At 37.0% G+C, this 244,292-nt stretch overlaps 4 protein-coding genes across 6 annotated transcripts; 2 read left to right on the top strand and 2 right to left on the bottom strand.

The window, feature by feature from the left end:
• Positions 1-3,463: 3,463 nt before the first annotated feature.
• Positions 3,464-3,907, bottom strand: LOC145986936 (uncharacterized). Its single transcript, XM_083121400.1, has one exon. It carries the CDS (start codon positions 3,905-3,907, stop codon positions 3,464-3,466), a length of 444 nt encoding a protein of 147 aa, XP_082977526.1.
• Positions 3,908-17,948: 14,041 nt separating this feature from the next.
• On the top strand, positions 17,949-72,539 carry hay (ATP-dependent DNA helicase hay). The gene is made up of 17 exons (XM_083121662.1): positions 17,949-18,103; positions 27,562-27,639; positions 28,428-28,561; positions 30,074-30,184; positions 31,520-31,669; positions 33,364-33,543; positions 35,467-35,643; positions 42,114-42,211; positions 44,109-44,215; positions 45,280-45,402; positions 47,108-47,281; positions 48,777-49,045; positions 63,057-63,221; positions 64,127-64,313; positions 67,116-67,264; positions 69,218-69,340; positions 72,343-72,539. Exons 1-17 carry the CDS (start codon positions 18,070-18,072, stop codon positions 72,463-72,465), a joined length of 2,382 nt encoding a protein of 793 aa, XP_082977788.1. The 5' UTR covers positions 17,949-18,069; the 3' UTR covers positions 72,466-72,539.
• Positions 72,540-86,917: 14,378 nt separating this feature from the next.
• LOC145986469 (ras-related protein M-Ras-like) lies at positions 86,918-115,469 on the bottom strand. Of its 2 annotated transcripts, XM_083120513.1 has the most exons (6): positions 115,361-115,469; positions 113,047-113,302; positions 107,078-107,231; positions 94,417-94,579; positions 91,940-92,036; positions 86,918-91,201 (listed from the first exon to the last, which is right to left on the bottom strand). In XM_083120513.1, the coding sequence occupies exons 2-5, from the start codon at positions 113,231-113,233 to the stop codon at positions 91,947-91,949; spliced, it is 594 nt and encodes a 197-aa protein (XP_082976639.1). In that variant the 5' UTR covers positions 113,234-113,302; positions 115,361-115,469; the 3' UTR covers positions 86,918-91,201; positions 91,940-91,946. The 2 variants fall into 2 exon arrangements, with proteins under 2 accessions (XP_082976639.1, XP_082976638.1); XM_083120512.1 differs by having other exon boundaries at positions 86,918-92,036.
• Positions 115,470-115,735: 266 nt separating this feature from the next.
• Wdr24 (WD repeat domain 24) lies at positions 115,736-243,917 on the top strand. 2 transcript variants are annotated; one of them, XM_083120511.1, is made up of 11 exons: positions 115,736-115,827; positions 119,013-119,120; positions 126,842-126,958; positions 128,224-128,446; positions 138,994-139,207; positions 145,732-145,980; positions 152,358-152,515; positions 210,832-211,018; positions 215,835-216,297; positions 217,977-218,245; positions 241,705-243,917. In XM_083120511.1, the coding sequence occupies exons 2-11, from the start codon at positions 119,024-119,026 to the stop codon at positions 241,732-241,734; spliced, it is 2,007 nt and encodes a 668-aa protein (XP_082976637.1). In that variant the 5' UTR covers positions 115,736-115,827; positions 119,013-119,023; the 3' UTR covers positions 241,735-243,917. The 2 variants fall into 2 exon arrangements, with proteins under 2 accessions (XP_082976637.1, XP_082976636.1); XM_083120510.1 differs by having other exon boundaries at positions 236,815-243,917.
• Positions 243,918-244,292: the final 375 nt, after the last annotated feature.

The following is a 244,292-nucleotide window of genomic DNA, read 5'->3' as shown; positions in this document are numbered from 1 at the left end:
ACGTCAGTACACATGGTTGGTAAAGTGTTGTGCAATAAGTGAGACCCAAAGATAATCTCGACTCTACAGCGCCCTATACCGACTCCAACAGATCGGGAAATTTTATTGGTAGTGTCTGCTGTAATCTCAAAATAGACATGCGCGTGGCAGCAGACTCGGTCTTTGTTTCGTCGTGATTTCATCATGCGTCTGTAACACGAAGTTTTAGCGATTGCTTACACGAAAATGTTTTAAGATTAGGTCCCTTAGCATTCTTCTAAGGTGCGTTGCAAAATGATAAGAACGGTACTACCGCAGATAGCGAAATGGGGAAAACAAAAAGCAAACGGAAAAAAAAAACGATGGCCACGGACACAGATAGACGTGTGTATTATACGAAAGCAGTTACTGTTCGCGCAGACGGGTATATGTACGAGCAAGTACGAAAACATGGCACATGAGGTCGGCCGAGTGTTGCAAAATGATAAGAACTATTTCTAATCTGTGCAGGTAACGTCTTTCCCGTGACACCAGAGGCAGCGAATGAACACGTCTCAGCACGCACCAACGGCAGACACTTGTTAACAGTGATTTGCCCAGGAAAGGTGGCGAGGAAGTCGTGCGGACAAGTGTAGTAGAATGGGCCGTGGAAAAGCGTTGTCAGGACGTGAAAAAGGCCAGATATTGGCTTATAAAGAAGAGGGAGTGGCTGCGAATGTGATCGCACGTCGGCTTGGGCGGAGTGCGTGTGTGGTGAACAATTATCTGCGATTAAGGGAACAATATGGTATAAAGAAAGCGCCGGGAAGGCTGCGGAAATTAACGCCGCGGCAGGAACGTTCTGTTGTGAGAAAGTTGGCAGCTGGGAACACATCACTTGGACAGTTGTCTCGCGATCCGAATATGCGTGTACATAAATCCACGCTCTGCAGGACTGTCAAACGGTGCAATCGTCTTCTCTATCGCAAAGCCAAGGTACAGCCGCGACTCATTGCACAACATAAAGATCGGCGAGTCGACTGGGCCAGGACTTATGTGACGTGGAAGGAGGAATGGCGGCGTGTCATCTTCAGCGACGAGAAAAAATTCAATTTAGACGGTCCAGATGGCTGGCGGTATTATTGACACGATCTACGCAAAGAGGAACGGATCTTCTCCAAGCAACAGCAAGGAGGGCAGTCTCTAATGGTGTGGGGTGGCTTCGGATATCATGGCACCACCAACCTAGCATTTCCTACGGGTCGTCTGAATGCACCAGCATACCAAACCATACTGGAGGACAACCTATTGCCTTTTGCTGCACACATAGCTGACACCCCATGGGTGTTCCAACAAGACAACGCCACAATACACATGGCTGAATCCACTGAAATGCGGTTTCTGGAGAAGAACGTCTTTGCAATGGCTTGGCCTACTAATTCTCCAGACGTTAATCCTATGGAGAACCTTTGGGGTATTCTTTGCCGAGCTGTATACGCCAATGGTACCCAGTTGACAACATCCACGATCTACGACATGCTATTGTTGCTGCATGGAACGATCTCGATGTGACTCTGTTGCAAACACTCGTGGATAACATGTGTGATAGAGTTTTCCGTATTGTGCACCGACATGGTTCCTTTATTGGCTAATAAGTGATAGTGTTCGTATCATTTTGGAACGGTCGGAGTGGCCTGTTTTGTCTTTTTTTCTAAACTGTACATATTGCCCTTGTTGTCACATGCCTGTTACTTTTCACAACGATTTGCGTGCTCTTTCTGTAATAATATAACCATTGATTATATGTTCGTACTTTTATTTTCGTTACTTTGTACACTTTCCCACAGCGTTCTTATCATTTTGCAACGCACCTTAACCTTTTACACGCCGAATTGTCTTTGGATTTGAAATTAATGAGTTTATCAGTAATTTTTGTCTCTTTGGTGTACATTAAAGAGAATTATTCAAAAAAATTGTTATTTTTTATTTTCTCTATATGTAAACTGGAGTGTTCCCAATTGGGAACATTGGCGTTTCATGTGAAGTATTATTACAGAGTTTTCTAATTATAATTCAACTGGACCAGCATGTTTTCCGTTTATATATTAGCATAGTAAATGTACAGAAATATTACATATAAGCTTACAGAGAGTCAGACAACAATACAATATTCAAAATACAAAATACTAATACAAATACATAATAGGATAACATAATTGTATAAAAATGAGAAAACATCCTTGTGGAATTTTACTCAATGAGAAAAGGATTTATTTTATTGAAAATGTAGCAATACCAAATTTTAAATATATGTAGTTTACACATTTGAAAATGAAAAAAAAAAATACACCTCATAGACCCTGGGATTTCAAATCGTGGTCCTGGCCTTGAAGATGTTGGTGGATTTTTGCGAATTAGGAAGGCAGCTACTTCTCTTCGAAAATCCAAGTGATTCTTTGAACTCTTCCCACGAAGTTCTTGGTGAATTTTCCAGGCTGCAACAACTGCTACTTTCAAAGCATTGGAAAATAAATTCCACCACCATTTTTTCCGTCGCAGCTGAGGTCTGTAGCTGGACAGCATACGGTCGAAGACATCGACGCCCCCCATTCCTTTATTGCACTTTCATACTAAGTGAGGTTCAGGGACATCAATCCTCTTCTTTGATTGGCGAGAGTACCGCTTTGCTGTTCCTAATGGCAAGTGTGTCTGGTAGTTGGATGCCAAGGTGACTACGGAATTATCATTCCATCTACACATGTAAATATCACCATCACATCGAAAGTCAAACTCTCCTCTTTTCTTTTTCTTCATTTCATTTGTTGGAACCAAGGGACATCTACCAGTCCTCCCTTCTCGTACTGTACCTATTACTGTGAACCGCTTTATTTTCAGCTCTTTCAGCAATGTGTATGAGGTAAAGAAATTATCAAAGAAAACTTCAACTTGCAGAGGATTAGTGACAACATTCAATAAGGCTGTCACCACTCTAGTCCCAAGTGGTGAGTTAGATTCATCTTCTTTCTTTCCTTGATAGATTTTCATAACATAAGGATATCCATCACTTGAACTAAGAGTCCAGATTTTGAATCCGAAACGAATCGGTTTTCCCTTTATGAACATCTTGCAAGAATGATGCCCATAATAGGGAACCATTGATTCGACGATGCAGGAGTTGTTTATGAAAAATTCCATATTGCTGAAGATTGTTGTTTAGCTCATCATATAATGGTGAAATTTTTCCAAGTGTATCACCTTGTTTCAATTGAGTATTGTCCATAACGTGGAAATATTTCTTTATATCCCGAAACTTCTGCCTGGGCATCGCAGTTGGCACAATTGGTACAGTCACGTCTTCTGCTGTTGACCAGTACATATCTTCCCTTGGAACATTGTGATATCCGCTGATTAGAAGCAAACCAAAGAACTGAGCTATGTCATGTTTGGTGAACGACACAATTTTGCCCTTTTGAGCTGCATATAGGCACGTCATTGAAGATAGATGCTAGAGGTATGTATCTGGTAAAATTTTATGGAACAACTCAATAGGTTCCAGTGACAGTAATTCTGGGTGTTTGTCGGATAAGCACTGAAATGAATCATCGCAATGGAGTGAATTGTTTTCTATAACCGTAGACTTCTTCCACGAAGGATGTCCTACCTGTTTATTTGATGCCCCTTTAGCCTTTCTTGATGTGGTTGGCTGAAGAGACTCCAGAGTAGATTGTTCTACGTTAGTTGTGACAACCAATTCACCACACACATCTGAAGGAACCACTTCTTCCAAAACGTTGTCATCAATTTTTTCCTCATCTGTAAGATCTGCAGTTTCTTCTGGAGGCAACTGACAAATATCCACTACATCTCCAATGTCTTCAGTATCGTCATCTAAAATTTCATTCAAATACTGAAAAGCTGCTTCCAATGTTAGGAAACGATTCGATGCCATGTTGTTCGTACAAATGTTGTTGAAAGACTGAATTTTATAACAACGAGACGGCATGAATCAACAGAAGCAGCTAACAGAACGTGGCACAAAACACGCTGTGATATTTGTTATACAAACAATGTAAAAACAATTATTTCAAATGTACTTGTAGCCAACAATAAGCATGATTTTATTTCCATTGTTGTCCAAGTTACAAAACAATCTTGCCTCAAAACTGTGAGAGGAAAATTTCTCTTCAGTTTTTGGTGCGAGTTACAGTACTGTGCAAATTAATGCGGACAAAGAGAAAAAATATATTTTTTTTTCCATTTTTTACTTTCTTGGAGATGTACATAACGTACACTTACACTAATATGAAATATGTCCTCCTTTGGCTGCTATTAGGTGCTTGATGCGGTTTGGCATTGATTGAACCAAATTTGAACACATAACTTTGATATCACTGTCATGAAACCACACATGAATCACATTGGTAATGACCTTTTGCTTCGTTGAACAGTCCATTTTTGCAACACGTTTCTTCACAATACCCCATAAGTTTTCTATGGTGTTCATATCTGGTGAATTCCCTGGCCAATCTAGAATCGTTAAATTGTTGTCGGAAGCAAATTTACGTACAGACTTTGATGTGTGACAAGGAGCAAGGTCATGCTGAAAAATTTCTTGTCCGTCGTTAGTGGGATAATGAGTGGGACAATTCTGCATCTCAATATGTCAATGTATTTTGCGGAATTCATCATTCCATCCACTGGTACGAGCCCTCCAGGTCCACTGCAAGTAAAGAATCCCCAAAACATTTGCTTGAGTGGATGTTTGACTGACTGAATGCAATGTTCAGGTCGTAAAGGTTCACCTGGACTTCGTCGCACAACAGATGCTTTGTAGCCATTCACTTCAAAGTGGGACTCATCTGAGAATATTACCTTCCTCCAATCAGCGACTGTCAATTTCTGGTATTTCTTAGCTCATTTTAGGCGTTTTGTCTTCATTTTAGCTGTCAACAATTGCTTTTTAATCGGTTTCCTGGATTTTCTTCCAACTTCAAGTAAGCGACGTCGAACAGTTGATGCATCAATACTGATCCCAGGAGAAAGCAAATCACGTTGCAGGTCCACACTTGTTTTGTATGGGTGAATTTTACTGTTTCTTAGCAGTAACGTGTCACTTCTAGGTGTTGTTTTGCATTTTCTACCACATTTTCCTTTTCGCTTTGGAGAAAAACTACCAGTTGCCCTGTAGATTCTGATAATTTTTGACACCGCTGATTTCCCAACACCAGCCTCTTCAACGATTTGCCGCACAGTCATGGATGTGTTCTCACTCAGTGTAATAATTCTAGAACGTTTTCTGGGTGTTATATCCGTAATGAAAACTCGTAGGAACACGGAGCCCAACAAAAGCGTGTTTACTACAGCCAAGCTCTCACAGAAGTCTGTTGGTTAATAATATTGGCATTGCACAATGACAACAATGAAACACCAACAACAATGCTTCAAACCTTGCAATTGTTGTAAACATTCTCAAGTACGCATCAAAAAGTTAGCTGATACTACTATTATAAATCTGTCACGTATTTATTCGATTATCTCACATCAAGAGTGTAAAAACTAAAAAAATGTATATTTTTATCTTTGTCCGCATTAATTTGCACAGTACTGTATTTGTTGTCTGTAACCATTGTTCATGCAAAACGCCAATGTTCCCATTTGGGAACATGATAATATACTTAGGTCCAGACTAATAGAAATCAATGAAAAACCCATTCTAATGCATTTCATGTAATACTAGCATTATGTTCTGCCCGATATTGTACAAAGAAGAAAAAAGTAATTGATTTGGGTGTAAATAAAAAATATATAATATTATGAATGCAATTTTAACCATTTTGGTGTAATTTCATAGTATACTATCCAGACGATAATAATGAAAATAGTAATTAAATGTTGCTAATAGTAAATATACACCCTAAATTAATAAATGAAACAAGAAAACTTTGAAAATTTTCTTTTTCAGTATAGTTGAAATTGAAAATTAGTTGATGTTCCCAATTGGGAACATTGGCAGGTAAAGGGTTAATAACAAACCTAAATGCTCTCGTAGTTAGGTTAGGTTCTGTTAAGCTCCTATCACACGTAACTGGATTTCTAGTAGGAATGCCGTATTTGGCCGCGGTGGCTCAGTCGGTAACGCATCTGACTACCATGCTAAAGGTCCCGGGTTCGATCCCGGCCGGTTCAAATCCGGGAACTTTTCTAACGATGGAAGCGGCCCCGGCGCCCACCCAGCGTCGAATAACATGGGTACCTGGGGGAATCCCTGGGGGGTAAAGGCGGTCAGGGGCGTGATGCTGATCACATCACCCCACTCACGACCGGATCAAGAAAGTGTGGGGCGTTACCCCCACACCCCCTATACGCCTTCATGGCGTGGTGCTATGCATAGGGGAGCACTTTACCTTTTTATGCCCTAGTTGGCGCTGAACTATTCCCACTAGAAACTGAATGATCTGGCCATGTCAAAAGTGATTGTTGTGAATATACCTCATAGATATGATCTGCGGTCTGACTCGTGTGTAAATATTGCAGTACATAATACAAACAGGAAAATCAAATATTAGTGTAAAAAGTATATGAATGTAAAAAATGTTACATATAAGTAGGTTAGGGAATGATAAGCATACAAACCATGGTTTGCATCTAAATTGGTCAGGTAAGCAGGAGGTATGTGATCAATTATGTACGATAATTAAAAATCATAGTGCAAATCAAAGTAAAAGCCTCAAACCTATCGAGCTGAAATGGCAAAAAACCGAACTAAAACAGAGAAACTTTCTACCCTACCCGCAGTGGCGTCGCGTGTTATTCACATACGTGTGTTCACAATAAAATTTTTATACTGATTGGAGATTTACTACTCTCCTTTGTAACTTCATCTTCAATATTGAACAAGTAAGAATAACAATTCAACTTATTTTAAACAATTTCCCCCCAAAATCACGCTATATCTGAAGTAATACAATACTCTTTCATTCAATTAACACCCTTTTAATTACGTTATTTACAATTAGTGATGGCTAGTACAAACTAATTAGTATAACATGCAATCTCAGGTATGTACAACGCAAGATTATCATACTTCGCAATCTACTTTCTATTACAGCGACCATATGTTAACCAACGACATTCATTCAGCATTGAAAGCATGTGCATCGTTAGCGGGACAGAGAGGAGGACGCGTCCAGTCCAGAAGAAAAGTATTTTGTATATAGGATAAGATATTTGGGCATTGTACGGAATGTCCCCTCGCCCCGCCCACAATAACTCGGTTGTGATGCTTGTGATTTAAGTATCAGTCAATGTGACATTGCTTGTATTCCTTCTTTCCTAGTGTTTCGTATTTTTCCTCCTAGCCACGGCTCCCTTAGTTTTTTCAAGACTTTACCGCGGCGCCCAGAATGTAGCCCTCTCTAACAATTGCAACGCTCAGTTACTTGTAAGATTGCTTGTCGTAAGTTAAAAATTAAACTCGTATTTCAAGTTCAGAAACATTTTATATATAAAAAAAAAGTACTAAATAAGCAGATATTTGAAACATTCATAGCATTGACTAACGATTCAGTGAAAATATCAGAACATTTCGTTGCGCCTCTGTCAGCTAATCACGGTTCCCCAGGGCGCCGCGGTACACACTTTGGGAACCACCGATTTAAAGCGTATAGTAACATCTGTTCGTCGTTTTCATTAACATATTTACTCGTCGTCGCCTTGTAATCGAGGGGTTCCGGTTCGAAACCCGGTGGAGGCACACAGTGGTTCGGATCCCACTTAAAACTGTAGGTCCAGTCCCGATTAGCCTTACTGTGCATAAAGTGGACTTAAAGCACCAAAACAATCAATCAAACATATTTACCATCCTTGATCTAACACATTGCACGAGACGAATCGTTCCAATCCAGATGCAGTCTCTTTTTAAGCGAGTCGCATGTGCAAATGGTAACAAACGCCTAGGATGTGTCCTGTGTTTGTCCATGAATTGCCGCCTCCAAACAATAAACAAGGAAAACAAAATTGGGCGTTCACAACGTACGTTGTACCCACATAACCAATTGTACTTCGTGTACCAGTATTTTTTTAATGTTCTTTTAATAACGCATGTGGGAGTACTTACCTCTTGTACAGTGTCTCTCAAAAGTTTTAGGACAACGACATTTTAAACTAGGCAACCCAATTTACACAAGGTGTTGGTGGGTTGCGTGTAGAGTTAGGCTCAATTTCAGGGTTGCCACATGCACAATAAATATTTATAAAATACGCGAAAGAAATAAAAACAAGTATTAGGGTATAAAAAGTATTAAAAATATCAATATTATATCGCAAGTGACAAAATTCTTTCTGAAAGAAAAATAATAGGTTTTCTAGCATTTCATCGCTGATGAGTCTACAGATAGGAGAAGAGGTGAGAGAAAACGAGAGGTGACAAATGACAGGAGAAAGAGAAAGCGAGAGGAGAAGAGGAAAAGTAGAGGAGAGAAGAAAGAGAGGATAGACGAGGAGAGGAGATGTAGTGAGGAGAATGGAAAAATATTCTAGGAGAGATGAGGAAAATGGAGCAAAGAAGAGAAAAGAGAAGGAAAACGAGATGAGAGAAGAGTGGAGAGTGAGTAAAGGAGAGAAAAAGAGAAGAACGAAAAGAAGAGGAGAAAAGTGCGTGGAGTCGGAAATCTAAGACAGGAAAGGAGATACGAGGAGTGGAGATGAGTGGGATGGAGATAAGATGCGAGAAAAGTAGGGAAGGCGATATGAGATAAAATCAGAGCAGAAGGAGGGGAGAGAAGAAGGAGAAGGACAAGAGAAGAACAGAAAGGACTGAAGAGAAGAGGTAGTTGCAGAAAATATCGTCTCAGCGTCAAGAATTGATGCATTGGTCAAATTATCGACATGAAACATTCAATAACATTTTGAAATGTATTGGAGAATGTATTAAATCGGTGCGAAATGCCTTTTGGTTTAGTTCAGAGCAAGGTAAAATCTTCCATGTAAGATCTTTGATTTTACCTGCGATTATACCACTAAAAACATGAATGTAATTTTAATATTTATAAGAATTATCCAATTTTTGTCCAATTCTCGGTTCGTTGAAATGGAGATTTTGTAATTTAATATTTCCCCTCCCCCCATCGTTAATTCCAAAATGAATCATTCCGTTTCACACGGGGTGAACAATGAACACAATGGGATAGGTCTAAAACTTACGAAAATTTTCTGCCAACGGAAGGGTTTGAACCTACGACCATCAGATTGACAGTCCTGAACGTTAAACACTACACTACAAGCTTTCGCTCCTGAAAGTAAGTAGAAGGAGCTGACCAAAGTGAAATGTAGATGCAACTCTCCTCCTACATGTAATGTGCAAACAATACTTGTTTGTAACAAAGAAAACAAAAATTTGATGACAGCTCTGATTTCGATGTTTGTGAAATTAGCTGGCTGGGCACACATGATCACTTCAGGGGCTTGAAAAGCACAATAACAATTCCGTTATTAATATGAAAATTTGCATGTGTACATACCAAGATAATTCTTTAAAACTGTAAAGTTTCATCATTCCACGTGCACTCCTTCTGGGTTGGGCTACGAACTTTTCAGCACCCCCTCGTATTAATGAAATAACTATTTATATTTGTGGCAATTCTGGACATACTAATTTTACCCCTTTTCCCACTCGAGTTCAATGCAAGGATACCTCCGCAAATATCGAATGAAAAGTTCTCAAACTGTGCAATTCTCCATTAAATGTTTTCTCCGAGTCGTACTACCTTCGTTTTCTTTTTTTTTATAGACGTGCCTTGTAAGTATATGCTGCGCCCTGGTGCCGAATGTAAGAAGTATTGCCCTTGGATCAGGGTTCGCACCACAATGTTCGCACAGGGCATTGAACATTTTCGGGGTATAGTGGCCAACAGCCCCTTAGCTGCCAGTTCACAACACACAACACAGCCAGTGATACCAACTATCTAAAAAAGTTATCAGACGTGAAAGACGTCGTATCAGACTAAATTGTGTGTGTATACTCGAACATCAAAAAAGTATTATTTCGAAGAAATATATGTGTGTGTGCATTTAATATGTACGTAATTTAGAACATATACGTGAGTGTTCACGTGCTAATGAGAACATTATCAGGCGACGCGCCTGCTTACCCGGCCTCATAAGCAGAGACAGGCCCTCACTGAGTCGGGTGGTGGACAATCTAATTCATAATTATGATGTGAGATTAATCCACGAAAATATTCACAAATTTACTACGGCAAGTTAAAGTCCGCATCACACGGAACTGGATGTCCAGTAGGTATGCCCTAGTTGGCGCTGGACTTGCTATCAATTTGATAGTTTTCGCCTCACACGATACCGGTAGACTTTCGTTCCCATACGAGGGAAGTTGTAATGGCGGCCGCGTGAGAAGTAAACAATGTATCACTTCACATTTTTAAAAGCCGATGACTATTCAACCGAGAGGAATAGCGTTTCGTATAAAACGTTATTAGGTACAAAACAATGGCGCTGCTTAAATACATACTCTACAACGTATACTGTACACGTATGGAAGAATATTTTAGTTGTTTCAAATGTAAACACCGTGGACTCGGCATAGATGGTATAACTCAACGCGTCTTTCATGCTGTATACGTTATACATTGCTGGAGTAACACTCGGAAACCACAGACAAAAACGCTCCTTTGCACACTCACAGATTATCTTCACATGGCGAAACTTTGCTCTGATTGGCTGTTCCACAGAATCCAGTCGAGGAAAGCAAGTAGCAATTAGAACATGTCCTATTCCTCCAAACCAGTCAAGCAGTCAGCCAGGCGGCCATGATTGCTACCTAGAAAGTTTGTTCAGCGCCAACTAGGGCATTCCAACTAGAAATCCAGTTCCGTGTGATAGGGGCTTAAGTTAGGGATACCACCTTGTAATGGAAATGATATCTTACTATTGCATCTGAACATAAGATTCATTACAAATAAATTAGATGAACTACAAATATTAATGGGGGAATAAATAACTGTATTTTAAGCATAAACGAACATTGGCTACGGCATGAAGAATTGCAAATATCTCCAGGTTTCAGGTTAATTACTGGCTATTGCAAATCAAATATGAATCATGGTGGTGTATCACTATATATCAGCGAGAACTTAGATACCAGCTTTACAATCCTAGATGTTAGTCAGTTTCGCATAGAATGGTGTTTTGAAGTGTCTGCTATGTCACTGCCAAATGTAAGAACAATTGTTATTTCAGTGTACAGAGCACCTGAAAGTAGTGTAGAATTTTTATCGAATGTGTGCAAAATATTATTACGTACCTAGACAAAAATTTAACAAACATTGACACTCGAAACAGTACCCCTAAGCAAATACATCTTCTAAATATTTTTAAATCTTTCAACTATTATTGTGCAAACAATAGGCCAACAAGACTAGACTCTTGTCTAGATAACATATTAACAAACCTAGATAAATACTGCTACGAGATAGGGATATTCAATACATTTTATTTAACGGACCACAAAGGCTTATGGATAAAATTGAACAATAATATACCTCTGAATACTATACATAATCAAATTAAATCTATTAGAGTAATTAATTATAACAGGCTGAATATACTAAGAAACAAATCAAAAGACGTTGATTGGATTCATTTAATTTTCTCAAGTGCAAATGTAGATGCATTTTTTGAGAAATTTATCAGTACCATATCCGAATATAATAATCTCATGTCACAAGACACCAGTAACATTTTGACTGACTTCCGGTGGCATGAGACCCAAGCTACTGATATTCTAAAAGCAACCCAGCTGGAAATTTTTCCAATTGGTTCCGTTAGCCAATATGATTTTTAGACACTCTATCGGAACCCATTGGTCTATCGAAATCAATTGGTCTATCGGAACCGATTGGTCAATTCAATTGTAATTAATTGTTTTTTATTGGAAAGTATTTTATTGTTTTCAATATATAGCTTATGAAATATTGTTATCTATACAACTGTAAATGCAATAGAGGAATGATATAAAACAATTAAAATAAATCTCAGGTAAAGCATGTGGAATTTGTAACTTAGAAAAACTTTCACATACAAAACTTTTTCAAATATATTAACACGTTTTTAACTCTGTAGCTTCAGTGTGATTAACACACTTATAGAAAATAGAAAAATAGGCTGCTTCAGTCATAGATTGACATGTTATTCTTCCTTTATAAATGCGGAAACAGCAACAACTTAGGTTAAACAAAGAATCTGACCCACACCACTTGAAAAAGTGATAAACAAACAAAACACTGGTGAGGTTGACTTAATTGATCAAAAGATTGCTCATTTTTCCAATTGCATTACATACACATAAGAATAACCATGGAAATTTCATATTGCAAAAAATCAAGAATTAATATGAACATTTATTCCAACTACTAGCTGCTTTAAGGTTCAGTTGGTTCTTAATAAATAGTTCTTCTTAGGTATTTATTAAGATAAATCTGACTTCAGTAGTATGCATTAGAAATCAGAAGAAATTCAGTTCAAGTGTGTTGTTTTCTAGTGTCTTTTAAACAGTGATCAGAAGTAGCGCGCTACTTGTAGCGTCGCTACAGTAGCTAGCTACAAAATTTGTAGCTGTAGCTGTAGCGACGCTACATTTTGAAAATTGTAGTTGTAGCGGTAGCGAAGCTACAAAATTCCTGTAGTTGTAGCGAAAATTTCGCTACAGCTACATTTTCTCTCAGCATTTTGAGGTGAATTTTGAATGTGGCAACAGCGTCAGAAAAAATCAACAATAACCTTTAATTTTGCAGGAGGTTCATAAAGACAAAGTCAATTACATAAAAATACAGGTTATCTAGATTGTAGATTATATATATATATATATATATCTGCATGTTATTTAATTAGTATCTGGATATCTAACTAACTGACATATATGAATATATTCCAGCTAACAGCTACGTTTTATTGAGGTTCATCGCTATTTTGGGGAGAAACATGCCTCGTTTGCTGCATCGCTGGAAAAAAGTGCCTCGTTTGCATCACCCCGGGAACAAATCCTGTGGATATCCATGGTGTAAGAGGCACCAAAATGTCGTTAATTGCTGTGTAAAACACAACTTGCAGTGCAAAAACGAGCGATGGATTTTCCACTGCACTGACAAAGGAATAGTGCCAGCAATAAATGGTTCAGTACGTTAACAGCATTGATCATTGTCAGTATATAGGATCTCACCAGCAAGAAATTATTGTTACAAGAATGATAGAGTTTTTAGAATTACAATTATTTTCGCTAAAATATTTGTTCACAAATTTTAAAATTACAATACGTGTAGAACACTCGGGTTTACACGACAGTTTCCTCAATATATTGTATCATATTGTAAAAAGTACGTACGAGTTAATTGACATTCCTGCAGAAACGACAATTTTCTTTAGTTCTTTAGTTAATATACATAGTTTTCAAATTTATGTATTTTTCCTACTTTTGCGTCACTTTTCTGTAACTTTTGCTAATCATGACATCATCATCATTATCCTTCGCCGTTTCCTGCCTCTGACTGGGTCGGCATAGAAGTGAAGCCTCTCCATTATTTCCTGGTCTTCCACCACTCCTCTCTTTCCAGGGTGTTCCCAATCTTCTCCTCTTCTCCTAACACTCTCCGCTATCTGCTCTTTCCACCGACATCTTGGTCTCCTCCTTGGCCTTGTGCATTATAATCTCTTACTGGTAGTCTTTCTGCATCCATCCTCTTCATGTGCCCGAACCATCTCATCTGTGCCTGATCTATCCTGTCCTGAAGCTTCACCACACCCACTGGCTGTCGGATCTCCTAATTCCTTATTCTATCCCTTCTAGTCTTCTCCCATAGACTCCTTAAAATTTCATCTCCACTGCCTGCATCTTTTTCTTGTCTCTCTATGTCACGTAATTATTGGCACATAGTATGTGTTACATGTTACCTTCTTGCATTTCATAGGTACATCCCTGTTCCATATTAATCTTCGAACGCTTTTATATAGTCCACCACCCATTTGTCCTCTTCTGTTTACCTCCTCATCTATTCTTCAACTCTTCTCAATCATGACAATGAGGATGAATGGTTTATTTAATTATTCTCTTATCTATACTAGTAGCTTTCTGCCACTTTCGGCTAATTGTGAGAACGAGGAAGAATGATGAATGATGAGTAGTGTGGGGAATGGAGGAGCAGGAGGATCCCATCCTCCCAACTTGGCGTCTTTCCTACTTTTTGTTTTGAGTCCATTTTATGCATAGATAAGCTGATCAAGTATGGATCCGAGCCACTATGTGCCTCCGCTGGGTATCGAACCTGGAGCCCTTTTTTAAACAAAGGGCCCCAGGTACTTTTCATTCAAAATGCTGCCATCATATCAGTCTATTAAAAAATGAAATATTTATTCTCAAGAAAAATAAGTTGATGTAAACATAAACGTAATCCTACCAAATTTCATTTGTGTATAGTTGTAATCATTAATTTGGGTAACACCCTAATTGCAATATTCATATATCAAATTTGAATTGAAATGCCACTTGCATAGGTACGTTATTCTCAAAAACTATAGTAAAAATAAGTAACTGAAATAACACAGCTATCAAAATTATTGAATGATGGGAATCATGATAATAAATAACAGAATCTATTTACCAGTAGTAGGGGATTTTTTAATATTCACATGGTTATTTTTAAGTTTTTTATGCAGAAGTAGCGCAAAAAGTAGCGAAGTAGCGAGTAGCGAACAGGAGTAGCGTAGCGAGCTACTTTTTGATAAATGTAGCTGTAGCTGTAGCGAAGCTACATTTTGGAAGAATAGCTGTAGCTGTAGCGAAGCTACTTTTAAAATGTAGCGTTCTGATCACTGCTTTTAAATCACAGGAAATGTGGTGTCAAGAATCAAAGTACCTATGCCTTGAGTCAATAAATCAATTGATAACATATTGATTCTACAATATATACAAAATTACAATTAGATACAATTCACCAATTGTAAATTGGCTTGATTTTTCAATTGGTTTCTGTTGATATTCCGATTAAACCAATACATTCCGATAGAATCCGATTCATTCCGATTGAAACCAATTCAATTCAATTGAAATTTCAATTGGAACCAATAGAAAATTCCAGCTGGGAGCACAAAAACCAAATAATTCAAAATCTGAAGACTTTTATGGAACGTCGAACTTTGTTTTAAAAAGAATCATTGATATTCTACAGTTCCCACTTTGCATTCTCATAAACTGGATGATGTATTGTGGGCCGTTTCCTTCCTGCCTCAAGCTCTCAGTCGTCATACCCGTGTATAAAAAAGGTGATAAATCGATTCGATTTTTGCTTTATTTTCCTTCGCATTTTGTGCCACTTTTGGCTAATTAGCGAAGATGGGGATGAGTGATGATATTATGAAATTGATGAATGGACACTCACAAATATCAATGCCCAGGCCAGGATTCGAACCCGGAACCCCTGACGTCGTAGCGCGATGTGCTATCCACTCCGCCACAGGGGCCGGCTTGATAAATCGAGCCCCAATATCACTTGTTCCCATAGTCTCCAAAATTATAGAACACAGTTTATATAATCAACTCGATAGCTATTTCACAAATAATAATTTATATACAAGTGCACAATATGGTTTCAGAGCCCATCTATCCACTGTGAAAGCAAATAAAAGTATTGTCTCCACTGTGTTAGATGCATTTGAATCCAAACTTTCTCTAAGTGCAACACTTATTGATCTGAGTAAAGCCTTTGACTCTGTTTCCCATCAAATACTAATAAAAAAATACACTTGTATGGCATGAAAGAAACTGAACTTGCTCTAATAAGATCCTACTTGTCAAATAGACAACAAATGGTCACTGTAGACAACATAAAATCAGAGTTCTTAAATGTAAAAAATGAAGTTCCACAAGACTCTGTCCTCGGCCCATTATTGTTCAATATTTATATAAATGACTTACCTAATATTATTCCTCATAAGACTGTTTTATATGCAGATGATACCACATTCCTTACAGTGGGCAGTGACAAATTTACAGTTGAGAAGCTTGATAAGGAAATAGAGGAAAGGTCCACTTTTTGCTTTGTAAAAAATCAACTTACAATTAATGAAAATAAAACAAAGAAAATATTTTTTACATTAGGAAATCGCCATGATAGGACTTCTGTGAAACACTGAGTCTGTTTACACTTAACTCCAAGTTATCTTGCGAGTCCCAAAGAAATCATCTATGCTCAAAACTTGCCAGGGTGGTATTTCTACTTAAAAAGCTTAGAACATGCGTTAGCAAGGATTTGTTGATGCAATCTTATTATGCATTTTTTCATAGCCTTCTGACTTATGGAATTCTCTTGTGGAGAAACTCATCTGGTGCTGGGGATGTATTTATCTGGCAGAAAGAAAAGCTTTACGAAGCATGGCGATGGCAGGGGTCTTTGATCAATCTGTTTCGTGTAAAAATCTCTTTAAAGAACTCAAAATAATAACTGTACCAAGCTTATATATATTTACATGTCTAGAGTATACAAAATGATTGATTGATTGATTTGTTGTTTTAAGTCCACTTTATGTACAGTAAGACTAATCGGGACTGGACCTACAGTTTAAAGTGGGATCCGAACCATTATGTGCCTCCACCGGGTATCGAACCCGGGACCCCTTGATTACAAAGTGATGACGTAGTGTATACAAAAGAAAATGTACATAGGTAGTGTCTGCTGCCACGTTCTTTTTCTGCTGGAACCTCAAAAAAGATGCGCGTGGCAGAGACTCGGTCTTTGTCTTATCGTGATTTCATCATGCTCTGTATATACAATTACGTCTGTAACACATACTGTGAAGTTCTAGTGATTACTTTCACAAAATTGTTTTAAGATTATGTCCCTTAGCATTCTTCTAATAATAAACCTAAATGCTCTGGTAGTTAGGTTAGGTTCTGTTAGCATTAAAATAATAAATGCTTTCTAAAGAAAAAGGTTCTAAATTACCCGTACATTCATTCCCACTGATCATAAACTTGCATTTCTCTCGTCTCAATCTGTTCTTAAGATTTGTAAAATCATCTTAGCAGACGAATTACGTGGCAGCAGGGTTGGCAAAATTTGTGTTTTTTAAAAAGAACAAAACAAACTGTTTTTGTTTGTTTAAAACATGTGCGTTGCAGCAGACTCGGCCAATTCAATTTTATTACTCCATGTAAACCATATACATTGGTATTTGGAGGGTTCAGTACAGTTCATATAAAAAAATATATAATTACAAAATTTCTATAATTTACAATCTAGATATTCACCCAAAATTCTATTGCATAATTTATTAGTGAATGAAACATTGCATAATATACCTGAATTAGTGAATTTGTTTGAAGTGCTTGTTTTTATTTTATTTTGGAATCGTTTATGGCACAGATTAGGTGGTATAGCGAGGTATAGTTTATGGTGTTTACCCAACTAGAACTGTCATAGGGCAAAATTAAAGATTGGTAAGCTGTTGGTTGTTTTCCTTCAGCTACACGGAACAATGGTTCAAGAATTGCTGAAGTGTAGCGAGGAAAAGCTCAGTTGCCTCTGTTACGTATAGGAAGGGAAGCATAGCACTCCCTCCAACTGTTTGACGCATTAGATAAAGCTTGGCGGGGATTGTGTAATCTGTGATATGTGAATCTGTTCCCGTCTCACTTATCATACAAGACTCAAACAACCTTTTGGTCAAGCTCCGTCCTTTATCTTTCTGACGTCAGGCTAAATACCTTCGTCATTAGGTTAGGATCGTTAGGTTTGAGTTTTGAGTTTTTTAGTTGTTGTTTTTTTGCATAAATAATCCTCTTTTAGTCAATCTCATAAAAATTGCAGTGTAATTATGATAAGAGAAGTCTAAGCCTCTTGCAACAAAAGTGTATGAAATTACGTCAGAAGATGAAGGGTGGGGTTTGACAGACCCAAAAGTTGTTTGAGTTTCGTGCGATCACTTACACATCCCATTCGTCCATACTTTGTGTCTGTCTGTGGCTATCATAAGAATATGCGTAATTTATTGGCAAGAACATTTACTGTTGGTGAATCATAAGTTATTGTGTATTACTTGGAAACAATTATGGGTGGTGTAAAAAGATCAAAGAAAGATAATGGTGAGTGATTCTAGTGACAGTGAAGTTTGTCAGTGCATCTTTTCCCTACAAAAATTGTAAAGTTATTTGTGTGTAGGTTTTGTGGTACTAGTAAATTAAAATACCCTAAGGACTGCAAGACATTATGATATGAAACAAGACGCAAGAGGGTAGTAGTTAGATATATCGGAAACACATTTAACTCGTTTATTTTGAAATAAAATTCATTTCTACTTGCCTCATATGCATAGCGGAACATTTTTCAACTTGGGATTACTTTTTTTCAATGAAAAAAGCGTTATTTTTAACATTATAAGTATTTAGGGGTCGTTGCTAATTGGCGGCCAAATTTTGACTCACGTTGTCTATCGTCAGCTGATATGCTGTGTCGTCAGCTGATATGCAGTGTTTCCAATCTTATGAACCGATAAATGCCGCACAAACTATTCACAAAAGGTTTTTGAGCGAAAATTGATCCACAGACCATTCACGGAAGGTTAGTTTAGGCAAACATAGAAAATTGAATTGGAAAAAAAAAACCGCTCACACGTCATCTTGTAAAACTACCGTGTGGTTGTTACACTAACAATTATTAATCGAAAAATGATTGTTTTTTTTATCCACAAACCATTCACGGAAGGTTAGGTTAGGTTCAGTTAGGTTAGGCAAACAAAATTAAATTGGAAAAAAAGGTACTATTATCGTATGAGGGAACCACCTACGAATCATATATTTCGGACTTCTTTACATTGCTAACGTGTTATTTTCGAATGCGGAACATTTCTTAAGGTGAAATAATGCATTTCTAGGTAACATTATCGTATGGGTAAAACGGATTCCTTCAAATTTCCTTCAAATTTACAGGAGAATGTACTGACGGAAATCATTTTCTTGAGCGTTTTGGAAGTTCCTGAATGTAGATTTGATCCATTTTAATGTGAATGCGTTTTGTTTTCTGCGAAAATCTCTGTCCGACGCGCTGTTTCTGCTCCCGCCATTTGCTTTTTGCATGAGAGTGCAATGTTCCGTGTGTTAAGACGATGCAACCCCGTAGTCAGTGTTTCAGCCTCACCGTGTTTTCACTAGAACCACCTGTCGAGTTCGGAACAAGCCATTTTCCCCGAATGGGTGTCACTTATCGCACAACATTGTAGCAACATTGTGTTCGGACGTCACAGGAGAGAGCTGTTTTTACAATTTTTCTTTGTATTTATGCTAATGGAACCTAACCACGTAGGCATTCCTCGTCTGACGTCAATATTCAAGGTTGCAAGATGGTTGTGCGTAAAGGAAGAGCATTAACAAATTTCGAAAGAAAGATGGTTCCGACCCGAATGGGTGTCACTTATCGCACAACACTCTAGCAACATTGTGTTCTGACGTCACAGGAGAGACCTTTTTCGTGTTAGGCAATACAAGGTAACGCGTCTCTTAGCGAAAATATTATTTTTTCTTTGTATTTATGCTAATGGAACCTAACCTAACCACGTAGGCATTCCTCGTCTGACGTCAATATTCAAGGTTGCAAGAGTGTTGTGCGTAAAGGAAGAGCATTAACGAATTGCGAAAGAAAGATGGTTCCGAATTGCGAAAGAAAGATGGTTCCGAATTGCTGTGTATGGACAATGAACGTGGTAAATCGCAAGGTTATTTTACAAGTTCTACACGTAAATGCGACGTATTAGCATAATTTCAAATAGGGGCACGAAAGTAGATATTTTCCGGTGAACGAGGTTGCACCACTGCATAAATCGACAAAACACTCTCAGAACGCCCCCTAAAACTGTATGCTATGACGGCCATAATGTGTTACAGATTCGAAACAACAAGTAACAGTAAGTACTCGTAAATAGAGAAAATAAACATTATCTTAGTTAGAAATGCATTATTTCGCCTTAAGAAATGTTCCGCAACACGTTAGCATTGTAAAGAAGTCCGAAATATATGATTCGTAGGTGTTTCACCCATACGATAATAGTACCCATTTCTAACCAAGATAATGTCTATTTCTTCTATTTACGAGTACTTACTGTTACTTGTTGTTTCGAATCTGTAACACATTATGGCCGTGATAGTGTACTGGTTTAGAGGGCGTTCTGAGAGTGTTTTATCGATTTATGCAGTGTTGCAACCTCGTTCACCGGAAAATATCTACTTTCGTGCCCGGATTTGAAATTATGCTAATACGTCGCAAACCATTGACGTTAGCCTTTCAAACCCTTGACGTTAGCCCCACAAACCATTGACGTTAGCCCCAAAAACCATTCACGTTAGCCCCAAAAACCATTTTCCGTAAGGTTAGGTTAAGTTAGGTTAGGCAAGCATAGTTAAAAAAAAAATTAAAAATACTCGACACGTGGTTCCTAGTGAAAACACGGCGAGGCTGAAACACTGGCTACAGGGTTGCATCATCTTAACACACGGAACATTGTACTCTCATGCAGAAAGCAAATGGCGGGAGCAGAAACAGCATGTCGGACAGAGATTTTCGCAGAAAACAACACGCATACTCATTAAAATGGATCAAATCTATATTCAGGAACTTCCACAACGCTAAAGAAAATGATTTCAGTAAGTACTTTCTCCTGTATATTTGAAGGAATCCGTTTCCCTCATACGATAATGTTACCGAAAAAGAAAATCCCGCTCACACGTCATCTTGTAAAACTACTGCGTGGTTGCTACACTGACAGGGAGTTACATAATCGAACGCACGGAACATTTGATTCACGTAGTGGACGGTAATACATGAATGTCGAAAGATATCTTATTTACAGGCCGAATAACTTGCACAATTCGAAAGTACTTTCTTGTCTTTTCTCCTGTAAATTTCAAGGAATGTGTTTCCGCTATATCTAATCCTTACCCGCAAGAGTAAATTTCAATTTGTTGTGTGTACCTTGACGTACTTCAGTTTAATATACCGACCAAGTGTTGCCAGTGGTTACAGTCGGCCGTATCAAGGTTTGTGGAGGCCCCTCATTTTTTATTATTTTTTTACTTGGAGCTTTATTAGCTCAATATGTTTACCACCAATTTTCAGCAGTTGAATTGGTAGACCTGATTTTGGAATCAGTAGTCATTCACAATCGAACATATCGCAGATAGGTTTGCAAGGAGAATAGAATAAAGTTACAGGATGGAAATGGTAACGCTATAGCAGAAGCAAAATTCTGCGTCTAAATGTCTATAGTATATTATGAAGAGTGAACACTGTAACTACAATGTATAGTAAATGCTAAGGAGGTTGATACGGAAACAAAGAACTGATCAGTAGACTGTACTTACGTACATAATTTTATTATAAATGATATTATTAACAATTAAGAGAAAATATGTCCCTACATTATGCACAGTCCGTGGCCTCCCCGATGGCACAGCGGTAGCGTCATTGCCTTGTCATCAAGGGATCCCGGATTCGATACCCGGTGGAGGCACATAGTGGTTCGGATTCCACTTTAAACTGTAGGTCCAGTCCCGATTAGCCTTACTGTGCACAAAGTGGACTTAAAACACAAATTCAATTCATTATGCACAGTCCATCTACTGAACAATTACCGACAGGTTCATTGTGAAAATTGTAGTATCTATAATTCCCAAAGGATTAACACTAATAGTAGACACACTTTTCTTGCCTTTTGTAGCCGAAAATTCATCTACTATATCATCGAAGTCCAATTCACGAAGAAGTTCATGTTCAATGCTTAATAAAGAAAGGTCGTCAGGGGAATTTAGAACTAAAACCTCAAAAATGCTCTTTCCTTACTTATTCCCTAAAAAAGAAGAAAGTGCTGTCTACTTATTCTATTGAAAACAATCCAATCCAAAATGTTTCCACCCAAAAGGACCTAGGTATTATCATGGATGAAAACTCACTTTTAATTATCATATTATAGCTACCACTAAAAAAGCCATGCGCCTTCTCGGTCTTCTATACAGATTTAGCAAAATTCAAAACCCATCATCTCTTGCTTTATTCTTTAAATCTTTCATCTCGCCCATGCTTGAATACTGTTCCCCAATTTGGGCAATGGCCTGAAAAACCAATCTCACCAGAATAGATTCTGTTCTCAGTTTCTTTCTTGCAATTGTTCACCATAGAATACCTTCCTTTCGACATGTATCCAAATCAGACACCATGACTGCTCTGAATATTCACACTGCATCCTTTCGTCGTGATCTAGCTGACATGAAATTTTTATACAAGATAATAAATGGCAAAATCAGAACAGATCTCCTAATCAGTGAATTCACACTTAGGGTACCCCAAAAGCAAACACGCAACCTGCAACTCTTCCACAAACCAACCACTAGGCTATCCCTTCTACAACGCTCCTTGTTTTATAGGCTCCCAGAAATCTACAACAAACTTCCCCTGAATGTAGATATTTTCCTTCCAGAACGTAATTTTTGTATATTACTGACCAAGAACATGTAAATATATCCCATCTTGTTATTGTTTTTATCTTTTGCCATTTTTTGTTTCTACTTTATGTTGTTTCTGTGTAAAATGGCCAAATATGACTGTATCTGAAACTCCGAGTAAATAAATAAATAAATTGGATAAGCGATCCTGTCTCATGGCAGCATGAAGCCTGTTTGTCAATAATTTCATTTTTGAGAAAGACCTTTCTCCGCTGCAGTTTGTTACCATTAAGACCAAATACATTCTAAAGAGAATTTCGACATTGGGAAATGTACTGCGGAACGTCTCCTTACATACAATATTATACATAGATAGTTCCATTGGGATGTCTTCCTGATGTTTGACATTGCTATTGCTTACTAGGTGTGCAAACTGTATCAGCTCATTCTCTAGTGATGGTTCCAGATCCTTCTCGTAGATGCTCACAAGCTCGCGAGCTGCAGATGTAATTAAGATGGAGTTGCCACTGCAAGTTCATTTAGAATACCGAACCTTTTTGCGACAGTTTCATAGGGAAAAATCCTGTCTGTGAGTGATAAGGTGATTTGATCAATCACTGGTAGAAAACTTTCCACTCTGAAATGTTCACTAGGCAAGAGGTGGATTTGAGGTTCATTTTCATGGTCAAGAGGATTCAGTCGGACGTGTCTCACCCGCTGACGTGAGTGTTTCTTATTGTACTCTTCTGTGCCACTTCATCTTCTGGCAATCTCCTCATATTCAGAATATGAGTTCCTTTTTGATTCTAAGAACTTCTTTAAAGATCTGGGCCCTCCCCGATGGCACAGTGGTAGCATCGTCACCTTGTAATCAAGAGGTCTTGGGTTTCGATACCTGGGGGAGGACATGGTGGTTTGGATTCCACTTTCAACTCTAGGTCAGTCCCGATTAGCCTCACTGTCCATAAAGTGGACTTAAAAAAAACAAAGCAATCTATCAATTGTTTAATAAAGATCTCAAAATGTCAATGGCAGACTTCAGAACTAACCTTTGAAATTTTTCGTAACCTTGAACTATTGCTTTTGTAGCATGTGCTCTACCTGCCCACCGAGTCTCACTTAAACTCTTGGAAACATAGTATTTCCCTTCTGCTTGTCTTGACTTATCCACCAATGTTTGATAAATGTGAGGTGATGCTGTGAAGATCACATAAAGCCGTTGTATTAAACCGAAGAAAAGTTAGGTGTCCCATAGTTCACTGATGCACCGAGAGAGAGCGCTAGTATCTCCACTAATTTTATTTGCCCTAGAAAAACTTGCAGTTCTAATTCGATGTTATTAGCGAAAGATAGTTATGTACTTCGTAGGATTATTTATTATCTTAATCGTAGCTGAGAATTGATTGTTTGAATAAGTGTGCATTATTTCCACACCACAGCCAAATCAATCCATGGTATAAAGTATACTGAGCTTCAGATATCTACAAACAGATAGACTGAGAGCTGCGCTACAATTGGATCCAGAAGAGTGTAGACACATGGCAATATTGAAGTTATTTTATTATTTTTAAAATACAACTTCTTATGTAATTTTTCACAAGCATAGCCAGCTGGTTAAAATATGTTTTTGATGGAGGCCCTTCACAACTTCCTTTTGGTGGGTTCTCCGGGCCAATTGCCCCAGTTGCTCATAGGTTAATCCGGTCCTGGTTAGAGTAGATATTTAATAATTATAATAAAAATAATAATTACTGTGGGGAAAAAGGCTCATGTTTTTAACTCTTTCTTTTGTAGAAATCGACTACAATAAGTAGGTATTGGTATTTGCCGCTTTCTTGTTGCAATTTTCTTTTTGGGGGGAGGGCTTCTTTGGTAGGTAGTTATATATATGAATATTGAATGTTACTGTAATAATATGTTTTTTGGACTATAAATGTTATGACTTTTTATGAAAAAAATATTTTTTAATCATTAGTCAGTATTTTACCTTTACCTGTGAAGTGAATATTTTAAAACTTGGTTAACTGGAATTTTAAGTGTGAGTGTTAATCTAAAATCTGGTCAATAACCCAAGAGAAAATTTTCTCATCAAAGGAGAAAATGTCTTCAGTAACAAAAATATTGTTTGAAAGCATTGAAAAAAGTGCACAAATCCATATGCTGTGCATACCTGCTTGGTCCATTTCAGTTGTCATCAAATATTAGAAAAAAGTCAATTATTGGCTCCCTTTACTGTTCAACTGTGTTAAATAATCGTGATTTAGAACACCACCTGGCTTGTGAAAAGGGTGGGACTTTTCTTTTAACGTTCTTGTGTGGAAAAGTGGATAAGAATACATGGTATTTCATTCATTCCCTGGGGCAGCACTACATCTATACTTGAGTCGAGTGTAGCAATGTGCAACTAATGCCTTTGGGTACTCGTCCTGGACCTTCTTTTTCAAATCTGCTAAATGCCCCGACATAACTGCCGACCCATCATGAGTTTGAGCAATAATAAATGTATCCTTCATTATCTACTTATTGGCAATTTTTTTACATGAACAAATAACCCGTCAGATATACAATCTATACTCACATCAGTAAAACCAATAAACCCTCCTTCGTATGCACAGATCTCAAGACAGTTGACAATTGTTACTTACTGTTAACATTAGATGGTTCGTCTCAGTGGCATGGCATGGGATTTTTAAAAGTGTTACCAGTTATCAGTAGGACATGTAAGGGAGAAGCAGTAAGACTTGGGTGCCTCCCCACATCATATCCCCCCGAATGTCTTCCAAGTAGTTCATATAATATTAATCTGGCACGTCTGCAATTCAATACTAGATTTTGGTAAAGTTATTAATCAGGAAAAAAAATGTTGACATAAGGCCTGAAGTGAAATCGTAAACATTGCTTGTTGACACAATAATACATAATTTGATACTTACAGAAACATCGAAGACTACTTATAGAGCAGATCAATCCGACGACTCTTCTTTGAAAATAGTTATATGATGCTGTGGTCCAAGGTTCGAATCCTTGCTTGGGCATGGACGTTTGTGATGTATATTCATCAATTTCATCATATTGTCACTCATCCCCATCTTCGCAAATTAGCCAAAAGTGGCACAAGCAAAGCAAAACCTATCAAATCAAATCAAAAAAGTTCTATGATGCTGTCATAAAGTGAAGTTTTTCATTTGAATTTGAATTTTTGGGTGTGTCATGGTCATGGTCCATGTTATCCACACCTAAATTCCACACTTTTTTTTCACCCGAAAATAGAGTACACGACCAACAAAAGAGTTTCGACAACTGTGCACATCCACATAAGCACGGATAGTCGTTATACCACGAAACATTGAAATGTCGGTCATATCCAGCAGAGGACTTGGTTTTTAAATCATTCAAAATAGGTTTTGGCCTCCCTTTCGCCACAATTTCATTTTTTTCTGCAAAAGAACGAACCAAAAGATTGCTTCAAAATATCTTCTATCGCACAATTACACACACTGTTCAGATAGGATGAACCCGCCACCTCGGAGCTAGGAGCAAGCTCCATTCCACTTGTTAATTAATTGACAATGCCCGAAAACAACATAAAGACGAAAGACACCACTCACAAAACTCACACTGCACAGTCCCTCCTGCAAACCGTTGTTTACTTTTGTAACAAGTGGAGCACCCTCCTTGCCCCCTCCAGTCTCAGCATCGGTGCTTCCCCAATATTTCCTTTGGAACCTGCAAGAAGTCCAATTCTACTAGTTGCAATCTTAGTTCTTTTGAAACCAGATTTGCCAAAATGGCGAAACTTTTCGTTTCAAATAAGACGTATGTAGAGTAGATGTAGTCTTCATCTGTTTCCTAACTACTCCCACTCCCATGTTTCGCTAAATCCACTGAAATCTCATTTCTGACACCACTACTATTTCGTATATTTTACGTCCCTTGCTACCTTTAAGGCTTTCGCTTTATAGGATAATCGTGACGATGAGTGAATTATTGAAATAAAATTATTATTTCTTTGTGTATGTAATTATTAATTTTTATAATTATGTAAGTAAAATAATAACAACAAACATAGAAATAACTATTTCTTGCTGAGGATTCTAACCTGCGACACCCGACACTTCAGAGCGTGCTAAGATAACAATCGGAAAATTATGCTTGTAAGTAATGTTTTCACCCAAAAACAGTTCTACCACTTCAAAAACATTGCTTCAATCCGAAATTATCGCATTCCTGTGACAACGTATGTCAATCTCAATCAACCCTTTCAACAATTATCAGAAATTCCTGTAACCGAAATAATAATATATGTGTGAAATATAGAATTTTAGGTTGACATTTTTAGGACAGCGGACCCCTTGACCATACCCATCCCTCTCCTCTCCTTCTCGCCCATGATGTCGAAGAAGGACAAAGAGGACTTTCGTAATCACTTATATTTAGTGTAAATACAAAATATCACTTGGTAGTTTACTTTTCCCCCAGTGTGATTTGATTTTTTTAAATTTTGATTTGGCGATTTAAGTCCACTCATGCACAGTAATGTTAATCGGGACAGTTTAAAGTGGGATCCGAACCACTTGTGCCTCCACCGGGTATCGAACCCGGGATCCCTTGATTACAAGGCGGCGACGCTACCACTGCACCATCGTTTCCCAGTGTGACTGGACACCTTCAGAGAAAGATAGACCCGATTAGGCGACTTAGCTCTTTTCTGTCAATTGAATATGGCAACACTGATCTGTATCAGGTAAGTATCACCGGCAACTGCAGCGGCTAAACAAATATGAGAGTATTCAGACTTATTTTATACTTCTTCTCTAAAATATTTAAAATGCAGTTGCTATTTTTATTATTTTGCTACGTCATCGCCGCATCTGCCTATGACCGGATGCCTCCTCACCTCTGTTTATGTACAATAATTGGCCTAATGGTTTGGTCTGGAAAATTTTGGTTCTTGCTCTGGCAAAACCTGGAAAAAGTCAGGGAATTTTGTTTTATCAAAATTGTAGACACCCTATAGGATGGCAATGTCCATGCCATGAGTAGTAATGCTATATAGTTGTATCTCTAAATAAAAGTCACATGTGATTAATAAAGAAATTATTCTTATTTGTCAGATTTTAAAAAGAAGAAGAGGAAGAAGGAAGATGAGGAGTCCTATTTGGAAGATGATGTAGGAGATGTTGGGGATGGAGGTAGGAGTTGAGTAGTTACAGATTTTCTCTTCTGTTTCATTTTATGATAGTGATTCATCCTGCATTATCTCATGATTAGTGTTCCTTTAAATCTTCCGTTGCATTTATTATTTTGTGTATATTATTATTGGAAGTATTTCAGATAAATGTGTCAATCTACAAAATGTTAACAATATATTTATATTTTGGCAAGCATTCACAGTTCTTAACTTATAATCAGTACTTTTTCTAATCTAGTAAGTAATACAACAAAGTAAAACTAGTTTCTACAGGCTTGTTTCTGTCACAGTAACTCCTAAATTGACTCAATATTCAAGATAGTCATGTTAGGAAAATTTAGCATAATGTTGAGACATGTATTCGTAGCATATTGAACATGGTATATAAGAGTGGTTACAATTATAAAACAATCACACTTACAATAGGTACCAACATTCAGAGAAAGTCAGAATTTTTACCTGTTGATTCTTGAACTTCCACTTATCATATGACAATTTCATGTCCTTATCTATAATTGTTATCACTGAGCTGTAAGTAAATAGAATATGCATTTCTGGCTTTTATATCTGTTTATCATGATTGGTTGCGAAATTTCCATATATCTTTTTCCATTTTCGATTACTGTGACTGAACCTGTGTATTTGAACTCTTTGCAGATTGCCTTTGTTACAATGCAATAATAACCATTTGTATTTCTAGAATTGTTATCAGAATAGCTTTTTTATGCAAAGAAGAAATTTATTATTTTGTGCAGAATCTTAACTTAATTTATTTCTTGCCATGTGGAGATGATGTACCAGAGGCAGCAAAGAAAAATATAGAATCAGAGGAGAAGGGGATTACAGAAGATGAATATGGGGCAAAGGATTATAGGTCACAAATGGCATTGAAAACTGACCATACATCAAGACCGTTGTGGGTTGTAAGTAGTTATTTATAGTTTTTGTAGGTCATTTTTTTATCCTATTTAAAACATGGTTTAAATTTGTCCTTTTTTATTGGACAATAAGTAGGTTTACCATGCGTCCGGGATTAGCCCGTACAGTCCTGGTTTTTTAGTGCTGTCCGGGATTGCAAAATGTCCGGGGTTTTGAGAGTCTGAACATGAAAATAGCTACCGGTATTGAATATTCACGACCAATTTTTAAGGCGTTTCAAAGGACTGATATTTCATGTACCAATATTTCTAAAATGGTTGAGTTTGCTATGTCTTTGCCTGGAACATCTGCTCCAGTTGAGAGAGTATTTTCAATTATGGGGAATATTTGGTCAGCAGAAAGAGGTAGACTTCTAGTATCCACTGTTGTCTGATGTTTAGGGAGCCTCTCTGTTCTGTTAGTTGACTCAGTTGAACTTTTCACTAGACATGACTTTTTTCAGAAATGGCTTGTTTGTTTTAGTAACATCATAAAATCCACAACATGAAAGTTCTGAATTAATTTTAACATTCAGCAGATGTATTATTCAATTAAACATTTGAAAATTGATTTATTTTAGAAAATAATGTTAATATTTTTTTTCTATAATTTATAGTTTAATGTTCCAATAAAATGTTAAGGCTTTTAAGTAATTTCAATTTACTTTTGTAAAGAAAACTGAAATTTAGCAGTAACGAGTTGATCACAAATATGTCCTGGGTTGGACCCCAAAAAATATGCTAAGCCTAACAATAAGTGATTTGCTTTTGCAGGCCAAGTCTAAAATCATGCTTTTCATTATGTCTAATAATTGTGGAATATATGTTTTAATTGATTAGCTTCAGTAATAGAGATATTCTAATGTTAGCAGTATAAGAATTAGTTGTTGCCTTCCAATGGGTTCTTTGCGTAGTCTCATGGCTAATACTCTTTCCTTTGGAACAAGCTTCAAGGTGATCTGTGGTAGGAGCTACTTCAAGAGTGTACCCTAGTGAAGATAACCAAGGCTTTCACACGTAGTAAAGTAAAATATTTTTAATCTAGATTGATTTTTCTGACAAGAAATATTGGATACAAGTGGCACTGAAATATTGGATACAAGTGGCATTGAAAAAAAATATATTTGATGCATGTTCAAGGCTATTTCAAACACTGGTAATAAACTATAAAGATCTCAAATTACAATCACTAGAAAGATGAACCCATTACTGGTTGGATGAGGTGGGAGTGAGGCCAGCGGTCGGTAGGTAGGCATTGGCCCTTACGGTCTGTTACGCCATGGGATATTACTGCATTTACTATTCAAAGGAAGGAAGAAGCCCTGTCAGATTGGACCTTGCATGCCTAAATTGCAACTTGTTAACCTTGTTAATCTTGTTAGAACTTGGAACTATAATGCATTTATTTCCCAAACCACCTCACTGGCTTGTTTAATGTTGCAATTAGTTAAGATTTCATATAATTTGTTTAGCATTTTACATTGAAGAAGTATATGTAATTCAATTTTTCTATTTCAGGCTCCCAATGGACACGTTTTCTTGGAGTCCTTTTCCCCTGTGTATAAACATGCTCATGACTTCCTCATCGCTATATCTGAGCCAGTCTGTAGACCAGAACATATTCATGAGGTAAACAAATATTGTGTGATATATTTATAGGAATATCTGATCATTAAGTTTTCCCATTTACTGATACACCATCATTTACCTTTCCAATCAGCCAGAGTGTTGCTTTAAACTATTCATAAATTTATTTCTGCCTGTACCATCATTCTTCACTTTGCACTGAGTTCCAAACCTGCTCTCTTGGCCTCCCCGATCGCACAGTGGTAGCGTCGTCGCCTTGTAATCAAGGGGTCCCGGGTTCGATACCCGGTGGAGGTACATAGTGGTTCGGATCCCACTTTAAACTGTAGGTCCAGTCCCGATTAGCCTTACAATGCAGAAAGTGGACTTAAATCACAAACTCAAACAAAAAAGAAAGCAAATCAAACCTGCTCTCTTCTTTCCACACTCTCTACTTCCTGATCCTTGCACTCCTTTCCTTTTCTCACTTCTTGTGCATTGTAGTGTTTTGCTGGAAACTTTTCTGGCCCCATCCTCTACATAGACCCAAACCACCTCAAATGTGCATGATCTATTCTGTCAGGCAGCTTCACTACCCTCGCTCCTGAAGAATTTCATCTCTGCTGCCTGCATCTTACTGTGTGTCTACTTCACTCCAGGTGATTAAATATATATATTATATCTTACTTACCTTTGTGCATTTTATAGGCATGTCCTTTTTCCATATCTATCCCCTTTCACTCCATTAGAATCCATTTCGTAACTATCCTGTTCTGTTTACCTGCTCATTCTTTCAAAAAAACTGCACCATCTTCAGCTCTTCCGTTCCCAGCCGTATTCTTCGTACATTTCTTGTTCCATATCTTGATGTTATTAACACTTCAGCCTTCTCTACATTGAATTTCATTAATGCACATATTAAGTGTTACACAGGGAATTACTGCATTCTTAAGCTTTTCGAGTTTTATACTGTCACGAAGTTTATTAAAATTATGATTTTTTTTCATATCTCATGCTGACCTCCATGGTGGAGTGGTAAGCACAGTGTGATATGATGCCAGAGGTCCCGGATTCAAATCCCAACTTGGGCTTGGGTGCTCTTTGTGTTTGTCCTTTCATCATATCAGCAGTCTTTGTGATTAGCCAAAAGTGGCAGAAAACGGAAGTAAAATAATCAATCAATCAAAATCATTTATGTATCTCGCACAACACTTACACTCCAGAATGATTATGCACAAGCCTTGCTGCCATATTTTAAGTGCACTGATATGCATATTTTATTTATTTACTATAATTTAATTTGTTCTGATAATAACAGATTTAAGTATTGGTTCTGGGTACAAAAATGCATTAAAATAGAGTGTGCAATGTTCCTAATTTGATACTTCTCTCTTTCAGTATAAATTGACATCATATTCACTGTATGCAGCTGTAAGTGTTGGTCTTCAAACACATGACATTGTTGAATACTTGAAAAGGCTTAGCAAAACCAGCATTCCAGAAGGAATTGTGGAATTCATAAAACTTTGCACGTTATCCTATGGTAAAGTAAGTAATCGATGTTTGCTAAATGAAATATTCTCAAGTCATCGAATTTATAACATTGATGCTCCATAATTCATGATGTTTTGTGGAAATCATGTTTAAAATTACCCATGTTGTTAAGTTTAACTTACTTGGAACCTAATAATTTCAAGATTCACTGAATTCATTGTGTAAGGTGCTTGGGATGTGGGCTGTATTACAGATGTCCCAGATACTTTAGACAACAATGGCAGTGAACCTTTGTATTTAGTATTTTCCAAGTAAGTGATTCAAATGTGCTGGAAAGTGTATGGTGTTACCTGCATTAAAATAAAGAAAATGGAACAACAGTATGAAAATAAAAGGGTGCAATGGGCTATAAACATTTCAGGGATATACCATTTCCATAATCAGGTAGGAAACAAACTGATCCATTTGCTGTACTAGCAGGTTGAACTTTCCTTCTTTCACATAAATTATTAAGAAATTGTCAATGTATAGATGTATTATAATGACACATGTACAAGGTGTGGCTAGAAAAAAAACTGATTGATGTTGCTGTCGACAAACGGCAAGCACGTCAAGGTCAAATGGTTCATGAGTGTATAACGTGATATCTTGCCTATCGACTGTGCGATTGCCCAGGGTGCACGGCACTCAGTTCCTCTGTAGCTTGTGGACGAAGTGAACCGTACATCTTGGCTCCGTCTGAAAAAAAAAATTAAGTGTGAAAGTGGAACAGCGTATCAAACTGAAGTTTCTTATGAAACTCGGAATATCCGCCACCGAAACTTATGATTTGTTGAAGGAAGTGTACGGAGATGAGTGTTTATCGTGCACTCAAGTGTTTGAGTGGTTTCAAAGGTTTAAAGAGGGACAAGAAGTGATGGCAGACGACTAGCATCCTGGACGGTCTTGCACGTCAAAAACTGAATCAAACATTGCAAATGTCGTTGAATTGATTCGAATTGTGTACCTGAAGGTCAAACTGTCAACCAACATTACTTCACTACGGTGCTGACGACCCTTCGTGGGCGAGTAAGATGACGACAACCTGATTTGTGGAAAAGCAAGTCATGGATTCTTCATCAGGACAATGCTCCTGCCCACACGACATTGTCAGTCAAGGTTTTATTGGCAAAGTATGGGATCCCATCCACCCTATTCACTGGATCTTGCTCCGTGCGACTTTTTTTATTCCCAAAGGTCAAATCAGCACTGAAAGGAACCAGATTTAAGACCGTAGAATCTGTGAAAACAAAAGCGACGGAGGTCATGAACATGGTTTCAAAAAATGATTTCCAGCAGTGTTTCCAGCAATGGAAGATTCCTATGTAGCGGTGTATCGATAGTGCAGTGGAGTACTTTGAAGGGGATTATGTTCATATTGTACTAAAATAACCAATAGAAGATTTTGTAGCAACAGTACGTTTTTTTTTCTAGCCACACCTCGTATGTGACAATCGCTCCTTGTCTCTATTTAGAAATTTGTTTATAAACAGAGTACCTGAATTTTGCCTCTACAATGGCAGACTTGTGCACTTGTATTGCAGCCCATGTATAGAAATATCTAATTATTAACTCATCTTTGATTAACATCAATTTTTCTGTTTCTTTCTAAGTATTTGTCAATTCCTAGTGAACTTTCCTGTATATTGTACACTTTTGATGATCATGAGAACATTTATCTAACGTGGAACTTATTCTTTATGTGCTAGGTGAAGCTTGTGTTGAAACGTAATAGATATTTCATTGAATCCCAATTTCCTGAAGTTCTGCAGAAGTTGCTAAAGGACCCTGTGATTCAAGAGTGCAGGCTGAGGCAGAATGTAGGAGAAGATGTAACGGAGGAAGGTCTAATAACACAAATTCAGAGCAAGAAGAGTGCAATTTCTCAAGTAAGTAATATATAGTCATGTAGATTAGATTCATGGTGTACTATAAGTATATTTGTGAGGCTGATCCAATACCCTTACTGAACCCCCCCATATGGATTTTCGACACTTAAACACTTTGAAGTAGAGTTGAACTCATGCCAATACCATTAACAATTCCTACTGAATGTAACAATTAATAACTTTCCTACGTATTAGTGTTTAAGTATTCCACTTCAATTATAAGCAGCATTTTACCAGAGTATTCAAGAATAAAATCAGATTATTAAAATACCCGTTATCTAATCACAAAATTCAGTTTCTCACAAAATAAATGGGAACTTCAAATTTTGCATAATATTTAGGATAATTTTACTCTACAAGACCAGAATATCAGAATAGTATGTACTGGTATTGGTAAATGGGTTCCAGCTGATACATTGGCATCAGTATCTTCTCAGCCATAGTTTAAGGTAAGGTAGATTTTAATATACAGGGTGTATCATAAGTAATAGCACAAACTGACACAGTTGAAAGTGCACGATAATAGAAGCAAAAAAAAGTCTCTGTATACATGTGTCTGCAAACGAGCCGTTTTCGAGATAATTGCGAATGTGTGGTTGCAAGCTGCCACTGACTTCATTGTTTGTAAACGTCGTCCTAGTTGGTAAAATGTAATCTTCGTTGCTGTAAAGTTCCATTATCACTGTGCAGTACAGCACAATTGACGTGACTCCCACAGTACGATTAGACTGTTTGATTACAATGCCACCTCTCGGAAATGTTCTGTTTTGTAAACAAAGAGCAAACCTCAGAATGCGCAAGGAGTAAAGCACTCGGTGTTTACAAAATGCGATCAATGACTGCTTGTTACCACACATTATTAGCATTTTACCAACTAGGATGACATTTACAAACTAATATAAGTGAAGTCAGTGGCGGCTTGTAATCACACATTCGCGATTATCTCGAAAACGGCTCGTTTGCAGACCCATGTTTACTGAGATTTTTTTTCTTCTACTATCTTGTACTTTCAGCTGTATAATTATTTCATTTGAAGTGTAACATACGAGGGAGAGTATATTTCTGTATGTAGAGTTGCACAAGTTTGCAGCATTTTACCACAGACCTATTGCTCATCTACTATATTTTCAACTTTGAGTTGGTGCCTGTATACCTTAAGAAGAATAAGTCTTTGGGGTCCACGTGCAGTCACCTAAGAGCACTGCGAAGGCCTTTCCACTGTCAACTAAGGCCATTGTCGAACTTTCTCCTCCATTAGTAAACTGGCTGGTGTGGTAAGCATGCACAGAGATATTGAATTTTCATTTGTCAAGAAATTTCTGTAAGTTTTAGGCTGACAGAGGGCAAGAAACCATTCCTCTTCACTGGCGCAAGTGTGTACATGAGACGTCATCTTTATAATAACAAATATGGCATTTTGAAGCTCACTTGATTAGTGTTGCAGTCTTGAGGTCTTTTTATAAAGAACAGTTGATACCTCATGTAAATTTGAGCTGTATACAGTCTGTTTTATTGGACTTTTAAGGTTTTTCATTTGACTCTTGTAATATCAATCTATCACTTGCATTTTTAAATGCTTGTTAGGGTTGGACTAATATAAGTGATAGTCTGTGAATTCAATATAAAATTTCAAATATTCCATAGATAACCTCCTTAATTAGTGCAACGTTGGAAGAAGAAAGTGGTAATTAGACAGTTATTTTACAAACAAAGTGATATGAATTATATGTTTATGTCCATAAAAATAAGAACAAAATGGTGAAATATTACACAAAGTTAAAAGTTTATATCTGATCGGTAAAATTATTAGCCATTTTGCCACTAAACCAATTTGCCTTTCCAAACTCCAAGACACAAGATGTTAGTTATACATTAATTTAAATAAATATGTATTACATATTAATGTTTTTACTCCTTTTATAGTTCGGTGCAAAACCTGCTACTCAGACACAACCACCAGCTAATTCAGAAGAGCAGCAACAGGGAGAGAAAATTTCTGTTCCTGAGGACATTTCAGTATTTTATGATAAGATTGATAATGAGGATGAAGATGATGAAGATGAGGCCACACTGAAGACAGTTTCTTTTGAAGTGAATCAGGTAAATTAGTTTTTACTTCATATTTTGTGACACTTTATTGCAGGTTTCTTTCCTAAATTTCCCATAATTTTTATTGGAAACACTTTTGGCTTGTTACAATTGCTGTCAACTATGGTCACAGAATTCAAATTTTTGTGTTCGTTGTGCCATTTCCTTTTATTATACTTTGGTATTAACTTTGATTTTCCCTTGTTCTTGTTGTTTTTGTGTTGCTTTTTAAGAAGTAAGCCCAACATGAGTGTTTAGTTTGACACAAGAGATTGATTATTTTATAACAGGGAACATTTCACAAATTTCTCGTTTGCAGTTACATGTTTCTATTCAAACTCTATTAGGTCTGATAATGCAAATGTTGACAGTGGAATTTTACCTGTTATAAAATAATTAATGTGCAGTTTCTAAATACATAGTGAATAATAGTAAATTGTTAGTTTAATTAACTTTTTTATTTTCCACTGAATTTAAATTAATGTGATTCTGCATAGAACATCATCACTTGCATCAAGATGTTTTAACTGAAAGTTTTACGGAACCAATTTTTGGATTAAAGTTTACTAGATGGTTTGTTTTCATTCAGTTATGATTGAGCAACTTGTTGTCACTTGGAATCATTCATGTTAACATTGTACTGTTTCTCATTAACATGAAAGTAGAAATATTAAATATTTTCCTTTACATAGTAATTTTTTATTCTATTTTATGTATTTTACAAGCAAGTTAACACGTTTCTTGATCTAACAGGAAAACACACTCCCTTCATGAGATATTTTATTTGTAATCAAAGATGATCATATTCCCACCGACCTGGAAAATTCAAGATTAAATGTGGTGGTTGTACTTGCAGAGAATATTGATTTGTCACATATTTCTAAACTCTAATTTGATACAAGTAGTCAGTGCTTTCATATTTCCATTCTAAAAATATACTGTAATTTTAAACATTACAAAATGATCTGGAACTTTTTTTCAAAAGACCAGGAGAAGTTGGGAATTTATTTTTTCAGTGTGAGCCCTGATTTAATTTTTTAAGTTTTAAATAAATTTTACTCAATTTCAAATAAATGTCTGAAGTGGGTGAGTGTTCTCCTGAAACATTGCATCAAGAAACGTGTTAACTTCCTTGCACCAACTGTAAATTGGAAGAAAGAACCTGTACAATGTATACGCATGCAAGAAGATTTTCAGAAAAACTATTGTAGAGTTATTTTAATTTTTGTGTCTAGAGAATATTAACTGCATGTGTCCTTGAAGTATTGAATTAATTTTTAAATAAAGTCGAAACACAGAGGAAATCCACTTTTCTTATGGAGAGATTCTGTTGGTGAGTGATTCGTGGTGGTTTATACACACTGTGGATGCCAAAATTCTGGCGACGATGGCAGGCCAACTGGGTGCTGTGCCTCATGGTGAATTATCAGAGGCAAGGACAAACCCAGTTGAGTCCCTGTGTCTCTATTCGGCTTCTGTTCTTTCCCTCCTTGACAAGGATCCAGTACTTCAATGACTGTGATGATGATGTTCTGTAGTTTTTGTTAAAGATAGTTCAACCAATCTCTATATTTCTGAATGAAAATTCCTCATGTAACTGTGTTGTTCTCTGCAGCATTATCCAAAACTCCTAGATCATCCTTAGGATTGCTAATTGGCTTCTGATTTTCTGATCTGGTTTATGGATATTCTTTGTGTTGTGTTTGCGAAAGAGTAATTCCAGAAAAGTTTTGCATGTAAAGCTAAAGAAGTTATTCTTGCCCTCTGGCACGTCCAGGTTTCCTGCTGTGTCTGGGTTTCTTGGTATTTCTGGATTGTCGGGGGTATTCGGGTTTCACTGAAGATCAGAGTGAGATATGGAATGCCAATCAGGACTGCAGTCGAGCATCCTGCCATGTGATTGGAGAATGAGCATGCTGTCGGCAAACTGAGTGTCATGGGAAGTGACAAAATCTGTCATCATCTACGAGAGTAAGTTGATAAATTCATGGCCTCCCCTATAAGACGTGGATATGCCCAACAGAGCTTGGTGGTTTTATTCAACATATTCTCCTCCTAACACAATCCAATTTTCACATCGCTGCTGCAATGCTTGCAGACCTTGCAAATAGAAGTCCAAGATTGCTCTGCAAACCAAGCCTCTGTGTGATTATTGATGACGTCTGTGCCATCAAGATGCATACTCTCCAGAATCATTTTTAATTTTGGAAAGAGATGATATTGTGTTGATGGTGCCAAGTGTGGGGAATATGGGAATGCTCCTGCATCTGCTCCAGTTTGTCCATGTTTGACATGCTTTATGGACAAACGCATTGTTCTGCAGAAAGATGACCCTTTTTGCTGGTTTTCCGCATTGCTTTTTCTTGAGTGCTACCTTCAGTTTGTCCAGCAGAGATATATAATACGTGGCATTTGTGGTTGTGCCACATTTGGGGTAATCAGCCAGCCCCTCACAATTCCAGAAGACCATGACCAGAACACTTGCAGTGGATTTTTATGAGTGTGGAGAACCACTGTGGTGCTATTCTGCTGACTACTGTTTTGTCATGAGATTGTTGCAATACAACCATGTTTTGTCCACCGTTACCAGTTGTTGCACAAAACTGGAGTTAACTACTTGAAATCAGGCCAAAACTTCCTTGCACTTCTCCACCCGTTCACGCTTCTGATTGGCATTCAGAGTTTTGGGAGTCCATTTTGCAGCAACCTTCCTCATGCCCAAGCCCTGGTGAATAACCTTCCGCAACCATTCATGGCTGATGTGCAGTTCCTCCTCTCTCCGTTGGAGTGGGATTCGGCGATTGTCAAGAATCATTCTGTGGATGGCTTCCATCATCTCGGGTGGGGTTACAGAAATTGCTTGGCTTGACCTTTGGTCATCTTCCAGCCCAAATTTCCAACATTTGAAATTCCCTGCCCACTTCTTCACAGTGTTATATAATGGTGTCTTGTCCCCCAATGTCATGGTCAGTTCTTCGTGGATCTCCTTTAGCGAGAGCCCCTCCAGGAAGAGGTACTTGATGAAGCCACGCTGTTCAAATTTACGAATGTGTGAACTCTGGGCTGACATCCTCAGTTTATGGCCTGAAAAAGAAATGTTCTAGTTACTTTATTCGAGCATGATTTTGCATGGTATGTTCATATGTTATGAAATTTAATTGATGGTGCTAGTTTGTGTACTGGTTTGCTCGAACCCATGCAGGCTGCAAATTTTTCAACCTGCCCTTGTACATTCAGTGTATTTCGCTGGCCAACTCCAGGCTGTAGACTAGCCAATATATCATCACACAAATGGCAAACTGACCTTTTCCCCCTCCCCATCAATAACCGGGGAGAAGAAATGAAGACAGGAAATTTTTGCACATGCTTGGCCAGTACCTTTCACCTAACCACCTGACTAGCTAGCATTCGCTCTAGCTCAGAAGTTTATTGGGAAGTCACTTGACCAATATTCACTACTGTGAGAGATTCAAGATATATTTTGTACTTTTTAAAAAATTTATAATATTAAATTATAACATTTTAAAAATTGCTTCAAATGATCAAGAACAAGGTACATGAATTATGATTTAATGTTCAAAGCTCAATTACCAAATGGACAACTTGCCACAATACCAATTCATCCCCATGGCTCTACCACTTTTTAAATCTTTTTGTAGCAGGGTAGTTACTCAACAGGATTTATGTGTGAATTATTGGCTCTGGGAATTATGCGTGCATTCTGAGTGAATTTTTCTCCATAAACAATTAACATTTATTTATCCAACTTTCATTGAATTTATACATATTTATAAATGCCCTGAGGCAAATTGTTCACAGTTTAGATTTTATTTTTATCGAAGAAGGAAAAGAATGCTGCATTGAAATAAAACAGAATGCTCTCAATCCATTTACTTTGTTCGTGTCCTTTGCAGAACAATCTACCCAACAGACGGAAGATTATTGCAAGATAAAATATCTTGAAGTTGATTAGGTTAATTTTAGTTTGAAATTCTTATGCATTTAACAATTTTTCATAGCTTCATTTGTGACTTGTGGTTGTAGATATATTTTGAGTATGAATATGAGAAATGTAAACTCCGCACCCTAAATTAAATACAGTGTGTTCCGTTCAAAACCTCCCACATTTCAATTCATCATTGCTAAAAGGTTCTGAAACATAATGGAATGCGAGTGGTACTGGACTAAAGAGAAACTCAAATAATTTTATTGCATGACTTCAAAGTTCACCGTTCTCTCACTATGCAGCGCCACAATCACATAAAGCACAATGGCGACTCTGCAGCAGCGTGCACCATCTTTATTCTGGTATGCAGAGACCAAATCAATCATTACAGCACAAATAAATTACTGGAGAGAATATCGAGATGAAGCACCTTATGGGAAAACCATTAAGGCATGGTGTGCGAAGTTTTTGGCGATTGGAAGTGTTAATAAACCATCCGGAGGTTCTCAGATTGGATATTATTCGTGCTACAAACCGTGCACACATAGAGGTGTATTGGTGTATTCGTGTTTAGTGCTTCATGCAATAAAATCCTTTTGAGTTTCTCTTTTGTCTAGTACCACTATTACGATAAATGAAACAGAAGATGATAGATACAGACAGTGAGACTAAATATCGAGAAGACAATTCAGTTAATCTATCTCACTAATCAACCACTTTGATAATTGCCCTCGGTTAAATATGAAGTCTTGATTGGCACATCATTTTATGTATATACCTGTCAGAATTCAAATTAATGTTATAGTTCAGTAGGAAGCTACGGATATATGTTGAAAAGGAATACCAGCTTACATATGCTGATGAATAGTGTTTATGCTCAAACAATTATAAGTATTTTTATGAAAATTATATTGATAAAAAACAAGGAAAAACAAAAGTTACAGCAGCATCAAATTATGCATTTGTTAACAAGAACATTTATAACATATAAATGTTATTTATATGAAGAAAATATTTCTTTATTATCTCCTCATGAGGTAGGGTAAGTCTTTTTATTATATTTTAGCATGCATCAGTTCTACATCTGAGTATACTCAATATGTCAATTTCTTCAACCAGATTTACAAGATGGCTTCCATTCTTCCATTTTCAAAACTCCTCATTTAGTTAATTCACATCCAAAATGCAGAAGTCTTATTATTAAGTCGTATTCCTCAAAACATCCATTTGAGGTAATGCATTATTCATCTACTAGTTTGATAATGCAGATGCAAGCAGATAATAATTTCCTGCTTCAAATTTAAACTTGGCACTTTTCACAAGTTCCATATCTTTTTTTAAAGATTATGTCATTATTAAAGCATTTTCAAGATTCTGTTATGATCAGAAATATCTCTATATAGTTTAAACAAAATGATTAACTTGCAAAGTATAATGTTTTCAAAATATCAAGATTTATATAAATCCCTATCCTTCACCAATAGCTACATTTTTACTTATCTTCCATCCATCATGAGATTACTCAGAGAAACTAGTATCAGAGAAACTAGTTCAAGAAAGATTTTTAGCATGTGTTATCTTCAATTTTTTTTTATACTTTTGTCAATAAGTGCTCAACAGCCTGAATGTTTGTAAAGTAAATGTACATATTTGCTCTGTTACATGTATTTTGCAATGTATTTCACAATATATTTATCTAGTGATTACAATTACCATTTTTTGAATGTTGATACAAAATACCGAGAATGACATTATATTATACATTGAACAATTTTAAAGAGTTGACCTTTGTATATAAACCTTGATGCCTATGCAAATGTACACCATTTTAATAAAATTAATTATAAATTTGAATGTATCTTATCTTGCTTGTCTGAAAGAACACATATTCATATTGTCAGTCAAAAATAAGTGTTGTGAATATGAATTCAAAATATTGCACAATTTAATAATTTTGTCATGATATACAAATTGGCTTTTTTAAACATCATATTTAATAAAATTAGTTAGTAATTTCAGACACTTAATTGCATTATATGAATAAATTTTGAGCAATCATATGACCAAAATTATTATAACTATTGCACAAATGTGGAACTCGGAACTTAGCCTAACCATTTTCAAATGTTATTATGACAATGTATTAATTTCATTGTCATGCCACTCGCATTCCATTATGTTTCATAACCTTTTAGCAATGATGGATTGAAATTTGGGAGGTTTGAACGGAACACCCTGTGTTTTAAATATATGGACAGTTTAATTGAATTGAATTAGAATTTTGGTATACATTGGAATCGCACAGATATTGTTTATATATTTATGTGTGTATATATGGTGAGAGAGGCGGTAATGTGTAAGTTTGAAATAGAGAAAACATCTGCTTGTACCCTTGTATTCCTTGAATTTTTGGAAAGTTCATCTTAAAAACTGGGAATTATGCTTGAATTTTATCATTGTCCTTGAGTGGCCATCCTCTGTAGACATGTTTAAACTCAATAATTGAGCTTTCTAATGATTTAATTTCTACTTTCAGGAGAAAATAGAAGTTATTCAGAAACGATGTATTGAGCTTGAATATCCTCTTTTAGCAGAGTATGACTTCAGGAATGATACTGTAAATCCTGACATTAAGTAAGTATAGCTAGCCATTTATCTAGTTACAAAGATATAATCCTCAAGTATACATTATTCATTATTGCCTTAGAATATTTTTGTGCACTATTGAATTCTGCTGTAATGCACTGTAAGTAGTGAGAGTTATTGATAAATATTTAATTAATCCAATAACTGTGTGTTAAAAGAAACATTTATTATATTCGAAAGTACACATTAAAACTGTCATGTCAGATGTTAATTAAAGTGTTCATCAATATGCAGTGAAAATATAGTTGATTGTAATTTCTGTAACATTAGGCTCTGCAAATTTTATGTGCCCCAGTTTGACATGCTATGGTCTATAGGTAGAAGCACATAATTTTGGTAAATAAAAAGCAAAATTTCGGTACAAAAACAGAGTCGATTTCGGGTTCAAAAGCGGTAAATAAAATAAAATTTCAGTGTTATAGCGGTGAATAATCTCATCAAAAGTGCTATATAAGATGACATTTTCGTTTTAAAATTGTGAACATAATCCTAAATTTGATTTAAAAACTGCACTTATTACACAAAATAAACTTATTCCTTCTAATAGCACATTTATGTAGTTACCAGAGTATTAAGTTTATCCCTGTGTAAAGGGATCCATTTTTTATTCTCAAATATTTACAGCAGAATTAATCAATTTTCCGTGAATTGCATAACTCACAGGATACTTCAGACTTCGGAAAGTGTCGCGTCGGTATATAAACGGTAAATTTCGTGTTTAAGAGTCAATTTCGCATTTTGCTGTTCATTTCGCATTATTTCGCGACAAAACAGGGTAGAAAAATGCACCTCAGACCTTTCAGAAACATGAAAAATGAACATCGCAGCATGTTACTTCAAATTTCCTGTTTTCGGCAAAAACGAAATTTGCATGCCTCTATCTATAGGTGGTTAAAGGAAAAGGGAGGAGCTGAATGTGCACTTTGGAAGAGAAGACAAGATACGGAACTGTTTCTGTGAGTTCTGTTAGATGTCAGAGCTGTTATGTACATTATACACAATGATACAATTATGATCGTTAAGTTGTTAGCAGATTTTTTAAGTGTTTTGGAGGAAATGCAAAAAAAGGAAGAACTTGCAGTTTTTGAATCAATAAAAGAGCAGCTGTTTGAAGAAGAGGATTTTGAACAGTTTAGCACACTTATGATAGATGAAGAAGTCACTGATAAGCAAATTGATAATGATTTTAGTGATGATCCAGCATTATAATTAGGAAAAGAGTCACTTCCAGAACCAAGTCTGTCATTAGTTGACAGTTAAGGAAGCAGTAGTTCTTTGTATCCTCCATCACTCATAAAACAGGAGAGAAGAAAATTCCCAAAAGGCTACTTGAACAATGATTACAAAATCTAGATCCATTTGCATGTCTGTCAAAAACATTCAGCTGATGGCCTGATCAGTATGTAAGCAGAGTCTACATTTTGGGACTCATAGATCCTATGCGGCCCCCGTGGTGGAGTGGTTAGCACATCACGCTACGACGTCAGGGGTCCCAGGTTCGAATCCCAGCCTGGGCATGGATGTTTGTTAATGTCCATTCGTCAATTTCATCGTATCATCACTCATCCCCATCTTTGCAAATTAGCCAAAAGTGGCACAAAAAGTAAAATAAAGCAAGTCAATCAATCAATCATAGACCCTATGCTTTATTGTACATAGCAGCTATACATTTTGTAGAATGTATATTTTATATCATCTGTCCAATACACTATGTAGAAATCAGAATTGCACAACACTTACAGCACAAATTGCAAGTATTAGGAGGTTATAGATATGGAAGTTATTCATTCTTAACTGTAAAGATTAAAATATTGTGTTAGAGGATTGCAGTAACAGAAATTGCAGAAATCAGCTCTGTGAACAATTGTTTGCTCTCTTTTTCTAGCATTGATCTCAAACCATCAGCAGTTTTGCGTCCTTACCAAGAGAAAAGCTTGAGGAAAATGTTTGGCAATGGAAGAGCTCGTTCAGGTGTTATTGTCCTGCCTTGCGGTAAGTTTGTACGTTAAGTTTCATTTAATGTATGAAAACGAGTCCGACAGAACATACTTTTAGAAAAAATAATGAAAGGATTAAAATTAGAATCAGTTGTTGAAATTCATATAAAAGATTTAAATGTTACTGTGAGCTTTGTTTTGGTGCAGTGTAATCTACAAAAAAGAAATAATGTCTTAAGAACTACATTTTGGACCTTTAACAAATGGTGAACCGCTTTGAAATTTCTGCTGACAATGAGTGTGTACACACATAAAATTTACCAATACCTTCTCCAATAACAAATTAAAATCATTCCATAAGGAACCTGTAGTTCTCTTATCTTCGTAAGGTATGTGAGAGCATGTCTGCCATACATTTTGCTTTAAACAGGTAATTTTGGAAACTAGGTTTCAGGAATTCTGCCTTTATATTTAAATGTATATTTAAAAAATGTAATGAACTGCAGAATTTTGCACCAACTTATAGGATATTTATCAAAGTGTCAGATTATTACAATCATTGGCAATGTTATCGATCCAACACCAATAGAACACAGATTTTTCTATCCTGCCACTGGCTTCTATCATTTTGTACTTTGTTGAATATTATAAAAGCAGAAAGTGTAGGAGGTGTCATTCCTGATAATTAGAATTTTGCGATAAATTTAACATTTTGTGCTTTGCATGCATTACAGAAAAAGAAATGTTCAAAGTGAGTACGTAGTTCGACATTTAGAGGAAATTTAAATGCATTTGGGATAATATTTCAGTATTAGAGGAAACAAATTTTGAAACTGTCAATATTTTTTCCATTATTTTATGCTGCTATTAAATGTGGTTGTTTAGCTATAGAGTGTGTTTTTTCTTCTGTCTGTAGACTTGAGTAGTTTATTTGTATGTTATTTTTTGAGACAAGAAATCATTTCACCTCTTGTTTGAAGTACACGGTTCTGTAAACTGCTTAACAAGACTAAATTTAACTTCCGATATTTGTGTCTGAAGATGCTAAACAAGTTTGTTACATATTTCAATCTGATCCAGATCTCTAAACCAGATTTACAGAGACTTTTGTCTTTTTAGGTGCTGGGAAAAGTTTAGTTGGAGTTACTGCTTGCTGCACAGTTCGCAAGAGAGCACTGGTGTTATGCAACTCTGGTGTGTCTGTGGAGCAATGGAAGCAGCAGTTTAAGATGTGGTCCACAGGTATTTGTTTCTTCATTTTTTCTTACTTGTTATGTGCATATAAGCAGCACAATCTTACATTAGGTACAAATTGAAGGAGGAAGACAGCTTACAAAATAAAATACAAATAAAAGCTTAAACTTTCAACATTTTGATGTTGGACCATTACTTCAGTTATATGAATAAGATATTTATGACTTAGGTAGAAATGTGGTGGTATATTTATTTATTTGGCTGAGCCAATACTACTTTCAAACCCTGGGGTTCTAGGTTTGAACCCCAACCTGGGCATGGGTATCCCTTCATCAATTTCATCATATGACTCATCCCCATCGTTGCAATTAGCCTAAAGTGGCAGAAAGGCGATGCTAAATAACAATCAATCAAATCAAATGAAAATTGGGGTGTAAAGGGTTATGCTTCCACGTAGTACACCCAATTGTCGACCTCACTTCCACTTAGTACACCCTGGACTGCTTTTTGCAGACTAACAAGGCTCTGGCGACTGGCCCTATGGCCAGTATAATTCTGTGTGTTGTCCTTTGTTGTTATGTGTGCTGAGTGCCTCTTTACAGCCTCAGCTTTTAACTAGTCACAATATTTTAATGTTTTAGTTACGACACGACATTACAGTTATGATATTTTAGTTATGGTAAGGGGTTGGAACCCGTATAAAGTGACTGTTGCAAAATAGCCTAAGTGCTGATGCACCCAAAATTTTAAATTCAAATTCAAATGAAAATTACTTTGACCCTATACCCATATTGATGCCAGTACTTATATTTGTCCCAGTGTTCAAACTGGTAGGTGATGCAATGGAGTGGTATCCTCCACTAGGAAGAATTATGTAAAGCTTCCCCCAAGTATCCCATTGTTCCCATGTTAAAACATAGGAGCATCATTGACAGATAACATGCCCTTGCCCAGCTAACAATTTTCACTTCTACCACTGGCATATGTCACTGTTGAACATGTAACAATAGAAAGCTGTTCAGAATATGTAGTTATTTCAACAACACTACTATATTAAGATGCAAGAACTGAATTTCTCAAGAAAATTTTATGTAATGTTCTTTTGTAGGTGCATTGTTAAATTTTAATATCCCCCTTCCCCCCTCCAAGTATTGAACTATTTTGAATGCAACTTCACATGTTTGGAGGAACATAACAGTGCTACGTACTAAATTCTTTTCATTCACTTTGGTTTTTGTGGTGAGCATAGCAAACTTCCGAATAAGATTTTTTGTAAAATTTTAAATGTTGTGTTCTTCTTCTTTGTTAACTTCTGCTGAGAGTCCTGTCATTCTGGAGAGAAAAAAAGCTGTTTCATCTATCTTATTTCTCCTTTTATGAATTTTTGAAAGAAGTGCCACTTGAAAGCCTCGTATCCCAAGAAGCTAGCCAATATCAGAAGTGGCCATTCACTAAAGGTTAAATATCAGAATATGTTTAAAAAACTATACGTGAGCACATAGGAATTGATGATTTTCCCAATTTCTCACATCCCTGATGTTATTTTACATTCGTGTAGTTACATGGAACCCTGATTTTATGTTTCTCAGAGGACCGGAATGAAAAAACAAATTAAAATTCAGGAAAATATAAAATTGAAGAAAAACGTATAATGCAGGAAAATATAAAATATGCGAACGTAAAAATTGTTGTTCCACTAAACTTGTAATATATATTTTGTTACTGTGATCTGTATGAAATTTCATGTTTTTAGCGGATGACAGCATGATATGCCGCTTCACATCTGAGGCCAAAGATAAGCCGATGGGTTGTGGAATTCTAGTAACCACATACTCTATGATTACACATACTCAGAAGAGATCATGGGAAGCTGAGCAAACCATGAAATGGTTACAAGAGCAAGAGTGGGGAATCATGGTTCTTGATGGTAAGACATTACTGTTCTTGTTGTTGTTTGAGTATATTAAGTGCTCTGCTTACATTAAATCTTACAACTGATAGTTCTGGGTTTGAGCTACAGTCTGTCATGTGCTTATAAGCAGTTAATGATGGTTTCTTTGTGCTTTGTCCATTCATCAATTTTGTCTAATCATTGTTCATTCTCAACATTCCAGTCGGCAATGTATTAAAAAGTAAACTGGACACAATTAAAATATAAATTGTAATGTGCAGTTTTGTTTAGAAAAATATTTGTTATTTCAGTCAATATTTTCATCTTTACTTTTTGTAAAATATTGTGTTCATTTGTTCTTTTGTATTTAGCAATGGAGTTTATTTATTGATTAGGATTAATTTTGTGATGTATCAGAACAAAATTCTTTACAAGAGAGAGAGAGAGAGAGAGAGAGAGAGAGAGGGGGGGGGGGGGCAGTTAATTAGCCTCTGACAATTCTTGAACAATTTTTCTGCAAAGATATATGAAGATTATAAATATGATAGTTGATTATAATTAGCTGAAAAATTAATTTCAAATAGCTCAACCAGCACAACCTGGGTTGTTGGCATTCCAGGCCATTGCTCTGCCATTGAGCTACCAACCCTACCTCTGACATCCCCACTACAAAAGTGCCATACATAATGAAGGGTGAACTTAACACTAAACTATGCCCACACAGGTTCTATGAATAACAACATTAAAATGATTTGCAGTGCCAATGATTTTAATACACAACCAGAGTAAATAGAAGGAAAAATGTGCTCACTCAATGTAATTTGGTGGTGTTTCTGCAAGGTACTGCTAGAGATGCAACTTGTTTGTCAATTTTCAAAAAACGCCATTTTGAGGCCCAAAAAATAAAACCAATAATCGATTTAGAGAGAAATTTGTCTGGCAGTTTCATGCCCCATTTAGTTGTTTAGAGAAGTGTTCGTTTTATCTCCTTACAGAAAGGTGAAAATTCAAATTTTGCCGACTTTTTTGGCATTCTGGATCACTGTGCAATGGTGGATGGCCAATGTTCCCATACTCTAACCGAAATCTCAAGAGAAATTTTTATTTCCCCAAGGATACTCAAACCTGCATGCATCCTGTGGGCTGAGCTAAAAGCCTGGCACCTTAGACCACACAGCCACATTGCAGGACTTCTTTCCCATTATGTATTGCATAATAAAAGAACAACGAAGACATAGTCACAGCATGTACCTTTGTTTTGATGGTAGTCCTAATTTTAGGTTGATCCTTGTTCACAACTACCAATAAAAAAAGGTATATGAAATTTTGTCTTGATTGTTGCATGATATTGATGACATGTGGTGTGAAATATCACACTTTTATTATGTTGATTAATAATCATGAGAATTGGTAATTTAGTGCTCTGGATTACTTTTAGAGTAATTAATTCATTTTCCATGGTTATTTTTTGTGCATTTCTTTTGCTTTGTTCTCCTCAATTAAAGAAAACTCTCATTATTGTGTTTTGCAGAGGTGCACACGATACCAGCAAAAATGTTTCGAAGAGTGTTGACCATAGTTCAGTCCCATTGCAAGCTTGGATTAACAGCAACTCTACTTCGAGAGGATGACAAGATTGCTGATTTGAATTTCCTCATTGGGCCGAAACTGTACGAGGCCAACTGGCTGGAATTGCAGAAGCGAGGCTTCATTGCTCGCGTCCAGTGTGCTGAAGTTTGGTGCCCAATGACTCCCGAGTTCTACAGGGAATACTTGATGTGTAAAACGAGCAAGAAATTGGTGAGTTGGCAAAGAATTATCAGAATTTACTGTTCATTTGTGATTATCTTCTTTGGATTTGACTTTCGTTAAAGTTCCACAAGTCCAGAATGATCGATTGATTGAGTTGGTGTTTCAAGTCCACTTTGTAAACAGTATAGCTAATTGGGACTGGACCTGCAGTTTAAAGTGGGATCCGAACCACTATGTGCCTCCACCAGGTATCAAACTCCGGACCCCTTGATTTCAACGCGATGGGGTGGCATAAGTCCAGAACAATAGGTAATTTTGTAGAATAGAAATTTAATCTTTCACATGCTTATCTTTGGAGCTAAGAACACTAGAGTTACATATTATTCCTCATTTAGTACACATTGGGATATAAGCCTGCGGTAGAAAAAACAAATTATCCAAAATCGGTTAGAAGAAGAAGAAAAAAGAAGAAAACTTTTTTCACGAAATTTGAAATTCAATGAACCCTCATGCAGGTAACACCAGGATGTGATAGTACAAAATGGTACCTGCATATTGCCTGATATGCTTTCCGTTACTGTGGAAAAAATGCACAATTATTGCTTGCCCTCGGTAAAGTGTGTTTCCAAACACCAGAATTGAGAAAAGAGTGATGTCAAAAATCAATGAAAACAATACAAAAAGAATGCACATAATTTTCAGGACTCCCCCCTTCCCTCCCTCTGCAATATAGCAAAAATGAAATTAAACTTTAGTAATTGCTAATTACAGTCTGCTCTCGATTCTACGACCCTCTCGAAGTAATTACCCTTTTCCCAGGAACCATGAAAAATTTTGGAAAAAAGTTGAAAAATTGAAGGAAATCTGCCAAAAAATAAGTTTCTTGCACTTGTTTTATTTGCACTCATTTCCTTCACAAGTGCTCTACTGCTCGCAAGTGGGCCTGATCTAAAAATAGACACCACACCACAGCTTGATTGATAACCAATAGCACTTGACCTCTGCCCTCCCCTCCTCCCAAGCGCAATGTTACCCCGCAGCCAAGAGCCGCTACCCAACACGACAGGCTTGTTTTGCCATTGTGATTTCGCTTGCTCTTGGATATACGAGAAGAGATCGAATATGCTTGGATAATGTTTTAAATCGACCTTGGCTTGTTTCCTTGTCCTAAGAACTGCTGACAACTCGCAAGGGAAAGGGGGGGGGGGGCAGGGGATCAGCCTGAAATGACTGCTGGACTTGCAGTCTTTGTCAGTGTGTATGGCAGGTCAAGCTCTTTTGTCGATGAATACACCACCATGAACCATGAGAAATGAGAGATAAAATCGCAGAAATGTTCCAAAATACAGATGCGTGGCACCTGGAAGTCTGGTCCAGCTCTGACCTAGAGTTTAGGAGGTCCCCATAAGTGAGCAACTCTTGGCCTTGGAGCATACAACTTCCGGTAACCGCTTTCATTCAAAACATGTTCTTCGTTCCCTGTAACACTTCATAAAAAAGCGAAACTGTTACGAGATAATCAAAGCCACATAGGCCAACTAAAGATCGTTAACCCTCTTAATGAATTGTCAACCAAGCTTCCACAAAAGTTAACTTCGATCTTACATGCATCATAACTCCCGTTTCCCACTTCATATGTTTTCCTAACTGTGCCTGCCGATGTCATAATATTTGCCAAAAAAGTGTTCCATTGGCTGAGTGGCTTCTCTCTCTCTTTTTCCTCTCAGCAAACGTGTAGGGGGAGGGGAACGATGCTCGTGTGTGCACACAGTGTGATTACAGGCGAGGGTGGAAGTGGACCCGTCTTCCTTTCTGTCTAAAATGGGGCAACCAGTTCTGGATACATTCTTGAAAACGTACAAAAACCATAGGACAAGTAATAAAAAAAAGTGACCCCCCCCCCTTCCCAGCCCATTCTCTACCACTGGTGTGCACGGCAATGTGATAATTGCAGAATACAGGTCCTATTTTTTTTAATGCTATTTACTGCATAGGAAATATTGCCCGCATTATTGTCTGTTGCATAGTAAAATGTAAAGCAAGGTCATTTCTTTCTTCTTCACACTGCTGATAAAAGTTCAGTCTTCGACAGTTGCGTTATCTTAAAATGCTCAATGTAAGAATGGACGCTGAGACCGATTTAAAGAAACATTATTCACGGGGAAAATGTTTGTAGGAGTGCATGTTTGACATCGAGAATACTCCTAAATCCAACATGAAATCGTCGATTAACGGGAGAGTAAATAATGATCACCCATTTTGATATCTCAAAATGCGCAGATTTCATAGATATTGCTTTGAGTTCATTTTATGCTGATGGGCTAATCGGGAATAAATATACAGTTTAAAGTGACATCCAATTCCAATCCTGAATGATTCTAGAGTGCAACGCTGTTTAATGTGTCCTAGAATATGCATTGGGTGAAAACAGATTGCAAGTTGTGTGTTTCCTTTTTCAGGCTGGATTACAATGCAAGTCGAGGATGGAGTTTAGACATTCCCTTGAATGGGGGAGGGGGGTGACTATGATGTTGGTTGAAGCAAAGAAAACGTGATTTTTCTTACGATGTATTTTACACAGCCAAACCAGAACGAAATTTATGCCTTTTTTTTTTGTCTGGTGCCTAGAAAGGTTGTGTTGTTTCTCCAGAGATATGTTATCATACCAGTTAATCTTGTAACAGACAATGCTCCAGTATATAATGTGTGCACACTGCATAGAGAACTGTGGTTCTGCTGAATAGGTTTTGTTGAAGTTTGTGTTTTCTCTCCTGAGTTTTGCTACATTATCTTTGGAACTATTAGGGCTGCAATGATTATATTATACCAGTTTATAGCTCTCGTTCTGCTCTACAAAATGTGACTATTGGATTTTATGTAGCTGCTCAAGAAAAGTGAAAATCGTTTATTTTTCTGCCCAATTTTTTAACAAAACATGAATGAAAATGAATAAAAAGGTGCTGAACCATCAAAGAGGGGGTAAAAAGGGGATAAATGTGCTAATCTCACAAAAAGGTGCAACAAAGTGTGTTCATTTTACTTGATTTCATGTCCTAAAATACACATCTCAAACGATCGGTATGAAAACAGCTATATTTTTGGAAAGGTGCTGCACCTTAAAATCTGTTCCCTACTAATTACATACCTCAAGACTCGTGCAGAATTCATAACATTTATCTCCGACCATTATCCGAGTCACAGCATGTCCTAAAAATCACATACCATGAGAAAAAGCTCCTTGTTTCATTATGGAACAGAGCCATAGTTTAAGGGATAAGTAGCTTCACAGGTAAAAGTCAAGTGGAGTCAGGCCTGGACTTTGTGTCCTGGGTACTGGCAATCAAGGTACTCACTCTCTCACAACAATGGCATAATTTGTTGATGCTTGGTCATGTTGGAACTAGACCAAAGACTGCTTCGTGCATTGGTCCTCATAATGTTGTGCATAAATTATTTTATTTCAAGTTCAATTGAAAGTAAGGAAAGTTTGAAATACTCAATAGATGAGAGTGTAATCTTAGTGTAATGTGCTGGATACAAAGCCTGAATAAGAAACAAACATTCTCATGGTTGTTATTAACAGAGGTAGAAAAGGACCTAGTACAAATTGATTGTGAGGAAACTGAATATAATGTGTGCTTGCATTGTAATAGTAAACTTTCTGTGAATGTCTTATATCAGGTCATTAGTTCATGATATGAAAATGAGAAGATAAAAGTAATGCTAATAACAAATGGAAATTAAGGCGAGAAAAAAATAAGTAATGCCAACTCCTTCATGGAGCATAATATAAACGAGGCTTTATTCTTATAAATCAAACTATGAACACCATTAATAACAAAAGTTAAAATGAAAAATTTGAAAGGAAATAAGACCCTAGTTAAGGTTAAGGTTAAAATGAAAAATTGATCTCAAGGAAAATAACATCGTAGTACATTGTCAGATGCAGATAAATCTGCAAAAGAAGAAGAATATTAGCATGCATTTATGACGGTATCATAATGAGTACCATCATAAAGTGAAAAATAAAATAATTTTATCAGTTAAAATCTACGATTTGAGCTCGTATTTGGTGGTTTATATTTGTACAAAGATAATTTACATCACTTTGGCTTTGTTTTAATTGAAGTACGTATGTAAACTTCAAGCATATAAAATATTTTATATAATTCAGCGATGTAATTTGGTTTGTGAAGGATCAAAAAGTGCTTACCGTAGATTGTCAATTTATGCAAAATCGCACATATGTTTGGTTTTAACAGCTTTTGCTTGCTCATTCATGAATATATGGGTACAAAAATGCATTTAATATGTGTTACTAGCATGTACAAACCATATAAAATAAGTTTTGGCAGAATTTCGACGATACAATTACGATTTGCTACAAGGAGCGCCTTGAAGAGTAATCCTAAAGTTGTAAAATTGTGAAACATAGCCAACTCACATAAAGGGAAAAATCTAACTTGTGCGTAAATAACCTTTTTCCCACCAAAATTGTAAAACTTAAAATAACGGTAAAAGGTGAAAAGAAAATACGAAAACATGTAATGAAGTATTGTAATATCTATTTTATTGTATCTAATTTATTTTACAAGCATTTTCAGGTATTATATGTGTACAATTCAATAATTGTCATTTTAAAAGTAATAACAAGTTTGTATTCTGTGCTTAAAGTTGTAACAGTGTGAGTTTGGATACACTGCCTCATCTAAAAGATCAACGACGACGAGTATGGAGTCGCTAAAAGTTTTGGGAAACTGAAATTGGAACTATTTAAATATAACGTGAAGATTTGTCGATCTAATGTGATATAGCAGTGCAGATAAGTACAATATTTGCATTTAATACTCGAAATTGCGTCGCAAAGTGCATTAAAGGTCCAAAGGACATTAAAATAGTGACCCGATGGAATCACGTAAAATGGCAGCCATCTTCGTTTGAAACTGAATTTTCAGATAAGTATTATACATTCATGTAGCTACATAAATCAAAGGCCTAGTTTGAAAATACGAAAAATTATCTACTTTGAATGTGGAAAGGTTATAGAACACACAAACACGCATAATTTGTCTTGGATTGTTCTTCGTTATAATCGAGCGTTTAGTGCAAATTGTCTCGTAAAAAATCTTGGAAACTTGAAACAATTTTCCATATGCTTATAAGTTGACTTGAGATCGTGACTAATATGTAAAAGAACTTGAAATATGAAAATGTGATATCGAAATGTAAAATCTTAGTTGATTACATGAATGTATGCTGAATACGGTATATGAACGGATACTTCGTACTTGTGAAATTTGTTTATAATACACTCTTCATTAATACTTAACATGTGGTAATTTTCTTTATTACTTCAAAAGTTGACACAGTTATTTGTAAGGTTAAGTTGTTATATTGAAAATTTGAGTTGAACTTTTGGTAACTTATGATGTGAAATATGAATTAATTTTTTTTAATCCCTTTTTGAAAAATGAATGACCGTGACATTCAATAAGCCGAGGAAGAGCGTCATTCATATAAGATTATGAGACTCAACATGAGACAAAGCCTTTCTAATGTTGACATTTAAGTAAGAAACTGCATGATCATTAGACATATCAGTATATTGTGCTAAATTATTGCCTTCTAGGTAATCATTATTTTCACTATAATTATTGACATTAGGTGAAGGTTTGGATGAGAGAATGATGTGACTCACGTCATCTGATTCGTATTCCACATCATACATATCTTGCTGCACACCCCTAGTTGTCATATTCGCAAATGGCCTAGTAACTTGCAATCGATCTAACGCAGTATGTACATATCCCAAATCCTTCCTAACAGTACATAAAGACAGATCATTTTCTTCACAAGCCCTAAAACATTTCTCAAACTTCAAATCAAATTGCCTGGACAGGTCTTCGATTGCACTTGCGATTTTGTTATCAAAATCGTCAGCTAATGATACCAATCCCCCTTTCACCTTATTGTCAAGCGTATGTATATCTTTAACTACCTTGTCATTTCTAACTATACACTCATTCCTATATTGAGCCATTTCAATTTTGAGATCTCTAAGCTCCTTAGTATGAGCCTTACTTGCTTCGGTTAGTGCATGCAAAGCTGTGTCTACCTTTTTATTTTGTTCTGCTTGCACCTGCAAAGCAGTGTCTAGTTTACTATTTAGGGAATTTAGTAACCCCACAATGTCCATCAGTGTGACATTTCCTTCAACAATTTCCGTCATTGTTAAAATATTGGAACAGACTAGCAAGGTAAACACAAAATTGCAACATTAAATAATTCACTCCCTATCAGTCAAATAAGAGACAACTTGAGTCTCACTAATCTAATAATAGGTACACTAATATTTTAACATCATCATCTTACAGATGGAAAACAAGTCAATATAATTTAATATTATTGAGACAAAATGAGTCTCATAAATCTTATATGAATGACGCTCTTCCTCGGCTTATTGAATGTCACGGTCATTCATTTTTCAAAAAGGGATTAAAAAAAATTAATTCGTATTTCACATCATAAGTTACCAAAAGTTTAAGATTACACGATTGCAAAAGACGTCGCAATGGTGTCATGAAGTTAAAGTTAACTTCACACTTGTAATGTCGTAGACTTACATTTAAGCATCGTATAACTTACCTTTAAAGTATCTTAACGAAGGCATTGTTGCAAGGTGCAGTCATGTCTTATTACATTTTACCTGATTGTGACATAAATTTTGGAGGGGTAAACAGAGTAACATGCATAGTGTTTATCGTCTAGGAGTAAGTTCAGAATTAAAGAATAATGAACTGAAAATGGTGTACACTCTTAGGGATTGTACATGTTGGTAAAAGGTATGTTATGTAAAATACATAAATTTGTTAGTAAGTGAATTTGAAACATGCAGTTTAGCGAAAGAGCTTTATTGCGTACATGTAATATCAGATACTGATAGTTAACTAGATTACTTTCAATATGACAGTATCGGTACATATCTTAATTTGAGAAATTGTGGATTGTGTAGCTATTAGTTATGTAGCTTGACATGCTGAGTCATGTATACAGTACAGTTTCAATACTTGGATAAATCAACCATGAATGCAAACTGTAAAATTGAAAAATATTATCAGTTTGTTTATTCAGTGCTTTTGAGGTTGGCCTATAATTGGTAGTATACCTCATACTCCTAAGATGATAATATGATATATTTGTAATTTTGTTAGTATGACATTGAAGCTTGAAAAATGTGAGTTTTGTAGATTAGAAATTAAATTTTTGGGTCACATTATTACTTCGCAGGGGTATATGAAAGATCCTAAATATGTAGATTCCATAGTCAATTTGCCTGTACCCAATTCGGTGAAGCAATTGCAAAAAATCCTAGGTTGTTTTAATTGGTTGAGCAAATGCATAAAAAATTATGCCATCATAGCACAACCTATGTATGACTTGTTGAAGGCTGGTAAGAAGTGGCAATGGAATGACCAAGCTTCTACAGCTTTTAAAACACTAAAAGATAAAGTTAGTGAGCAAGTACTTTTATCTTTTCCTAACTTTTTACACACTTTTTATGTACAAACTGATGCATCAATAATAGGAGTTGCAGGATACTGCTATCAGCTGATAGATGGTAATTTTAGACCTCTCGGTTTCGTGAGCAGATTGCTCAGAAATTATTTAAAATCATACACATCTACGGAATTGGAGGTTTTAGCCATATTGTTTACTATTGATAAGTTCTGTTCACTGTTAAAAGGCAGACATTTCATTATCATAACTGACCACAAAGCACTTACCTGGTTAGAAACGGCGCACACATGGAATGCACGTTTAACTCGTTGGTTTGTACAATTACAACCGTATTCCTTCCAAGTACAATACTGTAAAGGGTCAGAAAATATAATTGCTGATGTACTAAGTAGAACATTTCCGATGCAGGAAGATCTGTTATATCATGTAAATTCTTTGCAGTTTAAGGAAATAGTAGTACCTTTCATTAATATAGATGATTTGATTGTAGCCCAAGAAAAAGATGATGAATTGAAGGAAATTAGGCAATATATTTTGCACTCTTCAATTCTCAATGATAATCCAAGAAGTAGGACTTGGAGTGAACGTTATCTTCTAAGAGACAATATTTTGTGTGTTAGAGACTTACATAACGTGCAAAAGATTAGAATTTGTATTCCAATTACATTGGTAGGTTCAATTTTGAATAAATTTCATGACTTATCAGGACACTTTGGTGCTAGTCGTACACTTTCTCAAATATATAGATACTTCCAATGGAAAGGTATGAAGAAAGATGTACAACAATATGTAGCAGACTGTGATTTATGCATTCGTACTAAACCGAACAAGCATCCGTCTAAACATTTAGCCAAAGTACACATTACCGACAAGCCTGGGAAAATATTGTTCATTGATTTACAAGGTCAATTCACCATGGGTCCTAAACGTGAACGCTTCTTATTTACTATATTGGATGCAGCTTCCAGGTATTTGGTGGCATATCCAGTGACAAACAGTAATGCTGTTACGGTACTGAATAAATTGTGCCATGTATATTTTGTACATCTGGGTATTCCAGAAAAAATAATTTCGGATAATGGACCACAGTTTCGTTCATGTCATTTTAATACTAAAATGAAAGAATATGGTGTGAAACTTATGTTTACTCCACCTTACCATCCATCGTCCAACATGGTTGAACGATATCATTCGGAACTTAACCGTTTAATGAGAGTATTGTGCATAGATAACCATGCTAAATGGCCCCAGCAAGTAACCATGGCTTTGCATTGGTTAAACAATACAATCTCCTCACAAACTGGTTTCGCTCCAATAGAGTTAAGGTTAAATAAGGAACCTAATCTACAAATAGGAGATGTCATGTATGATAATAGTACACATCAGTCATGGAATGATAAACTGCTTATGGCTCAAATTAAGAGTCATGCAGCTAGATCCAATAAATTAAACAAATTGAATAGTAGACAACAAGATAAAATAACGATTTCTTCTGGGAATCTAGTTTTTATTAGAAATAGACGAATAGATATTGAGGATAATCCAATTAAAAAATATTGTTTTTTATATGAAGGTCCATACTTATGTATAAAAAACTTTGGTGACTCTCGTATATCAGTCTTACATTGTAGTGATGGTATTCTGATTGAAAACATTGCTATTGAACATGTAAAATTATGGAAATGTTCCAAAGACAAGAAAATTTCTTGGTTGAACACTTTGCATAATGCAAGTAGCGCACATAAAGATGTGCAAAATCTACTTGAAGCATCAATGCAAGAAAAGGATGATGTTTCTTCATCTGTCAAAGCAGATGAGTGTACAGTTTGTTCTTGAAACAGACTTACCATTAGTGAGGTTAGCCTAAGTTGGTAGTACACCTCGTACAAGAATTTATAATGTGCTTAAAAATCTCTCATAGTTATTCAATATTTTTCTTTGGTTGGCCTATAAATGGTCGTACTTTAAATACTTTCTATTATAGTAATAATTTAGATTTAGTTGTTAGGATTTACCTTATGGACTGTGAGATACTTAATAAAATGTGAAACAATTCAGTGCATCAAAGTCACACTTTAGCAATATTTGTTAGTTGAACTGTCTTAGCATATAATTTCACATATATTTGTCCAAAGAACAAGCTACTCAAGTTTTAGACTATGACTCCTAGGGAATGGTACCAAAAATCCAAATGCTAATTTTAATGTGAATTATTTTGAGTTATTTGATTCCATAAGCTGAATCGAATACTCACAGTATGTTGCAAAAGGTAAGCGAAGAGATCCATGACTTGATCCGAGCTTGTTGCATATGCTGACATGCCATAGAGCATGAAAACTTGGGGTAGGTTCACGTAAAGGCAATAAGTAAGTCCTATAGTGCCACTCAAAAAACTGAATGTGAAAAGTGTTGTAATGTGTGAGTTGGTTCACGTTAAAGGCAATAAGTAAGTCCTATAGTGCCACTCATGAAACTTAATATGAAGATTGTTAAAATGTGAATTATTTTAAGAACGTGATTATATTTTATTAGCATAGGATATTGGATGGTACATTTTCTTCACAAGTTGAAACCTTACTAAAGCAATTTCTTTTTGTGTAGTTTGGTTAAGTGAGTAAGACATTATTTGTACTGGGCAAATGAGAAGTATTGGAACGCCTTCATAATCGTACCTGGTTTTTTGGGATGTTGTTTGCTTAAATCAGTAACGTTTACATCTAGTAAATGGTCATGCTCCTTTACATGGCAGTGCATACAGGTTTGACATTAATTAAGCTCTAAAATACCGATTTGAAGTTCAATTAAAAGTTTTCTCACGTCCACAGCAGTGTGAATTTCCTCTCAACAAAGTTTTCTTTCAGAATGGTATAGAAATGATTGTTATTTTTTTTTGTCAATATTATTGAGCAGTAACCATTTTTATTTTAAGTGGTGAAGATTGACAATAAATAATTTTGAGCAGTAACCATGTTGTAAATGGTGAAGATTGACAAAAAAAAAAATAATAATAATTGAGCAGTAGCCATATTATGAATGGTGAAGTTTGTGAGTATTCTATCATACAAACAATGGGTTGTAATAATTTTATGTTTTGTATTCATTTAACTAAAGTGTTGATGTATAATTCTTTGTAGCTCACTCTACTAGTAATGATGTAGCTACAAATGTGTTAACGTATTAATCTTTGCTTTTGTTTGTCATTTCACATATAATATTTGATATGCTATTGAACTTCACCATAACTTTGAAGTTTGAACTTCATTTTAAATGTATTTTAATATAACATTATACCATGGTCTTTAACAATACTTCAGCTCAGAAACATGTTAAAGTTTCTTAATATATAAATTATAATAATTTTCTTCTTTGCATTTGTTTAACTTAAATATTGTTCTATAATTTTTGAGGCTCACTCTCCTAAAGATGATGAGCTGGAAATTTCTTAACAGGTTAATATTTCCTCTGGTTTATAATTTTGACACAAAATATATGGTATGCAATTGAAGTTCACTATCACTTCATAATCTATCGAGTAATTTATTGTGACATGATACTATTGTCAGTATTGTCTGTTCAGCTTTCAAAGGCTTATGATATATGGGTATGTCAACGGTATCCACATAAGTGTATAGCCATGTCATGCCGCTTTGGTCACACTCTTCTGTTTTTGTTGTCGGATAATCTCATCTAGTGACATGGATAATATATGGTCACACTCTTCTGTTTTTGTTGTCGGATAATCTCATCTAGTGACATGGATAATATATGGTCACACACTTCTGTTTTTGTTGCCTGATGATGTCATCAAGAGACATAGGCAATATGTCACCAGACGCTTGTAGTAGTGGATATTCTGTGTCTGAAAACATGATCTAGTCGTTCTCGTCTTGAGTAACGGGTGTCCCAGAAATACATAGTACACGTTCACTTATGTACACATTATCACATTCCAATCTAGTAATATCTTGTTTAAGATTACACGACACATCACGATAACTCAAGTTACAAGAAGGAGTTCACTCAAGTACACATCCACATATGTACACACTCAGACATTCCACACTAGTAATGTCATGATTATTACTGCATGAAACAACACACTACCTCAAGTTATGAGAAGATGTACATACTCACTTATGTATACACTCACACATTTTGCTCTAGTGATGTCATGATTTTTATAGCACAAAACATCACACTGACTCCTGTTACAAGAAGAACTTCGTTCATGTACACTTTCACTTTAGTACACAATAAAACATTGCACTCTACTCATGTAATGATTATATCAACACCACACATCACACCAACATTACGACACCGTATGAGGTTCGCCTATGTACACTCTTAGCCATCCCAGTCTAGCGATATTATTATTATTGCAATACAACACCATACATTAGTCTCTCTTATTACACAAGAATCTTACTACATACAAAATATCAAACGATATTGTGTCATTTTCTTGGTTTCTTTGAAATAATAGATCATATTTTGATCTCAAATGCTGTTACAAGTTTATGAAATTGTAATTTATAGTTTGGCGTGGGTAAGCCCATTGGGCGCCAGTATGACGGTATCATAATGACTACCATCATAAAGTGAAAAATAAAATAATTTTATCAGTTAAAATCTACGATTTGAGCTCGTATTTGGTGGTTTATATTTGTACAAAGTTAATTTACATCACTTTGGCTTTGTTTTAATTGAAGTACGTATGTAAACTTCAAGCATATAAAATATTTTATATAATTCAGCGATGTAATTTGGTTTGTGAAGGATCAAAAAGTGCTTACCGTAGATTGTCAATTTATGCAAAATCGCACATATGTTTGGTTTTAACAGCTTTTGCTTGCTCATTCATGAATATATGGGTACAAAAATGCATTTAATATGTGTTACTAGCATGTACAAACCATATAAAATAAGTTTTGGCAGAATTTCGACGATACAATTACGATTTGCTACAAGGAGCGCCTTGAAGAGTAATCCTAAAGTTGTAAAATTGTGAAACATAGCCAACTCACATAAAGGGAAAAATCTAACTTGTGCGTAAATAACCTTTTTCCCACCAAAATTGTAAAACTTAAAATAACGGTAAAAGGTGAAAAGAAAATACGAAAACATGTAATGAAGTATTGTAATATCTATTTTATTGTATCTAATTTATTTTACAAGCATTTTCAGGTATTATATGTGTACAATTCAATAATTGTCATTTTAAAAGTAATAACAAGTTTGTATTCTGTGCTTAAAGTTGTTACAGTGTGAGTTTGGATACACTGCCTCATCTAAAAGATCAACGACGACGAGTATGGAGTCGCTAAAAGTTTTGGGAAACTGAAATTGGAACTATTTAAATATAACGTGAAGATTTGTCGATCTAATGTGATATAGCAGTGCAGATAAGTACAATATTTGCATTTAATACTCGAAATTGCGTCGCAAAGTGCATTAAAGGTCCAAAGGACATTAAAATAGTGACCCGATGGAATCACGTAAAATGGCAGCCATCTTCGTTTGAAACTGAATTTTCAGATAAGTATTATACATTCATGTAGCTACATAAATCAAAGGCCTAGTTTGAAAATACGAAAAATTATCTACTTTGAATGTGGAAAGTTTATAGAACACACAAACACGCATAATTTGTCTTGGATTGTTCTTCGTTATAATCGAGCGTTTAGTGCAAATCGTCTCGTAAAAAATCTTGGAAACTTGGAACAATTTTCCATATGCTTATAAGTTGACTTGAGATCGTGACTAATATGTAAAAGAACTTGAAATATGAAAATGTGATATCGAAATGTAAAATCTTAGTTGATTACATGAATGTATGCTGAATACGGTATATGAACGGATACTTCGTACTTGTGAAATTTGTTTATAATACACTCTTCATTAATACTTAACATGTGGTAATTTTCTTTATTACTTCAAAAGTTGACACAGTTATTTGTAAGGTTAAGTTGTTATATTGAAAATTTGAGTTGAACTTTTGGTAACTTATGATGTGAAATACGAATTAATTTTTTTTAATCCCTTTTTGAAAAATGAATGACCGTGACATTCAGTAAGCCGAGGAGAGCGTCATTCATTGTTAATTGGGTGTTATCCATTGTCTCATTCTTTTTAAACCATACTTATTTTAACACTACATTTTGAGAGAGCACCTCTTCTCTCATCTTCAGCTGTAATTTCTATTACAACAGACCTGTAGATAAGAATATTCCATCTAACAAACTATGCAACTGCTTCCTATTGCAGAACCACCTGAGAATAGGGAATGGCTCGTCACTTGATATCAACGCAATCTTGACTTTAGTTTCCTTACTCTTTACCCGTGCTTTTACTTGTAACAGTGTCTTACTAGATACTTTTTAATCCCCGAAGAAGGATCTAGCTAGATCTGAAAAATCTTTAAGAAACTAAATCAAGATACTTGCTGTGACTGTTCATGTAGGTTAAAGATGCAATGTTGATGAAACTTTATGCACATTGTGTGAATACGTTACTAATCCACCACTGTATTTCATTGCAGCTGCTGTACGTAATGAATCCAAATAAATTCAGAGCCTGCCAATTTCTGATCCGCTATCATGAAAGGCGAAGTGATAAGATCATTGTTTTCTCAGATAATGTATTTGCTCTGAAGCACTATGCAATAAAGATGAACAAGCCATACATCTACGGACCAACATCACAGGTATGTTGAGCTACAAATTCTAATTCTTTTTTTATTATTATTAGGTGCATTGGATATCGCTAACTAAATCAAACCAAGCAGTTGTGTTGCTAGTGTTAATTTTCTGAAGGCACGCACAGCTTGGTAAACTAAACTCTCATTTTAAAATTTCTTTTTGTATCACTTCTACTTTTTACCCTTTAGGTCCCTTTTCATATGACCTCTCACAAGTGTACATTTTTTTATGACAGCAGGCAGTTGTTAATCATGATATGCATTTTTGTGAATAGCTATATAAAATAGTAGGGATTACTGATACTAATGACCAATATTTTGCCAATCCGATATAAAATTGCTTATGTTCCTTGAAGTAGAAGGGTTCATTTTATCCCCAATAAACGTATGTAATCACATGAGTACAATGAGTTTTGCTTAGAAAAAGATATGCCTATTTCGACCAATACCTACTACTTATCTAGCAGTGTGCTATTTAATCATAAAATCAAGGTCTGAAAGATTTTATACTGTCAGAAAGAAATTACACAGCAATTTATTTCTGTCTTTTGTAATTTTTGGGTGTTTATTCACACAATTTTTATATTTTACATGTATTCATATTTGGGAAATGAGACACGGTTGTGTATTTCAGAGAATGAAAAGTTAAGTTTTGATAATACACCAACTCTTATATGTTTACATGTGCACAAATTCTAATACTGGTTCAAATATAGGAAGGCATTACATTACAACATAATTTTAATACATTTTATATTTTTGCTCTAAAGTCTTTGAAAAGATCATAAAGTAAGTAACAGCAAGGTATGTAGATGGTTGTCTTCATGAAAAGTTATTCCTGACTTAAAAAACAAAAAAAAGTGTTACGTATGTATTAAATTTAATCTTCGTAATTTAATTCTATTTCATAGGGTGAAAGGATCCAGATCCTTCAGAATTTCAAGTACAATCCCAAAGTAAATACAATATTTGTGAGTAAAGTTGCCGATACATCATTTGATTTACCAGAGGCCAACGTTTTGATCCAGATTTCTTCCCATGGAGGTTCAAGAAGACAGGAGGCACAGCGACTTGGAAGAATTCTTCGGGCAAAGAAAGGTGCGTATGTAAATTGAAGATTTATTCACTTGCATGGAAAGTTCATGGTTTGATATGGAAACTGTATTAAATTACAAGTGCAGTTTTAGCCAAATTTGATCTCAACTTAACTTCGTTTTTACATTGCTTCAACCAAATGTGTGGAGCTAAACAGTTCCCTCATGCTCAATTCTTGCATCTACCACCTCCCTGGACAAAATTGTACAACAAAACATAGTATAAAACTTTTCTGCTACCGTTGTTTCCCTCACATTGGACCTCATTACTTTGTGTGGTGAATATTTTTGCCTTTATATTTCCCTCTGTAAATAACAACGCCCACATTTGTCCAATCTTACAGAAGAAGTAGAATAAAACTGGCAACTGCACCAGCCTTATCTCATCTCTCCCATCTTAAATGTCGGTATTTTCTTTGTAATTGATACACAACAGTATATTTGTAAACGATAAGAAAAAATCGATTGTTAATTTTGCACGATATTCAGGTAATAATCAATGACCCAGTTATCAAGATTCCAGATGGTTGTCGCACTACAGAATAGTCAATGCTGTCTCCAGAAGCTTGAAGTCGATTTTAATGGCTTGAAGAGGCAGAACTTCAACCAAATTGCATTACAGGATATTGCAAATCTGTGAAAACATCAACAGTGATCTGCAAGAAAGTATTCGGACCGAACTGAAGAATATCAGATCTGAAGCACACCTGATGAAGATGCTAGGAAAATTTTCTGTGGGATGATGGAATATGCGGAAAGTGTAATTGAAGAACTGGAAAACAGGTTCAACGATCAATCTATTGATACCATGAGATTTGCAAGTCAATTTGAAACCTTTCAGTCAATAGTAGACTTGCAAGACACAAAAGTCAAAAGGTTTTGTGCTAATTTTCCCATGCTTAAGATGGAAGGCATTCTTGCTGACCTCAAGTCCTACAAATTTCTTGTCAAGTCGATGCTTGATAATGGAATATATATAGAAGCTGACAATCCATTGTTGAAAATCTTAGAAGCTGACGTGGGATATTTCGAGTTGAAAAACTCTGAAGTCCGTCTAACCATTCCCTTAATGACAGCCGGCGTAGAAAGGTCTTTCAGTGCTATGAATAGGATACTAACTAAGACAAGAAGTATGAATGCTACCAGGAACTTTAATGCATTGCATGATAATAAGCATTGAGGGACCTAAGATTCCAACTGATGATTTTCTGGAGAAAACGGTAGATTTATATGCCACGAAGAAAGCTCGCAGGATGAGATTGCTGTAAATTCTTCATGCCATCTTAAGCTTTGCGTGATGTGTTCTATTGAGTTTAATAATTGTAATATTTTTCCTGATTCACCATTGTGGAATTTGTTCTGGATGATAAAATGTAAAAGTAGGTGATGTTTTGTAATTTACTATTTACTATTGTAATGCTAATTGCACAAGATGATATTTGTAAATGTTAGACAACAGACTAATAAAAAGAAACCGAGACAAATAGAAAGAAAAATCTGTCTTTCCACATTGAATTACTAAGTATACTTAGGTCACCGCATCCTACTTCATTTTTGTTACTGTATGACATTTCCCACCTGTAACGCTCAGCGTCAAGTTCATTGACGAACCGCAGACGACCACTGGTAATGCACAATGTTAAACGCACATATGTTGAATTTCACAGATGAGATTCACAATGCCCTCCCGGTTCCCTGGAATGCCCTCCAGGAGCAAATTTTCTGAAAGAAACACTGCTTGCAAGTTCTCTACAACAGTTCAGAATATGCTCAATCAGTCAGTACATAGTGTTTATTGGTCAGTAATGGCATATTGGTTTATAAGTAAATTTTCAAATAAATTTCCACCGGTCTCCATGGCAGAGTGGTTAGCATTCTGTGCTACGGTGTTGGGGGGTCCCAGGTTCAAATCCTGGCCTGGGCACGGTTGTTCTCTGTGCGTTCCAATTTCATCATACCATCATTAGATGCACATATTTTTGGTAAATAAAAAAGCAAAAAATATGTACAAAAACAGTCAATTTCGGATTCAAAAGCGGTATATAAAAGAAAATTTCGGTGTTATAGTGGTGAAAAATCAGATCAAAAGTGGAATATAAAATGACATTTTGGTTTTAAAATTGTGAATATAATCCTAAATTTTATTTAAAACTGCACTTATTACACAAAATAAAGATATCCCTTCTAATAGCACATTTACGTAGGTACCAGAGTATTAAGTTTATTCCTGTATAAAGGAGTCCATTTTTGTTTCTCAAATATTTACAGCATATTTACTCAATTTTCTGTAAATTGCATAAGTCACAGGATAATTCAAACTTCAGAAAGTGGCACGTTGATAAATAAATGTAAATTTCATGTTTAAGAGTCTATTTCGCATTTTGCAGTTCATTTCACATTTCGTGACAAAACTAGGAAAATGCACCTCACACCAACAGAACATGAAGAATTAACATTACAATGTGTTATTTCACATTTCGTGTTTTCGTCAAAAACAAGATATGCATGCCTCTAATCATTACTCATCCTCATCTTTGTGATTAGCCAAAAGTGGCAGAAATACAAAGTAAAATAAACTAAATCAATCAATCAATCAAATCCAATAAATTTCGAATCAAACAATAAGAAGTACTCGTAGTGGTGTTGTAATAAAACTTTAATGGCAGTAGTTGAATGTCCGGTGCTTACACCTCAATCAGTTAAAAAAGAAACTGTGAAAATAGTATTTCACTCTTGTATATTATGTTTGTAATTGCATTATTTCAATTCTCACTAAAGTAATTCCTTGCTTTATCTCTCTGAACAGGAGCCATAGCTGAAGAATACAATGCCTTCTTTTACACCTTGGTATCCCAAGACACTTTGGAAATGGGTTACTCAAGGAAACGACAGAGATTTCTGGTCAACCAGGGTTACAGTTACAAAGTTATTACAAAACTGGCAGGAATGGACGAGGTAAGAGGGTAGCATATGAATAGCGTGTGTTTTCTGTATGCCATATTTTATTTAATCTTAATTTTTTAAATGTTTTTTTTTTTTTTACCTACCTCACTGTGATATTCCGTGATAAATGTGGTAACGTGGACAATTGTGAAGTATTGAAATTATGTATTTTATTTTTCCTCAGACATATAAAAGTTAAACTCTTAAAAACCATATATTTTCGCTCCTCGTGTCATCAATGTATTATTTTCACGTCTTGTATTGCCAGCATGTTATTTTTAAAATGTAGACTTGTACATTAGACTTTTGGCCCAAGTCAGCAAAGTCATTTTCAAAAATTATCTCCTTTCAAAAAACCACTATGATATTCCCAATTCTGAAAATTAAATATGTTTAGAGTAATTGTAGAACATTCAAGTAAATGTGTGTGTGGATTGCTTTCTCTGTTGTTTAGATGTCTGTAATAGTTTTGTGGATTCTTCAAGTCTATTTTCTATCACATATATCTAGCCAACATTGAGAGCTGACCGGCCGAAGATTCACTTGAAAGCTCTAGGAGAAATTCTGAGCAGATGTAATATTTCAGAATGCGGAATATTAGTGTTTTTTTTTTGTTTGTTTTTTTTGTGTTTTTTTTTTTTCGCAAGGAGAGAAATTTGACTTTACTGCTGCAGACCAAAGGTGTAGGAAACCTGAATCTTTAAAATATTTTTAGTTTGCTTAGATAAACATGTGTACTTTATACACTAGGAAACCTACAATTGGTGACTTATGTGTGTTATGCTTTAACTGTGTCAAAGGAAGGATGCTTCAAAAAAGAAATCATCCAAATCTTACTGTATTTCCTTGTCATATCAATACCAAGGAAGTACACTTCTGTTTCTCCTTGTATCTACATAATGAAGCAATTTTGACTTGGTAGAATATTAGTCATTTGTCAATCAGTGTGCATTGAGGTGAGTCAGTTACTTTCTATTATGTTCAGGAAAAAATAACTTTTAACATTCATTATTGCATCAGAAAAATGCAGCATTTTTACTGTTTTTGTCAAAATTGCTCAATCTATCTTGTTTCTTAAGAAAGAAAAGAAGCTTTCTTAATCCTGCTGTTCCAATCACCTCAGTACTTACAATCTCGCTACTAAAGTTTTCAGTTCGAGCCCTCGCCCTGATCATCAACTTCATCTAATCATCACAGTTATCGGAAAAGCAATCGCAAAATAAGAAATACACAAAACACTTCCCTCCTAAAGTACTTAACCTCATAGTAGAAATCTATGAAGCTTAGATTTTGCATAATTTTGTGCAGACTAAAATGCATGCATGTATTGTACGAGGGCGGGCTGAAAAGTAATGCCTGCTATTTTTTTGTGACTGTGTAAAGACATTTTGGATTTTGAGCAACCATGCATTGTACTCTTCAGAGTTTCCCCCCTTCTCCATTCCAAGTTTCAAACTTCTATCACCAGGGGTTTCTGAACTAGAGTGAGGAAAATGGCAGCATGTAACCATACTATGTCGGTTCACCTGAAACTGCGTGTGGTGACCGAGTTTCTAACTGCAGAAAATGTGTCCCCAATTGACTTTCATCAGAGAATGAAGGCTTTTTATGGTAATGAATGTGTAACGTCAGTACTGTATGATGTTGGGCTGTTCCTGCTCATAATGAAACCCCCTGCTAAGGAACTCTCAATGTGTGTGACAAAGAACTTCTTGAGAGTTCCTCAGCAGGGGTTCCTCGCTCTAGTTCAGCAACCCCTAGTGATAGAAGTTTGAAACTTGGAAAGGATAAGGGGGAAAGTCTGAAGAGTACAATGCTTGGTTGCTCAAAATCCAAAATGTCTTTACACCATCACAAAAAAAAAAGCAGGCATTACTTTTCAGCCCGCCCTTGTATGTACAAATAAAGAATAACAAACTAGGACACATTGTATTCTGAGATTATGCCATATCCTGAATATTTTAGGAGGATCTTTTCTACAAAACCCGAGAAGAGCAAGGCAATCTTCTTCAACAGGTTCTGGCTGCGAGCGACATGGATGCAGATGAAGAAAGAATTCCAGGTGAAGGCATGCGACCTCCACCAGGGGTAAGTACAAATTTATTTCTCTATAGATATGCAATTTCATATTGCATGTGTTTACATCTTTCAAATCTCCTTCCTTCCATTATGTTTCTTCACATTATTCTCAGGAGCTGCAATTACCGGAATCCACATAATCTTAAATGACATTTCAAGGAAGGTGGGCATCGGATCCAATTCGCTGAAAAGCAAAATGCCAATTTTTCAGATATACTGTATTTATATAATTCATATTGTTATAATGACTTATGACTGGCTACATAATGTTAGCATATCATCTTATGTATAAATTTTTATTAATGTTTCACGATTCCAGCAGGTAAATTACAGTCATAAGATAAAACTTTTTCTTCTAAAACATTTTCATTGTACTCTAATTAGGAAATAGAAACAAATTAATATTTTTACTGTCCAATTTATAAAGGCTTTACTTTTTATTGTTGACATAACCGAAGTTTTCTTGTTTCCCTGTTCATCTCAGAAATGTGGCAGTTATTAAGTGAAGATGTGTTCCCCTGTTTTCTGAATTTGGATAAGTATATCTGTAACAATATCTTTCACAGTATTTAAAGAATAATTACAGCTTAAAACTCTTAAAATATAACTGAACTAACCTTTTAAAGCAAAATCAAAGCTGTCATATAATTTGAGGATACAAAAGATCAGAGTTTCAAAATCTTATGTCTGTAACTATGAGATTGTCCACAGATATTTATATTATTCTTAATTACTTCATTTATTAAAATCTTCATTGTATGGTTGGGTGGAGTGATAATAAAATGTTAAATTAATAGTATAAGTGTTAGCACACAGATGAGGATGTATATTATTAGACTGGAGGAATGCATCATGTCTGAATTAAAGCAGAGTATCGACATTGAACATCATTAACGATAGTGACCACTTTGCATAATAAAGCCCCCAAGTAACATAAAGAGAAAATTTTACGGTAGGAAAACAATTCTGATATGTCATTAATTAATGGCTGGCCTCATTTTTCATCGCATTTTCGAAAAATGGATGAAAAATCCAAGCATTAACACCACGCAATGCTCTAATTTTCCATCACATTTCCGTAAAAATGGATGAAAAGCCCAAGCATCTCCATCCACGTAGCGTTCCACACTAGAACGCGGGAATCGAACAAAGGGATGTAACTCACCCCCGCCATTTGTAGCACTTGATGATAGAGACGGCCCTGAAAGGGTCAGGTGTGAATACCTAGCTTAGCATGTAGTAATTAATGTAAAACTCATGTTTTGCATTTAAACACTTCTGACAGCAATGAGAATGGCAGGTAGGGCGATGTAACTTACCCTGCTCGGTAAACGAATAAATCTAAATCTCCAGCTGTTGCTCCTTCAGACGGTTTCCAACCAAAGACCCCATGCTTCTCTTCTCAGCTGGTTTTGTTCTCTCCTTGACCTTTGCTAAAGGTAAGCATCCTCACCATTTCCTGTGTAAAACCCATTATTCTACAATATTCTGAGCATGTTCTGACAGGATTTTTATTCGTATACCAGGCAGGGAATGTTATGATGTATCTTATAGTTCTTTGTAGAACTAGGCCTATCAAGCAACTTTTTATTAATTTCCTACGCAATAGCCCAATACCAGGGCTGTAGTCGAGGGTACATGCCGATATGTGCCGTATACCCTCTAGTTAACCTCACCCATTAGTGTATACCTTCTGCTAAATTCCATATACTTTCTTTCTACTTCTCTTTCGTTTATATTTATGTAATTGACAATCACTCCAGTGAACTTATTACGGTCAAATACTTCTGGTTTCACGTGATCAGGAACATAATGTTGAGAAGGTCCACCCACCAATTGATAAGTTTCAGCCTCAGAAATATGGAAAGATTTGGTTGAAAAAATACCACACTGCAAATTACACTAATTCAAGAGTTTGTGCAAAATGTTCTAGTGACAAGTGTGGTGACGTATCAAAACAGGTAGTTTGGAGTCTTTTCGAGTAGACGGGTAGAAACAACTGCAGAAATAACTTTATTCCTCAGTATAAATAGTGTGGTCTTCTAAGTACTTTTCCAAGTTTTTCATTTTTAGCATTATTAGCAGTATTATTAAAGTTATTAACAGTATACAAACTGATAGTTCACAAAAGCAATATAAACAAGAACAAGTACATGCTGTACTGTAGCCTATGAAATACTACTGTAGCTGTACGTTTAAATGCTATCATTAAGATACACATTTCATATATATATTTTTTTAAAAACTTTAAAAAATGCCTACTCTCTTGTAATGTGCCATTTTCAGAAGTTTAATGATTTAATCTGTATATACATGTATTTAGGAGAAACAGTGTCTCCACTTATCGTTTCACAAAACTCTGCATATATCTTCTGAAAATATTGAGACTACATCACAAAACTCTGCATATATCTTCTGAAAATATTGAGACTACATCACAAAACTCTGCATATGTCCTCTGAAAATATTGGGACTACAGCACTAAGTGAGCATCTAGATGGAAGTGTAGTGCTATGTTCCAAGTAGCTTCCCAGTTCCGGATCAACACTGGTCAGAGGTTCCCAATGGCATTGGATCCATGACCACTCATTCCTAAAGTGAGATCACTACCAATCTGCCTAGACAGGAACCCTAACAGAATGGTTGGATCCATGACCACTCATTCCTAAAGTGAGATCACTACCAATCTGCCTAGACAGGAACCCTAACAGAATGGAAAAGTAATAATAAAGTTTTGTACAGCTGTCTAAGGTAGAAAAGTTGATAAGGATTTGACCTGGTGTGTACCTCCATCACTACATTTAACGGGAAGCAGCAAAAGAAGTGTTCTGATACAAGTGTCCACATTTAACGGTAAGTTTCTGTTATGGCTATACTGACACATGGGTAGTTTAACTACTTCAGGTAATGCCTATCATATTGTCTAGAAGTGTATTCTGCTTTTTAATTTTTAAAAATAGTCACTTTCCTTTCTACATTTTTGTCACTAAAATAAATATTTTGTTTTTCAGTTTCAACGTCGTGTTGGCAACATGAGCTCAATGTCAGGAGCAGATGACACTGTTTACTATGAATACAGGAGATCTTCGTCGTCTGCACACAAACATCCTCTGTTCAAGAAATTCAGGAATTAGTTTTGTGACCAGTATTTGCTATATATGGCTGTGTGTAAATACTTTTATATATTATATACTGTATTAATAAAAGAAAATAAGATATTTATAGTTGTCTTTATTGTTTACAGATGTTTGATTTCTTTAAATATACAGTTCTTGTTCTAGCGTAAGGAATGTGTAAAAACTTTGAAAAAATTATGTGTATATCAAAATTGAGCACTGCTAGTACCACTTGGTATTATTACTTAATTGTACTCAAGAATTATGCACCAGTGTGCATTTGGTATGAAATATTTGCCGTTCCAATAAAGCCCACCAATATAAAAATTTACCAATATTGATATTCCACTGGTCTGATGTAAAATTACAATGTTCCTTGAAAAATATAAAGTTTAATTCATGTTGAAGGAAATAAACAACGCGGTTGATAATATAAGACGTAAGCGAGTTACTAAAGATGTATCCGCGAAACTTACTTGTAAATGTTCTATAAATTTCGGTGGCCTTTGCCACCATCTACTCGGGAAATAGATGCTTTACTCTTAGGTTGACTTCCGGTTCCTGTTGTTGTTTCCTCGACTACCGCTAGGGGTGCTGGTGTAGCCATTTCGACTGCTGCGCGTGATGGGATTTTGCTGTTGTAATAGCGGGAGTCAAACATGATGAGCCTGACCACTGTCGATATTCAGCTCGTGCAGAAAGTGCATAATTGCATGTGTCTCTTTGATTTTGGTGTCGATTAGGGTGTGTGATGTATGCCAAACCGAAACTGTTCGGATCCTGTGTTTGCTGAACTTGAGGTGTCTTGCTAGTCCAGTAGTGGGTTGGGATTTTCTTGCATCTGCTAAGTTCTGTTGTATACCCTCTTTGACAGATCTGATGGATCTACCAATGTAGTGTGAGTTTCACTCACCCTGGGCTGTCTAGTGGGGAAAGGAATGATCTCTTGTATTTGCTTAGGACACTGGCTATTTTGTTCATTGGTTTCTGTGCGAGTTTTATGTCATATTGATTCAAGGTCTAGGCGGTTGGATGTAGTCTGGTGGTAAGGTAAGGCAATCCATTTAGTTTTATCACTGCTGGCTGGGTGGAGTAGATTAGGTTGTCGTACTTGCATTTCTGCTTTGCTGCACCATGTAGAGAGTTTATGTACACAGGAAATCGAATGAAACGCCCCCTCCCCTTACGGTTATGCAACCCGGAATTTTATATCATCTAGTTTCGCCAGGAATAGCAGCTCGCGACAAGCGTAGTGTTTCCAACTCTTGCATCTAGCCACAGATTCACGCGACCGGGTGGAGATCTTGCTTTCCTCTTGATTTGATTTTAACGGACAAGAAGTTTATTTTGAGAATGTCTCAGGTAATAAAAACAAGTGTTATTAACATTTATGCTTGAGTTTTTTATTATTCTTTTACCACTTCCAAACGAATATGTGAAGAATTTTTTTTTTTTCATTTTGCAATAATGCTTTCGGCATTTTTCCTTCAGAGTTATTCTTTTTGTTTTTAAATTTTTGGCGACATCTAATTTGGAAAAAGTTCCACGAAGTTTATTTTAAGTGTAAATGCATCTGGACATACAGTGTAGAGTGGGATTCGAACAACAAATATGAGCTTCCGTCGCGAATCAAACCAGCGCTCTTTTCATTATGTTTTCTTTCCACGTTTATTAAAATTTGCTTCCTTCATCCTACTTCCGATTGTCGTATATTTCAATTCGTATTACCGTTTTTTTTTCATTTGCATTGTTCGAGCCGTGATAACTTTGTCTCTTAATCTGGTTATTCGAATACTTTTATACTTTTTTTTTCCTTTTCTCGATTTTCCCTTCGCACTCATTACAGATTTCGCTATCGTGCTTTTCCATATTTTCAGTAATTTAATTCTTTGACTATTTTTAATTTGCCCTTAGTCCGAATCAAGAAAATATGTTAGGAAATGTTTTTTCTTATGTAAATCTTATTGTATGGTGGTGTAAAATTGATGCCAGCTTTTTCTTGCGATAAGGGTTTTGAAAGTGCAAGGGTCTCATTTATTAACCATGGTGGGAAGGGGGGGGGGGGTGGAGGGGTGCCAGAAACCTTCCAGTCGGAATATGCCTGAAACGAAAAGTATAGATCGACCACAACGAAAAAATCCTTGGGACGAAAAGTACCCGTGCAGATCTCCCTTCTTCCCTTCAGCTCGGGCCATAAGGAAGCATGATCCACTCTCCCCCGCCCCTCCTCGCGGGAGTATGGTGCACAGGAGTCGTGGGTCTGCGCAGGTTGTTTTGTTTGTGATTCCACTCTTCCATCAGCAGGTGGGGTGCTGAGAAGGCTAGGCTATCTGCGAGCGAGGGGGAGGGGGTGACGAGCAACACTGCCACAGCGAGTCGCTGTAAATGATTTCATCGTCTGTGCTGGGTGAAACCGGTTCTTGGTGCTCCTCCACTTTTCCGATACATTTCTGCCAGCCTTTCTAGCGAAGCGAGGTCATATGTTCCAGATTCAAACTCTGGTCAGGCATGAATGTATCACTGAGTTTGTCCCGTCACAATTTTATAAATTGATAATTCATCCGTATTATCGCGATTAACTCAAGAGGCAGAAGAGTGATGTAAAATAACCGAAATAGAAATTGATGCATTTGTGCCGGGTGCTAGTGTAACGAGGAAGTTAACTCTTTATAAATGATGAAATAGGTAGCCCTTGCGCTCAAATACACTTATACCTTGGCACAAAAAAAAAAAAAAAAAAATCCAACTTATCGCTGATCTCTTACTACATTTGGAATACAGCCAAGAGCGATGTAAAGCAATGCAATTACATTGTGAATGTTTCACATCCTGTAGTCTTTCTTTTTCTTGTAGCGGGGGCAGGGGTTCATTCATTACAAATATCTAGGAAAGGATTTAGCAGCAATCCGTGATATTCTTAAATATCATAACATGCTGCGTAGCCAGGGTTCTTGGGTCCTAGCCTCTGATAATGAGTTTTTCCTTTTCGTTGTTTCTTCAATCTTCATCAATTTCCCTGAAGCATCATTCATCCTCTGTCACCATTGGCTATATGTAAAAGTTGACATAAAATTAGTAAATTTTGAAAAGAAAACACAAGGATCTGCTTTTCTCATAGCTCGCCAAACATGCACATTTCTGTATTTTATGCTTTCAGCGCTATCATTATTCTTGGCAGGCAATGGAATTGAAGCAACTCTCACAAGTAACGTAAACTACATGTCACTCAGGCATGACAATTCTCGCGGGCAAAGTGGATTTTTTTGACACATGGTAGCGCAATAACTATCTTCTGGCCTCCTAGATTTAAATCCGTACTTTTTATTCCAGTTGAGTGATCGACTCACAATTTCGCCATTGAAGGTTTGGGTTGTATGTATTGTGTTTTTGGCGCGCTAGGTAAAAGCAATCCCAAAGGTTCGCACTGAACAGAAAATTGTGTGCTTTCCCTCTCTCTCTCTCTCTCTTTCAACTCCGTCCCTATCTCTCACCCCACGTCCCCACTATTTAGGTAAACTGTTGTTAGATACATATTTTCCGAAGAATATCCACATTGAAAATATTATTCCCCAATTGTTTTAATAGGGCATTTCTATAGCTCCGAACGAATTATCTCTGTAAGAGGACTAGGGCCTACCCGATGGCGCAGTCGTAGAGTCGTCACCTTTTAATCAAGGGGTCCCGGGTTCGATACCATGTGGGGCATATAGTGGTTTGGAACCCACTATAAACTGTACTCCCAATTAGCCTTTCTGTGCACAAAGTGGACTTAAAAAACAACAATTCAATTGAATCATCTTATCAATATTTTTAAATCTGCATGCACCTGCTTAATTTAATAGATTATACATTTATATTCATTGCGGGCAGAAATGTGAGAGAAAACAATGCATTTTTTCAGGGAATGCACGAGTCAATAATAATGTATATTTTACGGTATATACTCTTTTATATTGCATTGATTCAATACTATCCTTATTTCCTAAAGCAGGCGTGAGTTTCTTTGCACACACCACGCAGGCCCTGCTTGACGCAAGTCTCAGATGCAGTAACTTCACGGTTGCCTTTTGCTACCACGCTTTGGCTTTAATTCGAGCCCCGGTGAGTGCTTCGTTCGAGATCCTGCAGCAGTTTTACTCGCATCCTTGAGCATGTCACTTGCAACGGAACCAATAAAATGAAACTTTCTGCAGCGGATGGGCGTGAAACTACATGCACCAATGATAAAGTGTTTTCAAGAGGCATGTGCCACGTGCAGCATGTCCCTTCGGTCCGAATGTTCCTTCACAATATAATTTCATCATGCCTTACACTTCCGAATTTACAAGAGAGAAGATAGTCCCGCATGTTCTTGTGCGGCGGATCTGCTGCACTACAGATTGCTGCGACCCTTTGTGTGGACGAGTCATGCATCAGGCGTTGGATTCGGTGTTACGAGGAAGAAGGGAACCAAGGAATGGGCGTTGATGGTGAGAGAGTGGGAACCTAGACAGCTGAGAACAATGAAAGCTCTACTGGCTCACGTGTTTGATGTTTCGGAGAGTTTAAGGAGAAGACCAAACATCTGCTCGTGAAATCCTTGCCTCGTCGACTAGATGCAGTGCTTGAATCCAACGGCGGGTGGACACAGTATTGAAACCCCGCACGGTTTAACCGATGTTCTTTGTTACATCCCAAAACAAAACTAATTACACACATCTCCATATGCAACTTATGTTTCCAATTCTTTCTTATTGATACCTTGGTGCTCATGGTTACTTTTTCACACACCTGCACCATTATATTATATTCTATAATATTAATATTCACATTATTGACAGATATGATTCACATGAAATTCAAATGCGCAGCACACATGCACCCATTCCTAACACTTAACTGTTAGTTACATTTCACCTATCACGTTGTCACAGTTCTAAATCAGGGGTGACCAGGGGGAGGGGCATTATGGCGCAGACTGTGATGAAAATTTGACTGAGTAAACAGGGAACAAGTTTAATTACATTATCAATTAGCCATTGCTGTTATACAAATAGTAATTTGTAGATTGTCAGGGGAATTGTTACGGGTTATAAGTAATATTGGTGGGGGGAAGGGGGGCAATATCCAACTCTTACATATTAGACCTTACATTGATAGGGTAATTATGGTGGGTGATTAATGAAGTTAGTGGTATTTTCAGGTAGCGGGATTGATAATTATTTTGGGGGGCAGGAAATCCCAACTCTTGTGTATTACTATTACGTCTTAGATTGCTTTTTTTGAAGGGAGAAATATCAACAGGAAGTCTAAAATTGGCATGAAAATTTTGTTGGGAAGGTGGAGGGGAGTGGAATGAAGTTTTGATAAAGTGTTATGTCTTAGATTGTGAAGGGATTTCTGACGATTAAGAAACTGACAAACGTCCGGGCGGGACTCGAACCCGGAACATTCGGTGTCTGGATCGTTAGACCATCACTAACCGCACTTGGCCGCAGAGAAGGTTCTCTTTGGTGGCCAAGCACGTTAAATGGTCCACTTCGATACCACAAAATTTCCGGGTTCGAGTCACGGCTTCAGTATTGGTATCATGGTGTCAATTTAATCTAATCGTCACTCATCCTCATTAGCCGAAAGTGGCAGAAGAGCGGCTTAAAATAACAAAAGGTACAAAAACAACTTTAACACTAGTAATTTCTGATCAATAGATGCGTATTAGCTTTGATTGTTGACTCTTTAATGATAAGCTTACGATTATTATTGTTAATATGGATTGCCATCCATCAACAGAAGGACGGACCAATCGATCATTTAATTCATGTCGTTTTTTGGTATTTGTTGTCCATTCGGATCAGCTTCAAAACCTAAGGAAATGATTAGATGTCTGTCTGAAGTTAGTGACAATGGTTCTTTAATTTCCCGTCGTTCTTTCAGCCGGCGCGGGAACCACCTTTATGGCAGTGATCCTCTGTTGCCGCGTTTACCTACGAAGGAACTCGTGGCAAGAAGCGGCAACTTTACAAAGCCCTTCTCCCCGAAGCAGCCAGCAGGGAAACAGGATTTTGTCAAAATAACTCTTCTGCTCTGTGAATGAGCACCGGTTCAAACAGCGTTTCGACTTAATTGGACATTATCCATTGATTTTCTTATTGATTGACTATATATTCTATCTATATATTTCGAGACATATCAAGAGATCACATCTTCTCTCATCTTCAGGCGAACAATTTTTGCTATGTCTGTAGTGTGATTGGAACTATGACAGTCCGTGATTTTTTCCAAATCCTGTCCGCTAAGCAACCAGTCTTAGATGCCCATTCGAAATCGACAGCTATAGAGCAAAATATGTTTGAAGTGAAGAGTCTTATTGAATGAAACATAGCTCGACTCACCCTCACATTTGAATTTTTTTAGATAACTTGCGTGCACTTCGTATAGAAGGCACCACGAGACTGAAAATTCACACTATTTGGCATGGCAAATAGACCTTATTCCAGCTTCGCTGAAAGTTCGATGTAGTTGTCAGTCATTAAGTTCAACGCTCTCTGCGCGTGTGTTGTGATGGGTTACCGTGTTCCAATTTTGTTTTAATTCCATTTCATGCTCTAAAAGGCTACCCGAAGTGGGACCTACAGTTGAAAGTTGGATCCGAACCACTAGGGAGTTGTGTCTTCACCAGGAATCGAACCTGGGACTCCGTGATTATAGCGGGTTAACGCGTTCATGGCTTTACAGTTCAAGGAAGACAAGGTGAGAAAAATGTGAAGAAATATCTTCTACACGGAGCTAACTGTGTGTATGTATGTAAAACTTTGTAGCACATCCATTTTCCTACCTTCATTTTATCATCATTACATTGAATTTTGCACCAGTGATTTTTCACTACGTTCTAGGTCACGTCACTTTGAGTCGTAAAGTATTGTCTGTAATTCAGTTTTAGTATAGTTTGTAGCCTCTCACCCAAGAATTTTTAAGGTGGGAGAAGGGAGGGGGAGCTCAACTTCTGGAAAAAATAGTGCGAGTTCAATTGAGAATACGAAAATAGAGCGGAATGATTATATTGCTACAATATCTTCAGGAAAGTAAAGCGTAAAATTGAATTCTGCCTCTGAGTGAGTCCATGATATTGTTTATGTTTGAAGGTAATATATTAAACATGACTATCAGCATAACCGATCGCATATAATGAGATGATTTATTAGTGTTACCAGGCTAAAGGTGTGGAGTGCGGCCTGTTGCCTCTTTCATTACGGAATTCCACATGTAAAAATTGATCAGCTCTTATTGCTAGTAACCATTATAGGCTTAGATCAAATTCTGGCGTTTTATATTTCAATTCACTTCCTCAACAAATCCTTTCTCGATTGAGTAGATTTTAAGCGGAGCGTCATTCAGTTGTTTGTGAGTGTTCTTTTTGCAGAAGCAACAGCAGCTCGCTCGCACCCACAGTGCCCCGCCCACTCGACGAGATGCGTGGTCTGTGCAGTGCAGAACAATGACAGTGTTGCCTCTCTATTCGATCTTTGTATTCTCTTTTGCCTGCCACTACACACACATTTCAGACAATTCTTCCCATACAACAAATGGAAAAGCAATCAGGCAACTGTTAAATGGCTCTTTTCTAGATTTTGTATTAACACTTTCCACAGTCAAGATATGTTAACTTGGTTCTGTTTCGTATTCCCACAATTTGGCTTCGTGCAATAGGGCTCTATATTGCAAGCTAAAAAAAACAACGTAGGCAGGTATTTTAACATTTTAATTTTCATCCGTTTCATGATTGTGTGAAAGAATATGGTGGAAAAATACACTACTTGAGACAATATCACTAATAATAATTGGCCGCCGCTGTGCCCGAGCGTGGTAAGCCATCGGATTTTGATCTCGCTGCCGAAATTCCCAGGTTCGAGTCCCGGCCTGGGTATGATTGTTTATGAGTGTTCCTTCATGAATTTTATCATACACTAATCCTCATCGTTGCGACTAGCCAAAAGTAAAGTAAAAAAAGAGAAAGATATTAGTAATAATAAAAATATGAATCTAGCTCCCCATGGTTCCTTTATGACTGTCCTTTTATCAATTTCATCGAGTCATCATTCATCCTCATTGTTGCGATTAGCCAATAAATGGTAGAGAAGCTGCGAAAAATAAGATGTAAAATAATAACAGAATTTTCTCCACAGAAGGAAAAATAAATGCTCCAGAAAACATGCAATACAGGAAAAGAGTGTCCTGTAATGTGAGTCTGTAAACCAAATGTAAATCACGAATGAAGAAGTTTACGTGAAGGTTTCGTCTTCTACAAAGCAATACAGGCTTGGATGGCGCAGTGGTAGCGTCGTCACCTTGTAATCAAGGGGTCCCGGTAGAGGCACAAAGTGGTTCGGATCCCACTTTAAACTGTAGGTCCAGTCCCGATTAGTCATACTGTGCATTGTGGACTTAAAACACCAAATCAACAACCAACCAATATGGGGTTGGAAACACTACAGTTATAGGTTTGGAAACACTGCTCCTCTCGGGAACTACTCTACCAGGCGAAACTAGATGATATAAAATTCCAGGTTGCATAACCGTAAGGGGGGGGGTGTTTCATTCGATTTCGTGTGTACTGTGTATCCATTTTGAAGTCCTATGTCCGTCACTATGGTAACTTCTTCCTTCAAATCATCTTCACTTGAACAGTGCGAGAAAACTCTTCTGTAGAAGTTAAGCCATACATTTGCTTTATGTTGGGGTGGGTGGTTGGAAAGGGAGTGGATATACTGGTTCCCTGCCCCTGGTTTTCTATAGACAGAGGTGGTGTATTTGTTGCCCCTCCTTTTGATGGTTAGATCTAGGAAGTTAATGATGCCTTGGTTTTCCCGTTCTATTGTAAATTTCAACCTGGGGTGAATGTTGCTAGTTTTTCCATGAGTAGATCTATTTCCTCTTCCCTTTTGTAAACGACCAAGGTGTCATCTGCCATATCGTATGTATCGGAGTTCTGGTGAGTGAAGAATATCTTTTTCAGCTAGGTGCATAACAATGTTTGCTAACAAGCTGTTATATCTCTAATATAATCTTTTTAACAGGTCTTTAATTTGTAAAACAGCAATGGGATACTATTTATTTTCATTTCTTACTAACAACGTTTTTAACATTCTTACAATGCTAATGTTGCAAAGTGTTCTCCAATGTTGTTGTCCCCTTTATGAAATTGTAAATCAGTAATACTCATATTAAAAATAAATTACTTGGTGTTACATGCGTAAAAGGCAATAATTCTCATGATTAGCCAAAAGTAACATGAAATGAAGTGGGAAATAACTAGTCTGGATTTCTAAGCGTTAAAAAATGACAGAGTGAGTTAATACACACATCTTCTTAAACAAAAAGAAGGCATATAATAGGCATGAACTTCTAATGTTATGAATAATAAAAAAAAAACTCCTTCAAATATCTCCTCCCAAAATTTATTACTTTTTTATGTAGGTAGAATATTGCATATAGTATAATTTTTAAATAGCAAAGAAATAGCATTATACATGTTTACACAATATTTATTAAGTTTTGAAAACAGAAAAGGTTAAGAATTTGTTTCATAACCTTCCTAAATGATTACGTAAAATCAAGTTTCCACCGTATATAGATAGATGAGAAAGAGGTTTGAAATTAAAAACACAGGCATTTCAAATTTTAAAAAATTGAATGGGAACTGTTTGTTATAGAGGTTGATGCAAGGTTATTAGAAGTATAGGTTGGGCCAATCCGTTGTATACTCGTGATGACGAAACGACGGTAAGAGATTAATTTATCCACGAAATGAATTCCAAATCTATGCGCTAGTGTTGCACTATGCAGATAGGAAACCATGCCAGAAACTGAACACACGAAATCGAGTACACAAATGAGCATTTCCAACCATTTACATTTTGTGGCTTCAGACAAATTGAAAATAATATCGAGTGTGTCTTCTTACCGATGTGTAAAATGATTAATACGACAACTTTCTTGTCGGTTTTGTTATAAGCACAAAATATACACGAAGTTTTGTTCCTCCTCTTCCATTCAACTTGGACTATAAGAGAGCATGCTCCACTCTTCCCCTCCCCTCCACAGTGGAGTACGGTGCACAGGAGTCGCGAGTCTGCACAGGTTTCTTTGCTTGTGGTTCCACTATAATAGTAACATAAAAATGTACACTCACCTCACTTGGTTCTCTGGCAGTTTGTTTCTTTATACATCATATTTGGAGAAGATACAATTCAATCTATAGTTGTACGTACACTGTATATAACACACCTTATTACTGACTTCCTTGACCCGGGATGTACAGGGACAAGGAAAACAAAGAAATGAGCATAATTTTCTCTTCGGAGAAGATGTTGAACCTAAACCAAAAAGAACACAAATAATGAACTCGACAATGTAAATTGATGAGATTTAGTAAATCATTTGATGAAGTGAACTAATTCTGAGTGGACTAATCGCAAAAGACATAATCAGCTCAGATCCTATTACTTCTTCATGGTATGTGACGTAAAGTTCCTGCCCAACCGTTTGACTGCGTTGGTGGCTATCGTTTCTTCATTTTCACAGCCTGTAGTACACATCCTCATCTAGACATTGTTCTTGTTCTGGTGTTTAATATCTGCATACTGCAGCACTGCCGTTCTGTCATTTCACGTGACTTCATATTGAAGTGATGCATTCACTTGGCCGGTCACACGTCATCGAACGCAAAAACTTGAACCGTTACCATGGATATGGGCCAGGGCTGGGTTGATGTTTGATTATTTTGGCCAGAATGACAAAGACTTTTACAGAAAGTAAGATTTTTCACACCTCCCCTTTGTTTGTTTGACCATATTTACTTTCCAAATTAATACATTTGGTTAAAATTTATGCATTTTGACTTCTAATTATGCTTGTTGAGAATAATGATTAAAATATTTCACTTCTTTCAATAATATGGTCTTCTCGATAAAAAAGCAACAACTCAACTTTCTATGATTAGTAGTTTTTCTTCCTAGATTTTTTCATATATCTTCGCACATTTCACAAGCACACACCTAAAAACCTCCCCATCCAGAGAAAGTTTAGCATTCATGTCTGGTAAAAGGTTCAGCCATTTTAAGCAACTTTTAACTTTTTTCTCTTCAATTATTATTTCCCATTCCTGTAAAAGGTTCAAGTTCAATCCAAAATTTGGAATACACAATATGTGTATGTTATGATTTACTGCAGTGGTTTTTAAAACCTCTTGCACTCATTTTTAACCCTTCATTGATATACATGTTCCAGAGTAACATGGTTGATATACCATGAGCATGTCGCTCACACTTGGATTTTGTTGTTTTTTGTAATTTTTTCAAATACCTTTTTACATTAATTACATCAAAAATAGTTTATAATACGAGGGCTAGTCAAAAAAGAGTGAGAATGATTTTTTTTATATCACAAAGTGAATATGCTGCGGTTAAACAAATTTGCGTGAGAAGAACATGTCTCGTGGAATCTAAAGATAAAATTGCAAGCGTATATGCCAATGCGTCTGACAACACTGTGCAAAAAAAAAAAAAAAAAAAAAAAAAAAAAAGGCCCCTTACGGAAAATGGAGTCTGTTCATGAGCAGTAGTACGCTGCTTTGAAATTTTGCGTCGAGTGTGCAGAAATCCGCCATGGAAGCATATGAAATGTTGCAGCAGGCATATGGCAAAGATGTCCTTCCACAATCAACCGCATTTCGGTGGTTCAAACAGTTTAAGGAGGGCCATGTTTCGACCACAAAGCAGGGTGGTCTGGATGCTCCGGCCACCGCAGTGAACGAGATCATAATACCGGGTGTTTCATAAATAATTGAGGAGTTACACAAATTTATTGCAAGTAAACTATTGAACTTACGTTAATGAAACCAGTCCAGAATGAATGAGGAACTTTTTTTTTTGTTACACCTACAAATGTGCAATGTGCGCACCACGGGTGATAATAATCTACTTCTTCCCACACTCGCATCTTCATGGGCCTGTCGATAGTGCCCATCGCTGTGATGATATGCTCCCTTAGGGCTGCGATATCACGTGACATTGGTGAGATGAATATCCTGTCTTTGATGAAACCCCACAAAAAGAAGTTACATGTTGTAAGGTGCGCTGATCTTGGGGACCGAAACATCGCACAAAACACTGTGAGTAATGGGAAGGATGTGGGTGATTTGAGTGTCGCCTAGTGGCAGGGATCTGAACTCTCAGCTTAACAAAACATGCACGCACAAACTGTTTGCGTTCCAACCCCTCAATTATTTATGAAACACCCAGTATATATTTATAGCTTATTTACTATATAATAACAAAATTATATTCTTGTATTGCAATATTACTCATTACTAGAGCCCGGATTTATAAGCACAATCAAACAGTAAAATAAGCAAGTTAATAAGCACAAAAAATGAAAAAAAAAGCACCAAAATAAGCATAAACAAATACAGGAAAATCTGAAAAAAATATTTGTTTATTAGATCTATTACCTTATTCAAAGCTGTTACAGTATGTAAAGAAGGTCATCCTGAGATTTTATTGTGTGAAGCTCCTGCGTCTGTCAGTGAAGAATGATTTGTACAGTGAAAATGTTCTTTCCACATCGCATGACATCACAGGTGCATGTGAAAAACACCACAGCTCGTCTTCGGTTAATTCCTCTTCAATGTCCGTTTCTTCACCGGAAATCTTTTTATAAATTTGACACAGTGTTTTGTAATCGGGATTTTTCAGTAATACCAAACTGACCTTGTCGGACACAATTTTAGCAACACTGAGTTTCTGAAGACAACGTTACTGAAATTTCATAAATCAGAGAAAATGTATGTTGCAATGCATTATTTCGAGCTTTTAACTGTGTTATATCATCAGGTAATTTGGAAAAATAATTATGGATGTACTGTATCTTTTCTTGGATGCCGTTTCTCCCGTGCGGCTATTTAGAAGCATCGATCTCGTCATCCCGATGCCATTGTGTGATTGAAATAGGATTGAAATATGGCAGATTTGGGTACAATATGCTATTTTAAACCAAAACCATAAAATAAGCAAGCATAACAGTTTCCTGCAGAAGTAAGCATTTATAAGCACTTTCAACCTTAGTTAAATAGGTCATCAAGGTATGTAATACGAAGTACAACCTTTCTTCTTACCATTAGAAGTCTGGAAAAGAATATGCATTTCGCTTATAAATCTGGGCTCTACTCATTACCTATTATGAAAGACAAATTACCAAGAAAAGTACAATTTTTATAATTTTATTTGAAATTTACCATGTGTGTCTTTTCCCAATTATGAATTACTTTTTATATTAACTAATTTGCATAACTTAGTAATAATTTCAATAATTTATTGCTGGTCGTTAAAAGAGATGTACATTATACTTTGTAGTTTCATCCCACCCATTATATTGAGGAAAAAGAGTAAGTAAAAATAGGCTAATCTTCATAGGGAGATTGATCCGTGTTGCTTTCATTATCACTTTTCAATGGCTCATCAGCAAAACATGATCTTCTGGCCCCTGAGAGTAAAAACACTCCACCCAAGATTTCTCTTCTCTGATTACTTGGTTCAGCAAACAATGGTCGGAACTCCTCTTGTTCAATTGTAACAATTAACAGGTTTCCAAGTTCAACTAGACAAAAATACTGGCAGAAATAAGTGAAAAAAATCAAATCAAATAATTACCGAAGAATCAAAACAGTGATACAACACAAATTCAGTGTACACATATATAAAATGTGTGTGCAGAAAATGTTTAAGTGGTTGGTATACATGTGAGCATGGCATTCACAAAAGCTGTACTGTCATCAAAATGGCACATCTGCACAGAGTAAGAACAATGCCACAACTAAAAACTGGTATCTCGCTATAGACATTACAAAAGACAGCTACACAAGTCCAGAAAGTGGTATCATTTCCTGGACCTGAGAAACTTAGAATTATATCCAAGGGTGAGCACCACAGTCACATGTATACCAACGGAGGGTTAAAACAATTAGCCACTAATAGTTGCTAACAGTGGAAATAAGCAATTTTAGGCAAAATGTAGCCCTCATTGAACTCTTGACAGAAACTTTTGTACTAAAAATGTATAAATCAGTTCAAGAGAACAAAATAGGCATTCAGGGTAAAATCTAGGCTTTAGAAATAACATTTGCAATGAACAGTACAGTGGAATCCAGAGTTTACATGTTCCCACATTATACATTCATTCTTGATGGTCTCAACATAGCAAAATGTCGTCAAGTTTTCCTCGATTTTACATTTTCCCACTTTTCAATTTTTTTTTCAGTTTGGTCCCATGAAAAACTTAAAATGAGGTTCCACTACATTACCTTTCCTCCAGCCTCATGCTTCATAGTGTTTACTTTTAATTATGTGACATTTGTTTTCATAATTTCATCCAAACATAAAAATCATCACACATTCCATGCAGGAATATAATGGAAGGAAATTACCAATTATATATTCATAAAAAATTTATTTGTTTATTTATATAAAAGTTCTACACTAAACAACATACCAAAGTTATATGACAAACACTATCATTTGTGATGTTACTTAAAGTATAATAAATTTTTTTGGCAGTTACTTTTCTCCATTAAATATTTTTGTTATAACTGGCAACAAGTAAATCACAAGAGATAGTAGCGCAAAGTTCTATTAAAAATTAATGCAGCTAGATGTGACTAGAAAATCAGTGAAACGACTAATGGTAAACACTTTCGTGATCTCCCTTGTTCAAATTAAAAGCAGAAAATGAAAATTGCACTTTGTTTCATTATGATTGTATTGATCAAAACTAGATACTTTAAAAATGCATTTTATTTTGTACAATACAACATGCAATTTCTAAAAGAAAAAGCTCTTATTTCTTACTGCCCTTGAAGTTAATGTTGATACTTATTTTTAGCACAGTTATGAAAAAGAAAGCTCTATTTTATAAAATAATTCCCAAATTGTAAGAACCTTCTTTTTCACATCTTAATATTAAGTTTCCTTGCTTTGCTCTTAATATTCCTAGCTCTCGTTATTACACAAGTTAATTCATTTGACAGTTATAGGTCACAAATAATTTCATGTTTCAAACTTTAAGTGAATTATAAATTGCAAAAAAAGTTTGTGTATATGTACACGCACACACAACAAAAATTCAACAAATACCTTAACACACGTGTAAGTTACATATTTTCACCATGGTTCTTACAGTAATACAATGTCTTGCATTGGATATTTAATACAGGACATATACATGGTACCGACACTGATGAAAAACACAAAAATTTTAACATTTATAAAAACATGTAATTTAAGAAATTGAATTTCTTTTAATCTAGTGTCCTCAACCGCTGACTTTGTCATTTGTAGAAAATTAGCACATGCAAAATGAAAAATAAAGCAATTTTTTGTATCCACACCTGTGCTGCACATATTGGAATTAACTAATCACTGAAGATTTTACTGCACAATTTAGAAGACTAAATGGGATTAGATGTACATTTTTGCAATCCAGGCTATCAGAATGTTTGTAATTAGCATTAAAAATTGTAAATGCATAATTAATTTTTCAGTTGGAATTAGTATGATATGTGAAACATTATTTTTCTTCTTGGCAGTTTAAAAAAAATTGAAAATTTTGTCACCAGGTACCTACATAGGCATAACTATCAAGAAGCACTTGCAGACAAATGTTTTCAGGTGTAGACATACCGTAACAGAAATACAGGTATTCTGCATATTTTTCATCTGAATAAAACTCTGTGTATAAACATGTCATGCCTTGTACCCTGACAGCATAAACACTTTAAATATGGAACCTTTCTTTTCACAAACTTGTACCACTACAGTTACATATTTTAAAAATGTTGGTAAATGCATTCACTTTAACAACTGTTCACAGGTAAATATATGATAACATACACACTCCAAACATAAATAATATTATTAAACTTGTTACATAACATACAAATAATATGACTATATATTTAATTAAACTGCAGTGTATATATGAGGATTACGTAACAGTGATTGCTATAAGAATAGTATTTTACAGAAAATCATTTTATTAGTTCAATTAAAATAGGAAACCGGTAATGTTTCAGTATCATTTGCACAGGCCATTAAAGTATAATCTACAATTATGTGTCACTTAAGTCTTTCTGAAATGCGGGACTTATACAGTCAGCATACAAATGCTTTGAGGTTCAATGCCACAAACCGTCATGGATTTGATACTAATATGATATGCAACCTTGCATATTTGTTTGTAATTTTGATCGTCTCTGCAAACATGCAGATCGAGGCTGGGGAAGGGGGGGAGGGGGTTGATCAACTGCATCCTTCTTTTCAAAGACTGTGTGGTAAAGTTTCCAAACTCCTAGCTTCAAAGAACTGATAACATTTGAGTAGTGGAATTGGACAACCAGTAAAAAAAAAAGTTCAGATAGCTATATATATATCAGGGGCACACCAAGTATGACCCGATGACTTCCGTGCCTTTTGTTCATTAATCAAAGGTAATGCATTCACATTTTTATAACACCAACAATGGCATTAGCACAATTCATAACACGTTAAACAGTTAAACAGGGCCTCCCCGATGGTGCACTGGTATCATCGTTGCCTCATAATCAAGGGGTCCCGGGTTCAATACCCAGTGGAGGAGCATAGTGGTTTGCATCACACTTTAAACTGTAGGTCCAGTCCCAATTAGCCTTTCTGTGCATAAAGTGGACTTTTAACAAAAACTCATAACAAGTTAAAAAATACATTCTACACCCTATTATGAGAGTTTCTCCCGAAATAATGTTGGATTTCATAGTCATAGTCAACAGCAAATTCTTTGTTCTCAATAATGCTTCCCTTCACAGCAGATATTTGTACAAATAGTGACGCTACATTGTAGCTCAATTCTTATCTGAGCAAGATAAAAGCTTGCTCACAGATCAAGTTTTCATTTATCTGGCTGTCAAATAGCTGAGTGTTCAGACACTTTACATGTCCCTAATTTAACTCCCTGTCCAACAGGCACAAAACTGAATTCATAATAATAAAAAATAACCTTACAATACTGGCCTACTTCAAGTTTACTTCTTTCCTTATTATGAAGCTTGCTCTTGGTTCAACACACAAATGTATGGGTTATGAAACAAATTCTTGACCATACACACATCCGGCAGGGAAAAAAAGGAAAAATATTACACTGGGCTAATGTTGAAATCACAGTAAAGCTAGAATTCTTTGGCGACAGACGATAGGAATCCTTGAAAACTTGTTGATATTTACAGACCATGAATGTATACACTGACCATTTACCATCATTTGACATACAGGGATATGGAACTTTCAAAAAAGTAATAATACATTTTGCCATACAATGTACATATATGGGGAGGGGGGGGGGACTGATGTACATTTTTGCTGATTGATAAAAGTACATATAAAATTTACTGATACAACATAATAATATAACAGCTCCTTGAAGAACATTAATTGTTTATTCGCTTTCGTAATGTGTCTCAAGATGATTCCAATAGGACATTTACTTTACAAAATTAAGGCATGTTAATTATGTTTTTATCCCAAAAAATTACAACATAGTGGCACAATTTTGTACTAAATTGTAGGTTATTTATAGATACATCGGATCGATAAAATTATACCGATATGCTCATTTCAGCCAATACTAATTAATCTGTCTCATCCCTGTGTGTACAGTGTCAAATAATAGGACATATATTACTTTCTACTAGGGATGGGCCGATATGAAATTTTAGCTGATAAGAGTTTTTTTTTAAAGTACCGATATAAAATTTACTGATAACTGATATTCTATCGATCAGATATACAATTTCAAATGGTGCTTAAGGAACCTGAATGGTTCACTAATCTCCTTAATAAATGTGTGTTTCTTGATGACTGCAATGCAAAAGAACCTGCATGTTTAGACATTTACTTTTTAATAAAGTAGCGCCTGGAAATTATCCATACAAATTAAAACAAAATTGCAGAATATTGCCCTAAATTACAGATACACTAAAATAATCATTAATTTTACCGACATGTCTATATCAGCAGATACCAATCAATCTGTCCCCTCATTACAGCAATGAGGTATGAATAAATACTGTCTGAAAAGCAAGTCATTAACATGAACCCCTTATCAGCAATTATCAAACATGTGGACTATGGCACTGACATCTATTTGAAAGGTTCCATATCACAACAGTTAACTAGTAATGACAACTCACAATATGATGCCGTTTACTACAAAAAAAATTTCATGATATATAATTAAAGCAAATAACTTTTCAGAATTAGCTCATACAAACCCACACACACACACACGCATATATACACATACAAATAAAAGTATAGAATACAGAAATGGACAGGTAAGACATACAAAATAAATACTTTCGACTGAAAATATTCCAAGAGTAGCTGATACATTAGCATGAACAAAATAAATTTTTATAGCGAAAGTTTTTGCAGTAGGATCTCTTGTAATTTATAACCAAATTTCATTAATTCCTTACATAAAACTTCTGAACTATGAAGATATTCTCTCGAAGCGCAAATAGAGACATGCCTATAATTTACTAAACTGTCTTTTCCTTATTCACAGCCAAAATTTAAAGCTTTTTGCACAACTCTGGACAGTTCCCTGGAACGTAAATTAATATACACAAAATGATCCAAGTTGAGTACAATGCAGAAAGTAAGAACTGAAATGTGGCAGTACAAAAGTGCATCTGAAATTACAGAAAAGAGAATACTATAAGAGTTTTGTACATCGGAATGCACACAGTACATTAGAAAAATTATCATGCAATTCTGGTAAGTCATTTGCTTTGTGCAAAAAGTGTTGATTTGTATCATAAAAATACCCTTAAACATGGTCATTCTACTGACTTCACAGCAAAATGCTTAATTCATGATTTCAAACAAGCAAATCAAATAAGAAAATAAATAATATTAAATCTGCCATTTGTAAAATCCAGTCAGCACATTTTTCTCCTCTGAGAAATACTAACCATTACTGCCTATGATAGGCATACATAATTATTGTCACATTTTTAACAGTAAATGCTTTCATACTTCTTCACCCAAATCAAACATAGAAGGACTAAGTGTTGAATTATGATGTGTCAAACTGCTGCTAGTGATTAAATTAAGTTCATAGCAAATAAGGCATGAAAACCAATACCACTTTTGGCTTAATGTTTAACGATAGTAATAAAAATAGTTATAAAAAGAGCTCACCATTCAAATACTTCTAATTCACAATGCTAAAGGCTGGACATCTCACGTTTCTGCACAGTGAAACCTTATATTATATGTATATGTAGACAGTTACATAAAAAGTATAAATTTACAGAGACCCTGTAAGGGAATACTTATTTCTGTGCTTCAAACGCACAAATGATACAATACCATGCTGAATCTGCATATCAATGTATAAAGAAAAGCAATAGAAAATGAGCATTTACTGCTGATTTAGAAAAGTAGACACTTGAAGAATTTTCTCCTTTTTCCTCGCCCTTTCTCATTCTCCATTGGAGGTTGGTTCCTGATTATGCGTACAACCTGCAAAAAAAAAAAACCATCAAATTTCAGTACGTGTAAAATACAATTTATGGTAATGATTTTTCAATATATACATCGATTCTATAAATGTACCGATATGAAAATCTTACGATATTGATACATTTGATTTGATTTTAGTTATTTAGCATCACTTTTCTGCCAGTTTTGGCTGGCGCAACAGCCCATGAGAGCCCGGGCCTACCTACCGACTGCTGGCCTCACTCCCACTTGCATCAGAAGGGGTGTGCGATTATCCAACCAGCTACGAGGTGACATGTGGTCAACACACAAACCCCCAGTCGTTTGTAGTGACCAGGTACACTACTCATTCATAGCTCCTCAATTTCCTCACGATAGTGGGTGCTTAATTCATGATTTCCCATATGCTGGCAGAAATCTCAAGAGAAGTCCCAGGAGACTCAAACCTGCATGCATCCTGTAGCCTGAGCTCAAAACCTGACACCTTACACCTCAGGGCCACGGTGCAGGAGTTCTTTTCCATTATGTATTGTATAATACAAGAACAATGAAGACATAGTTTCAACATGTTTCCCAGTTTTATTTCCCCCTCTCTGTTTTTCGTGTTTTCACACAGAAGTTTCAAAACGACTACACATAATGTATTCACTTACAATGTATGAGCAATTTATTGTGCAGCCAGGTAAGAGGTAACAGCTAACTAAGAAAGTAAGTGAGCAAGTTAACAAGGAATTTTGCTAGAGAACAAAGTCGGATAATCCAATTACATATGTTCATGATTCAAACCTATGACTCTTGACTTCAGAGCACAGTACACTAGCCACTCCATCATGGAGTAATGGCTCAAACATTCTTGCAGGATACCAAGGCTTTGTTGTCTGAACCTACAGCCAGTGTGTTGATTGATTGGCTTTGTTTTACTTCACTTTTTGTGCCACTTTTGGCTAATTTGCAAAGATGGGGATGAGTGATGATATAATGAAATTGATGAATGGACACTCCCGAACATCCATAACCAGGTCAGGATTCGAACCTGGGACCCCTGGCATTGTACTAACCACTCCGCCACGGGGACCGGCAGTGTGTTACCTATATCTGTGCTGAGTGTTTTTTATCAAAGGTATAGCAAATTTCAGTTTGTAAGAACAAAGTCAACACACTTGTCCTTTTAATTTGCTAAAACTCAAATTTGTTCTTATTGGCGAGTAGCGCAAATAGCTCTGGCATGCAATGTTAACTGGTCTAGCGCGGTTTCCTTGATATGTCTAAGAACAAGCATACAGAGGTTGCCATTTACATCTCTCTTCTTAATACTGTCCACATATGGTGCTCCCTCTACTTTACCCGGCCTCATGAGACAGTACTTCATGATAGCCTTTTATTTTCTATCCTTGGACATGTATACATACAAAAATTGCATGGCACTTTGTGCTATTCTTTTATTTCTCACACTTCCTAGAGGTGTCTGTTTACACCTGCAATACCAGAGGAAGAGAATCTACTAGAACACCCCTAAGGCTGCAGAACTGGGGACATTCTCGCAGCTGTCTTGTGTGTTACAATAGGGAAAAAGAACTGAGACAATTTGGCATAATCACTTTCCATTTCCGAATATAAGTATAGAGGCTGGTATACCACACACAAATATGATTGCGAAATACAGTCTATTCAATAAATGCAAAATTTGACGTCAACAAGCAATTTCTACTAAGTATACGTGAAGTATTGTAGAAAGTGGCTAACATTTAAATCTGAGACCAATGAACCTGTCGGGTGAAAATTTAAGAGGCAAATTAATGAGGTTTTGCCTTTGAAAAACACTTTACATACTTTGAAAAGTATGTAACAAACTAGTGTAATTGTGGAAATAAAAAACATGGTGATATATGAATCATATACACATACATCATGAATCAGCAAGTTATTCATACAAACTATGACTGAGTCGATACCACTTTGAACCTATAACAATGTGAATACTCTTTATCAATTGCTACAATGCATGAAAATTGTAAAAGTTGTTCAAAATATTTATTAGTATCAGTGGGAGGGGGATCAATTTACCAGAGTTTTGTTACAAAATATTCAAGAATTACAAAAGAATATTAAAATACTTGCCATATAATCATAAAATCCAGTTTTAACACAATGCTAGTGCAAAATAAAGGGAATGGTGAATTGTGCATAATTTCCACGATCACCAGACTCAGTAAAAATATCATATGGCCATTTTGTGAATCCCACAAATGACAAAATATACCAACTAACATTGTCTCAAACTGATACCACACTAATACATCATCTCAGCGTAATAGACACTCAGTTGTCCAGGTTTTGAGATAAAGTACCTTTCTTTTTTAAATATTTATACATTTTGTTTTTAAAAAATCGGTGAATTTACCTCATGAAATGCACCATCCACATTCAGAGGTGGGTCTTTGGCACTGGTTTCAATGTATGGTATCCCCAGTCTATGGGACAGTTCGAGGCCTTGCTCTTCAGTCACTTTCCTCAGGTGGACAAGATCTACCTTGTTTGCAACAAGAAGCATAGGATAGGTGTCCCTGGAAAGTAAAAGTAAAATTGCTCTGATGAAAATAACCATCTGACATTCATCACGTGGATTTGTTTAAACTGATTTATATTAATACGCTTCCTGTTAATATCATGTTACTAGGCTGAGGATTTATATGCATTAAAAAAAGCCAAATAAGCATGCACTCACTAAAAATGAATGTGAACAGCAATAATGGAAACAGTTCTGCAGAACACAGAAAAAGTAAAACTGCTACACAAACAAGAACCAGTACATCAAGTTATTAATTTTTACTGAACATGTTACTCCAAAACTACTCTTATAGCAAATCATATTGGCACAGTCAATCTCTAACATTTATATGAACACACTAGTCTCTGAAAGATCTCCATTAGGAGTGAATTTCATATTGGATACATACATAGACTTCAGCTGGAAAATGCAGTAAATAAGTATTCTCATCTCCTAACAAACATTACAAAATACGACCTTTTGATCGATAACATGAAACTTTTCTCAATATCCATAAACAGTGAGAACACCAGAAATGAACATCAGGACTAGTCTGCCATTCATCTCTTTCTATCAATCCCCCAAATATTTATAAGTGGAATTATACCTCAAATTTTACATGTAAAATGCATATCTATGTGTAAACGCACTCATCCCCTTCCCTCTTCTGCCTGAATATTACTTTTTCCCCTGAAATCATTACTTGCAGTCGGTCCACTTTCATGTGACTAAATAACAGAAATGATGAACAAAAAGATTATCCCTAAAGTTCAAGGTTCCAGTAGTATATAGTCATCCAGCAAGACAAATTCCTCATTGACTCCTTCTGTAGAGTAAAGGTAACTCCATTCCTAGATTTCATCCACATAGTTTTTGACTCTTACAGGTTGTTTGAGGTCTCATCTTTGAATAGTTATACAAACAGATTTCGAATACGAAAAAAAAATGGCTAAAAGAAGTAAAAATCCTGACAGATTCTGAAAAACATATACAAAATATGTGCAATATAAATGGGGTTTTACTTACTTCTGTTTTTGTTAAAATGCATAAGAAAACAATTATTTTGAAATATGACATTTTAATAAAAACCTGCATTTGAATATAAATCCTCAGCATAGCTACGACTAATGCTATAAGCAAAAAAAAATATTTAATAACACTATGTACACTCCTGTTCACACATAGTGACATATTTTATAAGGTTGGAGAAATGAAACATGTGTTGCCCACAGAACAGTATGAACAATAATCAAAATACTACTTATTTAAACTCTAAAAATTTGAATCCTTAAAGATGTGTTGTTTCCAATGCTTCCAAAATTCTCATGTGTTCTTTCTCAAGGCGAAGGTCTTGTTGATGGTATTCATATAATCCAGTATACCGTGTGACTTTGCTCCAGATGCCCCATTTGTCGATATTTCTCGACCCACCCCATACCTCCGATTTACAAGCCCCATTTGATATTATTGTTTCCCGCAAACCTCACATCGCTACTGTTTCTGGTTTCTTCGCTATTTCAGGTGGTACTTTTAGGTGCCTCATGCGGTATACTACTGAAGTAACAGTTGTGACGTTTTTTCCTGCGCGATTTGTAATAAAGAAGTATTACGTCATATTTCGCGTAGAAAAGACCTCACATTTCTCCTTCGTAGTACGCCTTGCGTCTCGCTTGTTTGTTGGTTGCGCCAGTCGCCGCTAGGTGTCTCCACCTATCTTTGCCCAGTGCTGCATTTACGAACGTGTAAGCTGAACCAGTCCCGATCTGACCGACCTTCACGTAACAGCCAGTTTTTTTTCCTCGCAGGAAACGAGCGAGAGAGATAGGAGCATGACGTGCGATTAGTGTGGAACGGTGTCTCGCGGGACGAGACTTGCATTTTTGGATTCTAATTGTACTCAATAGTTTTGGACTATCTCTCCGTACTTCGTACTACCAATCAAAGTGACTCGTTCTCACAATTTCGCATTTGAAGTTAAGTAGCGGAAGGACTACATTTTTTGAGAGGAATCTAATTTGCGTGTACCGAGTCCCGTTTGACGTGAAAATAGACTGTTCGGCGTATTCTACAGGATACACGTTGTCACTACTTCTATGGAGCTGTCTACGAAACTGTGATTGAAGGGTAAAGCGGAGTTTCGTCATGCCAATGTGAAGGAAAAAGACGACCGGACGAGAAGGAAGCCAAATCCCATTCGATGCTCAGATGGCAGAGTTTGATTGGTCAGATGGAACAGTTTTGGATGGACTATTGAGGTACGTACTGTGTCAAATCCCTCTTTTGTGACATATCAAATAAAGTGAAGTGCGTCTGGTTCAAATACTTTGAATCTACAGTTCGAATAATTGAAAGAAAGAGAACGTAAGCGTCGAATTATTGGAAGTATGCAAATGGAATTAATCACGTAATTGTTTGGGCAAGCGCGTCAATGTCACTGTTCATCGTGTACAAAAAAAAAAAAATAAAGGAGAATTTCTATCTTCTTAATATTAATTAAGCAAGGCGCACACTAGGGCAATTTATTATTGCGTCGCATGAAGGGGTGTCAGAATACAATGAGAGATAATATTTGTTTGGCACAATAAATATATATTAAAATAAAGTAACTAGGGAGCATCAAAGTAAAAAGGGGATAAATTGTTACAAGAAGAAATAAGAGTTTTTTGCTATAACGTGTTGTTGAGAATTTTAGCTTGTTAAAGGTGTTTGATATTATATCATTCTACGGTTTGGTTGAATTTATTCTTGTTTGTTGCCGTAACTAAAACGACCTGATGTATGAAATTATGAAGTAAGTGAAGGAGGAAAAATAACGGTTGAATTTATATTGAAATAACTTTGTGCGAGTTACAATGGGAGGTTGTTAAATATTGTTTGATGTACATGTTTTCATGTTGGGACGTTAATCAGTCTTCGCTGCGAGATTAACGCAATAAATGTTGACTTGAGGTCTCAAATGAACTTTATTTTCTATTTCATTGTTTTTGCTCTTGGAACCTTGCTTGCTAACAAAGAATGAAAGATTTACCAACGTTAAATGAAAAGACGAATTGATTGGTTAATATTGCATGCACTTTTTGGTGTTCTGTGTACACTCCCGTACATGAATATACACGTACCTAAATTGAATGGTCGGTATAGTGTGAAATTTTCCACGATACTCTGTGAACATATTGCATACCTTTTGTCTTGCTTAGCTTTTTTTGGGAGGGTCCCGTATCTTCGGACGCGTGTCACCCCCTTTTTTCCCATTGGTTCTCAATAGAGACTGAGGTGGCAGTGATAAACGCTTGCCATTAACCTCAACATTTTTGTGACTTTTGTAACTGGTCTGTTGTTATTCGTTTCTACGAACGTACGTCAATTGATCCCGGACCTTTAGCACGTTTCCTTAAATAACTTTCACTTCTTTCTTACGTACGCAACAACCACGTTACAAAGTTCCTGGTATCAGAGCAGGTTTTATTAATTTATATACTAGAAATATCACAAAATTTTTTTCCTTTCACACTACTATTTTTGGTAGTATTGGTGATACCATCATTCCGTTTATACCTTTTTTTTGTGCACTACATTCCCTTGTGGCCATACATTGTTGGTGCTTAACAATTTTTTTGTTAACCTTGGAGCCCCCCCCCTTTTTTTTTCCGGACGATAATTTACCCCCCCCCCCTTTTTTTGAGACATTCTTTTGAAAATATTTTTTTTGTACAGATTCATACATAAGAACTTTTGTTTATTGATTTTCAATATTTTACAGTATATCTTGATGTTGCATTATTGCACTTCCCTTGTATTTTGGATATTGTTAGTCCCCTTTTTGTTTTGGCTATATTTTTTGACACCTTTTGGATTTCCTCATCGAGGAACAAATATAATGTCGCTTCCCTTTCAAGGCCATTTGCCTCGGGTTGGGTCGACCTCTTTTCCCTTCCCCCCGGTTCATATACAACCTTCACCTTTTTTACAGACCCCAAACTTACACACACCCAGAGAACTTTTGTTGCCTCCCGATTATTCCTATATTACAAATTACATTAGATACACAACCGTTGTTGATTTTTTACGGGTATTACAACCGACGGACGGTTCAGATCCTGACAAGTTGTTTTATTTTTTGTTGAACCTCCATAAAATTTTCAAACTAAACCTCATTGATTTGGAATCTTTACTGCTGATGGCATTTACATCCACGCAAGGACTCCTTCGGGATACTTGGTATGATTCTCTTCACGAGAAATTCCCCTGGCCTATGTTTATACGTGTCATATGGTATCGCTTCGTCCCTTATTCCACGATGCAAGGGTTATTAGATAAACATCTTCTTCGTCCTCAGCGAAGTGGGGAATTCCTCTCCACTTATTTGAATGACATCTACGAGGCTTATCATGTGTTACCCACCAACTGGTCTGAATCTGGTCTATTGGAATTTACGTTACTGAATTTACAAGAGAGCACACGTTTGCATTTAATGGGCTTTGATCGACCGACTTCTATCGCTAATTTTATTTGTTTATCTAGGGAGATATGGCCCTTAGAGTTACGTCGCATTGAACAACAACAGGAAGAATGTACGTTACATTCTATTGATTCTCGTCTTCCTCAATCATTCCCAATCTTACCTGTCCCTTCTTCCTCTTCCTCTTCTTTGCCTAAGGTAGAGATCTCTGAAGATTTACCCTTTAAGGTTGTTTCACAGCAAAATTCTAATTTATCGCACATTGAGTCTCCTCCTGTTGACAGAGAACGACATTTGTCGTCAGAAGTTACAACTACACCCCATATAGAACACCCTTTGACAATTATCGACAAGGTTATGCCTATCATACATGCCACCTTAAATTCTACACCGAGTCGTCTTTTGGTCGACTCTGGCAGCTCTGTGTCATTAATTGCGAGGGGATTTTTAGCTACCTTACGTCCCATACCACCTACTCTTCAAGATAATGTACGTACGTTGCAAACTGTTAATAATCAGTCTATCCACCTTAATTCACGTGTGATTTTGACGTTTAAATTACAGGGCTTGTCCTGGAAATGGACCTTTTGGATTTCCGAAACTTTACCGTTTCCCGTCATTCTTGGCTCTGATTTCTTTTCCCATTCAAAGGGTACTATTTCCTTTGACCATTTAGTTGTTTCATTTCCCTATTCAAATGATCCCATTCCTTTCACCTCTGCGGTACCTCAGACAAAGAAACATCAGGTACGACTTGCTGAGGAAGTTAGTCACTCCCCAACTAATAACTTGTCTACCAGCATTACTAGTTTATTACAGGAATATGAGGATGTTGTCACAGAACGTGTTGGTACTTGTACGCTGGAACCTGTTTCTATTCCCCTAATTACTAATGTTCCTTTTCGCTCAAAACCATTTCAATTAAACCCCACCCAAACAAACATTTTACGTCAGCAAATTCAGGAGTTGTTAGACCAGAACATCATAGAGGAGTGCGCCTCCCCTTATGCATCCCCTTGTTTCCTCGTAGATAAGAAGGACGGCGGTCATCGCCTTGTCTGTAGTTATAAGCATCTTAACCGGCTTATAGCCTATGACGCTTTTCCACAAAGCCGTATAGATTTGATTTTCCAACATTTACAAGCTGCTAAAGTATTTTCCTGCTTGGATCTTTGCAAAAGTTTTCACCAGATAAGGCTAGATGAACCTAGCAAAGACTTACCGGCATTTGTCACCTCTTTTGGCCAATACCGATATACTAGGGTTCCATTTGGTATCAATCTTGGTACCCAACTATTGACTCGTGCCTTGGACAAAATATTGGGTCCTTTTAAATATAAATTCCTGGTCAATTACGCTGATGATGTCTTGATCTTCAGTCCAGATGAAAAGACTCATTTGATTCATCTCAAATTGGTTTTGCAGGCATTTCGCGAGGCCGGCCTAACTGTCAATCCCGTTAAATCCAAATGGATGCAAACTGAGGTTAAATATTTAGGATATATTTTACGTGAGGGACAACTTGTTTTAGATCCAGATCGTATTTCAGCAATTCAAGATATGCCCTCTCCTAGGAACGTCAAAGCTGTTCAGCGCGTTTTGGGATTATTGGGTTATTATTCGCGTTTTATTCCATCCTATTCGGACCTTACCTCCTTCCTAACTGATAAAAAGAAAAAGGGTCTTCCCTTCACGTGGTCTGATGAAGATCAACAACAATTTGATAATCTCAAAAAGGTTTTTCTCAAACATACCGTCTTAGCTTTGCCCGATTTTTCACGGGAATTTGTTCTGCAATGCGATGCTTCAGGATTGGCTCTTGGTGCTACCCTGAACCAACGTATGCAAGATGGGTCCTTGCGTCCTATTGCTTTCGCCTCTCGAAAACGGACAGACCTGGAACGTCGACAATCTATATACGAGGCTGAATGCTGTGCCATTGTTTATGGGTTCAAAAAGTTTGAAACATATTTAACTGAGAAGCATTTCACTCTTCAGACGGACAACCAAGCACTCTCATGGCTTTTACGCCATCCTGAGCAATACGGCAAATTTGGTCGCTGGTTGCTTTACTTGTCACGTTTTTCTTATTCTGTTGAGCACATTGCTTCTCGTTTGAATCCTGTCGCGGATTGCTTATCACGAATGTACTCCCCTGATGAATTTCAGGTTTCTCCCCAACCCATCACTTCTCTTGCTTGCGCTGCTCCCAAATTTCAAATTATCCCTTTTAGTAATTCTGATATTCTTGACCTTCAGCATAAAGACTCTACTTTACTTCCCATTATTCAGAAATTACAAACGGGGCAATCATACACACATTATGCTCTTTATAACGACTTACTTGTTTGGCAACCTCCACGTTCTAAATCTTCATTAGTTGTCGTTCCTCATACCCTACAACATCTTATCTGCCGTTACTATCATGATACCCCCGTGGGAGGTTCCCACTTGGGTGTTCAAAAATGTACCAAGAAAATAATGAATATATTTTGGTGGCCGTCGTGCAAACGGGATATCAAGACATATGTTACATCTTGTGATACATGTCAAAAAGCCAAATTGGCTATACGTAAACCTCCTGGTTTTTTGTCATCGGAAATCATCAAGCACCCTTGGCGGCGACTGTACATTGACCTTGTTGGTCCTTTGGTACGTTCATCAAAAGGGCATACATATATATTGGTGGTTGTTGATGCCTTTTCTAAGTGGGTTTCCCTTTATCCTCTTCGAGGTCCCACATCCAACCACATAGTAGAAAAACTTCGGTCTTTGTTTCTGGTGTTTGGGGCGCCATGTGAATTGGTTTCTGATAATGCATCATATTTTCGATCTCGTTATTTCAATTCCTTTTTGTTTGAGTCTCGAGTCAAACATATCTATACCAGCTCCTACTATCCTAATCCTTCACTGGCAGAACGCTTTATCCGTAATCTCAAGGCCTCTCTGATCGCCTATCATTCTGACGATCATACCAAATGGGATGTTCACTTAAATGCCATTTTGTTTGCATTCAATACTGCCGTACAGGATAGTATACAAACTACTCCAGCACAGATTTTGTTTGGACGGGACATTGACGGACCTATGAACTTCTTTTGGGAATTTACATCCGATTCGGAATTGGCTGGTCCTCCTTCCGCAGATCGTGCTAAATGTTGGGCACAAGCCTACCGTCATTTGCAGAAGGCATGGGTGAAAAGACGTAATAGATACGACCCCAAAAGGCAACCTTCCTCCTTTAAGGTTGGGGATTTAGTTCTCTACAAAACCTTCCCACAAAGTAATGCCTTTCAGAAAGTCACTGCAAAGCTCCAGCAACGTTGGGCAGGTCCTGCTAAGGTTTTTAAGGTTTTGGGCCCCGTAACGGTTCTCTTGGTAGATCCGGAAACTGAAGTTTTCCTCCGGAAGGTCCACATTTCCCATATTAAACCATATTATCTCCGCGAGGAGGCTTCATTAGAGGTAGACTTATCAGACTCCCAGATGGCTTCACTTTTGTACCCCATCCGGGAGCAGAATCCACATCGTTCTTCCCGTCCATTACAACCTTTATACTGTAACTTTTGCCGCCGAACTGGACACTCTGCTTCTCATTGCCGACGTCGTCCCCCCACCACCCGTCACTCTTCTCATGACCCAGTTCCTCGCATCTAAGAAATGCACGGAATACCACAACTTTGGATTTTGTATTTTGGTCCTGTATTTGACTTAGAATCTTAAGAATATTGAAGATATATATATATTTTATGCAATTTTGATATATACTTGATTTTTTTGTTAATATTTTTTCATGTTGTAAATTGGCTTATGTGTGGTATATTGTGTTTTTTGAGACAAATGCCTTCTTGTCAGATGTCAATCATGATTTCATTGGTAAATAATTTTCTTATTGCATATTACTTACTGCAATTTTTGGTGTATATGTAGGATGACTGTTTTAATCACAAATTGTAATTGGTGCTCCCATTTCTCATTGTATTCCCCTCTGTTTAGGTTTCCTCTCCTCTTTCCTATCCTTTTTTTTTTCTTCTCTTCTATTCTTCTATTCTAATTCGCCCTTTTTTTCTGTTTATTTTTCATGTTTATTGAGGAAACATAAATATCGAGTGTGCCAGCCTGGAATCATTATTTGACGCAAAAATGGAAAACAACCACCATATTACTCTCTTCGAGTGCTAACCTGATTGTAAAACGTCTCCTCTGTTTTTAGAGAAATTCTCCACATTATAGTGTTTATTTGCACTTTCCTTTTCTACTTACAGGTGTTATTTAACAGGTATCTTTATATTGAGTGTATTGTGAAACTTGAATGTTTACTTTGATGTAATGCCTTTTTTAATGGCACATATACTCATATCTCAGGTTAAGAGTATTCTTATTTGTAATGTTAACTTTTTATCCAATATGGTCATTTCATTAATACGATTGCAATCGACTTTTCATGCTCACCTTTTTCGCAATCATTTTTTAAAGAGTATTTATTCATCTTATTATCTATTGTGTTTAAATTGGTTACCAACATTGTGCATATTTTTTGATATTATTCAATCTAGTCTCAATCTAATCAATTTGTGTGGGATATATATATATTTTTTAGGTACTTGTTTGCATATATTCTCACATAGTATGTGTGTTCTCTATTTATTATGTGTCTTTATGGTTCTTTAAAAACACACGCATTTGGGTATTTCTTCTTCGATTAAGGGGAATTTGCTTACATATATATTAGATGCTCCCGAAATGGTATATCTGTGTCTGGTTAGTTCATGTGACTTTCTTGCCAAATTATTATGGTTATTATTATTATATATCTTTGTTCTTTTTGTATTTGTTAGTCGGGGGAGTTTGTGACGTTTTTTCCTGCGCGATTTGTAATAAAGAAGTATTACGTCATATTTCGCGTAGAAAAGACCTCACATTTCTCCTTCGTAGTACGCCTTGCGTCTCGCTTGTTTGTTGGTTGCGCCAGTCGCCGCTAGGTGTCTCCACCTATCTTTGCCCAGTGCTGCATTTACGAACGTGTAAGCTGAACCAGTCCCGATCTGACCGACCTTCACGTAACAGCCAGTTTTTTTTCCTCGCAGGAAACGAGCGAGAGAGATAGGAGCATGACGTGCGATTAGTGTGGAACGGTGTCTCGCGGGACGAGACTTGCATTTTTGGATTCTAATTGTACTCAATAGTTTTGGACTATCTCTCCGTACTTCGTACTACCAATCAAAGTGACTCGTTCTCACAATTTCGCATTTGAAGTTAAGTAGCGGAAGGACTACATTTTTTGAGAGGAATCTAATTTGCGTGTACCGAGTCCCGTTTGACGTGAAAATAGACTGTTCGGCGTATTCTACAGGATACACGTTGTCACTACTTCTATGGAGCTGTCTACGAAACTGTGATTGAAGGGTAAAGCGGAGTTTCGTCATGCCAATGTGAAGGAAAAAGACGACCGGACGAGAAGGAAGCCAAATCCCATTCGATGCTCAGATGGCAGAGTTTGATTGGTCAGATGGAACAGTTTTGGATGGACTATTGAGGTACGTACTGTGTCAAATCCCTCTTTTGTGACATATCAAATAAAGTGAAGTGCGTCTGGTTCAAATACTTTGAATCTACAGTTCGAATAATTGAAAGAAAGAGAACGTAAGCGTCGAATTATTGGAAGTATGCAAATGGAATTAATCACGTAATTGTTTGGGCAAGCGCGTCAATGTCACTGTTCATCGTGTACAAAAAAAAAAAAATAAAGGAGAATTTCTATCTTCTTAATATTAATTAAGCAAGGCGCACACTAGGGCAATTTATTATTGCGTCGCATGAAGGGGTGTCAGAATACAATGAGAGATAATATTTGTTTGGCACAATAAATATATATTAAAATAAAGTAACTAGGGAGCATCAAAGTAAAAAGGGGATAAATTGTTACAAGAAGAAATAAGAGTTTTTTGCTATAACGTGTTGTTGAGAATTTTAGCTTGTTAAAGGTGTTTGATATTATATCATTCTACGGTTTGGTTGAATTTATTCTTGTTTGTTGCCGTAACTAAAACGACCTGATGTATGAAATTATGAAGTAAGTGAAGGAGGAAAAATAACGGTTGAATTTATATTGAAATAACTTTGTGCGAGTTACAATGGGAGGTTGTTAAATATTGTTTGATGTACATGTTTTCATGTTGGGACGTTAATCAGTCTTCGCTGCGAGATTAACGCAATAAATGTTGACTTGAGGTCTCAAATGAACTTTATTTTCTATTTCATTGTTTTTGCTCTTGGAACCTTGCTTGCTAACAAAGAATGAAAGATTTACCAACGTTAAATGAAAAGACGAATTGATTGGTTAATATTGCATGCACTTTTTGGTGTTCTGTGTACACTCCCGTACATGAATATACACGTACCTAAATTGAATGGTCGGTATAGTGTGAAATTTTCCACGATACTCTGTGAACATATTGCATACCTTTTGTCTTGCTTAGCTTTTTTTGGGAGGGTCCCGTATCTTCGGACGCGTGTCACCCCCTTTTTTCACATTGGTTCTCAATAGAGACTGAGGTGGCAGTGATAAACGCTTGCCATTAACCTCAACATTTTTGTGACTTTTGTAACTGGTCTGTTGTTATTCGTTTCTACGAACGTACGTCAATTGATCCCGGACCTTTAGCACGTTTCCTTAAATAACTTTCACTTCTTTCTTACGTACGCAACAACCACGTTACACAGTGTGAGTTTAATGCTTTTTTTATCAGTTTTAACATGGCATGACTTGGCCACTATTGAAAACCATCACCTTAGAAATGTGTTACGAGAACATTCACATGCCTTGAGGGAACAAAGGTGATTTTTCATAAATTCTATAAATTACAAAGACCTTATTTTATATATTTTGGGAAATGATAAGACATGGTAGTCAATAAGTACAAAGAAATCAGGGGGAAGAGTGGCAATTTCGCATCAGTTGTGTGTTTATTTCAATATCGTCGGAATGGGCACAGCTACTGAAAAAAAACAACCTTGACTATACAACAGAGTATGAATTTCTATCCATGTGGAAGTGTTTTTTTAAGGTGATTATTAAGGTAGACATGATGCTTGAAAAACATGATCAATAAGTATTGACAGAATCCAATGTATTCCTTATGGGAAATCAACTTCCAAGTTACGGCTACTCAAATGAGAGTTTAGACTTTTCCTATGACTAAGACATTTTTTGTGTCCTTTTCTGTCATTGGATGTTTGATATTCCTGCGAGAACGAATATACTAATGTTTCCATAAGCATAATGCATTTCTCCTTGCCTCCTGCGGCCATCCTGGCAGTGTTGCCACACCTGATGTGCATAAAAGAGCTAAATTTCATCTTAAATGGAGCTAAAGTTGACTATCAAGGAGCTAGATTAACGAAGGCTGGATAAGTGCAACCTAGTATAGATGTCAGAGGGGTGGGGATGCTGCTTTTACTAAGTGATGACAATTTATTCTTAGTTCTCACCGTTTAGATTCGGCGGCATCACCCATCTCAATAATCTACCAATGGTCATATGAAATCGAAAATAAAGGATTGTCGGATAACAATATTGTCATCTTCACCTCAGCCTCAGTGCTATAAAGTAGCTGGGGAGGTAAGAGGGAGTTGGGCGATGCAGCCAATATAACAACACAACACGTGCAAAATGTATACTCACGGCAAAAGTTGGTCTATGTGGACCAGAGCCTCTGATGGCATCATAGTGAGGCAGGTACCACAGTTCACAGCCAAAGGAGTGCACAAAGCAGCCAGATTTGCTTCAAAAGAGTTAAGTGCTCCCCAGCTGCCGCAGAGAGAAGGACCTCGGGGCAATTGTCCCACATCCCCTTAAGTACTCACTTAATGTACACACAAAACAGCTGAGTGGAAAGTGAGTACTTAAGTGTCTCTCTATTTGTAGCTTATTTTCGACAATGCTATGAAACAGCTAGGACATTCACAAATGCATTACTAAAATTACTTATTTTTTAAAGTGCAAATTATTTCATACAGCTAAATAACACACACAATGTTCACTGGTCAACTTACCTATCTTTCACTCTCAATATCTGCGTATGAAAATTTGAGATATTTTCATAGCTCTGCTTGTCAGTCACTGAATATACGAGCAGAAAGCCATCACCTTTTCTCATATACTGTTCTCTCATAGCACTGAATTCCTCTTGGCCTGCAGTATCCAATACTGCAAAAAAAAAAAAGTTACCAAAATATATGTAATAATTCGTATATGTCATTTTTTAACTTCGTAGGAACAGCATTGCTTATTATTCAAATTATATTACTCAAGGGACCATAGAAACAAATATACAACCCTAGTCAGAAAAGTTCCAGGACAGTTTTTTTAATTCTTTACCTGTGATATTCAAACACAAGAAATGGGTGTTATTCAGTCACCTGATATGTGTTCTGAATAGACATGGCCTTGGAAGCATTTCCATGTAAACTCACTAGGTGGTAGGGCTGTGGAAGTTACACGAGTGACATAATAGACGTGGATTCCGAGCAGAGAGTTAACATTACGTTCTGCATTAAGCTAGGGAAAACTCCTAGTGAAACATGGAATATTGCATATTGTGACGAGGCATTATCAAGAAGCTGTCTCTTTGAATGGCACAAAAGGTTTCGGGAGGGCAGATGATCCCAGAGTCAGCCATCCATCAACATCACATACTGCTGCAAATGTGTAACGTCTGAGGCACCATGAATACCTGCTTGAAGGACAAACTATAAACCAAAACTTTTCTACTGACGTCCTGAAATGTTTGTGTCAAGCAATTTGGTGGTGCTGTCCTGATTTGTGGGCATCTAGGCAGTGGTTCTTATTGCACGACAATGCAAGGCCCCATACTGCTCTATCTATTCAAACATCATATCCCTGCTCTACCATATCTCCCATATTCACCTGACCTGTCAGTGTGATTTTTTTTTTGTTTCCCCACATGAAAACGCCGCTGAAAGGGAAGCGTCATGAAGATATTGCAGCAATCCAAACAGCTGTGACAGATATGCTGAGAAGCATCCCAGATGAAGTTTTCCCTGCTTGCTTCCATGACATCCAAAAACTGTGGCAGCTGTACATAGATAGCCGAGGGGACTATTTTGACATGACCTAAGACAATTAGTAGGCAAGTCGAATAAATTATTTTTTACAAGCTCAGTCCTGGATCTTTTGTGTCAAAGGTTATATTTTCATTTCACGAATGAGTTGTGATACTTATTTTTGTGGCATATGAGGTTATGGTTGGCTATTTGCATTTTGTGCATTTGATATAAATTGAAATGCACTATATAGTAGGAAGATATAATACATACATGTTCATGTGCTGTAGGGGCAGTGCCGGGAGGGGGGGGGGGGGCACAAAGGGGTGCTATGTTGATAACATTAACACTTACAGTGTCATATGTCGTAGTCATATTGAGCGCCCGAATGTTAGGTATTGTAGTGTTATTGTATACAACAGCCAAACATTGAAAGAGAAGCTGCATATATTTTCCTGTACTGTCGGTAGTCTCTATAAAGATCATAGCCGTTGTCTTCTCTTTCGTCAGTATTGTTGTTAAGAATTGTTTCTTCTTTTGTTTTAAGTGGCCTGTTTGTGTTATGTACCTACAGCTCAGCAAGTTCCTTTTTTGGCATTGTTGTTGAACGGTTTTATTGTCTACCTACTTGTTTTTCCTAAGTAGTAGTAGTAATGTAAGCATTATCATTCTTTTCGGTAATGCAATGTAAATTACCAGAGAGAGAAGTAAAGACCAATTATGTACTTCAGACTGCTAAGCAGTATGGTCTTAAATGCATGAACAATTGTTTAGATGAAAACAATTGCTTGGAAAGCACTTTACAGCAAAAGAGGTTATGACAGAAACTAATCTACATGAAATTCTCTACAAAAAAGGTTCTTTACATTTTTCTTCTAGGAAGCACCGTTAGGGTGTTAGAGGAGCGAGAAATTTCACTTCTTTCTTTCCGCTCCATTTTGCAAGAGCAAAAGACAAGGAAACTTTTTTGCAAGGTAACTTGAGTTTATTTCTTATTAAAAATACCTATTCTAAATGTATGAGCGGCGGTAGCTCAGTCCTGTTGACATCCGTGGTGGAGTGGTTAGCACAGCGTGCTGCAATGCCAGGAATCCCTGGTTTGAATCCCGGCTGGATGTTTGTGCATGTCCGTAATGAGAAAAACTGAGAATATCAGTAAAAAGTGATGTGTGAAAGTCTAGAAAATGGTGAATGACTGAATACTACCACGTAGGGGTATTCTTTAAAAAAAAAAGAAGAAAAAAGTGTCATTTGGGTATCTGACTATCATGCATGAAACCCGGTTTCGTTCCCGGCAGGGGAGAACTGACACTTTTTCCACCTGTTGAAGCAGTTCCGGCACCCATCCAGCGTCGTATAAAGTGGGTACCTGGGGGAAACTCTGGGGTGCAAAGGCAGCCACGGGCATGGTGCTGATCACATGACCCTCAACTTCGCCCATGCTGAATAAAGTGTGGAACCCTAACTCCACACCCCATATACGCCTTCATGGTGTGGTGCAAAGCACAAGGGAGCACTTTACTTTATCTATTTTTTCTAAATGTTCTAACAACTTTTCTTGAAAATGTGTTTTCAAGTTGTAATATATGTATGTTAATTAAACAATAATTCTGCAATATTAATATAAAACACATGAACATAATGTCTGTATTTCTGCTACTGTTAGACACCAAACCATCCCTTGTCGTCTACCAGCAAGTATTATTGTAAGTACAAATGAACAAGATCATCACAGTTGTCCTGAGCTTTCAGATCGAAGCGAAAGCTACAGGCAACAATCTACAAAAGGATTTCAAACAGAAGTGATGACACCCCCCCCCCCCCACCTTTAGGATACATTCACCGTGTATGCATGAATAACAAAGTGCTAAGATGCATGCTATTGAAAACATGGTCCAGTTGGAGCGACAAATGCAGCTTGTCATGTAGTTTCAAATCAGAAAGTTGCATTTATTTCTTAAGATTAGCTTCGAAGAGACACATGCTGCTTCAGTCTGAAAGCTCCCTTCCTCTTCTACATTCTATCCCGGAAATCCCCGGAGAAAACGAATGAATACAGATCTATTGTGCAAATAGTAACTCGAGAATATTAGACCAATGAACGCGTGAGACTGAACAGAATTGCACAGCCTTGCTCCAAAGATTCCCTAAACCGAGTATAGAACTGTGTCAGGTTTTGAACAATGCTTACATATCACTGAACACTTTAGCCCAATTTTCCTACAGCTACAAGGCCCCTTGTGGAGCCTTGAAGGTGTTTACAGATTATAATACGAAGAAGCTCTAACATCCCTAACTCATCAGCTACAACGGGTACGGAACAAGTTTGTAATCTGAATAGGTCTTGTGATTTTTTAGTAAAATATTGTTTTAAATAAAAACTCTGGATCGACTGGATACAATACATCTCTGATATTCACTTCAGAATGACTGATCCAGTGATTCTCTCTCTTATTTCGTTCAAACTTTACATTTGCCAAATACTCAACATTGAAGACATTACATTATCATGAGCAGTGGTAGGATTGATTTTCTTGTTCCCCAAAATTGTTGACTTTATACCATCAAAATCAAGGAATGGTGAATGAGATGAGGATCACTGGCAAAAGAACTGGAAGTCTTGGCTTATCCCTTGATATAAGAGACTTTCATTCATCGACATGCAGTTCATCTATTTTATCTGTGAACTAGTAGGCAAGCCAAAAATCCACTTACTTAGCATTGAGTCAGTCACTTCTCTGCCATCCACCACAACTCTTCATAGAGTGCACCACCGCTCAGTCATCATATCTGACCAGACCAGAAACCAAAACTTTTCTGATTGTGTTATTGTGATTTGAATTGTTGTTTTAAGTCTACTTTATGCACAAATAGGCTAATCGAGACTGGACCTACAGTTTAAAATGGGACTCCAAACCATTGTGTAATGTGCCTCCACCAAGTATCGAACCCGGGACTCCTTGATTTTATTGTTAAATAACCCTATTGGACAAAGTCAGCATGTTCCTTTAGAGATTCCTTGACTTTCAGACCAAACATATTATCTCCCGCACACAGGTGACACTAAACTATTTCCTATAAAGTTCTGCATGCAATGATAAAAACAACTGAACCATAAATGACATTCTTAAAGAAAAAAAAAACAAATGTAATAAGTCCAGTTTTATAAAAAATATATATTTATTTTTATAGAAGAAATATACTGCAAAACATCACGTAAAAGGTGCTTCTGTGAGTTCAGTAACACAGTGGGGAGGAAACAAACGATATACATATTGAAATTGAGCGGGTAGATCGAAGCAGTACATGCTGCTACGAAGGCTGGTAACCACAGTCACTTCCCTCCCTCCATGTAATCCCGCTTCCTCTTAAGTGTTCATTGGTGGATCCGTCTCACGTCACTACTTGTGCAGTCTTGTTTTTGTTTGTTTGCTCCAAAGATACCCAGAACAGAGTATAGGAAAGGAGAAATCAAATATGATGAAGGCATGTTTGTTTCTCATGTAGGCTTTTCAGTTGAAAAAAAAAATGAAAGGTGCTATGACCAGAGCTTGAATTTGGGTCTCTGGATTTCCATCCCGTCTTCTACCACTCGGCTATGCCTTCAATTGAACACATGTATTTCCACAATCTTCCTCTACGTCTTCCAAGACATCCGATAGGGGCAAGTTTGCACTGCATAAAATGCACGTACTTAAGAACAAAAGCAAAAACCTGAATAAAAATGAAAATTTAATGTGTCAATAAAGGGAATGTGGGTAAGGAAATGAAATCCAAAACAACAAATTTTAGCAAGGGTCCAGAGTTCTTTGTGTGTGTGTCTTCTATATCATCACTCATTCTCATATTTGCAATAATCCATTGCAGACAAGTGAAGTACAAACAAAAACAAATCAATAACAACAAATTTTAGCTGTGCACGAAATAACACTAACTACAAAATAAAGCTCTTTGCCCTTTGTTTCACCCTTGAAATAAGGTTTCATCTAGTTTTCTTCTGCTCCAGTTTCCAACATTTCATTTTGGATACATTGCATGTTTACTTACTTCATTAGGCTACTAGATGCATTCCTTGCTATGTTCGACAATAAATAATGTGTTGTCATTTTTCACAGAATATGTGTTCCTTGCAACAGTGGCAAATGCCATTTCACAAGGAAAAAGACACAGATGGGATGTTAGGTTAGGTTGCATGCATACATGTGGCAAACCTGACCTCTTTGAAACTTGGAACTGCTGAAACTATGCACCAATGACAAAAATGGCACCAAGAAAATTTGTTTCATTTAATGTCCTCCATACATTCTGAAGTCCACAAGTGGCAGCATTAATGACACCCTGTGCATTATGTGTGTGTGTTTCTATATCTAATTTTGAATTTATTTAATATCATAGAAGTGTTAAATTTCATGTTATCACTGAAAAGTCATCCATGACTGTCACAGAGTAACAAGGGCATGGCCATTTAAATAACACTTTACATAAAATTTGAAATGCAACTCTTCGTAGTGATCTTATTATTTCCATTAAACAACCCGTGGCTCAACAGTCCTGGAAGGGACTAGGCCGATCTCCCGACTGCCATTCTCCCTCCCACAATCATACCTGGAGGTGTGGAGATCTTCAACCGGCAATGGGGTGACGTGGGGTCAGCTCGTCAAACCCTCAGCCGTTATAGGAGATTTCCAAGACCGGGTTATGCTACTCACTCGTAGATCCCCAATTTCCTCGCGATGGTGGGTTACCACCGGTCCTATACACAGGCTGAGAACCTGGAGACTGAACCCAGGCAGACTCAAAACCCATGCTGTTCCGTAGTCTGACTCCAAAGCACAGCACCTTAGACCGGACAGCCACGGAGGAGGATATTATTTCCATTACAAATGGGATAAAAATATTAAACGGACTGAAATTTGCAAAACATTAGACAAAGTTAATAAACACTACATGTAACTTACCATCTAGTATACACCAATGTCCATCAATTTCTGTATGTTGAATGTAACTATCCTCTATGGTTGGATCATAGTCTGTTACAAAAAGTTTCTGAAAAAACTGAATGGTTAGGGCACTTTTACCCACCCCTCCATCACCTACTACAACTAGTTTGTAAGTTGTTAGGTTTTCATTTGGGGGTTTCGACATGTTGATCTTTGGATATTATAATTAAACAATGTGTCAGGGCAGCTTGGCTGCTTTCCAAGTGACTGTCACCTGAAAAAAACAGTAAAATTTGATTAGAATTTTGTATGAACATAAAAAAATTATGAATATTCAAAGCATCTTAATATAGGAATAAGGATCAAATGACAGTTTATGCTCATTCAAATGACAAAGCAGTGTGTATGAACAGTGGGTCATTTGTTAAATGGCAGATAACTGCTCTTGAAGAATTTGGATCCGAAATAAATTGGTAACATTATAGTATAAGGGAAACGGATTTCTTCAAATTTACAGGAGAAAGTCCTTATGGAAATAATTTTCTGTAGTGTTGTTAAGTTCGTGAATCTAGTTATGATCCATTTTAATGCGAAAACATGACCTTCTATGCGAAAATCTCTGTCCAACACGCTGTTTGTGCTGCCGTCATTTGATTTCTGCATGAGAGTACAATGTTCCATATGTTAAGATGACGCAACCCCATAGTCAGTGTTTCAGCCTCGCCGTGTTTTCACTAGAACATTACATGTCGAGTATTTTTAATTTTTTTTTTAACTATGCTTGCCTAACCTAACTTAACCTAACCTAACCGAAAATGGTTTTTGGGGCTAACGTCAATGGTTTTTTGGGCTAATGTGAATGGTTTGTGGGGCTAACGTCAATGGTTTGTGAGGCTAACGTCAATGGTTTTCGACGTATTAGGATAATTTCAAATCTGGGCACGAAAGTAGGTATTTACCGGTGAACGAGGTTGCAACACTGCATAAATCGACAAAACAGTCGCACAACGTGCCCTGAACCAATACGCTATCGCCCGCCATACAGGATCGAAATAACAAGTAACAGCAAGTACTCGTAAATGTAAGAAATAGACATTATCTTAGGCTAGACTCTAGTTAACGTCCTTCTTGCCCGTTTACGTCTTTCTTGCACACTCCTTCTTGCCCGTTTACAAAACTGTGCTAGCAGACAGCCGGCGCTCCGGCATCCGTAGGGTAAGTAAGTTTTTCTTTTTACACTTTGTCACTAACCATTCACGGGAACGAGGTATGCCTATGAGGTTAGGTTAGGTTTCATTAGCACTCATTTCACCCCTAAATATGTGCTTCATCATCGAAAAATGTCCTCAGTATGTTCAATCACGCATATCCGGAAAACATCGGTTTTTCTCGATTTTCTCCTCCAGGAAATTTTTCCTCGCCTTGGGATTTACTTTGTTGAATTCCTTATAAAATAACCTTTCCAACGATATATGACACGTATTCCTTAGGAAAAGGACGTAAACTAGAGTCTTACTTTATCTTAGTTAGAAATGCATTATTTCACCTTAGGAAATGTTCCGCATTCCAAAATAGTATGTTAGCAATGTAAAAAAATATGATTTATAGGTGTTTCCCTTATACTATAATAGTACCAATAAATTATTTATATAGTCCCATCCCCAACTACCAGAAATCAGCAAAGGAAGTGCAAAAATCGCCCCTTAATGAACCAGCCCATGTACGAAAACATGCAGTAAACAAATCAGACCACACTGAATAGAATATTTTCACACACACACACAAAGCTTTCTTCACGTGCAAGCATAACATGGTTACCAAGGGGCTTTTCACCCTTCACTGGAGTGATGATGCACACTAAAGTTGCCAGAAAAGAGGGAAATCTGTATCAAATTTAAACGAAGTACGAATATACTTAGGAAATCTATCGTACCCAATTTAGAAGCTACTTTCAAACTTTCGTGCACACAACCAAACCATGTAACACATACTTCATATTCTGCTTACGTTAGACTTAAGAATATATCGGATGCGTTAATCAATTTTCCTTTCATCCTGCAAATTATAAAACTACGAGCACATTTTACATATACGCAAACGTACATGTATGTGCGGTTACTGTTCTCAGAATAAATATGACGTCGCAATTGTATCAAAAACAAAGATGGTCAACATCTAGAATATTTTCTTCTCATATACTGTACAAAATGACAACCTGTTCTTAAATGTACTTATTGTTAAAAGGCATATTTTGATCAGCTGGTGCATTACATACAAAATTATTATATCTGTGCTATCTCGGAATTTACTCATAAAACCACAACATACTTACCACCTCATACTTCTTCTGTTAAAATTAATATCACCTGTGTACTTATTCTTTACAGCTACCACATAACATAAAATGGCCTTCAGCGCAAATCCGTCAAGGTAGAAAAACAACAGTGCGCATGTTTGATCCAGCCCCACCTGACAACAAAAGTGCCATACAACTTATCCCATTATGCACATTAGTCGAGGAAATATAATACAGATTTTATATATAATGTAAATTTATTCTATTATATATTAATATGTATATTTTTATATGTTTCATAATATTTCTTGTATCATAGAAGAGTTCGAATGCAATTTCTAGTAGTAATGCCTGGACGACAATAAAAACAAAAGAGCAACAAAATTCGCTGAAGCAAAATTGCGGCGAAGAAGCAAATGTTGTTTTGGTTGCAAATGAAAAATGAAAAATTTCCAAATGGCAAAATAAATGGAGAGTTCGTCAAACAAGACATTTCTTTGGGTGTAAGTAGAAGATATGGGTATTTATTTCGGAAAAAAATGCATAAATTCATTGAGGCGGTCTTACTATTATTATCAGAGTTGTTTTGTTTATAAATGCTTATCGTCGCTACCTCTTCGGTGTAATCGCGACGAAGGGAATAATTGAATATTAGATGACATGGGCAGGCTACAAGCCCAATGAAGCATCCATGTCAATACCAGGACTCGAACCCAGAACCTTGGATGGTGAGGTCACGTTGAGCACTGAATATTAATAAAAACTAGGATAACACCCAGAATTTGAAATTTAACCAATTATAATATAATAATTGTAGTCTAATGTTATTTATAATATTCATACATGTATGCTTGTACCTATTTGAAAATAATTGGTAACTATAATCCTAATGTACTGACATGTTCCATGCCATCCGTGGAAGGACAACCACTCTACAATGAATGAAATAAATCATATCATATCATTATTATTATTATTATTATTATTATTATTATTATTATTATTATTATCAATGGTTTCTTAATAATTATAGCAAACCAAGTATTAATGTCTCCATATATTCGTAATGTATCAAAACATTTGACGATAACAGTTCGTGGTACCAGTTTCATAGATCGGAGACACATTAAAATCGGATATTTTGTGTTTCGCATGGTTCGTACTTACCAATTGTGCGGAACATAGTTCAAGGTGCCATTATGCTTTTTACACGAAAACAAACACTTTTTCTACTAAAATAACTCATTTTTCTAAGTGCTACCGAAAGGCACGTAACGGTGCGATATCCCTTACTTTGCGAATGGTATCGCTTCTTTTGTTTTCGAATATCAGTGTTTCCACCGAAAAATACCTACTATTGTGTTCGTCACGTGTGCAAATTGTACATTATGAACGGGTAGCTGACGGATAACCCCACGAACCATTCCGATAAGGTTAGGTTTGGCAAGCATAGTTAAAAAATGGGAGTTGGAAACACTGACATGATATCTTGGTTAAATAGATATACCACAATGAAAGAAAATACCTCGACTAACGGAAACCTTAGAGAAACTCATTTCCGTAAGTAGTTTCTTCTGTAAAAATGAAGAAATGTGTCTCCGATGTATGAAACTGTTACCTTGCAGAACATAGCTCAAGGTGCCATTATGCTTTTTTACACAAAAACAAACCCAATTTGGCCCAAGTTCCTTTTGTTTTATTGCGATTTCATCATGCTACGAATGCAATTTTTACATGGTTTGATTTCGATGTACGTCTGTTAACACATACTGCACAGTTTTAGCGGTTACTTAAGGTTTGTTATATGCTTTCGTGGTTAGGTTAGGCAGGTTAGGTTTGGTTCCCTTAGCATTAAAATAAAGTCCATAAATGCATTCTACTAAGGTTACGATTTACTTCTACATTCATTCCCACGCTTCTACGATATTTACTTCGCTTCTCGACAGAGAATATCTTGTCCATGAGAAGTGCGTAAGGTAATTATTAAGTTGTTTTTTATCAAGATAAATAACTTTTTTGCGGGTCCAAACAGTGCTCATTACTTTAAGGAAGGTTCAAATTTCGTGTGAAAGAAGGTTCAATTCACAGATAGCCCCACGAACCATTTCCGATCAGTTTAGGTTAGGTTTGGTTAGGTTAGGCAAGCATATTTAAAAAGAAAGGGGTTGGAAACACTGACAGGGGGTTACATCATCAAACGTATGCAGCATCCGGTTCACGTAGCGAAAGAGCAATGGCACTTTCGCGTTGGTGAGATATTTCTCTTGAAAAATACATGATTTTCCGGTCAAATAGATTCCACAATGAAAGAAAATACCTCGACGAACGTTGGAAACCTTAGAGAAACTCATTTCCGTAAGTAATTTCTTCTGTAAAAATGAAGACATGTGTCTCCGATATAACAAACTGTTACCCATTTTACAATGTATTCTGGCTAGTGCTCCACTTACCACTAAGGATCTAAGAAAGTTTTTGTGTAACAGTTTGTTATATCGGAGACACATTTCTTCATTTTTACAGAAGGAACTACTTACGGAAATGAGTTTCACCAAGCTTTCCAACGTTCGTGGAGGTATTTTCTTTCATCGTGGAATCTATTTGACCGCAAATCATATATTTTTCAAGAGAAATATCCCACCAACGCACAATTGCCATGCTTCCCGTACGTGAACTGTATGCTCCGCACGTTCGATGACGTAACCCACTGTCAGTGTTTCAAACTCCTTTTTTTTTAACTATGCTTGCTCAAGCCAACCACCTTGGCTTGCCACCTTAAACTATGTTCCGCGATACACAATTGGTAAGTACGAACCATGCGAAACACAAAATCTCCGATATAACTGTGTCTCCGATATAACGAACTGCTACCAGTTTTGTACTTTTTTTTTCGGCTCAACTTCTGACTGCTGGATGCTCATCTTGTCATTATGCACGCGTCTGTTCTACATCATTTGAATTTGCTACATTTCTAAATATACTCCCTAAAGAGGCATAATGAATATTTTATTCGTATTTATTGCAGCCCAAATTTTGTTTCACATACATACATGTTTTGTTACCTAGCATGTGGACTTGTGCTGCCCCCATTGAAACATATTCTGTTTCACTAAGTAGTGGTTTCTTTTAAAACTTGCAAAATAAAATTTGAGGGGAAATTCCAGAGGTGGGATGTAATAGACAAATTACTAATAGGTGATAACAGAAATTTCTAGAAAATTTCCAAATGTTATTTGCTCACGTTACCTCACCTGCATAATGTGATGCCTACCACTTTTTCCCCATGTAAAATGTTAATTTCTGTACCACATCAATTTCTGATAATTAGACCCAAATGCCGATTCATTGCTAAAAAAAAGAAGTATGAAAAATAGTTAAGGGTACACTATGCTAAAGGTATGCTAAAGCTCACTGAACTCTGAGAAAGGTCTAGAGATATTTTATTTAGGAAACCGAAAGTGTTTTGTTATAACATGTAGCTTTGAGCAAGTGGTGTAGTAATTACATATTTTTTTCAAGTGAATATCTGATCAGGGAGTATGTACCTTCCCAAAATGTATGTTCTTTAGTGCATGAATGCTAAGCCATTATACGAATAATAAAATTGAATAACATTTTAATCTCTCATGCTTGTAAAACACAAGGTCATGTATTTACACTTGTTTTTAACAACAACATAATTCATTTTCAGAAATTGGTGCAATGTCTTCACGAACTATGTTTGTTATGCAAGAGGGACCTGCAAATGCACTTGCACTTAACAAGGATCATTCACAGGTTGTAATTGCAGGAAGAAATGGTATGGATGAACTTTGTTATGTATAATTATTTAAAATATTATCAATATGTTAGATTACAGATGTTGGAAACATTTTGTACAATTAATATCTTCATGTTAACACATGATTGGTCGCAGGTGAGCATGGCGCTCACTCTTGCTTTTGAGGCATATTTCACAATTTTAATTTTCAAAAAAAAAATTTTTTGTACTTCTAGTGATCTGTGTACTATATCCCTTCTTTTTTTATTGCACAATGTTTATTTGTCTTTAAACAGTTTACACTGTTAATACATTGTCGAAGCAAACAACTCTCAGTGCTTGCAAAAAGTGTATGTTATTCAAAGCTTTCTTGAAAAACCCTGGTTCAGTTCCATCTGTATTCCACAAATCTGACATAATATAAAATCCCTTAGACACTTATCATGTTTTCTATTAACATGACAAAAAAACATTATATGTATGAAAACTGACGAGAAACAGCCTAAACTTATTGACTAAATAATACACAAATCTAAATAAAAGAATGTAACGTAATCGGTTGCAGGTGAGCTTTGCACTCACTATGACAACACATCTTCCACAACAAAGGTCTCTCTCATTTTGCCGTTTACACCATCACACTAAAATGTGGTCAGGTCACTCGTGACACTAAAAATCAGCTTGAAAGCACCACAGGGCAATATTTTAAATACTGTTAAAATGGCACTTAATTTAAATTGAAACTGAGCACAAATACTCACCCACAGCCGATTGCATGTTAATTGTTGGATATTGTTCTGGCTGAATTCATAATTAATTGTAAATTATTGTCTGCTGTGTTCTCTTTCCCCATATGATAATTATTATCTTATCAGTTCATTCCTCTATCTACTCTAATCCTGTATATTATCCCATAATTTCTTCTCAAAACCCTCAGGATACAAATATTACTTAGCTGTTATACTGACTACCTATCATAATCTTTATTTATCCGTTGACCCATTATTCCATGGTTTTGGATGTCATCAGATACATGCAAACGAAATAAGCTGTAGTGTATGGGAGATATTACAATATAAAAACATAATTCACACATATGATGCACCAATTTACATTAATTGGTACTTTGGTATTATACGGACTACCTCATTTGTCTACGTTAAATTATATTCCCCTCGCAAACATAAGTCATTTACAACTCCCCCCCCAACTTTTGCCCAAGGTCAGGCATTCAATTGAACACCTTTTTTGTTTGTATTAGAAATATCGTAGAACAACGTGACAACATGTTTGGTAGCACACTTTTCACTCGTGACATTAACTACAACGATATTTATGCTAAGAGAACCAAACCTAACAACATAGCCATTCCTCGTGCGTGACATCATAAATCATACCTCATAAAATTGATAATTATTCATTTGTAATGCATCTCCGCATGCTAAAAACAACGAAATCTTCATCATCTGCAATCTTATTTGGCAGAATATATGTGCCTATAATACATGAGTTAGAACATGTACACCTCAAGAAGAAGAATTCTCTGGAGCCCATGTGCAGTCACTTATGAGCTACTGCGAAGGCCTTTCCACCCATCTGCCTGCAAACGGAGGCCATTGTCAAACCTTCTCCTTCATTAGTAAACTTGCTGGTCTGGTATGCATGCACAGAGATAATGAATTGTCATTTGACGTGAAATTTCTGTAAGATTGGGGCTGACAGAGGGCAGAAAAACCACTCCTCTTCACTGTTGCAAGTTTGTATAGGAGGCATCATCTTTAAAATTAAAGAATAATGGCATTTTGAAGTTCACTTGATTAGTGTTGCAGCCTTGAGGACGTTTTGTAAATATCAGTTCATACCTCATGTAAATTTGAGCTGTTTACATTCTACACTTTTAAGGTTTTCATTTGACTCTTGTAATAGTATTTAAAAACTAAGGTCTATGAGATTGTAGATTTATTTATATATTTTACAATTATATTGTGAAGTATTGCTTGATTAACTGTAATTTTTTCTTTAACTCTCCGTAACCTGCTTGGCGGTACTCAGTGCTGCATTTCTTAAAATTTTTAATTCTTTCTTTTACCCGAGCAATAATGGTCGGGAAAGCACTCTACACTATTCCCGCTAAAACATAGAGGCTTTTGTACTTTTTTTCTCGCGTGCCTTCAGTTGTTTACATGCCTCACTTCATGATTGCCAAGTAACAGAATAGCAAGGCTAAAGGAGAAAATTACAAATAAATTACATAGATTAAAACATAGATATAAAATTAAATGGAGAGAAGCAAGTTCAGCAATTTATCAACATCAGTACAGGGTTGGGGCTTCTGCATAGCCAAATTGTTAACATAAGTGTGAGTGATCCTGTATTCAATTCCAACTGGTAGCTCCGATATGAAACACTTGGAGAGTTACTTGAAATAAATAGCAATGGACCCCAGTTGAAAAAGCTAGGTAGCAGTGATGATGGAACTAGTACACTCAGTGACACTATGCATCATCCATGAAATTCAGTTCTTGTGCATTTTAATAGATTCTTACTGCATTACAGATCTCACTGTGTAACTAATTTACAGTGGGCAGGTGGAGGGCAGATGACTCCCTCATTGTATCCCCTGCAAGTAAAATTGGTACCTGATTGAATTTTACCCAAAGTATGCACTTTACATGTGATATTTAGGTTTATGTCAATTGGGACAGCTCCTACAACATATCGTATAGCAAGCACTCTTATGCTTTTGTTTGTTGCCTTCATACAGTCAGTCCAAGATTCGAGACAAAAAAATTATTCAAACTGTTAACCCTGACAGGATTTATTTTCTGAAAGATGTGTGGTTGTGGTTGCAACTTGGAATAGTGCATTAAGAAAACAACTTGAAATTTGCTGTAATGGACATACCCTAGATTGGCATAACATGTGTACTGCTTAGGAAAAAATAAATTTCCTGGCAAAGTAATGTGGTTTTATGCCATGAATATCTGACCGTGGAAGGTAGTTGTATGTATTTCATTCCCAATGTGAATATGTCAAAATCCTTCAAACAACTTCTGTGTGGCATATGGTTGGAAGACTGTAACGGACATAACATAGCAAGTTACGTTTGTCGTTCCTTCAAGAAACTATATAACTGGCCAACCACATGATGCAGGGTTGCCAACCTCTTGTTTCTGGATTGTTGGAACCATGCATGTGCCACACGTTATCTTTATTTTTCTGACCAGCAATTCATTAATTTTTTTCATGGCTGTGTCCACTTTCTGCTGGAACATTATCACATTATCTTATTGATACAGTCCAGGTATTAAGCGTATGGCTATACCGCGTTTGTTACAACCTGTCCCGGTTCCCGCGCTAGTTGCTCCCTGGCTTTTCTCGGTGCTGGGGAAAGTCAAAGCCAGGCAGCCAATTAAAATACGCAACGTGGCAACAGCCTCTACGTAAGCGCCTCTCTTCTGGCTTCCATTCGCTCCTCGCTGTCCAGCAGACGATTTTTTCCTCGTTTCTCATTGGCACCGAAACTGTCGAGCGCTCCCTAGCGCGGGAAAGGGGACAGGTTGTAACAAACGCGGTATACAAGGTTTGACCTTCATGTCTAGAAGGAGAGAAATCATAGACCAACAGTTTTGGCTTTGAATCACCGGCTCAGATTTGGTGGGAACCCAACGATATACCTAAATCCTGTGAATCTCCATTCAAGCCGAGGAAGTCAAGGAGGTTTCGGAATGACTCTTCATCGAAGTATGGTACCTTCGCCATCAATTCAGCATTTTGGGTTCAATCACCTAAACACGGTACTCCAAATTACTTCCCAGGAGTTGTTATTTGTCATATTGGGGATAGTATCATCTACGAGATAATGTTGGAAGATTGGGTCACAAGACTGGTACACCCTAGATGGTTGAAGAGACATGTTTCAAGCAACTCTGCAGACAGCAATGATTGATTTAGTTTATTTTACTTCGCGTTTTGTGCCTCTTGCCTAATTTGCGAAGATGGGAATGAGTGATGAAATTGATGAATGGACATTCACAAACAACCAAGCTCGAGTGGGATTTGAACCCGGGACCCTTGCAGACAGCGATGACTTCAATGTTTCAATCCCAAATAGAAATTCAGCTAACCCCAGTGGGACAGAACCAGAACCTACCCCAGGTAGAACCGCGTATCCAGAACCAGGTACTAGCACAACTCACTCGTCTCCGAGAAGGTCTACCAGGGATCGCTGCCTACCAGGTCAATACTCTCATCAGCATACCTGATATTTTTTAATGGGATGATACGGTCCAGGTATTAAGCGTATGACTACAAGGTTTAGCCGTCACATCTAGAAGGAGAGAAACCATAGACAGATACATTCTGTAGCATGCTTCACCGTCTGGTTTTTATATTGTGCAATTTATACTAACCTGCATTACCGTGTCCCTCACTCGAACCTATCACTTATCTCTCCTTTTGTGCTTTTTATTATATATTGCATTGTTTTGTGATAGGAACTTAATACGAAATGAAAAGATGGAATGATGTGAGACAGTGAAACTCAATATCGAGACCTATTACCAAAAGGGAAATAAGTACAAGACAGTGGGGTCAACCGATTCAGTTAATCCATCTCACTAATCAACTTCGTAAATGCCCTTGGCTAAATCTGAAGTCCTGACTGGTACTGCTCAGCAAAGATGAGAAAGTCTCTGGCACTGCTGTCCTGTGAGCAACTTGTTTGTTCGAGGGTGGGGTCAGGTGGGAGGTGAGGAGTAGCAAGGACTGCTCGATTTCTAACACCCTTTCAATGTTGCCAAACTTACATGGACGAAAGGTCATTGAGTTTGAGTGCGTCTGTTGTGTATGTTGTTTGTACCAAAAATGAAGTGCAAAACCGTACATAGTGAGAGCCTAGAGGTGATTTTGAATGTTGTTAATTTTTTTGACAACGAAGAGAGAGAAGGGTGTTACACGTTTCCGGTCAATCAAGCTACAAAGCGAGCTTTTGAGAGCTAACGTTACTCTCATCTTCAGGGATTCACTTCAATCCCAGACGATGAGAGTGACGTTAGCTCTCGAAAGCCTATCCGGAAATCACCTGGCTGATTGCCCGAGGAAACCTCTTCAATTCATTCTTTCTTTTTAAAATGTAAACTGTGTGTATATTTGACGGGTTATTTATTTACATAAATATTGTTTATACGAACCTTGCCGCCCCAATTTTATCTTAAGTTAGCAGCACCTCTGGCCTGGTCCCCCCAATCGCCGCCACTGTCTCTAAGGATATAATTATAATTAATAATTTAATTGAAGATAAAATCTGTTTCTTAAATGGTAATATTTACTATCGCATAGTATGAATCACAACCATGACAATAGATTTTATTGTTATTAATTATTTAAATCGGGAATCGTCACGAACGCTATTCATTCTTCTTACACCACTGACCACGCCACCCTGAATGTCGCATTTTCCGGCACGTCCGCTTGAATTCCATCTGTCAGATAACAGCTGTGAGGCAACGTGCCAACAGCGTGCCATTTGAGAGCAGAGGAAAAGAAAAATTTCCCCCAGATTCTCATCTGCTGCCGTTGACCGAGACAGAAACAAGTAACTAACTAACTAACTCTCTTGCCTTCTTAAACCCGAAGGTTCATGGCTGCAGCAACACAGGTCTTCCATCTGTCCCTATCTTGAGCAAGATCTATATACTCTTTTCCATCCCTACCGATTTCCTTTAGGTCCATCTCAACGTTGTCCCTCCATCTTCGTCTTGGCCTTCCTACAGGTCTCTTACCATCAGGTTTCCCAACAAGAATCCTGTAAACTCCTCTTTCCTCTCCCATTTGTGCCACATGGCCTGCCCACCTAAGTCTTCTTGATTTAATTATTCTAATAATATCTGGACATGAATACAAATTATGTAGTTCTAAATTATGTAGCCTTCTCCACTCACCTGTCTCCTCATCCCTTTTAGCTCCAAATATTTTCCTAAGGATCTTATTTTCAAATACTCTCAAGTTATGTTCCTCTTTCAATGTAAGGGACCAAGTTACAGAAACAAGGGGGGGTGGATTTTAGTTCGCATGTTTTCCGGGGGTTTTCTCTTCTTTGCTGAGCAGTACATCATTATACATATATACCTGTCAGAATTCAAACTAAAGTGTTAGCACAGTAGGAAGCTATGGTTCTATGATGAAAAGGAAGTACCAACTTACATTTAACTAAGGAACAACATTTATATTTATGCTGAAACAATTATAAGTAATTTTATGCAAAATATATGGCTAAAAAACAGAAAAACAAATTTAACAACATCATCAAATTATGCATAGGTTATCAAGACCATTATCATATATAAATGTAATTGAAATAAAGAAAATATTTCTTTATTATTCCCTCTTGAGGTAGTGTATGTCTTTTTCTTATATTTTAGCATGCATCAGTTCCAAATCTGAGTATACTCAATATGTCACTTTCTTCATCCAGGGTTTCTACAATCCTGATCTTCAGTTTTCAAAACTCAGCAGCTGGCTAAATCACATCCAGATGTAGAATGTATGTGTGTCACTTTGTGTAACTTTCCTCAAAGCATCCATTTGAGGTATTGTAGCATTTGTAAGCTTGCTTGTTAATGAAGATGAAAGCAGGCACTTATTAACTGCTTCAAATTCAACATGGCATATTTTATGCATATGAGTGCCATTCCACAACTTTCCACTCTTTTGAAAAATTATACCATAATCAAAGTTCTTTCAAGATCCAGAAAAGGCTACTATATAGCTTAAGCATCCAATTTATCATTAAATTGCAAAGTCTAATGCTTTAAAAGCAACAATAATTGTACAAATATAAATCCATCACATATTGCTACATTTGTACTTATCTTTGTTCCATCATGAGAACCTTTTAAAAGGCACAGACAACTAGTATCGGAGCAACTAGTTCAAGAAAGATTTTTTAGCATGTGTTATCTTCAATTGTTTTTGTTTTATATTTTTGTCAATAAGTGCTTAACAGCCTGAACGTTTGTGAAGTAAATGTACATATTTGCTCTGGTACAGCTATTTAGCAATGTATATAAGAATATAAATCTAGTGATTACAATTACCATTTTTTGATGTTGATACAAAATACCAAGAATGACATCATATTATACATTGAACAATTTTAAAGAGTTGACCTGTGTATATAAACCTTGATGCCTATGCAAATGTACACAATTTTGGTAAAATTAATTATAAATTTGAATGTGTCTTATCTTGCTTGTCTGAAAGAACACATATGATTGAAGATATTTGTTTTTCATATTATCAGTCAAAAATAAGTGTTATGAATATGAATTCAAAATATTGCACAATTTAATAATTTTGTCATGATATACAAATTGGCTTTTTTAAACATCATATTTAATAAAATTAGTTTTAAATAGTAATTTCAGACACTTAATTGCATTATATGAAATAAATTTTGAGCAATCATATGACCAAAATTATTATAACTATTGCACAAATGTGGAACTCTGAACTTAGCCTAACCATTTTCAGATGTTATTATGACAATGTATTAATTTTATTGTCATAAACTCTTGAGGTCAAAACAGGCCTGCTCCAATAAAAGTAATAATATTTATTATTTATTGTATTTATATATTTATTATTATTTATATTTTAATTTCATTACATTGCTGGCAGATGAACTCTTAGAATCTTACTTTATGCTTAAATATTATCATATTTGTATGATAGACTGACAATTTTTTCTTATGTTTCAGTGTTCAAAGTTTTTTCTATTGAAGAAGAGGAGTTTGTAGAATGCTATAATCTTAGGGTTGGAAAGAATTTGAATTTGAATTTTTCATGCAATGACGTAGCATGGAATACAAATGAAGGTAAGGAGTTAATACTATTTTTTCTCTTCATAATGGTGGTTATTTTCCCTTAATACGAGGTTTATTTTTAATTATGGGCCATTTTGCACTCACATTGGCAACACTGCGTGCTTGGCATTTTGCGCATGTGCGTTAGTTACCATCATGCCTTGCACGTAAACAGATGCCATTTGCACATTATGAAACGCTTGGTGTGGTTGTGGTGGACAATGGAAGTGGTGCAGGTAATTGAAAATCCCGCTGAGTGTGAGATATGATCAGTGATCAGGTTTTTGACTGTGAAAAATGTGAAAGCGGCAGACATTTATCGCCAGTTACGTGTGGTGTATGGTGAGAATGTCATTGTTGAAGGAAAGGTGTGTAAGTGGGTACGTCTGTTTATGGCCGGAATGTTCATGACGAACCATGATCAGGATGCCCCTCAATCATAATGGACTCATTGGTGCATGATGTTGAGAGCGCGATATGAGCCAACCGCCGTTTGACAGTGTCAACGCTGTTCGATTTGTTTTCACAAGCTTCATGTTCTGTTGCTGCACGACAACGCACAGCCACACAGTGCAGCTTCCACACAGTCGCTCATTGACTCATTTGGCTGGGAGCGGATGGACTACTCTCCTTACAGTTCAGATCTCGCCCCTAGCAATTATCACCTATTCCTCCACTTGAAGACTTTCCTCGCTGGGAAGCGATTCAACAGCGCCGATGAAGTCAAACAGACCATGATGGATTGGCTATCTGACCTGGCGGCAGATTTCTTTGATGAGGGTCCACAAAAGCTCATCTACCGCTACGACAAGTGTCTCAACAACTATGGGAACTACGTGGAGAAGTAGCTGAATGTAGATATAAACAGCCACAGAGGGTATTAAATTTCTTCCTTTGCATGTTTTCATTTATTCCAAAATGGCCCCTAATTAAAAAAAGTAAACCTCGTATATTACAATTTAGTCTTGCATATACTTTGTACGTGCTAGTTCAAATTGGTGTAAAGTGTAAAGAGTAATCATAAGCTAGAACTTTCCATTCATATGGTTTAGAATGCTTGTGAATTTTATTATTCTTGATATTATCAGTTATATTTCTTTTCTTTTTATGAAAAATTGTCAGGTTTTTGTACTACTCTTTCTAATATTATTAGGTAAAAAATTAAAAATTTTGATGTAAGATGTTTCTAATTTTTTGAAAAAATATTTGAAGTTGTACTTGAGTGTCTTTTTTTCCTTTTTTTTTATATGATTGGAAATTTTTTTGTTTCCTTGTAGATCATCTTCTTGCAACAGCTGCGACAAACGGAGCTGTTGTCTTGTGGAATTTAAATCGTCCATCCCGTTCCAAACAGGACCATGTTTTCAGTGATCACAAACGAACAGTAAATAAAGTTAGTTTCCACAGCACAGAGTCAACATGGCTCATCTCTGGTTCACAGGATGGTACCATGAAATGTTTTGATTTACGGATTAAAGAAGCCACAAGAACATTTTACAGGTCAGTCAGAATGTTTTGTAGAAATTGGTAGAGTATAGGGCTGAGCTGATGTATCAGCCAATACAGTAGTGTCGGTGGGATATTATTTACCGATACTGTCCGATAACATGCCATCATTTTGGTCTTTCACGAGGTCCATAAAAATGCTGCATGGTACTTTCCTGGAAATTATGCAAATTCAAAGTTTCTATTTATATTCCACTAATAATGTGTGAAAAACTCTGTTTTGTAATTACATAAGAGATATTTTAATATTCTGATGTAATTCTTGAATATATTGAAGCAAAACACTGGTGAATTGATGCTTATAATTCGCTTGGTTTATTTGGCTTTTCTGCCACTTTTGGCTAAACACGAGTGCGAGGGTGAGTGATGATGATATGATGAAATTTTTGAAGGGTCACACACATAAAGTGCCCATGCCCAGGCTGGGGTTCAAACCTGGCATGCTTATAATTGGGAGTTTCACTCATATGAATTGATATTTTTTTAACAACTTTTGACTGTTACAATTTTCAAGCATTGCTATCAGTAAGAATATCTACAACTGTATGGGTGTAGGTTCAAAGTGGTATTGGTAGGGGCATGCATATTTTGTTTTTGATGAAAACATGAAATGTGAAATTACACATTGTAATGTTAATTTTTCATGTTTTTGAAAGGTGTGAGGTGCATTTTGCTACCATGTTTTGTCACGAAATGATGTAAAATGAGAAATAAACTCTTAAATATTTACTGACACAACACCTTCCGAGTTCTGAACTATCCTGTGAGTATGCAAATCATGGAAAATTTATTAATTCTGCTGTAAATATTTGAGAAGAAAAGAATGGACTGTTTTACACAGGAATAAACTTAATACTCTGATAACTACATAAATGTGCTATTAGAAGTAAAATATTAATTTTGTGTAAAAAGTGTAGTTTTTAAATCAAATTTGATTACACTGTTGAGACTTGTTTCCATGTTAATAAAACATTAAAACAGGGCATGAAATTTCAAGTTTGATGTCAGTCGCCGGACTAAAATCTTTGGTCGCCACTATTTTATATTGATAAATAATAAAAATATGAGCAATTATTAAAATGAACATACCTTAGGAATTAATGTTTATGTAGCGCTGTCGTTCTGCACTGAAGTACCACTTATCAATCGCAACTACTGGGTCAAACACTGACGGGGGGTCATTTACGGAAACTCTGAGCAAATCATCCAGTGTCTCAGTCTTTAGAGAGTTCTTGTAAATAGTCTTGAGTCTGTTGTGACAGCTGAAACCTCTCTCGCATGAAGCTGTGCTCACTGGTAAACAGCACAAAATGTCAAAATCTAGAGCAAATTGAGGAATCTTGCTGAACACTCCTCACTGTGAATCTTCTCCAGCATCTGATTCAAAGTCAGAGAAGGAAACAAAAGTTTGTATTCTGTCCACTCTGCTAACAGAATATCCATTTTCTCATTATAAAGGCTTGGGTTTAAGTACATGTAGAGCTTCTTTATTTCTTCTATCCCAAACTGAAGAATATTTTCTTTAGGAGGCCAACCAAGATGTCGAAAACATGCAGAGATGCAATCACATCTGTTGATATAGATTGCAATCTTTCTGTGATGTACACCTTCGTATTGTTAATTAAGTTTCCTCTAACAGTCTGAAACTCTTGCTCTCTATTTTGAATGTTTGTGAGCTGCACATCCCTGATCTTTCCTGAAATGGATACATGGTCCAAGAAATCTTGTTCGCTTGGTCCAACATTAGATTCCAGGTCAGCCAAAACTAAAATACAGTGTTCAATTCTTATTTTTAGAGATGAAATCAAAAGACTCTTATTTTGTAGTGCCACGCTTAAAGGGTTCAGTTTCCTGTAAAAATCCAAAAGGAAGTACAGAAGCTTAACAAATTTAAATTGCTTCAAACTTTTCAGCAAACCCTTAGGTTTAGTACTATCATTGTCTTTTCCATGGGTCACCTGTTCAAGATGGGTCACAACAGCTTTCCATGATTACAAGAGATCTCTTACAGCACTTTTTTTGCTGGCTAACCACCTAATAGTGTGGATATCACTCAGTTTTAGAATTTCTTCTCCTATAACTTCAGCCGTTTCTCTCAAGAGGTGAAGTCTTTAGCAGAGCCATGATAAAACTGAAAAATATTCCTATCACGGAATCAAATGCTCTAAGATATTTAACTCCAACACAGCTAACTGCAAACGGTGTGCAAGGCAGTGAATATATATAATTTTATTACAAATATCTTTCATTTGCACACCCAATCCTGATTTATGCCCGACTATATTTGCTGCACCATCAGTACCCAAGCCTACAATGTAATACTTATTTCTGTATTTATTTGAACCTATTGCCCAATGTGTGAAGTGACCAGCAGAAGTAGCATTTGGGAGCTCTATTACTCCTAAAATGTCCTCTTTGATGTGACCATCAATTGCATCCACGTATCGAACATACACATTTGCATGCTCGACTGACTATCTATCTGTGGATCCATCAATCAGAAGGCTGATGTATGCACTTTTCTTTATTTTCTCCACTAGATCTAACTTCAAAGTTTCAGCTATGAAATGAATAAATTCTCTGCATTGCTTTTTATTGCCATACGATGGTCACTATTTATATTTTGAGCCTAACAATGAAAAAACAGGAATTTGGCATTGAAAACTGCTTTATTGTTTTTCGAAGTATTCTCCTTTATGGTCAATACACTTTTGCATTCGTTCGAACAATTGTCAAAGCAGTTTTTCCAATCTTCTTGAGACACCTCCATAATATGGTTTTTGAATGCATCAACGGCGTCTTCCGCCGACGAAAATCGTTGTACACGCAATTTATTCTTTGACATTCGGGAACAAGAAGTCATTGGGTGCCAAATCAGGACTGTACGGCAGATGACACATCAATTCGATTTTTTGATTGTTCATAAAGTCGGTTGTTAGACGAGATGTGTGACAGCTGGCATTGTCTTGATGAAGAATGATCCGACGGCGTTTGTTTGTTTTCCGTATTTGACCGAGGACCTCTGGCAAACAAATTGTTGTGTACCATTCAGAGTTGACCGTTCTACGTTCCTCTAAAGGCACAGTTGCCACATGACCAGTTTTCCCGAAAGAACAGGCGACCATTTGTTTCGATGTGCTTCGAGCGCGAACAACTTTTGTTGGATTGGGTTCATCTTGAAACACCCATACAGTCGACTGCTGTTTACGTTCCGGCTCATATGCATATATCCATGATTCGTCACCTGTTACAATCTTATATACGTCTTTTGAAACACCACGATTGTATTTATTGAGCATTTGTTTGCACCAATTGACGCGAGCGTCTTTTTGAGTTTTTGCCAAATTGTGTGGGATGCAACGAGATCATACCTTTCTCACAGCTAAATGATCATGTAATATTTTATATATGCTGGTGGAACTAATGCCTATGGTTGCCTCAATCTCACAGTATGTCACATGACGATCTTGCAGTATTAGGTTTTGCACAGCATCAATGTTTTCTTGAACAACAACTGATTTTGGACGACCTTCGCGAATCTCGTCGGTGAGCGAATGGCGGCCACGATTAAATACGTTATACCAGCGTTTCACAGTGGCAAAGGATGGGGCTTCATCGCCAAATGTGGAAGTAAGTTGATCGATGCACTCTTGTCTTGATAATCCATGTCGGAAATCGTAAAAAATCATCGCACGAAAATGTTCACGAGTTAATTCCATTTTATTGTTGTCGCGCAATCTCCAAGGCAACATAAACAACACAAATGAAGCTATTGCAAAACATTTGAAGTACGTTATGGTCAATAATGACAGACGATTCCGTGCAAACGTCAAATCGCGCCTAACTTCAGTGTTGCCAAGGCTCAAAATATATATAGTGACCCTCGTACTTAGGTAAAACACTCACACTTAATTTTCCTGCCAAACACAGCAGATCTGCAAAGTATTTAAATGGCTTCTCATGTTTAGCTACATATTATGCTACATTAAATAAATTTGTAAGATGGGGTCGGCATTGAGTGGACATGGGGTTTTCTATCGGCTCGCTTTCCAAAACCATGTATGAATGTTGGATTGAGATGTTCGGGCGTGTTTGACACACATTTGAAACAACAAAATTTTAGTCGCTAGCCCCAAACTTTATTTCGCGCCCTGCATTAAAATGCTGACCAAGGCAAAATTTATTGTAATAGAAAATAATCACTAAAAACGTAACGTTTCCACCCTCTAACAGGGTCTAAAATTTTATGTTTTTAGTGATTATTTTTTATTACAATAAATTTTGCCTTGGTCAGCATTGTAATGTTTTTCAAATTTGATTTTTGTTCACCATTATAACACTGAAATCCCATTTTATGTACTGCTTTTGATCTCGAAATATGCTGGTACCGGCTTAGCTCTAGGTACCGGCTTAGCTCTAGTACAGTGCTGGCATAAATTGACAGGGCTCTCAAGGTTCATACTCTGGTTAGACCAAAATTGTCATTAGGGTCATTCCATGCCAATTCAACACAGAAAAGTAACATTTCCAACCCGACCCCCTCCGATTTCTTTCAAATTTCCTGATAAGAGATGGAAAACTACCAATTTGCAGAGATATATGACAATTGTGAGGAAAGTTACAGGTCTGCAAAGTTTGAAAATTGTGTGAAATTTAAACACGTCTGTCTTGAGATAAATTACTATAATTCTGGTTCTAATCCAGATAGAGCAATGAAACTTATATCATTGAAAAGCTAATCAGTAGAGCTTTACATTGATATGCAACATGGCCTGTTTCTAAGAATTTTCATGTTCAAGGTCATTGACCTTGAATATCTTATAACACCCCACCTTCATTTTTTTTTAAAAAAAATTATATCTCATTGCTCCAATATATTACTATAAACATGGCAAATATCAAGATGGCTAGGGTTACCAGACGTCCGGTTTTTCCCGGACATGTCCTACATTTTAGCCTTATGTCCGGCGTCGGGAGGAATTTGAAAAATATCATAAATGTCCTACATTTTGAGCGTCACATAATATTAATTAGGAATATACGTAACAGAAAAAAAATCATGCAAGTTACAAGTCTATGGACTGCGCTTCCAAACTCAATACTGAAATTTATTTTGATTCAGTCATTGCCCAGAAAGAAAACAGTTTGTCCTGCTATTAAACAAACGGGAAAAATGGAAGCAATAAATGAACAAAGTTTTGGGACCACTTTCTGATAACGCCACTGTTCAATTCCTGAGCAGAATTTCTTGCCTTACGGTTTATACTAATGAAACAAGATGTTGTCCATTCTGATTCAATATTCAATATAATTTGATTATAAAGCAGGGGTATAGAGAACAAAGTTATTCATGGTGTCTGCCAGTCAAGAAAGTCATGGAAGTCAAGAAAAAGTGAAGAAATCAACAAGTAGGTTAAAAAGGCAATAAATTATTCTTGTGGTCAAGAATTTTTGCTATCATAATGACTGATTGATTTAGTTTATTTTACTTCACTTTTATCTGTCCCTTTGGCTAAATGCGAAGATGAGGATGAATGCTGGTAAAATAAGATGGATGAAGGGACAGTCACAAACATATTGGGACAACCGACACAAGCCCCACATAAGATTATACATACTGGCTGAGAGTCCAGATGCCAAAGCCTCGCTTGTCTGCCAAACGCAGTTCAGGATGCATTAATACGAAAAAGCAGACCTAATTCTCTTCTTAAATTCAGCTTCAGTTTTTATCTTAACTGGCCCTTTGGTAGAGGTTTTCATTAAATAAATATTTATTTTCTTAATTACCAATTTCCAACTTTACCTAAGTAGGGGTCCAATAAATAAACGTTAAGAAAGACGAGAAAAAGTCAAGAATTCTGGATATGTTATTTTGGTAGACACCCTGTTATTGAACTAAAAACTACCCAAGATGAAACTTCACGAACCATTTTAAATTACTGTAATTACTGAATATTTGCTTGCCATTGCAGGTCATAATTCAAATGTTGAGCGAGTACTTTCATTACCATCAGCACAATAGACTTACGAGAGAAATTAATTTTTCATAAAGTCTGTAAAATGTTTGGTAATGGTCCCTATAATTTCAGAGAGTTTGACTGTCCACTCTAACATAAATATAGTTTGACTAAACCTGAAATTTTGATAAGAATTGTCTTCTCTGAGAAGTACCACTTAAATCATGTAGTAAGAGGTGCATTGATTAGTATGATTGGAAGTTTTGAAATTTTGCGATTAAGAATTCATTTTTTTATAACTAAAAAAGTGTCATTTTTCAACTACTTTCTAACGTGTTCTGTATAGAAATATGTATTATTTATTGAGAATGTTTTGTGTCCTACATTTTGGGACAGCATGTCCTACATTTTCCTTACAGCGATCTGGTAACCCTAAAGATGGCACACCAAAGGCATCATGCACCAAAAAATATTTTGTCTACATCACTACACTATCAAAATGCTGTAAACAGCTATATATCCAGTTTTACATTGCTTTTCGAAATCTCATCCAGTCTGAATCTAATGACAGTTGTTATGAAGTATCATCTACACTTGGTTAGTGAAATTTGTTTTATATTTTACTCCTGGTGTGATCAGTGGCACAACACACAGTGTCAATGTCACTGTTATTCTGACCAATTGGTGAACATGTCAGGTTATGACCAGCCAATAGGAGAAATTTTTATTTCAACCAATCATCATCAGCTTGTTTCATGGATGTGGCTTGTTTAGTCAAACTGCAGTGAAGTGTACATGTGCTGTTAGGTAGTATTCCTTGAATGTGTAGTAATAGTTTGTAAAATATGGATATCATGTCAAAAATTTACTGTTGCAATCCATATAAAGAACAAGGGTTTGAAGAATGTGCAGGAGTGGATGGTAAATATGTGTCCTAATGTATTGCAAGGAGGGAAAATTTGCAGCAAATGTAGAAACAAAATATCACAAAACCCATCAACACCTGCTGAAGTGGCCTGAGCTGTGCCAGGTACTTCCACAGAAGATGTAAGTGAAGATGAAATAGCACCTGATCTGGCACTGGATTGTTTAAATACTAGCCTGCAGTATCTAGGTGAATCTCCTGTGAAGAAAAAGAGACTTCAGCATGAGAAAAAGTACCCAAAGCAAAAATTGAAAAAGGTAGCCTCAGTGTTGGAGCATACTTATGTGGCACAACCTGAAATAGAAGAGTGTGAAGAACATGCAGAAAGTTGAAATCATAGCCCAGCTGAAAGATGAAGTTTCACAATTCAGACAGTATGTGTGACAAAATACAAATTTTGACTGTACTTCCAAAGAGCTGGAGTGTAAGGAAAATCATGAAAGAATTTTCTGCTTCAGATTACATGGTATGGAGAGCAAAACAGTTAGTGGCACAACATGGTATATTAGTGACACCAAATCCAAAGCCAGGAAAGACATTGTGTGAGAAAACAGTTCAACGTGTATGTGACTTTTACTGCGATCATAATATGAGCCGTGCGCTGCCAGGAAGAAATGACTATGTGTCTGTGAAAGAAAATGGAGTTTGAGTACATAAGCAGAAGCAGCTAGTGTTCGACAATTTTATGGAAATGTATGCATATTTCAAAAATGCATACCCAGATGTAAAAATTGGATTCTCAAAATTTTGTGAGTTGCGGCCAAAGCACTCTGTTCTTGCCAATGCCAGTGGGACCCATGCAGTTTGTGTGTGCTCACACCAGAATTGTAAGTTAATGGTTGAAGGGTGTAAATTAAAGGAACTAACAAAGCATGAAGAACATACATTACTGTAATACAAGCACTGTGTAGCATTTGTTACACATGCAATCCTGCTCTTCCAGCATGTTTCTTAGGTGCATGTCCCTATTGTCCCAAGTGTAATATTAAAGTAAAAAAGCCCCCGTTGACGCGAATTCCCTTTGATATTTAGGCAATTCTTTTGTACTTACGGTAAATGTGTTCAATGTTGTCAACGTCAGTTGCAACACATGAGTGTCTGTGTGCATGAGAACAAGGAATATGTCTTTTCTTATGGAAGAAATCGATAACAAAAAGTCTGGATGGCTCTTTAGACGCATCTATCTAAATGGTTATATAAATTTGGGGAAGATATTACGTTCGTTCTTGCCAAGTATGCAGGAAAGTATCTTTCTCGCGAATTACTTTTAACCTTGTTAGTCAGTTTAATTCAAACTCAGTATCAGCACAATAGGTAGCTATGGTGCTATATTGAAAAGGAAATTTAAATTTGCATATACTGGTGAATAGTGTTTATGTTCAAACAATAATAAATAACTTTATAATTATAAAATTGATAAAAGAAAACTAGAAACAACAAAAATTACAAGAGCATTTATAACATATCAATGCTATACTTTAGAAGAAAATATCTCTTTGTTATCTCCTTCCGGGATAAAGCAAGTCTTTGTATTCACAATTCTGAGCTTCAGTTTTCCAGATTCATCATCTGACCAAACCACATCCAAACGTAGAACATATAAGTGTCACTCTATGCAACCTTCCTCCAAGCACTCATTTGAGGAACTGTTACATTTACAAGCATGCTCGTTAAGCCAGATGAAAACAGATACCTATTCACTGCTTCAAAATCAACATGGCATCTTTTATACATATCAGTGTCATTCCATAACTTTCGAATCTTTATCAGATTATATCATGATCAAAGTTCATTCAAGTCATAAAAGGCTTCTATATAACTTAAACATCCAAGTTATTATAACATTACCAAGTTTAATGCTTTAAAAGCAACAATTATTGTAGAAATATATCACCATCCCATATTGCTATATTTGTCCTTATCCTTGTTCCATCTTCAGCTCCCCACAAAGTCACAGACAACTAGTATCAGAGCAACTAGTTCAAGCCACATTTTTTAGTATGTGCAATCTTCAATTGTTTTTGTTTTATATTTTTGTCCATAAGTGCTTAACAGCTTGAATGTTTGTGTTGTAAATGTACATATTTGCTCTGTTACAGCTATTTTACTATGTATATTACAATATACTTATCTAATGATTACAATTACCATTTTTTTGAATGTTGATACAAAATACCAAGTATGACATCATATTATACATTGAACAATTTTAAAGAGTTGACCTTTGTATATACACCTTGAAGCCAATGCAAATGTACACAATTTGAATAAATTTAATTATAAATTTGAATATATCATATCTTTGTTGTCTGAAAGAACACATATGATTTAAGATAATTGTTTTTCATATTGCCAGTCAAAAATAACTGTTATGACTAACTTATTATAAATATTGCATAAATGTGGAACTTTGAACTTAGCCTAACCTTTTTGAAATGTTGTTATGACAATGTATTATTTATATTGTCATATACTTCTCCAACGAGTATTACAAATCGGTTAGGATTAGTCACTTCTCTGTGAAGTTTGCATCTATGTCAACACAATGCGAAAGCATGGCACGACGCAACCTGGCACGGCTGATTGTCTTATGGCTGCCACTGGGCTACAACCCCACCTCCTCGCTTGTTAACTGCGGAGACTTTTTCATGCCTCTGCGCATAGGCCAGACTATGCTGGCCCAGAGCAAGTGAGAGAACAGCTGGGAATGTGGCGAAGGAACGCTTACGAGATTCGAATCTCCTTGTTCGTAAATGTATTAATTTAACTACATTTTGGCAAAGCAAGTGCTATTTCTTTTTCTGAGGGTGGCACACGGCTCTCGCCTTAGAGCCGCCGCTGGATTCACATGAAAAGTATTTAGAAATATTGAAAAGCTGTTCTCTAACCAGAAAATCCACTTTTGTCACATCTTATTGATGCAGAATGGAATAAAAATTACATAGTAATGTTCAAGGAACTTTCTCTTGGTTCTTTGTCATCACTTTCCACTATTGTCCCAGATGTCCATATCTGATCTTTCTGACAAGTTTAGACTGTAACGAGATGAAGATTCCACAGACATTATATTGTTGAGTGTGAGAGCTTTGAATTCGTATACAGAAGTTTCAATATCTGGAAAATATGCAAATTTCTTTTTTTTTTCTTTCAATTATTTTTTGCCATGTGGGGGAGGAACTGATTTTGTGCTTAAATCAGAGCTAGTTTAATATTCTGATTATCTCATGCAACAACTCATTAATAGAACTTATGTATGATAAAACATGTTGACATAGCATAGCTCCAAGGACATACTTATATGTACACAATGATAAATATTCTGCATAACATTAAATTGGTATCTTGAGTTGGCGTTTTAAGTCCACTTTATGCACAGCAAGGCTAATCAGGACTGGACCTACAGTTTAAAGTGGGATCCGAACCACTATGTGCCTCCTCTGGGTATCGAACCTGGGACCCCTTGATTACAAGGCGACGACGCTATTAAATTGGTATCTGTGGGAATGGGTAAGAGTAATAGTATCACTTGAAAAATATCCACTCAGCCCTAATTCAAATTTCAGTACTGACACATCAGTATTAGATCAGCCTTAGATAAAATAAATGTGGCAGGAATCATATATTGCCACTCTTCTGATGCCCCATTTGCATCATTTCAGCAATACGGAGAGTGTCCGTGATGTACAGTTCAGTCCCCGACACCATCATACATTCGCAGCGGTCTCTGAGAATGGGAATGTTCAGCTGTGGGATCTCCGAAGGCCTGACAGGTTCAATCATCAGTTTACGGCTCACAGTGGTCCAATTTTTGCTTGCGACTGGCATCCTGATGTGAACTGGCTTGCAACTGCTAGCAGGGACAAAACTATAAAAGTAGGTATTGTAAAAGAGAATACGTAGTTTCTTTTCACTATTAGAGATTTTTCTTACAATGAAAATAACACAATTTTTGAATTGAATATAATAAAATACTAGCAATGAAGGTACATATTAATAATTGGTATTGTAGATACACCAGTGTATTGCTGAAATTGCCAATAATTTTACCAATTTGATATATCTGTTAATAGACTGTAATCTAGTGCAAAAATCTGACATTTTGTTATATTTTTTATGAACATAAAGACATAATTCATATATGCTTGTTTTGTAAAGTACATGTCTAAATACACAGTTTCATTTTCTGAATCAAAATCCAATTCAGTCACCTGGTTACATACAATAATTAAGAGTGTGAATAAACCATTCATGTTCCTCATTGAATAATTGCAATTTGAAAATTTATTATTATTATTATTGGTAAATGTAATATTGTTACTTTAACACATTGGCAAAAATATCATATCAGTCCATACCTAAAGAGTAAAATGTACGAGGTGTGTCAGGAAAGTAAAGATACAATGGAAATATTTCTTAAGGAAAATATGTATGGCATAAGTTGTAACACTGACAGTAACTTTGATCCTTGCTCTTTTCCTTGTATATTCATCGTCAACAAAGGCACAACATCAACTCGTCACATTTTGAAGATTCATAACACTCCCAAAAATTGCCACGATTTGACGATGAATGTCTGCTGGTCATTCGCCTTTTTCCAGCAGAAACCGTATCACAGCCCACACTTTGCATTTGCTGGGATTCTTAAATCGCCGCAGCCATTTCCAGCACATGTGACTCACAAAAGCCTCAGCGCAACACTGGAAATGAACGCTACTGAAAAGAGCAAGGATCAAAGCTACTGTTAGTGTTGTCAACTTATGCCATACATATTTTTCGTAAGATATTTATCGCCTCGTACTTGTGGTGGATAATTTAAAAAAAAAAAATCATTGTTTTGACCCAAAGCATGAAGGATCTTAGGACTAGAGACATTGAATTTTTGCACTGCCCGAAAATGGGAAATGTGAATAAGGACTGCATTTTCCACCCAATTCTAGGAATTTAGAGAATTATTGGTGCTTTGAATGACACTGTGAATCACTGTGAATTTCTTTGAAAATATGAAAAAAGTGGTGGTCTCTTTAAATCATCCATTATAGCTGAAACTTAACATTTATAAATATTCTATGGAACATTTGTTACAGTTGTTGTATGCTTTTTTATGATCATACTGTGTTAACATTGTTTGTAAATGGCAGGCATTTTTTGCAAGAAATGAGGATAACACTCCATGTTTTGTAACTGTTGTATGCTCTCAAAAGATGCAGGAAACAAAGATATGACATCACACGTAACATTATGGTTATGTTATTTTGCCCAAGCTCTAAATATATGTTGGGAAGTATATAAAGATAAATTTTATTTGTTTTCCTGCTAGGGACTAAATTCCCGAATTCCTTTGGCGTAGAAAGAACTTGGTTGTTGTCGTAGCCACTGGAGGACATCGCTCCGCAGTGCTTCGTCTGTCGTGGATTTCTTCCCTCCCAGATGGTCTTTAAGGGGTTCAAACAAATGATAATCACTGGAGGCTAAATCCAGACTGTAGGGGGGATGGGGCAAAACTTCCCAGCGCAGAGTTGTTGTTGTCACATTGGCCGTGTGAGGGCGGGCATTGTCATGGAGAAGCATGACATTTCCAGACAACATCCCAGGTCTTTTCTTGCGAATGGACTTTCCTACAGCACCACTCAACAATGTGGAGTAATACTGGGCATTAATCGTGCTCCCTTTGTCCAGAAAATCCACATGGATAACGCCCTTCATGTCCCAGAAGACACTTGCCATGATCTTTCCAGCGGACGGCTGCGTTTTGCTTTTCTTGGAGGGGGGGGGGGTGACCTTTATGCCGCCACTCCATGCTGCGTCTTTTGGTCTCTGGGGTTGAATTGTGCAACCATGTTTCATCACACGTGATGATGGATTGCAACAATTCATCACCTTCTGCTCGAAACCGATTCAGAAGCTGTTCACAGACCGTCCTGCGTGTCCACTTCTGATCGAATGTCAGCTGGCGGGGAACCCACCTTGCACAGATTTTGCGGAAGCGTAAGTGGTCGTGAATGATTGTCTCAACACTCCCGACACTGATATTCACCTCGGCAGCAATATCCCGCACTGTTACTCGCCGGTTCTCAAGAATCATTTGCTCAACACGTGCGATATTCACTGGTGTGACTGCAGTCTGGCGAATGTGTCCATGTGCTTCATTTGTCACCAGCTCCCGTCCTTCGCGAAACTGCTCTTGTCCACGACATTGTTTGTTCACCATACTGTGCTTGCAATCGTCTGAAAATCTCAGCTGGTTTCACTTTCTCCTTGACGAGAAATTTGATTACACACCGCTGCTCCACAGCCACAGACACACTGCTTGCCGCCATGTTCGCTGCAACTGCTGCACATGCGCGAAATACGTCATGCCGGGTGCTAGTTACTCGCGAAGAAATACATTACGTCACCCGCATGTTTCATCATGATCCAGCTATTCATCGATTTTTTACATACGAAAATCCCGGTCAACCTTGAACGACCCTTGTTTATGTAGTTCCATTTTTCAGGATTCTTAACAGAAATAGCAATGCATAGATGAAAAACAATAACTACTTATTACCGTAATTGGTAAGGATGTACATTTTCATTAGCATCTTTGACTCGAGATCACAATATTCATGACACAGAGTACTCATTCCTGTGTAATGAGAGCACTGTTGCCAGTCCTCAACATTCCCCCCTTTGCAAACATCATGTGCTATAATTTTTTTATTATTATTATTATTATATACACACATACGTTCTTAATGCTAAATTTTCTTACATGAATGTCTCTTTACATATTTGCTCCATTTTTGATTTTACATATTTGCTCCATTTTTGATTTAGTTACATTTTTAGTCAGTATATCAGTTTCAAAATTCTCTGAGTTTACATGCTGTAAATACACATTTGCATTTAATACATCAAGTTTCAAAAAATTATGTTTTCTATTTATGTGTTTTGTTCTTGCTTTAACAGAATTACTTAAAATCCAATCAATTGCTGATTTACTGTTTTGTCAATTATAGGTCTACTTATAAAGTTTTCAACACCTAACTCTGACATTAAACTTACGATCCATTTTCAATCACACAGACCTTCACACAATGCAACTAATTCTGCTTCACAAGTTGACAATGCAACCAAATTTTGTAATTTGCTTTTCCAACAGTGTAACCATTACGTGAGTGAACCTAACCTGTGTAAATACTTTGTTTTGTCAACTGATTTTGATTCTGCAAAGTTATCCAAGTCTCGATGCAAACACCTGGTGTTTTCACAGGATTGCAATCATAAAGTTCACATTTCTTTAATATTTTTTTAAAATATAACCCTTTTGTAATAACTGATACCCTTTTCCAATAATAATTATGTCCATACCCAAAAATGAACTTAAGCTATTATTCTCTTGAATTATGAAATTCTTTTGGATTATTTCCATTCTCTTACCTATACTCTCATCATTTGGACCTACTACTAAAAAATCATCAACTTCTATGTACAAAAGTTCTTGCCCTTTCAATTTATAAATACATGGATCACTTTCTAGTCTTTTGAAACCAATTTTGGTGTGAACTTCGTTCAGTTTCTCATTCCACCAAAGACCTGATTGTGGAAACCCATACAAACTCCTTTGAACAAATATTTTGTTTCTGTGCATTTCTTCCACAAAACCATCTGGTTGTTTCATGTACACGTCTTTTCTTAAATTACCATAAAAATATGCAGTTTTTACATCGTACAGTTTCTCATTTTATAATGTGCTCCCACAGCTAACAATACATGTACAGATTCCATTCTTATTACAACCAACTGCCACCAATCTTGTTTTTCTTTTGTATATTGTCCCATCCATGTTTTCCTTTGTACTAAAGGCCTCCCCCATGGCGCAGTGGTAGCGTCATTGCCTTGTAATCAAGGGGTCCCGGGTTCGATACCCGGTGGAGGCACAAGTGGTTCGGATCCCACTTTAGACTGTAGGTCCAGTCCCGATTAGCCTTACTGTGCATAAAGTGGACTTAAAGCACCAACTCAAACCAAACCAAAACCTTTGTACTAAATACCCATTAACTTTTTTTAACCTTCATGTTGTCTGAGAACTAATGTCCGAACACCATGCGATTCCATTGCTCGCACCTCTTCATCCATTGTGATTTTCCAACTGTTACTGTATGATGAATTGATCATCAAAAGTTTGTGGTATAGTTTCTTGCAGTAAATTTGTTTGTTCTCTTGTTTTTATTCTCTCAGATCTTCTCACACCCAGACTTTTAAGTTGATTTTCATTCCTTTTTCAATTTTCTTTGTGTCTTGCTCTTAAAACTTTGTTCCTTTCTTTTCTTTCTTCCACTCCGTTTGGTTCTACTGTTTACTTCAGTTAATTCATCAGTTCATACTTCTCCTGTTGAATCTTCAGGTGTTAACTCAAGAAATATATACCTTTGATTCATGCAAATGGACACTACTGTTGTCATATTGCTCTCCTAAATTAAACCTTCACATTTTTGTTGAGATTTATTTGCATCAATTAACGTTGTCTTTCCCATGTCTAATTGGGACCTATTTGCTCTCTGTGCAATACCATTACTTTGTGGGCTATATGGAACTGTTAACTGGTGATCTATACCTTCCTTGTTAAACAAACTTTGAAATCTACTGTTAATAAATTGAGTACCATTGTCTGATCTGACACTTTATATACAATTATTAACTGCTTTTCATATCAGTTTTTAAATTTTGCAAAATAATCAAATGCTTCATATTTTGTTTTCAGAAAGTATACAAACACCCTTCTACCATAAGAATCTACAATAACATACATTGCATGTAAAGATATCAGTTTGGCGGTTACGCGGAGATGGGTAATTAACTCTGATACACTTATTATTAATTTTTCCGCGAAAGTTATTTTCAGCGATTGATTTCGCCACTCGTCTGGTGGCTTCGCCAGGCGTGAACTGTCTTGCTGTGGCTGGCGTGGTTCCTTCTTCTTCCACTTGTGTTTGTGGTGGCGCTAGTTGATGCAGCACTTTCACTTTTTGTCGTTCTTGTGCAGGTGTAGAGCGGAAGAAGAAACCACGCCGGCTGCAGCAAGACAGTTCACGCCTGATGAAGCCACCAGACGAGTGGCGAAATCGATCACTGAAAAAAAATTTCGCGGAAAATTAATAGTAAGTGTATCAGTTAATAACATACATGTACTTTGCACCACCAAATGATCCATTCTCTATAGGTCCACTCAAATCCATGTGTATCAAATCGAATGTTTTTTCAGTACCATCATTACTTTGTTTAAAGTGAAGTTGCACAATTTTTCCCCTTGTACATGCATCACACAGTTCCAATTTATCTGAAGTTTGCTTAGAATCTAAATCCCTTACCACATTACTGTCCCTCATTTTATTTAAGTACTTTTCATTTAAGTGACCTAACCTTCTGTGTCACATGTATTTTTCATTTTGTACTACATTACCTTTCATAGTTAAACATGTTATCAACCAGTCTTCTTTATTTGCCAGAGTCTATACATCATATCTGCACTTCTCTTCTTTCTTCCTGCATGTTATATACACTAAAAGCAGCTTCCATGTTGTCTTTGCATGTGAAATCTTTTTGTTTGTTATATTTCTTATCCTTTGCCTTATGTGCTTCTTCGGATTTTTCACTGTAATGCATTTTTTGCAACCTAACCTCTTCTTCTTTTAAATCTTCTTGCAATTCTTCAATTGTTGCACCCCTCTGTGCTCGTAATACTGCTTTGACGTTCTTGAATTTGTTATGAACACCCTGTACAATATGGTACAGCACTTCGCATGTTGTAATTGGTTGACCCAATGCAGCACTTTTTGACATTATGTTGCGTGCTTTCAAAATATGTTCATCAACACTTTCCTTCTCACTCATTTTTATATTTTTCATTTCCACACTGATATCTATTATTTTTGCCTGCATCTCGTTGACGAACAGTCCAGCCTGGTCGGGTGGTAAAGTTACCACTATAATACCAAAAGCTTCATCATTTTTCTTTTCCACATTACTTTTGCCTTTTCTTCTTCTGGTTCATCGTACAGTATTACATCTCCGCACAATCCTTTGCTTCACAGCACTGCACTTACCTTTAATGCCAACACATTATAGTTACTATTGTCCAGTAATTATATCTTGCTCACATCCACCATTCTGCTAACCACAGGGATGCAACCACTGTAGTTCCATTTTTCAGGATCCTTAACAAAAACAGTGACACATAGATGTACAACAATAACTATTTATTACCGTAATTGCTAAAATACAAGGATGTACATTTTCCTTAGCATCTACGACTCGAGACTGCCATATTCACAACACAGACTACTCATACCCACGTAATATGAGCACTGTTGCCAGTCCACACATTATATTTAGTGTGAATATTCATTTCATTGTAGGTGTGGGATTTAATAGGCAAACCAGTCTTGGAGTACACCATCCACACAATTGCAAGTGTTGGGAGGATCAAGTGGAGACCGCAGAGGAAGTATCACATCGCAAGCTGTGCTTTGGTAGTGGACTGCAGCATTAACGTGTGGGACGTGAGGAGGCCATATATACCATTCGCTGCATTCAACGAACACAAGGATGTTGCAACTGGAATTGCTTGGAGAGGAGACCCTCATGTTTTCCTTTCGACAAGTAGGGTGGGTATTACAGGTTATAGTATTAATATCAGATTAAAAATTATGGTTGATTGATTGATTTGCTTTATGTTACTTCGCTGTTGGTGTCACTTTTGGCTAATTTGTGAAGATGGGAATGAGTGATGACATGATGAAATTGATGAATGGACACTCACAAACAACCATGGTCTGATACCATGAATTTTGTAACGTTGTGCTTGTTGCGTTAATTATATAAAGGGAGGAAGCTACCATACGTTGAAAATTAAAGGCCGCGATGTTAACAAACAAAATAGCATAACGTTCAAAATCTTTTGATTTGAGGTATTTGCCGTGTTCTTCACAGCACCCCAAAGTTCCAGAGAACTTCAAATTTTGTGTGGGCCACAATAGGAGAGTCAAACTTGTACAAAAGCTGAACTACAAGCGCCGAATATACAAGCGACATTGTTGGAAAACTTAAAGTTCAAAAATATGTGACTACAAGATAAAGCTTCCAACATTTTTTTGCCATAAAAATAAGTACTTAGAGATCTTCCAGCACACGTGAGCACTGTACATATTTTATCATACACAATCTAAACTACCGTCACCACTAACTACACAAAACTACAATTTGGCAATCTTGTTGAGTAGTTGCGAAACAGATTGAAAATGACAGTGAAAAGTTGCAGTTATCATTATATAATACTTTTTTCAAGTTTTCTTTAACAGTTCATAACCATGCCACAATTAACAAATGCTGCTCGATTTGACCGCAGGATTGGTCATGTAACAATAACAAGTATTCTTGACACGAAATCATGCGTCCAATTAGTTGCAACAATATGTTTCAATCAGAGGCGTGGCGTGCATGTAGCCGCTGTTACCGCAGGTAACACCAAAATATAAAGAATTGAAGAACCTGTCTTAAAATATTATTACGTACATGAACTGATAATATTGTCGTAAAGTAAACATTGCAGACTGACATTTTTTCTGACACCGGCAAAAGTGAAGAGGCGGACTGATCCGGTATCAGGCAACATGAGGAAAGGGCCCTGAGCCACCGCAAGGAAGACTTTCCATCGCGGTAAAGACTGTTACGGCGGGAGGAGGAGGCGGGTTATTGGCATGACTGTTTAGCCGCTGCAGTTGCCGGTGATCCTTACCGGATACAGATCAGTGTTGCCATATTCAATTGACAGAAAAGAGCTAAGTCACTTAATTGGGTCTATCTTACTCTGAAGGTGTCCAGTCACACTGGGGAACGATGGCGCAGTGGTAGCGTCGCTGCCTTATAACCAAGGGATCCCGGGTTAGATACCCGGTGGAGGCACAAGTGGTTCGGAACCCACTTTAAACTGTCCCGATTAACATTACTGTGCATGAGTGGACTTAAATTGCCAAATCAAAATTTAAAAAAATCAAATCACACTGGGGGAAAAGCAAACTACCAAGTGATATTTTGTATTTACTCTAAATATCAGCGATTACGAAAGTCCTCTTTGTCCTTCTTCGACATCATGGGCGAGAAGGAGAGGAGAGGGATGGGAATGGTCAAGGGGTCCGCTGTCCTTCTAAAAATGTCAACCTAAAATTCTATATTTCACACATATAATATTATTTCGGTTACAGGAATTTCTGATAATTGTTGAAAGGGCCGATTGAGATTGACATACGTTGTCACAGGAATGCGATAATTTCGGATTGAAGCAATGTTTTTGAGGTGGTAGAACTTTTTTTGGGTGAAAACATTACTTACAAGCATAATTTCCCGATTGTTATCTTAGCACGCTCTGAAGTGTCAGGTGTCGCAGGTTCGAATCCTCAGCAAGAAATAGTTATTTCAATGTTTGTTGTTATTATTTTACTTACATAATTATAAAAATTAATAATTACATACACAAAGAAATAATAATTTTATTTCAATAATTCACCATGCATCCTCATCGTCACGATTATCCTATAAAGCGAAATCCTTAAAGGTAGCAAGGGACGTAAAATATACGAAATAGTAGTGGTGTCAGAAATGAGATTTCAGTGGATTTAGCGAAACATGGGAGTGGGAGTAGTTAGGAAACAGATGAAGACTACATCTACTCTACATACGTCTTATTTGAAATGAAAAGTTTCGCGATTTGGGCAAATCTGGTTTCAAAAGAACTAAGATGGCAACAGTAGTAGAACTGGACTTCTTGCAGGTTCAGAAGGAAATATTGGGGAAGCGCCGATGCTGAGAGGAGAGGAGGCAAGGAGGGTGCTTCACATGTTACAAAAGTAAACAACGGTTTGTGGGAGGGACTGTGCAGTGCGAGTTTTGTGAGTGGTGTCTTTCGTCTTTATGTTGTTTTCGGGCATTGTCAATTAATTAACAAGCGGAACGGAGCTTGCTCCGAGTTCCGAGGTGGTGGGTTCATCCTATCTGAACAGTGTGTGTAATTGTGCGATAGAAAATATTTTGAAGCAATCTTTTGGTTCATTCTTTTGCAGAAAAAAGCGAAATTGTGGCGAAAGGGAGGCCAAAGCCTATTTTGAACGATTTAAAAACCAAGTTTTCTGCTGGACATTTCAATGTTTCGTGGTATAACGATTATCCGTGGTTATGTGGATGTTCGCAGTTGTCGAAACTGTTTTGTTGGCCATGTACTCTATTTTCGGGTGAAAAAAAAGTGTGGAATTCAGGTGTGGATAACATGGACCATGACCATGATGCACCCAAAAATTCAAATTCAAATGAAAAACTTCACTTTATGACAGCATCATAGAACTTTTTTGATTTGATTTGATTGATTTTTGCTTCGCTTGTGCCACTTTTAGCTAATTTGTGAAGATGGGGATGAGTGATGATATGATGAAATTGATGAATAGACATCACAAACGTCCATACCCAAGCCAGGATTCGAACCCGGGACCACAGCATCATATAACTATTTTCAAAGAAGAGTCGACGGATTGATCTGCTCTATAAGTAGTTTCCTATAAGTAGCCTTGTGTCAGCAACCAATGTTTGCGATTTCACTTCAGTCCTTATGTCAACATTTTTTTTCCTGATTAATAACTTTGCCAAAATCTAGTATTGAATTGCACACGTACCAGATTAATATTATATGAACTACTTGGAAGACATGGGGGGGGGGGGGGCATGAGGTGGGGAGGCACCCAGGTCTTACGGCTCATCCCTTAAATGTCCTACTGATAACCAGTAACACTTTTAAAAATCCAACGCCACGTCACTGGTTCAAATAATGTTCCTTAATTTACAAATATTTCAATTAACAGTTAAAACATCCAACAAATAAGAGTGAGCAATCAAAAACTCACGTTGAAAGAGAATTTACATTAAGATTCAATTTCACATTTTTTTTTTGATTATCAAAATTCTATTACCAATATATTAACATATTCCATGATTTTTACTTAAATCCAACTAAAACAATCAATAGTTCTTTGACTAGCAAAAATACTACTATTATGAATGTTCGCTTATTTCAATTACGTCGCATTATTTAACAAAATATTTAACAAATATGCAATAGCAATACCGAAGATGCTCATGAGGGAGGTAATTATTTCTCGTGTTTAGGAAAATTCATGCAAGAAAGCTCGAAATAAGAGTAGCATGATATAAATTGTCGCGATTGCCCTAAAGTAACGGTACACGACGGTCGGTCTATCTCGTTTGGTTCTCGCACCTCTTTTACTCTAGTCCAAATACCAATATACATAGTTTAACCATCTTTTTGTTCATTCATTTCTCGTGTTAAAGTTTGGTCACTTTCATTTTAATTATTACGACGTTTCACAAATTAGTAAGAAAAATGTGCCGTTGCAACTACAAATTTGCAATATTCTTTTTCGAGCTATGCTTGACGAAATACTGAAGTAAGTTCACTATGAATTATGTTTTTTTTACTGGTTGTGGCACACTCACTGGACTCGCAGCATAATTTATTCAAATTAGGTGTAAGCAACTCTTCACCTAAATTCGGGTGCACTCAACAATGTTCACTTTCATACCTGAATTACGTGATTAGACGAGTCCCAGCTTCTCAACATCCAGTCGTTGCTTCCATGTCGAATACGTCTAGAGGTACAAACCTTGTGGTTAGGTTACTTTGCCAAGTATTTCGGTAACTTTAAATCCTTTGGTCGAAGTACGTACGTACGGAAATTCTGTTATGCTTCTTCATGTGTATGCAGTATTCCATAACAAATGTAGTTGCGATAAAAAGTTATAAAAGATCAATATACTTTCGATGTTTCAATCAAATGTTCACCGGACTGCAATCACATGTTGCAACGATAGAATGTTCGAGCAAACTTGACCGTTACTCACTCACATGAGTACTGTGATGTGATCGCAAGCACACGTACGCCAGACTACAATTCAACTGCAACTGTTCTTACCTATGTTCAAAAGGTGTGCTTTGTGGGTCATACGCCAGGTGGCGTGATTACGAAAAAGGAGTAGTTAATTCGATAGGTGCTGCCATCTCTTGCGAGTTCTCGGAATTAAAAGAAAATTTTCTCTCACATTTGAGCGTGGACCGCTACCAATAAATAGCTCTTGGAGATTGTAGCGATTTTCGAGAAATAATAAATAACAAATCGCAGAAAATCGCCACACAATTAAAATTTATGGATACTCGTGTTTGGACTGCAATTAAAAATTAACCAGGAGGCCTACGTAAAATGTAGTTACACCAAAATTTTTCCAATTTAATTCTGTGTTAAGCTATGGTTACAACTTTCGAGTATATCTTGGTAATTTATTTTCATGAGAACAAAAAAGTGCTTGTTTTTTTGGTGTTTTCCAAATGACTGCTCTCTTAGAAATTCTATAAATAAGAAACTTATGGTCCAGTCATGATGAAATTTTAATACAATACAGGTAGAAAGGTTTTAAATACAATTCTTAATTTTCAGATTTTTAATATTGGCCAAAAAAACGTTCTTATGAATTTTGTGAAGCAACTTTTTCTTATTGGATAGTCCTACAAATACGATCTTGGTCTTGTTTTGAAGCTCTTTGCAGCTGTTTTTAAAACCCATTATCATTGTCGATTCACATTGCAAAATCCATTTTATGCAGATTTTTATTCAATGGAGTAAAGATGTTTGTTGGCACGTGCTGTCACCACAGGGATGTCCATTGAAGTGTGGAAACTGAAGGCTGTCACTACATGAGAAACTATACTTCAATTTGATATACTGAGTTATTACCAGTAGTTACAGTAGGAATTATATATTAATTTTGAACTATTTTCATGTAGAAATCTACTGCAATAGGGGCTATTGGAATTTACCACTTTCTTAATAATAGTGTAAATAAATTACTAAGTTTATCTGAAAGATAAAGTTAGTAATTTGTTTACACTATTATCATAAATCCACATCTTATATTCTCCAAACATGAATAACACTTTCTTGTTGCAATTTTTGGTGGGACTTCGTAGATGTTTTTTTTATAATTAATATGTATGGTACTAAATTTTACTATAATTATGTATTATTTATGGAATAATTTATGTTTTTTTATAAAAAGGATTATTTGTTAATCATTGTTCAATACAAGTATCACCACTCATGTTTGCTTCCCTCCCATTATTGTGATTTTCTTCCAGACATGTTCAGATACACAACGTACCCTAATGATTTGGTCTGGAAAACCTGGCCAAGTCTGTGAATATTATTTTTACAAAATTGTATATCATCTGATATTACATTTAGAATCTCAAAAGCAAAAATGCTGAAAAAATTACTGTTTGTATATTATAAATATATTTGGATATATAATGCTGGTAGAATAAAGATATGCGATTTGAAATTATCACAAGAAAACATTTTTAAAATCACGTTTTTTAGGTTTTTCCTACAGTAAGGCATTACACTGCAATAAACTTGCCAAAACTATGTCATTGTTCCCTCTGTGATCAAATTTTTTGAATTAATTTATTTTGGTTTATTTACTTTGCATGCTGAGCCTGGGATAGTGAGAAATTGAATGTCTGGATATATGTTATTAGAATTTTGCCTATTCTGACTCCTCCCAACATGTCAGTTTCGACAAATATTCTTGCATCAGAAATAAGGTTTGTCATATCTCGACCAAAAATAAATGTTTTTTTTATTCTGTATCAAATGCTCAATGTGAATTAATTTTATTGACAAAGGAAGATGACACATAATGCAAATTCAAAAGACTATGTTTGTTCTATTAATTTTCTATTTAAGTTCTTATGAGTAGCCAATGTATTTTTTTTATTTTTTATTATGTACACTGAAATTACACACATTCTCAAGTGGGCATTTGAATTTTAAGCATAGGATTACTTCTATCATCCTGCTAGAGGTAAAAAAATATATATAATGCATTTATTAAATTTATTAATGGCTATCTTTTTTATTTCAAACAGGATTGCACCTTATACCACCATGTTTTTCGAGATGCATCTCGCCCTGCAAACAAGGCCAATCCCCAGGGCATAAGCCTCAACAGCAAAGGTGATGTGTCTTATGCTCTTAGGCAGAATCCGAGTGCTGTGCTTCCTTCAAAATTCGCTGGTCTTGTCAAGTATGTTCCCATTTTATTACACGTAGCTTGTTATTATTCTTAGGAAGTAACTTAAAATCAGAGTTACATTCATGCAAGAGTTATATGTGCTTCTTGATCACATCCCAGTGCTTCACATGGGTCTTTTGTCAGGGAAAATGCTAATAATTAACTCTAACTGTATGGAGCTGTCTACAGCAGGAAATTTGAAGTTGTGTACTTTTTCTGTAAAGAAAATTTAATATCTCAGAAACTACTAATTGTAGCATTACAAGGTACTGGATAATGCTACTAGAGACAATTTTGTTCCCATCAATTGGAAGAACAAAAGGAACAAAGTTTTTTGAAAAATATTGTTTGTATGAAATTTGGCTGTTCCACGCGGAGTCCATGCAAGGACTAGGCTACAAGCACATTATACTAAAGAACAAATTTACTCTATCAGGAGCATATTTGAAAAAAAAAAATGGAATTTCAAATAGTGCCTATACCCCTGTGTTGATAACAGACAATTAGGGCTCAGCCGATACCACCGTTTGCCGATACCCATACTTGTATAATTCCAGTTTAAAATAACAAAGGCTAGTTACCGAGTCATAAAACTCATCACATGACATTCTATTAATGACATGAAATAACTCCCAAATTGTTCCCATGTAGCATTAAAGCACTTTAAAATATATTGTGACATTTTATGTGAACATCTTTCTACCCCAGAGGATACAAAAGGAAGACGAAGAAGAAATTTTTGAAATGTTACAAGCCTTTTTAAAGTGTTGCAGTTATACCGAAAAATCTGTGGATTATTATAAGTGTCCCTGCTACATTTCATGATCCCCAATTTCATGTAAACAACATTCTTGTCATTTGGATTAACCTGGAGATGGAGGAAACAATGTAAAATATATACAAATCCAGATATATTAATTAATGCTCATTTAGCCAGCTCTCTATATGCCCTGCTGTCCATTATTCTCTGTGATTTGCAACAAAAACAAGGCTGCAGCGTCAGTATTGGCCGGCAGTCACACAGATGGCGTATCCAACCTCCCTTGGGGTGAAATTCTTTATACCACGGCTATATCTACAATGTTGCATTCTTTTTAGAAATGAAAACAAACCGAGTGAGCCTTCCAATGGAGACAGTTAATAGTAAAGTTGCAATTTTTTTTCTCATTGCAGGTGTAGTTCCATATATCATCAAGATGGCACTTTCTGGGGCTGGTCTTTGTCTTTAGGATATAACTTTTGCACTAACTGTAGTCTGTACGGTTTCATGTTTATTTTTTACGCAAAACACGCCACACAGTGATTGCTGACATTTCCAACTCACGTGAAGCTCTTCGTATAGATTTTCTCGGACTCCTTGTGAAAGCTTCTCTCACTCGCTTAATGTCATTTTCACTCACACCTAGCCGACCAATTCTCTTCTTGACACACAAACACCCAGTTTCAACAAACTTTACATGCCAATTATAGATTGGCTTCCTGGTTGGTGCTGCTTTCCCATACTTCATCCTAAATTTTTGTTGGACATCCGTTGCCCTGTTTGTTTTGTCAAATTTTAGCACGCAGAAAGCCTTCTCAGCTCCAGAAAGCACCATCTTGATTATGACACCACCTAGCGACGATATATGGAACTACACGTAACAACTGCAATGAGAAAAAACTTACAACTTTACTCTTTCAAATGATGTACTTTGTCACTTTGTAATGCTACTCGTTTGGCTACAATAATTTTTTTAAAGTGTTCCCGAACTTTTGTTACATGCTGTATATTCATATAAGGATGCTCGGACTTTCGCACAAATTTGAATGTCTACATAATCGCTTTTATCTTATTCCAAAGTTCTTATTACTTCATCAAATCGTAACAAAGTTCTGTCTTGATATATATCCCTCTTCTTTTGGGTGTATATAATTTATAACCTAATTCCCTTCATCAACGGTTGAGGGCTTCCTTCTGGATCAGGATCTGAACTTTCTCCTTCACTTAGCTTTTAAGGTGGTAGTCTATCTAGAGATCTATTCGTGACCTCTATGAACTTTTATGTTATGCATTATCAGCAAGTCCAAAACTAGTGGTGTTACTTGTAGATAGACCTAATCTTCAGCATCTAGGTTCAGATCTCTAACTTTTCCCAACTCTTGGGGCATCGGCTGGAACGTGCCACCACTAGTAAATATGACATAATTGTGGACTCGGTGCAAATGGTTGAAACATGCAGCTGGGTCAAAAAGTGCTGTGGGTCACAACTGGAACGTGCCACCACTGGTGTGTCAAAATTTCCACAATGGGGTTCGTAATGGGCCAACAGATTTAGGAATCTGTTCGCAGACACAAATTTGTATCAGTTTTCACTTCTTTATATTTTGTATATACATACATATGGGCATGTTGTTAATTTTATCTTTATTATTATTAATTTGTCGTCATTGTATCTTTTCTTTTTTATCTTACACGCTATTCTGTTATTGTTTATCTTTTTCATTTGCTTTGACATTTATTTACACTATCACTTATGTACAATATACCAATCTTCTTTCTTGCATGCCTTGTGCTGTCATCTCCATTTAACTTTCGTAACTATTTACATGGGTTAGGCCTCTTGGGTATGTAACACAATATTTCCCTCATTGGCCACAAAAAAATTTCTGTCATAATCTATGAAGATAGGAAAAATTTTCCTTGATTTTATTCACACATATATACTTATATATATTTACACCTTCCTCCTCCATCTAGCATTTGGTATTTAGTGATTCTCTTTTTTCTTTAGTGCAATTATATCTCTTGATATTATCCATGTTCTCTCTTTATTATATTCGTTTCTAAATTCCTTATTAACACTTTGTTTTTGAATACTCGCTTAACTATATATGGCCCTTGATATACAAAGAACAATTTCTTCATGACCTTGTCTGCCGCTTTGCTAACCTGATGTGTTCTACAATACACTAGGTCTCCTTCCTTAATGACAATCTTTCTTCCATTTACTTCCTGTTTCAATTCCTTCTTCCCCCTTCTATCATACAAATTTGATAATACTTCCTTAACCGCAACTTTCTGTGCTACTTCCTTAGACCATTAAAAATCATCAAATATATTGGGTTCTTCCATATATCCCAAAAATAGTTCCCTAGGGCTTCTCCTAGATTCTTCTGATATTGAGTTGTTTATCATCCTCACAGCTTTATTTACTACTGTTGACCACCTAGTGTGAATGTCATGGCAATACATCCTCAGCATCCTGACAATTTCTCCATTATTGAACTCGGATGGTATCTGGTGACATTGATCATCTTGATTCCTTTACAATGTATATAATCAACAAAATACTTGGACAAAAACTGCATACCATTATCTGTCAAGATCTTTCTTGAAGTTCTTGTGGCTGCTCTACTCAAGGCGTCTGCGATCTATTTTTATCTTCTCCTCTTATGTTGATTACTTCAAAACTATATTCTTGAAGAAGTAATGCCCACCTGGTCAGTCTCAGGTTCCATTGTCTTCCAGAATTTAACCAGATTAAACTCTTATGGTCGCAGAATATCTTGAATTTCCTTCTCTTTAAATAGGCTGAAAACTTTTCAATCCTGAATGAAATTTCCAGACACTTGAGTTCGCTTATAGTGTATGCTTTTTCAAAACTCTTTAATGAACGACTTGCATACTGTATTACTGTATCTTCTTTATTGGCTCTTTAAAAAAGATAAGCTCCCAATTCTATGTTTGATGCGTCTGTCCCTAAATAGAATGGTCTTTCAAAATCTGGCTGACCTATCCCAGGGGTTGATATCAAATCAACTTTCAACGCATTAAAGGCTCTCTCTTCAGCTTCTTCCCATTTCCATTTGATATTCTTTCTCAGGAGCTCATACAGAGGTTTTGCCTTTAAAGCAAAGTTCTTGATTAACTTGCTTCGCCAATTGCATATTCCTAGAAATCTCTAATTGTTTTCTAGTGAGAGGCCTGGGGAAATACTTTATTGCATCATCCTTGTCTTCAAGAAGCTTGATTTCTCCTCCAGATATGACATGGCCTAAGAACTTTACCTCCTTTCTAGCAAATTAACATTTCTCTAGTTTCACAGTGAGTCCCGCCTCTCCTAATTTCTCGAGCACCCAAACTATCTTTCATATGTGCGATTTCCAGTCTTTTGTTTTTCTTTCTGGAGATTGAATTTCGTTATCTTCAAATCAAAACAGCTTTGCGAGATTCAAATTAATGACTTTTTCCGTCGTGCTGGATGAGTCGTTGCTGTGATCGGCAAGGGACAGCTTTGCAGACGCTAGACAAAACAGTGGCGCCAGCTGCAGTGTAAAAACAAGGAGACCGGCTGGATGTTCGAGCAACAGGTGGTTAAAGTTTTACCATGCAACAGACAATAACACGGGCAATATTTCCTATGCAGACAACAGCATAAAAAAAAGGACATGAATTCTGCAATTATCACTTCCCTGCACAACATTGGCTAAGAATGAGCTGGGAAAGGTGAGGGGTCACTTTTTTTATTTGTCCTATGGTTTTTGTTCATTTTCAAGAATGTATTTAGAACTGGTTGCTCCATTTTAGATATCAAAGGAAAGGAGGAGGGGTCCACTTCCACCCTCTCCTGTAATCAGCCTGTGTGCATACACAAGCAAGAAAATCATGGCTGAAACAATCGACATCGCCCCTTCTCCCCCCCCCCCTTCATGTTTGCTGACAGGAAAAGAGGGAGAAGTCACTCAGTTAATGAGACACTTTTTTGGCATGGGAAACGGGAGTTATGATGCACGTAAGATCGAAGAAAACTTTTCAGGAAACCTAGATGACAGCGCATTAAGCGGGTTGACGATCTTTAGTTGGTCTATGTGGCTTTGATTATCTCGTAACAGTTTCGCTTTTTTATGAAGTGTTACAGTTAACAAAGAACACATTTTGAATGAAGGTGGTTACCGGAAGTTTTCGGCTACAAGGCCAAGAGTCGCTCACTCACAGGAACCTGCTGAACTCTAGGTCAGAGCTGGAAAAATTTGATAGACTTCCAGATGCCACGCGTTTGTATTTTTTATCATTTTGCGATCTTGTCTTGTATTTCTCAATGAGACACTGGTGAATATTTTCAAGGTGGTGCATTTATAGATGAAAGAGCTTGACTTGCCATGAACATTGACAAAGACTGGAAGTCCAGCAGTAATTTTGCCCCTCCCCCCATGAGTTGTCACCAGCTCTTAGGTCAAGGTCAATTTAAAATAACATCCAAGCACATTCGATCTTCTCTTCTTGCGTATCCAAGAGCAAGCGAAATTACAGTGGCAAAATTATCCTGGCACAATGGGTAGAGGCACCATAGAGGCCCTCGTCAGGTGCGGAGTAATATTGGCATGTTTTGGGCAGGGTTGGCCCGGGTGGGCCCAGCCCAGTTTTGTCAGAAAAATCCACCTCAAAAAACCAACCAAAAAACCCAGTCAAAATGTGTTGTTTTTTTTACGAAAATGTTGTAAATTATTGCTTTAAATACTTGTGATGGTTCTATGATTGTCAAAATGTTTTGGAAAACTTGTAAAGAAAAGGGTTATCAGAGCTTATAATACTAAAAATAGTGAATGTAGACAACTCATAGTGTTTTTTTTTTTTCAAGTTGTTTTCCTCAAATCATGCTAGAAATGAACATTTAACACAAATAAAAAGATCATATATCCAAGAAACAAAAAAGAAAAAGTATCAGAAATTTTTAGATAAATCGTTTGCATTTATTGATGCAGCATACTTGAACAAAGCTTATAATTTTGAAATGAGGGAGCACTTTGGTTATCAATCAGTTCCTTGTGTGGGGGAATCCATAGTGGCACATCATAGTTTCAACTGTGATGACCAATTGATACAAGACATTTTTGCATGGTCAAACATTACAAGGGAGAATTGAGTACATTTTATTGAAATGTTGTTAATTGTGACATGATTAAATTGGTACACTCTTTAAATGATTTTTGTCATTTCTCATCCTAATGAGTTGCTTGCCTATGCAGTAAAATGTTATTTTATGTCTGGTTAGGAGCTCTGTAGCCATGTAAGTCGTGCATCTTCATAATTACTACAATATCAACTTTGTGCACAAAACCTACGGCAGCATTACTTGCACTATAATTTGACAATAAAATTATCAAAATATAGTGCATGAGTTAGGGTGGATGGGCAGGGAGGGATGTCATCTATTTGATGATGATAACTGCTGTAAATTTATAATCATTTAGGTAAAATTATTTCTGCAGCTAAAAACACGTGTGAACAAAATTGAACAATTTGTTTCAAGATGGTGGATGAGAAACTTATTTTCCACATGTTGCAGGCAGGCTCTATGCTGTGCTCTACAATGTTTTTTTTTCAATGGTCTAGAATACATTTTGAGAGTATAAGGAATTAAACTGAGTAATTTCAGAGATATAATTGGTCCGCAATTTTGCAGTAAAACTTATAAAATAATATTTCATAGTTTAGGAGAGGAGTGTAAAATCACACACATTCTATTTTTGATAACCGTCATAAATGCAAAGCTTTTGAGTTGCAAGATAATTTGAAGGATTGATCTCACATTGTATTTGAGAAATATTGGTCATCATGTTTAAAGATAGTACACGATAAATTGGTTTAACATGTCTTGCGACAACTTTAAATTATTCTTATATTTGACTAGGTTCTATTTTCGTAGTGATTTCAGCAATGATATGGCATCACTTGCGTTTTAAGTTTTTAGTAAAAACTCTGTAATAGTGTGTGTTTTAGGAAGGTTAGGGGTAAGTCACCAATTTTGAGACCACAATAACTGCAGCAAATTTAGAGGTTTTTGAAATTAATCACATCTAGATACACCTCGGGAATGATTTTGTTTTTCATTTGCATTTGTTCAAAGTATTTCAAGATTGTAGATAAAAAATAATATTTTTCTTATGCTGAGGTAGATCACAGAGATGTTTGGTGAGATAGTTCTAGCTGTAGTAGAAAAGAAATAGCAAGAGAGGAAAGAGCTGAAAAGGAAGAACACAAAATTAATTTTTCCGTTCTCCTTTCTTTTTGTCTTCTTCTTTTTCATCTTTTTCCTCTCTTGCTACTATTTTCTGTTTACTACAGCTAGAACTATCTCACCAAACGTCTGTATGACTATATATGCCACAGTAAATCAAGTATAGTTGAAACAAACATAAAGTGTATATATACGCTTTCCACACTACAGCAGCACAATGCGGAGGGCATATACTGAATTTGACGAAAAAACCTACATTTTCCACTCGCAACTTGTTCAACAAATTCCACTCTTAAAGGGTGGACCTTCGGCTCTGCCACATAGTTAATGTTATTTTAAATGTTCAGCACATTCTTATGAAATGTGCAGGTTTTAATGTCCTCCAACGTTTCATCTCCATCACTCAGAACAATATGTTACCATAGTTTACCCGAATACATATAAGTGTAACAGTATACCCAGTAATATGGGGCTCAACACAAAGAGAGCATCTTAACCAGACTACAACAGTTGAACCACCAGCACCAAACAGTCTGTTTCATATGTTTAACATTCGAGGGCAGAATCAAAAAGTTTTCGAACCCATAAAAATATCATCAAAGACTATTTTGATAACTGTTACAATTGAAGAATTATTTTAAAAAAAATACTCATTACCTCAGGTTCCAGGAGGTTAAAAAAATTACCATTAATTCGTAAGTTTTTGGTCATTATGCACCCTTCAGTATATATGTGGAAAAATCCATTATCTAAGACCCTTACCTTCAAATTGAAAAGGGGGTATGGAAAATAACTTTCCCAAAATAACTTTCAAGATATCAAACTCTCACGAAGATGTGTAGGCCATGTGACTTACAATTTGAAACAGTAGTTTAAAAACACCATGAAGGTATAATTTCAGATGTTTGCAAGACAATGCACTATAATGAAAATATGAATTTTGGCGAAAATAACACCGAATAGTAAGAAAAAAAATTAAAATACCAATTTGCAAAAAAATAACAAAAAATCAAAGTCCCTACCGATTAGGCATAAATAAAACAAGAATATCTGTTGTAATTTATTGCATCAGTAACAGTGAGTCCTAACCTAATTTTCGGTATAATCACCACCGTTGTTCTTTCATTTGTCGTAGCATGATACTTTTGTATGCCCATGGCATTTGTGTCTTGACAGCAAAGACTGAAACTATCTCTACCACAGTGTTGCTGTCAAATCCTTGTCCTGACAGAAACCTTCAGTTAAACAAAGAGATGAAAGTCGGTACATGCAATGCCAGGGCTGTACAGGGAGTGGTCCAAGATCTCTCACCTGAAGTGATGCAAAGGGCCCATGTATACTCAACTGTATGGGGTTGTGCACATTCGATTGACCTTCCGTGAATTGTCTGCACCATCGTCTGACCATACTATCACTCACGACGTCCAGTCTGCACACCTCACAAGATTGCTGGTGGCTCTGTGCCAAATTCTGAGTGTGCAAAAATCTGATTACTACATGTAGGCTACATCCCAGTCGGTGGGAGACTGTATGAGAGCTGCAATCTTTAATCTAGAACTGTCCTAAAACCTGTCCATTATGACTTTACCAGATTACAGCTACATGCCACTTCTTCCTGCCTGCATGTGTGTATGTCGCTCTCCGACCACTAGGGCTGCATATAGGCACCATTGGAGCTTTTTTCATGACGCCCCTCGTATATGAATTTTCAGAAGCTGTTATGAACAGAGTGTTCCTGTTTTAATGTGTGGTTATCTAAATCAGGCACCTATACAATACAATGCAATTCTATAAATTCCTTGCATTAAATTTCTAATACCTACATACCCTTTTTGTCAGGAATAATGGTATAACTGCATGTTGTCAGTTTCACAGTACTTCACTTGCATATACTGTACTGAAGCAGAAATCCCGTTGATAATGTAAGGAAATAATATGACACTCTCTTTTGTACAGTTCAATTGTTTCATTTATATGCAAGTTATTTGCTTTACAGAGAAGAGAGAAGTAGCTTTATGCATCGAAAAATGAGTCCGCACTCAGGGCTCTTGCAAGCAGAGGGTTCCAAACCTCAGTGGAAATATCAACATATAATACCGAGAATGTACAAAGGGCACTAGGAAAGTTTTGCAATACTGCTTACATTTTCACAATCTTTCAAAGTATCTTCCACCACACTCTATGCACTTCTTCATTCTTTGAAACCAATCGCCGAACCAGCTCTTCCACGTCTCCTGAGGGAGCTGGACACACTCCTCATCCCATGCCCTTAGAAGGTCTTCGTCATTGGCAAACCGTCTCCCATTGGGCCTGTTCTTCACGCGAGGAAACAGTGCAAAATCACATGGAGCAAGATCTTGACTGTAGGAAGGATGCTCCATCACATTCATCTCTGAACCTCCCAAATAAGTGATGCAGACTTTGGAGCGGTGTGCAGGAGCGTTGTCATGGTGAAAAAAACCACGTGTTGCGCCTTAAGCATGGACGGATGTTTCTGAGTGCTTGAACAATTCTGGGCAGGCATTCCTCAGTGTACTACTTCCCTGTGACTGTCTTCTGTATTTCCAGCACCACACGCTCCACAACCCCCTAGTGGTGAAGAACACGCACACCATTCTCTTTTTCACAGATCATAATTTTTGTACTGCCACAGGTGTATTTTCATCTTCAAATACCCAGACCTGTTACAATACTTTTAACATAGGGCAATGCCCCGTTTTCAAACTTCTTCAGCATTTCCCAGCACCATGAAACATGTCGCAGCATCTGCTCGTCTGTTAAGGCATGGGGTACCTGAAGGGAACAAACTTTTCTAACTTGAAGATGGTTGTGCAGAATGGCATGAATTGCAGGTGCAGGAATATTCAAACACTAATCTATTTGGCAAAAGGTCACACGCCTGTCTACCTCCAGCATCTTCCTGACAGCAGCGATGGTCTCCTTGGTGACAGACGAGGCTAGGCGTCCCTCCCTTGGAGCATCTTCCAGGCTGATGTTTACTTTTTTGAACTCCCAATACCACCTCAATGTAGTCACACGATGAGGACAATCATCTCCTAGCATAGGTGCCATTTCATCCAAGCACTGATCAACACTTAAACCACGTTCAAAGTTGTACCGCTAAATTGCACAGTATTGTGCCTTTGACCAGGTCGACATCTTGCCTACCTCTTACTACCACAGCTCAGTGGGAACTATCAATCAGAGCTCGTCCTGCCATCTATGGTGCAGGTTAGAACCTGTCTCAACACACTTGAACTTGTGGCAACGTGCAACCATTGATTGTGTCACATTGCAAAACTTTCCTAGCACCCTTCGTATAAGGAGACTAATAATTACAAATTGTATTTCTTAATCAATCACTCTTCACTCTTATCTGATTTAGTCGTAACTTTAAAAAAAGAGAAGTATTTTATTTTAAACTTACTGCATATGATAAAGTTCCGTAATCCTTCCCTAGTTTGTGAATTGTAATAATTTTCCAAATTCACTATTTTGCTGTTTGAATTCAAATCATAGAGAATAAAGAAATTAAGTCAATTTCATAGAAGATAATATTGGTACTTAACAAATCCATAACTGGATCTGTTTGAGTTTATTATTTCCATTTGCAAAAACATCGATTTAGTTTAGTTTGTAATTGTCAGGGAAAATGTAAATTTTGTCCTGGAAAACATTGAAAAGTCAGGGAATTTCATTTCTGCTTGTTTGTAGTCACCCTGTTAGTTCCGTGTGTAATGTGTAAGGTAACGTACATGCCACCCAGTACTTCTATAATACAAATTTTATGCTCTATTATAACTTCATACATTGAAATGTAACATATTTCAACTACTGATACAATATATGGATACGTAATAACCTTCTGATAAGTATTTGTGGCAAAAAGTATTTTACATAATATTCATGACAAAGAAAAATCCCTCTTATTGTTCCTTAGATATCTATTTTTCCCCAAGGTGTACGGTTTTGGCATTCTGGCTATTAGTTACCCTGAAGTAGATGAACAAGACCACCAAAGATCATTTCTGTACTAATTACTTCCAGGTTCCATCCTAACGGAGCTGTTCATTGCCAAACCTTTCCGCTAGAGACACCACCCCTGTTGTGTCCCTAAAGAATTTCATTCATCATCTGGTTACCCTAAGCTTTACATTGGAGCGCGATAGGATGGCTATTCAAGCGATAATTTCAACTAAGATTAGAATTTCTCGTGTAAATCAATAACAAAAATGTGTTTCGCAAACCTTTAAGATTATGTAGCAAGTCATAAGTTTCCGAAAATTACATTCTCCTGAAACTAAGAATTAATATATTAAAGTGCAATGACAGAGTAGCTCAGACGGGCTAAGTATAGTATGTTTGTGCACAAAGAGCACTAACCTTGATGTAATTTTGGTCGTCCCTAGCTGCCATGGGTCTGTAATACAAAAATTTAAATTTTTACACTACGCTTTTATGTTTCCTCTTGTTTCGACTTGCGTGTATGTGTAATTCAACAGTGGGAGTAGGAATCGGAGAATCTCGCCAAGTTACAAAGAAAAAATGTATTAAGTGAGTGAGCGCATCATATTTATTATTATACACTATCCAATAACTTAATATTAACACGTGTTTTCTTTGTATTAAGCAGACATTCCCCCCAGTATTTTCGTCCTTTTTGTTTTAGGTTACAACAATTTTAAAATTAACAGTTGAGCTGAAAAGTTCGTAGGCTAACAAAGTAAAAAATATTTTTTGGACAAAATTCGATTTTATTATTCAATATACAGAGTGTCCGAAAAGTCAAGCAAACCCGGGGTTTACGACCGTATAACGGAATAGTGAAACGGAATGAGAAGAAACGCTGTCCGCCAAGAGAATGCCCTGTATATTGGGAAAATTTGGAGAGACAAACATATGTAAGAACATGCATGTTTTAATAACAAATAAGCAAAGTGTTGCCAAAGGCGGAAAAAAAAATATTTGCAAATCGTGTATATTGATGCACAGAACTCACTGAGGTAAATTATTGCAACATTTCACAATACCAACGAACAATTTGGATGGCCATCTAATGAATTTGACAGAAAAAGAACTTTGACGAAGTTTCAAAAACATTGGAGAGGGGCTGTTCCAAAAATTTAAGTTTTCACAATATTACGAGGGACACTGGCAACACTGTTGGTGTCACGTGTCACTAACAGACGTGTTTCACCTCAGGCTATCACACTAAGACACTTTTAACGACAAAGGAGAAAGTTGGTTATTCTCGAACATATGCAATAAATTACATACACCTTGCAACCCTGAAATGTGGCTATCCCTACAAATTAAAGCAAATGTTTGAAGTGTCCACCATTTTCTTGGATACATAAGTTGGTTCGCTTGATCATGTTCTCAGATACCTTCCTGAGGGTTGCAGCACCGATATTATTAATTTCCTGTGTAATGTTTCTTTTCAGCTCCTCCAATGTTCTGGGTCCCGTTTGGTATACTTTCCCTGTTAAGTAACCCCACAGAAAAAAATCTCCAGATGTTAAATCGGGCGAGCGACTGGGCCATAAATCCTTGGATATTAGACGATCACCAAAAAATTATCTCAGCATACGAAGAGATACATTAGATGTATGGCAAGTTGCTCCATCTTGTTGTAGCCAAACATCACGTTCGTCTTCTTCCAGGAGAACAACGAATTGCATTATGAGATCCCCGTACACAGCAGTATCCACTGTTGTCTCAAAGAATAACGGTCCCACAATACGACGTCGCGATATTCCACACCATACACCGATTTTCGGAGAATGCAAGGGTACTTCATGCAACTGATGTGGGTTTTCTGTCGACCAATGCCTGGAATTTTGGCTGTTGACATACCTATCCAATTGAAACCACATTTCAAGGTTGCAAGGTGTATGTAATTTATTGCATATGTTCGAGAATAACCAATTTTCTCCTTTGTCGTTAAAAGTGTCTTAGTGTGATAGCCTGAGGTGAAACACGTCTGTTAGTGACACGTGACACCAACAGTGTTGCCAGTGTCCCTCGTAATATTGGAAAACATCGATTTTTGGAACAGCCCATTTATTCCCCTCTGCAATGTTTTTGAAACTTCGTCAAAGTTCTTTTTCTATCAAATTCATTAGATGGCCATCCAAATTGTTCGTTGGTATTGTGAAATGTTGCAATAATTTACCTCCGTGAGTTCTGTGCATTAATATACACGATTTGCAAATATTTTTTTTCCGCCTTTGGCAACACTTTGCTTATTTGTTATTAAAACATGCATGTTCTTACATATGTTTGTCTCTCTAAATTTTCCCAATACACAGGGCATTCTCTTGGCGGAAAGCGTTTCTTCTCATTCCGTTTCGCTATTCCGTTATACAGCCGTAAACACCAGGTTGCGTGACTTTTCGGACACTCTGTAGTTGCCTTCGAGGGCGATACAACGATTATAGCGGTCATACAATTTTTCGATGCCATTTTTATAGTACGATTTCTCTTTAGCCTCAAAATAGGCCTCAGTTTCGGCGATTACCTCTTCATCAGTGATAAATTTCTTTCCAGGGAGCATTCTTTTAAGGTCTGCAAACAGGAAAAAGTCACTGGGGGCCAGATCTGGAGAATATGGTGGATGGGGAAGCAATTCGTAGTCTAATTCATATAATTTTGCCATCGTTTTCATTGATTTGTGACACGGTGCATTGTCTTAATGAAACAGCACTTTTTTCTTCTTCAAATGGGCCCGTTTTTTTCGTGATTTCATCCTTTAAACGCTCCAACAACGCTATGTAATAATCGCTGTTGATGGTCTGGCTCTTTTTGATTTTATTATTTTGTGGACTTTTTTTTGATGTTTTCGTCGGTAACAGCCTCTTTGGGGCGTCTACTGCATGCATCGTCTTCGATGCTCATTTCGCCTCGTTTAAATTTAGCAAACCACTTCTCAAAGGTTGATTTTCCTGGTGCAGAGTCCGAATAATGTTTATCAAGCCAAGCCTTGGCTTCAACAGTATTTTTTTTTCGCCAAAAAGCAATGCTTTATTAACACACGAAATTCTTTTTTATCCATTTTTTCACAATAACAAAAGCTGCTTCACTCACAATGCTATATCTCACGAACTAATTATCCGGCAGCTGTGAAATTTATACACGTATCTTTTGAAGGTTAGTACTAAGTAAAAATCACATGGATTTAATTCTAGTAATGCCATCTATGAGTCAGCCTACGAACTTTTCAGCCCAACTGTTATAATTCCTGTAAATAAGAAAGCCCTAGAGGTTGCGAGACATGAAACAGAATATAAAATATTTTTTGTAATAACTATTCTTCTCGATAAATGTGTATGTATAAAATAGAGAACCATATTTACTAGTCATGAGGAAAAGTATGATATCAAGTAAAAAAAGGAGTCAGTTATTAATAACAACTATAAAAATAAAAGTACAGTTGAGTGGAATTGTTATGTATTATTCTTTACTAGATTCACAAGAATAATGTACTTAAATTGTGAAAATTGAAAGTGACGTAAACAAGTGCTGTGCAAATTTGACGATCGTCTTATTAAAAATCTTAGTTTCACAGCACTGATTATTTATCTATCATGTTCCGACATAATTTCTGAGGATAAGATGAAATTCAACTTGCAATTTAATGTAATAGGAGTACGTTCAGCATTAAATTCCCCATGTATTTAAATGGGAGAACAAATGCCCAACAAAAGCATGGGGACACAACAGGGGTGCTGCCACCTACAATAGTTTGCTTTGACCAGGCCTATTCCACCCTACTAAAAGGCGAGGTACATGTTTTGAAGCGGCAGCTGGTGTTGAATACTCAATAAAAAAATATCAATTGAAGGACTCGGGTGTAAAACATGGCAAGTGACATTTTGGCAATTTTTGAGTTACAAAGTAAAATGTGCCATTCTTCAATTTTCGAGTGAAATTGCCAGCTCATACAATTTGCATTGAACTCAGTGTAGCCTTGTGGAATTGGTAAACACAACACGAACACAATTTATATACAGTATACCTTCTAATAGCCTTTTGTCTTAATGAACTCATAAATGACTTGAATGTCACTTACCATGTTTTACACCTGAGCCCTTCAATTAATGTTATTTCTCTTGTTATATTGGGGCCACAATGTATCATTTCACATGCGAGAAATCATGAACCGTAATTCCTCTAGAGTAAGGTGTCAAATTTAGAGGGCTCGAGTCCCCTAAGCTCTTTCCGGATACATGAACATAGAAAAATGTTACACTCTCATCAACTAAATCGCAGCCCCAAGTGTATTTATTTCTAGAACATGTACCACATAATACACGCATATAATCTCAGGCACTCAGCCTGAACATGCCACAGCTTCCATTTTGCTGAGAAAAATTAAGATGTATAAATTAGAAGTTAAAATACATTTAGAATTTAATTAACTTAACTCTACATTGTTATATTGAAAATAATTATAATTTGATATTTTCCTGATTGTTATCCGTGCAAAAACAGCTTTCTTGCAATACATGCATAAAACATGTTAGGTGAGTTAGTCTATAAAATGTGTAACTGTAACAGAGTTATTTGGGCCAAGAAAATGTAGGTGGAGACTATATAAAGCGATGTACACCAATTGGTACATGGATTATTCAAATTTCTATTGGTTTATTTTAAGTTCCTTTTTTACAACTTGGGTTAACCTCGATGAATATGAAGGATGAAATGAGCCATGAGACAAATACCAATATCCAGGCCTGACTTTGGCTCGAACCAGGCAATTTATATTATATGGACATTATTGTTCCATATTGCAATAGGTGAGCAGAATGTGGGTGTTTGTCCTATCATATAAATGTCATTTTCCTCATTACTATTATCGTAATGTACAAAAAAGCATCAATAAAAGGAAACTTCAAATGCCACATTGCAACGTGAAAAAGGACACCATTTGAAATAAAAACACTACATACCTTCAAAAGTAAGTTTATGAATTGCAATAACATTTATCTGAGTAATTAACTTTTATTGTCAACAACAATCATCACAATTTTCTACATGTAAGTTCCAAACTTATATAACTTATGCACACGTGGGAAGAGACATCACATGTTAATCACCACTAGACATTTCCCTCTAGGAGGAACAGTTCCAAATGTAATTTCATAAAGTAACAAAAATTTAATCCATCTTCATTTGTAATTTCACTTGTAGCTTCATCTATAAATCATTCAGAGATTCTAAAGTGTAGTACCATTTTGCATGTGGGAAGAAGGCATCACATGCTTGAAATCACATCACTATTATATATATATATATATATATATATATTTGAGCGTATTAGCTCTTTCGAGCCATTTCCGGACTCGACACTGCATTGCAGCAAGGGCACAAGATACTCCTTAGTGTGGTCCTTCTCGGTTGGCGATCTTTGTCTCTAATGTCTGTTGCAGCTTCCTTGTCCTCCTTGTGGTTATTACTCATTGATGGTTGCGACATTTGAAGTGGCTCCGAGTCTCTCTTTGTAGCACCACTTTCCTCATTCTTTATAATCCTCGATGCACTTTCATACCTTTTTGGCAACTGTTTTCCTCTGAAGGTGTTCCGTCTAAGCACCGGATCAGTCTTTATAGAAAGCACCTCTTTGTTACCTTCATCTTTTCGCAGCGGATGCAAGGGAATCCTTCCTGAATACAGTTCACCACATTTGCTTCTTGCGTGAAGGTCTGGTAAAGAGAAACTCTTCGGTTTCATTGCTGCGTTATCAGAGCTCGTGCCAAGAGGCACTAGTCCTGGTATGTCGAATTCAACACTGAAAGTTTCATTCAAATGTGTCTCATTTTCCACATTTCCCTTTCTATCAGAATTTGCTCCGAATTTGTGTAGATTGTGGTGGACGAGATCAAAAATCTTTTCCTCATCTGTTGCTGGCGGAGTTAATGATTCTATCATTGTCACACCATAAATGTCTTCGCTTGTTCTTTCCTCTTGTACATGATTTCTGTCACCATCATCTTTCTTCTCCAGACTGACGGAAGAAGGTTCGTTCTTGTTCGATTGCAAGGCATTGTACTTCTGATAAATTTTCTTCCCGACCTGATTTACAGGATTCATAATAGGTGTAATGGAAGATGGTCCATGTGTGCTACCTTTTGTGCCTTCATTAGGGCAAGGTTTCAAAGATATTTTTTGTACTTCACCTCTGAAGGTGGTGCCAGTGGTAAGTGTTTTAGACTTCTCGTGCATGTTACCTATCTGACCTGCATCTGCTTGTGATGGGTGATATTGATCATCACGGTGAATCTGGTCATCCTTCTGGACTGTTTGAGATACGTCCAGGTTTTCTTTTTTCTTAAATTCGGTCATTAAGGAATACAATCTTCTGTCAGCCTTTTCGATAGGTGGCAACGTATGGACCTTCACTAGTGCCCTTTGTCTGTTACGTGTTCTTCCGGCATCATCGTAGATTCCTTTCAGACTTTCAATTTTAGGCAATGGTTGTTCAGGAACTTGACACCCAAGCTGGTCACTAGTTATTTTATACAAGTTCTTTCTGAAACGAGAAATATGATGCCCTTGCTGTCGGAGAGTATAGATACACGTCTGTACTCCAGGCTGGACATCACTGTCAATACAAGGCAATGAATGGAGAGCATCCAATGCCATCCTTCGTCCTATCGTCCCTTCAGTATTTTTACGAGAACTAATCCCGCTTTTATCTGAATTTTGAGTCTTGTTATTCTGAATGAACATCGTCGTTTGTGGAACCAGAGTTTCCTGTGACAACTCGTTTCTATAGACGTCTCGCTCTGTCACATTCAAATTCTTGTCCTGAATAACTTCAGCATTATTATTGGCAGCTGGGACAGACTTTTTCTCAGTATGCAGTATGCGTTGATATTTGTTAGAAGAATCCTTTGCACTCGTTTTTTGATTCCAGTACATTCTGTGTTGACTCCAGATGCACAGGTATTTCAACATCTGCAGGTTCAAAGTCTGATTTTGCCCACGATGACTTGAACTTCTGCGGATGATGGCCTCTTGTAGTTGAATTTCTTCTACTCTGTGCGTTCTTGTCTCCGTAGTCTGAGCCCTTCGTATTTACTGCATCTTGATCTAAATCTTTACGTATTTCACCTTTACTGTAATCTCTTTTCTTTGTTGATATTTCTTCCCCTTTTATGACTTCCTCATAGAACATGTGATAAGGTTCAAGTATATTGTTGTTTTGTAATCTGTTCATTGAAGTTTTATCTGCATCTAGACGTAGTAAATTTCCTTCCGGTTGTTGAGAACAGTCGCCTTCCAAACACTCATGACCAGTCGATGAATATTGCAATGAATTGACACCCCCTAATGCCATTCGCTGCTCCTTCATCCCTGTGTGTTTAACAGATCTAAACTCAAAAGAGTGATCAGCAACATCATCATCAGTTCTAATGATGGAAATACTGTGATAAGGTTCAAGACTATTATCATTTCGTAATCTGGTAATTGTAGCTTTATCTGCATCTAGACTCCGTAAACTTCCTCTGTGTTGATGAGAACGGTCACCTTCCAAATACTCATGACCTGTTGATGAACATTTCAACGAATTGACACCCCCTAATGCCATTCGATGCTCTTTCATCCCTGGTCGTTTAAACTCGTTCTCATCCATAGTTTCACTCCTGTTGTTCTGAACAGATTCCATAGTCTGTGAAGCCATTAAATCCTGCGATAAACCCTTTCTCTGGACTCTTCGCTTTGTCACGTTCATGTGCCTGCTAATGGATTTGTCTACCATGACATCAGCAACATCATCATCGGTTGTAATGGTGGAGTTTCCCTCAGTTCGACATTTGCGTTGATATGAGTTATTATAATCCACCCCATGCATCTTTGATTCCATTCTAGTTTCTGTTGATGTTACATGCACAGGTGTTTCAGCAACAGAAGGTTTTAAGTCTGAATTTGCCCCTGATGACTTGAACCTTTGCTGATAAAGGCAGTTTATACCTGATATTATTCTACCTTGTGCGTGATCATCTTCATAGTTAGACTTTTCCCTATTACTAGATGCATCTTGATCTATCTGTGTACACAATTCATCTTTGTTACAATCTGTTATCTTTTTTGATGTGTCTTTTACTTCCTCATCGTTACTGTGATATGGTTCAAGACTATCGTAGTTTGGTAAACTGATCACTGAAGTTTTATCTGCATCCACACTTCGCAAATATTCTTTCGGTTGATGAGAACTGTCGTCTTCAAAATACTCGTGTCCTGTCGATGAACTTTGCAGCGAATAGACACCCCCTAATGTCATTCGATGCTGTTTCACCTCTGCGTCTTTTACGGATCTAGTCTCATTCTCATCCGAAGTTTCACTTCTGTTCTTCTGAATTAAGTCTGTATATTGTGAAGTTAGTAATTCCTGCGATAATCTGTTTTTAAGAACTCCTTGCATTGTCCCGTTTATCTTCCTACTACATGATTTGCCCACAATGACATCATCGTCATCATCATGAGTAGTAAATACGGTTTCTTCCTTAGTAAGATGTTGGTGTTTGTTGCATTTGTAAGGCTTTGACTCCGGGCGCACAGGTTCGTAAGCAGCTGAAGTTTCAAAGTCTGAATTTGCCCCTGATGACTTGAACTTCTGCTGATAAAGGCAGTTTTTACCTGAAAATATTCTACCGTGTGCGTGATCGTGTTGGTAGTCTTTGTCCTTTTTATTAGATGAATTTTGTACATAATCTTTACACATTTTGCTTTCCTTAGAACTTCCTTTCTGATGTGATGCTTCTGCTAATTCATCGTTACTATGATCGTAACTACTGTCACTTCCTAATCTGGTTAACATGGATTTATCTGAATCCATACTTCCTCGTAAATTTTCTGTCGACAGTTCATGACGATTACCCTCCAACTCTTCATGGTACGTCGATGAACTTCCGAGATCTTTCCCTGTCTCCTCACTATCTTGCTCTTCCCATTGTTCATTTTCCTCATTACTCAGTGTACTGCAACTAAGCCCCTTTTGCAGCATTGCTGGCGTTGAGGATGTGACTGACTTGTGGAAAGGGAAACGCTTTGTAAACCGAGAAAATCTTTGCTTTTTCTTTGTCTTTCTTTTCGGAGTATATTTCGTGTAATGAAAAATAAGTTTCTCGAATTGTGCAATTTTTTGTGTGTTTTCTACAACAGCATATCCAAGTGTTTTCGCAAGTTCCATAACATCATGTAGAAGTGAGGTGAATTCAAGTTGGGTGTCAATATCCTTCTTTCTCAGCATATCAACTACGTGCAACATGTTTGAAATTGTTGCATTTTCTTTCATTTTGTTGGATTCGTTGTCATTTTTTATTTCACTAAATGAATCCAGCAACTTCTTGAAACTATTCACAAGTGAAAGATCTTCTGCTTCATCGTTGTCAAGTTGTAACTTTGATGTAGTGCTGTGGTCTTGATCAGCAATATTGTTCAAATGCTCAAAATCTGAATTCTTATTAACCAAACTTCCTCTTTGGCTGACTTCTATTTCATTCTGTATATTATTGTATTCAGTCCTTGCTTCACCGTGAGAAGCAATGTTGGTATCTTCGTTGCTTGAGGGCGACATTATGTCACCGAATCGTTCATTCGAATCATGTTGTTGATGACTATGCTTCTTTGCTTCGCATATGTTCGTAAGATTGTCTGATGTACTTTTGTATTTGTCTGTGTGCGTCAAATCTTCTTGTGCGAAATTTCTCTTCACCGAGATCTGGTTAATCTCTACAAAGTCATCGTTTTCTTGCACTGGGTGCAGTGCTTCTGGTTGATATCCTAATTCGGGTACACTTGAAGCATCTTTCAATCCTGACATTCGGACATCGAGAGCTTTTGGATATAATTCACAAGGATATTGTCCTTTCCTTAAACGAGGTTCACTGGAAACAATCATATGTTTGAAACCTGGTTGAGCTTCTGCCTGCTCAGTCTTTGCAACCATGTATTCACTTTCTTGACATGGTCGAGGAGAGCATTGGAGGGAAATTGATTCTTTGTTCTCCTCCTGGTACCACTCCTCTTGAAATGGTATGTTTATTTGGTGCTGCAACTCATTAGAAGCCACGTTGTCCAACGGACAGTCCTGTGGTCGCTTTGGGACGAAGAGGGGACTGCTGGTTCCGGAGCTGCTTTCTTCGCTAGCAGCCAAATGCCTCTGACTGCGAGTTGAAGGCCACGTGAAGGCCACACGCGAGCGACTTGATTGAGGTTCTCTCTGCTTAGACTTTGAAATATTTTCCTCGTCTTGTGCATGGATTCGAGGAGAAGATTCAAGTGAACTTGAGTAACTGCTCTCGTCTTGGCAGCTTTGTTCACCATATGGGAGTATCATGTAATGCTTCAACTGATTGGAAGCCTTGTTGATCAATAGATGGGGTGCAGTGTTTCCTTGTGGTTGCCTTGGGATGAATAACGAACTGCTGGATCCAGAGTTGATTCTGTCACCAGCAGCCAAGTGCCTCTGATTGTGAGGAGAAAGTGTTGCAACCGGCGCTTCATTAGCCAGCATCCTGTGCCGGTGCCTCGTGTTTTCTGCATTGAGGACTCCAGGACAGCCTGGGTCTGAAGAGAAAGGCTTCTTACCTTTTGTCGATGATTGCAGCTGTGTGCTGTAAACCGTGTCAGAGAAGGTCTTACGGTCAGGGAGTAATTGTATTTGAGTCGTCCTTCTCAGAGAACTTCTAGCTTCGTGAGGGTACTTGCAGTTCGTTCTCCTCTCATCTGTTCAAGAACAAGTAAGAGATAATGAAAGATTCTCCACTTACCTTTGAAAGCTCGTATTGGTTACATTCTTTACTGGTGTAGTAAAGTAATATTATACACCAGTACCTAGCAGCGGTACTGTAGCATTATAAGAAGGTTGCAAAGAAGGTGGGATAGAAGCAGGAGGACTTGTCTGTCGCTTTCGTGTAGTGGTGTCACATGAGAGAAAATTTTGATTTGCGCATGAACATTGAGATAAAATTTTAAGTGAACAGAAAAAAAGAGACATTTTAAGAAAATATTAACATTAAATGTAATGTCGAATATTTGATCCATATATTGGATTCAAGCTCTTTGAAGCGTGAAATAAAATTTTACACTTTTCTTTCTTATAGATTTGAAATTTATACAAATTTGTAGATTAGCAGACAGTAACACTAGTGATAATGAGTATAAGACAGAAGTGGGGGGTATAATTCCTGGTGGGAGCTCATTAATGTTTTTTATACCCGTATATAGCAACAAAAAGAACATTTTGATTTAGAATCTTTCTTCCCTGTAAGGGGTGAACTGGTCGACAGGGAGGAATTATATTTTCTTTTAAGCTTTGTTAATTTATCTTGCAGTTACATTTCTGAAAGCGTAAAATCAAAGCTAAGGGAAGCGCAAATTCATAAAATTTGATGTTGATAAAGTATGAGAGAAAATGTTCCTTGTGCATATCTGCATGAGAGGAGGAAATTGTTAGTTAAACCACTACTTCAGTGGTTCCCAAAGTGTGCACCTCTGCACCCTGGGGCACGCTGTCTGGTTTACAGGGGCGTCGCGAAATGTTCGAATATTTTCACTGAAATGGCATTTACTTGTTACGCTACACATGGCTTTTATAACATTTTAAATATAAAATGTTTCCAAATTTGAAATGTGTGTTTATTTTTAACTTAATGCAAGCACCCTAACCACACTAATTGAGCGTTGCTATTGTTAGATAGGGACTTGGACGCTGCTGAACAATCTTGAAACACAAGGGCACCGTGAAATGAAAAAGTTTAGGAACCACTGCACTAGTTCTAAACTATATATATTTCCCCACATGAATCTGTGCATATTGCAGGGTCATCAGAAAGTTTTTCAGTGACAGTGAGACTGTGAGGGGTCAAGTTCTGAATTGACCAATAAAAAAAATGGTACACATCACACATTAAAACTTTTAACCTGATTATTGTTAAAGTAGGATAGTTTAAAGTTGTAATCACAATTTTAGAACCATCCATTTTAACACCCTCCACTCTCGAAATGTTTCATTTCAAATAGAACTTATTTTCTTTTACATATATATATAAGGAAAGAAAGTCGGGGGGAAAATGTCATAGTTAACAGTTACGTTAACATGAAAATGGAAAACAAATATATTTCAATATATTGTTTGTTTACTGGAAATGTAATAATTAATCATATTAAATGTTAAAAGGTGAAAAATGCAATTAAACTAAATGTGGAAGATTGGAGTTAACACAGGGAAGATGGAACAATACACGGTTTGCAATATTAGAAAGAAGAACAAATGTGTTACAGTGTATAATATACATTATGCAATGTAAATTGAACATATCCTGAGACATGAAGTACTGAAGAAAATAACATAATTTAGTTTAGCATTTTTTACAATTTGAATTGTCATTGCTGCAAATTTCATGTAACCATTTATTTAATGTAATGCACATTTTCGTCCATTTTTATCAAAAAAGAATCTATTACATTCAGCATAAAGTCATCGTTTGCATCAATGTTATTGTCATTCACTATAGTCTATGTTCTGAACTGAAGTGGACGAGGAAAATTATCACAAAGTCACTTTCCTTTTCCTTTTCTTCTGGACCTTCTTCCCTTTCTGTTTTCTTGGAACAGTTTTCTTCCTTCTCATTTCTAACCTTTTTGTCAGTACTTCAGTAGAGTCTTTCTTTCTAGCTGTTTGCTTCGGTTTTCGAATGTTCGGTATTGGAATGCATATTAATTATTATGTGAATTTCATGTGAATTAATTAAAATAAAATGCACATTATACTCTAATCAAGTTAATGAATTGATAAAAATATTATGTATTCTAAGTGATCAAAGGTATCTGGACACACCGTAAAATGTGTGTTTATTATGTAGGGCGAGACAGTACTGCCATCTACCATGTGGAACACATGGCCAGTAGTCTGCAGACAGCAAGAGACAGCAGTATGGGACGGTCTGAGGTACTCTTGTACTTTCAACTTTGCCAGGTTGTTGGATGCCACTTGTGTAAGAAGTCTATGCGCGAGATTTCCACCCTCCTAAACATGCCTAGGTCCACTGTTATAGTGAAGTGGAAACATGAAGGAACGTGTGCAAACCAAAAGCGTGCAGGTCGACCTCCCATGTTGACCTCCAGAGACCGTCGAGTGTTGAAGAGGGTCGTACGTTGCAATCGTCAATCATCCATCACCACCATCACACAGGAATTCCGAACTGCATCAGGGTCTACTCCAAACACCGTGACTGTTAGGCGCGAGGTGTGGTAACTTTGTTTCCATGGTCAAGCAGCTGCCCATAAGCCAAACATCATACAGGCAAATACCAAATGCCACCTCATGTGGTGCAAGGAGCATCGAAACTGGACCATAGAACACTGGAAGACCATTCAGTGGAGTAATGAATCACTGTACACAATGTGGTGATCCGATGGTAGGGTATGAGTGTGGTGAATGCCTGGTGAACGACATCTCCCAACCTATTTAGTGCTGATGGTGAAATATGGGGGTGGCAGGATTACAGTGTGGTCATATTTCTCCTGGAGGGGGCTGCGTGTTGCTTTACGGCACAATCTTACATTAACATTTTCACCGCTTTCATGCTGCCTACTGTCGAAGATCAGTTCGGGATGACCTCTGTGTCTTTCAACACGACCGAGCCCCCACAGGGCTTGTGGGGGAGTGGTTTAACAACAGCAATCCCACTAATGGATTGGTCTGCACGTAGTCCTGATTTTAATTCCATAGAACATCTCTGGGATGTTTTGGAATGCCAACTTTGTTCTAGAACACTGACCCACATCGATACCTCTTTTCATTTTGACACTCCGTGAGGAATGGGCTGCCATTCCCCAGGAAAACTTATGCCACCTGATTGAAAGTATGCCTGCGAGATTGAAGGCTGTCATCAAGGCTAAGGGTGGGCCAACACCATATTGCCTGCCAGTGTTCCCGACACAGGGCAGCCCAAACTTGTACTTCATTTTCAGGTGGGTGTCCAGATTCTTCTGAACGCATTGAGTATATCAGTTTTAATTATTTAAGTATTAATTGCAGAAAAATGTAATGAATTAATATAATATAGTTAAATTCCATCTTCCCCCAAAATTTGGAGGATGATGTCACCACAATATATTTTTGCTATACGTAGCTTGCCATAATGCTCCAAGCTACCGTGTGTTAACAAGTGAACACGTGGCAAAATATCATGGCTAGATTAAAATTTATGTGATACATCGACCGCTGAACCATACATATGGACAATGAAATATTATCATACATGTACTCACCACGTTCAAAGATTTTAGTTTTTGATTTGACACTTATTTAACTCAGCATAAAACGCATTCACAACATTAGCCTTCACATGGATGCCACCACACTAGACTGTGGACATTACTGCCATCAAGTTACAGGTTAACAAAATACTACATGACTTTCATCTTTCCTCAACTTCCATCTTCCGCCGAGTCATCTTATACAGGGTCCTTCTTTCCCCTTTGGGCACCTGACGGCGGCATGCTTGGCGGTTGCCCGGATGTCAACTCCCGTCAAATTGCGTGCGATATGTCTGCTATGGAAACCGTAGCTTCGAAATGACTTCAAGTTCTCAGAATTACAATTACAATTACATTCAAAATAAGCATGTTAATTTTCACGGGAGATGTTGGAAATGTTGTCCTCGTGCATCCACGCCTTTTTGGCATGTTTTTAGGAAATTTTGCGGAGCTTTGGTAACAAGACATGCCTAACGGCAAGAGTGGCAACTGAAACATATGGCTTTGCGCATAACTTGTGAATTTCTTCCTTAACCCCATTCCATTTCAGTAACTTCACGATCTCAGTTCAGTCATATTTTTAAAGTGGTTACCTTGTGAACAAATTCAAGGAAACAGGATCTATTCTCGATAAGAAGCGAACGGTGTAAAACGGCGTGTACTTACCAAGGATAAATTGGACGAAGTCAGAGAAAGATTAAAACATACTCCTTAAAAATTGCTCAGAAGACTTGCACAGGAAATAGAAATTTCCGTAACAACAGCATGGCGAGCTACCAAATTTTTGAAAGTGAAACCGTACAAGGTCACTGATGTCCTGGAACTGCTACCACGTGATAACAAGAGTCGGGTAAATTTCTGTAACTGGAATATTGGGAATGTTAATGGTGGGGAAATTGATCCACGTTTAATATTCTTCTCTGACGAAGCATGGTTCCATTAAGGGGCCATGTTGTGTCACAGAATAACAGGTATTGGTGCTCAGATAAACCCGATTTTATACACAAAACTCCTTTGCATGACCAGAAAATCTGTGTTTGGTGAGCAGTAAATGCATACGGAGTTATAGAGACCATATTTTATGAAAATACCATAAATGAACAAAGATACAGTGACGACATACTCACACTATTCTTCGAACAACTAACTGATATTTTTAATGCCAGTCAGGGTTTTCCAACAAGACTCTGCCACCTCACACTCAGCTGAAGTGTCGTTGGATTTCATTCAGGAAATTTTTGAAGACTGGGTTATTAGCAAAGGATTGTGGCCCCCACAGTCCCCTGATCTTGCTGTATGCGATATTTATCTATGTTGGAAATCGAAAAATAAAGTCTCTGCAACACACCCACACATTAGAAGAACTGAAAGAAAATATCATGAGAGAACTGAAGCAATTTCTGAAGCTGAACTGTTGCGTGCAGATGAAAATTGCCTGAAGAGATGCCAGAAATGTGTGGATGCAGGAGGACACCATTTCCAGCATCTCTTGCCATAAGGTACGTGTATATTTTGATTGTAATTGACACTTTAATGATTGTAACTGTATTTGTTGCAGGAATGAATTTGCAATAATTTTCATAACATAGATGATCATTACAGTAAAAATTGGCATCTCTGAGAGTCAGATCTGCCACCTTCCAAAATATTTTTTCTCAGTTATTAAGGGCCGTGCCCTCCCGTCTCTACGCTTTCGACGCCAGTATTGCCATGAAGCCAGAAGTACACTCAGCATAAAGAAATGATTGTAGTTTAGTGAAACAAAAATAGGGGACAGTGCCAGTGGAGCCAACTTAAATGAGGCCGTGGGGCTCAAACCCACGGAATAATTTGCCTGTTATATTTTTTCTTTTTAGAAATATAGTCTCTGCGATTAAGAAAAGTTTTCATCATTATAGAATTCTCGCAAGTTTAATTACATAATTTCTATATGATACTTTTCAATGTCCTATATTATTTACACCATCCACGGTCATTGCTATTAGAAATCTAAGGGAGGTTAAATAAGACCTTATAAACAGGATGAGGATTGATAGGCACTAAAACTCTCAAAACAAGCAGGCAAATAAGAACAAAATACAAAATAGGCACTAATCGTTCTGCACATCGCTCTACGATGCCATGGGTTCCAGGTTTGATTTCTGGCCTGGACATGGATGTTTGTGAGTGTTCATTCATCAATTTCATCATATCACTCATCTCCAACTTTGCAAATTAGCCAAAAGTGGCACAAAGAGCTAAATAAAAAAAAAAATGAAATCAAATCAAAGTAAACGGCCTGAACGTTTTTCATCATTTTCATGGATTAGGCACTGAAGAAGCTGTTATCTTCGAAAGAAGCACTTGTGACTAAAACAGTCACAAAAGAACAGTATACTTGTGAAACATGAATACCACTCACTCAGGCACATAGTGGTTCGGATCCCACTTTAAATTGTAGTCCAGTCCCGATTAGCTTTTAGGCCTCCCCGATGGCGCAGTGGTCGCGTCGTCGCCTTGTAATCAAGGGGTCCCGGGTTCGATACCCGGTGGAGGCACAAGTGGTTCGGATCCCACTTTAAACTGTAGGTCCAGTCCCGATTAGCCTTACTGTGCATAAAGTGGACTTAAAAAAACAAATCAACCGATTAGCTTTACTGTGCATAAAGTGGACTTAAAACACCAACTCAATCAATCAATGCCACTCAGAAATGTCACGATACGGTTTTTAAACATAAACGCCTACATTATCTGGCCAAGGAACAAGAGAAGGCATTTTATGACAAATCGTTAGCCTATTATTGCATAAAATTTAAAACAAATCTCTGGGATCGGCCTACAAATTTCCTAAAACCATGCCAAAAATGAGTGGATGCTCAAGGACAACATTTCCAACATCCCCCGTGACAATTAGTGTGCTTGATTGTATTTGTAACTGTAACTCATAAAACGTGAAGCCTGCTGCCTTCAGGTGCACAAAGGGCAAAGAAGGACCCTGTATAAGTATATGTATAAGTATATGTATATACAGGTATCCAGGCTAGGGGTATACTAAAATACACATATATTTTGTGTCTGCAAAGTTTCTTAACTTTCTTCTCTCGTTTTTGTTCAAAGTAACTCAGAAAGTTTTTATGTACGCTGGTGTACCTCAATGAGGGCACCACTGGTAGCTCGACAGATATCCAAACGATACTCAAGCTCCTGCCAAGTGTTGACCCACATTTGAGGCATTATTAGTACAACGATGCACTGTCTCAAATCACCTAAATCGTGAAGCCCCTTGGAAAAAAAAAATCTAATGGTGTAAAATCTCTGGCTCTTGATGGCCGTCGTGTTGAGAACTGTTCTCATGCTGTTTGTGCACATTCGTGACTTAACAGCTTTACTGATATTACAAATGGACTACTGAAATCTGGAATCGATGACCTTTCGACTGAGCTTCACTACGAGATGATATAAGGAGTTGTTTTCGCATTAGAATCAGTAATTCTTGTATACTTCTAGCCTGGACACCCTGTACATAGCGAATAATAACATCCTTTTTCTATCGATAATATTGAATGTTGAATGCTATCATATTGCACCAGGGCAAACAAGAACACACACAATCGCTTTAGGAAATATGTTATATTATACATTGATTTAACCTTTACTGTGTACAGCACCTAATTCAAGTTGGTGGCCAACTAGTAAGTTGTGCATTAATTACATTACATTATGTTTGCATGCTATTTACAATTATTTCAGAGCAGCCCCGATGGTGCAGTTACGTCGTCATCTTTTAATCAAGGTGCATAGGATTCGATACCTAGTGGAGGCAGATTGCACAGCAGTTAGAATCCCAATTTAAACCGTAGGTACAAAATCATTCAGTTGTTAAAACAGGGCCGACATTATTCCCGGCCTTCAATAGTGTAAGAGCACATGAAGTATCCAAGAATACCTCCGTCTGATTGGTGGTTTTGAGTGCCTGCTGTGACGAGTAGGAAAGGCAACCCAGCAAGTGACCAGTCACGTCGCCTGTTTGCCTCATTAACACAACAGTTAGGTGAAATGTGGGGGATTCTTCGGAAACTACGACTGCCCTAGTATAGAGGCTGTTCATTAAGGAGAGAAGACTACTTCAAACCTGCATGCTGTTTGAGTTTTGAGGTTGAGTTTGTTTTTAGCACACTTTATGCACAGATAAATTAATATGGACTTGACCTACAGTTTAAAGTGGGAGGATCCATACCACTATGTGCCTCCAACGGATATCGAACCTACAATCTCTTTGTTACAAGGCGACCATGTTACCATTATGCCTCGCGGAGCCCGGAAGCTGCCTTGGGAATCAGCTGCATTACAGTCATGAAGTTTGCACCAATAACTTTCTGCAGTGTGGAGAGAAGGTTCTCCATGTACAGCCACAGACACATTGAAAGATAATGGGATTGTTACAACCCAGAAGTGTCCATGACTGTACAAGTGCCTACTCACGGACAACTGGAAGAACTTCATCACGGAGAACATGGAAAAGCATACGGTGGTGCAGTACTTCAAAATATGATGAAGATTTTGTATTGGACATACTATATTTTCTTATACTCAAATAATATAATGCAATGCACTAAAATAGTTCCTTGTTGTATACAAATTTCATCTAAAACTAGTTGTATCATAAAGTTATTATTAATTAATAATTACTGCTATTAATTTATTACAAGCCCCTAAAAGTGCTAAAATGGAGTTTTAATGGTCCTAAATCCCTCTTTTTTAGCACCTAAAAATCTGTTTCCTAGTATAATAATCATAACACAATTTGTTTACCACCTGGCACATAACATGTTCTGGATGTGGAGAACTTGTATTTATTTTCTTATAATACCACTTTATATACCGTAAATAAAACATTGTGCAAAATCCACTTGAATACTAACTTTGTAAAGGAAAACCAAAGCCTTGATGTAATTTGTTTTAAGAATACAGAAATCAAAGTTTCAAATTTACATGCGTGCATGTGGAATTGCGTAGATTGATGCCTGGTACTGTACCATGCCCTTATTAAAACTGGCCCTGGAAGGAAGTGTAAGTTGCTTTTGAAGTTAGAAACTGTTGTCATTATTGAAGGAACTCCTTTTTAATTATTTTTCCAAGATGATTTAGTAGCCATTTCAATGGCTGCGAAACAAGCAAAAGGTGTCTGTGACTGTAAAATGAAGCTCTACAGTCCACCGGCAGCTTGAGAGGGCAGAGTATTACCCTCTATCCTCACCAAGACGTGAAAATAATACTGCCCCAGTTATTTATCCTATATTTTTCACGATACCCACACAATTTATGAATATTTTGGTACTATATACATTTAGAATACCTGAAAAATATACTTATATCCCCTCATTTCAAAACTAGATGCCCCACTTGCCCCGACTCCAATACCCTGATATTCAGTTAAGAGATGAATTACCTTGCTCTGCAGCGAATGACTCGGATGATGATGAGGAGCTAGCATTTGCAGCTGCGATGGCAAGTTGCATCTTCCGTCGTCTCCGAAGCTCCTTTGAAGCCTCAGCAGATAGATTAGCTTCCTTTGTACCTAAAACAGAGAGAGACTCTTTAACAATCAGTGGTGCACGAACGGAGCCCCCCATCAAATTTTTATACTGCATTGGGCATAACTAGCATGTCAGCTTCCAGTCACTCAGTGTGAAGTCACGTGACTGACTGTTGTTGTTGCTACATACGCGTCCTCTGCTTCATATCATAAGTAAACAGGAAAGAATGCACACACACACACACATGCAACCTGCGAGACAGAGGCGCACCCATGAATTTTCTCGGGGGGGGGGGGGGGGTGTTCAACCAAATGAAAGTGATGACAAGTCAAAAGAAAACTTGTTTGGTTCTTATTCTCAAGCAACAACTTTGGTACGGAATGAATTGAAAGTTCTACAAAAAGATGCAACGATTAATAAATTCCATTGTGCAATTCCAAACAGAGATTCCTGTTATTTAAAAATGACACAAGAATGAGAAAGTTTCCATATTAAAATTGTGAAAAGAGGTAATTTTCTGAATAACATGATAGTGTAAGGAAGGGGTTCTGACCCCCCCCCCCCTGCCAATAACCACTCACCCTTCGGTGCACCCATGCTGTTAGATAAACTACCAAACTCATACTTTTGCCTCAAGTGTCTCTAAATAAGACAGTACTTTGCTGTTATACAAGAAAGGAATCACTGTGGTACGTTAACTTTTGTTTACTGCCACCCTTGTTACATAAAAAAGTAACAGGGCAGCGACCTGGTGCACCCTAGCACGACTATGCCACTGGGTACTTTCACAGATGCTAATCATGAGCACCACTTACTTTTAGATTGCATTTTGCTTCCTTTTAATGTTTCTTTTCTTCTCCACTTCTTAAAACTGGGTGTGTTCTTATCTTTGTAGACCGATGGTCTGATTTTTGTTGTTTTCCACGGAAACAGTTAGTTTGAAAATGATTGTTGCATATTGTAATTGCATTTTGGCAGCACCCAGTGTTAAGTTACATAACTGCTTGAAGCGGTAATCCCCGAAAAAAGTAAATAAATAAAATACGCGGATGTTGTTGCCCGTGCACTTCGCGTCATCTGCTACATAGAAGAAGAAAGGAAGAAATGAAGCAAGAAGGGTGTGTCATAATTAGGGAGAATTTACATTACAGCAACAGGCCACACATGCTGCCTGAAGATTTCACTAATTGAACGCCTGCTTGTGCGGCCCGTCATGCCGATACAGTGTGAAACATTGCATACAATTAGCTCATTTCCGAGCTGTATGTGTCTTGTATCACTTGTAGCTTCGGTGTGAAATCTCCCTTAGGCTTAGGTGATTATCTGTTCACCAACATGATTGGCTTTCGCTGACATAGTCCCGTATGTCGTATGCTCATTTGCTGGGAAGGAAGCAATGGTGTCTACAATGGCGCAGGGGTACATTGTACCCTCTCAAATTTTCCGAGGGGGGTACAGTACCCCACTAATTCCGTAGATCAAAGTTGTACCCCTTGCACCCCCTAAAATAATTTGACAGGTGCTGCTGTTAAAATAACCTATTTTCTAATACCTCAAAACAGAAAGTTTATATTTTTTACGAATATTGTCTTCCATTCCAAAAGAATTAAAATCACATTCCGCTCCTAGTTAGTTTACTTGTTCGGTGCTCTTGGAAACCTTTTTAAGAAGATGAAATTTCTTTAAAATGTTTGTGAAACAATGGAAGAAGATGAAGTTTCGTTTCAAGAAATCACACTGCAAGCTAATGCCCCTTCCTGTAAGGGGGCTGCCTTGTAATGAAGGGATCGCAGTTTCGATACCCGGTGGAGGCACATAGTGGTTCAGATCCCACTTTAAACTGTAGGTGCAGTCCTGATTAGCCTTACTGTTCATAAATTGGACTTACAAAACCAACTCAATCAATCAAGCTACAAGGGGGCTATACTTTCCAAAAGAAGTAGTCGATCGATTGATCGATAACATATAAATCTGATTCAGAAGGGTATACCACTGACCTTCTTTAGTTTCGAATTTTTCAAATATGTAGTTTTCAAAAACTAAATGCTTCCATAATTCTCACAATAGAAATTATGGGAATTTTTACTACCTATTAAATTATATAAATGATAACTTTCCATATTCTATCACTATAATCAGAATTTATATTTTCCATATTTTATGCATACATAATGCATAAAATATGCACATAATTTTATCAGATTTTATCACATACTTATTTTTATACTGTAAATCTCGATTAGCCTATCTGAGCACAAAGTGAATCTAGAAGAAGTTCTGACAAACTTCTGAATAGAGATGAAAACAAGCACAAACAGGGTGAGAATGATCTCATCACACAAAAGACAAGATGAGACTTTGACAAGTTTCAACTCGTCCAATCTATATACCATCCTAGTTTAAATAAAGCAGCAATATTTACTAGACATAAAAACAAGGTGTGATCTGTGATTTTAGCGGAGGAGTTACTTAGTGGGTTTACTGTCTTCATAAGCTTATTGATATTTGCCAATCATTCTCCAGAACCATAGGTTTCCATTAATTTAAACCTGAACCACTTTCACATTCAGCTGTTTGGTATAATTTCACTTGTATATACTATACGAAGTCTTTGCGTGAGGTGGGAATGTGTCATGGATTTTCTTTGTAGATGTGAAAATCTTAAACTAGTGACGGCACACATGCTTTCGCTTACATTTATGTTCAACTTTTCACAACAAGGGATGTTACCATAAAACACACGTTGATACTCATCTGAAGGCCATGTATCTGTATTTAATACGAGTACATCAAGAGAGAGACAAAAGTTTTCAAACCAGTAAATTCATATTGTTCACGAAAAATTGAAACAAATTCTTTCGAACGTATGGTTTTCCTCTAACCCCTGAACTACCGTCCTTATACATGCTGAAAAATAGTTTATATCATTTCAAGAGTTCTAGTCAAGTCACTTTCTTGTTTTGCTCCAATAACTGAAGGATTTCTGTTCTGCATGTACAATCATAGTACAAATGACAATCTCACTGGACTGCAGTGTTGCAGACTAACAAGGCTTTGGTGTATTGACTTGCCACCATTTGGGGCTGGCATTGTGTCCTGACCATGTGCGTTTGTGATTGTCCTTGGCCAATTTCATTATATCACCATTCATACTCATCTTCGCGATTAGCCAATGGGAAAGAGGTGAAGTCAAGTCTATCATGTACTCAAGGAGCATCATAAACTGCAGCCTATTTCATTATAAATACATGCCTTGTCAAATTTTTTTATCAGTCCTTCAAAATCCCTGTGTTCATTGGACCTCTTGCGAGTCTATCGCGAACCATCATGACTCATTTTTTTTTTTTAAAGTACAAAAAAACACTGTAGCTCTCGGCAAGGACAGCACGTGATGACGTGGTTTTCTTGGGAAGAACCTCCATTAAGAGCACAGCATATGCTGCCATTCTCAGCAGGTTGCATCACACCATTCAAAAGATGTGGCCAGAGAAATGGGCAAAAGGTGTGCTTTTGTGACATGATAATGTGTGTCCAGATACCAAACTGAAAGCAACCGCCATCATTGCCAAGGTGGTGGTACAGATGCTGCCACACACACCATATTCCCCTAACTATTGGCTGCGATTTTCTACGGTACTCATGCCCTCTTTCCAAAAGATCCATGTTGTCCAGGAAATTCACCATGGCTCACGAGTCCAGACCTGATATCAGGTGACAGACCAAGGTACCATCCACCTGTGACTGCTATGACAAGCCCAATGATCAACCTTGGCTTGCGGTGCATTTGAAAGTGTAAATCATTAGATACACCCCTCGTATCATCTACTGCCTGTTTTCTACTGCTTGTTTGTCTCTCCACATCCCTGCCATTCTTTGATTGATTTGATTAATTTTACTTTGCTTTTCATCTACTTTAGCTAATCGCCAAGGTGAGGATGAGTGATGGAATTGATGAAGGGGCACTCACAAAGAACACCTATGCCCAGGCTGGGTTGCGAACCTGGACCCTTGGATTCGTAGCATGCTGTGATAACCACTCCACCACTGAGGTCGGTGACATTCTTTGATTTCCATGCGGTATGTTGATACGCACCCACTTACTGCATCATTTTAAGTGTTTGATATTTTTAATATGTTAATTGCCTATTATAACATAATTTGTTTTGTTCAATTGGGTAGTCTGTTATGGTTATGGACTAACCTAAAAACATTTGATTGTGGGTTGTGAGGTGAGAGATATTATTATGGATGTTGCTGGAATAATGGAAGTGATTTTGGAAATGTGAATGTGTTAATTTGTGTAGTCAAGAAGTATTATTATCTTAATACAATTTTGTTTGTAATAAGAAGTTTAATTGTGAGTGCAAGTGTTATATCTTAACATTAACTGACATCTAAATATATTTTTGGTGTGCGAGAGTTAGCAAGGTTTACGTTAACATATCCTTATCTGATTTCCCACTACCTGAGGGCTTCAAAGTAGGCTGATAAGTCTCATGATCGCCGTTGAGGAATAAACGTAAGTTGATCCTTTGAGAATTATCCGGGAACGTAACAGGTGTAAACTTTTTGGCGCCGCAACGCGGGACTCGATAAATGTATTTGAGTAGGGTATGCAGAAGCGTAATTTAAGAAGTGATCGTGGTAAGTTAAAAATGGATACTTTAAGTTGCTGTTCCGATAAAGGGAAAGCTGATGATGAAGAGGTCGAGTGCAACGATTGTAAAAGAAGCTTCCACTTACGTTTTGCTGGTTATCCTTTGCCAAAATCACAGTATAAGGGGGAAGAATTGAAATGGCTTATTTGTAAAGAGAAGGGTAACAAAGGAAATCCTTGTTTGGAACAGTTGTTTCAAACCCTGATGGAGAAAATGGAAATGGGAAGAGAAGAAGATACAGAGGAACAGGAAGGATAAGAAATGAACAAGAAAGAATCAGAAGAGAAGATAAAGAGGAACAGGAAAGGATAAGAAAAGAAGATAAAGAGGAACAGGAAAGAAAAAGAAATGAAGATAAAGAGGAACAAGAAAGAATCAGAAGAGAAGATAAAGAGGAACAAGAAAGAATCAGAAGAGAAGATAAAGAGAAACAAGAAAGAATCAGAAGAGAAGATAAAGAGGAACAGGAAAGGATAAGAAATGAACAAGAAAGAAAAAGGAATGATGAAAGAGGAGAATTGATGAAGCTGCTCAGCCAAGATAAGGAAGAATTATTATTTAGAATAGAAGAGGGGCGAAAGGAATGTAGAGAAATTAAGGAGACTCTGAGGAAGGAAATTGCGTGTGAGAGGCAGCAAGTAGCTGAATTAATACTAAAGCTGGAAGAAAAACAAAAGGAGGATTATGAAAAGTGGAACTTAAACTTGACACAGGAGAAAACATCTAGAGAAGCTAAAGAATAGGAAATGGAAAATGAAATGGAGAAATTGAGGGGACGAATAGCGAGTGTTGAAATAATTGCAAGGCCAGAAGCAACACAGGGTTCCTCAGAATTACTTGATGATTTAGAGCTAAATCAGAGAAGGCAAGAAAAGAAACTTGAAGAAGTTACGGAGAAAGGCGCATCTGTAGATAAGCAGGTCGATCAACTACAGATGTCAATGGCAGGCTGTCGGGTTCTAGAACCTTCTCAAAATGGTGAAGCTGTATTTCAACCGGGAATGAACGGTTCAACAACAAGAGGTGATTCCAAGGGGAAGATGAGGAATAGGAATCGTTACTCATCAAGTTCTTGCTCTGCAGTTTCCTCTAGTTCTGAGGAAACTGAAACTAGGAAAATTACAAAGCCCAGGAAGAGACATAATAATGGAAAGTCTGAGAGATGAGAACAGGATGAGATATCTCGTGACAATGCCTATAAGAATAGTTCCAACAAATCTTTTCGCATGTCTGATGTTAATTCTCTTTCAAAGTTTACTGGAGAGATTAATACTGTCTCTGCTGAGAGGTATTTAAAAGAGCTAATAACATACCTGGATCTAATGAATGTCCCTATGATTTTTAGATTGAAGTTATTGCCCTCTCTTATGGTAGGAAAGGCTAAGGCGTGGTTTGTTCCAAATGAGAAGAAGTGGAAGACTTTTGAACATTTTTGTGCTGCCTTTAGAAAACAATATGCCTCTGCTGATGCCAAGCAAAGGGAAATGCAAGCGCTGAGAAACAAACGGTATTCGAGGAGCTGTGGCCTCTCACTTGAAGAATATTGCTGGGACAAATATGGCTCTTATTGTAATCTTGTGGATAGCGTTGACCAAAGCGAAGTGCTGAACTTGGTTATTAGTCAACTTCCGCTGCGAGTGCGTCAGTTGGTACTTACTCGCGATCCACGCAACATGGATCAACTTACCAGCTTCTTGGGAAGATATGAAGCCTCGGAGCAACTCGACGAATGGTGGACAGTAAACCCGAGATTCGAGGGCAGAAGAACCAGCCAAGCTAGAGTTAGACAATTGACGTTCTCCAGAAAGCAACCCAATTCAGTGAAGGTGAGTGCTGGTAACGGAAGATCTGATACTGAGAACTTCAGTGGTAGCGCTCGACAAAGTAACAATCCCTCAGGAGAAGAAAATAGAAGCTGGTTCTACAGAAGAAGGAACTGCGAGGGAACGCATCGATCTTCTGGAGAAGAAAGAAGAACGCCATTCCGAAGAAGAAGTTCGTATGGTAATAATAATTTCTCCCCACATCGCGATAGCCTGTATAGAGGTAACTAACTACAATTGGAGGAAGAAAGAAAGTGCTACACAGACGGAAGATTTCGATAGTGGAGAAACTAGTGTTAAACAATTAGATGTTACCACTTGGAATACGTCTGCCCCGTCCTACACTCCAAGAAATGGAGAAGCTGTTTTTGAGTTGACTGGATAGCCCCAGAGTTTTTAAAAAGAAAATTTACTCCATTTTCATTTTGTTAATTTTTTTTTTTTTGTTTGTGGGAGGATGCCATGATACGCATCCACTTATTGTATCATTTTAAGTGTTTGATATGTTTAATATGTTAATTGTCTATTATGACGTAATTTGTTTTGTTCAATTGGGTAGTCTGTTATGGTTATGGACTAACCTAACAAATGTGTGAGAGATATTATTATGGATGTTGGAATAATGGAAGTGGCAACGCAACAACGGATTTCAGTAGCTGAATATTACTAAATGCTTCGGTGTAAATTGATGATTGGTGAGTGAATCTTGAAGAATTTCACAGGATTGAAATTGTGTTTAATTTGTGTCAATTAAGCGTGTGTGATCTTCGAGAGATATATAAGAATATAAGTAAGAAGTAAAGTAAAAGGCCGTTTAAGGTCTACAAACAGAGTCCAAATGGAAGAAGACTCAAACGATTGTCATAATGCTGCATTAATGCATGAAAATGCTAGTGTTCAAGTTAGTTATGTGGATCCCGATGTTCCTCCTTCTCCGGCGCAATATATCGAAGTGGATAACATCAATAGTGAGGAGTATCAATGTAATAATTCACAAGAAGGATCAATGTCTCAAAACACAGAAAATTGTATCAAATCTCAGAACAGAAGGATCTCCTATCAGAATTTATATGAACTCAACAGCTCTGGCCCATACATTGTCTTGATAGAGGGTATAGGGAAAAATATTGGAAATCTAGCTGGGGGAAGCCTAGGAAATAAATTTAGGAAGGCAGAAATACCAGTGAAACATATTGATCAATGTGGTCGTAATAGAGTTAGAATTACGTTTAAATCTGCTCTGGAGGCAAACAAATTTGTCAAAAATACAAAATTTCAAGCTGAGCTCTCGATCAAATCTCGTATACCGCAATCTTTACTTAAACGAGAAGGACTAGTTTACGGGATAGAATATGATGTTAGCGACCAGGATGTACTTGATGGCGTTCAATCGCCTATCCCAGTCATTGAAGTCAAACGCATGAAAAAGAAGTTGTGGAAAAATGATGGAACATTTTTGCTACGAGATACAAAACTTATATGTCTGACATTTTTGGGGCGTATAATTCCCCAAAAAATAATCATAAATAGCATGATATATGAAGTTAATCCAAGGCAAAAAGCTGTTCTTCAGTGCAGACAATGTTTCAGATATGCACACACGGCAACTCAGTGCCGTTCCCAACCAAAATGCGCAACCTGCGGAGACAATAAGCATGGTTCCTCCTGTAACCTACCAGCAAAATGCTCTAATTGCCAAGGAGCTCATTCAGCTCTTGATAAAAATTGTCCAATGTGGCAAAGAAAACAACAAATACAGGAGCGTATGGCGAACGATAATCTCTCTTACCGTGAGGTTAGAGAAATTATTGAAGGCACATATATACAACCACCATCTATAGAGGAAATTCTGAATCCCATTGTAAACGAAACAGATTTTCCTCCTATTCAGTTTCGTGCCCGACTAAATACTTCACCTAGAGGCTCAAAAATTCCAAATCATAATGCACAACCTACCCTTACATCTAAACCTATCATAATTGCAAATCACAGCCCCAACATTAATAAATGGCAAAATCATTCTGTTGGATCAAATTTAACTCCAGTTGCTTTAACGTTTCATCATCCTATTCCACATACATCAGGGAAGACGGTAGAAGTACATAAAAATATCAGAGTGACACCAAAAGAAAAAAGGAAACATCCTAGGAAACCAAGGATACATACTCATTCCAACCTTTCCACACCATCAATTACAGATACTTCTTCTGCTGAGTCAGAACCCAAGACCTCTTTAAATATAGCACAAAATGCTTATTCTAATTCTAGCTCCTCAAGGGTACAGCATGCTAATTCAATAGATAAAAACTTAAAACAATCATCCTCTTATCTCCCATCTGAAAATATTCAAGAGGTTTACACCTCATTATTAAAGACAATACCGCTTCTATGGTCTACTCTTGTGCAAATAAAAGAATTACAGCAACAGAAACTTCTTTTACAACATATTAATACCCTATCTACAAACCTGCTGGCCGTTTTACAGAATCTCACCTCATAATAAATCAATTATATAAAAGTTGACTAATATGACATTATTACTTCAATGGAATGTCAATAGTTTCTCTGCACGTAAACCAGATCTACTAAAACTAGTGACGGAAAGACACCCTTTAATACTATGTTTACAAGAAACTAAGGGTCGTCAGCAAGAAATATATAGAATTTCCCATTATCATTGTATAGGACCTCCATACAAAGATACGGAACGGGGAATTGGTATATATGTCCATGAAAAGGTAGCGTACCAGGAAATACATTTACATAAACATAAAAAACTATTCCAGAATTATAAAGTAGAAGCAAGAGCAATCCAAATTTACATAGCAGGATATAAAATTACGATAATCAATGTGTATATTCCTTCCAATTACAATTCTCAAAATATAAAACAAACTGATTTACAAGCTTTAACATTCAACATACCCAGTCCTTATTTAATTGTCGGGGACTTTAATGGGCATCACGATGCTTGGGGTATGCATACAGCAGATAGACTTGGCACTAGTATAGTGGATTGGATGGACGACAACTCTTTCATCGTTTTAAATGATGGATCACCAACACATATACCTCGAAATGGAAGTAATCCAACATCAATTGATCTAACTATAACATCGGACTCATTATTCCCTCAATTTCAGTGGTTCATAGAGGATGAACTCCATGGTAGCGATCATTTTCCCATATATATTCGTGCCCAATTTTTACCAAGCCAACTTTTTCCCCCCGTCCAATTACCAATTCTCTGCTGGAAAACTAACAATGTAAAATGGGAATTATATAAAATATTAATAGATTCCTTTATTTTAAGTAAACATCTTACTTCCTCCCAGCCTATATCTTATTCACTGCTACTTCAATATATTACTAAAGCTTTAGATATACTAACCTCGCGGAAAAATACTCATTGTGAAACAATGTTTCCAAAGATACATTGGTGGACGACAGAATGTGAAGAGGCAAAATCAAATAGAAAAATCAGAGAAAAACAATATGCCTCATGTCCCAATCCTGAAAACCTCATATCATGGAAAAAGTCCGTAGCTCAAGCACGAAAAATATACTTACAAACCAAACGACAAGCATGGATTAACTACTGCATTTCGATAGACATGCAGGAATCATCCCGAAATATTTGGCATAAATTCAATTCTTTACGCAAACCACGTTCTCCTCAAAAAAGACCGATAGATGACAGTTGGCAACATCAATTTCTCTCCCAATTAACTCCACCATCTGTTCACCTACATTATGATAATAACGAGAATCTCCCTTCAAAATTTAGAAAAGATTTTCCACCTGTAACCCGAGAGGAATTAACAACACTTCTTAAAAATGTGAGAAACACAGCACCAGGTCTTGATGGTATTCCGTACCAGGCCATAACACATTTACCGAATACCAGAACAGATATTCTTGTTTCACATTACAACAATATATATCAAACCGGCATAGTTCCGTTAGAATGGAAAAATCATGTCGTTGTTCCAATTTTAAAAGCAAACAAATCTCCGGACCATGCATCCTCATACAGACCAATAGTACTAATTTCAGTTTTGGAAAAAATATTTGAGCGCACAATGAAAAATAGACTATCCTGGTTATTAGAACGTGAAAATTTTTTTCATTCCACACAATTTGGATTTCGAACTAATCTTAGTAGTCAAGATGCTATAGCCACTCTAACAGCAGCAATTCAAAATAGTAAAATTACACGTTCCTACTGTTTCAGTTTGTTTATAGATATTGAAAAAGCTTACGATTCTATAAATTTAAATAATCTTTGTCATGAATTAGAGAATCTTCATATACACCCAAAACTTTCAACAATTGTGTGGAATCTATATTCCAACAGGATTATATTCGGATGGTTCGCCGACAAACTAAGCGATCCTCGTTCCACTTCAATCGGCATACCTCAAGGCTCACCTCTGAGCCCTCTCTTATTTAATAACTATACGAATGAGATACTTGCATTACCAATTCTACCATTTCATCCCCTTCAGTATGCAGATGATTTCTGTTTCTATAACATTACAGATGATGCTACTCAAGGTATAATAGCAATGCAGAATTTAATCGCCATCATAAGAGCGTGGTTTTTCAAAGAAGGATTATCCATCAGCGAAACAAAATCAAAAATTATTTGTTTTAATAATAAACGATTGGATACTCATCCTAACAATATACCACACATTTCTAATATCCCAGTAATAGAAACACATAAATATTTAGGTATACATTTTGACAGGCGATTCACATGGAATACACACATCACGCATTTAATCAATAAAGGCCGTAAAATAATAAATATACTCCGTAGTATCAAACAATTAAATGGGGTGGCCACCCCAAAATCTTACTGCTATTTTATAGGAATTGTTTTTGATCAAACTTTGAGTATGCAGCCTTTAGTTATGGGGGTGCAAAATTAAGTCTCTTAGACAAAATAGACATACTACAGAGAAAAGCTTTGAGGACCTGCTTAGGTGTCATGCAGTCCTGTCCTAATGTCAGTGTATATATGGAAAGCAGAGAAACTAGTTTGACACATAGACGGATCCAATTAACAATAAAATTTCTGCTCAAAACCTGGGAAAATCATACGCACCCATTCAATAAATTATTTGAAATACAAAAACAATGGACAGAAAATAAAGCCATAGATCCTAAACACACATTCTTTTATTTTGTATATTGCCAATACATAGACCTGGAATCACGTGCAAAGTCTTTTACCTTCCAACATCCTTTAATTTATCAATTAGACATACCCTTATATACCCAATGCAATATCCATTTCAGGGATTTAGGAAGACATATCATGTATAAAGAGAAATGGCCAACACACCTAATCATATATACTGATGGATCCAAAGACCGCCTAGGTGTGGGTTGTGCTTATTTCATTCCAGATCAAAATATAAACAAACAATTCTGTTTACCACCTGACACTTCTATTTTCACTGCAGAAAGTTATGCAATATATAAAGCTCTCACATACGCTATCCATAATAATTATACAAAAATTCTCATCATAACAGATGCTTTAAGCGTATTAATGGCGCTGAGTTCCTCATATCCTCAGATTTGTAAACATCCTTTATTCATCATACTTATAATCCAACAAACTCAGTATGCTAATGGAAGAAATATCAACGTCCAGTTTAGTTACGTAAAGGCTCACCAAGTAAACACGGGAAATGAACGTGTGGACACATATGCCAAAGCCGCTCGATCATCGGAATCTACCTCACTTGCGAGACTTCCATACACGGACCTTCTTCCAAGAGTTAAATATAAACTTCAAGATAAATGGAAACAGTGGTGTATAGAACAATTTCAATCCACGGGCAACACATATAAATGGTTTGCAGAACATTCACAAAACAAACCTTGGTACTACCCATATAATTTTCCAAGATCAGTTATTACTTTTATAATACGTCTACGTACAGGTCATGTTCGCACTAATGATCATTTATCACGACTACATATTACAACAAAACAAGCCTGCGCATGTGGAGAAGATAATCAAGATGCTACACATCTCTTTTTACAATGTCCCAATTTCGACAGAGAACGAGATAAATTATATAGTGGTTTGCGTCAAAATAGAATTCCATTCCCTACATCTCTTACTGCCCTGCTCACGGACCCTACTCCTCCCACCATATGGCTTCTTTATGGATATGCAAGAAGATGTAATTTGACGATCTAACAAACAGTATAAATAAATATCAATAGATGTTTTTTTTTTTCATTCTTGTGAAATATAAGTGAATAGCGAACTAAATACTTTAAAAAAAAAACTCAGGAAGATGACTAAAATCGACTACCAGTTGATAGGGTCAGAAAAAGAAGAAGAAGAAGAAGAATAATGGAAGTGATTTTGGAAATGTGAATGTGTTAATGTATGTAGTGAAGAAGTATTATGATTTTAATACAATTTTGTTTGTAATAAGAAGTTTAATTGTGAGTGCAAGTGTTATATATTAACATTAACTGACATCTAAATATATTTTTGGTGTGCGAGAGTTAGCAAGGTTTACGTTAACATATCCTTATCTGATTTCCCACTACCTGAAAGCTTCAAAGTAGGCTGATAAGTCTCAGGCTCTCCGTTGAGGAATAAACGTAAGTTGATCCTTTGAGAATTATCCGGGAACGTAACCATGTCAAAACTCCATGAAGCGTATCTACACATGCAAAATGGAGAGGTCAGCTGGAATGTTTCTGGATGATTTGTTCCTGGTCAGATCTTTAACCTTTGTGCCACAACATTGCACTTTTGAGCAGATGTGGTTGAAGGTATCACATTTCACGCTTTCCTGTCTATGATCATTAATATTAAAAAGTGCGACAAGTGAGCATTTAAATCTTTAAGAACTGTGAGATTGAGATTTTAACATTGATATTTCTATGTAACTTATTTTCATCTTTTGTGAGGGCTACTGTTTCCTGTAAATTGAAGCCTGATCGACCAGTATAATCTCGTCAATGAAGGTGGAACATTTTGCCAAAGATCAACTTTTCCAGTTTCTTATGTTGATAGTATATCAGAAGGAGCACAAGAGACCTTTTGTGACAAAATCCCACTTGCTTGGCTGCCCGCTGCTTAATATGGGAATGATCAGTTGTTCCATAACAACTCCACTTCACAATAAGAATGAAGATGTGTCTGTATTTCGAAGGCATTCTTGAAATCACTCTCTCTTGCACTTGGAGCAGTCTGTTCACGGTATCTATCATTGACTGATTCTTCTTCTTCTTCTTATCCTATGGTGCTCCGGTCCGTATTCCGTCCATGACTTCCCCAATCTTCGTCTTCCATCCCATCCTATCCAAGGCTTCTCTCTTCCAGTTTCTAGTTCTAAGCAGTTGTACTGCATCTGCTCTAACCGCTTCTGAATTGTTTTTTCATATTCTTCCCTGATCAGAACCATACGCAGCAATGCCTTTCTTTAATAATGTTTGAAGCTTTCAATGACTTCCTGGTGCATCGGTTGGAGGACTGAAGTTACGTTGGGAGGCAAAAAGAAACAACTTTCCATTTTCTCTTTCCAGTGAAAGGTTTGAGGGATGATTTGGGGCGTTATCAATCAACAATAAAACATTTCCAGAATTCCCAGTTGTAAGCTGATGCTTTTTGACTTCTGAGATAAATACAGTGTCATACCATTATATAATTCCATGAATTCTTGTGCTTCTTGTAGGTGACCGGCAATTTTTTTATTCCCTTAAAGCACCGTAGTTTTTTAGACTCCCCTATGATTAGCAAAGGTAGCCTGTGCATTCCAGTTCAAAATAGGAATAGCATTATAACTCCTACACTCGTAAATGCATCACAAAACATTATTATATAAAAATATGAGCTATGTACAAAGGTTTAATACGATTTAATAACACAATTTACGCCACCTCAATAAGTAAGCCTAAGGTGAGATTATAGGTAGATTTCAGACCGAAACATCAGGCTATAGGCGACAAAAGACAGGAGCCCATTCATTCAATTAAAGAATTCAAACCGAAGCGACAAGCGATTCCCAATACCATACATAGTGTCGCTTCGGTGTGTTATTCGTTCATCTATGGTGAATATTTTGCTTTGGTGAGAATTCATGCCGAAGCGACAGGCTATGCGTGTCACTTGGAAACGAGCCAATCACGAACAAACGTTTCACACCATAGCGATATGACAAGCTGCACCATCAGAAATAAATGAGACCTTTCAAACCGAAGTGATGCCCCAATCTGCATGCGTCGCTCTGACTGGGCCGTTTTGTTAATACAGTCCATTGTGTCACCTCGGTTCATTGGTGGTGCATGCACAGTTAATTTTTTTGCATCAGACTGAAGGGGCTTGTGTCGCTTGTGGGCCTCAAATAATGCAATTTTCAGATCTAATGTACACGCAACTTGTGTCGCGTCGGAACGAGCAAGCCAACGTTTACACCTGCCTTAGTGGCAAGACAGCACAAGGCTGCATTGGTGAAATCCTCAAGTGAAATGTCATGTCGCTTGCCACTCTGGTGTGAATTCTCAGTTACTCGCATGACACATGTTGCTTGGGAATGAGCCTACCAACAGCAACGTTTCACCACACCATAGAGGCATGACAGGTCGCACTAGCCTGCCTTCTATTGGAGAAATCCTCAAGCTACACATGCCGTGTGTCACATTTTGGTGTAAAATCTTCCTAAAAGCAAGCATTCATGTGCATGCGCTACAAAGAGACCGAGGCGACATGATAAACACTATTGGGAAAATGAACCATTCTGAGTGATACATGCAGCTAGCCATGTCGCATTGGTTCGAAAAGTTGCTTTGATTTCTGAGGGTTTGCTTCCAAGCGGCACGTGTTGCTTGTCGCTTCAGTCTGAATAGAGAGATTTCATACCGAAACATCAAGCGATACGTGCCACTTTGAGGATTTCACCAATGCTGGCTTTTGCGACCTGGCCTGTCTTGCCACTAAGGCAGGTGTTAACATTGGCTTGCTTGTTCCGATGCGACATGAGTCGCTTGTACATTAGATCTGAAAACTCCATTATTTGAGGCCACAAGCGACACGGGCTCCTTCAGTCTGAAGCACGAAAATTAACCGTGCATGCGCCACCAACAGGCCGAGGTGACACGATGGACTGTTTTAATAAAATGGGCGAGTGCCAGCGACATGTGCAGCTTGGCGTGTCACTTCGGTTCGGAAGATCTCATTTATTTCTGATGGTTTGTTTGCAAGTGACACGTCTCTCTTTTCCCATGTCTGTAGTCTCTCTTTGTTCGTTCAATGAATTTACATTCCACAAAGTTCTGAACACTTATAAACATTTTTCAATAGTTGCCTTTATGAAACGTGCGAACGATTTTCGCTAATCCGATATGTCACAAATTTGAATTTAAATTTTTATATATACCTTTAATAATAATACCACTAATAAAATCACCACAGTAATGCATGTATAATAAACGTAAATATGTTGTAAGCATGTTTATCTGGGGACCTCTCAATTCCTTCTTTTTTTAAAACATTTCTTGCCACTTCTATTGTTGCATCCGAAATCTGCGCACAGAAGCATAGCTTCTTATTTATTATGTACTCGCAGTGTCACTGAAATGTACAGTTAGTATGCACTATAAACGAACATTCCACGCTCAAATCCCTACTTCCACCACTGTATCAGCTGTAACTGTGGCACATCCCAAGATGGCTGTTTTACCTCACCCCCTTCCCTTCACGGCTTCAATCCTCTCACCCAGAAAACATGCTTGCGCTCTCTCTATTGCCTTCTATACTCTAAGATGGTCACTCTCAAACACCCATGCCCAGGCTGAAATTCGAAGCTGGGACCCCTGGCGTCGTAGCACTAATCGAGATTTGAAAAGAAGGGTCAAAGAACCAGGAAGTTGATTCATTTGTGAAGAAGTGGCAGAAAAGTTGAAGACGTGTAGTTGCGTTCTTCAGTTTCTAGGTTTCCTTAGATTGAAGAATATCACAAAACTGTCATGGCTCAAAAAAAAAAAAATAACTGAAAATAAAGAAATTGATAAACAATCCAAGCCTCTCGGTAGACCCGATTGATCTGAGGGCTGTTGGTTGCGATGAAACTAATGTTAATGTTGGATCTCGAGAGGTACTCATAAAATTATTAGAGAACCATGCTGATTCATTTGTCTCCTGTATTTCAATGAGGTACCACTTCGACACCTGCTGAAAACAATTGATGGACACACCGCTTCCGTACATGTGAGGACTGGCCAATTGAAAATTTTCAGGCTGTGTCTGCGGAAATTACAACATTACACACAAAAGATTTTAACTCAGATCAGCAGTACCTTCAGCAAATATGTCAAGTTGTCATCAATGGTAAGAGCGATACACTTCTATGAAACAAGAAGTCCAGAAAATTCTCTGATGCTCGGTGGCTTACAATTGCCTGTCACTTGCATTTACTAACTACTTTACATGTTGACAGAAAATGCAACAGAATAACTGAAAATTCCAGATAAGTTTGTTGTGTGTGTGTGTACCTAGGTATGTGTGTGTACCCCTGTTTAGTTATCTGTAAAACCGAATCTAATGTGCAAAGATGGCTAGGCATTTGTTTTGGTAGTTAGGCTGTCAATGTACAGTCACGGACACTTCTGGGTTGTAACGATTCTGTTGGGAGTAAATCAGATTGATATAACCCAAGAGTGTCCGTGACTGTACCTCGAAGAACTTTTGAAAACTAGTGGATAAGGAATTCATCTTCTGTTCTCACACATAACTTGCTGCTCACTATATTGACAGATTATATATACACGTGAAGTAAGAGAAGTGACTTTGAGAAGGATTTTAGATGCTCGGGCAAGGAACATATCCGATAAAGGGCCGATACATATGTTCAAACTGCTAGACATAAATTTCATGGTAGAGGACTACATCAATATGATAGAATGGGATTTGTGCATTGTGACATAATCACCTATAATTAGCTATTTGAATTCCTATGACTTCAAGAAAATGGTCAAACAGCAATGCTCGCTTCACAAGTTAAACCTAATCAGTTGGGAGACTGGTTAGTATAGTAAGCGATTTTTCACCTGCGAAATAGAAAGCGATGCTTATGCGAGATCTAAACCTGTTATAAGGAAGCGAGTACCATCATGAGAGGAAATCTTGATTTGTTTTTTGCACAATGAAACAAGCAAAATAACACGCAGGGGGAGACAAGTGGATGGTGGGAGGGATGGAATTCACTGGCACTCTCACGTGGTTAGTTCTGGGTTCTTGTAACATGCAGCGTTATGCCACAAACGCAGAGATGTACGCAATAGGATGAATGGGGGTCATAAATACCCACTTCAGTCCAGAATTCATAAAAAAAGAACGTCTAAAGGCAGGAAACAATGGAAAAATGAGAACTGACTACTAAGAAAATATATGTAACTCCACCTTTCGAAAATCCTGGGCACGCCACTGATGACACATGCATGCACACATATACATATTTATCTCATTACTATATTTGTTTTTAGCTAGAATCACTTTCAATACATTTCTCCACAAAAGTTGCAAATTGAATCAAGCAAGTACTAGACACTTGAGGCGCAAATCATTCAAAAGGGGTATAATTTTTTATACAAAGTTTTGGTATCATTACGCAACTTTTGCATAATGTATGTTTTTGAATTTGTAAAAAAGAAGAAATGGGACCTTTTTCGATTGACCCTATTAGACATGTGAGTGCACACAGAATCAAAAGGTACAGAGGACTAGGCTGGGCTAGGGTTTCAAGTAATTTCCGGCACCACTTACCTTTAGACTGCATCCTTCGTTATGTTTTGCTTCCTTCTTCAGAGTTTCTTTTACTATTAACTTTCCTCTATAGGCTGCTTTGAAAAAGTACGTCTGTTCAAGGCAGTGAAGACCAATGGTCTGATTTTTGTTGTTTTCCATGGAAACAGTTACTTTGTGGATGATTGTTGTGCATTATAATACCATGGTTGCAGTGCTATTAATTTCTATCTGATTGTTGTCCATTAGGATAACATAAGAGCCTAATTTTTCTTATTATTAAATATTTTTAATTTTCTTTTCAATTTATTATTATTGTTTCTACCATTTAGAAACACCACGAGTAGAACCGCTCATTTTCAACACATCCATTTATATGCTGTTCAGGCGTTAGCTTAGTGGCAAGCTTCTATCCTAGACTTAACCCCAGGTTTCTTGACTTGCACGGCCTGCCATGCCTTTCAGATTGGAGTGAAATATAATCCGAACTCGAAGATTAGCATGAAATGCAGATTTTCAAACTTGCAAGTAGGTACAAGTTTGTTGCAAACGGGTATGAGAGCAATTATTTTCCCTTTAATTAAGCCTATGCATAGTCTACAGGGGTAGAATAGAATTCAGCTTAGTTCTAATAATGAGTATGTGGTTAGGTTAGGAGGGCCAGGTTTAGAGCTCTTAGAATTTAGTTTTGGCATTCGGGGAAGCTGGGTGTGCCCCCACCAGACCCAGTCTACAGTGTGTACTTCTCCATTTTGGATATCTAGATATCTCGGTATATTTTTATCTGATTATATGATATTTGGATTTTTCATACTGTCACTGTAGAAAATGACGTAAGGGGTCCCGGGTTCGAATCCCGGCCTATGCATGACCGTTGTTTGTGACGGTTCCCTTATTTATCCGTTTCATCATATCACCACTTATACTCATCATCACGATTGGCTAAAGCATCCGACAGAAAAGCAATGCTAAATCACAAAAATCAGATCAAATCTGCATGATCTCTCTATTACTCCAATATTATTTCTACAGATGATGTTTTATTGTCACAGATCGACATGATATATGAAGTAAGTGCTGAAGCACGATTTGCTGTGTAATGGTACCAGAGGAGAGTCCATGGGCATATTTAATGAGGATGGTTAAACAGTTTTCCATCTCCATTGGTTCAGTAAATGTATTCATATTACCTGTTTTATCCCGTATGAGTATTCGACTTGTTCATAAAAATTACTTCACATTTATTCTTCTAAGTTAGAGGCATGCAGGATGGAACACGGAAGGGAAAAATTATCTGAAAAATGTGATTGCTTGAAATTGCTGTGATTGTTTGGTACAATCGTAGGTTTTGAATAAGCTGGAACATTGATAGATCTTTCATTGAAACCAATTTGTGTTTGTGTTAGAAACCAATTTGTTTTTGCTAGAATTGTTATATTCTCTCTTCTTGCAGGCTGTCAAGATATGATTTTTCTTTTTACAATATCTGCAAGTAGCCCCGAAAGCTGGGCATTTCCCGTTAGGATGAAAAGAATTACAATTACCACACGGTTTACCAGAATCATTGTTTGATTTGTTACTAATATTCCTTGTATCAGCTCTATTTTGTCTGATGTTCATTCCAAGATTGCCCTTGTACCTGTTATGTATTCGCGAAGTGAATTCAGTCGGAGTTTCAGAATATTCCACAGCATTCTTTGAGTGACTTTGGTTAACAATTCCCTCATTTAATTCTAGCTCGTTGAGATACATGGCCGTATCTATTGCCTTTTTCAAAGTCAAATCAGGATCTGATAACAGTCTATTTCTAACATGCACACTTCTCATACCAAGAATAAATACGTCGCGACACATTAAATCGATGAGATCACCAAAATCACATTTTGAGGCCTGCTCTTTAATTTGCACAATGAAATCAGGAATGCTTTGATTATCTTTCTGTTTAATAAGAAAAAACTTATGCCTTTCAAGTACGAGATTCTTTTTGGGCTCATAATGGCGGATTAATGTTTGTTGAATTTGAGCAAGACTGAGCTCTTGATATTGATTTAGGTTGTATGAGATTGTTTAAATCAGCATACGTTCTGTGCCCTATTGCTGCTAATAGAACATGCTTAGCCTTATCATCGGGAATGTCTGAAGCTTTGAAGAAATGCTCGAATCTATCGAAGTATTGTTTAATACTTTCCTGCTCCCTGCAGAATTCAGAAAATTGATACAACTTTTGCATTGTGTACAGAGATTCTTACCTCCAACAGACAGCTTGAAGAACAATCATAAGAAATATGTAAAATTACGAGAAGTAAGTAAGTATCAAATGAAGTTTCCAAGATCCTCGTCGCCATTGTTGAGTATTGGGTTCTCTCTGTTCTTCGGTAATTCAGGAAATGGAGTAAAGAATACGACTGAAGTTTCAACACAAACAAAAGTGTATAATTCACCAACACAATAACAGAATTATTACAATAACTTACATAATGGTATAAATGCGAGAAGCCTCGTCATGAACGACGGCTATGACTTTTCATACATACTCGACAGGGACAATGCACAGACTGATGACGAACAACATTTAATAATCAGGTCTGGCGTTCAAGTTCAATTAGTATCCAATTATGGCATCCGCATAAATGAACAAAAGTCTGTGTTCTTTGTGCAAAATGTGAAGTATTTGGGCCATTCTCTTTCACAGGAGGGAATTCGTCCTCTGAAAGAAAACATTGATAAAATAATTCAGTGTAAGCCACCCACTAATGTTGGCGAATTCAAGTCATTTCTCGGTATGGTCACGTATTACGCTTCGTACCTGCCAAACCTAGCTGACTGTGTTGCCAGTTTATATGATTTGTTGAAGAATGGGGTGCGCTGGTCATGGACAGATGTTCATCAGAAGGAATTCCAGGATGTTAAGGATCTGCTATCTAAGGACTTAGTACGCACAGTATATGATCCTTGTAAGGACTTATACCTGATGTCGGATGCATCTCCTACAGCTACGGGAGCAGCCATAATGCACAAAATAAACGGAGTCCTAAAGCCTATCATGTGTATGGCCGATACATTATCCGCTGCGGAAAGGAACTACACTCAATTGGAAAGGGAATCACTTGCATTAGTCCATGGAGTCAAATACTTTCACAAGTATCTCATTGGACGATATTTTGTTGCGTTCACCGACTCGAAACCTTTATCTCACCTGCTGGATCCTAGAAGTAACCTGCCGGCTTTAGCCATCAGCAGAATCAACAGATGGAAGTTAGTATTGGAAGAATATGACTTCAAAACTGTTTACACGCCTTATGTTGAGTTGGCTGATGCATTGTCTAGAATTTGTGTTGCAGATGATCCAGTTCGTGATTATTATGATGATTTCGCATGTCAGTTGACAGCTGAGTCGGTTGTCCTTAATCTTATTGAATCTTCGGCATTTCGCTGGAATCACGATGTGATCCTGAGCTTTCTAAAGTCTTCGAATATGTTCAAGGGAGATGGCCACCATTCATCGGGAGAACAAAAGGTCATCCTCTCAGAAAAATATTCGACAGGCGATATGATGTCCACATACAGAAGGGATGTATTTTCGTGGGCGAAAGACTGGTCGTACCTGAATCTTGTATCCAAAGTGTCCTATCTCTGTTGCACAAATTCCACCAGGGAACATGCAAAATGAAGGAAACAGATCGTTCATCATTCTTCTGGAACACGATGAACGAAGATATTGAGAGGGTTACGTCTTTGTGTGACACATGTTTGCGATACAATAACAGGCCCAACGTACCGGGTACCGCATTCGAAACGTGGCCTATTGCATCGCAGCCTTTTGAGCGTGTTCATCTTGATTTATTCCATTTCTCAGACATGAATTTCCTGTTGCTGGTTGACGCGTATTCTCAATGGATATCTGTATGGAGAGAGAAGAATATGCAATTTGACACCATGATTGGTTATTTAGATGAATTTTCTTCATGCTTTGGATATCCAAAAACCTATGTTACAGACAATGGCCAACCATTTGCATCTTCAGAGTTCAACTCTTATTGTTCGAAGAGGAATATCAAGCTTCTTCACTCAGCTCCGTACACCCCCCAATCAAATAGTCTAGCTGAAAGGAATGTTGGGGTGGTGAAGAACTTACTAGAAAAGAACTTTTCAAATCGTTCATGCATCACGTTGAGAGAGATGGACAAGTTCGTTCTTGAGCTTTTAGGCAGATTAAGGAATACTCCAGTGCACGGGTATAGTCCAGCAGAACGTTTGCTCAAGTTCCGGCCAAGAACAGACATTTCCGCTTTTGACACGTCTAATGGTTCCAAGAATCAGCCTATTAGTCCCGTTCCGTTTATGCCGGGGGAAAAGGTACTTGTGGAACGTCACAAAAAACAATTCAGCCATGGATCCAAGTACAAAATTGGCGAAATTGTTAAATTGATGGGCCGGAAGATGGCGAAGGTTATTGTAGATAATGACATGATTGTTGTTCATCTCACGAAGATTAAGAGGTATCCCAACAAGGTTAGAGAAGACACCTTTGTCCGAAATCAAAGTCGACCGCACAGAAACAACCCAATGCTTGTTAGAGAGGAGGACTATCTTCCAGTACCTGCTACTGAAGATCTAGTGGAACATCCAAATGCTACCTGCGACAATCAACCGCTTAGGAGATCACAGAGACCAAGACGACTGCCTGACCGCTATGGGCAAACTCCATGAAACAGGAGTTTCTTCAGCCGAAGGGGGGGAGAGTGTCGTATAGAAAATTAAACTTGAACGCCAGACCTGATTATTAAATGTTGTTCGTCATCAGTCTGTGCATTGTCCCTGTCGAGTATGTATGAAAAGTCATAGCCGTCGTTCATGACGAGGCTTCTCGCATTTATACCATTATGTAAGTTATTGTAATAATTCTGTTATTGTGTTGGTGAATTATACACTTTTGTTTGTGTTGAAACTTCAGTCGTATTCTTTACTCCATTTCCTGAATTACCGAAGAACAGAGAGAACCCAAAACTCAACACTCATCATCACGATTGGCTAAAGCATCCGACAGAAAAGCAATGCTAAATCACAAAAATCAGATCAAATCTGCATGATCTCTCTATTACTCCAATATTATTTCTACAGACGATGTTTTATTGTCACAGATCAACATGATATATGAAGTAAGTGCTGAAGCACGATTTGCTGTGTAATGGTACCAGAGGAGAGTCCATGGGCATATTTAATGAGGATGGTTAAACAGTTTTCCATCTCCATTGGTTCAGTAAATGTATTCATATTACCTGTTTTATCCCGTATGAGTATTCGACTTGTTCATAAAAATTACTTCACATTTATTCTTCTAAGTTAGAGGCGTGCAGGATGGAACACGGAAGGGAAAAATTATCACCAGGCACGATTTCACTATAATTTCGAGAATTTCTCTGCATGCAAATTGCTCAGAAAATTCTCTACATTTCGCTAATTCTAAAATATTACATGTAATTTCTGCCCGAAGCAATTGTTTTTGAACTTTTAGCACGAATATTACCATTCATTATACACTATGTTGCCATTCGTCACCGGACACCCCATACCAGTACGTTAATACGGTCGCGGCACCACATCAGTATCGTGTAGGGCCACCTTTTGCCGCAATGACGTCCGCAACCCTTCAAGGAAGACTTTCCACCAATTTGCGATACCTGTCAACGGGAATCTTGCTCCATTCCTCCTGCAAAGCGACAAACAGCTCAGTGGTGTTTTTTGGGTGGCATGTCCAAGCTCTCAACCGGCGCTCCAACTTGTCCCAAAGGTGCTCAATGAAGTTGATATCTGGACTTTGGGCTGGCCAATCAAGTTCTTGCATGCCCATGTCATTGAGCCACGTGTTGATAATGCCTGACATATGACATGGAGCATTGTTGTGCTGAAACAGGTATGGGCCAATACCGAATTGTTCCCACAATGTCGAAAGCGCAGAATTGTCCAGAACTTTTTGGTACGCATCGGCATTCATGTTTCCCTGAAATAAAACAAGAGTATCAAGACCATACTATGAAAAGCAGGACCACACCATGATGCAACCTTTGCCGAATTTCACTGTGGGTACGATACAGTCCTGTAAACAGCGTTCACCGGGCATACGCCACACCCACACACGTCCATCGGACCGCTACATCTGGTAGTGTGATCCATCACTCCATAGGATGGATTTCCATTGTTCGAGACTCCAATGGCGGCGTTCCTTGCACCACTGTAACCAACGGGTTGCATTGCGGTCTGTGATATGCAGCTTGTGAACTGCTGCGTGACCAACCCTGATGTCCTAAATTGTAACTGGTGTGCGGCTAATGGCAGGCCGGGGGTTGGCCTGTTTCTGCCCCATAGGAATCATCCCACGCCTCGCCTTACCTGCCCCTTTCAACACCCGTGATATACCATTTTTGGACACAGTGAATCCACGCTCCTTGCACAGTTTTATAATGGCACTATCACTGTAATTTACGTCGGAAAGTGCAAATATGTAACACTCCCAATATGCACTGATTTTCGGCGGCATTCTTCCCGATACGCTCTGGCCACACCTGTCACGCACAGTCAATGGTCCAACGTGCCCACACGACTGGCAGCTTCGTTCTCTTCCCGCTTGGTGGTGCTGCAAGAGGTGTGCAATTTCGTCACCATATATCGGAAACAACCTCTGTATATCCCTCTTCTTCTGAGTATATATAATTTTTAACTTAATTCCCTTCATCAACGGTTGAGGGCTTTCTTCTGGTTCAGGATCTGAATTTCCTCCTTCACTTAGCTTTTAAGGTGGTAGTCTATCTAGAGATCTATTTGTGACCTCTATGAACTTTTATGTTATGAATTATCAGCAAGTCCAAAACTAGCGGTGTTACTTGTAGATGGACCTAATCTTCAGCATCTAGGTTCAGATCTCTAACTTTTCCCAACTCTTGGGGCATTGGCTGGAATGTGCCACCGCTAGTAAATACGACAAAAGTGTGGACTCAGTGCCGTGATTGTGATGTGCAACCAAAAAGTGCTGTGGGTCACAACTGGAACGCGACACAACTGGTGTGTCAAAATTTCCACAATGGGGTTCATAATGAGATTTAATTTTAAAGATGGTGGCATGTAACAGAAAACATCAAGAGACTTTGTGAAAACAATGATGATTTTGAATTACCTGATGATATTTGGGATTCATAGTTTTAAAAAAATCTGAAATAAAAATAAAACAGACTGCTTTTTTCACAGTTAAGTTGCTATATTACAACAATGTAACATTGACAACATCCATTATATAACAAATTCTTTTTGTTTAAAAAAATTACTAACCATTGTTATAACTGTATCTTTAGTCAAAATGAAAATAAATGTCTGATGAAAGGAGCGTGTGTTCTCCTGAAACGTCACAAAGAAAAACTGTTTTCTTATGCTTGTAATAACCGTAAACTACAGGAAAATAATTCTATAATGCAAGCAATGCGTACATACAAGAAAAACAGAGTTGTTTCTATTGACTGCTCTAGCCACTCAAAATCCTTGGTATTGGATGGCTAAGAAAAAACCAATACTTACTGTCTTACATCGGTATCGGTATTGGCTCACCTCTAGATACAATATTTGTATTTTAAAATTTACTTTAGTTGTTCGTATTTTAAGTTTATAATAATTCTTCATAGATGCAAGGATCATTAAAAAGAAAGTAATTTCTCAACAATATATCCATTGTCTGTTCACTGGTAGGAACAATGAATTGTGGATTCAGATAACGGCTTTATTCGAGACCACTACACGTGATGTGTCATAGTTCCACAGATTGATGTGTGGTGGCAGCGCTGCACTGACTGTAGCCTTATTGAGTAGTGCACTCTAAAACAAAGTTCTAACGTAAAGAACAAATTGCATTCATCAAAATTCAAAGTTGCAAGTGGAAGAAATGCTGTTAAGTGTTGTAGAAAACTTGTACTAGTTGGTGGTGATGAGCCACTTCCATATCCAACATTGGTTCGGTGGTTCACCATACTCCTTTGCCAAGATCACAAAAGGTCTGACAAGGACCCAGCAACATTAACATTAACGTGGTGCTTCTTGTTACCTACAACTACGAGGTCGTTCTCCTCTGCCACATAGTGCTAAAGGGAGTTACCAAGAACAGGGTCGGATTAAGGTGGGTGCTATTGATGCATGCTGCAGCATTAAGCCCAGATGAAATCAGACGAGAATTTTCCGAAAGCTGAACAGTTTTCTTTTGCTATATTAACCTGACACAGCGTTACTTATTACACAGTTACTATTATTCTTTGCGCTGTGATGTAACTATAACATCGTTGTGTTTATTGTTCAGCGATGATTTCAACTTAATGCTATCAATTTTACGTTAAACAGTTTACTTAATAATTTAGCTGGATTTTTTGCAATAGCTTGGCGATTGTTGCCACTTTATTATTGTTCGGTAAGTGCGATGTAGTAAATTTTACACCTTGAAAGTTAGTTGTACAGAAAAAATCGATGGTTTTTCATTGTTTCAGCATCAGGCCCAATTTCGTCTTAATCCGGCCCTGACCAAAGAACAGTGAGTATTACAGTAACTTACTGGATAATCACCTTTGTCCAGCTATTCGTATGAGTTCTTGTGACTATGACATGTTTCGGAAGCTAAAATATCATCTGTGGAGACATTACTTCAAAACTATCAATGACATAGTGCAGACCCTAAGTGATATATGGAAAAACGATTCCACCGACTTCATGAGAAAATTTCCAGAAATTGGGCAACATGTGCTATATTCAGCCAGAGTCTATTGCGAAGGAATGCAGCAACTTCATTGTCCACAATAATATAAGTTGACATTTATGAGCATTTAATCATTTTTATTAATGACCCTTGTAGTTATTCGTTTTACAGTATTAATGCAGTGTGGTAGATTAAAATATTCCGGTGGGGGAAAATTTCAGTAACTTCTGTTTCATAGGTGTCCCACTCGCATTGTCAAGGGTGGAAACTGAGAGGGTTAAAATTGTATCAACCTCTTTTAATTAAACACGAATTGTCGTTTACATTGATTGATCCACCTCTATGGAGAGTTTTAGCATACATAATCCTCTGCTACTTTTCCTGTTTTTGAAGAAGATAGTAGAACATTTTATGCTTTTCTATTTCTTGAAGAAGATAGAGAAACATTTTATGAGTTTTGTTGTGTGGTGATTCAGTGTGTTTCCATTACATTACAAGATAAAAAGATAATCATCTTTGTTAACTCACTCCACTGATAAACTTGTTCTTATTGCAGGAAATTGCCAACTCACAATGAGCAGTTTTGTTTAGCTTCAAGTACTCTCCAGCAGTTTTCTAGCAAGGCTCACTTGGACGTAAAAAGTTTTCTGGAAGCAGCAAAACGATATTTATTAACGGGGAAATCTCTGTCCGACATTTGTGATCACAATGCATTAGTTGCCAAGGACTTGGGAAAACATCAGGTAAATTCATTACATCAACTTTTTAAAGTGTATACATTGCTTGTTGAACTTGCACTTTGAAACAATCAAAATGTATAAAAATTACATTTACAGCTGTTGAATATTGATCTTGAACAGATGAAAGATTCTTCATTGAGAATCCAGGAATACAAGGTTTGTGGGACAGATGCTATCAGAGGTGAATAGATGTTTCGTATCATAGCTCACTGATCATTCATCCTCATTAATGGAGCAACTCGCTATTCACGGTAGGCTTAATGGTAAGGTGTGAGAGGTACTAATTACACATATTTGAATGGCATAACACAACACTTGAGTTTCAAACCCCTACAGACTGGATCAGCATGGCTAAAGGATAATTGTATACCTGTTTCTGTATGGAGCTGAAGTTTTGCGGAGTACGGTTACGGTCGTGACTGTACAAGGAGTTTGACTCACGACACTCCAACACTTTCTTTCTCAACTCGTACTTCTGCCTTTCTCCATCTAAAGCTCGTAACTCACTGCCATGACCTCTCTCCTCCCAGACATTTATTCCGATTGAATTTAATGGCAATGCCGAATTGGTAGAGGCACATATTTTTTGTAAATAAAAAAAGCAAAATTTCGGTACAAAAACAGAGTTGATTTCGGGTTCAAAAGCGGTAAATAAAATAAAATTTCAGTGTTATAGCAGTGAATAATCACATCAAAAGTGCCATATAAAATGACATTTTGGTTTTAAAATTGTGAATATAATCCTAAATTTGATTTAAAAACTGTGCTTATTGCACAAAATAAACTTATCTCTTCTAATAGCACATTTATGTAGTTACCAGAGTATTAAGTTTATTCCTGTGTAAAGGGGTCCATTTTTACTTCTCACATATTTACAGCAGAATTAATCAATTTTCCGTGAATTGCATAACTCACAGGATACTTCAGACTTCAAAAAATGCCGCGTCGGAATATAAACGGTAAATTTCGTGTTTGAGAGTCAATTTCGCATTTTGCATTTCATTTCGCATTATTTTGTGACAAAACAGAGTAGAAAATGTACCTCAGACCTTTCAGAAACATGAAAAATGAACATTGCAGCATGTTATTTCATATTTCGTGTTTTCGTCAAAAACGAAATTTGCATGCCTCTACGAATCGGTTACCTGTAGTCTCTTCCTTGATTGCAGTTGTTTACACCTGTTTACAACGATGGCGATCAAGGAAGCTCGACAATGTCTGACGAGGCATTCCTCATATACTTTTAGATATTTCCTGGCTGGAAAAGTGATGGCTAAATGTCTGGGATTTGGAAGTCTTTGAACTTAAGCATTTCCAATGATTTTCTAGATCCCCCTCTCTGGAAAAGAATTCCTTATCCAGCCCTATGAGGGTTAAATTTTATTTTAAAAAACATGATGCCAACACCCAATACAATATAAGAATCAATGACTGTAACCTTGTCCCATATAAACACACTAGGAGTTCATTAAAAATAAAGAATCTATGTGACAATGCAAATAACTGCGAAGGACGTGTTTGCTGAAAAGCGTGACATACTATAAACACATGTGTTTGTTGACATATGACTGACGTCACGTTAGGCAATTGTGTATCACGTCATCCCAGACCGTGACACAGCTGCTGCATAGCAAGACCTATCTTACTACGAGAGAAAGTCAGTGCACTGTTTAAGGTAAGTGACTTAATATTACGTAATATATTTATGTTGACACTGAGTAATATGTGACTGATAACTTTCCTTCACCGTAAATAAGTTGGAGCACTGAGTAATAATAAATGGATGAACTTTATGTGGTGTTATGTCCTCACCAATTATATGAATACATCCAATTTGTATCCATAATTCGTCGCACTTGTTTTGCTAATCATACTAGTATGGTAATATGTTGCCCACTAGTAGACTGATGCGTATCTGCGAACGCTGCAAACTATGTTTATCGCACACAAATATAATCGTAATATAACTATAGTTTTCCTTTTAAAATTATTATCGATGAATCACCGTCTTTATTTTATAATAACAATATTTATGCACTTATTTAACTCCGTCCTTTGATATGAAATGTGAATAGAATATGTGAATTAACGATTCACATATAAATTTACTTTTAAGTAACACAATTTGTTATATTTTTGTTCATGCATTTAAATTGTTTGAAGAAAAACTGTCATTAATCTATCACTTTAAAAAAAAAATCATTGAAAAAGTCTATCAACCCACGTTGAAAATGCACTAAAGGATGAAATGAAAGTCCTGTCAACCTTGTTGACCACTTAAAGTACGATGAATAATGAATTATAACATGATCCATTCAGGATAAACATCCCTTATTTCTGATGCACTGTTCAGTTCGAATGGATTGAATACCATTGCGTTTTGCATGTAAATGTACCTTTGGAATTATCCTGTGCCTGAAGGATATCTTCCTTTTGCATTACTATTTCCATTCTTGGAAGAAAATGATTTGTGGAAGTCCACACTTAAAGGTGGAATAGGGATTTCTTCTTATCTGTTTTGTACTGGAACATTGATAAATACACTTTTGCTGCAACAAAAGGGAATGTGTGGTTGTATGTGTCCTTGGAGTAAGGGAACTATTTTCCTGGAGAGAATATAAATATATGTCCTGCTTGTCAAGATGACGACATTCATTGGGTGCACCAATGAATTAACCCCTTCCATAATGAACTAGAATATTTGGTGGGAAAACTTCTTGTACTGATAGCAATTCATTGGACGATTCTTTTTTGGGACTTTGTGGTGAGGATTTGACAAAAAAACTTGTAGAACTAAGTGTGACACAGAAGCGAGTCATATAAATATACAAATATTTGAGATGTAGCGTAACACTTAGTGAAGGGATCATGTAGTTTACTCTCTGGAATATATCGTGTTTTGAAGGGGTCCTCTTCTTATACGTGCATGTGTGCTGCTATCGACTCAAATTTGTGTATCAAGATCTTTTGTTGTGAAATTTGGCAGGTTAGTCGAAAATTGGCTTTGACAAGGGAGGAAAGATTTCGTGGGTTCCTTGTAGAGTAAGCTTTAGCTGGAGCAAGTCGCTAAATTTGCCTCCTGGCTGGTTAAATGCTGGCGAGAGGCTAGATATGCTGCTTGTGGTTCCTGGTTTGACATTCTCCCTTCGGGTGTGGGAGTGTCGGTATGTTTCCCTGTGGTTGACTTTGGCTGGTTCTCTCCTGTCGACAGCTGACGGATTGCGAAATTTGAGACAGGTTTAAGGTAATGGGGATGTTTTGCGTAGGTTTAGAAAGGAAAATCACAGGAAAGTGTTATTCTGAACCAACCCTCTGGGTCAAAACTCGTCTTATATTTATGCCATTCAATGTTACAAAATATAAAACACCATTATCTATTGAAATATTCTTAAACTACTAATAAGTTCTTAGATTATAACCATTAAAATAAATCTGTAATAAGAATAGTTCCATAAATATTTCCACATTTGTTTGAGAATCTGGAAAGAAGATGAAATATTCATAAATCAATCGGAGTTTTAATTTGTTACTGCTTGTTGTAAGTTACTCTGGAACTTGCTGTCGATTCTTGATAACATGCATAAATGAATGATTCTGGCCTAAATCTGAAGTATAATATGGATGGAAAAATTTGTAGAATTTGAAAAGACTATGGAAAGAAGGAAAATTGACAAAGCAATTAAAATTTACCAATGAATTCTAATTAAGCAAGTAATAACGTCTGTGCATTGAAACCCTGATTTATGCAGTTGTAAGGTGATAAGTGCACTTTGAAGATACCTCCCATCCCTGATGCCGATAGCACCAAGTGTGGTGCAGAGTTTGGCATGGTACATGAAATCAAAACAGGGTACTATTATATGTACTTGGCATGGTGTACATATTTGTGTGTAAGGTATAATTTTGTTGAGTTTGGGTTCTTTCTGTTCTTCAGTAATCCAGGAAATGGAGTAAAGAATACAACTGGAGTACAGACAAACAAAAGTGTATAATTCATGAACACAATAACAGAATTAATACAACAACTTACATAATGGTATAAATGCAAAAAGTATCATCACAAAGGATGGCTATGACTTTGAGGCATCCACGACGGAAGCCATAACACGGACTGATGACAAACAACACTTAATAACCAGGTCTGGCATGCACAGATGATGCAGATCAGGTCTGGCGTATATGTGTGTATATGTTCAGTCAGTACACGACAATTATGATTTTTACCTATGAAAGGAATATCATGACAATATATCTGGTATCAAGTGAGACAGCAACACAATGGTAAAAAGTATATATAATCCTTGAAAATTATTTTTTAATTGGAGCAAGTCTGAAAATCTGCAGACTGTATTTGTTGTTATTTGGTGGATTTTTATTCAGTATAGGCTAGCTATGAAGCAGACTTCATAGATTACAAGAAAGATCTCTGTTCCAGTGTCAGTGCCTACATGGGGAAGGGGAAGAGGTATGAATTTTGAATTAATCAAGTGCTTTGCATTTCAGATACTATTGTTCTAGATAGTGGTGGCAAGTCACACATCACTGAATTTACTTTTGACCATGTTTTCTATTATAAGAAAGACAGGCAAAGGTATACATGAATATCCATAAATTCTGTGCTTCACTATAATTTGTATATGTGTGTGTGTGCGTGCCTGCTTGCAATGTTGGCAATCACATTCAACATCATAAACACCTATAATGTTCATTTTTGAAGACTTCTCGTATTAATATTATTACATTACCACTGGCTGTTGTTGAGTTGATCAATTTTACATACTAAAGGCTGATTAATAGTTGTAAATGTTTCTGCTTGTAGATCCATTTGGTTTGGTGCATTACGAAAACCTTGTACACCAGTAAGGTGGGAGACTATCAGCAGTCATCCGGAAATGCTTCCAAAGAAGAAGGAAACACTGCAACGGATGGTGTCACCGAAGGAGACCAGTGGTCCGTAAGACATCAGTCAGCTGCCATAGAAAGAGGAGAAACGCCAGGAGGATTTAGCGAGGATAATGAAACCGAAACGGATGAGACAGATCAGCAGGACAGAGCGTTGGCTTCCCTGGCAAGCGGTTTAGCTCATGTGCACGGAGATTTTTTCTTTGGTGATGGAGAAATGGACCAGATCAATGTCGAGTTCGATCAGCTCAATGGTTTGGACCAATCACAGGACTGGATACTGCCAAGCGAAGCATTTCAACCTCGTCATGAGATCCAGGATAGGTCCCCACCTCCAGAGCAGTTTCCGAACCACTGTTCACCTGACATGGCTGATACAGGTAAGATATCGCAAAACTACTTTTCAGGTGTGTAATGGAATAAATAACCCCGGATTGATCCATATGAAATCTGTGCTGGTATCAATAACATTCTGATGTGCAGAAGCAGGTATTTGTGGAGTTTAATTTTACTACATGTTTTTAATATTGGTGCCAATGGAGATTGTTTTATACTCCTGGCAGAAATCAATGGAAATTGTTGAAAATTAGGGATGGGACCGATTAATCGGTACTCTATCGGTATCGGCCGATATAGGCATATCGGTGTATCGGTTTATCGGTAAAATTACCGATTATTTTACCGATCCGATATATCAATTATTATCTGATAATTTAGTGCAAAATTCTGCCATTTTGTTGTAATTTCTATGGATAATATCCATGCCCTACTTTCTGAAAAAGTAAATGACTAAATATGCAACTTCTTTTGCACTGCAGTCACCTTGAAACGCACATTTCTTAAAGAGGTCAGTGAACCTTTCAGGTTTTTCAAGGACCATTTCTAATTTTATATCGGATCGGTAGAATATCGGTTATCGGTATCGGTAAATTTTATATCGGTACTTTATCGGTATCGACCAAAATTTCATATCGGCCCATCCCTATTGAAAATATAATACAGTTTGTGTATTTACTCATATAAATATTACAATTCACTAATATTAAAGATTCAATACATCTGGTAAAATTGTGTTGTGTTCATTAAAAGAATAATTGTGCACACATGACAGGGTGAGAACCACTACTATGAATGATTTTTTTTATTTCTGCCAATATGTTTAAGTTCATACTGCAACTCAAGTTGATATGCAATGCCAGGTCTCCTGGGTTCAAATCCTGGCCTAGGCATTGGTGTTCTTTGTGGAACGGTAACGGTGGAGAAAGCAGACACACTCAGCATTTTTTTCAGCAACTCTCAAACTTCCTGTTAGTACCGGATGTTTTAGAAATAATTGAGAGGTTACAAAAATGTATTGGAATTAAAGTATTGAACTTACGTTAATGAAGCCAGTCCAGAACAAACAAGGAATGCTAACAGTTTTTCTTGATACCTACAAATGTTCAATGTGTGCACCATAGATGACACAGCGCACGATAGTCAACACGATAGTCTACTTATTGCCACACTCACATCAACATGGGCCTATCGACAGTGTCTATCGCTGTGTTCCTCGATTGTTCTGGACTAGTTTCATTAACGTAAGTTCAATAGTTTACTTGCCTTATCTTTGCAATTGGCCAAAAGTGGCAGAAAAGCAAAGTAAAATAAACCAAATCAATCAGTCAAACCAGTTATTCAATATGACAAGGTAATTAATTTACATTTATTAGTTTGCTCATTCAGTGTATATTCCCCCTTCTTTCTCTCACTCAATCACTCTCAGCATTGCACATGTTTCAGTGTTTTTTTCTGACATTACAAGGTGCCTATTTGTTACAATGATATTGTATTATATTTAAAAAAAAAAAATTAAGAATCTGCATTATAAACTGGTAACAGAACTGTTTGCATACACAAGCTAGAAAATTTGGCAAGTTTTGGATTTTTCTGTTTTAGAAGCATTAAAGCTTCTACATCTACATATCCATTTTTCAATTGATACTCTCTATAACCCTCTATGTGCCTTCATGGTACGATTCAATGTGCCTATATTAATGTTATAACCTATGCATTTCAGAATCTCAATCAATTACTGTTGAAGACCCAGCTTCTGCACTGTTGTGTGTGCCGTCACTTCCTCGCATCAATGCTTGGGATTCAAGTCCAGTCGTTGCAGCAGCACTGCATCAACATGCTAAAACAGGAGATGTCCAAACATCTGTGTCAGTGCTCTTGGCTCTAGGGGAGCGTCGGCGTGGTTTGGTGGACGAGTTAACACAGGAGCAGTGGTTACTGGCATATCTGGACCTACTGGCTCGTCATAAGATGTGGGAAGTTGCCACCCAGGTAAGTTTAGCATCATATAATGGTAAAGAAAAAGTGTATCAAACTTCAGTTTTTTTTCGGCTCTAGTTTTGCTGTGAAAGCTAATCTTTGAACTCATTACCTTGATAAGTCAGGGATTGGGAATTATGCATTAATTCCACTTGAATTTTGTTCGCAAAGATGAAAGAAATTGTGGCACCTAGTAATCCAAATGCAATGACATTTAGAAACTCATGGTGATTCTGGTGTATATTTATCACATTGCTTTTAATTTTTTACCCAGGAACATTCATGGGTTAGTTGTGATGAAAAACTAACTAGAACTCCCACCAATTCTTATTTTGTCAACATCACTTGCAGATCATTAACTTGACATTATCTAGCAAACACGAGGGCACCAAATCTAAGTTTTCTAAACTTTTAAGCTACATATTGCATTCCATATGAAATTCAGTTGTACAGTTTTCCATATCCATAATTTATCCACTTTGCAAGATGTACAAGGAACTATTCACACATTTGTACTACGTATAAAATGTTCATAATTTGGAAAAGAGAGACGTGGTAGTATATAAATACGGAGAAACTAGTACTCACTTTATCTGCGAAACTGTTTTTGCTTCTTCGTTCTATTAATTTCAGTGGCCACTGCCACCATCCTCGTTGGATCTTGCTGTATCCCTCAAATTAATAGAACGAAGAAGAAAAAACAGTTTTGTGGATAAAGTGAGTACTAGTTTCCCCATATTTATAAAATGTTATTATTAATTAGTGTTATTATGTAAATTGTTATCTCTAACCTTGAATTTTTAGAAATGTCATCTGGTAAAACTTGAATTAAAGTTTCTTACTTTGGAGTTGGAGTAGTCACCCTGTGAGCGAAAATCAGGGTTGAAATTTATCATTAAAAATATTAGAACTCTGCAAGAAACGACACAACAGATAATACGTTTTTCAGGGACAAGGGTGAAAAAACTTAAAGTGAAAAACTAGGGAAAATTTTGGGATCATGAAAATCGCCATGTATAATTGGGGAAAATATAAAATCAGACTTCCGCTGTACTGACTTCTAAACAAATTCTTGGAGATTGGTTATTGAAATTAATCAAATTATGTAAGTATATTTAACCTACCTTGCAATAATAATAATAACACATGGCATAACAGTCCGTGAGGGACATTGCCTGCCTATTAACTGCCAGCCTCACTCCCAACAGAGATCATTCAACCAGTTATGGTGTTCAGCACAACAAACTCCCAGTCATTGTTGTAGTTTTTCTATGACCAGGTTACGCTACTCATTCGTAGCTCCCCAATTTCCTCACAATGTTAGGTGACCACTGGTCCCATACACTGAAATTTCAGGAAAAGTTGTTGCTCTTTCGCTAGGAGACTCAAACTTGTGTGTGTCCCGTAGCCCAAAGCACAGCCGTGGTGTGTGACCTACCTTGCAAAACATATTAGAAAAACGGTCTGCATCTAACAGTTGAGTGGAATTCATTTTTCTCCAAATTTACCTAAAACTACTGCTGACCCAACAGAGTCAGCTTTGTGTTGACTTTTTCTATTTTGGTTTTATTACAAGATAGGTCAAATATAACCATCCCAGCTCATAGCATTTTTATTAAGGGTTATTCCATGTCAAATCATCCAGAATTTTGTGAAAATGTCACCCACCAACCCCAATTTTGATGAAATTCGGTATACTTATAGAACTTTTGATGCTGATTACAAAAATGACAACTTCTTTAAAATTGGTCAAGGGGTTCAGAAGTTACGTGCTTTTTAAGATCTCCGTGTACACGACATGCGGCTCCACTTTAAATGACACACATTAGGTTATAAACAATCGTATCTTCCCTCGGGTTTGCCGTAGAAACTCCAAGTTTGTTTTCTTTTGTTCAGAATAGTATAAGGTTTCATTTAAATAACGTTTCAGATGAATGCATCAATAAACATGTATTTTTTATGTATAGTTTTATGTATTTTTTTAGAAAAATAAATGACTAACTTCAAGAGCAAATTTCATGCAATGCCCCCCTTTCAATTTCCCCCCAATTTTATATGAAGATAGCTCAGAGTGTGTACTAATGCATGATGGAAAAATTGGGATGGGCGGTTCAGAGACAGGGCGATAAAAAAATCATTTGCATAAAATGACATTAAAAGTAAATCTTATTAAAATGCTTGTATTTAGCACAAAGCCTGAAGTACAATATGTTTCAAGGTACAATATTCAAAATTTATGTTGACTATGTGTGAATGTAAGCATACACGTAACCTGGCAGGTGCAAAGGGAAACACTTGCCACCTTTCAAATTTATAGATTAATTAAAATTACAAGTTAAATATATTTTGTGATCCTCCTGGCACTTGAGGAACAAACGAATAAAGAGTGATAATTCTGATTTTTCAAATGTATTTATCAAATAATCCTGGACACTATTTTTATGCGATGGAAAACTTTGTGATTATCTCAACTCAAAGATAGTTTCCAAGTGACACCCATTAAGATAGTACCTAAAAATGCTTACTCTATTGCACTCTATGCATTGCCAAAATTTCATGTACTATAAATTATGCCATTCACATTTTTAGATGGATATTTTGACCATTTCAAACACACTAAAGTATTTGACTTATAACTAAGTACATATGCCCTTCCATTTGTGTTGTTAATGTCCACTGGACACAGCATACTTTTTGGCCAATAGTAGGAAGTTGATGGACCAAGTGGATGCAAGAATTTAATAGCTGCATCTCCATTTTCACGTGGACTTTTGAAGCAATCCTACAAACAAGTTTGAGTCACGCACACACATGCTACTACATAACTGTTTACAGTTGGAATTCGGAAAGCCACTTCTTCACAAAAGTCAAACCATACAGTTATACAAAATATATTACATCAGCACTTACTATTTTTCCTCTGACTGTTAAACAACTAGTGTTTCAAAGGAACTAGTTACAAAGTTACAAGTAACAGTTACTTTTTATCTAGGAATTCTAACTGTAACTAGCTACTTTTAAAAGTAAGTACCTGTAACGTTAACATTGGTAACAGGGTTACTTTTTGCAATAGGGAAATAGCTAAATTGGACAATTCTGTTCCAGACTATAAAAGTAAAATATGTACCTTCTCCGGATGCTACGTGAAAGGATTTTCTTGGAATTGCTGGTAAGGAAGCTATGCTTTGTTGCATGCTAAATTTAGAACATCCACGCTTTACTGCAATTCATTTGTAATTATATGTGAAAACGCTAATGTTTTTGGTAGACTGCTGCGTTCGTTTGGAATGTGGTTGTCCAGCTAGGAAAAAGTCATTGTCGAGGGAGTGGATCTTTGGATCTTGTTGAACTTGGAATGGAGGAGAAATAAATAGGTGTAAGTGGAATCAATGACACCATATTCAAAATACCGTGGTCAGCATACAAATTATTTCTTAATTATAATCGTTCAAGCAAAGCTGACTGTGTTTTCCATAATTTATTAGCAGTATTAATGTAAATATATGAATACATATTATGTACTAGAAACATAAGTAAAACACGGAAGTCTTCATGACCATTGATTGTGTGTAACTTTTACACAAATCAATTATCATTAACAGTACGTTACTGTTACAGTAACTGTAAAAGAAACTCAGTTACTTTCAAAGTACCAGTAACAATAACTGAGTGACTGCAGAGGCCTGCACAAGACCTGGAGCAGACCCGTTCGCGAGACTTCGCTCCTGAAATGCCATGAAACCTGTGCAACACCCTCGCTTGAGCACCTTGCCTGACCATCTGCCCAGATCGTTCTTGGCTGGTATTGAAAACCCGCCGGGTACCTGCAGTCGTAAGATACCTAGTAGGTCTCAGTGAGTTCATTGAATCAACTGCATGCCCCTCCCTCTGCATGACGTAGTTGCTTCAAGTAGAAACTGCACCGGGCGCACACCTGTCTGCTGTGTTGCCAACTGCAATAAATTTTCACTACTTAGAAAGGGAACTCATAGCTTCGTAAGCCACATCGCCAATGAAACGAGATTTACGAATGTTGCTACTCCCCCCCCCCCCCACACACACACACACATTGAAATAGGTTTTCCATGGCACAGGATCCATAACTATATGTCGTAAACAACCAATATAATAGGGATATAGGGCAGGACTGAAACATGTCACGTTCGACGCTGAGGTCGCGAGTCGAACAACACACTGTTCTACTGCAAACACCAGGGCCGTAGCCAGACAGGGGCCAGGGGCATTGCCGTTACCCTCGTTTGGGGGGGGGGGGGGCAAGTACCTGGATAAACATGCCAACAACGACAATAACAATAATAGTAATAAAGTAGCATCAAAGGCATTTATTATCCTCATAAATCATGCAAAAAGTGGGTAGAAATCTGTTCTTACACATTTGTGTTGAAACAGAGGATTAGAAATATTTTTTTCAGCACGTCAATTTCACATTAGCTAATAATGGAAAACAAACACACAAACTGTTTTTGAAAGAAAGAAATTGCATGATAAATGCATTCCGAATGTACATACATATGGCATGTAAAATTTCCATCTACAATATTTTCTCTTCACATGTCACATGGAGCGATGTGTACATATTCAAAGTTTCATTAAAGCATATATATTATTTAAATACATAGTACATTCAATAACTAACCGGAAATTTTTTTTTTTTTACATAATCTATTATTCGAATGGAATACAACACATGATAATTATTCAACGTAGTCCCCCTCAAGTTCAATGCACCTGCGCCAGCACTCCACAAGCCTCCCAATTCCACGTGCAAAGAATTCTTTTGGGCATGTGCGTAACCAGTCATGCACTGCTGCCTGGTTCTGAAGGTGCCAGATCTGGGGAATATGGGGGGTAAGCAGATGAACTTTAGGTCATTGATGGTAGTTAATGTGTGACTAGCAGTGTGTGGTCTCGCGTTGTCATGCAGTAACAGGATGCCACTGGACACCAGACCACGTCGCTTCTTCAAAATTGCTGGTTTCAAATTTTCACGCATAAGGTTTGCGTGTGTCACACTGTTTACATTATGACCTCTGGGCATGTAATGTTCAAGAATTGTTCCCTTATGATCCCAAAACAAAGTCAACATGACCTTACCAGCACTTCTTTCAGCTCGCACCTTCTTGGGTCTTGGAGATGAAGAATGTCGCCACTCCATTGTAGCCCGCTTTCGTTCAGGTTCGTGAAAATGTACCCAACTTTCATCTCCCGTGACAATACGGTGAAGAAATGCCTCCCCTTCAGCCTCGTACTGCCGCACACATGCATTTGCCTGTCTTTCATTTCTGGTGCCAAATGTTTTGGAACCCACCTCGCACACACTTTCTTGAACATCAGTACGTCATGAACAGTGTGGTGTGCTGATCCGACACTAAAGTTCATCTTTGATGCAATTTCAAATATGCCTGTTTTCCCGTATCAACTCGTCAACTCTCGCAATGTTGTTCTCCGTGACTGCAGAGATGGAGTATCCTGGACGTGGCGAATCTTGAACACTTGTTACATCCTGTTTGAACTTCTCTGCCCACTCGTACACTTGTGTTTGACTCAAACAGCTTTCACCATATTGCACTGCCATCCGACGGTGAATTTTGATTGGTTTCAACCCTTCAGCTAACAGAAATCTAATGACACTTCGCTGCTCCAAGTTGGTGCAAACCTGCAAGGTGCCGCCATTTTGTTTGTGCTGATTCCCAGCACCCCGTTCGCGAGGCAGGCATGCCAGGCCCATCTGTTAATAGTTCTAGGATGCCACCACAAAATAACAAAGAAACATCAAACATGGTTGTATTTTCGATTTTTTATACAACTTTTCTGGTTATATATTGAATATACCTTGTACATTACATAATCAATTCATCCAACTCGTAACAAACCAACATTAATAGCAAATAATATCACGGGCCACCATGGCATTCTCTGTTTTAAAACTTTTCTCACTTAGATCGTTCGGCGTCCAGGGCCAACTCCCGCTACCCCCTAGCTATGGCATTGTACTTGATGAGACTGTATAATACAGTATATTATAATATATTTCTACTTTCATAAAATTTGAAATCAAGGGGTTGCAATTACCCCTCCATTCCCCCTCTGCAGGTGCCCTTGGCCGTCTGGAAGGAAAATGCAAAAAAAATGAAAATTAATTCCATCCTTTAGCCCTGCTACTCTTAAATTCTGCTAGCCTGTTTTTTCTTATACTTTAATGTTTGACCCCCACCCTGGCCCCTCCGCTAGACTTAATTTTCATCCAAGGTTGATGAGCAATACCCCCTGCCCCTCCCCCCCTCTCTGGTTGCGCCACTGCGTGCCTGGTTAAGACACCAAGCAATGAAAAACAATTAGTTTTCAGTGAGGAGATTTTTGTTTGCTCAATCATTCATTTAGATAAATGAAGCTGTAATATTGCGTGCATTTCCTGGCAATAAGATAAAAACTGCTTACATTGAACTGAAATCGCTGAGTATATAAATTCTCCTTGGAGGAGAAAGCTCCTCCTAGGACTTCGTAGGCTGCAGCTGCAGCTGTCCACATGGTGAAGAAACGCCTGGAGTTACGGAAGGCTGTTTCCATCCAGCAGGTTTTGCAGGTGCCTGGGTCTTGTTGAATGCCCAGTTACCTTGTAAGCGCAGAGCACCTTGAAGACGAGGAACCCGGGAAAGAAACAAGTCGACTGATTGCCATGTGCCGGAGAGCAGGTATACCTGTTCTCGCGGGGAGCAGCAGGTAGGCAAAAGTCAGACTATGCAGGCCTCTGAGTGACTGTAACTTAGTTACTTGTAAAAAGTAACTTACAGAACCTGTAAGTTCAAAATAGTGCATACTTCTTGGTACTGTTGTAGTACTTTGCAATCGCTGACACATTGTACTGTGGGTTGTTGTCATTTCAGCCTAGATGATTACTAAGAAATTTATGCCTTGAATACTATTTCTATGGAATTGGTACATAATTGCCGTACTTGTTACTTTATACTATATAAGTCTATACAAGTATTTTTACTGTTCCAACCATCCCGTCACATGGATATTTTCTGTGGTATGTGGCGAAAAATCTCCATTTGAAAAAACTTCAATCAGCACAAATGTGTAGTATTAATTCTTACTTCATATTACGTATCCCCATGAAGAGTAGCCAAAAAAAGAACTTCCATATTGAGATTAGATGCACAAACAGAATGTTCTCGAAGATAAATTTGCTAAACTTGCGAATGTTAATAATGATTATATATATAATTATATAATATATATAATTTTAAAAAAAATTGAAGACAGTTGAAACTAACTTAGATACAGTGGAACCTCGATTTTACGTTATCCAGGAGATCAAGCTGAAAAAACTTAATACGCGTGAAAATGCAAAATGAAGGAAAATGTAAAATCAAGGAACTTAAATCGGGGTTCCACTGTAATTATTATTTGCAAATTTTAAATTAATTTATAAATTTGGGAGGGGCCAAGTGCTTCCCTTTGTCCCCGAAAGGTTACATCTATGCTTACATTCACACATAGTGAACATAAATTTTGAATATTGTAGCTTAAAACATTGTACTTCAGGCTTTGTGCTAAATACATAAGCATTTTTTAATAAGATTTACTTTTAATGTCATTTTATGCAAATATTTTTTTTTATCACCCTGTCTCTGAACCACCCATCCCAATTTTTCCATCAGGCATTAGTACACACTCTGAACTACCTTCATATAAAATTGGGGGGAAATTGAAGGGGGCATTGCATGAAATTCGCTCTTGAAGTTCGTCATTTATTTTTCTAAAAAATACATAAAAATACATGTTTATTGATGCATTCATCTGTAACATTATTTAAATGAAAGCTTATACTACAGAAGGTTGTTTCATGTCGATGGTAACGATTTCGATCACTAGGGAGCAGCACTTAGGCACAGCACAGAGCAGCCAGAGCCGATAGGATGAAAGTACTGTGTGTTGACTTGCAAAGAAGACGGTTGGTGTGTGAGTGAGTGTTTATATGGCACCAAAAATTTCAGTCTTTTGGGAGGGGTACATCTGTGCCCTTTACGACGTTGGTTATAGTTATAGCCAGATAATTAGACAGTGCCAGACGAAAGCCTTCCATGTGTCAAAAAAGGGTATCAACGCAGTGTTGAATCGCCATAAAGCTTGCACCGTACCTGTTGCTGGAACCAGTCAAAGTGGGCCTCGGACATATCGGAAGCCCAAGCGTTCCCCCGATGTTGTGCGGAAAGTGAGATCCTTGGTGCGACGTGAAAACCCTGCAACGCAAAGAGCGATTGCACAGACAGTGCAATGTTCCCCATCAACTGTAAATCGCATCATAGCCCAAGATTTACAACTTGTGCGGAAGCACAAGGCTCAAGTTCATAAGCTGCGTGTCTCACATGTCCAGAAGAGGAAGACCAACAGTCGGAAGCTCTACGAACGCCATCTGGCTGGGGACCGCTGGAAGTATGTGGTGTCCCTGGATGAAGCATGGGTGTATCTGTTGGAATGTGATAAAAAAAGGGCCATCTACTATCGTCCATGTGATGCCAAAGGTCGATCTGAGTGGGTACGTGAATGTGCTGAAAGTTTTCCACGTGGGTTCATGGTTGTTGGTGGTCACTGCGATAACGGCAAACTTCCACTGCGCAGAGTGGACAAAAAGGCTCTGCGATAACGGCAAACTTCCACTGCGCAGAGTGGACAAAAAGGCTAAAATAAATGCAGCCTATTACCAGACGAATATTTTGGATCAACTTTACAGACATGATATTCCTTCTCTCTATGGCAACGACACATCTCGCGTTGTCATCCACCAGGACAAGGCATCCAGTCATACGGCAAAGTCCACGCAGGCATACATGGATCGGATGGCATGTGAAACGGTCATTCATGCAATCCCCTTTACAGACATTCCTGTGAAATCCCCCGATGCCTCTCCCATGAATTTTTGTAGGTTTCTGTTGTTGAAAGGAACCTTGGGAAGCAGATGGCCCCGCACAATTGAGGGTCTTTGGAAAGCTTGTCAGGAGGAATGGGATCGTTTGGACCAATGTGTTCTTCAACGCAGACTCCTCCAATGGAAACTCCGCTGCAGGGCCATTGCTGCAAGACAGGGGTATCACGTGGAGCACCACCGCTGGTGGCATCACGGATTTTCTTAAGGTGAGGTGGGTTCTAACTTTGTTACCATGGACGTGAAACGACCTTCTGTATTCTGAACAAAAGAAAACAAACTTGGATTTTCTACAGCAAACCCGAGGGAAGATATGATTGTTTATAACCTAATGCGTGTCATTCAAAGTGGAGCCGCATGTGGCGTACACGGAGATCTTAAAAAAGCACCTAACTTCTGAACCCCTTGACCAATTTTAAAAGAGTTGTCATTTTTGTAATCAGCATCAAAAGTTCTATAAGTATACCGAATTTCATCAAAATCGGGGATGGTGCATGACATGGCCTGGATGAATTGACGTGTAATGACCCTTAAATGCATATACAAATATAAAGGTTCTCTGAATACTCTAGGAAGAAATACCACCCTCTTCCTTTGAAATTACCTTGCAGATAATAGCATGGGAGTGCTAGAATTAAGTTGGTACAGTTATGTTCAAAAAATCTGTCGCATGGATTTTTTCTAAGTCCAACGTCTTACGAAATTATGTTGGTAGCTCTGAAACAAGGAAGTGTTGTGAAATATACGATCCTCCAATCAGAGTGAAGTTCGATTCTGAGGAGCAGGAGGCGTGACTCACGGTCTTGTCCACAGGAAGTTCAACCAATGCAGCATTTCCAAATATGAGATAACGTCCCCATTGGTTAAATATTGTTTCAATAATGCGAATCGGCAGAAAGATTGCACAAAAGTTTACTTTGTCGTTTTAATACTTTTAATCGTTTCAAATTAGTATTAAATTGTCCCAATTATAGTTCAAGAGCTTAATATAATGTATTCATGTATGTGTTTGACAATCATATATCACTCATTAGAACAATTTTCACATTGTTTTCACTACGTGAGATGACATTTCATTTACATTTACGATAAAATAGTGGTTTGGGTGTAATAACAGTTTTCATTAATTAATTAGAGATGCATTTTTATTTGTTGAGTTAATGATTAGGTTAATTCGTTATTTCTCGCAAAAAGAGGGAACCACAGCTGAAAGAAAATACACAACTTGCATTATTTAGGTCAAGAGTTCGTTTTAACATCACTTTTTGCACACATAGGCTAATCACGACTCGGGATACATTTAAATTGGAATCTGAAACATTATGCGACCTGACTGGAACTCGGAAAAGGACACACCGATTACAAGACGTCGATACATTACCACTTGGTCTGGCGAACGCCAATAATAATGAGGGGTTGTGGGAGTGGGAGAGGGGTGACGGAAAGTAGAAAATAAATAGTATTTTTGGGGGTATTTAATGTTATATTTATACACATACAAACCTAAGAAAATATTTATTTTGATAGATGTGTGTGGGGGTGAGGAAGGGGGAAAAGAGAGGGACAGAAAGATATTGGGAGAGATGGGATGAAGAGGTGATTGTGGAAAATGTTTTATTTGACGTTCAGTAATAAAAACAATCAAATCAATTAGGGATGTGACGAAGCTGAAAATTTACCGATGCCGATGTACTCACCGATAATTTTTGGAACCGATGCCGATGCCGATATTTAACCGATTCCGATACATAAGATTATTAAACAGAAATGGGATGTTATTTTCAGCATGACAAAATAAATTTTTTATGTACATTTCTATTGCATATCATATGTATATACATATATATTCTCAAGAGATGCGAATGTACATTTGCATCTACAAAATGTTATGTGAACCTTTAAGAAAAACATGGATTCTCAAGAGATTAGACTTTAGTACACAAGCAGTTCTTTGAAATGCAAAATGAATTCCTATTCTGCCAGATTCAACTTCAGAAAGACGAGATTTGGAAGCACTTTAGGAAGTAACCTACTTCTTCTCTTATCTCAAATTTGTTCAGCAACACTGAACAATCAATCACTGAATACTGATGCAGCAGGTATGCCCAAATATTTTCTCAGGACTTGCTTCAGGTTTGAATATTCATTTTTGAATTTCCAATACAACAGCAGATCCTGGTTCAGCAATGTACTGTTTTATTTCCGATTTATAGTTAGCTTGATCCTCTGAATGAGTTTGCAATAATTTTATTACTAAAACTCTACAATAATGACGAATTATAACCAAATTTTCAATAAATCTTACAAAACTAGAATATAAAACTTATTAGAAGGTAAAAACTCTAGTATAATCTGTTCCGGTTTAAATATCTGATTTTTGCCGATTCCGATACCGATGTGTCCATTTCGGCCGATTTTCATACATCTGTAATCGGCTTCGGCACATCCCTAAAATCAATGATGATTATCTTATAAATACCATATTTAATGTAAATTTGTGTTAAGAATGGGGGCGGAGAGCTGTTTGTTTTACGTTCAGTGCAGGATAACAAGTGGAGACACATAGTGGTTCGTATCTCACTTTAAACTGTAGGTCCAGGCCCCATTAGCCTATCTGTGTATAACGTGGATTTAGAATTCAGTAGAAAATAACGTCGATCTAGTATTTTGGATTTTAGATGCGTTGAGACCACTAAAATTTCCAATTCTTATAAGAACAAACCTGTCCTCATATTACCATTTTGAAAGAGAGAGAGTTAATTGTATAATCTTTCGTTGTTAGTTTCAAAGAAGACTAATTCAAATAGTAACAATGGGAACGAATAAAGCTTACGAAAAGTTTTTGCCACCGTGCTGATTTGAACCTACGACCATTAGAGTGACAACCCAGTGCGATAACCACTACCCCACGAGTTCGTTCCTTCTTACGGCATGATTATGAGTTAAGACCAATTCGTTCAATATGCATTAGAAATATAATCCCCACCCGCCTCTTTATAAACAACACACCCAAACGCTCCTTTGTAGCAAATGAAATAAAGTTGGTATGAATGTCACAAAACATTTAAGCAAAATCTACTATATTTACGACGCAATCGTTTTACATGGAGAGGCTACAGCTTCGAGAATTGAGGTTGTGACATGGCTTCTTGTAGTGGTAGGGTAGATATTCGTATGGCAAGGTTCCAGCGTGCACTAGCCAGTAATTTCCGAGAAAAAAACTTCAATTTATTTTATGATGGTAAAGTGGTTCGGTGATAGGCTATCAGTATTACACGCCGAAGATTATAAGTTTGACTTCTGTTCAATTACCCCTATTATTATTATATATAGCAACTAAGTATTGTATTTAATTAATAATTGAAAGAAATAAAAATGTTATATATATTTTTTTAAAAATAACTCTCCTTTCTAATGATTTTTCAATGTTATTTTTTAAAATAATTTTTCAGAATATGTTTTTGAATTTCTCATCATTTTACTAGGATTTGCATAAAAATGATCCATGTGTCATATTCGACGAAATGTCATGTACAGCGAAAGTTATACATTTTTATTTTAGGGAAAATTATCAAGAAACAAAACAAATAAATACTATTGACATCCTTTTGTGAATAGTATTTATATTACATTATTTTTTGTTCACCATGATTAGTTGTATTCTTGTAAAAAGCATGAAAAACAATATATTCTCTACATTTCGCAAAGCAAATAATATACGAATTTTCGTAATAAGTAAAATGCAAAAAATAATTTTTCGGTTTAATAAGAAATAGAAATCGCAGAGTTAACCGAACGGTGAATCGAACACAGAATTTTACAACCCATAAAATGCCTTGTAGCCTTTGCAATGAAGTGATGTAGATTCAAGTAATAAAATTTCATGCAAAATCGTACGTTATAAGATTGTTCAAATATATTAAATCAATGTGTCCATAAGTTATTATACTGTCAGCCATTTGGCACATCTCGTTACAAAATCTCAGCACATCATCATTCACTAGTTAATCGAATTGAATATTGATTCACTTCACAGTTCAAATTGCAACAATAGTTTCGACTCATATCACGTGAGATGTAAACTCAATTCAATTCTCTCATTGTATGTAACTTGTATGTTGAGCTCATGTAGAAATATCAATTATGAGCTCTAAGCTAAATTTAATGCTACAATCGCTTGATCAACTCTTGCGTTTCGCTGCCAGACATTCTACGTTCCTGTTTGCTCCAGGTCGCTTCTGCATTTCATTATCATTGTTTTTACCTCTGTTTCATTCTCATCGTCGTTATAAACCTACGTAATTTCTACTGTTTACAGTAGACAGAATTTACGGTTATCAATTGTAGTACTCTACTGTGTCTTTCGAAAATCTACTCAAAATCAATGATTTCCTACTGAACACTTTCAGTAGGCCTAATGTGTAATTACAGTTGAGGAACTACAAGTGAAATATTCTCTTCAGTACCACATGTAATATTGCATGTAGTGTGTTTGAATTTCAATTTGAATTTAAAATTTTGGGTGCGTCAGCACTTAGGCTACCGTATTTTGCACCTGTCACTTTATACGGGTCCAGTCCAGCTGAGGCTATAAAGAGGCACTCAGCACCCACAAGGACCAACACAGGACAACACAGAAAATTATACTGGCCATGGGGCCAGTCTCCAGAACCTCGTTCGTCTGCAAACTGAAGTCCAGGGTGTACTACGTGGAAGCAACAATTGGGTGTATACATACTTCGTGGAAGGTCATCCCTTACACCCTTGTAGTGTGTTTAGCTCTGCATGTTAGCTGTAAATATAACTTTTTATTCCTCCTCGCTAACAATTTGTTTTTATATCTATTTAAAATTTAAACCAACCTCACTTCCATGTAGTACACCCTGAACTGCATTTTGCAGACTAACGAGGCTTTGGTGACTGGACCTACTGTTAGTATAATCTTTGTAGGACTGCGTGTGTGTTGTCCTTGTTTGTGCTGACTGTCTGTCGCTTTACAGGCTCAGCTTTTAACCCAGGTAAGGATATTTTAGTTTTCAGACACGCTTTTATTTTTGTCATGATAAGGGGCTGGACCCCATATAGCGTGACTGGTGTAAAATACCCTAAGTTTTCAGGCTCACAAATTGTAATTCAAATTTAAAAAATCTTAACATAGATGTTTCAAAACACCTATTGATCTACTGAAAACAGTAGACAAAAGTTTCATTGGAGTAAGTAGAAAAGAGTCATGAAATAATACCCAAAGAAGTCAACCATTATGAATTAATGTTACATACTTTTTTTATTTCACTTTCCAAAACCTAGGAGCTCAAAATAATACATGGCATGCGATTTACTAGATAGTCTGCTTTTCTGTGATTGATTCGTCGTGCCCAGTCGGGGATAACTTCCGTTCAAGGTGGAAGGGGAAGAAATCCACCACAGTACCATGACGTATGAAGTAACATGTTCACAGGCATCCAATGCAACTGATAAGGGTTCACCTGACCTTGGAAGTGTGGGAAACACGTTTCACGCTGGTTTCCAGAATGCTGTGGCTAATCTGGAACTAACGGTGGAATAAGAAATAGTTTCTAACATTTAACAATGACGTTTCGCATTTACAAAATATGAGATATGTAGACTTTGATTTATTTATTAAAGTAGACGGTAGAGAATTACTTACCACGAAAGTCAAGTTCTAAATTGCAGACATCAAAATGTACTCCAGGTTGTAAAAGACATTTCCAATAGATAGACGTGACAGCAGATAGGTTAATAAGGTTTACAAGATTGCTAGACAGCAGATAGGTTAATAAGGTTTACAAGATTGCTAACGACTCTTAAGACAAACGTTCAACGAAAGTTATTGAGTGAGAAAATGGGAAATTGTTAAAAATAGCGGCCTAGTTGAGTGAAGATCGAAGGTTCGAATCTCTTATAGAACCGGCTATTTTTTTACACTAATTTTTGGTGCATAATACATTTAATGTATTGTCGACATTTATAAGAAACAAAATATGAAAACTCTCCTCCTCCGTAACGGTGCGGTCTAAGACTCTGTGCTTTGGATTCCGACTGCAGCGGGACGGCATGGATTCGAGTCGTCCTCGGTTCTCGGCCTGTTATCTGTATAGGACCAGTGGCAACCCACCATAGTGAGGAAATTGGGGAGCTACGAGTGACTGGTGTAACCTGGTTTCAGATATCTTCTATAACGGCTGAGGGTTCGACGTGCTGCCCAACGTCACCTCGTTGCCAGTTGAAGATAACTCTAGGTAGGATTGTGGAAGGGAGACTGACAGTCGGGAGATAGCCCAAGGCCCTTCGAGGTTTTAAAATATGAAAACTATTCCTTCCGTAAATCTAATTTCTCGTCATTGTCACGTGAGATTTCTTTTCAGTATGACTCCTGCAATACTAATTAGTTCCTAAGTAGGATAATGAGATGGACAGAGAGATATTAAATTATGAGTTCACTGTTTAAAAAATTTGCATTAACACATTTTTATATTCACATACCTCTTTACAAATTCCTGAGCACGTCACTACAAATGAACCAATCTAGTGCACACTAGAGACTTGGCTTATCGATATGGGGTACCCTAACACTACAAGAAGCCACGTCACAACCTCAATTCTCGAAGCTGTAGCCTCTCCATGTAAAACGATTGCGTCGTAAATATAGTAGATTTTGCTTAAATGTTTTGTGACATTCATACCACCTTTATTTCATTTGCTACAAAGGAGCGTTTGGGTGTGTTGTTTATAAAGAGGCAGGTGGGGATTATATTTCTAATGCATATTGAACGAATTGGTCTTAACTCATAATCATGCCGTAAGAAGGAACGAACTCGTGGGGTAGTGGTTATCGCACTGGGTTGTCACTCTAATGGTCGTAGGTTCAAATCAGCACGGTGGCAAAAACTTTTCGTAAGCTTTATTCGTTCCCATTGTTACTATTTGAATTAGTCTTCTTTGAAACTAACAACGAAAGATTATACACCGTGTTCCAAAATGAATATCGGGGTTTTAATTAAGTATATATTCTATTACATATACATTACAGAAATGAAACATACCTTAAAAGGAAGGGTAACTCAAACAGTTTTTTGTCACAAGTTACAAGTGTTCAATGTGGGATCCCCTTGTGACACGTCACACATCTAGTCTGTAGGCTATTTCTTCCCGCACTGAAACTAGCATGTCTGTTGTAACAGACTCCACAGCTGCATCAATCCCACGTTGCAATTCAGGGAGGTTGGCAGGTAGCGGTGGCACTTATACACTATCCTTTACATACCCCCACAAAAAGAAATCGCAGGGGGTGAGGTCGGGAGATCTTGTGGGCCATTGCAGAAGAGCCACGGCATCCTCACAATGACGACAGATCCATCGTTGGGGAAAAACAGCATTCAACCAATTCCGTACTTCACGATGAAAGTGTGGGGGCAGATGCCAGATGATGTTTCTTTTTTGCTAACGATCCAGTTGAGGGTGGAACCATTGCTGGAGCATGTCCAAATACGCAGTACCAGTGATAGTGTTTTCCACAAAGAAGAAAGGTCCATACACTTGTTCTTTGGATAGAGCACAAAAGACGTTCACTTTTGGCGAATCCCTCATGTGCTGCACTGTTTGGTGTGGATTTTCGTATTCACTCGACCACTAAGATGAAATGAGGCTTCATCACTAAAGATCACACTTGTAAGAAAATCATCTTCCATGTCCAGTACATTTTCGCAGAAGTTGGCACGGGTCACATTATCTTCAGGCTTTAGGGCCTGTAACAGATGTAGACGGTACGGCCTCATGTGCAATATCTTTCGTAACACCCTCCAAACAGTGGTGGACGGCATTGACAGTTCTCGACTCGCCCGCTTTACAGATTTCCTGGGACTCCGACCGAAACTTGCTCTGACCTGTTCCACTTGCTCATCTGGTAGACGTGGTCTTCCGGAGCTCTTCCCTTTGCACAGGCATCCCGTATTCTTAAATTGGTTGTACCATCTTCGGATGTTGTTATCCGATGGGGGATCACATCCATATTCCCGCCGAAAAGTACGTTGCGCTCCAATTGCTGAGTTACACCTTGCGAATTCCAAGAGACAAAGGCTTTACGCTCAGGAGTCATCTCCATCTTTACTACTAGCGCCGTGCTGCGGTGGAGTTACGAAACATCACCTGCGAAGTAGAAACAAAAACTGTTTGAGTTACCTTTCCTTTTAAGGTATGTTTCATTTCTGTAATGTATATGTAATAGAAGATACACTTCATTGAAACCCCGATATTCATTTTGGAACACCCTGTACAATTAACTCTATCTCTTTCAAAATGGTAATATGAGGACAGGTTTCTCCTTATAAGAATTGGAAATTTCAGTGGTCTCAACGCATCTAAAATCCAAAATACTAGATCGACGTTATTTTCTACTGAATTCTAAATCCACGTTATACACAGATAGGCTAATGGGGCCTGGACCTACAGTTTAAAGTGAGATACGAACCACTATGTGTCTCCACTTGTTATCCTGCACTGAACGTAAAACAAACAGCTCTCCGCCCCCATTTTTAACACAAATTTACATTAAATATGGTATTTATAAGATAATCATCATTGATTTGATTGTTTTTATTACTGAACGTCAAATAAAACATTTTCCACAATCACCTCTTCGTCCCATCTCTCCCAATATCTTTCTGTCCCTCTCTTTTCCCCCTTCCCCACCCCCACACACATGTATCAAAATAAATATTTTCTTAGGTTTGTATGTGTATAAATATAACATTAAATACCCCCAAAAATACTATTTATTTTCTACTTTCCGTCACCCCTCTCCCACTCCCACAACCCCTCATTATTATTGGCGTTCGCCAGACCAAGTGGTAATGTATCGACGTCTTGTAATCGGTGTGTCCTTTTCCGAGTTCCAGTCAGGTCGCATAATGTTTCAGATTCCAATTTAAATGTATCCCGAGTCGTGATTAGCCTATGTGTGCAAAAAGTGATGTTGACCTAAATAATGCAAGTTGTGTATTTTCTTTCAGCTGTGGTTCCCTCTTTTTGCGAGAAATAACGAATTAACCTAATCATTAACTCAACAAATAAAAATGCATCTCTAATTAATTAATGAAAACTGTTATTACACCCAAACCACTATTTTATCGTAAATGTAAATGAAATGTCATCTCACGTAGTGAAAACAATGTGAAAATTGTTCTAATGAGTGATATATGATTGTCAAGCACATACATGAATACATTATATTAAGCTCTTGAACTATAATTGGGACAATTTAATACTAATTTGAAACTATTAAAAGTATTAAAACGACAAAGTAAACTTTTGCGCAATCTTTCTGCCGATTCGCATTATTGAAACAATATTTAACCAATGGGGACGTTATCTCATATTTGGAAATGCTGCATTGGTTGAACTTCCTGTGGACAAGACCGTGAGTCACGCCTCCTGCTCCTCAGAATCGAACTTCACTCTGATCGGAGGATCGTATATTTCACAACACTTCCTTGTTTCAGAGCTACCAACATAATTTCGTAAGACGTTGGACTTAGAAAAAATCCATGCGACAGATTTTTTGAACATGACTGTACCTATCCATTTACCATATTAACTTATTGTGAATTTTCAGGTAATCCAGCTTGCATGGATTCCATCTGTTTCTCAGTTGAACCAACAGTCAACAACTGTCCACACGAACTGTGGAAGGTGTAGTAAGCCTTTGCTGCGTGCAGGGTGGTGGTGTGACAGGTGTCATAGTGCTAGCAATACTTGCAGCGTGTGCCATCAGGTTGTACGAGGCATGTACGTGTGGTGTCAAGGATGTTCTCACGGTGGTCATTTGCCCCACATTCAAGAGTGGATGGCAAGCAACAGGTACTGTGCGACGGGATGTGGTCATATGTGCGAATACACATAGCAGCAGGTTGAGGTGGACAGGGCTGTCCACATGGCAAATACTTGTAATATATGAAGGGCATGATGTTGAGAAACAGGGTATATTCCGGGCATTTATGTTCCTAATGAGAGAGAGGGAATGAGTGTGTGCGAGTGAAGTAACTTATTGTATGCTCTTCGCGGGTTGGTTGTTAATTTATGTTTAATGAGACTACATTTTTAATCCACTATACTTCTCTTGGTTTCTGACATTTTAGAAACTTAATCTGCCTGTCCCATACATAAGATTTTTTTCCAGACGCTCATTATCTCATTGTTTTTTTCGTAGCTTCCCTGCTACATATGGCTATTTGTAACGTAAAAAAAAATATATCCATGCTTGGGCCAGGATGTTGGGCTTGATCCTAGGTGGAAGGATGAAGAAGCCTTGATCACCATAAAATAAAATAATCCTCGTAGCAAAAGGCATTTCTGGTCACACAGATCCATTGTTTTCAGCATTTGTTCAACGACCCATGGCTTGTGCCTAACACCCCTCAAGATGGAGATCAAACCTACCTTTGAATGCCAAAATCAAAAACGAAGTACGCATTGGTTACAAATCCAATCTCATTCAGCATGAATTTATTATTTATTTATAATTTTATGAATTGCATTCATTTTCTAAATGAATTGCTTTTCATGTACTCATTTTGGTTTTGACCTGCTCAGTGATCAAAAACAGCACACATTTTTATGGGGCTGCATTTTAAACTGCACTCATTACTTGATGACCAGTGATAGTTGAAGTACTACAGGAATTCCCAACTTTCTGGAACAACACGGTATTAAATACTGGGAAGATTAAGTGTTTGTAGGCTGGGACAGAAAAGGAAATTACTTGTTTTGTGAATATCTACAAAATTATACTTTTGCAAATGTAGGGTGCCGTAGCGTGCTGGCAGTATTAAAATTGATCTTTGCACATGTAAAGATGAACTTATCCAGTATTTAACTTACTTGACTTTAGATTGCTTTTTTATATTAAGTTCTACTTAGTGCACACAAGTACTTAAAACTGCTGGCAAATTTAAAAAAATCATCGAATGGTAATACGTATTATATTTGCATTAACGAATTTTTGAAAACTTACAACTCCATATTTTACCATGTATATGCTAGGTATGCTGTATACACCAAGCTACATTTCTCCATTAAACTCGTGTTACATCAGTTAACCATTACATTTTAAGGAGAAATTTTCCAATGTTCAGATTTGCTGATAGTATGACATTGAATGTAAGATGTAGTTTGCAGGTGATGTCAATGAAAGTTTTCCACTTTCAGAAATTTTTAGCGTAATTCCTGTATAAATTGGTGTATAAATTAATTCTCAACCCTTAAATTAATTCACCTATTAAACTTTACTGTTGCGATTGTTCAAATTGGAGCATGCCCATCATGTTTGGGCACCCCAATACATGCTTAAAAAGGTAAAATACTCACTAGTAGAAGACGTAACATGAAAAAGTAGTAGTCAGCATGATGTCTTTCGAGAAGGAGCATATCAGCACTGCATGCTTTTTGCATATCAACGGAATAAAAATGCCACTGAAGCAAATAAATTTATTTGTTTGGTCTTGGGTGAAGATGCCATATCATACTTCACCTGCAAGAAGTGATTTCAGTGAGTCTAGGAGGGAATTGCAACGTGGAAGATGAACAACATCCTCGACAGCCAGAGGAAGTGGATGATGAAGAATTGGAGCAACTCTCAAATTGTAGTGATATTTTATTACAAATGATATTGTTTTCTGCAATTTGCAGGTTGTCAGTTACAGAAATTAACTGCCATGTCCAAAAAAATATGAGAGAGTTTTCAGAAGAGCAATTAGAATCATGTGAACTGCCGTAACTAGGGGTGTACGGAACAGAAACGTTTTGGACAGGATGGGATTGGGAAGGAAATATTAATAATCCTGACATTCAGGACTCAAAAAAAATTTCCATTTCCCAACTACGTCGGGAAATTTTCTGGACAGGATATTTTCAAAATTTTTCAATACCATAAAAATCCCGAATTGTACACACTATTTTCCCTTCAAGTGATTGTTTTTGTACTTCTGGAATAAGAAACTGTTAATTTCAAGATATTTCAGACATTTATAGTGCAGAAAATATCAAGAATTAACCTCTTTTAAATAAGATCATTTGGAATTTCTCGGCTGTTCGGGATTATGAAAAGTAATGAAATTATTTCCCGAAGTTTGGATCTGACCTTGATAATTTACACCCCATCATTTCGAATTCTTACTTTTTTCCCACAGTACCCTTCGGCACATAAAAACATGGATGAGAGGTACCATGAAGGACAGTAGATAAAGTGGTCTGTGTTTGATAACTGTGCTTTGTGAAAAAGTACCAAAAGACAAAAGAACTGTTCATCAACAAAGTGATAGTTTATGGAAAGGAAGGAAGGTGAATCCAGTTTCTATCTAAATAGATTTGAGCTTGAACCAGTGTACAATGCAAAAGTATTTTCAATTCGAATTTTATGATTTGTAAGGTAGTAGTAATAGCAACAATAATAATACTTGCTATGACTGAAGGGCAAGATATGAAATGTTACTTATCACCTGAGAAAAAATCCTGCGGGTGTCCTTGATAATACAGGAGGGCCGTTTGGTTCCACACCTTTCTGTTGAGGAGACACACTACAATGCAGCTGTTTTCCTGCTATTGCAGTTTAAAAGGAAGGGCTTTTTGTTCAAAATAGTGACTGGGAATGAAAAGTGGACGTTATGTAACCCAAAAGGCAAAAATCGTGGGTTAACCCTGGTGACATCAACTGCAAAACCCAATATTCATGGGAAAAGAAAGTTCTTTTCTGCATTTGGTGGGACATGAAAGAGATTTTATACCATGAATTGCTGCAACCAGTTGAAACAGTCAATGCTGAGCATTATCGTCAACTGGATCGTCGAGAGAGAAAACTAATAAGACTAGGCAGGTGATAATGCAGCATGATAACACCAGGCTGCACACAGCTAAAGAAACTAAGGAGATGCTCTACTCATTGGGTTGGGAAGTTCTGCTTCATGGTGGCTTATTACCCTGACCCCTTCAGACAACCACTTGTTCTGGTCCCTGCAGCATCACCTAGTGGATTCCCACATTGTGAACCTTCAAGAGGATGAAAATAGCATTGTTGAGTTTATAGACACTAAACCGCCATCGTTGTATCACCAACTGCATGAAAGATGGCAAAAGTGTATAAATTCCAATGCAGATTACTTTCCCGAATAAAATGTAACAATATATTTCATGAGTAAACATTTCCTTTGAGAATTAATTTGTACACCTATAAATTATAATAATTTGGTTACATTGTTTAAACTCTGATTTTTAATCATTAATTTTCTGTTGTAAATTTTGAAATATTAGAATAATGCTTGAGATGACGAAATAGAACAGTATCATGCTTTGGCTGAGCCATGGTACAACTTATGCAAATTCAAATTTTCTACAAACAGCACTCTTAGTATTCCTACAATAAATGTTACTTTTAAAAGGTTTTATTCTTGTAGCAATGTTTCAAGTTCTTGGAAATTAGAATGAAATGTCATAATAAGGATTTATAACCATTTCGAAAGCAACATTTATTATAATATACAACAGTGGTTATGTGAACTTTCAAGATGAGTGACTTTTTTTTTTTTTTAAACAGATTATTTTTCAGATATCAGCTTTATAGGAAATTATATCCATGTATAAACAAGATTTTGGTAGCTCAGGGGCATGGGAATGAATGAGCATGTCAGTAAAAGAGTAAATATCGAAGTTTTTCACGTACCTTACAAATATTTGATATGTCCTCGGAGTTGTGGAAAAAATTCCAAGCTTTTGACAGCTAAGTCACTCTCATCTTCAGGATAGAAGTCGTTAACTCTCAAAAGATTGGATTTTTTTTCACAACTCACCTAATCGATAACCAGAGATAATATTTTCATCATTCATCGACAGGAAAGCTTCAAGGCTTACTTCAAAAAGCTTTCCGTTCACCTGAAAATGCCATGTTTGCGAACTGCTGCCTGCTAGTGGAAAATTGGGTAACTAAGTTTGTCACAAAACAAACTTGTACATTTCCCCTATTCGTTGGGGTGCTTTCATCTCGTATGTGGGTTTGCTACTGCTACACAGTGTACTTCAACTGCATTTAAGAATAGTTATGGTTGCCTATATGTACGAATTCAAACTGAGGATACCTTTACGCACCAGAGAGATTGTACATTTAGACTTGCACCAGGAAGATTCTTTGTATTAAAATTTCATGTTTTTTTATATATTGATTATTAATGACTTCCTAAATGTCTTTTTATATTCAGGTAGTTGTTTTTTTTCCCCTTTTCACAATTTAGAATTACCTACGCCCCACCCAAATACAGTCACAAATGTACAATCCCTGGTTCACCACAATCAAACCCCATACATTCATCACTATTGTTATTACTCAAGTTCCAATATGTATTGTATATTTATCAGGATAAGTTACAATATAAGCAGTGCTTCCCAAATATGTAACTGGCATCTCGAATGGAGGTGCAGTGCTTAGTATTTTCACTTTATACTGTAATTCTAATTCCAGGTAGCCTACCTGAACATAAAGTGGACTTGAAAAACCAAGCAATTTGGTACCCCTTTTTAATTAGTTATAAATTCCCCTACTTGTCATTTTTTTTTCTTCCAGGGATGTTCAGTAGTCTTTAATGAGTAAATGATCTTATCTACTAGAAAAAACTGAAATCTATAATTTTACCATGCAAAAAACAGTGTTGCAGACACAATGGGAGCCATTAAGATATACCTAATGGCAAAATAAATGGTATGTGAATTGTCCATCACCATTTTCTTCCAATTTGTTTTCCAGAATGTGATGACCATGAATTGAAATAAAAGTCAATAAGCAGAGAAAAACATCTGCTTCGCAACAAGAGAATTCCATTCTTTAAAACAATACAGGATGTAGAATAGAAAAGAATGAAAATGGTGATTGACAATTTGCCATTGGCTGTACAAGTGTGTTGGCAGTGTGGTATAGTGACACTCCATTGCATAGAGGTAATAGTTTCAGATTATTAGTGACTAAAACAGTTCATTGTTAACAGTCATTGTTATTTGCTAATTTGCAATTTCTTTGTTGTTGAAGTAATTGCTAATTTAATGTATGAAAAAGTTGTTACCATGATCTGGATAGTTGTCACAAATGGACTGTCATGATCAGTCTTTACCCAGTCTAATATATGAGCCATTCCATGTGAAAGTGGACAAACAGGCTAATTCATTTTTATTAAAAATATCACTTATTATATGAAAGAGGGAAAACTATGCAGAATTTGGAATTATTAATAGAAACATTAGTTTCATGGCTTTTAAATAACATATTTTCAAACCTATTACTTTTTATAGTAGAAATTGGATTTTGTGTGGGATTTCCACTTTATTTAGTTTCATTACGATACAGTATGTAATAGCATGAGAAAACTAAAATAATTAAAATTCCATTCTAATTGTCTCACTTATTTTTCTATGTATCTTAAGCTCTGAAATATCCTAATTCATTTCTGACACAAACCTTAGTTTGAAGAATCTATTTATAATAATTTTCAGAGCCTTTGCATTGTTCCATAATCCTACATGTGCATGATGTCACACCCATCACAGGCAAAAAATGTTTATAAAAAAAGTATGTAGTAATATTTTTAGAAACTAAAAGCATCTAAATGTAGAGTAAAGTTTGCTTTGTGAAAATATAATGAAGTTGTTTCAGTAAACCCAATGTGTCAGAGTTTTCTGAAAGACTGAGGAAGGTCATAAAGTCATGTCTCAGAAGTGTCACAAATACAAAAAATGTATTTTCTTTAGCTGAGAATTGAGATGGGGAGGAATATTCTGCAATTATATACCTTTCATCAAGGAAAATGAAATTACATGAATTGATAGTTACATATTTGAAGGTCTGAGAAAATAGTTTAAAAATGAATGTAAATTTGTCTGAATCTGTCACTATGGGATTGCCCATATGTCTTAAATCTTGGCTGTGAACAGATAATTGAGATACTCTTGAGTATTAAACAATAAAGTTCTTAAAAATATTCCAAGCATTTGGCAAATTAATATCACCCAGTCTTCAAAGAACGACAATCTCTGCAGATCAGAGTGATGAGAAAGCTTAAGCTTCTTGAATACTTGAGATCTTCAGAAGTCACATAAATAAGAGAACATGCTCATGGCTGTGGTATTTTCTGTGGGTGTCTCAACTATTTGTATGATAAACGTACAATGATTCATGAAGAGCAAATTAATGTAGCATTCTGAAAGTACTATGCATTCGAACTTAAACATCCTCACTTTCTGGCCACTGTGTGGAATTTTCTAGTCAAAGAAGTGGATTGTCTGTAGTGCATTGTACAATAATTAAGGACTAAAAGTGGTAAACCTTGCAAGTGCCAAAAGCGAAAGTGTTGGGAAGTCGCATCGTTCAGCACATCAGCCCATAAGAACGTTCACACTAGTGACCTCTTTACAAGCTCTTTGAACTACTGAGGGGGCTACCAGCCACTTTTCACGTTTACATTATAAAGCATGGCACATTTCACAGTTTAACGTGGAAAACTGTGTTTGAATTATTGTGGCACTTGCATCGTTTACCAATTTTAGTTTTCAATTACACTTCACAAACGTGTGCTCTCTGTTGAAACAAATTTTGATTTATGTAAACTTTTGTATTTGTTAGTGGTGATGTATATAAAAAATTGTTTTTGTTAAATTGTAAGGAAAATAAAGATTTTAGAAATATATATATATTGAAATAATTCATACATGTAGTTTTCAGTTTAAATAGAACTGGCTATTTGTTTAAGTGAATGTAATTCAAGTAAAATGATTTTGGAGGAACAACAATGTTGTGTGGATGTGGCCATATTCATGGAATTGATGCAAGCTGAGCTCGAACACATTATGAGTAAGAATAAAGTTCTTTGTTGTTTTACAGTGTGGTAACTTCAACTGAAGAGCAGTGTGATACATATAGGATGGTTACAATTAAAGTCCTTCGACTCAGAATCCTCTAGAGCCCAATCAAAGCAACAGATTGCAGCGGCACTTTGTATAGAGGCTATGCAGATGAAAAAAAAAAAAAATTTCGCCACCACGTTGAAATGTGGCATAATGACA

Source organism: Lepisma saccharinum, chromosome 4 (assembly GCF_977018435.1).
Source record: "Lepisma saccharinum chromosome 4, izLepSacc3.1, whole genome shotgun sequence".
Taxonomy (NCBI): domain Eukaryota; kingdom Metazoa; phylum Arthropoda; class Insecta; order Zygentoma; family Lepismatidae; genus Lepisma; species Lepisma saccharinum.
The sequence above is the reverse complement of the archived record's forward strand: the minus strand, read 5'-3'. Positions and strand labels throughout refer to the sequence as shown.

Bases quoted from the DNA above. Each gene is read 5' to 3' on its own strand.
- LOC145986936 (XM_083121400.1), bottom strand. From the start codon at position 3,907: ATGGCATCGAATCGTTTCCTAACATTGGAAGCAGCTTTTCAGTATTTG.
- hay (XM_083121662.1), top strand. From the start codon at position 18,070: ATGGGTGGTGTAAAAAGATCAAAGAAAGATAATG. The intron at 33,544-35,466 runs GTAAGTAATATA...CTCCTTTTATAG, and splicing joins AGAAGAGTGCAATTTCTCAA to TTCGGTGCAAAACCTGCTAC. The intron at 35,644-42,113 runs GTAAATTAGTTT...TTCTACTTTCAG, and splicing joins TTTCTTTTGAAGTGAATCAG to GAGAAAATAGAAGTTATTCA.
- LOC145986469 (XM_083120512.1), bottom strand. From the start codon at position 113,233: ATGTCGAAACCCCCAAATGAAAACCTAACAACTTACAAACTAGTTGTA. The intron at 107,232-113,046 runs GTAAGTTACATG...TTTTTTTTGCAG, and splicing joins ACATTGGTGTATACTAGATG to TATTGGATACTGCAGGCCAA. The intron at 92,037-94,416 runs GTAAATTCACCG...TTTTTTTTGCAG, and splicing joins TGGATGGTGCATTTCATGAG to GTTGTACGCATAATCAGGAA.
- Wdr24 (XM_083120510.1), top strand. From the start codon at position 119,024: ATGTCTTCACGAACTATGTTTGTTATGCAAGAGGGACCTGCAAATGCA. The intron at 119,121-126,841 runs GTATGGATGAAC...CTTATGTTTCAG, and splicing joins TGTAATTGCAGGAAGAAATG to TGTTCAAAGTTTTTTCTATT. The intron at 128,447-138,993 runs GTCAGTCAGAAT...GCATCATTTCAG, and splicing joins GCCACAAGAACATTTTACAG to CAATACGGAGAGTGTCCGTG.